General features: G+C 46.8%; 1 protein-coding gene across 8 annotated transcripts; it reads left to right on the forward strand.

Annotated features, from left to right (window-relative positions):
* Nucleotides 1-82,002: 82,002 nt before the first annotated feature.
* Nucleotides 82,003-224,422, forward strand: LOC137342506 (thyroid hormone receptor-associated protein 3-like). 8 transcript variants are annotated; one of them, XM_068006412.1, is made up of 13 exons: nucleotides 82,003-82,081; nucleotides 95,612-95,666; nucleotides 151,648-151,730; nucleotides 186,534-186,716; nucleotides 198,681-199,679; nucleotides 202,066-202,872; nucleotides 206,343-206,515; nucleotides 210,287-210,395; nucleotides 212,131-212,215; nucleotides 216,171-216,367; nucleotides 217,838-218,033; nucleotides 219,013-219,162; nucleotides 221,532-224,422. In XM_068006412.1, exons 4-13 carry the CDS (start codon nucleotides 186,580-186,582, stop codon nucleotides 221,781-221,783), a joined length of 3,105 nt encoding a protein of 1,034 aa, XP_067862513.1. In that variant the 5' UTR covers nucleotides 82,003-82,081; nucleotides 95,612-95,666; nucleotides 151,648-151,730; nucleotides 186,534-186,579; the 3' UTR covers nucleotides 221,784-224,422. The 8 variants fall into 8 exon arrangements, with proteins under 8 accessions (XP_067862513.1, XP_067862518.1, XP_067862520.1 ...); XM_068006417.1 differs by having other exon boundaries at nucleotides 202,204-202,872; XM_068006419.1 differs by having other exon boundaries at nucleotides 198,681-199,664; nucleotides 202,204-202,872.
* Nucleotides 224,423-238,902: the final 14,480 nt, after the last annotated feature.

Genomic DNA, 238,902 nt, shown 5'->3' on the forward strand with positions numbered 1-238,902 from the left:
ACCACGTCCAGGAGTCCATTCCACGTCCATGAGTCCACTCCACGTCCCGGAGTCCACTCCACGTCTGAGAATCTATTCCACTTCCAGGAGTCCACTAAACGTCTAGGATTCCATTCCACAACTGGGAGTCCATTCGACGTCCAGGAGTCCATTCCACTTCCAGGAGTCCATTCCACATCTGGGAGTCCATTCCACTTCCAGGAATCCATTACACTTCCAGGAGTCCATTCCACATCTGGGAGTCTATTCCACTTCCAGGAATCCATTACACTTCCACGAGTCCATTCCACGGCTCGGAGTCCATTCCACTTCAAGGAGTCGATTCCCCGTCTGGTAGTCCATTCCACGTCCAAGAGACCATTCCACGTCCAGGAGTTCATTCCACGTCGAAGAGTCCATTCCACGTCCCAGAATCCATTCCACGTCCCGGAGACGAAACCACGTCCAGGAGTCCATTCCACGTCCCGGAGGCCATTCCAAGTCGAGGCGTCCATACCAAGTACAGGTGTCCATTCCACGTCCCGGAGCCCACTCCACGTCCAGGAGTCCATTCCACGTCTGGGAGTCCATTCCACGTCTGGGAGTCCATTCCACTTCCAAGACTCCATTCCACGTCCAGGAGTCCACTCCACGTCCAGGAGTCCATTCCACATCCAGGAGACCATTCCACGTCTAGGAGTCCATTCCACTTCCAGGAATTCATTCCACATCTAGGAGTGCTTTCCACGACTGGGAGACCATTCCACATCTCGGTGTCCATTCCATGTCCAGGAGTCCATTCCACGTCTGGAATCCACTCCACGTCTAGGAGTCGATTCAACTTCCAGGCATCCATTCCATGTCTGGGCGTCCATTCCACGTCTGGGAGTCCACTCCACGTCCGGGAGTCCATTCCACTTCCAAGAGTCCATTCCACGTCCAGGAGTCTATTCACGTCCAGGAGTCCATTCCACGTCCAGGAGCCCACTCCACGTCTGAGAATCTATTCCACTTCCAGGAGTCCACTAAACATCTAGGATTCCACTCCACGCCCATGAGTCCATTTCACATCAGGGTGTCCATTCCACTTCCAGGAGTCCATTCCACATCAGGGAGTCTATTCCACTTCCAGGAATCCATTACACTTCCAGGAGTCCATTCCACGTCCAGGAGTCCACTCCATGCCCAGGAGTCCATTCCACATCTGGGTGTCCATTCCAATTCCAGGAGTCCATTCCACGTCTGGGAGTCTCTTCCACTTCCAGGAATCCATTACACTTCCAGGAGTTCATTCCGCGTCGAAGAGTCCATTCCACTTCCAGGAGTCCATTCCACGTCCCGGAGACCATACCACGTCCAGGAGTCCATTCCACTTCCAGGAATTCATTCCACGTCTAGGAGTGCTTTCCACGACTGGGAGACCATTCCATGTCGAAGAATCCATTCCACGTCCCGGAGTCCATTCCACGTCCCAGAGACCATACCACATCCAGGAGTCCATTCCACGTCCGGGAGTCCATTCCACGTCCAGGAGTCCACTCCATGTCCAGGAGTCCATACCACATCTAGGAGTCCATTCCACGTCCAGGGGTCCATTCCACGTCCAGGGGTCCATTCCACGACTGGGAGTCAATTCCACTTCCAGGAGTCCCTTCCACATCCAGGAATCCATTCCACATCTAGGAGTCCATTCCATGTCCAGGAGTCCATTCCACGTCCAGGAGTCCATTACACATCTGGGAGTCCATTCCACTTCAAGGATTCCATTCCACGTCTGGCAGTCCATTCCACGTCCAGGAGTCCATTCCAAGTCCAGGAGTCCATTCCACGTCTGGGAGTCCATTCCACATCCAAGAGTCCATTCCACGTCCAGGAGTCCACTCCACATCTGAGAATCTATTCCACTTCCAGGAGTCCACTACACGTCCAGGAGTCCATTCCACATCTGGGTGTCCATTCCACTTCCAGGAGTCCATTACACATCTGGGAGTCCATTCCACTTCAAGGATTCCATTCCACGTCTGGCAGTCCATTCCACGTCCAGGAGTCCATTCCAAGTCCAGGAGTCCATTCCACGTCTGGGAGTCCATTCCACATCCAAGAGTCCATTCCACGTCCAGGAGTCCACTCCACATCTGAGAATCTATTCCACTTCCAGGAGTCCACTACACGTCCAGGAGTCCATTCCACATCTGGGTGTCCATTCCACTTCCAGGAGTCCATTCCACGTCTGGAAGTCTATTCCACTTCCAGGAATCCATTCCACTTCCAGGAGTCCATTCCACGTCCAAGAGTCCATTCCATGTCCAAGAGTCCATTCCACGTCCAGAAGTCCATTCCACATCCAGGAGTCCATTCCACGTCCAAGAGTCCATTCCACGTCCAGGAATCCATTCCACGTCCAAGAGTCCATTCCACGTCCAGGAGTCCATTCCATGTCCAGGAGTCCATTCCACGTCCAGGAGTCCATTCCACGTTTAGGAGTGCTTTCCACGACTGGGAGACCATTCCACGTCAAAGAGTCCATTCCACGTCCAGGAGTCCATTCCACGTCCCAGAGACCATACCACATCCAGGAGTCCATTCCATGTCTGGGAGTCCATTTCACGTCCGGGAGTCCATTCCATGTCTAGGAGTCCATTCCACATCTGGGAGTCCATACCACGTACAGGAGTCCATTCCACGTCTGGGAGTCCACTCCACGTCCAGGAGTCCATTCCACTTCCAAGAGTCCATTCCACGTCCAGGAGTCTATTCCATGTCCAGGAGTCCACTCCACGTCTGAGAATCTATTCCACTTCCAGAAGTCCACTAAACATCTAGTATTCCATTCCACATCCAGGAGTCCATTCCACGTCTAGGAGACCACTCCACGTCCAGGAGTCCATTCCACATCAGGGTGTCCATTCCACTTCCAGGAGTCCATTCCACGTCTGGGAGTCCTTTCCATGTCCAAGAGTCCATTCCACATCCAGGAGTCCACTCCATATCTGGGAGTCCATTCCACGTCCAGGAGTCCACTCCACGTCCAGTAGTCCATTCCACATCTGGGTGTCCATTCCAATTCCAGGAGCCCATTCCACGTCTGGGAGTCTATTCCACTTCCAGGAATCCATTACACTTCCAGGAGTCCATTCCATGTCTCTGAGTCCATTCCACTTCAAGGAGTCCATTCCCTGTCTGGTAGTCCATTCCACGTCCAAGCGTCCATTCCACGTCCAGGAGTTCATTCCATGTCGAAGAGTCCATTCCACGTCCCGGAATCCATTCCACGTCCTGGAGACGAAACCACGTCCAGGAGTCCATTCCACGTCCCGGAGGCCATTCCAAGTCGAGGCGTCCATACCAAGTACAGGTGTCCATTCCACGTCCCGGAGTCCACTCCACGTCCAGGAGTCCATTCCACGTCCAGGAGTCCATTCCACGTCCAGGAGTCTACTCTACGTCCAGTAGTCCGTACCACGTCCAGGAGTCCATTCCACGTCCAAGAGTACATTCCACGTCCAAGAGTACATTCCACGTCCGGTAGTCCATTCCACATCCAGGAGTCCATTCCACGTCCAAGAGTACATTCCACATCCAAGAGTACATTCCACGTCCGGTAGTCCATTCCACATCCAGGAGTCCATTCCACATCCAGGAGACCATTCCACTTCCAGGAGACCATTCAAAGTCTAGGAGTCCACTCCACGTCCAGGAGTCCATTCCACATCCAGGAGTCCATTCCACGTCCAGGAGTCTATTCCACATCGAAGTGTCCACTCCACGTCCAAGAGTCCATTCCACGTCCAGAAGTGTCTAGGAGTCCACTCCACGTCCAGGAATCCATACCATGTCTAGGAGTCCATTCCACATCTAGGAGTCCATTCCACGTCCAGGGGTCCATTCCACGACTGGGAACCAATTCCACTTCCAGGAGTCCATTCCACGTCCAGGAATCCATTCCACATCTAGGAGTCCATTCCATGTCCAGGAGTCCATTCCACGTCCAGGAGTCCATTTCACATCTGGAATCCACTCCACGTCCAGGAGTCCATTCCACATCTGAGAGTCCATTCCACTTCAAGGATTCCATTCCATGTCTGGCAGTCCATTCCACGTCCAAGAGTCCATTCCAAGTCCAGGAGTCCATTCCACGTCTGGGAGTCTATTCCACATCTGAGAATCTATTCCACTTCCAGGAGTCCACTACACGTCCAGGAGTCCATTCCACATCTGGGTGTCCATTCCACTTCCAGAAGTCCATTCCACGTCTCGGAGTCTATTCCACTTCCAGGAATCCATTCCACTTCCAGGAGTCCATTCCACGTCCAAGAGTCCATTCCACGTCCAGGTATCCATTCCACGTCTAGGAGTCCATTCCACGTCTAGGAGTCCATTCCACTTCCAGGAATTCATTCCACATCAAGGAGTGCTTTCCACGACTGGGAGACCATTCCACGTCTAGGTGTCCATTCCATGTCCAGGAGTCCATTCCACGTCTGGAATCCACTCCACGTCTAGGAGTCGATTCAACTTCCAGGCATCCATTCCATGTCTGGGCGTCCATTCCACGTCTGGGAGTCCATTCCACTTCAAGGATTCCATTCCACGTCTGGCAGTCCATTCCACGTCCAAGAGTCCATTCCAAGTCCAGGATTCCATTCCACGTCCAGGAGTCCATTCCACGTCCAGGAGTCCATTCCACGCCTAGGAGTCCATTCCACGCCTAGGAGTCCATTCCACTTCCAGGAATTCATTCCACGTCTAGGAGTGCTTTCCACGACTGGGAGACCATTCCACGTCGAAGAATCCATTCCACGTCCAGGAGTCCATTCCACGTCCCAGAGACCATACCACATCCAGGAGTCCATTCCATGTCTGGGAGTCCATTTCACATCCGGGGGTCCATTCCATGTCTAGGAGTCCACTCCACGTCCGGGAGTCCATTCCACTTCCAAGAGTCCATTCCACGTCCAGGAGTCTATTCACGTCCAGGAGTCCATTCCACGTCCAGGAGCCCACTCCACGTCTGAGAATCTATTCCACTTCCAGGAGTCCACTAAACATCTAGGATTCCACTCCACGCCCATGAGTCCATTCCACATCAGGGTGTCCATTCCACTTCCAGGAGTCCATTCCACATCAGGGAGTCTATTCCACTTCCAGGAATCCATTACACTTCCAGGAGTCCATTCCACGTCCAGGAGTCCACTCCATGCCCAGGAGTCCATTCCACATCTGGGTGTCCATTCCAATTCCAGGAGTCCATTCCACGTCTGGGAGTCTCTTCCACTTCCAGGAATCCATTACACTTCCAGGAGTTCATTCCACGTCGAAGAGTCCATTCCACGTCCAGGAGTCCATTCCACATCCCGGAGACCATACCACGTCCAGGAGTCCATTCCACTTCCAGGAATTCATTCCACGTCTAGGAGTGCTTTCCACGACTGGGAGACCATTCCACGTCGAAGAATCCATTCCACGTCCCGGAGTCCATTCCACGTCCCAGAGACCATACCACATCCAGGAGTCCATTCCACGTCCGGGAGTCCATTCCACGTCCAGGAGTCCACTCCACGTCCAGGAATCCATACCACATCTAGGAGTCCATTCCACATCTAGGAATCCATTCCACGTCTGGGAGTCAATTCCACGACTGGGAGTCAATTCCACTTCCAGGAGTCCCTTCCACATCCAGGAATCCATTCCACATCTAGGAGTCCATTCCACGTCCAGGAGTCCATTCCACGTCCAGGAGTCCATTACACATCTGGGAGTCCATTCCACTTCAAGGATTCCATTCCACGTCTGGCAGTCCATTCCACGTCCAGGAGTCCATTCCAAGTCCAGGAGTCCATTCCACGTCTGGGAGTCCATTCCACATCCAAGAGTCCATTCCACGTCCAGGAGTCCACTCCACATCTGAGAATCTATTCCACTTCCAGGAGTCCACTACACGTCCAGGAGTCCATTCCACATCTGGGTGTCCATTCCACTTCCAGGAGTCCATTCCACGTCTGGAAGTCTATTCCACTTCCAGGAATCCATTCCACTTCCAGGAGTCCATTCCACGTCCAAGAGTCCATTCCATGTCCAAGAGTCCATTCCACGTCCAGAAGTCCATTCCACATCCAGGAGTCCATTCCACGTCCAAGAGTCCATTCCACGTCCAGGAATCCATTCCAAGTCCAGGAGTCCATTCCACGTCCAGGAGTCCATTCCACGTCCAGGAGTCCATTCCACGTTTAGGATTGCTTTCCACGACTGGGAGACCATTCCACATCAAAGAGTCCATTCCACGTCCAGGAGTCCATTCCACGCCCCAGAGACCATACCACATCCAGGAGTCCATTCCACATCTAGGAGTCCATTCCACGTCCAGGAGTCCATTCCACATCTAGGACTCCATTCCACGTCCAGGAGTCCATTCCACGTCCAGGAGTCCATTCCACGTCCAGGGGTCCATTCCACGACTGGGAGCCAATTCCACTTCCAGGAGTCCATTCCACGTCCAGGAATCCATTCCACATCTAGCAGTCCATTCCATGTCCAGGAGTCCATTCCACGTCCAGGAGTCCATTTCACGTCTGGAATCCACTCCACGTCCAGGAGTCCATTCCACATCTGAGAGTCCATTCCACTTCAAGGATTCCATTCCAAGTCCAGGAGTCCATTCCACGTCTGGGAGTCTATTCCACATCTGAGAATCTATTCCACTTCCAGGAGTCCACTACACGTCCAGGAGTCCATTCCACATCTGGGAGTCTATTCCACATCTGAGAATCTATTCCACTTCCAGGAGTCCACTACACGTCCAGGAGTCCATTCCACATCTGGGAGTCTATTCCACATCTGAGAATCTATTCCACTTCCAGGAGTCCACTACACGTCCAGGAGTCCATTCCACTTCCAGAAGTCCATTCCACGTCTCGGAGTCTATTCCACTTCCAGGAATCCATTCCACTTCCAGGAATCCATTCCACGTCTAGGAGACCACTACACGTCCAGGAGTCCATTCCACATCAGGTTGTCCATTCCACTTCTAGGAGTCCATTCCACGTCTGGGAGTCCATTCCACGTCCCGGAGACCATACCACGTCTAGGAGTCCATTCCACTTCCAGGAATTCATTCCACATCTAGGAGTGCTTTCCACGACTGGGAGACCATTCCACGTCGAAGAGTCCATTCCACGTCCAGGAGTCCATTCCACTTCCAGGAGTCCATTCCATGTCCAGAAGCCCATTCCACGTCTAGGTGTCCATTCCACTTCCAGGAATTCATTCCACGTCTAGGAGTGCTTTCCACGACTGGGAGACCATTCCACGTCGAAGAGTCCATTCCACGTCCAGGAGTCCATTCCACGTCCCAGAGACCATACCACATCCAGGAGTCGATTCCACGTCTGGGAGTCCATTCCACGTCTGGGAGTCCATTCCACGCCCGGGCGTCCATTCCATGTCTCGGAGTTCATTCCAAGTCCAGGAGTCCAATCCACGTCTGGGAGTCCATTTCACGTCCGGGAGTCCATTCCATGTCTAGGAGTCCATTCCACATCCAAGAGCCCATTCCACGTCCCAGAGTCCACTCCACATCTGAGAATCTATTCCACTTCCAGGAGTCCACTACACATCCAGGAGTCCATTCCACATCTGGGTGTCCATTCCACGTCCAGGAGTCCATTCCACTTCCAGGACTCCATTCCACGTCTGGGAGTCTATTCCACTTCCAGGAATCCATTCCACTTCCAGGAGTCCATTCCACGTCCAAGAGTCCATTCCACGTCCAAGAGTCCATTCCACGTCCAAGAGTCCATTCCATGTCCAGGAGTCCATTCCACGTTTGGGTGTCCATTCCACATCCGGAAGCCCATTCCACGTCTAGGAGTCCATTCCACTTCCAAGAATTCATTCCACGTCTAGGAGTGCTTTCCACGACTGGGAGACCATTCCACGTCGAAGAGTCCATTCCATGTCCAGGAGTCCATTCCACGTCCCAGAGACCATACCACATCCAGGAGTCCATTCCACGTCTGGGAGTCCATTTCACGTCCGGGAGTCCATTCCATGTCTAGGAGTCCATTCCACGTCTGGGAGTCCAATCCACGTCCAGGAGTCCATTCCACGTCCAGGGGTCCATTCCACGACTGGGAGCCAATTCCACTTCCAGGAGTCCATTCCACGTACAGGAGTTCATTCCATGTCTGGGAGTCCATTCCATGTCCAGGAGTCCATTCCACTTCCAAGAGTCCATTCCATGTCCAGGAGTCTATTCCACGTCCAGGAATCCATTCCACTTCCAGGAGTCCACTAAACTTCTAGGATTCCATTCCACATCCAGGAGTCCATTCCACGTCTAGGAGACCACTCCACGTCCAGGATTCCATTCCACATCAGGTTGTCCATTCCACTTCCAGGAGTGCATTCCACGTCTGGGAGTCCATTCCACGTCTGAGAATCTGTTCCACTTCCAGGAGTCCATTAAACGTCTGGGATTCCATTGCACATCCAGGAGTCCATTCCACGTCTAGGAGACCACTACACGTCCAGGAGTCCGTTCCACATCAGGTTGTCCATTCCACTTCCAGGAGTCCATTCCACGTCTGGGAGTCCATTCCACGTCCCGGAGACCATACCACGTCTAGGAGTCCATTCCACTTCCAGGAATTCATTCCACGTCTAGGAGTGCTTTCCCCGACTGGGAGACCATTCCACGTCGAAGAATCCATTCCACGTCCAGGAGTCCATTCCACGTCCCAGAGACCATACCACATCCAGGAGTCCATTCCATGTCCGGAAGACCATTCCACGTCTTGGTGTCCATTCCACTTCCAGGAATTCATTCCACGTCTAGGAGTGCTTTCCACGACTGGGAGACCATTCCACGTCCCAGAGACCATACCACATCCAGGAGTCCATTCCACGTCTGGGAGTCCATTTCACGTCCAGGAGTCCATTCCATGTCTAGGAGTCCATTCCAAGTCCAGGAGTCCAATCCACGTCTGGGAGTCCATTCCACATCCAAGAGCCCATTCCACGTCCCGGAGTCCACTCCACATCTGAGAATCTATTCCACTTCCAGGAGTCCATTCCACGTCCCGGAGTCCATTCCACGTCCGGGAGTCCATTCCACGTCTGGGAGTCCATTCCACGTCTGGGAGTTCTTTCCACGTCTAGGAATCCACTCCACTTCCAGGAGTCCATTCCGGTCCAGGAGTCCAATCCACGTCTGGGAGTCCATTCCACATCCGGGAGTCCATTCCACTTCCAGGAGTCCATTCCACGTCTGGGAGTCCATTCCACATTCAGGAGTCCATTCCACGTCTGGGAGTCCATTCCACATCCGGGAGTCCATTCCACTTCCAGGAGTCCATTCCACGTCTGGGAGTCCATTCCACATTCAGGAATCCATTCCACGTCCAGGAGTCCACTCCACATTCAGGAGTCAATTCCACGAATGGGAGTCAATTCCACGTCTGGCAGTCCATTCCACTTCCAGGAGTCTATTCCATGTCCGGGAGTCGATTCCACTTCCAGGAGTCCATTCCACATCTGGGCATCCACTCCACATCCAGGAGTCCATTCCACATCAGGGAGTCCACTCCACGTCCAGGAGACAATTCCACGTCCAGGAGTCCATTCCACATCTAGGAGTCCATTCCACGTCCAGGAGTCCATTCCACATCTAGGAGTCCATTCCACATCCAGGAGTCCACTCCACGTCCAGGAGTCCACTCCACGTCCAGGAGTCCATTCCACGTCCAGGAGTCCATTCCACGTCTGGGCGAGCACTCCACATCCAGGAGTCCATTCCACGTCAGGGAGTCCATTCCACATCCAGGAAACCATTCCACGTCTGGGTGTCCATTCCACGTCCGGGACTCCATTCCACATCTCGGAGTCCACTCCACGTCCAGGAGTCCACTTCACGTCCGGGAGTCCATTCCACGTCCGGGAGTCCATTCCACGTCCAGGAGTCCATTCCACGTCCAGGAGTCCACTTCACGTCCGGGAGTCCATTCCACGTCCAGGAGTCCATTCCACGTCCAGGAAACGATTCCACTTCCAGGAGTCCATTCAACGTCTGGGAGTCCATTCCAATTCCAGGAATCCATTCCACGTCTGGTCGTCCATTCCACGACCAGGAGTCCATTCCACATCCAAGAGTCCATTCCACATCCAAGAGTCCATTCCACGTCCAGGCGTCCACTCCACGTCGAGGAGTCCATTCCATGTCCAGAAGTCCACTCCACATCCAGGAGTCCACTCCACATCCAGGAGTCCACTCCACATCCAGGAGTCCATTCCACGTCTCGGAGTCCACTCCATATCCAGGAGTCCATTCCACGTCTCGGAGTCCACTCCATATCCAGGAGTCCATTCCACATCCAGGAGTCCATTCCACATGCAGCGGGCAGACTGTGCACCGCATCACAGCTGGAGGAGCTCTATTTAAAGGGGCAGTCCTCCAATGGCTGCTCCTGTAGCAAACACCCAAGCAGCACAATGGAGCAGCACAAGGGAAAGGCTGCTCCAAGATTTAGCGATGCCTCACTCCAGGCGCTACTGGATGAGGTGAGGAGGAGGAGGGATGTCTTCTACCCGGCAGACGGGAGGAAGTGGCCTGCCCCTGCCACCAAGAAGGCCTGGTTCGAGGTGGCAGAGGAGGTCACCAGCAGCAGCAACATCTCCCGCACCTGGATCCAGTGCAGGAAGCGCTTCAATGACCTAACTAGGTCAGCCAAAGTGAGTACACTTACTCATTCTCTTTCATTCTGTCTTCCACATCACCGCCCCCACACCCCAACTCATTCTGCACTGCCAACACTACTCTATAACATCACTCCCCACACCCACTTAAGGCTCATCATCAACTTCCCTGCATTTACTCAGCACTTCCTCACCTCCCCATTACTCACCCCATTACTACCACTCAACCCAATCCTCATACAATGTCATGGCTCTGTCTCATGCACACCCTCTGATGCATCTCTTCCAGGGTCAGCCGCACCCAAGTCAATGCATTCATTGGTTGGCCACGTCACTATCACTCACTCACACGTCTGTACTTTCTCCCCTTGTAGGAGAAGAGAACCCAGAATGCATGGGAGAGGGTGTGGTCCTCACAGACGCCGAGCAGGAGGCGCTGGAGCTGAGCTGCACCCTCGAGTGCCTGTCTGTCGGGGACGCCGAGACTGGCACCCGACAAATGTCTGGTGACAGAACTTTGAATTGATGTTAACATGCCCCGCCATCTTCAGCACCTCATTATGCTCATCGCAACATGACACATCTGTGGTGATGCTTAATATCGCCTTTTGTTCTCTTACAGGGCCTTCAGCGACCGCTGTGACGGCAGAGGGTGATTCCTCAGAGGACCTGCCGGCCTCTGAGGGGGCACCGTCACATCTGAGCGAGCCATCCACCAGCGCAGATATTCACACCTCGGTTGGTCCCAGTCCTCAGTTAGTTGGGGTCGCACATGGTGAGTTACCACACACGTGAGCACGAGCAGACACTGGCAGCAGGGGCAGTTGTGGAGAGTCCGTGTCGGTGGGAGCACTCCTCTCCAGGCTCTGCTCAGCTGGACACAGATGCTGAACCCTGGGGGCCATCCATGAAAAGGAGAATGATCGAGGGGCAGCAGCACATTTGCGAGGTACTGGAACAGGTGCCACGCACACTCTCCACAATCACGCAGAGGACGGAGGAGTCCAACTCTTGCATGAGTGAAATGCTGGCACAGGTAAGGGAAGGAATCTCTGAGATAGTGTCACAGGGACGTGAGGGCATCTCTGAGATACTGTTGCGGGTAAGTGCAGGAATGTCTGCGATGGAGGGAAGGCTAGCCTCCATGGAGCTTCAAGCATGGCTCACAAATGAGTCCATTCCGGCCCTGACAACAGCCGTTCGGACTCAGGGTGAACAACATTCTGCCGCCTTAAACAGGCAGGCAGATACACTAGACATGTCCTCCAAACTGTTGTCCAGCAGAGTGGTAGGAGTGGTGTGGGCCTGGCCCAGAGGAGGGATGACGGCAAAAGGGGACATGGAAGTGGGGACGCCACTCAAAGCACTCCCACGTCTCACCCGTTCCCCCCCCTCTCAACCAGTACCCGCAATGCTGCCTCCTCTCCAGGTGGCCGAGTCTGGCCCTGCACAGGTGCAGGTGGAGCAGTCTGTGGAGGTGCCCTCACGGGCACCAAAACCCAGAGGGCGTAGGCCCAAAGCATCTAATCGGTCAGGGCATGAAGAAGAGCAACCTGCCACTACCTCTGCTGCAGCCACAGGGGATGCACCACGTAGAAGTAGTTGGAAGCGAAAGGCGAAGGTTTTGTGAGCATGAAGGGGATGCACAAGGGTTTTTGACGGTTGGTCATGTTTTTTATTTATATTTGCTTTTTGTTAAACTCACATTAAATATTATTATTGTCACCACTACTGCCACGTCTTGGCCATTCTTGACTGGCTTCTGTAATAAGGCCCTTTCATGAGGTTCACCATGAACGCCGACACTTGATGCCACCCATTGGGTCACTCTACAGTGGGTGTCTGTGTAGTTGCAGGACTGTTTTGTGCAGGGAGGGGTGGGGGGGGGGGGAGCTGGTGTGGGCACTGCTCTATCCAGGTGGTGAGGACTGGACTCTTCACACTGTCTGATGTTAGGAGAACCGTTCACATATCAGTGACTCCCTGGCCTCACGAGCAGCCAGATGAGTCGCTGTTCTGCCCATGGGTTGCTCCTCCTCCTCCACCTCGTCCTCCTCAATGTGGGTGGAAGATGTGGATGGGGCCTCCTCAAGCGGCACCCCTCTCTGTTGTGCCATGTTGTGCAGGGCACAAAACACGACAATAATGTGTCTCACTCTGTCTGGTGCGTATTGAAGCGTTCCCCCAGAACGATCAAGGCACCTGAAGTGCATCTTGAGCAGCCCTATACCATGCTCAATTGTAGACCTGGTAGCGATGTGGCTGTTGTTATAGCGATGCTGTTGCTCGGTGATGGGGTTCCTCAGAGGTGTCATGAGCCACGTGTGCAGGGGCTATCCTTTGTCCCTGAGGAGCCAGCTCTTAAGGGTGCTCGGTGTATGGAAGAGGGGCGGGTTGTTGGACTCCCGGAGGATGAAGGAATCGTGGCAACTGCCAGCGAATCAGGCGCACCAGTGAAGGAATCTCTTGCGGTGGTCACGGATGAGCTGAGTGTTGATGGAGTGATAGCCCTTCCTGTTGGTGAACAGTCCTGGCTCGTGTGGAGTTGCTTGGATTGCTATATGGGTGCAATCGATTACACCCTGCACCCGTGGGAAGCCAGCCACAGCATGGAATCCAACTGCCCTCTCCATCTGGCTGCGATCATCCATGGGGAAGTTGACACAGTGCGAGGCCCTGTGAAACAAGCCGTCGGTGAACTGCCTTATGCACTTCTGTGCAGACGACTGAGAGACGCCGGTAATGTCCCCGGTGGCACCCTGGAAGGATCCGGAGGTGAAGAAGTTGAGGGCAGTGGTGACTTTGACAGCGACAGGTAAGAAGATGCTGCTCGGTCCATCCGGGAGCAGCTCGTCATTAAGGAGGCTGCAGATGTCCGCGACTACCTGGCGACTGACTCAGCGCCTCCATATGCACTGCTCCTCAGAGAGGTCCAGGAAGCTGAGCCTCGGTCTGTAGACCCTGTGGCGAGGGTAGTGCCCTCTGCGACGCATCTCTCACTGCGGTTGCCCTCCCTCCTGCTGTGCAGGTGGATGTGTCACAGCACTGTGTTGTGGAGCTCCACGTGTCAGAGGCGGACGGCGTGGCCAGCGAGGCTGGTGATGCTGTTCGTCCTCCGAGGAGGTCATGACTGCAGCTACGGCGGCCCCCATCTGTAAGGGGTTTTACTGTTTCTCGGGCTTATTATAGGTCAGCCAGTTATGTTTTTCCTGAGCTGCCCTGCCCGCTGTGCGGTTGCAAATCACTTTCCCCTTCCTGATTCTGAGCTGAGGACTTATCGGGCGGTAACAAGGACAGACTAACAGACCAGTGGATTGGTACAAGGAAAACCAATGTTTATTAATAAGAAAACTAAAAGTACAAGGTAAACAGTATTATACAGAAGATAAAAGAAATCGCTATGGATGCAATACAGTCTTACACTTAACGGGGTGGAAGAAACGGACACATCGAGGGAAAATTCTAAAATCACAATTTTAGCAATACCCCTTTAACCCCCACCCTTACACCTAGCTAGGTTGTCTTGTGGCGGCCAGAAAATTAATGCTCACCGGTGAAACAGATGAAAAGGCCTGGCCCCTGTGCCCTGCTGCTGCCGTCGACATGTGGTTGCGAGGTTTACTGGATGGCCTTCCTTCTTAGTTGCTAGCAGACAGACAGGACCGGGCCAAGAGGCGAAGAGAAGAGAGTGAGAGATACTGGGAAGTCCCAGTTATACCCTCCCGGTAATGGTTTTTTTTCGTGCCTCATCAGCTTGCTCCATTGTCCGATTTGGGCTGAAAACGTAAGACAAAAGGGGTCCCGATCTTGGCCCATTTACATTAATGGCCGGTGCCTGTACTGATCTGTTCCATAACTGCTTTCCATTGTTCCGAATGTTCCTTGATGGGCTATCTTTTGTCCTGGGATTTCTCCTGCTCGAATTTTGATGTGCAGGCCGGCATCGTTGATGGCTTGCCTCAGGGCGTGAATGCAAAGAGCCCTGTCTGAAACACGGAGCCTGCCAAGGTGTTGGAGAATCCAATTTCAAATCTGCCGGCCCTTGGCCATGTGTCTGACCGCAGGCATTTTGAGAGACCCTGGATTTTTTAAAACACAGTCACACCAGGGTTTCTTTAATAACTCCAATAAATCTTCGGGTGGGGGGGAACATGTGAAATTTTGCGAATCCCTTCACATCTGGAAGGTGTACGTCTGAGGGGGTCCGCAAGGTAGGTAAGTGTGTCCGCCCACCGGGGTTGAGGTTCCAGGTCGGTGATTTTTCTTGTTAGGGGGAGGGTGGTGGAGGCCAAACTTTGTCCAAAGTGACGGAGTGGCCACCTGCAATGGTTAAGGGTCTCCCCCCACCCCCCCACCTGTCGGATGGACCTTTGCAGCTGCCACAGGCTGCTGGCTGCAACACGTCCATTGAACTTGGAGTGTTTCCCCCAGTACGGGAAACAGTCTCTGTCAATTGCAAAATCCCATCCCTCCAAATATAACAGGTCAATCAGGTCTGTAAACGACCTGAAATACCAAGATAAATACTTTAAGTGGCACCCCACCGGCTTTAATTGCCAGCGGGAGTCCCACATGCGGGGGCTGCGGCGCATGTCGGCGCGCCTGTGGGAAACCCGGAAGTGGGCGGGTTGGAGCCGGGCTCCCGACCCGCCCCGGGAATCCCCGATTTTCGGAGCCCCCCCACCAGGAACGCACCCGATGGCGGGTGCTAAAATCGACCCCTTGGACTTGGGTGTACAGGGCACAATTTCAAAATTTGCAGATGAAACAAAACTTGGAAGTGTAATAAACAGTGAGGAGGATAGTGATAGACTTCAAAAGGACAAGGACAGGCTGGTGGAATGTGTAGACACATGGCAGATGAAATTTAACGCAGAGAAGTGCGAAGTGATACATTTTGGCAGGAAGAATGACGAGAGGTGATATAAACTAAATGGTACAATTCTAAAGGGGGTGCAGGAACACAGAGGCCTGGGGGTATATGTGCACAGATATTTGAAGATGGCAGGACAGGTTGAGAAAGCGGTTAAAAAAGCATACGGGATCTTGGGCTTTATATAAATAGCGCGTAACTAGAAAAGCAAGGAAGTTATGATGAACCTTTATAAAACACTGGTTCGGCCACAACTGGAGTATTGTGTCCAATTCTGGGCACCGCACTTTAGGAAGGATGTGAAGGCCTTAGAGAGGGTGCAGAAAAGATTTAATAGACTGGTTCCAGGGATGAGGGACTTCAGTTATGTGGATAGACTGGAGAAGCTGGGGTTGTTCTCCTTAGAACAGAGAAGGTTAAGAGGCGATTTGATAGAAGTGTTCAAAATCATGACGGGTTTAGATAAAGTAAATGAAGAAAAACTGTTCCCATTGGCGGAAGGGTCGAGAACCAGAGGACACAGATTTAAGGGGATTGGCAAAAGAACCAAAGGCGACATGAGGAAAATCTTTTTTTCGCAGCAAATAGTTGTGATCTGGAATGCACTACCTGAAAGGGCGGTGGAAGCAGATTCAAACATGGCCTTCAAAAAGGAATTGGATAAATACTTGAAGGGAAAAAAATTTGCATGGCTACAGGGAAAGTGCAGGGGAATGGGACTAACTGGATTGCTCTTACAAAGAGCCGGCATGGGCTCGATAGGCCAAATGGCCTCCTTCTGTGCTGTAACCATTCTCTGATTCTATGATTCTATGTAATTGTTAACCTATCTGGCCAGTCCACTTGTAGAATTATCTGTTATAGCACTCCTCAGCCAAGCAGTTTTCTCTGGATCTACATACACATGTTGTGCTGATGTCTCAGCAGGTAAATGCACCCGACATGAGTCCATTCAGGACCTGACTTCAAACAATGAATTTCTCTAGTCTCCCCCTTAAGCAGCCAACTGTTCTGGGCTCTGGATGTTTCGCAAAGATAGTCCAAGGCCCTGGGTAATTCCTTGCCACACTCACTAGTGTAAACTATTAGCTTCTTTTTAAAGAAATATTAGATTAGATCTTCCTGGGCAGGTACTGTGCTGGGGGAATTTGGGTGGAGCACACCTGAAGTGCAGTCCACCCAGGGCCATCTGAATTTGCTCACGATCTTCCTGTACACCTGGGTTGCCAGCCGTGGCTCAGTTGGTAGCATTCTTTCCAGAGTCAGAATGTTGTGGGTTCAAGTCCCACTAAAGAGAATTGAACACATAATCTAGGCTGACGCTCCTAGTGCAGTACTGAAAGGGTGCTGCACTGTTATCATAGAATGATTCAACATAGAAGGGGGCCATTCGGCCCATCGTGCTTGTGCCATCCCTTTCCCGTTAGCCCTGCAAATTATTCCCTGTCAAGTATTTATTCAATTCCCTTTTGAAAGTTGCTATTGAAACTGCTCCCACCACCTTTTTAGGCAGTCCATTCCAGATCACAACAACTCGCTGGCACGAGCCAATTGGTGACAACATCATTTCACAGTGCATGAGCCAATTGATGACAACATTACAGTAAAAAGGAAGAGAATTGCGAAAGTAAACGTGGGTCCCTTAAAGGCAGAGATAGGAAAAATTATAATGGGGAATAAGGAAATGGCAGAGACGTTAAACAAATATTTTGTATCTGTCTTCACAGTGGAAGACACAAAAAACATATCGGAAATAGTGGAGAACCAAGGGTCCAATGAGAGTGAGGAGCTTAAAGTAATCAAGATTAGTAAAGAAAAAGTACTGGAGAAACTAATGGGACTAGAAGCCGACAAATCCCCTGGACCTGATGGACTACATTCTAGGGTTTTAAAAGAGGTGGCTGTAGAGATAGTGGATGCGTTAGTTTTGATATTCCAGAATTCCCTAGATTCTAGAACGGTCCCCATGGATTGGAAGGTAGCAAATGTAACCCCACTATTCAAGAAAGGAGGGAGAGCGAAAACAGGGAACTATAGGCCAGTTAGCCTGACAACAGTAGTGGGGAAAATGATTAAATCTGCTATTAAGGAAGTAGTAACAGTGCACTTAGAAAACTATAATGTGATTAAGTAGAGTCAACACGGTTTTATGGAAGGGAAATCGTGTTTGATAAATCTAATACAGTTTTTTGAGGGTGTAACTAGCAGGGTAGATAAAGGCGAACCAGTGGATGTAGTATATTTAGATTTTCAAAAGTCATTCGATAAGGTGCCACACAAGAGGTTGTTACACAAGATTAGGGCTCATGGGATTGGGGGTAATATATTAGCATGGATTGAGGATTGGTTTAATGGACAGAAAACAGGGAGTAGGAATTTTCAGGCTAGCAGGCTGTAACTAGTGGGGTGCTGCAAGGACCAGTGCTTGGGCCTCAGCTGTTTACAATATATATCAATGATTCAGATGAGGGGACCGAGTGTAATATATCCAAGTTTGCTCATGATACAAAGTTAAGTGGGAAAGTAAGTTGTGAGGAGGACGTAAAGAGGCTGCAAAGGGATATAGACAGGTTAAGTGAGTGGGCGAGAAGGTGGCAGATGGAGTATAATGTGGAGAAATGTGAAAATATCCACTTTGATAGGACGAATAGAAAAGCAGAATATTTTAAAAGGTGAGAGACTAAGAAAAGTTGGTATTCAGGGGGATTTGGGTGTCCTTGTACACGAATCACAGAAAGTTAACATGCAGGTACAGCAAGCAATTAGGAAGGCAAATCGTATTTGCAAGGGAGTTGGAGTATAAGAGTAAGGAAGTCTTGCTGCAATTATGTAGGGCTCTGGTGAGACCATACCTGCAGTACTGTGTACAGTTTTGGTCTCCTTACCTAAGGAAGGATATACTTGCCTTAGAGGGAGTGCAACGGAGGTTCACTAGATTGATTGCTGGGATGAGAGGGTTGTCCTATGAGGAGAGATTGAGTAGAACGGGGCTATATTCTCCGGAGTTTAGAAGAATGAGAGGTGATCACATTGAAACGTATAAAATTCTTAGAGGAATTGACAGGGTAGATGCTGAGATTGTTTTCCCTGGCTGGAGAGTCTAGAACTAGGGGTCATAGTCTCAAGATAAGGGGCGGCCATTTAGAGATGAGAAAAAATTTCTTCACTCAGAGAGTTGTGAATCTTGTGGCATTCTCTACCCCAGTGGGCTGTGGATGCTCAGTCATTGAGTATATTCAAGACTGACAACAGGCAAAGAGGTAGGTTTTAAGGAGCATCTTAAAGGAGGAGAGAAAGGTAGAGAGGCAGAGAGGTTTAGGCAGGGAATTCCAGAGCTTAGGGCCTAGACAGCTGAAGGCATAGCCGCCAATGTTGCAGCAATTAAAATTGGGGATGCACAAGAGGCCAGAATTGGAGGAGCGCAGAGATCTCGGAGGGTTGTAGGGCTGGAGGAGGATACAGAGATAAGGAGGGATTTGAAAACAAGGATGAGAATTTTAAAATCGAGGTGTTGCCAGACCGGGAGCCAATGTAGGTCAGCGAGCACAGGGGCGATGGGTGAATGGGACTTGGTGAGAGTTAGGATACAGGCAGCAGAGTTTTGGATGAGCTCAAGTTTATGTAGGGTGGAAGATGGGAGGCCAGCTAGGAGAGCATTGGAATATATGTGGGAATGTTACTGATGTGGGTGCCTGTTGTTGGCGATGGGCCAGGGGCACTGAGCAGATCTCAAGAAACATCTCCCAATGAGCCTCAGGAAATAGCTGATCTTTTTCAGAGTGGGGGCTTGTCTTTGGTCATTCACTAATGTCCTTTCGGGAAGGAAGCCTGCCGCCCTTACCCGGTCTGGCCTATATGTGACTCCAGACCCACAGCAATGTGGTTGATTCTTAATTGCCCTCTGAAATGGCCTAGCAAGCCACTCAGTTGTAAAATCTCGCTACGAAAAGTCATAATAAGAATAAAACCGGACGGACCACCCGGCATCGGACCACTAGGCACCGGACACGACAACGGCAAAACACCAAGCCCAGTCGACCCTGCAAGGTCCTCCTTACTAACATCTGGGGACTTGTGCCAAAATTGGGAGAGCTGTCCCACAGACTAGTCAAGCAACAGCCTGACATAGCCATACTCACAGAATCATATCTTTCAGCCAACGTCCCAGACTCTTTCATCACCATCCCTGGGTATGTCCTGTCCCACCGGCAGGACAGACCCACCAGAGGTGGCGGTACAGTGATATACAGTCAGGAGGGAGTGGCCCTGGGAGTCCTCAACATTGACTCTGGACCCCATGAAATCTCATGGCATCAGGTCAAACATGGGCAAGGAAACCTCCTGCTGATTACCACCTACCGTCCTCCCTCAGCTGATGAATCAGTCCTCCTCCATGTTGAGCACCACTTGGAGGAAGCACTGAGGGTAGCAAGGGCACAAAATGTACTCTGGGTGGGGGACTTCAATGTCCATCACCAAGAGTGGCTCGGTAGTACCACTACTGACCAAGCTGGCCGAGTCCTGAAGGACATAACTGCTAGACTGGGCCTGCGGCAGGTGGTGAGCGAACCAACACGAGGGAAAAACTTACTTGACCTCGTCCTCACCAATCTACCTGTCGCAAATGCATCTGTCCTTGACAGTATTGGTAGGAGTGACCACCGCACAGTCCTCGTGGAGATGAAGTCCCGTCTTCGCACTGAGGACACCATCCAACGTGTCGTGTGGCACTACCACCGTGCTAAATGGGATAGATTCAGAACAGATCTAGCAGCTCAAAACTGGGCATCCATGAGGCGCTGTGGGCCATCAGCAGCAGCAGAATTGTATTCCAGCACAATCTGTAACCTCATGGCCCGGCATATTCCTCACTCTACCATTACCAACAAGCCAGGGGATCAACCCTGGTTCAATGAAGAGTGTAGAAGAGCATGCCAGGAGCAGCACCAGGTGTACCTAAAAATGAGGTGCCAACCTGGTGAAGCTACAACTCAGGACTACATGCATGCTAAACAGCGGAAGCAACATGCTATAGACAGAGCTAAGCGATTCCACAACCAACGGATCAGATCAAAGCTCTGCAGTCCTGCCACATCCAGTCGTGAATGGTGGTGGACAATTAAACAACTAACGGGAGGAGGAGGCTCTGCAAACATCCCCATTCTCAATGATGGCGGAGTCCAGCACGTGAGTGCAAAAGACAAGGCTGAAGCATTTGCAACCATCTTCAGCCAGAAGTGCCGAGTGGATGATCCATCTCAGCCTCCTCCCGATATCCCCACCATCACAGAAGCCAGTCTTCGGCCAATTCGATTCACTCCACGTGATATCAAGAAACGGCTGAGTGCACTGGATACAGCAAAGGCTATGGGCCCCGACAACATCCCAGCTGTAGTGCTGAAGACTTGTGCTCCAGAACTAGCTGCGCCTCTAGCCAAACTGTTCCAGTACAGCTACAACACTGGCATCTACCCGACAATGTGGAAAATTGCCCAGGTATGTCCTGTCCACAAAAAGCAGGACAAATCCAATCTGGCCAATTACCGCCCCATCAGTCTACTCTCAATCATCAGCAAAGTGATGGAAGGTGTCGTCGACAGTGCTATCAAGCGGCACTTACTCACCAATAACCTGCTCACCGATGCTCAGTTTGGGTTCCGCCAGGACCACTCGGCTCCAGACCTCATTACAGCCTTGGTCCAAACATGGACAAAAGAGCTGAATTCCAGAGGTGAGGTGAGAGTGACTGCCCTTGACATCAAGGCAGCATTTGTCCGAGTGTGGCACCAAGGAGCCCTAGTAAAATTGAAGTCAATGGGAATCAGGGGGAAAACTCTCCAGTGGCTGGAGTCATACCTAGCACAAAGGAAGATGGTAGTGGTTGTTGGAGGCCAATCATCTCAGCCCCAGGGCATTGCTGCAGGAGTTCCTCAGGGCAGTGTCTTAGGCCCAACCATCTTCAGCTGCTTCATCAATGACCTTCCCTCCATCATAAGGTCAGAAATGGGGATGTTCGCTGTTGACTGCACAGTGTTCAGTTCCATTCGCAACCCCTCAGATAATGAAGCAGTCCGAGCCCGCATGCAGCAAGACCTGGACAACATCCAGGCTTGGGCTCATAAGTGGCAAGTAACATTCGCGCCAGATAAGTGCCAGGCAATGACCATCTCCAACAAGAGAGAGTCTAACCACCTCCCCTTGACATTCAACGGCATTACCATCGCCGAATCCCCCACCATCAACATCCTGGGGGTCACCATTGACCAGAAACTTAACTGGACCAGCCATATAAATACTGTGGCTACGAGAGCAGGTCAGAGGCTGGGTATTCTGCGGCGAGTGACTCACCTCCTGACTCCCCAAAGCCTTTCCACCATCTACAAGGCACAAGTCAGGAGTGTGATGGAATACTCTCCACTTGCCTGGATGAGTGCAGCTCCAACAACACTCAAGAAGCTCGACACCATCCAAGATAAAGCAGCCCGCTTGATTGGCACCCCATCCACCACCCTAAACATTCACTCCCTTCACCACCGGCGCACTGTGGCTGCATTGTGCACCATCCACAGAATGCACTGCAGCAACTCGCCAAGGCTTCTTCGACAGCACCTCCCAAACCCGCGACCTCTACCATCTAGAAGGACAAGAGCAGCAGGCACATGGGAACAACACCACCTGCACGTTCCCCTCCAAGTCACACACCATCCCGACTTGGAAATATATCGCCGTTCCTTCATCGTTGCTGGGTCAAAATCCTGGAACTCCCTTCCTAACAGCACTGTGGGAGAACCGTCACCACACGGACTGCAGCGGTTCAAGAAGGCGGCTCACCACCACCTTCTCAAGGGCAATTAGGGATGGGCAATAAATGCCGGCCTTGCCAGCGACGCCCACATCCCGTGAACGAATAAAAAAAAAATGTTGGTAGGTGGAGGTTTCTGACTTTCCTCGAGGCAGTGGGATCATCTCCAGGCTGCATCCTGGAGAAAGTCTGGGAATTTTTCTGACGTTGGGGTTTATTAGGGTCATGAATAAAAGTCCAACGAGGCAATACACCAGCTCCATGGTAAACTAGGTAATTTTCTCAATTCCTTCCAGCACTACTTGTCAATAGGGCTGGATCCCTGAGCTATCTACTAGGACGGTTCAGGAGAGTGAGGTCTCCTCTGGCTTTAGGTGATTTGGGTCTTTTACCTTGCCAGACAAATTTGATGATCTGCTTGTTTGAATCAACAAAGACAGTGGGTGTGATTTTAACCTCGCCCACCCTCAGGAACGGTGCGGGCGGGGATTGGGGGAGGGGCTACCCGCTGCATTCCTGACGTATTTGCGCCCACCTCCATTTTAACTCCCGAGTTTTCGGGGCGTCTGGACCGCCCATCACAGGCAGGTGGGTATCCTCGTGAATATCGAAATATCGGGACCCGATAACTTCATTTGGACCCCGACGTGATTTTAACTGGGGAATCACGGCTGAAGTATCGAAGCCACCAGGGAAAGGTAGCGGCGGATAGACAGGATCCGGGGCCAGAAGAGGCCCTGGTAAGTAATTGCATTTTTAAAAAAGGTTTCCTTGTGGGCCAGCAGGAGTAGGAGTCTTCCTGCCATTCCAACGAGGGCACTTTGGGCCTTCCCTGTCTTGGGTCCCTCCCCATCCCCCCTTTTCCCAGACATGTTTCCCATTGGACCCCCCCCCCCACAATGAGTAATTACCTTAATGCTGGGGATGGTTCCCTCGGGTCCTCGGCGGCGCCTTCTTGCTGCCTGAAATCGCGCTCCCGCCCACCGACCTCCATGTCACCACCACCGGCTTTGGCCGGGAGTCAGCGTGGCCTGGGAGTTAAAATTGCCCGGGCCTCGCGCTGGCGCCATCGTGGACCGTTCCCTCCCACCCCAACCCCCTCAGTCCGCACTCCCGCTCCAAAGAAAGAAATAACTTGCATTTATATAGCGCCTTTCACGACCTCAGGCCGTCCTAAAGTACTTTGCAGCCAATGAGATAGTTTTGAAGTGTAGTCACTGTTGTAATATAGGAAATGCGGCCACCAACGTGCGCACAGCAAGATCCCACAAACAGGTCTTTTATATCTTTAATTTAACAAGTTGTAGCTCCTTTCCACTCACATTGTTATTTGTCCAGCCAAGGCGACTTGTACCATCGCCTGGATCCAGTTTGTGACGTTATTCAATTAGACAAACACATGTTGGAGACTTACAATGGTCAGATTTCAATCAGTCTGACCAAGGCCAAGCTTCTCATTAAATGGTTCACTCCTTTCCTATCCCAGAACCTAAATTACAGTAAGAAAGACAAGTTACTGATATCAACAGTTTTTCAAGGCTATTCTCTGCTTGTTATACTGTCGTTTACTGAGACAGTCTGACATACCAGTTAGTCTAGTAAGTTGCAGCTTTGACAGGTTTATCTCAATGCGGCCCCAGTCTTTAATTAAGAACATCTGGTTGTAAAAATATGTATGAGTCTTTTGTTTGTTCTCTGTGTTATTTCTCTGAGTCTTCAGTCAATTTTCCTTGAATTACAATATTCACCCTCTTGGTTTTCTCAGAATTCAGCAATGTGATTTCAAAGAACAATGTTTTGGCCAATTTTGCTACAGTTATAAACATGTAGGGCTACTAATTTTCCTAGGATTTTGTACTCACAAATCAGCAATAAGACAACCTCTGTGCCTCTCCACCTCCCTCTCCTCCATTAAGACCCTCCTTAAAACCCATCTCTTCGACCAAACTTTTAGTCACCTCTCCTTCTTTGGTTCAACATTGATTTTTGTCTGATTATGCCTCTGTGAAGCTCTTTGGGATTTTTTTTACATTGAAGGCACTATTTAAATGCAAGTTGTTGTTTGTGTAGTTGTTGTGGTTGTTGTAGTTGTTGTAGTGGTCGTTACATCGAGTCTAGAGCACAGAAACAGGCCATTCGGCCCAACTGGTCTATGCTGATGTTTATGCTCCACACGAGCTTCCTCCCTCCCTACTTCATCTAACCCTATCAGCATATCCTTCTATTCCTTTCTCCCTCTTGTGCTTATCTGGCTTCCCCTTAAATGCATCTATGATATTTGCCTCAACTACTCCTTGTGGTAGCCATTCCACATTCTTACCACTCTTTGGGTAAAGAAGTTTCTCCAGAATTCCCTATTGGATTTATTAGCAACTACTTTATATTTATGACCTCTAGTTTTGGACTCCCCCACAAGTGGAAACATTTTCTCTACATCTACCCTATCAAACCCTTTCATTATTTTATGGACCTCTATCAGGTCACCCCTCAGCCTTCTCTTTTCTACAGAAAAAAGCCTCAGCCTGTTCAGCCTTTCCTAATAAGGATATCCTCTCGGTTCTGGAATCATCCTTGTGAATCTTTTTCACACCCTCTCCAATGACTCTGTATCCTTTCTATAATATGGAGACCAGGACTGTGCACAATAGTCCAATAGTGGTCCAACCAAGGTTCTATACAAGTTTAACATAACTTCTCTGCTTTTATCCTCTAGAAATGAACCCCAGTGTACCACTTTACTGTAACAGCAACAGTGAAAATTATTACCTCCCTCGCTTCATATTCCTCTCATCCAATCATAGAAACATAAAAACATAAAAACATAGAAAATAGGAGCAGGAGTAGGCCATTCGGCCCTTCAAGCCTGCTCCGCCATTCAATATGATCATGGCTGATCCTCCATCTCAATACCATATTCCCGCTCTCTCCCCATTCCCCCTGATGCCTTCGGTGTCTAGAAATCTATCTATCTCCTTCTTAAATATATTCAGTGACTTGACCTCCACAGCCTTCTGTGGTAGAGAATTCCACAGGAATTCACCACCCTCTGAGTGAAGAAATTTCTCCTCATCTCAGTCCTAAATGTCCTACCCCGTATCCTGGACCCCCCAGCCAGGGGAAACTTCCCCTCCTGCATCCAGTCTGTCTAGCCCTGTCAGAATTTTATACGTTTCAATGAGATCCCCTCTCGTTCTTCTAAACTCGAGTGAACACAGGCTGAGTCGACCCAATCTCTCCTCATAGGACAGTCCTGCCATCCCAGGAATCAGTCTGGTGAACCTTCGCTGCACTCCCTCTATGGCAAGTATATCCTTTCTTAGGTAAGGAGACCAAAATTGCACACGATACTCCAGGTGTGGTCTCACCAAAGCCCTGTATAACTGCAGTAAGACATCCTTGCTCCTGTACCAAAACCTCTTGCAATGAAGGCCAACATATCATTTGTCTTCCTAAATGTTTGCTGCACCTGCATGTTAGCTTTCAGTGACTGGTGTACAAGGACACCCAAGTCCCTTTGTACATCAACATTTCCCAATACCGTACCATTTAAATAATACTCTGCCTTTCTGTTTTTCCTTCCGATGTGGATAACTTCACATTTATCCACATTATACTGCATCTGCCATGTATTTGTCCACTCACTCAACTTGTCTAAATCCCCTTGAAGCCTCTTTGCATCCTCCTCACAACTCACAATCCCACCTAGTCTTGTATTGTCAACAAACGTGGAAATATTACATTTGGTTCCCTCATCCAAATCATTGACATATATTGTGAATAGCTGGGGCCCAAGCACAGATCCCTGCGGTACCCCACTAGTCACTGCCTGCCACCCCGAAAAAGACCCATTTAGTCCTACTCTCTGTTTCCTGCCTGTTAACCAATTTTCAATCCATGCCAGTATATTACTTCCAATCTCGTGTGCTTTAATTTTGCAAACTAACCTCTTATGTGGGACTTTATCAAAGGCTTCTGCAAATTCAAATACACCACATCCACTGGTTCTCCCTTGTCTATTCTACAAGTTACATCCTCAAAAAACTCCAGTAGGTTTGTCAAACACGATTTCCCTTTCATAAATCCATGTTGACTTTGTCTAATCCCGTTGACATTTTCTAAGTGTCCTGTTATCACATCCTTTATAATAGACTCTAACATTTTCCCTATTACTGATGTTAGGCTAACCGGTCTATAGTTCCCTGTTTTCTCTCTCCCTCCTTTTTTAAATGGTAGGGTTACATTTGCCACCCTCCAATCTGCAGGAACTGTTCCATAATCTATAGAATTTTGGAAGATGACATCCACTATTTCCATGGCTGCCTCTTTTAGTACTCTGGGATGCAGATTATCAGGCCCTGGGGATTTATTGGCTTTCAGTCCCATTAATCACAGCCACACACTTCAGGGCCCCTCCTCCTGCTGCCAATTCCACACTCTACACCTATCACTGTTCTCACAATTAATGACCTGTCTTGCACACACCAGACACTTCTTCACAGCACCATCCAAACTGTCAGGAACCCGATCACAAGCACAGAGAGCGCACAATCAGAGCCACGCTACCAGAGCTGTGATTGAGAGAAAACAATTTGGCATTTTGAAACAGAAGTTCCTGTGCCTGGATAGGTCTGGAGATATCCTGCAATATAGACCGAGAGAGCCCCCAGATTCGTTGTTTGCTGCATGCTCCATAACTTTGTCCTGCAAAGGGGCAACCCTTAGAGCTGCCTGGGGAGGAAGATGTAGAGATGCAGGAAGAACAGCAGGATGCCAAGGAAGAGCAAGAAACACCAATCTGCCAGCTGCCAGAGCTTTACAGTAGCTAATCATCGAGGAATGTTCTGGATAAATCACCCCCCCACCCGCACCAACAGTTCGTTACACCCTCCAAATGAATAACCTCAACTTCAACATGTTAAACTTGTACAGAACCTGGGTTAGACCACACTTGGAGTACTGTGAACAGTTCTGGTCTCCATATTATAGAAAGGATATAGAGGCATTGGAGAAGGTGCAAAAAAGATTCACAAGGATGATACCAGAACTGAGAGGATATACTTATCAGGAAAGACTAAACAGGCTGGGGCTCTTTTCTGTAGAAAAGAGAGGGCTGAGGGGTGACCTGATAGAGGCCTTTAAAATAATGAAAGGGTTTGATAGGGTAGACGTAGAGAAGTTGTTTCTACTTGTGGGGGAGACCAAAACTAGAGCTCATAAATATAAGATAGTGACTAATAAATCCAATAGGGAATTTAGGGAAACTTCTTTACCCAAAGAGTGGTAAGAATGTGGAACACGCTACCACAAGGAGCATTTGAGGCAAATATCATAGATGCATTTAAGGGAAAGCTAGATAAGCACATGAGGGAGAAAGGAATAGAAGGATATGCTGATAGGGTTAGATAAAGTAGGAAGGGAGGAGACTCGTATGGAGCATAAATGCCGGTATAGACCAGTTCGGCCGGATGGCCTGTTTCTGTGTTGTAGACTCTGTGGGGTAAATTTTAACCCCCAAGAACGGATGGGCTGGGTGGTGGGGGGGGGGGGGGGGTGTGGTGAGGAGTAAAAATATTCAGTTTCCAGAGCATCCCGGCTCCAACACGCCTGCTTCTGGGTTTAACCCAGGCAGGTTAGTCTGCATGTGGAGAGCAGACACCGGGAATTCCCCTCCCCCCACCCACATAAGAGTTTAGTGAAGCAGGAGTGCTTCATCCAGACTCAACAAGCTCACCTGGCATGAACGGACCTCTGCGATCGGCCGAACCCTACCTCCAGCTCTGATGATGCACCCCCCCCCCCGATGGTGGACTCCACCGACCTCCGGCTCTTCACCCTACTGCCATGACCTCTGATCTCTTCATCAACTCCTCGATCTCTTCATTAGCCTCCTGATCGCTTCATCAGCACCCGCCCGATCTTCCTCATGCGACCCCCCCAATCTCTTTCCCCCACCCTCCCTCCCCGATCTTCTCCCTGGCCCCCCCTCCCCCGATCTCTTCCCCAGCCCCCATGATCTTCTACATATGCCCCCCCCACCGCCGATTTCTTTCCCGCACCCCCCTAATCTTCTCCCTGACCCCCCTCCGATCTCTTCCCCAGCCCCCACGATCTTCTACATACGCCCCCCACCACCCCGATCTCTTTCCCGCCCCCCTCCCCCCCCCCCCCACCGCCAATCTTCTCTCTGGCCTCCCTCTGATCCCCGGCTGCAGCCTGCTTCAGCAGGCCTTTCTGACTGACAGCCAGCCAGCCTATCACTCAGGCTGGCTGCCAGGCGCAAAACCTGGACGTGAAATTGATGGGCCTCATTCGCCCACTTACCTTCTGGGTTTTGCACCCGGAAATCTCCCCCCCACTCCCTTCCCGGCTCTCTGTTAAAATTTACCCCAGTAACTCTGTCGTGCAGGATTTGTCTTTTTTATGGTCTCATTAACCTGCGTCGCTATTTTTAGTGATTTGTGTATCTGTACCCCTAGATCCCTTTGCTCCTTTATCCCGTTTAGTTTCTTATTACCCAAGCAGTAGGTGGCCTTCTTATTCTTCCTACCAAAATGCATCACCTCACACCTCAATATTGAAATTCACTTACCAATTACACACCCATTTTGCAAATTTAGCAATGTCCTCCTGCATTTTGACACATTCTTCCTTTGTATTAACTGTACCCCCATTTGGTGTCACCTGCAAATTTTGAAATTGTACTTCTGATTCCCGAATCCAAATCGTTAATGTAAATTGTGAACAACAGTGGTCCCAGTGATCTCTGTGGAACACCACTTCCCACCTTTTGCCAGTCTGAGTCGCTACCCTTAACTCCAATTCTCTGTTTTCTGTTTTGTAGCCAATATGCTATCCATTCTGCTACCTGTCCCCTAACTCCACGTGCTCGGACCTTAGCCATGAGTCGACAATGTGGTACCTTATCAAAGGCCTTCGAAAATACAAATATCATCTGCTGCATTACATTCAAAATGCATTTACTGCATTTCCCTTGCCTACTCTTTCTGTTACTCCTTCAAAGAATTCAATAAGGTTGGTCAAGCATGACTTTCCCTTCTGAAATCCATACTGACTGTTCTTTATTATATTTTCGTGCTCTAGGTGTCTTTCTATTACATCTTTGAGTAAAGATTCCATTATCTTTCCTGCCACCGACGTTAAGCTAACTGGTCTATAGTTCCCTGGACTTGTTCTATTTTCCTTTTTAAATATAGGAATAACATTAGCTGTCCGCCAGTCCTCTGGCACTGTTCCCTTTTCTAGTGAATTTTCATATATATGTAATAGGGCCTTTGCTATCTCTTCCCTAACTTCTTTTAATATTCGTGTTGTTGTTTGTTGTTGTTGTTGTTGGAAGTACATTGTAGAGAGGGTATTTGGGTTTTTAATGGATCACTGTTATGGTGATGTGTCAGAACTTAGTTTGGGAATGTGCTTGTAGTGACTGTACATTTGAGTGCTTTACACATTGGGGGAGTAATTCTTAGACTGACAGTTTTTTCTGAGAGAATTTCACTGGATCCTGCTGTACTCAGTAGCTGCCCTAATCCTTTCTGGATGTGAGTAATATATCACTTTGTCAAGGCTTCACGTAATTCATTGAACTGATGCTGCTCTTTTTGATTGTAAACAACCTCCTGACTTACAATCCAGACAACCACACCAAATCACAGGACGATTGTAAATTTATACATTGGACAAACATAAAGAAAGAAAAAAGAAATTGCATTTATATAGCACCTTTCACAACCTCAGGAAGTCCCAAAGCACTTTACAGCCAATGAAGTATTCTTTTGAAGTGAAGTCAATGTTGTAAAGTAGGAAACGTGGCAGCCAATTTGCACACAGCAAGATCCCACAAACAACAACAAGATAAACGACAAGATAATCTGTTTTAGTGATGGTGGTTGAACAATAAATATTGGCCAGGACCCTGGGACAACTCACCTGCTCTTCTTCAAAATAGTGCAGTGGGATCTTTTAGGTCCACCTGAGAGGGCAGATGGAGCCTCGGTTTAACGTTTCATCCAAAAGACGGCACCTCCGACAATGCAGCACTCCCTCAGTACTGCACTGAAGTGTCAGCCTGGATTATGTGCTCAAGTCTCTGGAGTGGGACTTAATCTTAATCTTAATCTGATCCTGGCTTTGATGAAATAGATGGATTGCACTGCTGTAGTGATCACAGTGCCCAGTGGCTGGATTTTCCTTTCCCTCCCCCACTCCCCTCCACAGGGCTGGGGCAGGACGGCCAACCGTCAGCCTGACCCCACCATGGTCCTGGCCCATTTTCCTGGGTCAGGGTTCATTATGTATTCATGGCGGACTCCTCGTGAGATTCCCCACCAAGAGCAGAAGCCCACCAGAGGCCCTTAGGGAAATCCTGGCAGTGTTGCAGGACCTGAAGAGGTGAGGGGGCCACTCGTAGGAGCAAAAGAGCCCTGAAGAAGCAATTATCTCACATTTTTGCATCCGGTCTACAAAGGTAGGTGTGCAGAGCCGAATTGGAGGAAGAGGAGGCCACCACTCAAAACTCCCTCAATTTACACAGTTTGGGGCTTTCCCACCTCAACCTGGCACTAGCACCAGGTGAAGTCTAGGGGTCCCAGACAGGGGTGGTAAGAGGAGTGGACAGAAGGGAAGTGGGCTGGGGAAGCTGGCCTTGCCTCCCTGCCAGCATGGGCGACATGGACATGTTGGGCCGAAGGGCCTGTTTCCATGTTGTAAACTTCTATGATTCTATTCGCATATGGTAGGCAGGGAAGGGGTGGCAAGCAGCAGTTCTGACGTAGTGGGGAGGAAAATCAAAGTCAGGCTAGTGAGGCAGCAGTAGGCCCCACCATCCAATTTCCCCCCTGTTTCTCCCACTATCCCACCCGATTTGGGGTGGGATAGAGGAGGAAAATCCAAAGCTTTGTGCAAAAAGCGGGAATAATGGAGAACCCTGTCTTTCTCTAGTCTTTATAGAAGATTTTGATGTTGTTCACTTCATTGCCTCCTGTGTTTCCCTGACAAATAAAAAGTTTGTCAAAGACTTTTTCACAGAGGCTTTGCTCCTTTAAGTGCCTGATTTAGTGAGGGAGTAACCATGCACAGCAGAAAGACATAGTGTAAATAAACATCTTACACATGATTCTAATTAAATACCGATTTACCAGGGGGAATCATTAATTATGGGAATGACAGATAGACTGAGATATTAATTGATGTACAAGTGTTTGGAGAGTTGCTGAACTTTAGTATTTCTATTTTTAAAACCCATTAATCATTGCTAAGGTTTCTTCAGCTGTAGTAATGGGATCTCTCACACCTTGTATCTGTGTCACCAGGGAGAGTGACCACACGAGCACTGGACATTCTAAGAATTAACTATTGGCACTGAAGGCCTCAGAAAGCGGAATCCTTAACACAACCTATGTTCTAATATCCAAGGCCTTTGCATCAATGATCCCAGTTATTTATTCCAATCATTCCCAGCTGCCCCAAGTGGGTTCTTCATTTTACCAAACATCGAAAGAAAAAAAAACCCTCAACCAACATCACTAAAGCAGCTTCACTGGTCTTTTATTTCACTGCTGTTTATTGAAACCAATCCGTTGAACCCACGTTATTCCCAGCATGAGCACAGTCACACCAAGGCCCTGGATGGGATCATAGGAAGAGGAGGAGGCCAGTCAGCAATTCGAGACTGTTCTGCTACTCAATTATTTGGGTAATGCGTGCCTCTCACAAGCACCGTACAATCGGAATGTACAATGGCTCTGGAAAATATATGTGTGAACGTACACTTTTGAGAACTCAATAAAACAAACTTTTAATAGTTCACACCAAGTCTGCAAGCCCAAGTGATAACAGATACGTGTCACCACTTTGTGTAGCCTAAGTTCTAACACTCACACTCAGTGCTGACAGGGTCCAGCATTCTTAAAAGTCTCCCATTTGTTGTTTGGTGTAACTATGCAATTGCTCCCTTCCCCTCCTCTCCCCTCCCCTCCCATCCGCTCCCCTCCCCTCTACTCCCCTCCCCTCCCCTCGACTCCGCCCCCTTCCTTCCCCTCCCCTCCGGTCCCCTCTGCTCCATTCCCCTCCCCTCCATTCCCCTCCCCTCCCCTCTATTCCCCTCCCTTCCCCTCCCCTTCGCTCCCCTCCCCTCTACTCCCCTCCCATCCCCTCCCAAACCCCCTCCACTCCCCTCCCCTGTACTCCCCTCCCCTCCCCTCTACTCCCCTCCGCTCCCTTCCCTCCCCTCCCTTCCATTCCCCTCCCCTCTACTCCCTTCCGCTCCCCTCCACTCCCCTCCCCTCCACTTCCCTCCCCTGCACCACGTTTTCATGAGCTGGAAGAGTAGGGACTACCTGTCATCAACAACAATAACTTGCATTTATATAGCGCCTTTAACACACTAAAACGTCCTAAAGCACTTCACAGGAGCGTAATCAAACAAAAATTGACACCGAACCAAAGAAAGAGACATTAGGACAGGAAGAGGTAGGTTTTAAGGAGCGTCTTAAAGGACAAGAGAGAGGTGACGAGGCAGAGAGGTTTAGGGCGGGAATTGCAAAGCTTAGGGTCTAGGTCGCTGAAGGCATGGCCGCCATGGTGGAGCGAAGGAAGTGGGGGCAAGAGGCAAGAGTTGGAGGCACTCAGAGTTGGAGGAGGGTTGTGGTGCTGAAGGAAGCTACAGAGATAGGGAGGGGCGAGGCCATGGAGGGATGTGGATTAGAGAGTTGTGCGAGTGAGCTCTAAGCTGCAGGCCGCACAGTTTGGAGCAGGAGATTTAAGGAATGGATTGTTCCAGGCTTTTGAATCACTTGAGCAATCCAGGATCGTTTTATAAATTTATACCAACAAGTCAGACTTAAATAAAATACAGAAGAGACTGTACACATGGTTCAGGAATCCTGCTGCATTCACCCTCACTGTTGCTAAGTAACCGGACAGGAAGGGACACTGCATTGTCTGTCTCTATTTAAAATACCAATGGCAACTGAGCGAGTGGAAAATATTTGCTGAAATCGTCTCTATAACGTTCCCAAAGATTTCACACCTTCACACAGCTAGCTAAACAAACCACTCCAGTTACAGTCATTAAAAATTGAAATGTTATACTTTGGCTGACTTTGAGCAACGACCTCTCCATCCCCAGCTGACACCCAGATTTCACAAAGTATGACACAGTCTCTTTCAGATACTGTCGTGTCTTTGTTGCTATACCAAACCGGCTGTACCCAGTATAAACGCGTACTCCGTGCTTTGGCAATACGCAAAATCCTGGCAGGTCATGTTCAGCATATTTCCTCCCTCACATCTGAGTGGAATAAAGCACAGAGCGAGGAACAACAACAACAACAACAACCTGTATCTATATAGCGCCTTTAACGTATAATACATCCCATGGCGTTTCACAAATAAAGGTAGATATACAATATGGACACTCAGCAATGGAGGGTGACTGAAAGCTTGGTTAAAAGGATAGTTTTTCAAAAGTGGAGGGAGAAGTGGCATGGTTTAGGGAGGGGTTTCCAGACTGTAGGGTCGATGTAGCTGAAAGCATGGCGGCCAATGGTGGCCTGAACTGGATATCCGTGTCTTTCACACATGCATTTCTTCAATCTCTCCGAAGGTGGACTGAATTAACATTAGGTGTCATGAGGCTTGGTTCAAGACATTAAGTTGCTTTACTCCACAGTCAGGTGAATGTACTAAACAACAGTTATGATCAGATTAACTTAGTTCAATCAATAAAACTTAGCTTTGCGAGATGATATAAAAATAATGAACGCACTACACTACCTTCTAAACAACTCCTCCATGATGAAGATCTCACTTAAAAATAACAACAAAGCTTTGGCATTAGCTCTTGTTGAAGAGAAGAAAAAATACAGAATGGTTGAACAGGAAAAAGTAATTCTTCAAAAAGAAATATGTACTCAAAATTATACCCCAATTCAATGTGTCATCTACTTAACAAACACAATGGGGGTAGATTTTGACTCTAGATGATAGTGTAAAATGCGCGATATCAGATCAGCCACCCATTCAGCACTTCTGATTTTTGTTTCCTGTTGACTTCAATGGAAACAAAAATTGGGAGAGGTGTTTAACGGGTGGCCGAGCCTGTTTTACACTATCGTCCAAAGTCAAAATCTACCCTAATGACTCCTCTGTATCTTGTCCTCGAGCCCAGTGCAGAAAAGCCTTTCACTATAGTTTCCTGACTTTTCAATCTTCTCACCGCGCTGCTCTGCCTGACAGCACCCCCACTCCCAGCTTTCACGGCTCTTTCTGTCTTTAAAAATTAGACTCCAGTGACAGCTTTTAGTCAAACTGACCACCCCACCCAAGAGCTAATCGAGCAGCCAAACTTGGCATGACACCTCTGAGTTTCAAATGAGTAGGATTGTTGCAGCAGTAATGCGTGTGAATAATTGCTGGAATGTCAAATTGTCTTTCATTGACTTAAGGATGCTGGTTCAGACACCATGGGGTAAATTTTAACCGGGAAGAGAGTTGGTGGGGGGGGAGATTTCCGGACGGGAAACCCGGAAGTATGGGTTTCCCGGACATCCTCACGATTTTGACGTATGGACGTCTTTCAATTTTTTTCTGTAGGTTTTCCGTCCAACAGCCAGCCAGATTGTGGGGGGGTCGGAGATCATGGGGGGGGGTCGGATATGGGGGAGGGGGTGTTCAGAGATCGCGAGGAGGTCGGACATGGGTGGGTCGGAGATTGTGGAGGGGGGTTGGAGATCATGGGGCGGGGTCGGAGATGTGGGGGGGGCTCGGAGATCGTGGGGTGGGGGTCAGACACGGGGAGGGGGTTGGCCGATCGTGGGGGTCCGATTGCAGCAAGTAAGCTTGTTGGGCCCGGAGGAAACACTCCTGCACCTCCTGGCCCACAAGCAGTGCAATAAAGGCAATTACCTGTTGATCCAGGCCTTCTCACCTCCTCTTACGTGGAGAGAATCAGGAGGCCCGGGAATCCCGGCCCCAGGAGTTAAAAATAAAACATCTATTAAAATGGAGGCCCGCCGCCTCCTTAAAAGATTTCACTGACTGACCCGCCTCCTGAGAGCGGATTGGTCGCCCGCTCCTCGAGCCACCTCCATTAAAACTGGAAGTGGGCGGGTTGGGGTCGGGTTTTAACTTTTTACAATTTTTACCCACCCACCCCCAACCCACCCGTTCGTGGGGTTAAAATTTACCCCATGTTTGCAATATAATATACACCTACCAGCCCTACTCCCCGGTGAATTTAACCACTTGAGAGCCACATTTAGCTTAATAATAGCATCTACAACTTATTTCACACTAAAGACCTCCCAGTGGCGGCATTGTTTGAAATCCCGAAGTGTAACACTTTCCATCTCTGCTACTTTGATGCAGTTTAAAATCCAGATAAAATAAATGGGTTCCAACTGCATTAAAATGGTACAGACAGAATGTTTACATAAATGGCCCTAGGTTTTTCTGTTATTTGCTGTTGGGGAGAGGTAGGGGGATGGGTGGGTAGGAAGGGCCTGATCACAATGCTTCGGCCATCATGAGTGTGGAGCTGGTCTTTTCCATCCCTTTATTATCGTATGTTCGTACGTTCTGGGTTGGTCAGTGCCCAAGTTACTGCCTTGTGTAGATTTTATTCCTCATCAGTCTCCATAGGTACTGGCGCACTTCACCCTGGATGTCATTATTCAGGTGTGAGCCTAGACAATGAGGGTTGGCAGGCTAGTCAACCATGGGAGAACCACTGCCGAGCTTATTCCTGTCCTTACCTGACATCCACACAAGGGATCTAACAGGGATCACTGGGTGCTGATCAAGAGCAGGATTCCTCCCTTAGCCAGGGAATGCAGAAGTCAATTGTAACACTGTGATTAGCTAACAGCCCAGGCCAGGGATTGAACATGGCACCTTGCTTTGTATGGCTCAGTGATGGGACTGTCCCAACCAACAGAGCTATGGGGAAAGCCCATGAGTAGTTAGTGTCAGTGATTCAACTTTCTCTATACTGGAGCAGTCTCCTTGTCTTGTTGTTCTCCCTCTTGTGAATCCATCTACCACCCCAGTCACTCACTGTGGCCTCCGTGTTTTTCCATCCCAGAGTGGAAGTGTGCCAGAGGACTGGAGAGTGGCCAATGTAATACCCATAGTCAAAATGGGAGACAAGCTAACCTGGGTATTTACAGGCCAGTTACTTGAACATCTGTGGTAGAGAAAATTTTGGAATCTTGAATGAAAGATGAAATTACTAAATATCTAGAAGAAGAGAGCTAAATATTTAGAAGAAGAGAGCCGACATGGATTTCAGAATGGGAGATTGTGCTTGACAAACCTGATCGAGTTCTTTGAGGAGGCGACAGATATGGAGGATGGAGGAAATGCGGTGGATGTGGTGTACATGGACTTCCAGAAAGCCTTTGACAACGTGCAACACAGGAGACTATTGGAGAAAATTTAAATGGTATAGAACTAGGAAGAGGGTAGCAAATTGGATTAAAAACTGGTTAGAAGGGAGGAAACAGAGAGTAGGAGTTAAGGGCAGTTTCTCAAAATGGTTGGTAGTGGGTAGTGGTGTCCCACAGGGTTCTGTTCTGGGACAACTTATTTTCATCAATGAGTTGGATAAAGGGCCAGATAGAGGGGTGTCCATAATTTTGAGGACCAAAGGAAGCTGTAAGGGTTATTGATTAGATGGTGGAATAGGCAAAGCCGATGGCAAATTGAATGCAATGTCAGTGCATGTGAGGTGGTGCATTTTGGTAAAAGAACAATAAAAGTATTCATTAAACTTTGAATGGAGGACAGCTGGGTGGTGTGGAAGAGCAGAGAAATCTGGGGGTTCAGGTTCATGTGAAAAGCAGCTCCTCCAGTGGGCCCACCTGCTATTTTAGCCGTGAGCCTGACGGGAGAAGCAATTGTGACTTTCCCATCAGGTTCACTTAGCGCTGGGAAGAGGAGTTGGGACCTGAAGAGACCCAAAAAGTTAAGTCTTTTTACGGTTTTTCACTTTCCATGTGCTCCTTCGGGCCCCACAAGGAAAGTTTAGGACGTCCACATCCCAGGTATCACCCCCTCCCCGATTGATGTACCTGTTCCCTCGGTTCATGCCGGTGTCTTCCTGCCGCCCGACATTGCACTCCCACCTGCCAGCCAGCTGCCGCTTCCTGACGGTTGTTGGCGGAGAATTGGCTGGCCGTACGCAGATGCGAAATCTCCTGGGCCTCACGCTGCCAAGGTCAGGATGGTTTGCTGTCCACCTCAGCCTCGGCCCGCACAATTCCTGCCCCGAGTTAATATTACAACTAACGTGTTTTTTCTTGCCAATTTCGCCCCCCGCCCCACCACCGAAGGTGCTGACTTATGTTGGGTTGGGTCAGAGGTATTAGTCACCCTCTGGTACCTTGGTCATGTGGCCAATCTTCAGCTGTGAGCCTGCACGGTAAGCATTGTCAGGTTAGGGTTAGGATCAGAATTAGAGCGGCATTTCACCTGAGCCCGATCCTACGCTTGCTGAAACTTATCCTCACCCGATCCTATCCTCACCCGATCCTATCCTCACCCGATCCAATCCTCACTCGATCCTATCCTCACCCCATCCCATCCTCACCCCATCCTACCCTCACCCAATCCCATCCTCACCCGATCCCACCCTCACCTGATCCTACCCTCACCCGATCCTACCCTCACCCAATACCATCCTCACCCGATCCCATCCTCACCCGAGCCTACCCTCACCCAAACCTACCCTCACCCGATCCCATCCTCACCCGATCCTACCCTCACCCAATACCATCCTCACCCGATCCTATCCTCACCCGATCCAATCCTCACTCGATCCTATCCTCACCCGAACCTACCCTCACCCAATCCCATCCTCACCCGATCCTACCCTCACCCAATACCATCCTCACCCGATCCTATCCTCACCCGATCCAATCCTCACTCGATCCTATCCTCACCCGATCCCATCCTCACCCCATCCTCTCCTCACCTGATCCTACCCTCACCCGATCCCACCCTCACCCAATACCATCCTCACCCGATCCCATCCTCACCCGAGCCTACCCTCACCCGAACCTACCCTCACCCGATCCCATCCTCACTCGATCCTATCCTCACCTGATCCTATCCTCACCCGATCCCATCCTCATTCGATCCTATCCCCACCCGATCCCATCCTCACTCGATCCTACCCTCACCCGATCCCATCCTAACCCGATCCCATCCTCACTCGATCCTATTCTCACCCGATCCTACCCTCACCCGATCCATCCTCACCCGATCCCATCCTGACCCGATCCTATCCTCACCCGATCTTATCCTCACCTGATCCCATCCTCACTCGATCCCATCCTCACTCGATCCTACCCTCACCCGATCCTACCATCACCCGATCCTACCCTCACTCGATCCTATCCTCACCCGATCCCATCCTCACCCGATCCTATCCTCACTCGATCCTACCCTCACCCGATCCCATCCTCACTCGATCCTATTCTCACCCGATCCTACCCTCACCCGATCCCATCCTCACCCGATCCCATCCTCACCCGATCTTATCCTCACCCGATCCCATCCTCACTCGATCCTACCCTCACCCGATCCTACCATCACCCGATCCTACCCTCACCCGATCCCATCCTCACCCGATCCCATCCTCACCCGATCTTATCCTCACCCGATCCCATCCTCACCCGATCCTACCCTCACCCGATCCTACCATCACCCGATCCTACCCTCACTCGATCCTATCCTCACCCGATCCCATCCTCACCCGATCCTATCCTCACTCGATCCTACCCTCACCCGATCCCATCCTCACTCGATCCTAATCTCACCCGATCCTATCCTCACCCGATCCCATCCTCACCCGATCCCATCCTCACCCGATCCCATCCTCACTTGATCCTACCCTCACCCGATCCTACCATCACCCGATCCTACCCTCACCCGATCCCATCCGCACCCGATCCAACCCTCACCCGATCCTACCCTCACCCGATTCTATCCTCACTCGATCCTATCCTCACCCGATCCCATCCTCACCCGATCCTACCCTCAGCCGATCCTATCCTCACCCGATCCCATTCTCACCCAATCCTATCTTCACTCAATCCTACCCTCACCCGATCCTATCCTCACCCGATCCTATCCTCACCCGATCCTATCTTCACTCAATCCTATCCTCACCCGATCCTACCCTCACCCGATCCTATCCTCACTCGATCCTATCCTCACCTGATCTTAATCTCACTTGATCCCATCCTCACTTGATCCTATCCTCAATCGATCCTATCCTCACCCGATCCCATCCTCACCTGATCCTATCCTCACTCGATCCTATCCTCACCTGATCTTAATCTCACTTGATCCCATCCTCACTTGATCCTATCCTCAATCGATCCTATCCTCACCCGATCCCATCCTCACCTGATCCTATCCTCACTCGATCCTACCCTCACCTGATCCTATCCTCACGCGATCCAATCCTCACCCGATCCTACCCTCACCTGATCCTATCCTCACTCGATCCTATCCTCACCTGATCTTAATCTCACTTGATCCCATCCTCACTTGATCCTATCTTCACTCGATCCTACTCTCACCTGATCCTATCCTCACTTGATTCTATCCACACCCGATCCTATCCTCACTCGATCCTACCCTCACCTGATGCTATCCTCACTCGATCCTATCCTCACTCGATCCTATCCTCAATCGATCCTATCCTCACCCGATCCCATCCTCACCTGATCCTATCCTCACTCGATCCTACCCTCACCTGATCCTATCCTCAATCGATTCTATCCTCACCCGATCCCATCCTCACCTGATCCTATCCTCACTCGATCCTATCCTCACCTGATCTTAATCTCACTTGATCCCATCCTCACTTGATCCTATCCTCAATCGATCCTATCCTCACCCGATCCCATCCTCACCTGATCCTATCCTCACTCGATCCTAACCTCACCTGATCCTATCCTCACGCGATCCAATCCTCACCCGATCCTACCCTCACCTGATCCTATCCTCACTCGATCCTATCCTCACCTGATCTTAATCTCACTTGATCCCATCCTCACTTGATCCTATCTTCACTCGATCCTACTCTCACCTGATCCTATCCTCACTTGATTCTATCCACACCCGATCCTATCCTCACTCGATCCTAGCCTCACCCGATCCTATCCTCACTCGATCCTATCCTCACTCGATCCTATACTCACCCGATCCTATCCCCACTCGATTTTATCCCCACCCGATCCTATCCTCACCCGATCCTTTCCTCACCCGATCCTATCCTCACTCGATCCTATCCCCACCCGATCCTATCCTCACCCGATCCTATCCTCACTCGATCCTATCCTCACCCGATCCTATCCTCACCCGATCCTCTCCTCACTTGATCTTATCCTCACCCGATCCTATCCTCACCCGATCCTATCCTCACCCGATCCTCTCCTCACTTGATCCTATCCTCACCCGATCCTATCCTCACTCGATCCTATCCTCACCCCATCCCATCCTCACCCCATCCTACCCTCACCCAATCCCATCCTCACCCGATCCCACCCTCACCTGATCCTACCCTCACCCGATCCTACCCTCACCCAATACCATCCTCACCCGATCCCATCCTCACCCGAGCCTACCCTCACCCAAACCTACCCTCACCCGATCCCATCCTCACCCGATCCTACCCTCACCCAATACCATCCTCACCCGATCCTATCCTCACCCGATCCAATCCTCACTCGATCCTATCCTCACCCGAACCTACCCTCACCCAATCCCATCCTCACCCGATCCTACCCTCACCCAATACCATCCTCACCCGATCCTATCCTCACCCGATCCAATCCTCACTCGATCCTATCCTCACCCGATCCCATCCTCACCCCATCCTCTCCTCACCTGATCCTACCCTCACCCGATCCCACCCTCACCCAATACCATCCTCACCCGATCCCATCCTCACCCGAGCCTACCCTCACCCGAACCTACCCTCACCCGATCCCATCCTCACTCGATCCTATCCTCACCTGATCCTATCCTCACCCGATCCCATCCTCATTCGATCCTATCCCCACCCGATCCCATCCTCACTCGATCCTACCCTCACCCGATCCCATCCTAACCCGATCCCATCCTCACTCGATCCTATTCTCACCCGATCCTACCCTCACCCGATCCATCCTCACCCGATCCCATCCTGACCCGATCCTATCCTCACCCGATCTTATCCTCACCTGATCCCATCCTCACTCGATCCCATCCTCACTCGATCCTACCCTCACCCGATCCTACCATCACCCGATCCTACCCTCACTCGATCCTATCCTCACCCGATCCCATCCTCACCCGATCCTATCCTCACTCGATCCTACCCTCACCCGATCCCATCCTCACTCGATCCTATTCTCACCCGATCCTACCCTCACCCGATCCCATCCTCACCCGATCCCATCCTCACCCGATCTTATCCTCACCCGATCCCATCCTCACTCGATCCTACCCTCACCCGATCCTACCATCACCCGATCCTACCCTCACCCGATCCCATCCTCACCCGATCCCATCCTCACCCGATCTTATCCTCACCCGATCCCATCCTCACCCGATCCTACCCTCACCCGATCCTACCATCACCCGATCCTACCCTCACTCGATCCTATCCTCACCCGATCCCATCCTCACCCGATCCTATCCTCACTCGATCCTACCCTCACCCGATCCCATCCTCACTCGATCCTAATCTCACCCGATCCTATCCTCACCCGATCCCATCCTCACCCGATCCCATCCTCACCCGATCCCATCCTCACTTGATCCTACCCTCACCCGATCCTACCATCACCCGATCCTACCCTCACCCGATCCCATCCGCACCCGATCCAACCCTCACCCGATCCTACCCTCACCCGATTCTATCCTCACTCGATCCTATCCTCACCCGATCCCATCCTCACCCGATCCTACCCTCAGCCGATCCTATCCTCACCCGATCCCATTCTCACCCAATCCTATCTTCACTCAATCCTACCCTCACCCGATCCTATCCTCACCCGATCCTATCCTCACCCGATCCTATCTTCACTCAATCCTATCCTCACCCGATCCTACCCTCACCCGATCCTATCCTCACTCGATCCTATCCTCACCTGATCTTAATCTCACTTGATCCCATCCTCACTTGATCCTATCCTCAATCGATCCTATCCTCACCCGATCCCATCCTCACCTGATCCTATCCTCACTCGATCCTATCCTCACCTGATCTTAATCTCACTTGATCCCATCCTCACTTGATCCTATCCTCAATCGATCCTATCCTCACCCGATCCCATCCTCACCTGATCCTATCCTCACTCGATCCTACCCTCACCTGATCCTATCCTCACGCGATCCAATCCTCACCCGATCCTACCCTCACCTGATCCTATCCTCACTCGATCCTATCCTCACCTGATCTTAATCTCACTTGATCCCATCCTCACTTGATCCTATCTTCACTCGATCCTACTCTCACCTGATCCTATCCTCACTTGATTCTATCCACACCCGATCCTATCCTCACTCGATCCTACCCTCACCTGATGCTATCCTCACTCGATCCTATCCTCACTCGATCCTATCCTCAATCGATCCTATCCTCACCCGATCCCATCCTCACCTGATCCTATCCTCACTCGATCCTACCCTCACCTGATCCTATCCTCAATCGATCCTATCCTCACCCGATCCCATCCTCACCTGATCCTATCCTCACTCGATCCTATCCTCACCTGATCTTAATCTCACTTGATCCCATCCTCACTTGATCCTATCCTCAATCGATCCTATCCTCACCCGATCCCATCCTCACCTGATCCTATCCTCACTCGATCCTAACCTCACCTGATCCTATCCTCACGCGATCCAATCCTCACCCGATCCTACCCTCACCTGATCCTATCCTCACTCGATCCTATCCTCACCTGATCTTAATCTCACTTGATCCCATCCTCACTTGATCCTATCTTCACTCGATCCTACTCTCACCTGATCCTATCCTCACTTGATTCTATCCACACCCGATCCTATCCTCACTCGATCCTAGCCTCACCCGATCCTATCCTCACTCGATCCTATCCTCACTCGATCCTATACTCACCCGATCCTATCCCCACTCGATTTTATCCCCACCCGATCCTATCCTCACCCGATCCTTTCCTCACCCGATCCTATCCTCACTCGATCCTATCCCCACCCGATCCTATCCTCACCCGATCCTATCCTCACTCGATCCTATCCTCACCCGATCCTATCCTCACCCGATCCTCTCCTCACTTGATCTTATCCTCACCCGATCCTATCCTCACCCGATCCTATCCTCACCCGATCCTCTCCTCACTTGATCCTACCCTCACCCGATCCTATCCTAACCTGATCCTATCCTAACCCGATCCTATCCTCACTCGATCCTATCCTCACCTGATCCTATCCTCACCCGATCCTCTCCTCACTTGATCTTATCCTCACCCGATCCTATCCTCACCTGATCCTATCCTCACCCGATCCTATCCACACTCGATCCTATCCTCACCCGATCCTATCCTCACCCGATCCTCTCCTCACTTGATCTTATCCTCACCCGATCCTATCCTCACCCGATCCTCTCCTCACTTGATCTTGTCCTCACCCGATCCTATCCTCACCCGATCCTCTCCTCACTTGATCCTATCCTCATCCGATCCTATCCTCATCCGATCTTATCCTCACCTGATCCTATCCTCACTCGATCCTATCCTCACCCGATCCTATCCTCACTTGATCTTATCCTCACCCGATCCTATCCTCACCCGATCCTATCCTCACCCGATCCTCTCCTCACTTGATCTTATCCTCACCCGATCCTATCCTCACCCGATCCTCTCCTCACTTGATCTTGTCCTCACCCGATCCTATCCTCACCCGATCCTCTCCTCACTTGATCCTATCCTCATCCGATCCTATCCTCATCCGATCTTATCCTCACCTGATCCTATCCTCACTCGATCCTACCCTCACCCGATCCTATCCTAACCCGATCCTATCCTCACTCGATCCTATCCTCACCTGATCCTATCCTCACCCGATCCTCTCCTCACTTGATCTTATCCTCACCCGATCCTATCCTCACCTGATCCTATCCTCACCCGATCCTATCCTCACCCGATCCTCTCCTCACTTGATCTTATCCTCACCCGATCCTATCCTCACCTGATCCTATCCTCACCCGATCCTATCCTCACTCGATCCTATCCTCACCCGATCCTATCCTCACTCGATCCTATCCTCACCTGATCCTATCCTCACCCGATCCTCTCCTCACTTGATCTTATCCTCACTCGATCCTACCCTCACTCGATCCTACCCTCACCCGATCCTATCCTAACCTGATCCTATCCTAACCTGATCCTACCCTCACTCGATCCTACCCTCACCCGATCCTATCCTAACCTGATTCTATCCTAACCTGATCCTATCCTAACCTGATCCTATCCTAACCTGATCCTATCCTCACCCGATCCTATCCTAACCTGATCCTATTCTAACCTGATCCTACCCTCACCCGATCCTATCCTAACCTGATCCTATTCTAACCTGATCCTACCCTCACCCGATCCTATCCTAACCCGATCCTATCCTAACCTGATCCTATTCTAACCTGATCCTACCCTCACCCGATCCTATCCTAACCCGATCCTATCCTAACCTGATCCTACCCTCACCCGATCCTATCCTAACCCGATCCTATCCTAACCTGATCCTATCCTCACCCGATCCTACCCTCACCCGATCCTATCCTAACCCGATCCTATCCTAACCTGATCCTATCCTAACCTGATCCTATCCTCACTCGATCCTATCCTCACCCGATCCTATCCTAACCCGATCCTATCCTAACCCGATCCTATCCTAACCTGATCCTATCCTAACCTGATCCTATCTTCACCTGATCCTATCCTAACCTGATCCTATCCTAACCCGATCCTATCCTCACTCGATCCTATCCTAACCTGATCCTATCTTCACCTGATCCTATCCTAACCTGATCCTATCCTAACCCGATCCTATCCTCACTCGATCCTATCCTAACCTGATCCTATCCTAACCTGATCCTATCTTCACCTGATCCTATCCTAACCCGATCCTATCCTCACTCGATCCTATCCTTACCTGATCCTATCCTAACCTGATCCTATCTTCACCTGATCCTATCCTAACCTGATCCTATCTTCACCTGATCCTATCCTAGCCTGATCCTATCCTCACTCAATGTCCACAAGTGGCAGATTCCTGCAGGGGTTATTGGATTGCAGTTAGGGGTGGAAACCCTGGCTGATTTTTTTCCTGTCCCTACACCTGGTTGCGGAGACTAATTACAACACCCCTACAGCCATCAGCAAAATAGCACAGAGCAGGTCTTGAACCTGGGACCTCCTGATCTGTACCGCTCTGTCACACACTGACTTTACCAGCTGAGCATCAAAAGGAGCTGTAGAGCGGAAAGCCTAGATTTTCCATTCGCTGTTATTTGAACACAAGCATTAACTCATTAAAAATAAAAACAGCTATTGGAAAATCTATGCCAGGGTGTCCAAGCTTCTTGTCTTCACGGGCTGCATAAGGTGCAAACCATCGAGCCTCACAGGCCACATATAAAAGGTCATCCCTTGACCTCATGCTTCTGTGGGAAGCTTTCCCCGATGGAAACACACGTCAGAAATTCATGCACCGCAAATTTAAATAAATGGTCAGAATATCATGGTGGTCCCCGCCAGGAGTGTGATGTTGGAAAATTGCCAGTTTAAGATTTAAATCCGGGTTCCGATTAACCAGTGTAGATCTCAAGCTGCAGATACGAGCAGATCTTAAGGTTCCAGTTTAGGATTTGTCCACTAAGGAGGCAAGTGCACCACAAACAATCCTCTGTACTAAAAATTGGCAGGATGTCACTAGTGGTGTCCCCCAGGGATCTGTACTGGGGCCTCAGCTTCTCACTATATTTATAAATGACTTGGATGAAGAAATAGACAGTCGTATATCTGAGTTTGCTGATGACACTAAGTTAGGTGGCACCATAAATAGTGTAGATGGGAGCATCAAGTTGCAAAGAGACATTGATAGACTAAGTGAGTGGGCAAAACTGTGGCATTTTAATGTTTAATGTGGGAAGTATGAGGTCATCCACTTTGGATCTAAGAAAGATAGATCAGAATATTTTCTAAATGGTGAGAAGTTAGGAACTGTGGAGGAGCAGCGAGATTTAGAGGTCCAAGTACAGAAATCACTAAAAGCTAGTGGACAGGTACAAAATTTTTTTTAAAAGACTAATGGAATGTTGGCCTTTATCTCAAGGGGGCTGGAATACAAAGGGGTGGTACAGAGCTCTGGTTAGACCCCCTCTAGAGTACTGCATTCAGTTCTGGGCACCGCACCTCGAAGGGGGTGCAGCACAGATTCACCAGAATGATACCGGAGCTAAAAGGGTTAAAGTATGAGGACAGGTTGAGAGACTGAGCTTGTATTCCCTTGAGTATAGAAGATTAAGGGGTGATCTAATTGAGGTGTTTAAGATGATTAAAGGATTTGATAGAGTAGACAGAAACTATTTCCTCTGGTGGGAGAGTCCAGAACAAAGGGGCATAACCTTAAAATTAGAGCTAGGCCGTTCAGGGGTGATGTCAGGAAGCATTTCTTCACACAAAGGGTAGTGGAAATCTGGAACTCTCTCCCCCAAAAAGCTGTTGAGGCTGGGGGTCAACTGAAAATTCCAAAACTGAGATTGGTCGATTTTTGTTGGGAGTATTAAGGGTTACGGAACCAAGGCAGGTAGATGGAGTTAAGATGTAGATCAGCCATGATCTAATTGAATGGCAGAACAGGCTCGAGGGGCTGAATGGCCTACTCCTCTTCCCATGTTTCTATGTTCCAGGTCCACAAAATCCAAACAGGACAACTCAGTAAATAAAAAATACGAGCACAAATAGAGCTGAGCTGTCTGGGCTCCATGGGTCAGACTGCCAAGGCCAGAAGGGCCGCATATGGAATGTGCTGCACAGAATGTGATTTCAAACATGACCCCGAGCTGTCAACAGTAAGTTCACAATAATGTGTAATCATCCTTCAGGAGCTGCGGATTGTGAAACGAGCATTGGTATCAGAGCCTCGAGCAAGTGCTCTCTTGCGTAAGTGCCAACTTGTTGTTCATTGAGCCCAGATGCCAGTTAGTCCTCCGCTGTCTCAGTCCTGCAGCCAATGGGGACACGAATGTAATGAGCTCAGTGATAGGGAGTGATGTAACCTGCCTTGGAGACTCCCATCACATCAGCTAGGCTCACACCTAATGCACACCCATGAGGCCCTCTCGCCACCCACCTGTAAATTTTCATCAGTGTCATATTTCAGGCAAATGAAATGTGTTTTCCTTGGAGCCTTGTAAGAGCAAGCTTAAATAAATTAAAATTAGTGAAAGAAACAATAACAGGCCGATTAAGTACCAGGAGGCCTGTGTGTATATATATATATACATCTATATATATACATGTTATAAAATTGGTATAGTGAGATGCATGGCGAAGGAGAGGGAATCGAACTTCTGACCCAGTGAGCTGAAATCTAACACTGTTGTGTCAATGCTCACAATTATCCCAACCGACTCGTTATATCAGTGGACATTCCTGTAAATATGTGTAAGCAAAATGTACAATTGCAGCAACATGCTTATTTAAAGGGGACGGGCTTTGTTTTGTATTTTTCCTTGTGAGACACTCTATAAATTGTCACACATCTCCTCATGAGTTTAATTTTATATTCATTAAACCTGGACCAGGAATGTCGCTGGACCATGGGGCGTTCTGCACTCCTATGAATCTTGGACTCCAGGATTAGACATCTGCACAGCTCTCATTGACTAGCAAATGTTGGTTAGGGATAAACCTGGGGAAATTGCTAGTGAGACGCCAGGTCTAGCCTCTCTTTGAAGTAGTATTAATGCATCGATGAACTGCTGTCCTGCAGCAAGACATGAGATCAAACTTTGCATTCTGTTTTTCATAACTGTCAAAATAAAGTTGAGGCCGTGCAAAGGAAGTGAAGGGAATAAACAGGACATCTCAATGAGTGCCAAATGTTAATAACAGCTGCGATCACAAAACATTCAGTACTGACACTGTCTACATCATAGTAACCACAAAGTAATTCATTGTATGTAAAGCAGTCTGAGACGTTTCTGAGACAGGTGATAAGTTGCTAACAATATTCGGATCTTTTGCTCTTTCCCAACATGAGATAGAAATGGAGGAAGATCCAACACACAGCAAGGAGATGAATAACCAATTTTCAGTGTGAGAAACTGGCCAGGGTAACAGGGGAACTCCCTGCTGTTTTTCAAAAAATGTCATGGGATGTTTAACATTCACCTAAGCAGGCAGGCGGTGCCTCAGTATAGGCTGTGCAAAAGCTAATGGAAAAAGGAGTACTCAAGTAGGCTGAGTACTCAAATAGACAGTACTCAAATAGACTATACTGAGTACTCATTTAGACTGAGACTCAAATAGTTTGAGTAACCAAATAGACTGAGTACTGAAATAGACTGAGGGGTCATTTTTGCCTGGAGCCGGGAAGGGGGCGGGAGGATCAAATTGCGGACGGGAAACCCAGAAGTACGGGTTTCCGGGACATCCTCACGATTTTGACATAAGGACATCTTTTTTTTTGACGGTTTCCCGCCCAACAGGCCGGTCTGATTGACAGGCTGGTCTCAGTCAGACGGGAGAAGGGCAAGGAAGAGTGTTAGATTGGATGGATGAGGGATGGGGGTGGGGGGGGTCATGGCGGGGCATCGGCAGACATGGAGGCATCGTAGAGAGTTGGGCGTTGGGCATCGGGAGTCAGTCACCGAGTAGGGGAGGGGGTCAGTCGCCGAGGGGGTGTCAGGATTGGGAGTCATCCGGGGGATCACGATTGTTGGGGGAGCATCAGCGATCGTTGGGGAGGGTCTCTGTAGGTAGGCCTGGGGGAAGCACTCCTGCTCCTCCGGACCCAAAAACAGTGCTATAAAGATACTTACCTGCAGTTTCGGGTCTTCTCGCCTTCTCTCACGTGGTGTGATGGAGAAGGCCTGGGAATCCCGGCCCCCAGAGGCTAAAATCACAAAACCTATAAAAATGGAGGCCCACAGCCTCCTTGAAAGGTTTTAGTGACCAACCCGCCTCCTGAGAGCGGTTTGGCGCCCACCCCTCATCCCACCCCCGTAAAAACCGGAAATGGGCAGGTTGGGGGCAGGTTTGAAATTGTTTCAATTTTTAATGCCTTCCACCCCCAACCCGCCTGTTTTTCGGGGTTAAGATCATGCCCTCAGCACTGAAATAGGCTGAGTACTCAATTAGACTGATACTCAAAAAGACTGAGTACTGAAATAGACTGAGTACTCAATTAGACTGAGTGCTCAAATAGACTAAGTACCAATATAGGCTGAATACTCAAATAAGCTGAGTACTCAAATAGGTGGGAATTGGAGTCTGCACGCACTTTCTTAGAAGCATCAGTCCTGGTGGAGAAAGAAGTGAGGTGAAATTACAGAAAAACTTTGACACTTCCCCAAAAAAATATTTTCCTGAGAGAATCGCCAATGTACAATATTGAAAGTGAGCATGGTTCATATTCCTGTGACTCGGCCAACGTTGTCTACCTCATACATTGCAGGAAAGGATGCCCCAAAGCATGGTACATTGGCGAGACCATGCAGACGCTGCGACAACGGATGAACGGACACCGCGCAACAATCGCCAGACAGGAGGGTTCCCTCCCAGTCGGGGAACACTTCAGCAGTCAAGGACATTCAGCCACTGACCTTCGGGTAAGCGTACTCCAAGGCGGCCTCCGAGACACACGACAACGCAAAATCGTCGAGCAGAAATTGATAGCCAAGTTCCGCACCCATGAGGACGGCCTCAACCGGGATCTTGGGTTCATGTCACGCTACACGTAACCCCACCAGCGAACAAAAGTTAACTGTTTTTAATATAATGGGTCAATTGCTGTCTTTTCCTTTCGGATGTTTCTATGTTTCTGCCTCTCTCTCTCTGTTTTTTTTGTTCTGGCCGTTTGTATATTCGGTGGCCCTGTAGGTAACACCTATCTGTCTGAACACTTTGGTTGCCTTGGCAACGGGCAGTTGAAAAGACTATCTGTAATCACCAGGTATTGTTCTGTGATTTATAAATGCGAGAGGTTCGAGGATTTCTTGACATTCACCTGAGGAAGGAGGAAGCCTCCGAAAGCTTGTGAATTTTAAAATAAAATTGTTGGACTATAACTTGGTGTTGTAAAATTGTTTACAATTGTCAACCCCAGTCCATCACCGGCATCACCACATCACGAAAGTGAGGAAAACAGAGAATGAGTGAAGGCGTTTTATTTGTAGGCTGCTGCAGCCCAAACCTCAGGGATCTGTGCCTTTGTATATTTTTAAATTGGGGCCCCTCCAGATGATACTTGTTTCCAGACTGTGAGTTATATATTGGAGCCTTGATAAACACATGGCTACACTGGCAAGAGTTGCTCTGCCTGCAGCACCATTTCTAAGAACTCCAGATAAATGTAGGAAATTTGTAAATTTTTGTACCACAGCTCATTAATCAAACCATTCAGCAACTCAATAAAAACAGAACATAATAGAAACCACTTAACAGAAAGATAAATTCGACACAGAAGTAACCAGATTTCTGAAATTACATCTAGTCTCTAGGTTACATGTGCCAGAGGATTGACTTTACATGAGCAGTAAAACAATAGTGTTAAATGGGAAGGGGTTTGGTCCAATGGGATTATATACAATGGGAGTAAATGGGAAGGGGTTTGGTCCAATGGAATGTTATACAGTGAGAGTGAATGGGGTGGGGTTTGATTCATTAGAATGCTATACAGTGAGAGTGAATTGGATGGGATTTGATCCATTGGAATGCTATACTGTGAGAGTGAATGGGATGGGATTTGATCCATTGGAATGCTATACTGTGAGAGTGAATGGGATGGGATTTGATCCATTGGAATGCTATACTGTGAGAGTGAATGGGAAGGGGTTTGGTCCAATGGAATGTTATACAGTGAGAGTGAATTGGATGGGATTTGATCCATTGGAATGCTATACTGTGAGAGTGAATGGGATGGGATTTGATCCATTGGAATGCTATACAGTAAGAGTGATTCATTGGAACGCTAAAAATTTCCAGAGTAAGTTAAATGTGATGAAACTTCGCACATACAGGATCAGTCCGAAATCCCAAACTCCCCCAGCACAGCCCCGCCTGAATTCTACCCCCAAGTGCTGAGATTTGTAGGTTTTTGGGGTCGCCTGTCTCTCCTCTAGGTATCGGACATAAAAGGCCGGGAATTTCCTCGGAGCTGCTCTGTAATTCACCAGAAGTGCAGCAGAAACCCCGTTTAAGCATAAAAACGCCGCTACCCCCGCACTTGCAGCAACTATACGGCAGTGGGACAGGACCAGCTCCAAGGAAATTCCCGGCCAAAGTTAATGAATTGCTTATTTCCTATCCTATTCATCAAGATGAGGAATGTTTATTTGTACCGGCATCGGCATCAAGCACTTTCAAGTCAGTTACGTGCCAAGTGAACCTCGCTCTACAGTGCCCCAACAAAGTGCCTTAACCTTAATCTACTAGAGCACCCCAACAGCACCAGTGAGACCTTTCACATCCCACACCATTTTCCTTGTAGCTCCTCTTAGAGATTGTCAGCTTAGTACAAATTTGTACCAAACTGCAGCCTGTGTCGGGCTGAGAATCTTCACCCATTGGGAAATAGGTTGAGTGGGTTGAGAGTCATCTCATTTGGCCAACAGTGAGAGAGAGAAAGAGAGAGAGTGAGAGAGAGAAAGAGAGAGTGAGAGAGAGAGGGGGAACATAAGAAATAGGAATAGGAATAGGTCATAAGGCCCCTCGAGCCTGCTCCGCCATTCAATAAGATCATGGCTGATCTTCGACCTCAACTCCACTTTCTCTGCCGATGCCCACATCCCTTGATTCCCTTAAAGTCCAAAAATCTATCGATCTCAGCCTTGAATATACTCAATGACTGAGCATCCACAGTACTCTGGAAGACTTTGAACCCATCTGACTGGACTCCAACCTGTAGACCAGAGCTGAAATGTCCTACTGTTCCATCCTGTCCCTTCATTTTGTATTTGATCAAACAGGGCATCTACCATGAAGCACTGAGCAGCTTCACACTGCACATGCCCTCTTTATACTGACCACCTGGCCCTTAACCACAGAAGAAGAAGAGCAATTGTCTCCTGCATGGATGCTCGTGGCTGCCTATTGTCTGACTCCACCGACCTCATTCAGATTGAGTTTCTTGTAGTATTGGCTGGACCACCAAATGGGGCACCATGAGAGCCAGAAGTTCGGCCTTGGGTGGTGGTGATGGTGAAGAAATACAACAACATTTTTGTCCAGCTATCCTGATGGAATAGTGCCTCCCCTAGAGGGCAGGGATCCACAGTGCCTGCAGTCCCACTGGAGAATAAATAGTGTACAAGGTAGGCCAAAATAAACACCTCCTGACCTTTAACAGGAAACTCCCCACAGTCTCCTTCTAATCCATTGGTAATGATTTCATAAAAGAGCAAGTACCTCTGAGAATGGCTTAGACCAACACCAAGGATTGGGAACAGTCCTAAATGTCACCAAATAATTTTTAAAATTCTGACAAAAACTGCTAACAGTTTTAGCTGCAATCTCATCTCCATACAAACCTGCATAAAATACAGCATTGGGGTTGGTTCATTGGCTGTGAATTAATCTCAGTTTACCATCTTCATCCATTCCCAGGTATTCATTGGTATCTGCGAAGCACAGAGAACAGAGGTGAGATCATGTGAGGAAGATTGGAGAATGAAGATTGGTGGTGGTATATTTCACTAGAGACAGTGAGAGACAGAGAGAGAGAGAAACAGACAGACAGAGAGTGAACTGTGTTGAATTTATTATCCTCCTTAAAGGTTTATAATTTTTTGTTAGCCACAAAAATCTATAGGATATAGGTTAAACCTAAGATCTATAGGATACAGTCAACAGTTTATCTATAAGATAGAGGGTAAACTTGGGATCTATATGATACAAAGTTAGTAGAGAATCTATAGGATAAAGCCAGAATCTATAGGATAGAGAGTAAGCAATACACTTATAAGATACAGGGTAAGAAGAGCATCTACAAGATACAGAATAAGCACGGAATCAATGGGTACAGTTTTAGCAGGGAATCTGTAGAATGGAGGGTAAGTTCTGAATCTATAGAATTTAGAGTAAGCAATAAACTTATAGGATACAGAGTAAGCAGAGAATCTGTAGGATACAGAGTACGCAGAAATTCTATAGGATATAGAGTAGCCGTAAATTTGTAGAATACAGAGTAAGCAATGAATCTATAAACCCAGAATCTATAGGATATGGAGTAAAACGAAATTCTATAGGATACAATTGGGGTGAAATTACACTACTGGTGTTAGAATTTGTATGAAGTTCCTTTGTCTGCTATTAACTTATTTATTTTAAATGTTGTCACTTTTGTTAGTACGGGAGACGAAAGAATTTTGCACATTAAACACATTAATAAGTCTGTACATTAATACCAGGCATCGCAATTTTACCCCAAAAGTGAAATGAGAATGTACACACAATGAGGGTAATTTTACCTTTCCGTGATGGTGTAAACTGGGCCATATTCTATGGGCCGCCCGTTATACACTTAATGGGTTTTTCTTTCCAATGAAGCGAATGGAAAGAAAAATCCAGCAGGATGCATAATGGGTGTACAGTAGGTTAAGGGGCGATTTAAAAGAGGTGTTCAAAATCATGAAGGGTTTTGATAGAGTAAAGAAGGAGAAATTATTTCCAGCGGCAGAAGGGTCAGAAACCAGAGATTTAAGGTAATTGGCAGCAGAACCAGAGGTGAGATGAGGAGAAATTTTTTTGCGCAGCAAGTTGACAGAGACAGAGAGAGATCTAAATGCACTGCCTAAAAAGGTGGTGGAAGCAGATTCAATAGTAACTTTCAAAAGGGAATTGGATAAATACTTGAAGGGGTAAAATTTGCAGGGCTATGGGGAAAGGGCAGAGGAGTGGGATTAATTGGATAGCCCTTTCAAAGAGCTGGCACAGACACGATGGGCCGAATGGCCTCCTTCTGTGTTGTATCATCCTACGATTGTATGATTCTATATCTCTTTGGTTTACATCATCCTCGAGAGTTCAAAGTAGCCCCAGTGTGCCGGTGCAGTTAGGGCTGTAGCTGATAAAGGGTATTGCGGCTCAGTTAAATAACTTTGTGTGTTCCTCATTAGCTGTCAGTGTAAGTTGACAGAAGAACATTCCTGAAGAGTGTTGTCTCTTTCCCCTGTGACACCTTATGATTAAATCCCAGAGGGACTGTGGGAGCCATCGTGGTTTAACAGCCCCACACATAAGAGTGTGGTAGATAGGGTTGCCAACCCTCCAGGAATTGAAGACTAATCTCCAGGTCACAGCTGCAAGCAACCTAGGAGAAAAATCAGAGGGCTTTAATTTATTACAGTAGTTATAAATTAAGATTAATGCAATTGGGTAACAAAGAGTCTGTTCCCTTTCCAATTGGCATAGGAAAGCAGTGCGCCTGGAGGAAGGAGCAATGGCGGGAGTGTGGGGGCGGGGCAGTTCGAGGCGGGAGGTCATGTGATGAAGCCTCCAGGAATACACCCAACCAGAGTTGGCAACCCAAATGGTAGAGGCGATCACTTGCATTGCCCAGAAGGGCAGGCCCTTCATCCGCTCATAGAGCTGAAATGCCAGATGATTAAGTGTATGAGGCATGGCGTGAGTAGTGTTGTGGTTATGATACTGGAATCCAGAGGCCTGGACTAATAATCAGATAAATGTGAGTTCAAATCCCACCACGGCAGTTTGAGAATTTGAATTGAGTTCATAAAATGTGGAAATAATAAAGCTGGTATCAGGAAAAAGAAACTGTTGGACTGTTGTAAAAACCCAGCTGGTTCACTAATGTCCTTTAGGGAAGGAAACTTGCCATCCTTACCTGGTCTGGCCTATATGTGACTCCAGTTGACTTTTAACTGGTGGCCTAGCAAGCCACTCAGTTGTATCAAACAGCTGCAAAGAATAACAAGACCCTCAGCACGCAGACTGCAGTGATTCAAGAAGGAGACCCACCACCATCTTCTCAGGGCAACTAGAGGGGCCAGCCATAAATGCCAGCCTTGCCAACGATGCCCGCATCCCGAGAATGGAATAGAAAAAAACGCCTCACGCCCCGATCCACTCACTGCGAACAGGCCAGTTCTTAATAGAGAAAAAATGTTTGAAATAGACAGAAACCCAATCAGTTTTTCAGATGTTTACAACATAAGATGGTACAAAGGCATCCTTGAAATTCTGATTGTTCTCTTCTAACAGGTAATGGTTTTTAAAAAAACTAGTTTTGGGGTGACTACTATCCCAAACGAAATTCTGACGATAGGTCTTCGACCTGAAACGTTAACTCTGTTTCTTTCTCCACAGATGCTGCCTGAGTTGCTGAGCTTCTCCAGCATTTTCTGTTTTTATTTCAGATTTCCAGCACCCGCAGTATTTTGCTTTTGACTATCCCTAAGGGCCTGTTAGCCTCTGGTAATGCGGATGCAGCTGGATTCCTTTGATGTGCTGCCGCACTAATGGGACCCGCATGTCTCCTAATTGTTTCAGTGAATCCACAGTTACCCCTTTTAGTAGTTCAGCAGCTGGAGCGCAGTGAAGCCAAGAACTGGTGTGTGAAACCTCCCTGAGAGAGCCGAGCTGTACTGGCATGTTTTCAGCCTGGCCTACGTCCTGGATCAGTCACTACCAGCCTGAAAACAAAAGCTTGCCTCACACATACTGACGTGTCCTGTCGCAATTTATTGTCGGCTCCACGGCAGCTTGGACTTTTTACAATTGACAATGCTGCTGTATCATTGACAGCTGAAGTGCAGGCTCCTCTGTCACCAAAACTTGGCAAAGTACCTTGACAAAACAGATGACAATACCACTTTAAATTCTACTTGAAGAGGGTGTAAAATAGGCCATAAGAATGTGTCATATCAATGATGGCCTGCAGTATTGCACCATATTATCCTGAGTTCCACTCGCCCATTATAATGTCAACCCACTATTGAAACTCCCAGGTTAACACTGCAATTAATCTGGCTGTCAGTCAGGAAGCATTTCTTCACACAAAGGGGAGTGGAAACCCAGAACTCGCTCCCTCAAAAAGGTAATTGACGCTGGGAGTCAATTTAAAATTTCAAAACTGAGATTGATAGATTTTTGTAGGCAAGGGTAGTAAGGATTATGGAACCAAGGCGGGTAAATGGAGTTAAGATACAGATCAGCCATGATCTAACTGAATGGTGGAACAGGCTCGATGGGGCTGAATGGCCTCCTCCTATTCCTATGTTCCTCTGCACTTAATCTGGCAGCCAAATGTTCCTGTCAAATGTGGACCAGTGTATTGGCTGATGAAATACAGTTTTATACTTGTTAAACACGATCACAGGAGTCCAGACCCGTCCTTTTTCTTGTAATCAGTAATTTTAATGATCAAATCTCTGAATACAGTTAGGATTTGGAGTCAGAGCCAACCACAACAACAACTTGCATTTATATAGCGCCTTCAACATAGTAAAACATCCCACTACGCTTCACAGGAATCAGATAAAATATTGACACCGAGCCAAAGAAGGAGACATAAGGACAGGTGCTTGGTCAAAGAGGTAGGTTTTAAGGAACTTAAGGTCTTAAAGGAGGAGAGAGCGGTGGAGAGGCGGAGAGGTTTAGGGAGGGAGCTTAGGGCCTACACGACCAAGCCGTGGATTTATCTATTACAGTCCAAAAGTAAAATGGGATGTGACCACATCTCAAATCTGAACTGGTTACAACAGAGGACATGCTAGGTAAAAGGGAGGTAAATATCGTGAGGCCCTGTGTCACTGGCACAGCCTGGCTCGTGCCCAGCATGTATCTGGAAATGTCAGGCATGCTGCATGTCTTCACGTTGGGCATATGGCCTACTCCCACCTTGGTGTACTCAGGTAACATTGCAGCTGGTTGGCAGGAGAGTTGCATATCCACGTTGCTGCAGGGGCCACTTTGTTGCAGGGACAGAAATAAGCTTCTGCTTTTGCATGTAAATGTTACAAGTCAACGCCACCAAACATGCTATCAGCACAAGTTGTTTGCATGCTGCCTATTCACGGACCTTGATAGTCGATGTTCCTGTTTAGGAGCTTGTTGAGCAGATATCATATTTCTGTTACTGCCTCCCTAGTGAAGTATAAGCACCAAAGGGAGCTCTCCTCTAGGTAGATGCATCTTGGTCAACAACAACAACTTGCATTTTTATAGCGCCTTTAACGTAGTAAAACATCCTAAGGCGCTTCACAGGAGCGTAATCAGATAAAATTTGACACCGAGCCACATAAAGAAATATTTGGACAGGTGACCAAAAGCTTGGTCAAAGAGGTAGGTTTTAAGGAGCATTTTAAAGGAGGAGAGAGAAGTAGGAAGGCAGAGAAGTTTAGGGAGGGAATTCCAGAATTTAGGGCCTAGGCAACTGAAGACGCAGCCGCCAATGGTGGGGCGAAGGAAATCGAGGATACGCAAGAGGCCAGAATTGGAAGAGTGCAGAGATCTCGGAGGGTTGTAGAGCTGGAGAAGGGCACAGATATAGGGAGGGGCGAGGCCATATAGTCATTGGTGCTTGGGTAATGGTGGGTATGACAAGACTGCCTCAGGTGTAAACACACTCATGCCACTTCAGATGCTACACTTCCTCGTCCAAAATTAGCGATATACCCAGCGGGATGCCCACCTTCAGAAGTGTGTTTGTGGCAAGTTTAATTGCAACAGCCAATGAGTCATGGGTGGAAAAGAGGTAGTTGCTGAAAAATCCAAAAATTGCAAAAATTAGGCCATAACCAAAACCACCACCAAAAAATACAACAAAAATAATTCTAAGAAACTAGTGAACCATGACTGCTGCAGAAAAACAACATTCTACAGCTAATAATGGCACTCCTCTTCAATAGTGCAATCTCCAGAGTCTCTGAGGCAGCACCCATTTTAAATTTGCAGCGAGTGACTCCAGCATATTCCCGGTGCTGAACACACAAAATGGCACCAACTAGTACTTTAAATCTAGTAGCAGAATTTTTAAACGTTTAATGTGGGCGTTGCATGAAAAGTGTTTTTCAATCTCAACCAGTCTGAAGAATGGTTCAGTGTGCACCCTTCGCTCTTCACCCCAACAATTGGCATAGCGTTCCAACAACCTGCATTCATACAGCGCCTTTAACATAGGAAAACATCCCACGGTTCTTCATAGAAGTGCAATCAGTACCAATCACAGAATAACAATTATCAGTGCACCAATCACAGAATAATAATTACCAGTGCACCAATCACAGAATAATAATTACCAGTGCACCAATCACAGAATAATAATTACCAGTGCACCAATCACAGAATAACAATTACCAGTGCACCAATCACAGAATAACAATTATCAGTGCACCAATCACAGAATAATAATTACCAGTGCACCAATCACAGAATAATAATTACCAGTGCACCAATCACAGAATAACAATTACCAGTGCACCAATCACAGAATAACAATTATCAGTGCACCAATCACAGAATAATAATTACCAGTGCACCAATCACAGAATAACAATTACCAGTGCACCAATCACAGAATAACAATTATCAGTGCACCAATCACAGAATAATAATTACCAGTGCACCAATCACAGAATAATAATTACCAGTGCACCAATCACAGAATAATAATTACCAGTGCACCAATCACAGAATAATAATTACCAGTGCACCAATCACAGAATAACAATTACCAGTGCACCAATCACAGAATAACAATTACCAGTGCACCAATCACAGAATAATAATTACCAGTGCACCAATCACAGAATAACAATTACCAGTGCACCAATCACAGAATAACAATTACCAGTGCACCAATCACAGAATAACAATTATCAGTGCACCAATCACAGAATAATAATTACCAGTGCACCAATCACAGAATAACAATTACCAGTGCACCAATCACAGAATAACAATTATCAGTGCACCAATCACAGAATAATAATTACCAGTGCACCAATCACAGAATAACAATTACCAGTGCACCAATCACAGAATAACAATTATCTGTGCACCAATCACAGAATAACAATTAGCAGAGCACCAATCACAGAATAACAATTACCAGTGCACCAATCACAGAATAACAATTATCTGTGCACCAATCACAGAATAACAATTACCAGTGCACCAATCACAGAATAACAATTATCTGTGCACCAATCACAGAATAACAATTATCAGTGCACCAATCACAGAATAATAATTACCAGTGCACCAATCACAGAATAACAATTACCAGTGCACCAATCACAGAATAACAATTATCAGTGCACCAATCACAGAATAACAATTAGCAGAGCACCAATCACAGAATAACAATTATCAGTGCACCAATCACAGAATAACAATTATCAGTGCACCAATCACAGAATAACAATTAGCAGAGCACCAATCACAGAATAACAATTAGCAGGGCACCAATCATCAGTTTCAGCTGTGGCTCAGTGGGTAGCAGTCTTGCCTCTGAGTTAGAAGGTTGTGGGTTCAAGTCCCATTCCAGACACTTGAACGTAAAATCTAGGCTGATACTCCAGTGCAGTATTGAAGGGGTGCTGCACAGTCGGAGGTGCCGTCTTTTGGATGAGACATAAAACCAAGACCCCATCTGCCCTCTTAGGTGGATGTAAAAGATCCCACGGCACTATTTCGAAGAAAAGCAGGGGAGTTCTCCCCATTTTCCTGCCCAATATTTATCCCTCAACCAACATCACTAAAAAACAGATTATCTGGTCAATATCGCATTGCTGTTTGGGGACCTTACTGCATGCAAATTGGCTGCTGCGTTTCCTACATTACAACAGTTACTGTACTATAAAGTGTGTTGGGCCATCCTGAGGTTGTTAAAGGTGCTATATAAATGCAAGTCTTTCTTAGAATACCAATTATCAGAGCACCAATCACAGAATCAGCCCCCTCCCTATGTCTCATAGTCATACATTTCTGCACTTTTGTTTGTGAGCGCCAAGAACAGACAGTCACCAGTTTTTTTCACTAAAAGAGGAATTTCTCTGATTCCTCTCCTGAAGTGTCTCTCTCCGTGACTTTGCTTTTCTTTCTCTCTCTCTCTGCTTTTTTCTCATTCTCTTTCTCACTGTATGTATGTTTCCTTGATGAGGTGAGACTCTCTTTTTGTGTGTGTGTTTCTCACTTTCTGCTTTTGTAATGATGGCCTCATTTCTGCAGAGGTTCCTGTAACCCTAAATTAATTGGATAGGAAGTTGATAAGCCCATCAACACACTAAATGTGGAAGTGTTAGTTCCTGCTCTATTAAAATAGTCACCAAAGACAGAAAGAAAAGAAAGAATTTGCATTCATATAATGTATTAAAAAAGAAAGACATGCATTTATATTATGCCTTTCATGACCTCAGGACATCACAAACTGCTTTACAGCCAATTAAGTACTTGTAAGAATATGGTTTAAAACAAGCATTGAAAATAGAAGGGCAAATGTTCAGCATCTCTGTGAGAACAAGGAGAGCTCACACAGCAGAATATCAGGGAGACCGCAGAAAAGATAACATTAACATCAGAAGGTGGTTTACACCAAAACAAGAGATGTGGTTGCTATGAAACCGACATTGGTGGGGTCGTGCAAGGCCAAATAATGGGGGCAGTACTCAAATAATTCCTCATGGTTAATGTGGCTCAGGACAGTGAAAAAATCTTTTAAACCAGGTACTGACACATGCTCCATAGAGAAACGGACTCATTAATGAAACAATCAGGAAACACTGGTACCAATCAGAGGGTTTAAAATTAAAGTAAAGAGGGACATAGTAATTTGGATTTCCAAAATTCAGGGTTAGGTTCCTTTCAGTTCACAATGGAATTGGGCTTGGGAGAAATAATACCTTGCAAAAATATCCACAAGATGGATATTAGTAAAAGGAGAGCTGGAGAATCTTTTAAGTCCATGATTTCTTGATATTATGATACACTGCAGGTTTCTGTATTAACCAAATGAAAGTTAGAAGCAATATGTATATGTTTATGTGTGCTTATGTAAAGTCAAGATGATCTTAGGCAAGACCAAAGAGATAGTTGAGGGATAAAGTGAAAATTGAACCTGGGTGGGACCAGGAGCCAAGCATGGTCAATATCCCATCTTGCATAGCTCGCATAAAGCTCTCAAACATTTAGCAAGAGAGCGGTGTTAACAGGAGGGGGGGTGAAGTGGTATCTCAGTTTGTCAGACACAGAGCATGCTGACACTTCAGAACTATAAACACCCAAAGGTCAAGAGATGGCTCATTTCTAGATGCTATAATTGAACCAGAGTGATTCCAGTCAGATTCAAGAGTAGGGAATGTAAGAATATGGTTTAAAACAAGGATAGAAAATAGGAGGGCAAAAGTTCAGCATCTCTGTGAGAACAAGGACAGCTCACACAGCAGAATATCAGGGAGACCGCAGAATATCAGGGAGACCGCAGAATATCAGGGAGACCACAGAATATTGGAGACCGCAGAATATCAGGGAGACCACAGAATATCGGAGAGACCGCAGAATATCAGGGAGACCACAGAATATCGGAGAGACCGCAGAATATCGGAGAGACCGCAGAATATCAGGGAGACCACAGAATATCAGGGAGACCACAGAATATCAGGGAGACCGCAGAATATCGGAGAGATCGCAGAATATCAGGGAGACCACAGAATATCAGGGAGACCACAGAATATCAGGGAGACCGCAGAATATCGGAGAGACCGCAGAATATCAGGGAGACCGCAGAATATCGGAGAGACCGCAGAATATCAGGGAGACCACAGAATATCGGAGAGACCGCAGAATATCGGAGAGACCGCAGAATATCAGGGAGACCACAGAATATCAGGGAGACCACAGAATATCAGGGAGACCGCAGAATATCGGAGAGACCGCAGAATATCAGGGAGACCACAGAATATCAGGGAGACCACAGGATATCAGGGAGACCGCAGAATATCGGAGAGACCGCAGAATATCAGGGAGACCGCAGAATATCGGAGAGACCGCAGAATATCAGGGAGACCGCAGAATATCAGGGAGACCGCAGAATATCAGGGAGACCGCAGAATATCAGGGAGACCGCAGAATATCAGGGAGACCGCAGAATATCAGGGAGACCGCAGAATATCAGGGAGACCACAGAATATCGGAGAGACCGCAGAATATCAGGGAGACCGCAGAATATCGGAGAGACCGCAGAATATCGGAGAGACCGCAGAATATCAGGGAGACCACAGAATATCGGAGAGACCGCAGAATATCGGAGAGACCGCAGAATATCGGGGAGACCGCAGAATATCAGGGAGACCACAGAATATCAGGGAGACCACAGAATATCGGAGAGACCGCAAAATATCAGGGAGACCGCAGAATATCAGGGAGACCGCAGAATATCAGGGAGACCTCAGAATATCAGGGAGACCACAGAATATCGGAGAGACCGCAGAATATCAGGGAGACCGCAGAATATCAGGGAGACCGCAGAATATCAGGGAGACCGCAGAATATCGGAGAGACCGCAGAATATCAGGGAGACCGCAGAATATCGGAGACCGCAGAATATCAGGGAGACCGCAGAATATCAGGGAGACCGCAGAATATCGGAGAGACCGCAGAATATCAGGGAGACCACAGAATATCAGGGAGACCGCAGAATATCAGGGAGACCGCAGAATATCGGAGAGACCGCAGAATATCAGGGAGACCGCAGAATATCGGAGAGACCGCAGAATATCAGGGAGACCGCAGAATATCAGGGAGACCACAGAATATCGGAGAGACCGCAGAATATCGGAGAGACCGCAGAATATCAGGGAGACCGCAGAATATCAGGGAGACCACAGAATATCAGGGAGACCGCAGAATATCAGGGAGACCGCAGAATATCGGAGACCACAGAATATCGGAGAGACCGCAGAATATCAGGGAGACCGCAGAATATCGGAGACCACAGAATATCGGAGAGACCGCAGAATATCGGAGAGACCGCAGAATATCGGAGAGACCGCAGAATATCAGGGAGACCGCAGAATATCGGAGAGACCGCAGAATATCAGGGAGACCGCAGAATATCAGGGAGACCGCAGAATATCAGGGAGACCGCAGAATATCGGAGAGACCGCAGAATATCGGAGAGACCGCAGAATATCAGGGAGACCGCAGAATATCGGAGAGACCGCAGAATATCGGAGAGACCGCAGAATATCAGGGAGACCGCAGAATATCAGGGAGACCGCAGAATATCGGAGAGACCGCAGAATATCAGGGAGACCGCAGAATATCGGAGAGACCGCAGAATATCAGGGAGACCGCAGAATATCAGGGAGACCACAGAATATCGGAGAGACCACAGAATATCAGGGAGACCACAGAATATCGGAGAGACCGCAGAATATCAGGGAGACCGCAGAATATCAGGGAGACCACAGAATATCGGAGAGACCGCAGAATATCGGAGAGACCGCAGAATATCGGAGACCGCAGAATATCGGAGACCACAGAATATCGGAGAGACCGCAGAATATCAGGGAGACCGCAGAATATCAGGGAGACCACAGAATATCAGGGAGACCACAGAATATCAGGGAGACCGCAGAATATCGGAGAGACCGCAGAATATCAGGGAGACCGCAGAATATCGGAGACCGCAGAATATCAGAGAGACCGCAGAATATCAGGGAGACCACAGAATATCGGAGACCGCAGAATATCAGAGAGACCGCAGAATATCAGGGAGACCGCAGAATATCAGGGAGACCGCAGAATATCGGAGAGACCGCAGAATATCGGAGAGACAGCAGAATATCAGGGAGACCGCAGAATATCGGAGAGACCGCAGAATATCAGGGAGACCGCAGAATATCAGGGAGACCGCAGAATATCGGAGAGACCGCAGAATATCAGGGAGACCGCAGAATATCGGAGAGACCGCAGAATATAAGGGAGACCACAGAATATCAGGGAGACCACAGAATATCGGAGAGACCGCAGAATATCAGGGAGACCACAGAATATCAGGGAGACCGCAGAATATCGGAGAGACCGCAGAATATCAGGGAGACCACAGAATATCAGGGAGACCACAGAATATCGGAGAGACCGCAGAATATCAGGGAGACCACAGAATATCAGGGAGACCGCAGAATATCAGGGAGACCACAGAATATCGGAGAGACCGCAGAATATCGGAGAGACCGCAGAATATCGGAGACCGCAGAATATCAGGGAGACCGCAGAATATCAGGGAGACCACAGAATATCGGAGAGACCGCAGAATATCAGGGAGACCGCAGAATATCAGGGAGACCACAGAATATCAGGGAGACCACAGAATATCGGAGAGACCACAGAATATCAGGGAGACCGCAGAATATCAGAGAGACCACAGAATATCAGGGAGACCACAGAATATCAGGGAGACCACAGAATATCAGGGAGACCACAGAATATCGGAGAGACCACAGAATATCAGGGAGACCGCAGAATATCAGGGAGACCACAGAATATCAGAGAGACCACAGAATATCGGAGAGACCGCAGAATATCAGGGAGACCGCAGAATATCGGAGACCGCAGAATATCGGAGAGACCGCAGAATATCAGGGAGACCACAGAATATCAGGGAGACCGCAGAATATCAGGGAGACCACAGAATATCAGGGAGACCGCAGAATATCGGAGAGACCACAGTATATCGGAGAGACCACAGAATATCGGAGACCGCAGAATATCGGAGAGACCGCAGAATATCGGAGAGACCACAGAATATCAGGGAGACCACAGAATATCGGAGAGACCGCAGAATATCAGAGAGACCACAGAATATCAGAGAGACCGCAGAATATCAGGGAGACCGCAGAATATCAGGGAGACCGCAGAATATCAGGGAGACCGCAGAATATCAGGGAGACCGCAGAATATCGGAGAGACCGCAGAATATCGGAGAGACCGCAGAATATCGGAGAGACCGCAGAATATCAGAGAGACCACAGAATATCAGGGAGACCGCAGAATATCGGAGAGACCGCAGAATATCAGGGAGACCGCAGAATATCGGAGAGACCGCAGAATATCAGAGAGACCACAGAATATCAGGGAGACCACAGAATATCAGGGAGACCGCAGAATATCGGAGAGACCGCAGAATATCAGAGAGACCACAGAATATCGGAGAGACCGCAGAATATCAGAGAGACCACAGAATATCAGGGAGACCGCAGAATATCGGAGAGACCGCAGAATATCAGGGAGACCGCAGAATATCAGGGAGACCGCAGAATATCGGAGACCGCAGAATATCAGGGAGACCACAGAATATCGGAGAGACCACAGAATATCAGGGAGACCACAGAATATCGGAGGGACCACAGAATATCGGAGAGACCGCAGAATATCAGGGAGACCGCAGAATATCAGGGAGACCGCAGAATATCAGGGAGACCGCAGAATATCGGAGACCGCAGAATATCAGGGAGACCACAGAATATCGGAGAGACCACAGAATATCGGAGAGACCGCAGAATATCAGGGAGACCGCAGAATATCAGAGAGACCACAGAATATCGGAGAGACCACAGAATATCAGGGAGACCGCAGAATATCAGGGAGACCACAGAATATCGGAGACCGCAGAATATCGGAGACCGCAGAATATCAGGGAGACCGCAGAATATCAGGGAGACCGCAGAATATCGGAGAGACCGCAGAATATCAGGGAGACCGCAGAATATCGGAGAGACCGCAGAATATCGGAGAGACCGCAGAATATCAGGGAGACCACAGAATATCAGGGAGACCGCAGAATATCGGAGAGACCGCAGAATATCGGAGAGACCGCAGAATATCAGGGAGACCGCAGAATATCAGGGAGACCGCAGAATATCAGGGAGACCGCAGAATCGATAACATTAACATCAGAAGGTGGTTTACACCAAAACAAGAGATATGGTTGGTATGAAAGCGACATTGGTGGGGCCATGCAAGGCCGAATAAGGGGGTCTGTACTCAAATAAGAAGGACACATTCCTCAGAGGAACATAACAGCTTGTAACAGAGATGGAGGTTGAAGTCATTGGCTATGTTATGTAAAACAGCATATCTTAAGTTGCTAACGTGGTGACAGCACGGTGGAAGGACTTATGACCATGAGATAAGACCAGCGGTGCTTATGTACAGAACAACGCAGCCGAATAGTATAAAGATAGGGCATGCTCCTTCCCAAAAAGTGAGAGATCTCAAGAGGGTACGGCCAGAAAGTCCATCAGATTGTATTGCTTGTCATTTAATGTAATCTGTAGACAGTTGTATTATAACTTTAATACTATTGAATGTAATGTTGAAGACAGCTGCAGTGCAACTCTGTTGTCAGTCAATCTATTAAACTTGCTATTTTACAACCACTCGGGCTAGAATCAAGCGGAAGTTATTGTTGATGGATTAACAACCTATACTTGTGACAGTAACAGAGAAATCCACTAACATAATGGCGTCCCTGGGTGGGCCCGAGTTTTAACGATTTAAAAATAACTAGTGTTGGGAGACAGAGAGAGAAAGACCGAGAGAGAGAGAGAGAAAGAAATAACCATGGCGAGCGCATCGGATAGCTTATGTTCTAAGTGAAAAAGAGGGAAAGAAATTGTACAGGAGGACGATGAGTTAAGAATGAGTCCTTTCACAGCAGACAGAGGCGGTAAAGGAATTATGTAAAAATCAGTAGAGTGTTACTAGCTGCGGAATGTATTTTTTGTTTTAAAAGCCTGTGTTAGTGCTTTCTTTTCGCAATGTTTGCTTTGTGGTCTCCTTTGTGTAATATTACAAAGATTTGGTTTAGCTGTGAAGGCTAACGCATCCTTAAAACTTAATCTCCTGTCTCTATGACAACAATCTGGAAATGTTGGACTATCTAAAAGTAAGATGAATGAACTAAAATATTATCTTCCCTGACACAAAAGGTTTCTTTTAAATTTACGTGAATGCTGCATTGACGCATGCTGCGTTAGTTGTTTTTTTTCTGCAAAGAGATTAACTTTTCCAAGGACACCGACATCTGTTTTTAATTCACCAAGCAACAAACTTTGCATTTATTTAAAATAAGTTTCTTAATGTAAGTAGATATTTCCCCATGTGATAGAGGGAAATATAGGGCATAATTTTGTGCTGCCTTTGATGACTATTCCTCCTGAAGTGAAGTAATTAGATTAATTCACGGAAACGTGTGTGGAGTCCTCTCTGGTCCCGGGATAGAGGGTGACAGAAGAAAATTAATGAATTGTTTGTTGTTTTTAACCCCTTGGGCTCTCAAGAAGGGCCACAATGAATTTTCTGTGTTTCTTTTTAAAACAGGGGAATATGGTTTTCGGGAACGCATGAATGTTGATGGTGCAGGATTACCGAGAGTAGTTCTTGGACATAAAAATAGCTTCACAAAGTTACGAAGCAATCTTTGCTGGAGAAATGTTGGTGCAGGAACATCCAGTGGTGTGAAGAATTTAAGACCTTATCTGCAGACATCGGCAGTACTTTTGAAGTGTAGCCAGTTGTAATGTGGGGAACCGTGGCAGCCAATTTGCTCACAGCAAGGTCCCACAAAGAGCAATGAAATAAATGATCAGATGATCTGTTTCAGTGATGTTAATTGAGGGATAAATATTGGCCCGGACACCGGGGAGAACTCACTTGCTCTTCTTTGAACAGAGCCGTGGAATCTTTTACATCCACCTGAGAGGGCAGACGGGACCTCGATTTAACATCTCACCCGAAAGACGGCACCTCCGACAGTGCGGCACTCCCTCAGTACTGCACTAGATTGTCAGCCTAGATTATGTGCTTGAGTCTCTGCAGTGGGACTATGAACCCACAACCTTCTGACTCAGAGGCGAGAGTTTTATCACTGAGCCACGGGTTTGCATGACCTCAGAATGTTTTACAACCAATTGAATACTTTTGAAGTGTAGTTATTATTGTAATGTGGGGAAACACTAAGGAGATGAAATTGGCTTACGGCCAGCAGCGGAAAATGGGCTCATAGCGAATCGGCATCGAGTTTTACAACGAGCCTGATTTTTTTTCCATTGAAGTCAGTGGAAAAATAAATCGGGTGCAGTGTAAAAGGGGCTGCCGATTCACCACAAGCCTGTTTCACGCTATTGACGTTGGCCAATCTCACCCCCAACATTCTTAGGGCCATTTTGTTTGTCTTCTCACCTCTAAGGGATCTGGCATTGCCGCCAGATTCTCTGACAGATGTGCAAGTGTGCAATTGATAGATAGATAGTTGAATGGACAACAACAATAACAACAACTTGCATTTATACAGCGCCTTTAACGTAGTAAAATGTACCAAGGCACTTCAGAGGAGCATTAACAAACAAAATTTGACACCGAGCCACATAAGGAGATATTAGGACAGGTGACCAAAAGCTTGGTCAAAGAATTAGATTTTAAGGAGTGTCTTAAAGGAGGAGAGAGAGGTGGAGAGGCAGAGAGATTTAGGGAGGGAATTCCAGAGCTTAGGGCCCGGGCAGCTTTTTAAAAATTCATTCATGGGATGTGGGCGTCGCTGGCCAGGCCAGCATTTATTGCCCATCCCTAATTGCCCTTGAGAAGGTGGTGGTGAGCCGCCTTCTTGAACCGCTGCAGTCGGTGTGGTGAAGGTTCTCCCACACTGCTTTTAGGAAGAGAGTTCCAGGATTTTGACCCAGCAACGATGAAGGAACGGCGATATATTTCCAAGTCGGGATGGTGTGTGACTTGGAGGGGAACGTGCAGGTGGTGTTGTTCCCATATACCTGCTGCTCTTGTCCTTTTAGGTGGTAGAGGTCGCGGGTTTGGGAGGTGCTGTCGAAGAAGCCTTGGCGAGTTGCTGCAGTGCATCCTGTGGATGGTACACACTGCAGCCACAGTGCGCCGGTGGTGAAGGGAGTCAATGTTTAGGGTGGTGGATGGGGTCCCAATCAAGCGGGCCGCTTTGTCCTGGATGGTGTCGAGCTTCTTGAGTGTTGTTGGAGCTGCACTCATCCAGGCAAGTGGAGAGTGTTCCATCACACTCCTGACTTGTGCCTTGTAGATGGCGGAAAGGCTTTGGGGAGTCAGGAGGTGAGTCACTCGCCGCAGAATACCCAGCCTCTGACCTGCTCTCGTAGCCACAGTATTTATGTGGCTGGTCCAGTTAAGTTTCTGGTCAATGGTGAACCCCAGGATGTTGATGGTGGGGGATTCAGCGATGGTAATGCCATTGACTGTCAAGAGGAGGTGGTTAGACTCTCTCTTGTTGGAGATGGTCATTGCCGGCACTTGTCTGGCGCGAATGTTACTTGCCACTTATCAGCCCAAGCCTGGATGTTATCCAGGTCTTGCTGCATGCAGGCTCGGACTGCTTCATTATCTGAGGGGTTGCGAATGGAACTGAACACTGTGCAATCATCAGCAAACATCCCCGTTTCTGACCTTATGATGGAGAGAAGGTCATTGATGAAGCAGCTGAAAATGGTTGGGCCTAGGACACTGCCCTGAGGAACTCCTGCAGCAATGTCCTGTTGCTGAGATGATTGGCCTCCAACAACCACTACCATCTTCCTTTGTGCTAGGTATGACTCCAGCCACTGGAGAGTTTCCCCCCTCATTCCCATTGACTTCAATTTTACTAGGGCTCCTTGGTGCCACACTCGGTCAAATGCTGCCTTGATGTCAAGGGCAGTCACTCTCACCTCACCTCTGGAATTCAGTTCTTTTGTCCATGTTTGGACCAAGGCTGTAATGAGGTCTGGAGCCAAGTGGTCCTGGCGGAACCCAAACTGAGCATCGGTGATCAGGTTATTGGTGAGTAAGTGCCGCTTGATAGCACTGTCGACGACACCTTCCATCACTTTGCTGATGATTGAGAGTAGACTGATGGGGCGGTAATTGGCCAGATTGGATTTGTCCTGTTTTTTGTGGACAGGACATAACTGGGCAATTTTCCACAATGTTGTGTAGATGCCAGTGTTGTAGCTGTACTGAAACAGCTTGGCTAGAGGTACGGCTAGTTCTGGAGTCTTCAGCATTACAGCCGGGACTCATAGTCTTTGCTGTATCCAGTGCATTCAGCCGTTTCTTGATATCACGTGGAGTGAATCGAATTGGCTGAAGACTGGCTTCTGTGATGGTGGGGATATCGGGAGGAGGCCGAGATGGATCATCCACTCGGCACTTCTGGCTGAAGATGGTTGCAAACACTTCAGCCTTGTCTTTTGCTGGACTCTGCCATCATTGAGGATGGTGATGTTTACAGACCTCCTCCTCCTCCCGTTAGTTGTTTAATTGTCCACCACCATTCACGACTGGATGTGGCAGGATTGCAGAGCTTTGATCTGATCTGTTGGTTGTGGAATCGCTTAGCTCTGTCTATAGCATGTTGTTTCTGCTGTTTAGTATGCATGTAGTCCTGTGTTATAGCTTCACCACGTTGGCACCTCATTTTTAGGTATGCCTGGTGCTGCTCCTGGCATGCTCTTCTACACTCCTCATTGAACCAGGGTTGATCCCTGGCTTGTTGGTAATGGTAGAGCGAGGAATATGCCGGGCCACGAGATTACAGATTGTGGTGGAATCCAATTCTGCTGCTGATGGCCCACAATGCCTCATGGATGCTCAATTTTGAGCTGCTAGATCTGTTCTGAATCTATCCCATTTAGTACGGTGATGGTGCCACACAACACATTGGATGGTGTCCTCAGTGTGAGGACGGGACTTTATCTCCACGAGGACTGTGTGGTGGTCACTCCTACCAATACTGTCATGGACAGATGCATCTGCGGCAGGTAGATTGGTGAGGACGCCGTCAAGTCTGTTTTTCCCTCGTGTTGGTTCACTCACCACCTGCCGCAGGCCCAGTCTGGCAGCTATGTCCTTCAGGACTCGGCCTGCTCGGTCAGTAGTGGTGCTACCGAGCCACTCTTGGTGATGGACATTGAAGTCCCCCACCCAGAGTACATTCTGTGCCCTTGCTACCCTCAGTGCTTCCTCTAAGTGGTGCTCAACATGGAGGAGGACTGATTCATCAGCTGAGGGAGGACGGTAGGTGGTAATCAGCAGGAGGTTTCCTTACCCATGTTTGACCTGATGCCATGAGATTTCATGGGGTCCGGAGTCAATGTTGAGGACTCCCAGGGCCACTCCCTCCTGACTGTATCGCCACCTCTGGTGGGTCTGTCCTGCCAGTGGGACAGGACATACCCAGGGATGGTGATGGAAGAGTCTGGGACGTTGACTGAAAGGTATGATTCTGTGGGTATGGCTTTGTTAGGCTGTTGCTTGACTAGTCTGTGGGACAGCTCTCCCAATTTTCGCACAAGTCCCCAGATGTTCGTGAGGAGGACTTTTCAGGGTCGACTGGGCCTGGTGGTCCATCCGGTTTTATTCTTATTACGACTTTTTTTAGTGAGATTTTACAACTGAGTGGCTTGCTAGGCCATTTCTGAGGGCAATTAAGAATCAACCACATTGTTGTGGGTCTGGAATCACATATAGGCCAGACCGGGTAAGGACGGCAGGTTTCCTTCCCTAAAGGGGATTAGTGAACCAGATGGGTTTTTACGACAATCCGGTAGTTTCATGGCCACCATTACTGGTACTAGTTTTTTTAATTCCAGGTTTTTATTTAATTTAAATTGCCCAGCTGCCGTGGTGGAATTTGAACTCATGACTCCGGATTACTAGTCCAGTAACATAACCACTATGCTACCGTACCCTATAGCTGAAGGCACAGCCACCAATTGTGGAGCGTAGAAAATCGGGGATGTGCAAGAGGCCAGAATTGGAGGGATCTCGGAGGGTTGTCGTGCTGGAAGGAGGTTACAGAGATAGGGAGGCAGACAGTTCCGAGAGCTGATTAAGGCACCCTTGATATTAATGTATGTGTACTTCCTGGATTGTATAGTACAGAGCCTGTAGTCAGGAGGGCACACGGTAACCTGAGAGGGTGCAGGTGCTGAGGCGCTAGTGCCCATGTATGATAATAGCCTCAGGCTACAAGATCCCTCCTCAATAAACCCATTCATTCTATAGGAGGAAACTATTTGCCTGTACATTGGACCAGATCAACCTGAAAGGGACTCTTTTATCTGTATCCCTGCATAGTCTTGTGTAATGTTCTATGAATAAACAAAAACCTGAAGGGAACGGCTACACTGTATTCATGTCACCGCCTGACACATCAATATGAAAAGTATGACTCACCTACTGAGCCTTCAAAGCATCTGATTAATAAGCATTTTTACAACTTATTTCTAGGTAGCAAAATCTCTCAGACTTACTAAAGCTCAAATCAAATGAGCCATAATAATTACATTTGCATTTCAGATTCTGGAAAGTCAAAACTCCAGGTATAGAAAATAACAATTAAAATGTATTGGAGTTCTGAGGGTATATTCTATTGTGTTTCAGTAATTTCCTGAATTAACATATCAGAGATTACAGGTTGAAGTAATTTGACAGCCGCAGACTTTATTTGACTTTCTTTTCACAGTCTCAGGGGTTTCATTTTTCCATCCCATTCCCTCTTGCATTGCAGAGCCATGCATTTGGAAACACTAAATACAATAAAGGGATCACTGAATAGGAAACTCCCGGAAAACGATCCATAAAGTAGGTTACTGCGCTTCCCTATGGAGCGCCCCAGTGCCTCGGTTGGCAAATGCACTGCCTGGAGTGGAACTGAGCCCCAAGATCAGGAAAGCCCAGGTCCATGCCGCACTCTGTGTTCTTTTGCCAGTGCCTTACCCAAGTGACCCCTCTTCATGCTTCAGCCGAGATTTTGAAGTGTCGAGAGGATGTTTGACTGTGGAAGCATCACAGTTGAAGTTTGTTCCCATATCCAAATATGCTCACTTTTAATTTGGGGAGGTGGAGGTGGGGGTGGTGGGGGGGGGGTCAACGGATTGTGATCAGGACATCCCAAAGTGCTTTACAGCCAACAAAGTACTTTTGAAGTGTAGTCACTGCTGTAATGTAGGGAAACCTGGCAGCCAAATTGTGCACAGCAAGATCCCACAAACAGCAATGAGATAAATGGCCTAACATTCTGTCTTAATGATGTTGGTTAAGGCATAAATGTTGGCCAGCATATCAGAAGAACTCCCCTCAGTACCGGGTGTTTTGTATACTCCTCCCTTAGCCAGGGGCACTGAGGGTAATTGTAGCACTTCCTCTGCTATCCTGGCTGAGGTCAGTGGACTCAGCACAGACCAGAGATCATACCTGGGCTCTTCCTGATGGATTCACCAATTGGACCATCGGCAGAGTTTCCTGCGCTTTGTTCCTTAACTCTGCATTTAACCTGCACAATACCTCACTTGGGAGCTCTTGATTGGTGCAGTGTAAATAGAACTTTACTTGGCATCGAACCTGCGGTGTACCTGGGTTTGGAACTCCTAGGGTGGGCCATGTGTGGGATCCAAGACCAAACTAGAGCAAAAGCAGGGGAAATAGAAAGAAAAAAAGAACTTGATGCATTTAAGGGGAAGCTAGATAAGTAAATGAGGGAAAAAGGAATAGACGGTTATGTTGATAGAGTTAGACGAAGTAGGGTGGGAGGAGGCTCGTGTGGAGTATAAACACCAGCACAGACCAGTTGAGCCGAATGGCCTGTTTCTGTGCTGTAAGTTCTAAGTAATTCTATGTAATTTGCATTTAAAGAGCTACTTGACACATCCTCAGGACATCCCACAGTGTTTCGCAGACAATGAATTATTTTTGAAGTTGTGATCACTAGATAACTAGGGATGAGGGAAGCAATTCGGCCCATCTTAGACCAAAAAACCAGAATGACCCTTCATTCCCCCCATTGCAACATTCAAATAGTTCTTAAATCATCCTAGGGATTTTTCCTTCACCACTACATCCAAGAGTCCCTGTGTTGATCTCTGAGGAAGAACTTCCTGATATCAGTCGGCATCTTTGAGTAAAACCCGTCAAAAAGTGTTGGGTTGCCCTAGTGACTAGAATCCCAAAGCCCACTAAGATGCCACCAAAATTTTTTTTTTGACACACCCAATCATACAAATTCAACCAAATTAGACCAAAATGCCATTGTCATCATCGACTATGCACTCCAGTCCCTTCAGTGACCTCCGAGCGTAGAAAGCCTCAAGCGTGCCAGCAGACACAACATGTTCCCTCTCCAGGGCCACCCAGGCATGGAGAATGCCACGCAAGAGAGACAGACAGTCGGAGCGACTGCCCCCATGGGCCGCATTTAGCCTGGACCTGGTAACCTTGGCCTTATATCAGTCGGGAATTTGCCTTTTACTAGCTTAAACTTGTGACCATTTTTCTACTTCTGCAATTTTATTTAAACTAATTTCCCTGATTTATCTTTTCCACATTGTTTACAGTCTTACATGTCTCTATAAAATCATCTCTCAAGCGCCTCCTTTCAAGGCTGAAGATCTCAAGTTTCACCAGTTTTACCTCATATCTGAGACCTCTAAGAGTGGGGATCATCCTTGTGGCTCTTCTCTGCACAGACTCTGGGGCTTGAATGACCAGATGACCAATGACCAGGTCTCGATGACCAGAATTGGACATAGTGCTCAAAGTGTGGTCTGAGCAGAGCACTGCACAATTTGATCAGGGCTTCCGCTGACTTGTATTCTATTGGTTTGGCTTTATGGGTCAACATTCTATTGGCTTTGTTGATTGCTCTTCTGCATTGGTTAGGGCATTATGAGTGTCACGTCTCCTGAGACTCTTAAGTCTTTTTCAAGTCATTTCAACGATTTGTGAAGAGGGTACCATTTTTCCTTTATTTTGTAGTACTTTACATTTGCCTACACTAAATTCCATCTGCCCACTTACATATTTTGTTCAACTCATTTTGTAACTTCTGAGTTGTCTCCTCCTTATACTACTGCCTCTTCTGGTTTGGTATCATCTGCAAATTTGGCCAATTTGCATTGAGTCCAAGTAATTGATGTAAATTGAAACTGTGGCAGTCCCAACAATTGATCTCTGAGGCACCCCACTCTGTACTCCCACCCCCCCCCCCCCAACCTTGTTGTTACTCCTTTAACAAGTATCCATTGTTTTCTATCCATCAGCCAATTTCTGATCTGTACCCAAGATTTACTCTGAATCCCCAAAGCTTTGAGCTTAATGAGCCTTTTGTAAGAAACTTTGTCAAATACCTTCTATAAGTCCAAGTGCAACACATCATAGGGCTTACCACAGCCCACTTGGGATGTCACTTCCTCAAAGAAGTTAAGAAGGTTGGTTAGGCAAATTCTTCCCCTTCTGAATCCATGTTAAGTTATTATTGTACTGATAATGTTCAAATTTATACTGATAATCATTCCATTATTTTACATGGGATTGAAGTGAGACTAATGGATCCGATTTGTTGACCCATTTTGAATATTGGTACCACATTAGTCTGTTTCCAATCTACTGGTATCTCTCCAGTGGTGAGTGACTCCCTCATGATGATTGTCAGTGCCTCTCAAATCTCCACCTTAGCCTCCTTTAGCACTCTGTGATAAATACTGTCTACATGTGGGGATTTATTGTTTTTGAGTCCTTGTCGGACATCTGACCTGACCGGGTGTACTTGATGGGACAGTGTACAGGGAACTTTATCCTCTACCTAGCCAGTGATATGGCTGACCTGGGAGTGTCTGTTGGTGTCACTAAAGGGTGAGGTTACAAATGTCACCCCCTAAGTACCAAAAGGTAACCATTCCCAGCAGTGACTTCCTCACCGCAATGACCAGGAAGTAAAATCACCCAAATAATATTACTCAAAAGTATTTTGAAACTTGAATGGTTCCAAAAACGATGATCATGGCAGCACCTCCTGCAGGCTTGCTCCAGCAATTGACCCAGAATGGAAAACCCAATGACATGTCCTTGGCTCAGTAGTAGCACTCTTGCCTCTGAGTCAGAAGGTCATGAGTTCAAGTACCACTCCAGATACTTGAGTCCAGTCTGACACCTCAGTGTAGTACTGAGTGTTGTAAACAATTTTACAACACCAAGTTATAGTCCAGCAATTTCATTTTAAATTCACAAGCTTTCGGAGGCTTCCCCCTTCGTCAGGTGAACGATGTGAAAATGAGTACTGAGTGAGTGCTGGTCATTATATCATTGCTGTTCGTGGGACGTCACCGTGTGCAATTTGGTTGCCGCGCTTCCTACATTACAACAGTGAGTACGTTGGCTGTGAAGTGCTTTGGGACGTCCTGAGGTCGTGAAAGGCGCTAAATAAATGCAAGTTCCTTCTTACATCTTCAGCACAAGTTCCACACGTTAACTTTGGGTCAACTTTCTCCCTTGCCCGCTCTCCGTTCGCACACACAAATCCCTGAAACTCCATCCTTCATCAGTAAGTACTGAAACATTTGGTCCAGCAGTACTAAGTATGTGGGAGCTTCCAGCAATGCTACAGACGCACATTCTCCAGCTCCAAACACTCCATAAATTTTCCAGTAATCCACACTTACGATGTGACTGATGATTTGCGATCTTTCCAGCCAATTCAAACATTGTTATTTTTTCATTCTTAAAATATGTCATCAGTGATGCTGGCATTGATTCTGTTGATTTTATTAAATTAAATTCTAACCAGCTGTTTTAAACGAAGCTATTTTTAAATTATTGTACCATTTTAATTCGCTTGGTGTGTATAAAAGAATTGCTTCATTACTCAGGCCCAGAACTGCATGTGATCGCCCATTTCACAGAAGTCAAGTGTGGGGTAGCTGTCTGAAGACAGCACGGATTGTGCAGTAATCACTCTTGCTGCTGTTTTGTTTGCCACCTTTACTAACCAAAATCTAGAAGTGTTCCGAAGGCATGAATCAGGAGGCCAGACTCCAGCAGACTCTTTGGCAGGAGCACAGAGGATCTGGTCCAGGCCACTTCCCTACTCTCGGTGGCATTCCAGGAGTGAAACCCAGGGAACATCCTAGACATACAAGGTGTCAGCCGCGGCTCGGTGGTAGCACTCTCGCCTCTGAGTCAGAAGTTCAAGTCCCACTCCAGAGACTTGGACACAAAATCTAGGCTGACACATCCAGTGCAGTACGGAGGGAGTGCTCCACTGGTGAGAGTGCCGTATTTCGGATGAGACATTAAACCGAGGCTCTGTCTTCTCCCTCAGGTGGATGTAAAAGATCCCACGGCACTATTTCAAGAAGAGCAGGGGAGTTCTCCACGGTGTACTGGCCAATGTTTAACCCTCAACCAACATCACGAAAACAGATTATCTGGTTATTATCATCTTGATGTTTGTGGGATCTTGCTGTGCACAAATTGGCTGTCGCGTTTCCTACATTACAACAGTGACTACACTTAAGTTGTAAAGCATTGTGGGATGTCCTGAGGTCATGAAAGGACTTGTATGAATGCAAGTTCTTTCTTTCTTTCATACAGAGATGCCTGGGGTTGCAGGGAAAGACATTGAAATGGAAATTTTGGTGTAGGCTGCAAGGATCAATGACATTAGTCCCAATCTGAGGGGAGCACCCAACTACACATGGCTGCCATTTTCATTTCCATGGCAACCACCTCTGAGAGAGTTCGCCCATTGGGTACTAATTTATGCCAATTTTGGGCCCGCATTGGAGTGAGATTGACTCAAAAGTAAGTCAGGGCTGGATTCAAACTCAGGTGCTAAGATCAAAGGACACAGCAGCCAGATACCACTCAGCCCCTGCTGTTGTTGGTTTAATTCACGTTTGACGTACAAAATCTTAACATGTGCATTGGTCAAAGAACACAAACTACTTTCCAGGCAACTTGTTCGGACACGCTGAGGAGAGAGTGTCCTTGCCTCAGGAGATCTACTTTCTTTTCAAAACAACAATAAAGCATAAAAAGTATCCGTGTGGAACCAGCACAGATCTAAGAGGTAATTCTACCCTCCTCTACTGTCCTTATTCACCAATCACTTTCTCTGCAAGCAAGTGAGACTCTGCCAAACCCAGGGAGTAGAAAGATTTTGATTTCTGGTGCCTACCCTAACCTTGGGGAGGTCACGTATAAAATTGAAATCCTCTTCCCATTCATTTTCAGGTATCTCAAATTATTGATACTAACAGATCTTGGTATTCCGATTTATCGACAAGTCAGCGGCACTAAGAATAGCCCTTTCCCAGACCTCCAGCTCTACAAAATTGAAAACAGTGAGTAAGAATTGTAATTGCAAGTAGGGCTGCATTGCCTGGACATTGGAAAGAAAGAAAGATTTGCATTTATATACTACAACAACTTGCATTTATACAGCGCCTTTAACATAGTAAAACATCCCAAGGCGCTTCACAGGAGCATTAACAAACAAAATTTGACACCGAGCCACATAAGGAGATATTAGGACAGGTAGGTTTTAAGGAGCATTTTAAAAGAGGAGAGAGAGGTAGAGAGATGGAGAGGTTCATGAAGGGAATTCCAGAGCTTAGGGCCTAGGCAGCTGAAGGCACGGCCGGCAACGGTGGAGTGACGAAAATCGGGGATGCTCAAGAGGCCAGAATATAGTGCCTTTCACAACCTCTGGACGTCCCAAAGTGCTTCACAGCCAATGAAGTACTTTTTTTTGGAAGTTCCCACGAGGGGGAAAGGAACGGCATCCAAAGCTAGAGCTCCCTGGATGACTAAAGATATAGAGAGTAAAATGAAACAGAATGAGGAAGCTTATGATAAATGTCAGGCTCATAATACAGTAGAGAACCAAACTGAAAGTGCAGAGAAGAACTGAAAAAGGAAATAAGAGGATCAAAGAGAGTGTATGAGAATAGATTAGCGTGTAACATAGCAGAAACCTAAAAATCGTTTATAAACATATAAATAGTAAAAGGATAGTCAGAGGAAGGGTGGGGCCGATTAAGGACCAAAAAGGAGATCTTCTTGTGGAGGCAGAGGGCATGGCTGAGGTGCTAAGTGAGTTCTTTGCATCGGTCTTCGCTAAAGAAGGGTAAACTGCCAATGTCACAGTAAAGGAGGAGGTAGTAGAGAAATTGGATAGGATAATAATAGATAAAGAGGAGGTACTTAAAAGATTGGCAGTACTCAAACTAGAAAAGTCGCCTGGTCCGGATGGGATGCATCCTAGGTTGCTGAGGGAAGATAACGGAGGCTCTGGCCACAATCTTCCAATCCTTACTAGATATGGGAGCGATGCCAGAGGACAGGAGGATTCAAAATGTTACACCCCTGTTCAAAAAAGGGGAGAGGGATAACTACAGGCCAGTCAGCCTAACATCGGTGGTGGGGAAACTTTTAGAGATACTAATCCAAGACAATATTAATTGTCGCCTGGAAAAATATGGGTTAATAAATGACAGCCAGCACGGATTTGTTAAAGGCAAATCGTGTTTGAGTAACTTGATTGAGTTCTTTGATGAAGTAACGGAGAGGGTTGATGAGGGTAGTGTGGTTAATGTTGTGTATATGGACTTTCAAAAGGCATTTGATAAAGTACCAAAGTAGCACATAATAGACCTGTTAGCAAAATTGAAGCCTATGGGATTAAAGAGGCAGTGGCAGCGTGTATACAAAATTGGCTAAGAGACAGATAGCAGAGAGTAGTGGTGAACACTTGTTTTTAAGACTGGAGGGAAGAATACAGTGGCATCCCTCAGGGGTCAGTATTAGTGCTTCTAATCTTTTTGATATATATTAATGATTTGGACTTGGGTATTCTGTGCATAATTTCAAAGGTTGCAGATAAGACAAAACTCGGAAAAGTAGCAAACAGTGAGGAGGATTGTAACAGACTTCAAAAAGGTTTAGCATAACTTCCTTGCTTTTGTATTCTATGCCTGTATTTATAAAGCTAATGATCCCGTATGCTTTTTTAATAGCCCTCTCAACTTGTCCTGCCACCTTCAAAGATCTGTGTATGTACACACCCAGGTCTCTCTATTCTTGCACCCCTTTTAAAATTGTACCATTTAGTTTATCTTGCCTCTCCTCATTCTCCCTACCAAATTGCACCTGCCTTGTGTCTGCCCATTTCCCTCGTCTATCTATGTCCTCCTGAAGGCAGTTACTATCCTCCTGCCATAAGCCCGCCAGAACTCACCGACAAACAGCAAGGACCCGGTGGTGCAGGTCCCAGTCATTTCCAGGATTTCCCAGCCTGTGTTGTGAGGGATGGATCCTCCTTCTGACAAAGTTTGTCGGGGGGCGGAGCCTCTTAATGCTGGAAGTTCCCACCAGCCCACCTAGCGTGCATAGTGCTGAGGCTGGTGTGCTTAGTGAGATAAGATATACCGGTTGCCAGAGGGGGTATAAGTGGTCCCCACTTGGGGAAAGGTTCCAGGCCAGGCAACTAACCTGGACCTGGAGAGGCCCCTCCAGTGGACGTTTGTGCTAGGGTTGCCAACTCTGGTTGGATGTATTCCTGGAGGTTTCATCACATGACCTCTCACCTCTAACCACCCCGCCTGGTCAAACAGCCTTTTTTTCCCATCTCCAATCTTTTAATGGCTAATAAACAAAAGCGTTCAAAGAAAAAGAGAACACACATTTCTTTTTAATGCCCCTATGATTTTTTTCCCTGGTTGCTTGTAGCAGTGTCCAGGACAATCCTGGTGAACCGAGCTTGTGCCCGTCTGCCTTGTGAAAATGAGGTTGCGGAGTTTTGCTGGAGGGAATTAACAATTGGGCACAATCCGGGTGAGGACACAGTTGGGCACTAGACGTCTGAACTCTAATGGGACTTTCTGTACTATGCATGGCTCAGTGGGTAGCATTCTCGTCTCTAAGTCCCAGTAGGTTATGGGTTCAAGTTTCACTCCAGGGACTTGACCACAAATTCTAGACTGACTCTCGAGTTCATTACTGAGGGACTGCTGGAGTCAAAGGTGCCATCTATTGGGTGAGACGTTAAACCAAAGCCCCGTCTGCCTTTTCAGGTGGACGTAAAAGATCCCGTGGCACTATTTTGAAGAGGAGGAGGGGGATTCTCCCCCGGTGTCCTGGCCAATATTTATCCCTCAACCAACATCACTAAAAAACAGATTATCTGGTCAAAATCACATTGCTGTTTGTGGGACCTTTGCTGTGCGCAAATTGGCTGCCGCGTTTCCCTACATTAAAGCAGGGATTACACTTCAAAAAGTACTTGTAAAGCGCTTTGGGACTTCCTGAGGTCATGAAAGGTGCAATATAAATGGAAGACTTTCTTGTTAATGGGTTTTGGTCCAGCCTGGCTGTCCTGAATAATACCCTCCATTAAATAATGTGACACCAGGTTGAACCTAGGGTGGAGGGGGTGGGGAGGCAGCTCAGTGCCCCCTGCCCTTCCCCCCCGGGCCAGGCGGCGCGCGGTGCTCTCTGGGAGTTGTAGTCCTGCCGCGGGGGGTGGTGGGAGGAGGGCAACGTTTCCCGGCGGGCCCCGCGGCGGCGCAGGCGCAGAACTGGATGGCTGAGCGCAACGGAGGCGCTGGTGCGAGTCAGACACGCGGAGCAGCCGGACTCGGAGAGGTAGGTCCGGGCCTGGGGCCTGGGCCCCGGAGGGCGGAGGGGGTTAGCCCGCGGGCTCGGCTGGTGTGCACCCAGGGCCCAGCCGCTACTCGGGAGGGGATTATTAGGCGGGAGCTTCCTGGTTCAGGCGGGCCGCATTCAACCGCAGTTCGGGCGTGGAGCGTCGGCCCTGTCCGCCGGGCCCTGCCGCCCGACTGTAGGGTGAACGCGAGCGCTGGCTTTAATCCCCCTCCCCCACATTCCCTCCTCCCTCTCCATTCCCCTCCCCCCCCCCCTCCATTCCCCTCCCCCCCCCCCTCCATTCCCCTCCCCCCCCCCCCCCCTCCATTCCCCTCCATTCCCCTCCCCCTCTTCCCCCATTTCCCCCCCCCCCCCCGGTTTGAGCGAGCGCGGGGTCTCTGGGGGTGGGGGTGTTCTGTGAGTGCCTCCCGCGCTGACGTTACCCTCCCACCCCCTGTATAATGGTTTGGGGGGGGTGGAGAGGGAGGAGCTGACCCTTCACTTGGGCCCAGGAGGTGAGCTGCCGAAATCTGCACAAAGATCGGAGTCACTGCAGGTTTAGGGGACTGCCCCTGTCAGTGGGGGAAGGGGGTGAGTGTTTGCAAACTGCGCTGCCGTCTGTGGGCCTCCTGCTGTCCAGGGGCTGCTACAGGTTAATGTAAGGGGTGGGATTGCACTCCTTAGACCCACAGCCCCGTCCTGGCTGCTGCTGCCCCACCTGATCCATAGTTTTATGTTTACAGTGAGATGTTCTTGTAGTGGGATTTGTTCCAATTCTGTCTGGGATGTGCTGCTCCTGTGTTTTTCTGTGCCAGAGTTGGGTAGATTGTTGAAACATTGATGGGTATTGGTGCAGTGACTGGAAACCTAACATGACGTGTAACCTGGCGAAAAATGCTCAGCAGTGTTTATATTGCGAATGAACTATCAGCTGTTAGAGATACAAGGGGGTTACACTCAACTGAAATTCAATCAAGACTCAATTAAACTTTCCAAGTCTGATATCGATAGATTTTTGTTGGGTGAGGGTATCGAGGGATATGAAACAAAGGTGGGTAATTGGGGTTGAGATACAGACCATCTATGATCTGATTGAATGGCCGAATGGGCTCGAGGGGCTGAATGGCTTCCTCCTGTTCCTACATTTAGGCACAGTGGATGGAGACTGACTTTGGGGGTTGGCAATGTTATGAATAACTGCAGAATTAAAACTGCAAACTGGAATTTTGGTGCTGTATTTGGGTTGGTTTGTGTTGGGTTGTTTGGGGGAAGGGGTGGCCATTTCACGCACTTATTCCAAATGGGTAAAGTTTTTATGAGTGCAGGCTGACCTCCAGGCTATGTGTTTTTTAAATGTGTTGTCAGGTTTTGGGGGCGGGTGGTGGTGGGAGTCTGTGGCAGTAGGATGTTGCATGGGGGAGAGGGGGCTATTCACGATTGAAGGCCCTCTGCCTTCCCATGTGGAAGAGGATGTATTGTAGTGAGGGAGGAGGGGCTCATGTGACTCTCTGTAGTAGCGTTCCTCTCTTGGAGTTCCTGTTATGCTGCAATTCCAGCCCTAGCTTTGTATTGAGTAAATGATTGTTCAGGTCCAAGTAATGCTTTGGGATGCATGCTGTATCATTTTGTGCACCTGCTTGGCAGCCTCATCCTCCTCCTTTTCAAGTACATTCCGCTTTTTGCAACTTTCTCTGACTGAGAGGTCTCTGGCCTCCCTGGCTGTGATCGGTGGTGAGCTACTTGTTTTTAACAATTGACTATAGTGTAGTGCAGGCTGACTGGCCGGGTCACCGGTCTCATCTCTTCTTGACACACCCTCACCGATGGGGCCTCTTTCGTGTGCTAGGGTAGCCAGGCCTGTTTACTTGGTACCCAGTGGCCGAATGGGTAGGAGATCGTGGTCAGGCTTATGTTGGTGAACTTGAGGCCCCCTGTCATTACTCTGGGACCTTTTTATGGACCTACACCAATACTCAACAATCAGCTCCTCCTAATCTTAGTTTTCCTGAGTACTCGGTTACAATAATCCATAGCTCCCCAATGGCTGTGAGTTCAGCTGATGAACTGCACAGATCAGAATGGTCCCTGGTTCATAGAATCTTACACCGCAGAAGGAGGCCATTCGGCCCATCGTGCCTGTGCTGGCTCTTTGTAAAAGCTATCCGATTTGTCCCACTCCCCTGCTCTTTCCCCATAGCCCTGCAATTGTTTCCACCACCCTTTTGGGCAGTGCATTCTAGATTATAACTCGCTGCATAAAAAAAAGTCTCCTCATCTCCCCTCTGGTTCCTTTGCCAATTACCTTAAATCTGTGTCCTCTGGTTACTGACCCACCCACCAGTGACAACGGTTTCTCCATGTTTACTCTGTCAAAACCCCTCATGATTTTGAATGCCTCTATTAAATTTCCCCTTAACCTTTTCTGCTCTAAGGAGAACAATCCCAGCTTCTCTAGTCTGCATATAACTGAAGTCCCTCATCCCTGGTATAATTCTGGTAAATCTTCTCTGCACCCCCGCCAAGGCCCTGACATCCTTCCTAAAGTGTGGTGCCCAGAATTGGACACAATACCCCAGTGATAGTGATTTATAAAGGTTTGTCATAACTTTCTTGCTTTTGTACTCTATACCTCCATAACAATGACAACTTGCATTTATAGAGCGCCTTTAATGCAGTAAAACATCTCAAGGCACTTCACAGAAGCGTAACCAGACATAAATTAACACCGAGCCAAAGGAGACATTAGAACAGGTGACCAAAAGCTTGGTCAAAGAGGTAGGTTTTAAGGAGGGTCTTAAAGGAGGCGGGAATTAGAGCTTGGGCTTAGACAGCTGAAAGCATGGCCATCAATAGTGAGGCGAAGGAAGACGGGTAGGGTACAAGAGGCCAGAATGGGAGGAATGCAGAGATCTCAGAGAGTTGTCTAAAGCCAAAGATTGCATATGCATTTTTTCAAGTTTTCTACCACAGGTCTCAATATTGGAAAATGTGAGGTTATGCACCTTGGCAGGAAAAATCAGAGAGCAAGTTATTATCGTAATGGCGAGAAACTGGAAAGTACTGCAGTACAAAGGGATCTGGGGGTCCTAGTGCAAGAAAATCAAAATGTTAGTATGCAGGTGCAGCAGGTGATCAAGAAGGCCAACGGAATGTTGGCTTTTATTGCTAGGGGGATAGAATATAAAAACAGGGAGGTATTGCTGTAGTTATATAAGGTATTGGTGAGACCGCACCTGGAATACTGCATACAGTTTTGGTGTCCATACTTAAGAAAAGACATACTTGCTCTCGAGGCAGTACAAAGAAGGTTCACTCGGTTAATCCCGGGGATGAGGGGGTGGACATATGAGGAGAGGTTGAGTAGATTGGGACTCTACTCATTGGAGTTCAGAAGAATGAGAGGCGATCTTATTGAAACATATAAGATTGTGAAGGGGCTTGATCGGGTGGATGCGGGAAGGATGTTCCCAAGGATGGGTGAAACTAGAACTAGGGGCATAATCTTAGAATAAGAGGCTGCTCTTTCAAAACTGAGATGAGGAGAAACTTCTTCACTCAGAGGGTAGTAGATCTGTGGAATTTGCTGCCCCAGGAAGCTGTGGAAGCTACATCATTAAATAAATTTAAAACAGAAATAGACAGTTTCCTAGAAGTAAAGGGAAGTAGGGGTTACTGGGAGCGGTCAGGAAATTGGACATGAAGCTGAGTTCGGATCGTTCAAGGCCCTGTGGGTGGCGGAGCGGGCCCAGGGCTGAGTGGCCGGGTCCTGCTCCTACTTCTGCTTCTTGTGTTCTTTAGATTTGAGGTTAGGATCAGATCAGCCATGATCTTATTGAATGGCGGAGCAGGCTCGAGGGGCCGATTGGCCGACTCCTGCTCCTATTTCTTATGTTCTTCAAAATTGTGCCATTTAGTTTACAATGCCTCTCCTCATTCATCCTCCCAAAATGCATCATGGTTTGATCCCCTTTGCTGATCTCAGCTGCTTCTCTGTCGCTGGCCTCAGAGGAAGGGGAAAATGAGCCGGGGTTCCTGCTCCCGATGACTATGAAGTGACTGTTGCTGAAAGTGTGTGTGTTGGGGGCATCAGTTGAGGATAGGATTGGGCACCACTGTGATGCTGTCCCATTGATCAGATATCCCGCCAACATTCGTGTGAATCATGGCCGTTTGCATAAGTCACCGGGGAGGGTTAAAAAAGTTGAAAAGCAAATTGCGAAGAGTCACCCCCTCGGGGAGGGGAGAGAATTGACGAGAGAGAAAAAGACAGCCTGGGCTGCGATTGGCACATACCATTTCATTCATTAATTGTGTTTGTCTCCGGTTTTCTATTGGGGATGATGGGAAATTCAGCACCCCTTAGAATGCATGACAGATTCAGAAATAACAGCGTCGTTGGTTGGCGTCAGTATGATATGCACAGTTTCAAATGGATTGCAATCAATAACTAGAGCTGAAGTTACTGTTGCTGAAAATTTGCATTTCCCTATTCCTCAAACCTGTTACCTGGGGTCAGATAATGCAACATCCACTTCCTACCCAGTAAAAGTAACTCTTTCGCTGTTTATTCACTTCTCGGGAATTCAGGGTCAGAGAGAAATTGTGCAACAGAAAAGATCTATCTGTTACTTTTATATTGTGTGATGTTATGCTCTGTACTTCGCTCATTTCCTGTGCCCTTGTTTATTCCACATAGCCTTTATATCCCAATCAGGCTGACTCTGCTCCATGAGTGCTGTGGATTCTGTGGCACCAGCAGAGACAAAGCTTGGATTTATATAGTGCCTTTAACGTAGTAAAACGTCCCAAGGTGCTTCATGTGAGTGTAATCAGACAAAAACTGACACCGAGCCACATAGAAATATTAGGATAGGTGACCAAAAGGTTGGCCAAAGAGGTAGGTTTTAATGAATGATTTAATGGAGGGGAGAGAGAGAGAGAGAGAGAGGTATAGGGAAGGAATTCCAGAACTTAGAGTCTAGACGGCTAAAGGCACGGCTGCCAATAGTGGAGTGAAGGAAATTGAGGATGAGCAAGAGGCCAGAATTGGAGGGGCACAGAGTTCTCGGAGGGTTGTATGGCTCGAGAAGGCTACAGAGACCGTAACCAACTCAGCATTGCGCAATTTTTGGCTACGTTGGTCTCTGGCCGCAGACCTTGCCCGATGCCCAGCACCTCTGAACTATAGGCCTTCGTTTGCCTGCCACCAGCGGATAAGGCACCTGGTCTGGTCCGGCAGCAGCTGTTAACACTGCTCCACTCCCGCACCAGCTCCCAGGGTGGCCCTTGGCACTGCCAACTGTGGAAGAGCTGCCTCGTTTACACCCCGGGGTAGTGACAGTGTTATAAAGTATTGCCCTGCGAGCTGATTCTCTTCCCCCCCCCCCGCCCCCCCGGTGTGCCAAGAGGTAAGTGCCGCGTTGGCGAATCAGTTGCAGAGGTAACGGTGAGTTTGGGTGATCAACACACTGAAACGGCAACACAGCCAGTGTTGCAGTGACACAGTCGGTAACCCACCGGGCACAGTAATTCGCCGTGCCGTGAAGGAAGTGTGGTGGTGCTGCGGAGTTGGGCTGCTCTCAACCGCTACAGGTAGCAGCAGCAGGTGGCTGCCGGGGAGAGGGGGGTTGGACCCTCATTCCAGCCCATACAAGCCGGCAGTTGGCTCTCACTGGGGCTGTGTGCGCCCATAAGGCCGCTCCCACCTAAGGTTAGGGTTTCCCTTGACCACTGGGATGGTCTGCAGCCAGAAAACTAAAGTTGCGACTCTTGGCTTTTGAAGAGCGTTGTGTTGCCAGGCGCTGGGGCTTACACGGCAGCTTTTTTTCATGATGGTTCTGTATAAACACAACATCGAAGGGGACATTACCTTCAGGAAAGTAGCCTTTTCGCATTGTGTGCACGTGTGGTGCAGATTGGGTGCTGCGTGCTTCCCCAATGGCTCAGCATCTTAAGGCAGCAGCTTGCTGAGTCAAATAGGTTCAATCTCTGGTCTGTGCTGAGTTGGCTGGGGCTACTATTGGTCTCGGTGTCCCCGGGTTAGGGAGGGGATATTCAGCCAGAGTTCGCATTCCTGATCGCTATCCCGTGATTTGGGCTGGAAAGTCTTTTTTTTAATATTCATCCTCGGGATATGGGCATTGCTGGCAAGGCCGGTATTTATTGCCCCTCCCTAGTTGCCCTGAGAAGATGGTGGTGAGCCACCTTCTTGAACCGCTGCAGTCAGTGTGGTGAAGGTGCTCCCATAGTGCTATTAGGTAGGGAGTACCAGGATATTGACCCAGTGACTATGAAGGAAATCGGATGAAACTGGGACTGGTTTGGCGGATTCCCCTGTAGATGACTGGCTTGGCAACACTATCCATACTCACAGGGCAAGATTGGCTATACAAGTGAAGTAATGGCTGTGGGACAGGACTGTACTGTACTATAGTGGACAGTATCCACGGGCAGCAGTTTCTGGAGAAGGGGGAGAAGAAAGAAGCTAAGGAGCAGGTATCTTACTCTAACAGGGCCGCTGTTACAGTTTGAGACTGTGCTTCTGTCCATTGTTGGCATTACCTGCTCCTGCTCTCATGCTTTCCGAGTGACGTATGATTTACGCTATGGCAGTGGGCCAACAATTCAAAATTTTTGAAAACCGCAGTATTGAGACAAGTAAATTGTAACTGTGTAGCAGGGTCTTGGAACATGAACTGCTAGGCCTGGGCACGGGCCTGATTCCTCACTTTAGTCTGCATTTGAAAGTCATTGAATGGAGGCCAGGCTTTTTCTACAGGGGTGGGGGAAAGGTTGGAATAAGCAGTGTGGTTCCTGTGGCCTTGGCAGAGGAACGTAGCAACTGGAGAAGGCCATTCAACCCCTTGAGTCTGTTCCACCAACCCTATTGCTCCATATCCCATGATGCCCTTATCCAAAAAAATCTATCCATTTCAGTCTGGAAAGCTTCAATTGTTCCCCGGCATCCACAGACTTTTGGGGGAGAGAGTTCCACATTTCTACTCCCCTTTGTGTGGGAAAAAGTGCCTTCTGATTTCACTCTTGAATGGCCTAGCTCTAATTTTAAAAGATATGCCCCCTCGATCTAGATTCCACAACCAGCCTGCACTGGTGGAGTAGGGAACAAAAAGTAGGCCCGTCTCCCTGGAGTGTATGTCCAGAGGTAGGATAGGGTGATGCCTTGGAGGGGTTTAAACATGTGGACAAGGATTTTATAATTGTACCCGTTGGAGCACAGAAAGCCAGTGGAACCCAGTAAGGACAGGGGATGTGTGAGATGACACGGGCAGCAGAGTTCTGAGCAAGTTGTAGTTTGTAGGAAGGAGGCTAGCAAAGACAGAACAGCATTAGAGGGGTTAAGTCTTGAGGCGATGAAGACTTGCACTAGGTCTCAATGGTGACGGGAGGCAGGGGCTGACGTCAGCAGTATTTCAGCAGTTGACGCAAATGCCGCTGGTGAAAGATGAGATGTGGTGAAGAAAGGTTAGCTTGGAGTGGAGCTGAGAGGTTTCACATCTCTGGAGTAGGGTTGTGGTGGCAGCTTGATGGGCCCAGGGCCAGGAGCCAAAGTGATTGGATTTGGTTTTACTGACCTTGAGTTGGAGGAAGTTATGACTGATAAGAAATTTATCAGTTGGAGAGAGTGGACACAATGCAATTTTATTTTTACTTCATATTTTTAATTATTTTCTTGTCATGAGGCAAAGTTGTATTTATCCCGTTTGGTGAAGGTTTTTGGGAAGGTTTGGCCGCACTATTATTTCAGTGGCAGAGACCACGATTGGCGAGGCATGGGGCACAACCCATTGCGGCATCATCAGTATCCCTCTGTTTCAAATGGGATCTTTGTCCCCTCTGCAGTTTATCTCGCAGTTAATTCTGTTTGTGGACTATGTAAAGAAACAAAGGGGAGGGAATCAAAGTTTACTAATTGCTGTAACAGGATTGTCAGTCCTTTTAAGAAGTTAGCTCCAAAAAGTGAGACCACCAAATCCCTCCCTGGGCCTGTTTTATAGGGGACAGCAGCACTAATGGAGTATTGAAAGAAAGACTTGCGCCTTTCATGACCTCAGGACGTCCCAAAACGCTTTACAGCCAGTGAAGTACTTTTGAAGTGCAGTCACTGTTGTAATGAAGGAAACGGAGCGGCCAATTTGTGCACAGCAAGGTCCCACAAACAGCATTGTGATATGGCCAGATATTCTGTTTTAGTGATGTTGGTTGAGGGATGAATATTGGCCAGGACACTGGAGAGAACTCCCCTGCTCTTTGAATAGTGCCATGGGGTCTTTTACATCTACCTGAGAGGTCAAATGGGGTCACGGTTTAACATCTCATCCAGAAAGTGACATCTCCGACAACGCAGCACTCCCTCAATGGAGTGCCGGCCTACGTTATGTGCTCAAGTCTCCGGATGGGACTTGAACACACAACCTTCTGAGAGGAGGTGAGTGCTACCCCATAGCCGCGGCGGACATAAGGCAGCCTTGTATGTGACTGCTGTGCAATATGTCTTCGTGATGGGTATTGTCGGAGCAGAATTAGTTTAGACTGTCCCAAGCAACATGATTAGATGTGAAATTTAGGCCCATTGTTGACTCCAAGTTTCTGTTAAAGTGGACAGTTGAGCCGACCATATTTTGCACTCAGCAGTCTACTGCCACTAAACCCATTGTGTTGCTTTTTCCTTATTCGCATCTATCTCATCTCGTGGAGGGCTAGACTCAATAGCTTGTAGTATAAGGGATGGGTGGTTGGGGTACAAGACTGTGGTGACCGCGACTTGTTGATCTGTATCTGAGCGGGGGTGGGGGGGGTGTTTACTCAGACTGACCTGAGCAAATATTTTTGGATCGTGCATTCTCAGTTCATCAGCCAAAATAAACCTGACCCTGAATATTCCTGTAACTGGTTTGTTGGGTCAGAGGTATCATAATTAGCATTTGCAATTTTGACAGCAGTGCTTTTTTTTAATAGCCTTTTAATAGCCTGGATTGTTTTCCGGGCTTTTTGGTTTGATTTTTGCTTTGCTTTCCAGAATTGTGTTAGCACAAGATCAATGTTTTGTCTCTGTTTGTTTTAAGGAGGGTCTGTCCTTATTTTTTGGTGAGGGGGATGCTCACATTCTTCTTGTAAACGCTGCTGGCGGATCCCAGGTAGTGAGATGCTTACCTGTCCCCGGTGACTATTAAACGGTTGCATTCAAAGAAGAGATTAATTGGTCATTCATCCCGTTATTTTTGGGATCTTGCTGTGTACACAACGGCTGCTGCTTTGGCACTGCAATTCAAAATGTCATTGCCTGTGAAGCAATTTGCGATGCTTCTGAGAGATGTGGTAAGGTGCTATATGACTGCAAGTTTTTTTTCTTCTGTTCCCCTCTCTCTCTTCCCCCAACCCCTGCTTCTCTCCCTGATCGTGGCAAGGATAGTATTGCTCATGAGAGGGTAGAAAGGAATATGATTCCAAGTGTCGGGAATTTAAGTAAGCTTAAGGACACTTGTTGGAAAAGAATAGATTCTGAGGTGGCCTAGTGGAATTTTCAAAATAATGAAGGGCATCGTTGGTCCCAGATGAATCCTGGCAAAGGATTCAAATAGTATAGAGATTCACTGAAGCCAATGTATCAGTGGGTTCGAGAGTCAACTAGTTCAATGTGTTTCTGGAGAGAGATGGATTGATTGATATGGTGAGAAGGCAGATAGATATGAGAGGTTGGGATCCATCTAAGAGGGACGTGCCTGTTGGACCCAATGGCTTTTTCTTGTATTGCATAGGATCTGCAGCACAGAATCAGGCCATTCAGCCCAACTGACCCTTGTTTATACTCCACATGAGCCTCCACCCACTCTAATTACCTCTCCTCACCCTGTCCACATATCCCTCTATTACCTTCTCCCTCGTGCATGTGTTCTTAATTAGTCAAGTCTGTGCCAAATTTGTTTTTTTATATTAAAAAACCCCCTCTCCCTGCTGACCCTTCATACTGTTGCATTGGATGATAGATGGATCTGTTGGTCATGGACCATTGTTACTTGTGGTACTGTCCTGTTTATGCCATAGATGATTTGACAAGATGTCTTTGACCCCTACTGCCTTATTGTAACTAGTTTGCCCTTCTGCGCTTCACTCTTAGTCTTCCATCTCCACATTAACCTTGACCGCTGTGAGGAAGTCAGGAGAAGAATCTCAGCTGAATTCAAGATCTGTGCACAGTCTTCTCTAACTTTGTTTTTATTGTGCCAGTTCCTGCATGTTTACAATAACAGTGTCGAAGGCAATGACAACATTTTATTACTCTGTGCGGTATTGTGTTCCCCAGCCCTCAGATCGCAGTGATTTCAGACTGAGAGCTGAGGGAACTCCGCGAACTGAAGGCTTCCTAAACTCAGGTTACAGACAGCGAACAAATTCAATGAGATTTCTGTAAATTAAACAGGCCAAGTGTCAAGGCTGGTGATAACTGGATACAGGCCTGGTTCCTCTAATACTGATTTGGGTATAGATCATGGAGATAGCTGGGTACAGGTCTGTTCCCTCTGATACTGACAGGTCTATAGATCGTGGAGATAGCTGGGTACAGGTCTGTTCCCTCTGATACTGACAGGTGTATAGATTGTGGAGATAGCTGGGTACAGGCCTGGTCCCACTGGTGCTGACGGGTTTCTAGATTGTGGAGATAGCTGGGTACAGGCCTGGTCCCACTGATACTGAGAGGTTTATAGATTGTGGAGATAGCTGGGTACAGGTCTGGTCCCTCTGATACTGACAGGTTTATAGATTGTGGAGATAGCTGGGTACAGGTTTGTTCCCTCTGATACTGACCGGTCTATAGATTGTGGAGATAGCTGGGTACAGGTCTGGTCCCACTGATACTGAGAGGTTTATAGATTGTGGCGATAGCTGGGTACAGGCCAGTTCCCTCTGATACTGACTGGTTTATAGGCGCAGCTGCTGTTGTGTTCCATGCCATTTGCACTCTTCACACGCTGGACACAGGAGCTCTCCGTTAGGTTCCAGCATTTAAAAGCCAGCGGATGTGGCTTCAGCGCAAATACAGACGATGACCGTTTGCAAGCGGCCAGCATAGTCGAGCAGAGGCCCCATCATCCACGGGGAAGTTTTGCCCAAATTTTGTTTGAAAGGCAGCTAGCGGGCCACCTTTCTCCCTCCTCCCGATGGCTAGCTGGAGGAGGTCTCTGTCCCCAGATTGGAGCACCGTGCTGATGGAACCGGAGGGGGGGGGGGGTCCTGTCTCCTGTATGTTGGTGAACCTTGGAGATTTGGCCAAGATCGGGGGGGTGGGGAGGGAGCCAGGCAGAATTCTTCTCTGCTGGAGATGCCACCCCCCCCCCACCAAAATCTCAACCAAAGTGGGTGCAAAGGTTTGGCTTGACTGGCTGTGGGACTATGACCCCACTGTGATTCAGCCTTTGGGCGAGATGGGGAGAACATTTTTTTGGTGGTGGGAGGGAGGAGGAGGAGGAAGTTAAATTTAAAAAATAATTACGGTGTTGTAGAGAAGCTCTCTGCATGTTTAATTTGCTTTCAACACCCTCCACCCACCCCCCCCCTCCCCAAAAAGACATTTTCTGGAATTTCGGTGATTTCCATTGGGGATTTTTAGCTGTTTTGGGGTAACAGGATAGGCTTGACTGTGATTGTGCCTTGCCTCAGGCTTCAGACCCAAGTAGAAACTTCTGTCATGTATTTAATAATTTCACAAAAACATAATTTACTGCGCTAAAAACTGAAAATGCTGGAAAACACTCAGCATCTATGGAGAGAAACAGAAGTTAACGATTCATGTCGATGACCTTTCTGATGTTTCTCTCTCCACAGATGCTGCCTGACCTGAGTGTTTTCCAGCATTTTCTGTTTTTTTTCTCCCCCCTCCCAGATTTCCAGCATCCGCTGTATTTTACTTTTGTTTCACTATTTACTGCCCGCTTGGGCTGCACAGAATGGATCAGGCGGCTAGGGACAAGTCCGCTTCCTGCGCTTACACCAGGGAACTCATCCCTTCTAGCTTGGTTACGGTGAATGGGCGATGTACCTGAGAGCTGCTGGTACCAGTGCAACTGCACCCACTTTGGGCCAGCACCTTCAGGAGGAGAGGATTTTTCGGTTGGGAAAGAACAGAAAGGGATCATGGAAAGTTTGGATAAAATCTGCATTATAAATCCCAGTTGGCTATAATTACCTGTTAGGGAGTGGGATTACTAGCCTCTAATTAGGAGGGAATAGGCAGAGAATGTTAAGCAACAGTTTCTCACCCACTGTCTGAACATCGCTCAGGCCTTCCCTTTCAGTGAAATGTAATAGGTGTGCAAAATTTTCACAGCGTGTTCATTTGAAATGTGAAACACCCAGTACTACAACTATAGATTCTGGCCTTTTAAACTTAGTCTGTGTCTGGAGGCAGCTTTTATAAGCTGTTTTAGACAAGGCTGAAGTGTTGGTGGAGCAGGTCAGTCACTCAGTGCTGACAGCAAGCTGAAGTGATAATGAATTGAGTATCGTGCACAATGTGTAACTCGTTTGGTTGTGATTCTCATTTGGATGTCTATTGGTACCAATATGGTAAATAAGCTCAGGGACAGCAATATCTCTAGTTATGAATGAATTTACTGTCTTAATATTTCAGCCCCTCTGCCTCCCCTAATCCCACCTGAACTGTCGACTACTTCTGAGCAATTTCTTTCCTCCCCCTCTCCCCAAAATTATAAATAAAAAAGAACTAAGTTGTTGCATTTATGTAACACCTTTCATGTCCTCAGGACATCCCAAAGTGAGTCACATCCAAAGCTTTACTTTCTGAAGTAGTCACTGCTCTTATGCAGGCATATGCTGCAGCCAATTTGCACACAGCAGTCTCATAAATGGCAATGAGATAAGTGACTATTTAATCTGTGTCTTTATTCTCCTCGATTTACATGGGCATTGCAGAAAGAAGAACAAATTAACTTTTATATCGCGTCTTTCACGATGTCCCAAAGCGCTTTACAGCCAATGAAGTACTTTTGAAGTGTAGTCACTGTTGTAATGTAGGAAATGCAGTAGCCAATGTGCGCACAGCAAGGTCCCACAAACAGCAATGATACAATGACCAGATAATCTGTTTTAGGTGTTAGTTGAGGGATAAATATTGGCCAGAACAATTGGGTGTACACCCCCTGCTCTTCTTTGAATAGTACTTTGGAATCTTTTCTATCCACCGGAACAGACAGATGGAGCCTTGGTTTTACTTTCAATCCTAATGATAGCACCTCCAACAGTGCAGCACTCCCTCAGTACTACACTGAAGTGTTAGCCTAGATTATGTGCTCAAGTCTCTGGAGTGGGCCCGGAATCTACAACCTTCTGACTTGGAGGCAAGAGTATTACCAACTGAGCCAAGCTGACTCAGTACAGCTCCCTGTATGAGAGCAGCCCCTCCCCCTGTTCTGCTATGCAGTGCTTCCTTTAGTAGTTTGCTGTGTGTTGCTGCTGCCCCGTCACACTGACTGTGAGTTTGTCTTCTTTTGGCAGGTTGCTGTAGAGTACTGAGATTGAGCCCTTTTGCGTGGTTACTACTTGCTGGCAGGTAAGCAGCTGTCAATCATAAATGTTAGTGTTAGTTATTGTCTTGAGGGATGCAGGGGAGGAATCAACATCAGAATACTGGAGAGTCCTCCCATCATTAGGAAACTCTGATCCCCACAAGGGATGCTGTATGCAGATCCTCACCAGGTACTGTTTGTCCGGGTTGCTGGTATATCTGGATTCACTTAGTGAAGTAATCTCAGTAACATATTGGGGGTTCATCTCTCTCTATGTGAGCTACAACTATTATCAGCCAGCCCTGTTCTCCATCTCCGCCTGTACTCTTAAATATTCTGATAATTAGGAATTTGCTTCCAGGAATGAGAATGACACAGTGAAAGGAATCTTAATCGTCACTCTTGCAGTTTGAACCCTTCGCTTTTGCTGTTTATAATATACACGTGCGCTACTTGTAGTGTTCAGTTATCTTAAACGTGATGTAACTTCAGTGCAGGTTGGGTGGTTTGGTTGCAGTAGCTTTAGTGTCTGTCACTACTCACTTTTTGAAACAAGACCAGTGAAAACAGAATTGAAGAACAGGCCAGGAATGTGGTTTGCTGGGCTGCGAGCTCCAAAATGCCTCTTGTTCATTCTTCTCATCACAGTGACGAGCTTGCCAGCTTTAGAAAATGGGACTATTTCAACTCTCTTCCCCCAAATGTCAGTACAGAGCATTCCGAGGGCAGGTATAGCACGAGCTAGATAGAGTAAAGCTCCTTCTACACTGCCCCATCAAACATTGCCAGGTCACGTACAGCGTGGGTTAGATACAGAGTAAAGCTCCCTCTACACTATTAGGGATAATATATTAGCATGGATAGAGGATTGACTAACTGACAGGAAATAGAGTCGCGATAAACGGGTCATTTTTAGGTTGGCAGGCTGTAACTAGTGGGGTGCCGCAAGGATCGGTGCTTGGGCCTCAGCTATTTACAATCCATATTAATGACTTCGATGAAGGGACTGAGTGTAATGTATCCAGGTTTGCTGATGATACAAAGCTAAGTGGGAAAGTAAGCTGTGAGGAGGACACAGAATCTGCAAAGGGATATAGACAAGTTAAGTGAGTGGGCAAGAATGTGGCAGATGGAGTATGATGTGGGGAAATGTGAGGTTATTCACTTTGGTAGGAAGAATAGAAAACCAGAATATTTTTTAAATGGTGAGAAACTATTAAATGTTGGTGTTCCGAGAGATTTGGGTATCCTTGCACAAGAAACACAGAAAGTTAGCATGCAGGTACAGCAAGCAATTAGGAAGGCAAATGCAAGGGGGTTGGAGTACAAGAGTAAGGAAGTCTTACTGCAATTATACAGGGTTTTGAGACCTCACCTGGAGTACTATGTACAGTTTTGGTCTCCTTATCTAAGGAAGGATATACTTGCCTTAGAGGGGGTGCAACAAAGGTTCACTAGATTGATTCCTAGGATGAGAGGGTTGTCTTATGAGGAGAGATTGTGTAGAATGGGCCTATACTGTCTGGAGTTTAGAAGAATGGGAGGTGATCTCATTGAAATATATAAGATTCTGAGGGAGCATGACCAGGGTAGATGCTGAGAGGTTGTCTCCTCTGGCTGGAGAGTCTAGAAGTAGGGGAAATAGTCGCAGGATAAGGGGTCGGCCATTTAAGACTGAAATGAGGAGGAATTTCTTCACTGAGGGTTGTGAATCTTCAGAATTCTCTATCCCAGAGGGCTGTTAATGCTCAGTCATTGAACGTATTCAATGCTGAGATAGGTAGATTTTTGGACTCTAGGGGCATCAAGGTTTATGGGCAGGAAAGTGGAGTTGAGGTCGAAGATCAGCCATGATCCTGTTGAATGGCGGAGCTGGCTCGAGGGGTCGTATGGCCTACTTTTCCTATTTCTTATGTCCTTATCCCATCAAACACTCCCGGGTCAGGTACAGCACGAATTAGATCCACAGCAAAGCTCTCCCGAGACTCTGCCAGCAAGGTGCCTTTACCCTTGCCTCAGAACCTCCCCTGTTACAGCATGTGGTGTTTTCACATCAGAGTGAGAGTGACCTTTTAGTGCCAATCTTGGAAACTCCACAGCAGTCTGTGAGAAAAGGCATTCACTTTTTTTCTTGGCATGGATGTTCAGCCTTGACTGATCTTGAACAGCCACTGTGGTGTAAATCTGCACTGGCTGCTGACCACCTTTTTTTTTCTCTCTCTCGCTCTCTCTTGCGCCCGCGCGCGCTCTCTCTCTCTTTCTCTTTGCCCCCCCCCCCCCCCCCCACCACCACCCTGGGGCCAGGATCGTTGCCAGAGCTGTTTTGGACTGGGAGCAGCTCCACTTCCGTTGTTTCCTCTGGACATGAACATGATTTCCTGACCATTGTGTTTGGTGGGGAAGTTGGTCGGTTGTTACTCACTTTGAAGTTTGGTCGTTTTCTGAATGAATGCAGAGTGTGATTGTGAGTTGGACGTGGCAATCTGCACTATAAGTGATGGCCAATTAAAGACCGCATGTCTGTCTGTTTGGCTTGTGATGAGGATGTTGAGTGGGAGAGCATACCGTGAGGAGCTAGGTACTGCTGTCCAGTACCATTCAGGATGCAGTTGCGTGATATTTTGGCAAAATTAAATGGAAACTCCCAAAGATTCCGAGAAGAGCTTTCTAATTAATTTATTAATAAAAAATCTTGCCCGTAGCACATTGTGTGAGGTTGAGTCCATGTATCAAGCTCTGTTGAACATGGAATGCACACTACGGCCTAGTTAGTAGTCCAGTGCTAGGCTGAAGTAGGTGCTGAGCCATGCTAGATCCTTGAGTTTTCACCTTTTAAAAAAAAAACTGAAGTAGGAAATCTGTCAAAGCACCTGTTCTTTTTAGTTCCATTTTCCATGTCCACCCCTGAAGGTGCTGACTCCTGCTGGAATACAGTTGCACAGACACTAAGCATACTTCACCCAGTGCCCACCCCAAAGGGCGAGGCCAGTCGGTGAGTGTTGGCAGGCTACCTTGATTGTCAGTGACATTACAGCTGCGCCATTTCTTGTCCTCCAGAATTGCCCTGGGGCGCTGAGGCCATTTGTTGTGCCCCCAGTTGAAATCAACCAATGAAGCACTGGCTGAAACTTGAACCCGGGGTCTTCTGGTCTATATGGCTGACTCCCACACCAGACAGCACACTAACCAACTGAGCCACTTGGAAAGCTTGTCTTGTTTCCCGCCCCCCCCCCCCCCCCCCCCCCCCCCAGGGATTCTTGAAAAAGTGGACTCGCACGTTGCAGAGTTAAACCGCTCCAGATTGAAACAGTTGGAAATGTCTGTCAGCATTGCCGGACCCTCAAGAATGTTATCGGCATTTGTTGTAAAACTAGAGCTGTCTGCTGGCACTGATGCTGGGGTTACGAGTGTTGCTTCCTTAAGCAAAGATGGAAATCAAAGACTTGACTTCAAAATTCCAATTCATAGCTCTCTCAATCGGGTGATGTCAGTACAGAGATTTTCTCGTTGCCCCCCCCCCGCCTTACTCTGGGGGAGGCCTAGCCACGGTATGTCGTGGTGATGTGGAATATTCATCTATTATAGAATGATGCAGCAAAGAAGGAGGCCATTTGGCCCGTTGTGCCTGTGCCTGCTCTTTGTAAGCTATCCAATTAGTTCCACTCCCCTGCTCTTTCCCTATAGCCCTCTAAATTTTTCCCCTTCAAGTATTTACCCAATTCCCTTTTGAAAGTTAGTATTGAATCTGCTTCCACCACCTTTTCAGGCAGTGTGTTCCAGATCATAAAAAATGCATGAAAATATTTCTCCTCATCTCACCTATGGTTAGAACGTAATAGTTTCCTTTCTTGCAGGAGGTGGGGAAAAGCCCTCTTCCAGATGCTCAGGAGTTACTGCAGTCTCCAGGAGTTAGCTCTCTCATTTGGAGGCCGGAGGGGAATTTTGTGGAGTTTCCCTCAAATCGGCCTCTGGTTTTCCTCCGTTTATTTGTGGCTCTACCAGGAAACTGGTGTGTGGGTTGATGGTGCACGAGACGGCGCCATATCTGGGTGGGGCAGGCTGGTTGACCCAGATGATCTTTCCCAATCCTTGTTCGGTTTGGGCTTGAGTAGAGAATTGAAAGTGGCAATGCACTTTACTAGTTGCTTAGCTAAAAGATGGGACATGTCAAGGATAAGATTGCTGTAGGCCTGAGCTTGCCGTTAGACAACAGTCATTCTGTCTAGCCCCTGCAGCACACAGCTGTTTTCTCCTTGTATCTCCTGTATGATTCCACCCCCCAACATAGAATCAATTATAGTACAGAAGGAGGCCATTCGGCCCACCGCACCTGTGCCAGTGCTAGCTAATCAGTTGGACCTATCTACTCTAATCCCGTTTCCCTGCCCTTTCATCATATCATTTTATACTCTTTTTATTCTTCCTTGGGATGTGGGCGTTGCTGGCAAGGCCAGCATTTATTGCCCATCCCTAATTGCCCTTGAGAAGGTGGTGGTGAGCCACCTTCTTGAACCGCTGCAGTCCGTGTGGTGAAGGTTCTCCCACAGTGCAGTTAGGAAGGGAGTTCCAGGATTTTGACCCAGCGATGATGAAGGAACGGCGATATATTTCCAAGTCGGGATGGTGTGTGACTTGGAGGGGAACGTGTAGGTGGTGTTGTTCCCATGTGCCTGCTGCTCTTGCTCTTCTAGGTGGTAGAGGTCGTGAGTGTGGGAGGTGCTGTTGAAGAAGCCTTGGCGAGTTGCTGCAGTGCATCCTGTGGATGGTACACACTGCAGCCACAGTGCGCCGGTGGTGAAGGGAGTGAATGTTTAGGGTGGTGGATGGGGTGCCAAGGAAGCGGGCTGCTTTGTCCTGGATGGTGTCGAGCTTCTTGAATGTTGTTGGAGCTGCACTCATCCAGGCAAGTGGAGAGTATTCCATCACACTCCTGATTTGTGCCTTGTAGATGGTGGAAAGGCTTTGGGGAGTCAGGAGGTGAGTCACTCGCCACAGAATACCCAGCCTCTGATCTGCTGTTGTAGCCACAGTATTTATGTGGCTGGTCCTGTTAAGTTTCTCGTCAATGGTGACCCCCAGGATGTTGATGGTGGGGGATTCAAGTAATTATATCCAATTCCCTTTTAAATGATGTTACAGTGTTGGCCTCGTAGCCATTTGTGGCAAAGCATGCCATGTTCTAATAACCCCATGTGAAAAAAAATTCTTTTGACTCCCCCCTTTATTTTTTGCAGCGATAATCCTGAGTTTATTGCCCCTTGTTACCAATCCGCCGACTGGATCTAATCTTCTATTATTTAGCCGTGGAAAACTGTTCAGAATTTTTATTAGATTCTCGCGCTTAACCTTCCAAGTTCTGATGCCCCCTCTTCATAACTGTAACCTCTAATTCCTGGTGATCCAGTGAATCTTTGTTTCCTTTCCATGATTCTAAAATCCGTTCTATAATGGCGTGTCCAAAGCTGCTCTTAATACCCCAACTATGGTCTGACCAATGTTTTGTATTGTATTCAATGTCCCTAGCTATAAAACCTGTAATCCCATTTGCCATTTTTTATAGCCTATATAACATCCTAATTTAACCAAGCTGGGAAGTGGAGGAGGTCCTTTGGCTATTGGGCCCGCTTTCTGATTTTCTGAAATGTGAGTGCATGTGTTGTCTAGGTTTAGAAACAAATGGATCCACGTGGAAGTACGTTTGTTCCTTTGACCAACACTGCAATCACAATCTATTTGTAGGAACATCAGGTAAACAATATGTTGATAACCTAATTTTATCTCGCCTCACTGCCTTTCTAGAGTTACTTTGCAGATCAGGAGGCGTGCTTCATGGAGAGGGGTTAGTCTTGCCCTGTTTTAAAGGGCGAACTAGCTGCTTTATAGAGGGTGGTAATTTGCCCAGGTGGGGCAGTGCTTGTCACTTTTCTGTCTTAACCTGGTTCTCTTTTTAAATAGTTGGGAAGCGGGAGGAGTGGGGGAATTGCAGAAGCTGAGTTGCTGCCCTTCTCTGTTGAGGAAGGAAAGGTGAAGATCTGATGGACTGGATCAGATTTGAACCTCTTCAGTAAGACTGTTGCAGGCATCCAATTGTACTAAATGCTCACTACTGGTTCAAGCAACTGGGGATCAGCTGTTTTCCCTTCCGTGTGATGACTGTACAAACAGGGACATAAGTAGATTGCAGCCAGGAGCATGTATGTGCTTTCACTTATTACTTCTCTCCTAAATGATTCCTCGTCCTTCGTGCCACAGGATCCTAGGTCCTTGTGTGTACTGAATTCAAAGGAGCTTCTACACAGCAGTTACTAGATGAACCCTCCTTCAAAATGCACAGCCCATATCTGACTAAAGCTCCCCTTAACTGGTGAGACAAGTTACTAGAAAAAGCAAATACTCCAATAGTGATCCTTCTCTTGACCTCTGTAATGGAAGCCAGAGATCCATTGTGCCTCAAACAGGAACATCTTTGTCTTTTTTGTAATGTTACTTTAGATAGACAGTAATGTGAATTAAGAATGAGCTTCAGTTTGCTGTTTTTTTTTAAAGGAGTTCATATCTCTCCGACAGAAGGTTACTTGAGGCCTGGGCTGGAGCCTCAGCAGTTCTTGAACTAAAGCTAATCCGATTATTGATCCTTTGGAAGATGATTGGTATTTTATTTATAGACTGTATTCAGACATTAAGAATGGTTTCAAAAGCAAACAAGTCTTCAGACGGCCCGAGATAGCTGTTCACTCCCCATCTGCTTTAAATATTAGAAATGGTCGATGTCAGACCTTTTAAAATAATCCATTTGTTCTTCAAATGAGTGTGCTTGAACATCAAAGTAAAGAGAGACACATAGCTGAGGGTGGACCTGTAGTCCCCAGTTCCTGCTTCACACTGCCTATTCCACATGAAGCAGTTAAGAGGGGATCCGTGGAGTTGTTGTCCATGTAATATTTCATCAGTGTTCTGTTAAAAGTTATTGAAAAGAACCACCAAACTGTGGATTCACTGTGTCCAATGCATTTGGCTCCTTATCACATGGAATGAACTAAATTGGCCCGACTCTGATGCATGTGATGGTGAGGACGTCAGGAGGACATGTAGGATCATCCACTCGGCACTTTTGGTTGAAGGCGTTTTCAAATACTTCGGCGTTGCCTCTTACAATAATGTATTGGGCTCTGTCGCAGTTGAGGATAGGGATGTTCGTGGTGCCTCCTGTTCCCATTAGTTGCCTGATTGACCACCACCATTCTTGACTGGTTGTGGTAGAGCTATAAAATTTTGCTGTTGGTTATGGTCGCTTAGTTCTTGTCTATAGTCGGCTACTTTTGTTGTGTGTAGCGTGCAGGTAGTAGCTTTACTAGGTTTATCGCCCACTCTAAGGTTTGCTTGGTACTGATTCAGGCGCACCCTTCTACACTTCCCATTCAACCATTGTTAGTCTCCTGGCTTGATAGTGATGGAAGAGAGAGAGATGTGCTGGGCCATCAGGTTAGCAATTCTGTTGCTGATGGCCCACAACGCTTCACGAATGCCCAGTTTTGGGCTGCTATATTTGTCCCTGGTTTGTTCCAATGAATACAGTGGCAGTGCCACACTGCACGATGGAGGGAGTCCAAGTTTCCAATTCAATGAAAAATCCCCATTCATCCATGAAACCCCCAGCCTTCGATGCACTCTATTTCCTTAAGTGATCACTTGATTTGTACATTTTCCACCTTCTGTGGCTCTAGTTGCCAATTTGGCTGTGGGTCCCTTCTTTTCTTGCTATAATTTTTTTTTCCAGTCAAGTACCCTTGTCCTCAACTTTTCATTTTCCTTTTCCATTCTTGTACCGAGTGTAGCTACACTGTGCTCACTGTTTCCCAATTGTTGCTCTACTTTTGGCTGCTTACTTGCCCAGAGCCAGGTCACAGTGCTTCCTTTAGAGTAGCAACATATGGACTGAGAAAGCTATCTTGAACACGCTACAAAAAAACCTCCCATTTTTCACTACATATGTTTTCCCTATCATAATGCTTTTTTAAAAAAAACTAGTGCAGCTGCTGTGGAGTTTGCTGATGATTTAAAGGCAGAGTGTGCATTTATGTAGCACCTTTCATGTCCTCAGAACTTGTTAAAGTACTGCCGAGCCAGTGAACTACTTCTAAAGTGTCGTCATTGTTCTAGAATCTTACAGCACAGAAGGAGGCCATTCGGCCCATTATGCCTGTGCCGGCTCTTTGAAAGAACTTCCCAATTTTGTCCCTCACAGCAGCTTTTTCCCCATAACCCTGCAAAGTTATCTAGGCAAAATTTTATAAAGGTTAGATATATAAATAACTAACCAGTGTGCTTTTCACCCACTGCGGGATTGGAGATTTTCTAGAATGGTGTCAGGGATGAGGGACTTCAGTTATGTGGAGAGAGACTAGAGAAGTGGGATTGTTTTCCTTAGAACAGAGAAGGTTAAGGGGAGATTTAATAGAGGTGGTCAAAATTAAGAAGGATTGTGATAGTGAATAAGGAGAAAATATTTCCACTGACAGGAGGGTCGGTAACCAGAGGACACAGGTTTAAGATAATTGACAAAAATTCCAGGGGGAACGAAGAGACATTTTTTTACGCAGCTAGTTGTTATGATTTGGAATGCACTACATGAAAAAGTGGTGGAAGCAGATTCAATAGTAACTTTCAAAAGGGAATTGGATAAATACTTGAAAAGGAAAAATTTGCTGGGCTATGGGGAAAGAACAGAGGGAGTGGGACTAATTGGATATTGGGGGGGGCGGGGTGGTGGGGGTTGAGGAGATGCCATAGTGTCAAGGAATTTGTCTGGCAGACTGATTGGTGGAATGGTTGGTTGTATTTGTGACTGAACAAACCAGAATTTTTTATATTTCAAAATATACTTTATTTCATAAAATTTAAGGATTCACACAGTTCAATATACATACACAATTACAATTCAAAACAATACAATACAGATTGTACACATTCCGATCCAGTCATTACAATTCAAAGCACAGTACATATCTTCTAATACATTCTGTACAATACAAGGTGGGGTGGCCTTTCCACATAGAGCCTTTGCGTAGGCTGCACCTCGCTTCAGTGCGTCCCACAGCACGTACTCCTGGACCTTGGACTGTGCCAGTCGGCAACTCTCAGTTGTGGACTGCTCCTTCGGCTGGAAGATCTACAGGTTTCGCGCGGACCAAAGGGCCTCCTTCACTGAGTTGATGGTCTTCCAGCAGCAGATGATATCTGTCTCGATTGCGTCCCGGGGAACAGCCTGTAGAGCACAGCGCCCTGTGTTACTGAGCTGTTGGGAATGAACCGGGACGGATACCAACGCATCTCTATCCACACCTGCGTGAAGGGGCAGTCCATCAGGAGGTGGCCGACGGTCTCGTCCCCGCCGCAGCCTTGTGGGCAGTTCGCAGTGGCACTGAGATTCCGTGCGTGTAGGAAAGACCGCACTGGGAGGGCCCTTCTCGCCACCATCTAAACGATACCCTTGTGCCTGTTGGTCAGTTCCGGCGATAAGATATTCTGCCAAATGGCATCGACTGTGTGGTCGGGGAACTGCCCGATCGGATCCACCCTCTCCTTTCCCTGCAGGACCATCAGAACGTTCCGTGCTGACCACGTGGTCGAAGGGGTTCCTCCTCAGGAACCTCTCCACCTGGGACAGGTGGTGGGGTATGGTCCAGCTGGACGGGTTGTCCTGCGTCTGCTTGGCCAGTGCGGCCAGACCCAACCTCCTCAGTGTGGAGGACAGGAAGAAACTTGGCTTGTGGTGACGCTTGTGTTTGCATACTGGGGCTGTACACTCAACCTGAGGCAGACGCACACAAAGGTGGCCATCAGGATCAGGGCGGCATTAGGGACACCCTCTCCCACCGCCCCCCCCCCCCCCCCACCTTTGGGGGCTTGTACATGGTCTCCCTGCGGATGCATTCTACCTTGGATCTCCAGACCAAGTGGAAAATAGCTCGGATGACTGACGGCGGAGTGGTAGGGAATGGGCCAGAGCTTGGCCACATAAAGTAATACCACAAGCACCTCACACCTTATCAGGTTCCTGCCAGTTATGGAGACGGAGCGCCCCTCTTCCCGCCCCCGCCCCCACCCCCACCACATACCAAGCTTCTGTTTGGCCATGGTAACCCTTTCCTAGTTCTTGGTGCAGTCCCGGGGCCCGCCGAACCAGATCCCCAGCACCATCAGCAGTTGGTCGGCCCTCACGGTGAAGGGGACGGAGGGTCTCCCATCTGCCAAAGAACATGGCCTCACTCTTACTGCTCTTCACTCTGGCTGCTGAGCCCAGTTTGAACCGGTCACAGATGCCCATTAGTCTGTGGACAGACCACTGATCGGAGCAAAAGGCAGTGACATCATCCATGTACAGGGAGGCCTTAACCCGAGAGCCTCCTGACATCTGCGTCCTCCCTGATGGACGCAGCAAACGGCTTGATACAACACACGAACAAGACCGCAGAGAGGGGACAGCCATGCCTGATTCCAGATCTGATCGGAAAGCTCTCCGATTCCCATCCGTTGATTAGGACTGCGCTATGGATGTCCGTGTAGAGCAGTCGCAACCAATCGCGAATTCCCTCCCAAACCCCATTTTGGAGAGCACGTCCATCATGTACGTGTGGGATATTTTGTCGAAGGCCTTTTCCTGGTCCAAGCTGATGAGGTAGGTATTTACCTCCTTGTCCTGCACGTAGGCGATTGTATCCCTGAGTAGTGCACGGCTATCAGAGATCTTCCTGTCAGATACAGCACAGCTTTGATCTGGGTGGATCACCAGCTCCAGAGCAGACTTGAGCCTGTTGCCGATGTCCTTAGACAGAATCTTGTAGTCGACATGTAGCAAGGAAATGGGTTGCCAATTTCTGATTTCTTCCCCCTTCCCCTTCCGCTTGTAGAGGAGGGTGATGATGCCTTTCCTCATGGACAAACCAGAAATAGTGTGAGAATGCTGGTTCTGGGATTGGAGTGGTTGAAAGGATACCGCAGCATTATGTCACATGGGCTTAAATTCACACAGTATAATATGAAATAGGCAAAAATAAGTCTTGAAATCGGGGCAAAATTAGCTGGGTAGCCAGGGGTAGAGTAAAAAACAGGCTGCAAGGAATTTTTGATGCAGAGTAGTTAGATGTTTTTGTGCAGCTATTTTTCCCAACTTGACTGGTGTGTGGTGATCATGTGATGAATTGAAAGCATGTGATTAGCAAGGGCCAATCAGCAATGCTGGAAGAACTCTACAGTGATACAGGCATATAGTGTTACAGTCCTTCACTCGAGACTCGTTAAATTGGTGGCCATTGATCGAGTTATTCAATTGAAATGTTGCAGGGGTCCACTTTAGTGATGCTGGACTGACTTGAGGTGGGGCTGTGGGCGATGAGCTTGGGATCTCACCTACCCCGCCTCCCACCACCTTAATGTCTTTGTTTAAAATGTCCTCTTTGATATTTGTCCCCACCATTCGTGCTAGAAATTCAGTTCCACAAATTCCGGCAGCTCTCCAATACCTCTCCTTAGTGGCCATTCTACGTGTGAGTCTACACATGGAATTTTGGCTGACTGTTTTAACGTGGGGAGCCTCTCCTGACGCATCCACAAAAGCACCCTCTCCAACGGAGCTCACTGAAGAGAGGTCAGGAACACTAAAGCCTGGCTGATTTTGATTTCTCCCCCATCCGCGCAAGTCATGCTGAGATCAGCCGGTGCACTTGCTTCACTATACGGCTTAATGCCACCCAGGCACTTCTGGCTATAGTGGGTCCAATGAGTCATAATTCAATAATTACGTTCTCAATGAGGTTTTATTACTTTCTCTCCAGTCTGCTTATATGTGACAGGTCTGGTCAGTGCACTTTTAACTGTCGGCCTTCCTCCCCTGTGTATTTTTTAATGCTGCACGTTCAAAAGAAAGTGCTGGGAAATAGCTGAACAGAAGATAAAGCAGCATAGCCATGAAGGGAACCTGCAGATAGGTAAACTAGGTCACAGCGTCAGCGAGCTTCAGATGTCTGTCTCAAATAGCAGGGAGTCTGTCTCTGATTCCTGTCGATGGGATCCAGTTACAGGTTGTTAGCTCGCAGCACTCCAGTTAGTTTGGATGTGAAGGTCTGATGTAAGTCATTGGCTATCGACTAGGCATAGCTGTATTAAGGAACAAGGATCTACAATACGTACTGGAGGGGACTGGATAGTGTTATAGGTTCGACACTAGCCTTTCACCTCTAGTATTTGTGTTCAAGTCCAGCCCAGGCATGGGATGAATGTCTGGTTGTTATAGTACCAATATGAAATCTGAACTCTCCTTTTTGTTGGTATGGCCCAACAATGCAGAACTGACACTAAGTGGACAATTGAAAAATGTCACACTGGTGCAGTAGGGGTGCTCTGCTGAGGCTGTGGTTGAAGCACATCAAAGGACAGTATAGAGGAAGCTTTACTCTGTATCTCACCCATACTGTACCTGACCTGGGAGTGTTTGATGGGACAGTGTAGAGGAAGTTTTACTGTGTATCTAACCCATGCTGTACCTGACCTGGGAAGGTTAATTTTCCCTCCCTCAAAATCAATTTATGACTTGAGAGGGAGGTGTTGGAGATATTGCTAAGTAGAGACGGTTTTACTGAGCAAGGAAAATACATACGTCGAAGTCGCACCATTCCTCCGGGGACCCATGAGTGGAATGCGAGACTGCGCCTGTTTACAGTACTCCATGACAGCGAGGAGACCTGCCGCCGGGGCTGAGAGATTTGGTTCAGTGTCATGAACTGGATCTGGCCAAATGAAGGTTGAAGTTGAGGCTAGGCATAAAATGAACTCTCGTCACCTGGAACACTTTAGTGCGTCTCCTGGTGGCCATTTGCTTACGGGTTTTGGCAGATCCTGAGGAGCAGGGCACAAGATTAGGTGATTTTTTTTTTGTCTTTGCCTTTGTCTCTCTGTGTCTGTGTGTCTCTCTGTCTTATTTTTACTTGGGGAGAATGGAGAGGAGCTAATTAGTTTTTGAAGTATTCTGTTTTTAAAATAGCCGCATGGACAGGAAACGAACGTCTTCCCTGCTGGAGTCTGTGACTGTGTCTCAGTGGAATGTTCCTTTTATTTAGGAGAAGTTTGGAGCCTGGAATTTTGCTCCCAACAATGATCGGAGAGTGAGGTTGCTGTCAACCCGCCTGTTTTGACTGATAGAAGTCCGTTTCTGTAGCATTGTAGTCCTAGTTCTCAGTCTGGAGTCATTTTTCTTTTCATCTCATCTTGAATGTGACGCAGTGGATGTGTCTGTTTTCTATTATTTAACAAGTTCCTCTGATGTTTTGGCCCAGTGAACATAAGAACATAAGCAATAGGAGCAGGAGTAGGCCATTCGGCCCCCCTGCTAGTTACATCCCCAAAAAACTCCAGTAAATTTGTCAAAGGTGATTTCCCTTTCATAAAACCATGTTAAATCTGCCTAATCATATTGTTATTTTCTAAGTGCCCTGTTACCACTTCCCTAATAATGGATTCCAGCATTTTCCCAGCGACCGATGTCAGGCTAACTAAACTGTTGCTCCTTGTTTTCCCTCTCCCTCCCTTCTTGAATAGCGGGGTTACATTTGCTACCTTCCAGTCCACTTTGACCATTCCAGAATCTAGAGAATTTTGGAACATCATAACCAGTGCATCTGCTATCTCTGCAGCCACCTCTTTTGGAACCCTAGGATGTGGGCCATCAGGTCCAGGGGATTTGATGGCTTTTAGTCCCATTAGTTTGTCCAGTACTTTTTCTCTAGTGATATTAATTGTTTTAAGTTCCTCACTCTCATTTACCCTTGGCTCCCCACTATTTTTGGTATGCTTTTCGTGTCTTCTACTGTGAAGACAGATACAAAATACTTGTTTAACGCATCTGCCATTTGCTGATTCCCCATTATAATTTCTCAGCCTCTGAGGGACTAATGTTTACTTTTGCTACTCTCTTCCTTTTTACACACTTGTAGAAGCTGTTACAATACATATTTATATTGCTAGTTTACTTTCATATTCTATTTTCTCCCTTTTTGTCAATTTTTTGATTGTCCTTTGTTGGTTTCTAAAACTCTCCCAATCCCCAGGCTTATTACTCTTGGCAACATTATACGCCTCTTTTTTCAATCTGATACTCCTTAACTTCAGTTAACCACGGGTGGATCACTTTTTCTGTGGCGTTTTCATTTCTTAATGGAATGTATACTTGTTGAGAATATTGAAATATTTCTTTAAATGTTTGCCATTGCTTTTCAACTGTCAAACCCTTTAATTTAATTTCCCAATCTACCTTTGACAACTCGCCCCTCATATCTATGTAATTGGCTTTATATAAGTTTAAGACTCTAGTTTCTGACTTAGGTACGTTAGAATTTCACATTGAGTTTGAAATTCTATCATATTATGATCACTCTTCCCCAGAGGTTGTTCTACTGTGAAATTACTAATTAAACCTATCTCATTATATAATACAAGATCTAAAATAGCCTGATCCCTTGTTGGTTCCATGACGTATTGCTCTAGGAAACAGTCTCGAATACATTCCATGAACTCGTCTTCCAAACTGCCTTTGCCAATTTGTTTTGCTCAGTCTATATGCTGATTAAAGTCCCCCATGATGACTGCATTTCCTTTGTTACAAGCTCCCATTATTTCATTATTTATACTCTTTCCAACGGTAATGCTACTATTAGGGAGCCTATAAACTAGTCCCACCAGTGTTTACTTACTGCCCCCTTGTTATTTCTACTTTACACCCATATTAATGCTACTTCCTGATATTCTGAGCCAAGGTCCTTTCTCACCACTGTCCTTATGTCATCCTTTATTATCAGGGCTACACCCCCTCCTTTTCCATTCTGCCTGTCTTTTTCTAAATATCATGTACTCTGGAATATTTAGTTCCTAATCTTGGTCATTTTGCAACCATATCTCTGTAATGGCTATTACTGTGTGGTGATTAGGCTGGACTCAGCCGGAGCAGCGTGTCCTGATTAATCCTTTGATGTGTTTTTAATTTGAGTCCTTTCATCGAGTTCTTTTTAGACTGCTGCTGTGATACTTTAGTGGAATTTCTATTTAGTTTATTATTTTTAAAAAAATGTTTTTTGGCAGCCAACAGTCTGCTGTCGTTGAAAATTATCCTGCGTCTTTGAAATTGAGAGCTAGAGCAAGAAGCATGTGATACTTAAATATCTGTATGTGTCTTTCTATCTGTCTTTTTGTATGTTCCTCTCTGTCAGTCCCCCCTTATCACTCCACATCGCCCTCTCTCCGTTCTCTAACTTCTTATCCCTCCTTTTCTCTCCTCCCCCTCCTCTGGCACCCCCTCCCCCTCCTTCTCTGGCATCACCGTCCCCCCCCCACTCCCGGCCTCTGGCGTCCACCCCCCCCCCCCACTCCCGGCCTCTGGCGTCCACCCCCCCCCCCACTCCCGGCCTCTGGCGTCCACCCCCCCCCCCCCCACTCCCGGCCTCTGGCGTCCACCCCCCCCCCCACTCCCGGCCTCTGGCGTCCACCCCCCCCCCCCACTCCCGGCCTCTGGCGTCCACCCCCCCCCCCCCCCCCCCCCCGGCCTCTGGCGTCCACCCCCCCCCCCCTCCCGGCCTCTGGCGTTCCTCCCCCCCCCCCCCCCCCTTCCCGGCCTCTGGCGTTCCTCCCCCCACCCCTCCCGGCCTCTGGCGATTTCTCCCGGCCTCTGGCGTCCCCTCTATCTCATTACATGTCCCCCTTTGTGTCTCGTGATCCTTGCCTGTGTCTATATCTCACGTGTTGATTGAAGCTTTCCTCAGCCCTCATGTTAAACCATTTGGAGGATCTCACTGCTGATGGGAGTTCTTGGCTTCTTTTGAGCTGTCACTGATATCTGGTCTGGTGCCATCTATCCTCTTTATCTGTGAGCGTGTTAAATTGACCAGGTGTGCTTGTGGGTTGTTCTGATATCTACAGTTTTGTGGAGTAAAATTTGATTCCCCTAGTTTGTAACCCCATAACAAATGTTATACTGAAAATCATAAAAGAAATGGAGTTCTGGGTCTTAGTAGTGATCTTGCTTCCAAAGATACTTAGTTACTTGATCCCAAACTGGGTTGGGAAGCATCTGGCCTCTGCTTGTTCTGCCTCCTTTCTGTTGCTGCCATCAAGTATTATGCTGTGGCATAGTGCCAGGTACTCTTCTGAGTTATGTTGTCAGGTTGCTCAGTCCCAAGGCTAATTGGCATCTCCTTGACATAACACTGAAGCAGAACTCCTTACTAAGTGTTACTTTTTTAAACTCTAATTTACTTCTTTATGAATGAATAGTCGCAGAGTGGTACGGGTATTTATGTACTGTGGTGCACACTATGTAAAGTGGTTTATGCACTTCCAATATTAATTTATTGAGTTCTTCCCCAGCTTTTTGTGTTAACATCTGGTTTGAGTAACAAGCTTGGCGTAAGGACATGCTCAAGCTCTATAGTTATGATACTATGAACTTATTGTCGAGGCAGTGATAACCCCTGTTCTCCTTTGAGACCAAGCATCCACATTAACTGTAACTGAAGTGTTCTTCCCACTGTCCCTCAATTTCTCCTAACCTGGATAGAAGTTGGAAATATCAGCCAACAGGCAGGGGAGCCTGAAACTTGGTCATATTACAAATTCTAGGCCTGCACTTCTCTCTGGTTTAGCATCATCGATCTCTCCAGTAAATGGACCCCATGCCCTTTACAGTCAGGAGTTGACCCTTACTGCCCATTACCTTTTCATTCGATAGCGTGACTCAAGTTGCAACAAGGAAACACCCCCCCCCCCCCGTTACGTGAATTGGTTACTGTAATCTCGTATGTGCCCCCATGCACATTTCTCTTATTTTCCAGAAGGACCGATGAGCACTGTAGTGACAGGACTGGACAGAATACCATCTTTAGCGAAATTCAGTGTAATCTCTCGTGCTATGAGAGATTATGACACAAGCATAGCTGTTGATATGGGCCTACCTTCACTGTCTGTATTCATTTAGCTGACTAGTTTTAACCTTAGACAGACAAGCAGTTGTTTCCACACCGTTCTTGCAGACCTCTGTGTCCTTTTCTTAAGTGGACAGGAAGCCAAAAAGGCCAAAGACTTGACCTATAACCGTATCCTAACTCTCCATGCCCGGGGATTGGACAGTTAAGGTGCCAATTAAACTTGCTCTGCTGAATGAAGTCATTCCAGCTTACTGCATGGACGTTTACTGGAATGTATTTAATGAGCCTTCGTTGTCTCAAGCTGATGTGGTATACTGGAAAGCACCATTCTGGATAGACATGTCACCTGAGTTCTAGCTACATAAGAACATAAATAAGAGCAGGAGTAGGCCATGCAGCCCCTCGAGCCTGCTCCGTCATTCAATAAGACCATGGCTAATTTTCTACCTCAACCCCACTTTCCCGCCCTATCCTCATATCCCTTGATTTCCTTAGTGCCCAAAAATCTCTCGATCTCAGTCTTGAATATACTCAATGACTGAGCATACACAGCCCTCGGGTAGAGAATTCCAAAGATTCACAAACCTCCTGAGTGAAGACATTTTTCCTCATCTCGATCCTAAATGGCTGACCCCTTGTCTTGAGACTGACCCCTAGTTCTAGACTCTCCAGCCGGGGGAAACAGCCTCTCAGCATCTACCCTGTCAAGCTCTCTGAGAATTTTATACATTTCAATGAGATCACCTCTCATTCTTCTAAACTCCAGAGATTATAGGCCCATTCTACACATTCTCTCATAGGACAGGACAATCCTCTCATCCCAGGAATCAATCTAGTGAACCTTTGTTGCATCCCCCTCTAAGTATATCCTTCCTTAGATAAGGAGACCAAAACTGTACACAGTACTCCAGGTGTGGTTTCATCAGAGCCCTATATAATTGCAGCAAGACCTCTTTACTCTTATATTCCAACCCCCCTTGCAATAAAAGCTAACATACCATTTGCCTTCCTAATTGCTTGCTGTACCTGCATGTTAACTTTTTGTGATTTGTGTACACCCAAATCCCTCTGAATACCAACATTTCTTAGTCTTCCACCTTTTAAAAAAATATTCTGCTTTTCTATTCTTCCTACCAAAGTGGATAATTTCACATTTCCCCCACATTATATTCCATCTGCCACCTTCACGCCCACTCACTTAACCTGTCTATAACCCTTTGCAGCCTTTTTGCGTCTATATCCCTTTGCAGCCTCTTTGCGTCCTCCTCATGGCCTATGTTACTGGAAGATATATGATGTTGATGTAATCACTTGTAAGCTGAATTTAACTGGCAACACCTTGAGGAATTTCGGGTAATTTATATTAGGTTAAATGATCAAAAATCCTACAACATGACTGCATACAAGGAAAACCTGCTTTGCAGCAGGGTTTGATAAACTACTTTATGAAGCAGAAAGGATCTGAAGCTTATTTGAACCAATTCTACAGGAGAAGAAAAAAAATCACGCATAAACCATTGCACTTTAATCTGTTACCACCGCTCCCACCGCTCTCTATCAGGACTTAACCTCAGTTATATAGTTCAAAATGTTCCCTCTAGACATACCAGGTTTGGACGGACAGAATCTCTTAATTGCACTGCAGGGTGCTTTTTCACCATTCAAATGGACGCAATGTGAAAATTTCTCACACATCCACTTATCTGTACTGAAGTCCCATTGACGATGTTGGAATATATGTTTTGATTTTGATTATTGGAACAGTCAAGAAAGGCATTCCATTTGGACAATCAAGCCTTTCCCTCCGTACCCAGGCTACCCCAGCCCAGTATCCAACTACATTCTTAAAACTCTAATGTTTTTGTCTACTACACTACCCTGGCAGATTATTCCAACCATTTATCACTGAGTAAAGAAGTTCTCATTGATATCTGTTTTAGATTTATTTTTTAAACTAATTTTGCTCTCTGGCCTGACTTTGAAGTAATGGCCTGGGTTTACCTTCTCTTTACCGTTTAATACTTTGATGAGGGCCCATAGATTGTAGACTACCAGTAATCTTTCCTCATGGTTCTTTGCACTATCTCCAATGCATGCAAGTCCTTTCTATATCACGGTGATCAATGCTGAACACGTTACTCCAAGTCTGGCCAGTGTATTGAGAAGCAAACCTTCCCCCCCCCCCCCCCCACCCCCCCACCCCCCTCAACTGTACTACACACTTTCCATATATTCTGCCTTTCTATTGATTTAAAAAAAAAAAAAATTGCTTCACCGTATTTTATCGCGGTGACTAGTGCCAGGGAATGAGAACTTCCTGTTTCTCTGATGTGCATGCGCGAGACTTTGATCAAGCTGCGCATGTGCATTGTAGGTCACCAACAGCGCATGCGCACTGCGCTGGGCCCTCACTGCCGTTCTGTGTGAGTGTGGTCCGATGGCTGAGCACCGAAAATGCAGCTGATGCGGGTAGCCATACGTGAGAGGAGAGGAGAGGAGAGGAGAGGAGAGGAGAGGAGAGGAGAGGAGAGGAGGATTGGGGGGGCGGGGGGGGGGGGGGGGGGGGGGGGAGAGAACATGATCCAGGTCTTGGGGGCTGGGGAAGTGGGAGAAGCGAGGGAGAACATGGTCCAGACAGGGAGATAGATCGTGTTTCCACCCCCCCCTCCCCACCCCCGCGTTAGACCTGAGCATTGAGTTGATTTCTCGGAAAGCCCGGCGCATGCGCGGCGAGTGACCACCAGACGCAGTGTCACCATTCGCTTTGTTATGTAAAAGGTGACCCCACGCTCCCACCTTCTACCCAATAAACCTGAAAACAATCCATGACCCACACACAATGCCCCCTCAGTCACCGCAGCTCTCTCCCACAGTGTTCAGTTTGACGGAGTGATTAGTGACAGTGTGGGTACTTCCGTTTTTCGACCGGCCCGATGACGTCACTCTCAGCGCGTGCTAAAAAGCTATGGCTCCGCTAGTGACCTCACTTCCAATGATGCCATTCTCACCCATTCTTGTTGAATGAAATGTGCCCTCACTAAACCAACCTTGCAGCTCAAATTATGGAAAATAGTCAATGCTGTGGATTTAGCCTCACAGAGAAACGGATACAATTCCCCACATGATCTTCCAGTGCCCGTTCATGGGGTTACGTATTTGAAGGGGACCACAAGTCAATTGCCCGGTTGGCCTGGCGTAGTGTGTTTTCAGAGTCGAAGCGAGTTGGGAGGTTGCTCAATGTGGAGGCCTCACTCCTCCAGCAGACTCCAGGGGAGTTTCGTGGGAGTTTTTACAGATCATGATGATATTGTGCCATTCATGACTCCAGGTTCACAATGATTGGCACAGATTGGTGCCATGCAGCCCTCCATAGAGTGAGGCCTGGCTTGCCAGATTGGCCAGTTCACATAGCTACTTAATTCACCTGCTTGACTGTTTGGTCATCTCTAAACCAGGGAAGTAGCTACTGTGCTGCTCCTCTGCCTGGCCACAGAACCAGTTTTGTGCTTCGTCAGTGAGTTCTTTTAGTATCTGGGTGCATGACGCTTCAACGATTACCACCCACTACGGGTGGGCAAGGGCCAAAATTCTGCAAGAATCACAGTGAAGCCTTTACAATGGCAGCAGTCAGTTCTGGATGAGGTGCAGTGAAACACTGCGATACTGAAGAGTGTCGCAATCTTATGATGCACAAGTCAGTTGATTGTCCTTTGCACCCCTCAAAAGTGCTGAATGCTTGGAGAAAAGCATCTGAGCAGCCTGATGCCTCCAGAAGGACCCTTCCTGCAACTGATCCACCCATACTGTTTACTCAAGCAACAGCTCAGATCCACCCATTCAGTGAAGTGGTATTACTGATACAGAGCAGATATTACTGCTGGATCCTTGAGCAGGAGGAGCTGGGAGGCAAATTTGAGGAGACATCTTTCTCTCCCCAGAGTTGGCATAAGCAAGAGCCCTGAGCTGGGGATTCCAAGACCAAGGTCTCATGGGTCTGGGCTGTTAAAGATCAATCATTCAGGAGCATTGGTCTCACATACAGGCAGTGGAGACAGTCTCTTCCCTCATGGTGCTGATGACAGGACAATTGGAGGAGTCCAGAACCCACATCTGTAATGCAATGAGGGAGGCTGGACATGAAGTGTGGAAGACCCTGGTAACTTGCAGTCCAGGAGATCAATGGAGCCGCCAGCCAGACATTAGGAGGAGGGTTTAAGAGCTGTTGTCACTTCTGTGCTGGCAACAGTTACTGCTTCCATAGATGGCAGTCTTACAAAGTAGCCTTGACTGCTCAGAAACTGCAGTTTCAAAATAGTAGACGTGACTCCAAGAAAATTTGTGTTCCTGAATTGCACCCATGTGCTTGCATGTAGGCATCCTTGCCCCCCCCCCTTCCCCCAAATGTTCATTTGAATCCAGTGGGTGTGCTGCCAGCAGACTGATCAGGGCCACAGAGAGGTCATGGGAGGGAAATCATGGCAGAAATCGGGATGCCAGTTCTGAGGTGGAGTTTTGGCTGAGGGACTCTGCCCCACTTCCCCTGCCAGACCATCACCAGAAGTGGATGGTTTTCATCAGGATAGTCCAAGCCTTTGTCAGAGGAAGTTGTGAACAGTCTGCTGCTCAGACCACATCTTGACTCCCTTGCTCAGTGCTGGTCACTGAGGCACAAGGGAGCTACTGCTGTGCTGTGGCCAGTAGAGAGAAAAGCCACAAGGAGGATCGCTGGTATAGGAGAAATCAACATAGATTCAAATGCAGGAATGATATCAAGAAATCATTCTTCACACAAAGAGGAATCAACACTTGATTCAAGGTGAGCCAAATGGCCTTGCTCATCCATAGTTAACTTGTGATCTTTTCTTTTGAATTAAGAGAAGGAGCAACGGAAGGAGAATGAGCAACATTCATAGATACACATAACCCAACAGGCACAGCAGGTGTGGGAGTGAAGAGAAGGCACTGTGCAGTTTGTGTTTCCTGCAATTCCCAACAGCTATCACCTGTATTTCAAAAGACACTGCGTTATCTGCAGCTGTGGAGCAGAAGGCAATGCTGCCGTCAGTTGGTCCCATACCTGTCGGCCATCTTTCCCCCAACTCCATGTTTGAACCTCCGATCAGGTTTCGGCCCTAATCAAAGTCAATAGTGACATCCTCTATGACTGTGGCCGTGGTGCACTATCCTTCCTTATCTTTATTTCAGTAGTTTTTGAACCCGGTTAACCACACCATCCTTCTCCAACATCTCTGTTGTCCAGCTGAGTGGGAATGCCTTTCCTTTGTTCCACTATTACCTATCCGGTTTTAGCCAGAGAATCTCCTCAAATGGCATCTCTTCTTGCACCTACACTGTTACCTCTGGAGTTCCCCCATGGCCCCATCCTGTTTCTTATCTACGTGATGCCCCTTGGCGACATCATCCGAAGACGTGATGTCAGGTTCCACATGTATACTGATGATACCCAGCTCGATCTCACCACCACCACCTCTCTTGACCCCTCCACTGCCTCTGGTTTGTCAGACTGCTTGTCCATATCCAGTCTTGGATAAACTGCGAATTCCTCCAATTAAACATTGGGAAGACCAAAGACATTGTCTTCGGTTCTCACCACAAACTCCGTTCCCTCGCTACGGATTCCACTCCCCTCCCTGGCTACTGTCTTAGGCTGAAACAGACTGTTCGCAACCTTGACATTCTAATTGACCCTGAGTTGAGCTTCTGACCCCATTTTCTCTCCATCACAAAGACCACCGATTTCCACCTCCACAACATCGCCCTTCTCAGCCTGCTGGTGTCAGCGCCGCGCCTGAAGTCTGGTTGAAAATGACCAGATCAAATTACACATTCCAAGCAAAGGGTTGGGTGAATATTGCCCTCCCACTTGTTGGTGACAATAACAAATGACCTTACTTCCAACACAGTGGTGTAAATAGATGTGGCCATATTTTATAGGCATTGAAAGTGTGGAGTCCTCAGTTACTTCCAGTTCCTTTGTGTCCACCAACCTAATCTAATTCTATTCTCGTTACAATATACTTAAGCTGCACTTTTGTGCGGTATGCAATACTTGTATTAAGTTTAAGTTTGCCATTTGCCTGCCCCGCAGCATAAGTGATCTTTAGCCATGTCTGCTTTTCCTATTATTAGTGTCCCCGTTTGATAGACGTGATGGTTGAAACACAGGAGTTGTAACTCAACAGTGCCTGGCGCACGAGCTTTGGTGAGGAGTGAGTGTGCCAGTGTTGAAGACCAACTGTTTGAGAAGAAGCTGGACCATCTGTGATCGGCTCTTATCTGTAGATCCGATGGCAGATCAGTTTGTAACAGGAGCTGCCGCTATAGCTTCACAGTTCTCAAAGGCTAGCTATAAATATGTTGCAGTTTATTGTGGCCGTTCTTAAAATTCTTCTCTCCTCTCCTCCAGAGGAGGACTCTCTTTAAAGTCTCTTTTAAAAAGTTCAGTGCTTTAAATAGTATCTCGTAAGTTTTTCATAGAATCGTACTGCACAGGAGGAGGCCATTCCACTGCAAATTTTTCCTTTTCAGGTATTTATCCAATTCCCGTTTGAAAGTTACTATTGAATCTACTTCCACCACCCTTTCAGGCAGTGCGTTCCAGATCATCATAACTCGTCTCCCTTCTGGCTCTTTTGCCTTAAATCTGTGTCCTCTGGTTACCGACCCTCCTGCTGCTAATGGCAACAGTTTCTCCCTATTTACCCCATATGATTTTGAACACCTCTATTAAATCTCCCTGCAACTTTCTCTGCTCTAAGAAAACGGTGTTCAGTTTTCTCTCCTCCCTTGTCCTCTGAAGGCATTGACTCTCAGGGTAACAGATCCTCATTTCACCCTTCCTTTGGGAGCCACCCGTCGAGTCAGCATGGCCAAGAAAGTAAGCCTGCCGTTTGGGAGTTACATGCACTTGCCTTCACTCTGCATCTCTGAATCCACAGAACTTGGTACAGCTTTATTATATTACATTGTTTTTGATTTGGATCCATTGTGTATAATCATTCACATATTTATGTACTTGCGTTCCAACGACCAATCAGAAGAAATGTCTTCAACCTTGTAACATTAGCTGCGTCCCAGGGTGAATTGCCTGCTGACACTTGGCTTTATTGTGAGGATTGGCTGCTGGAATGAGGCACTGGAACGTGACCCAACGCCTGTGGAACCTTGTCTCAGTGTGAGCCAGCACCTTCAGGAGACGAGATATTTACGAGAGAGACCAAGGGACTCGAAGTGGAGCACCAAATTGTTCTAAACCGTGACATAAATTCCATTGTTGAACTCGATCAGACTTTTGACAAACATTTGGAGCTCGTCGTTTTATCTCCGCGGTGAGTCCCCCTGATCTCAGCCAGAGTACGTCCCTAATGGGACGAAGGTAGAATCGGTATGATAGCACCATGCTTGTGCACCTACTAGCAGGTTGAAAGTCAGCAAAGGTCTTGGATTCACACTTGGAGAAAGAAAGGGACAATCGAATATGGTGTAGGGAATAAGATGTGGGATAAATGCAGTCTTCTGAAGAATTAGTAACTTATGTATAACCATGTTGGGCAACATTCAAGTTCGTATTTACTATTTAGTTTTTATATTGAAAGATTGGAATCTTATTTTCTTGGAAAAACTCCAATGAGAGCCCTGGGGTTTGAATGTCGCCCTCCCTTATATAAAGATGGTGTGTATGCCAGTAGAGGCTCCAAACCTGTTCCAAGTACAGTTGGGTTCAGTTCTATTTTGGAGCATTTTTAATGTAATATTTAGGTATTGTCCTATTGTTCACTATCTCAGATCTCGCATTCATTGTGGTTTCCTCTCTGCTCCACTGAACATCCGGACTGATGAAAACCAAAGAGTATTTCAAATATCTGATTGTTTCTTCCCTCTGCGTCTTCCATTGTTCAGCACCCCTTGATTTTGTCTTTTAATTTTAACCCTATCCTTTAAAATGATATTTGTTATTTTCCCAGCCAAGGCACGAGGGAGGTAAGCTCCCACTTCTCTCTGGCTTTGGCTCCAGTTGTTTGGCGATGGTCTGGTATTGGCTCTTGAGCTGATTGCTTGACCCCACCATTTCACACAGGGCTTGGCACTAACATAAGACATGTACTGGCAGGCCCGAAACAACTGTTACTGCCTTAAAACAAAGAAATAATTGTCCTACAGATCTATGTTGCAGATACTGTTGCTTGATGCTTCTAGAAATAAGAACATAAAATTCTGGCTCGCTTACAAAAATTTGTCGGCTACCAAAATTTCTTGTAAAATACCAGTGACCATGCTCCTCTCCGCTCCCCTACCCCAGATAGTTTTCCTAAATGGTTGGGCTCACTCCTCTAACTTGGCAGAGGCCACTGTTCTGGGCATTTCTTCAGGCTGTTGTTGTGCAAAAATACTAAACCTGAATTGAGAAAGTAACTGATCCAGATTGGTTGATACCAAATTTTGCGAGTTGCGAGCCAGTTGGTTTACCTAACTACCCAGTGAGTGACCAGAAGCTGAAGGTTCCAAACCCATGACACTTAATTTGTTGAGAGTGCCCCTGTAACTGAGACACGCTCTTGTGTTCTGTTTACAGGATGTGAGAGGGTTACTTTTTAATCAACGGCGGTTTACCCATACTCAGTGAGAATAAGACTGCCTATAATGGGCAGTTCCAGAACAGTCCAGTACTGTACCACTGTTTGTATATTGGCCATGTGTGTCGCTGACTGCTGTAAACTGGACTCAGTGCGCTTAATGAGCCTTTGACAGTTGCATGGTGCTTGGCCATGGCTCGATACATGCCAAGCCCCCAATTGGGGCACTGATCTTGGTCTGATGCTCAGGTAGAGTGTGGAGAGAACGGAAAAAATACTTTGGTGTGGTGGCACTTAACCATGTGTCCTTTTTTGGGCTGAGGGATGTGGTTGGGGAGCGGAAGCCCTACAATGCAAACGACCCAGACCTGAGAGAGTGCAACAAAGAATAGTCTGTTTACTGCTGCCAGGCTGATTTGATATGAAAAGGTGTGACTCAAAACCAGAAACACGGGTAAGCGGGGAAAAGACTGGTGACAGTGGCGGTGCTGAGGTTTGGGTTTCTTGTTGCTGCAGACATCGGCTGTTGACCTGGGTCCAGTAAAACCAGGAAACAGACGCAGAACATAGAATGAACATAGGAGTAGATCATTCAGCCGCTTGAGCCTGTTTCCACCATTCTATTAGATTGTGGCTAATCAGTACCTCAACTCCATTTACCTGCCGTTGCTCCATATCCCACGATACCCTTACCCAACATAAATCTATCGATCTCAGTCTTGAAAATTTCAATGGACCCATTTTGAGGAAGAGTTCCAGATTCCACTACCTTTTTAATGAAAATATGCTTTGTGATTTCGCTCCTGAATGGCCTAGCTCTAATTTTAAGATTGTGCCCCCTTGATCTGGATTCCCCCACCAGAGGAAATAGTTTGTATCTACTCTATTGAATCCCTTTAACATTTTTAACCTCAATTAGATCACCTCTCAACCTTCTAAACTCATGGGAATACAAGCCAAGTTTATGCAACCTGTCCTGATGATTTAACCCTTTAAGCCTCAGTATCATTCTGGTGAATCTGTGCTGCGCCCTCTCCAAGCCTAATGTATCTGTCCTGAGGTGCGGTGCCCAAAGCTGAATACAGTACTCTAGATGGGGTCTGACCAAGGCTCCATACAAATGAAGCATAACTTCCTCCCCTTTGTATTCCTGCCCCCTTGAGATAAAGCATTGGATGTGGAATGAAATTTAATGAGGAATGTGAGGCGATTCATTTTGGTATAAAGGTAAATGGTGAAACTTTTTAAAACGAGTAGAGGAGCAGAGAGACTTGGAGGTACAGATGCATAAATCTTCAAAAGTGGGAGGACAAGTTGATACAGCTGTTTTATGAAAAAAAAATTAAATCCAAGGATTTATAAATAAAGGCAGAGTACAAAAGCAAAGAATTAACGCTAAACATAAGAATATGACTAGTTAGGCCGCAGTTAGAATAATGTGTCCAGTTTTGGGTGCCATATTTTAGGACTGCTGTCAAGGCCATAAAGAGTGCACAGAATAGTCACTAAGACAATACCAGGGTTGAGAGGGTTTAGGTATGAGGAGAGACTGGAGAGACTAGAGAAACTAGGGCATAGAAGATTAAAATGAGCTCTGATAGAGGGGCTCAAAATTGTGAGGGGTTTTGATGAGGTGAATTGGGAAAAACTATTTCCACTGGTTGTGAGTAGGTGAACCGATGTTCATTAAAAGAATGACTGGAGAGGTTTGGGGAAAATCTTTTACACAGTAGATGTTAGGACATGGAATGCTCTAACTAAAGCAGTAGTGGAAGCCAAATCTATAACCGTTTTTAAAAAGGTTATGGGGAAAAGGCAAGGGAATGAGACTAAATGGAGAGCTCTTTCAGAGGGCTGTTTACAGACCTGATGGGCTGAATGGCCTGCTTTGCTGTAAAATTCTATGAACACCCGGATTCTCTGCCTGGTGATATTTTAGATAAGTTACTGTACTGGTGAGTTTGCTGGTTTTGTATGAAGTTTCAGGCTTTAGGACCCAGTGCAGATTTGTCCTTCACTCACATCTGCTGCCTGTGCTCTGAGGCTTTGTATAGTGCAGTGTATTTAATAGTCATTCTGTGTGTGTATGTATGTATATATCCAGTTTGGTGACTCTGTGAAGGTGGGTGGGGTCACTGAGTCATGTCGGGTGCATTTATCATACGTATTGAAAGTCGCTGACCATAAATATTGAATGCCCACCTGTCCTTGGGCTGTTTGCTTCCATCATGGCTTATCCTTGCCGTGCGGTTGGGTTGGTGGGAGGTGTGGTCTTTTGGATGAGACGTTAAACTGAGGCTGTGTCTGTCCTCCCACGGCACTATTTTGAAGAAGAGTGGGGGAGTTCTCCCTGTTGTCCTGGCCAATATTTATCCCTCAACCAACATCACTAAAACAGATTATCTGGGCATTTGTTTCATTGCTGTTTGTGGGACCTTGCTGTGCGCAAATTGGCTGTCATGTTTCCTACATTATAACAGTGACTACACTTCAAAAGTATACTTCCATTGGCTGTAAAGCGTTTTGGGACGTCCCGAGGCCGTGAAAGGCGTTATCGAAATTTAAGTTTGTTCTTTCTTGCTGGGTAGTATCAGTGGCACTGAGCATTTCCCCGTGCTGGTGTCGAGCAGAAATACTGAAGGTGAATTGAGAAAGTAACTGCCGTTGGCGTTTGTTCTGCTGAGAGAGCTCTGGGTTGGCAATGCGAATGAAGGGTCTGTGGGCCGATTTCCCAGCTGCGGGACCCAGTGCACTGTGGGACCGTTAACCTGCCAGCGACGCACTGAGCATGCCTCATTAATTACAAGGCACCGGGAATATCTTTCAATGGTAAAATGGAACACTTTTTATAAATGGCCTCCTATTTATTTGGCGCGCTAGCAAACAGGATTTTATTCCCCCTCCCCCTTTCCTCCCTTGAATTGTCCTGCCCTCCCTTCCCAGCTCCCAACGGAGGAGCCCCTGCCAGAGTCTGGAGATGAGAGCTGCAAGTGTAAGAGCTGTCAGCTTTACAAGTGCGTCTGCCCCTCTTGGAGTCTGCTACGCCCTCCTTGGCTCTCGCTACCGTTTTCCAGTCATTTTGAAGTTGCAGATCCCTGAGGAGAGGGGGAGGCAGTTCTGTGCCTTTGCCAGGAGAACTCTTAAGAGTCGCACTAACTGGAAAATAATAACCTACTGTGTGTTTGTTTTTTAAATAATTTTAAACACATTCTGGAGCTCATTTTCAGGACTCTCCCATGCTGCCTTTTGAAGAGCTCTGCCTCAGAGAGACTCTCTGTTCCCAATGACCCCCGATTCACAACAGCCCCATGCTCCCTTTGGCAGTTTTCCAGGGTGCAGGAGGCAAGTTTTCCTGTTTGGTTCTCCAAACCTGTTGATCCTTTACAAAGTGATATCACTTGCTACCACCACCAGGCTAAGATCAGCTAACTCCGCATGGACTGGGGTAGGGTGGTGGGCGGAAGCTGCTGAAAACTAGTCTGTATGGTTTGGTATCACAGCAGGTAGTGCAATAACCAACTGAGCAAATGGGACCAGGTGGGAGGGAAGCGATGGCACATTTCTGTGTGGTAGCTTTAGTTGGTGAAACCTCAGATTATGGGAACTTACATTGTATGGACTATGCATATTGAGCAGTTAAAATAATTCTCTTTCTGGTAAAGAAATCCTGAAGTGTTTACGGTGGTTTACAGGTTGTGCTCTATTTAAACACCTAAGACCAGTATCTCATCTCGATAGCTTTAAATTTCACTGGAATTGCGCCAAACTTTCCATATTAATTTGCCAACTTAATTAATTTCTCCTCTTTGAGAAGGAGCATTTTCTGTAATTTCCAGCATCCTGGTGCTTTGGGATCCTTCCTGTTAATGTTGCAAAGATATTAGATTTCACTGCGTGGAGTAGCCTGTAAATGGTGCGAAGTATATGATGTGGGGAAAATGGTCAGTGATTTAATTACAGGAATTCTTTTAATTGTATTTTTAATCAGACAGATCACAAAATGGAATTGGCAGTGAAGGAACAGTAAACCTGTTCCTAGCTGAAATAAAGAATTGGCATCTCCACTTGAAGGGAAATATCAGGGATGTGAGCTACAATGTGTTTTCCTGTTAGACCCTGAACAGAACTTCAAGCTTCCCCCCCCCCCCCCCCCCCCCCCCAATCTATTCTATCACCAACGCTACATGTTTCAACCTCTGAAATATCGCCCACCTCCATCTCTACCACGTTCCCGCCCTCATCACTGTGACTCTTTCTTGACTGAGGGATCTCCACCCCACTCATCCACTCCTGCATCCTGTCCCGATCCCCTATCACCCCTGTTCCCACTGACCTCCACTGGTTTCCCATTCCCCCCCACTAATGCATTGATGTACAAATCCCACCCTGGCCTCCACTAATGCATTGATGTACAAATCCCACCCTGGCCTCACTGCATTCTACATCTGCAGCCTTCTCCAGCCCTATAGTCGCACTTGTACCTTCTGACTCTGGTCTACTGTGCATTCTCCCCACCACTCCAGCGTGGTGGCAGATCCTACAGCCATTTTGCCCTCAGATTCTACAGTTCTCTTTCCGACCCCTTCTGTTCCCCACCATTAGACTGACCCTTAACACCTACCTTTGCCACCTCACCTTCTGTCACTTCCCTAACTCCACTTTGTGAAGTAGGTTGGGATGTTTCTCCAGGTTGAAGATGTTGTACAAGAGCAGGTTTTTATTGTTGATAATGACTAAAGCCTATCTGCCATTCTGTTGGGGGTAGGGGGAAGAGGAGAGAAGAAAGTCTGCCAGCATTTTAAACAAAATGGATCTTCCTTTCCTCATTCCTTGCTGGGAGTGGCCAGCCATTTTATAGATCATTTAGCATATGGCTTCCTTGGTGACAACCTCACTGATGTGGGAGGAACGCTGGGTTCACTCCCATCACCATCACAGAATCAGCGTTTTTGTTTCTTTCTGGTTGTGAGGAGCCTGTGTGAAATGAGGCTGGACTTTCTCGTACCCAGTTCTTACTGTGGTAGGGCCCACAGCATAAAACTCTTCACAATTTGACACGCGAGGAGCTCCTCTGAGAGCAGAGCACAGGGAGCTTTACCCTCAACCCAGTGAATGTTCTACCTGCTGTGAGAAGGGTGGGGATGCTGAGTAATTGGAACAACTTGATTTTGCCTCTAGTTTTCACTTTGGTGTATTATCTTTCCTGGTCACTGCTTGGACCAGTATTAGTGTTTGTAGCAATGACCTGTCAATACGCTGAGTTAGAGATGTGGGGGGTTGGGGGGGGCTGGTGTGCATGTCAGGGTCTTGGGGAATGTTGGCTGTCTTTTTTTTGCTGAAATTACTGATCCACTTTTGCATCCCGCTTGACGTTCCAAGTAGCAGATGCACCTTGAAAACCGTTGACTGTATCTTCTTCATTTTCGTGCCACTGAGCCGTAAACGTCATTCGGAATCTGGTAATAAAAAACTTTACAACGTGTTCAATACAGGAGTTGCGAGTGAGTTAAAGCAGAGAGCTGCTTCTCAGATATCCAAAGCTCCTCAGCATCCTCCCGCTTAATGTATTAAGCGTGCTGCCATGGGGAGATGTTTGACCTGTGATGCAAAGGGTCAGCACCGAGAACTAACTGATATATGTTTTTGTGTCACGCTGCCACTTACTGTGCTGATGACAGATATTTAATTTTCTGACATAGAAAATCTGTGAATTATCACAGAGCTGCAGTCTGCAGGGTGCATGGTGGGATTTTCCCGCATTGCAGGCACTGCCCCAGCTTTTGTGCTCCTTTTACCTCATTTTATGTCATGGGATGGAAAGTGCTGTTTTTTCTCTCTAAATAAAAAAGAAATTAGAGGGCTTTCAGTGTTCATTTAAACCCTCTTGCACTGGGTTCCCCCTCACATGTGGCCCTCCTCCGTTGTCTCCCTCTCTCCCACCCGTGAGCCAGCACAAGTAACCTCCTCCACCGCACACAAATAGCCCCCTCCTCCCCACTCTCATGCACGTGAGCTGGCCCCCCTCCCCTCTCGCGCACAAGTAGCCTCCTCCTCCCCTCTCCTGTGTAGGCGTGCAAGCGATCCCCTTTCTTTATTTCTCGCCCTCTGCACACGGCCCTCATCCCTCCTCCATTCCCCCCCCCCCAACGCACGTGAGTGAGCTTCCCTCTCCTATTCATTCACACGTTTCCTCTTGTGATCTTCTGGTAAATCTTGTTTAAGCCGAAGGCATGTTTTTGCAGCCGTTCTGATTTACTTACAAGGAGACTCCACAGCTCCCACGCTTCCTCCCTCTTTCCTTGCTCCAGCCGGGACTTAATGGTGGAGATTAAAATGAAGATGGGGAGTGCTGGAAGTACATGACTGGTCCATTGGCATCTGCAAGAGAAAAGTCAAGTTAATGTTTCATTTGGGATCGAGGCTTGTTTCTGTGAAAGTGTGGGCATGAGGTAAGATAGAAAAGGAAAATCTGGGACACTACTTCAGATTAAAAGAAGAAATAACTTGCATTTATACAGCACCTTTCACATCCGGACATCCCAAAGAGCTTTGCAGCCAAGAAGTACTTTTGAAGTGTAGTCCATGTTGTAATATAGACAAGGCGACAGCCAATTTGCGTACAGCAATGTGATAATGACCAGATAATCTGTTTTTTAGTGATGTTGGTTAAGGGATAAATATTGGCCAGGACAAGGTTGGGGGGAGCTCCCCTGCTCTTCATCGAAATAGTGCCACGGGATTTTTTACATCCACCTGAGAGGGCAGACAGGGTCTCATCCAAAAGATATGTGATAGCAGGATCAGGGGCCATGGGAACAGAGGAGGTGGCTTTTCACACTGAGTGACTAACTGGTGGTGCAGAGGAGGCGAAACCCTTTGGGAGCATGTACGAAACTGTTGGATTCTCTGATGAAGGAGGCTGTAGGTTCTGGGCGGATGAGTGAGGATGGGCCAAGTAGTTATCCTGCTCATTCTCTCTCGGGTGATGATCCATCTGCAGTGCATTCCCAACATTTATTTTATTTTTACTTACAAGCTGGAGTTTCACTGAATTGTTCATTTGCTGCCTTTTCTTCCACGTGGCAATACCTTTTTCATCCCTTCTCTCCTCCATGCTGCTTTTCACATGGCTGGTGAGCGCCATCCAGATCCCGCCATGTTTAAATGTGATCATAGAAAATAGGAGCAAGAATAGGCCATTTGGCCCTTCGGGCCCATTCAAAATGATCATGGCTGATCATCTAACTCAGTACCCTGTTCCTGCTTTTTCCCCATATCCCTTGATCCCTTTTGCAATAATAGAAACATAGAAAACATTATCACATTGCTGTTTGTGGGACCTTGCTGTGCGCAAATTGGCTGTCGCCTTTCCTATATTACAACAGCGACTATACTTCAAAAGTACTTCCTTGGTCGCTGTAACTTGTCTGCTACTTAGAAAAGCGACACAGAACCAATGCTTCCTGTGCACTGTAGTCGCCATTAAGGTGTTCTGGGTGGCTCACGGGGGATTTGTAGCATCTGATCAGGTGGTGCAAATTACACAGTCCAAGTAGTGTGAGGTGGGGGCATTTTTGTCTCTTGAGCCTGACTAGTGTGTTCGAGCCCCACTCCAGGTCTTGAGTCCATAATCTAGGCTCAGGCTTCAGTGCAGTAGTGAGAGTGTTACGTTGTCAGAGGTGCCGTCTCTCAGATAAGATGTTAAACCATCAGCCTGTTCTGGTGGCTTAAAAAAAACAATAGCACGGGCATTGAAGAGGAGCAGGGACTTCTCCCGGTGTTCTGGCCAACATTCCTCCCTCAACCAACAACACCAAGAACAGTGTCTGGTCATTTATCTCATTCCTTTTTGTGGGAGCTCACTTGCTGCTTTTGTTTCCATAACAAGTGACTGCACTTCAGAAGTAATTCACCAGATATAAAGTGCTTTGTAACATTCTGAGGAAGTGAAAGGTACTATGTAAATACTTTCATTCCTAGTTATTTAGTTGTTTTGATGCAACACGCACTGGTTCATGTCATGTTTGAGTAGTTAACACACTTACCATCCAGACTCACGTGGGAAGAACGGCCAGTTCGGGTGAAGGGGTGGAGTGCTGCAGGCACCTGTGGGAGCTCACTCAAGTGAGGGTCAGCGTCTTCAGGAGGTGAGAGACGTGTGATAGGGGAGTCGTCAATTGGACAGGTCAGAGGGAGGCAGGTGGGAAGTGGCCAAACATTTTGTGCTCCAAGGAGTTAAAGGACCAAGTGGAAGAGTGTTCAGTCAATCCCCAAGAAGCTCAGGAGGTGGAATCTCTGGAAAAACTGAGTTAGACTGTCCCATTGACAGCTGGGTATTGTGCTTTTCTTGTGTGTGCATATATATTGCAATAATAATTGATTGGTTGTGTGTCTGGAGTTGTGTGGGATTGCTGCAAGATGTACAGACTGTTCTCTGGAAGCTCAGGCAGTAACAGCTGGTTTGAATTGGGAATGCTGGAGCTTTTAATAGAGTAAGAATGTTTAGCGTCTTCAGGACTTAAATCAAATCATACTGGATGAACAGCCTCTGCTGGGCAGGGTCCCATGTGGTCTTTTGAGTTAGCCACATTCCCCAAAAAGCAATGGTAGAGCAAAGTTTGGTGAACTTTGTGCTCAAAATGAAGGATGCGAGTGCTGAGGAATAGAGTGTTCTCTCTTCAATATCCCATGTCCAAGTAAACCACTCATTTGTCCCTTTTGATATTCTCTCCCTCCGTCTCTCCTATGGGAAGTTCCTAGCCTCTGCTCTGCTCTCCCTCTTTCATATGTCAGACTTAAAGAATGAGAACAACAAATATTAGGATGGATTAGAAATTACTCTCCTCTGATCAAAAGATTTAAGGCTGGATCGGCTCCCGTGGTGAAGCGAACTCCCTGCTTTTTGCAGCTAGTATTGAAAGTGACCCTCTTGGTCTGATCTTTCAAGCACTCGCTACCAGCCGTGTCAATCTTACCTCGTGCTGTTTCTCTTCCATGCTGTCTTTTGCTCTCTGCACCCTGTCTCGTGCTGCCTCTCTCTCACTGCCTGACGCCCCAATGCCTCTCTCTCTCACTGCCTGATGGCCCGATGCCCCAGGCCCCGACCGACCCCCTTTCGCGCTGCCCCAGGCCCCGGCCCCGGCCGCCGCCGCCCTCCCACCCCCTAGCGCCACCCCCTTCTCTCTCTCCTTCGTGCTCCAGTTCCTTTCCACCTGTTTCTATCCATCGCAGATTTTCTACATTCAGGAGCAATTGGTGGGCTCTCCTGCCCGTGGCTCCAGGCCGCCGAACAGTGACAATGGAAATTATTTTCTTTCCCCCCCCCCCCCCCCGCCCCTGCGCCCTGCATTGATTGAATCGATTCCAGAATTTTTCGCATTGGAGGGTGCAGTACACTATGGGCCCTAGAGAAGCTTCAGGAAACAGGGCTAGCACGCTGGCACAGACAAGGTGCAGGCACTTGTCGCTCTGCTACACTCCCCCTCTCACGTTTGGCGCGCCCTATTTTGTTATGATTAGTTATAGTGAAAGGGCAGGTCATTGGGGGGGCGGGGCAAAGAAACATTTTAAAAACGGCTCCTGAACCTGCCATTGGATGAGCGCATAGGCCCGGATTTCAGAGGGGGGGTTATTGTCTTTCCAGGAGACCAGCTGGTGGAGCTGTAGCTGTGAGGCCACAGATAGCATTCTGCTGGGTGAAGCTCTCCTGGAGGGCTGGCTCATGTTGTGCCCTGGTATGTTGGTAGTTTTGTCACTTCTCCCCGAGAGCCTAGCCGGAACAGGTGGTAAAGTAACCGAGAGCCGAAGTGATTAACTCATTGATCACTGTTAGGGTATCGCTGATGTACCAGTAAAAATGTGATTTGATTCTCTGCGTTTATCGGACATGGAGTGACTAATAGAGCCTATATTCCAGCTTAATAGCGAGGAATTCTCAGCTCAGCAGTGCGATGGTGGCTTGGTCTACCTTCTGCTCTGGTGAGCTCCTGATCTCTGTCACTGTGGAAAGGGGGGGTGGCAAGTGTTTGGCTCCCTTACCCTCAATCCACACCCTCGCAGTAGGAGCTGGAAAATCGAAGGCAGTGTCTTATGGGGTGGTACTCCTGTTCCTCCCAGTGGCTGGCTGCAGTTGGGTGTTGGTGGAGCTCAGAAGAAGGTGCAACGGCAGTCTTCCCCTGACTATTGGAGGTTCAGGCCATGGGGAGACAAAGCTGGACTTGGAGAAGTCACCAGGTAATGTCCTCTGAACAAAACCTGGTGAATATTAAATTCTCTAGTTTATACATTTTCATGGAGAAGCTTGGATGAAAGGCTGAGGCGTATCGTGCAGGACAACAAGGTTGAAAAAGTGGGAAAAGAGAACAGGTAAATATGGAGGTAGCAGCTGGTTTTAAAAATCTGTAGATTGTATGTAGAATGGAAAACCTGAAGGAGCAGTGGGGGGTTCATAGTTTTGAGGCCTTCAGAGTCGGCATCAGTGCAATGAATCTTGATTTCAACACAACAAAGATGCAGAGAGGGGAGGAGGAAGATCATGTAGAGCAGTGTGCTTAGAGGGAATCGGAGGAAAATTCAGAGGAGCGACGAGCATAATAGTATTGATAGAATGGAGAGGAGACTAAATTTGAGTTGGAGAGGGAGATTGGAGACTGCATGTGAAGGAAGGGCCACCCTCCATAGGACTGGAGATATGCGAGGGACCACCTATCGGACTGGAGGTGAGTGAGGGTGATGCCACCTTTTGGGCTGATGGTGAGGGAGGAATGGGCTATCTGTCAGATGACGAGCTATTTATTTTTAGTTGCCTGGGAATTCAGCATCTGATAGCTCAGTAGTTACGTTCGGATTGTTTCTGAATTCAGCAACAAGAAAGCAGAAGTTGCCTACACTGCTTGGAGTGGGAATTGTCCAGTTACCTGTTCTCGAAGAGAAAAAGCAAAGAGATGTTTCTATTGGTGGGGCTTTTGGTGAATGATAGTTGGTGAGTTCTGGTGGTACCATCGGATAAGTGAAGGGAGGGTTGGTCAATCGTTGGTGTCCGTTCTGCTTGTTTCCCACTCAGTTGCAGAACTTGGCATCATCCATGAGGTAGTCTGTAATTAATGGGGAACAGGCTGGGGGTGGGATGAGGAAACAGCTTTTTGAAGATGGACAGGGAATGGGCTCATACTTGCGGTTTGTGGGGAATTTATTGCCCATCTGCTACAGCCCTGTTCTGTGGCCACGAAATGGGGACAGTAAACATCTTTTTTTTAAAGCAAATTCTCTTTGTAAAATTTATAGTTTTTACAGTGTATTTACAAAGCCATTGAGTCAAGTGCAGAGAACTCGAACGTTCAGTGATTGATGCGTTATTTTTTTGTAAAACATTCCCAGTGTTGCCCCCTGCTGACAACATTGACCTGTGCGACCATACAGAATTGCCTCGTCCAATAGGCCATTCTTCATTAATGAGCTTTGTCAGTGAGCGTTGACCAGCTGTTTGACCGGCAGGTGTTGAGGGGGGGTGGGCAGGGGCACGCATCAAAGCTGAGCCAGATCCTGCCCTTGACTACTATCCAGACAGTTGCGTTTCCCAGTTTTGGGGGGGGGCGGTGGTCACCGATTAGCAATCAGGTGCAGGAAATCTGGCTGATCTGTTTATTTTCCCTCATGCAGCAAGACCTGTACAACATCCAGGCTTGGGCTGATAAGTGGCAAGTAACATTCACGCCAGACAAGTGCCAGGCAATGACCATCTCCAACAAGAGAGAGTTTATCCACCTCCCCTTGACATTCAACGGCATTACCATCACTGAATCCCCCACAATCAACATCCTGGGGGTCACCACTGACCAGAAACTTAACTGGACCAGCCATATAAATACTGTGGCTACATGAGCAGGTCAGAGGCTGGATATTCTGCGGCGAGTGACTCACCTCCTGACTCCCCAAAGCCTTTCCACCATCTACAAGGCACAAGTCAGGAGCGTGATGGAATACTCTCCACTTGCCTGGATGAGTGCAGCTCCAACAACACTCAAGAAGCTCGACACCATCCAGGACAAAGCAGCCCGCTTGATTGGCACCCCATCCACCACCCTAAACATTCACTCCCTTCACCACTGATGCACAGTGGCTGCAGTGTGTACCATCCACAGGATGCACTGCAGCAACTCGCCAAGGCTTCTTCGACAGCACCTCCCAAACCCGCAACTTCTACCACCTAGAAGGACAAGAGCAGCAGGCACATGGGAACAACACCATCTGCACGTTCCCCTCCAAGTCACACACCATCCTGACTTGGAAATATATTGCCGTTCCTTCATCGTCGCTGGGTCAAAATCCTGGAACTCCCTAACAGCACTGTGGGAGAACCTTCACCACATGGACTGCAGCGGTTCAAGAAGGCGGCTCACCACCATCTTCTCGAGGGCAATTAGGGATGGGCAATAAATGCTGGCCTCGCCAGCGGCGCCCACATCCCATGAACGAATAAAAAAAAATACTGGATGGGCTAAAAATTGATGAGGTACTAGAAAGGCTAGCTGTGCTTAAAGTAGATAAGTCACCCAGTCTGGATGGGATGCAACCTAGGTTGCTGAGGGAAGTAAGGGTGGAAATTGCGGAGGTACTAGCCATAATCTTCCAAACATCCGCAGATATGGGGGTGGTGCCAGAGGACTGGAGAATTACAAATGTTTACACCCTTGTCAAAAAAGGGTGTAAGGATAAACCCAGCAACTATAGACCAGTCAGTTTAACCTCAGTGGTGGGGAAACTTAGAAACGATATTCCGGGACAGAATTAACAGTCACTTGGACGAGTGTGGATTGATTAGGGAAAGCCAGCACGGATTTGTTAACTAACCTGATGGAGTTTTTTGATGAGGTAGCAGAGAGGGTAGATGAGGGCAATGCAGTTGATATGGTGCATATGAACTTTCAAAAGACGTTTGATAAAGTGCCGCAAGGTAGGCTTATCAAGATTGCGGCCCGTGGAATAAAGGGGGCAGTAGCAACATGGATATAGAATTGGCTAAGTGACAGGAAACAGAGAGTGGTGGTGAACGGTTGTTTTTTGGACTGGAGGGAGGTGTACATTGTTCCCCAGGGGTCAGTGCTGGGACCACTGCTTTTCTTGATATATATTAATGACTTGAACTTGAGCGTACAGAGCACAATTTCAAAATTTGCAGATGACACAAAACTTGGAAGGGTAGTAAACAGTGAGGAGGATAGTGATAAACTTCAAGAGGGTATAGACAGGCTGGTGGTATGGGCGGACACGTGGCAGATGAAATTAAACGCAGAAAAATGCGAAGTGACACATTTCGGTAGGAAGAACGAGGAGAGGCAATATAAACTAGAGGGCACAACTCTAAAAGGGGTACAGGAACAGAGAGATCTGGGGGTTTATGTGAACAAATCGCTGAAGGTGGCAGGGCAGGTTGAGAAAGCGGTTAATAAAGCATACTGGGATTCATAAATAGAGGCATCGAATACAAAAGTATGGAAGTCATGATGAACCTTTATCAAACACTGGTGCGGCCACAACTGGAGTATTGCGTCTTAGGGAAAGACGTGAAGGCCTTCGAGAGGGTGCAGAAGAGATTTACTAGAATGATTCCAGGGATGAAGGACTTTAGTTATGTGGATAAACTGGAAAAGCTAGGATTGTTCTCCTTGGAACAGAGAAGGTTGCGAGGAGATTTGATCGAGCTATTCAAAATCATGAAGGGTCTAGACAGAGTAGATGGAGAGAAACTATTCCCATTGGCGGAAGGGTCAAGAACCAGAGGACATAGATTTAAGGTGATTGGCAAAAGAACCAAAGGTGACATGAGGAAAAACTTTTACGCAGCGAGTGGTTAGGATCTGGAATGCACTGCCCAATGGGGTGGTGGAGACTGATTGAATCATGGCCTTCAATAGGGAACTGGATAAGTACTTGAAAGGAAAAAGTTTGCAGGGCTACGGGGAAAGGGCCGGGAGTGGGACTAGCCTGATTACTCTTGCATAGAGCAGGCGCGGATTCGATGGGCAGAATGGCCGCCTTCCATGCTGTAACCTTTCTATGATTCTATAAAGAGCCAATAGAGATGCTGTAATAAATCATCCATATTAATTGTTATTGGAGCTGTTTCAGTTCTGACCGATAATAGCTTTCAGTTTATAAATTTTATATAATGGCCCTTTTGGTTCCACAGAGTCGGATTATCACTAGTCGGATATATTTCCAGTCTGCTCTGACCAGGATTGTTGCTCTTCCCTCGTTTTTTGTTTCACTATTCACATATTTACTTTAATCAGTAAATACTCCCATGCAGGATGGACTTCACACAGGAAAATACATAGAATTACATAGAATTTACAGCACAGAAACAGGCCATTTGGCCCAACTGGACTCTGCCAGTGTTTATGCTGCACGCGAGCCTCCTCCCACCCTACTTCATCTAACCCTATCAGCATATCCTTCTATTCCTTTCTCTCTCGTACTTATCTAGCTTTCCCTTAAATACATTCATGCTATTCGCCTCAACCACTCCATGTGGTAGCAGGTTCCACATTCTGTAGTCTGCAGGGTTGCACATGTTGAAGGGGCTTCTGGTTTATATGCAGCTAAGGTGTACTGTGTAGTGTGGGACATATCAAAGGGTTGGTGTAGTCCTTGTGCAGGATAGTGCTTGGTCTGCAGCGTGGGGCATGTTGAGAGATTTGTATGGTTTATTGTGTTGATTTGAGCTTCCTCCCAACAATTTTAACGTGTTCACAGCAAAAGGCAGTTGCCATAAACAGACCAAGTCTCCCATGAACAAAAATGCACTCCTCCGATAAATGCCATGAATATGATAGTGTGCTACGGGACTAACAATGTTTAGTTGAGGTGTTGGCTGTGGCTCAGTCGGTAGCACTCTCGTCTCTGTCAGAAGGTTCATGTCCCACTCCAGAGACTTGATCTTGTAATCTAGGCTGATCCTCTGGTGCACTACTGAGGGAACACTGCACTGTTGGATGTGCCATCATTTGGATGCAACGTTAAATTGAGGCCCCGCCTTCCCTCTCAGGTGGACATAAAAGATCCCATGACACTAACTCGAAGAAGAGCAGGGGAGTTCTCCCTGGTGTCCCGACCAATATTTACCTCTCAACCAACATCACTAAAACAGATTACCTGTTTGCTGTTTGTGCGACCTTGCTGTGTGCAAATTGGCTGCCCCGTTTCCTACATTACAGAAACTTCAAAAGTACTTAATTGGTTGTAAAGTGCTTTGAGGTCATGAAAGGCGCTATATAAATTTAAGTCTTTTCTTACTTTAATAATTGCTCCTTAATTATTGTGTAATGCACCAGAGATCATGTGGGATGATCACTACGTTCTCCTGCCTACTCTTGAAATATGGTAAATATGACAGACTATTAGTTTCAGGCTAAATCTCATGGTTGGATTTATTTACAAATGAAATAACCATACAATTCAATACCGAGGAACAATACAGATAGAATCAGTTCACGAGGTTAAAATATCTTCTGTAATGTAACTGTTATACAGTCAGATAATCTGAAGGACCTTTTCAGGAATCAGTATTTTGTAGACTTCCCGGTGCAATGCCTGTACATGGGTGAGGCAGTATTTTTGCTCATTGCATGGAGTTTCAATTCCTGAAACAATGGGCACTGATAAAGTTTTGAGGAAAGTCTGCCCTATGTGTTTCAGACCAGAAGTTCCCCCAAATAAAGAGCTATTAATAAATGAAGTTGAAAGTCACAATGGTAGGAGATCATTGCATTCTATGCTAATGAGTAATTTAACACTCATCATCTGTTTCACTCCGAGCTTGTTGAGCTTGTTGATGCTTTTAACGATGTTTGAAATTTATAGATCAAATACCCATTGTCTTTCAAGGGACCAATAATTTAATTAGCACTTAGAGCTAAGCTTCTGTATCTTCACAAATCTACAGATCAAAGAATTTGCCTGCATCTCTAACTCAGCTGGGCACTGGTCTCCACTTTGCAGTGTAGTATGGTTGAACAGCCTCCAAGATAACTTTCTAGCCATTTTTAAAGCCGATTGACTCTTTGTAACTAAAATCACAATTTATATACAGGAAAATATGTATGTAACACATCGAGGGGTTTATGTGGTTTGAGTAATGCTGAAACCCCCCCCCATCTATGCCTTTGTCACCTCCAGGCTCAATTATTCCAATGCTCTCCAGGCTGGCATCCCAGCCTCCCATCCTCCACCCTCCTTAAGCTTCAGCTCATCCAGAACTCTGATGCTTGTATTGTATCCTTCACCAGGTCCAACTCACCCATCACCCCTGTCCTTGATGACGTGCGTTGGCTCCCAATCTCCCAAGGGCTCCAATTTAAAATTCTCATCCTCATGTTTAAATCCTTTCATGGCCTTTCACTTCCCTATGTCTGTAACCTCCTCCACTCTCCGTTCCCCTGGCTCTGACCTTACATATATGCCTCCACCTGTTGCCCATTATTGGTGCCCGTGCCTTCAGCCGCCTTGGCCCCCGCTCTGGAATTCCCTGCCTAAGCCCCTCCACCTCTCGATTTCCTTCTCCTCCTTTAAGACCTTCCTTAAAACCAAGCTTTTGGCCAACCCAACTAATCTCCCCAAACTTAATATTGCTTCCTTTAGCTCGGCATTTATTTCTCATTATGCCTCTGCGAAGCACCTTGGGATGTTTTTCTACAGTAAGGCGCTATATAAGTGCAAGTTGTTGTGGTTTTATTGCAAGATAACGCATAGTGTGTAACACTTCGAGCGGTTTGTACGGAGGAATTTATGTGGTTTGCATACAGGATATCGCACAGTGCGTAGTTTGCATACAGGCTGGCGCACGGGTGGCGTGCAGCGCGCGCACATTCTGCAACACAAGACATGTTGAGTCCATGCGAGAACCTTTTTAACTGGGCAAGTGAATGTTTGAGATGTATTACTGTCTGCGATTGTACTCCAGTGTGTGCTGTTCCACGTAATATATTAAACTGCATTTAGCAGTCTGACATTAGGGGCATTGCATATGAGGGTACGGTAGCATAGCTGTTATGTTACTGGACGAGTAATCCAGAGGCCTGGACTAATCATCCGGAGTCATGAATTCAAATCCCATCATGGCAGCTGGGGAATTTAAATTCAATTAAATTAGATCTGGAATTAAAAAGTATCAGTAATGGTGGCCATGAAACTACCGGATTGTCGTAAAAACCCATCTGGTTCACTAATATCCTTTAGGGAAGGAAACCTACCGTCCTTGCCCGGTCTGGCCTATATGTGACTCCAGACCCACAGCAATGTGGTTGATTCTTAATTGCCTTCTGAAATGGCCTAGCAAGCCACTCAGTTGTAAAATCTCACTTTAAAAAAAAGTCATCATAAGAATAAAACCGGACGGACCACCCGGCATCAGACCACTAGGCAAACCAAGCCCAGTCGACCCTGCAAAGTCCTCCTCACAAACATCTGGGGACTTGTGCCAAAATTGGGAGAGCTGCCCCACAGACTAGTCAAATAACAGCCTGACACAGCCATACTCACAGAATCATACCGTTCAGCCAACATCCCAGACTGTTCCATCACCATCCCTGGGTATTATGTCCTGTCCCACCGGCAGGGCAGACCAACCAGAGGTGGCAGTACAGTGATATACAGTCAGGAGGGAGTGGCCCTGGGAGTCCTCAACATTGACTCTGGACCCCATGAAATCTCGTGGCATCAGGCCAAACGTGGGCAAGGAAACCTCCTGCTGATTACCACCTACCGTCCTCCCTCAGCTGATGAATCAGTCCTCCTCCATGTTGAGCACCACTTGGAGGAAGCACAGAGGGTAGCAAGGGCACAGAATGTACTCTGGGTGGGGGACTTCAATGTCCATCACCAAGAGTGGCTCGGTAGCACCACTACTGACAGAGCTGGCCGAGTCCTGAAGGACATAGCTGCCAGACTGGGCCAGCGGCAGGTGGTGAGCGAACCAACACAAGGGAAAAACCTCGTCCTCACCAATCTACCTGTCGCAGATGCATCTGTCCATGACAGTATTGGTAGGAGTGACCACCGCACAGTCCTCGTGGAGATGAAGTCCCATCTTCGCACTGAGGACACCATCCAATATGTTATGTGGCACGACCACTGCTAAATGGGATAGATTCAGAACAGATCCAGCAGCTCAAAACTGAGCATCCATGAGGAGCTGTGGGCCATCAGCAGCAGCAAAATTGTATTCCAGCACAATCTGTAACCTCATGGCCTGGCATATTCCTCAGTCTACCATTACCAACAAGCCAGGGGATTAACCCTGGTTCAATGAGGAGTGTAGAAGAGCAGCACCAGGCATACCGAAAAATGAGGTGCCAACCTCGTGAAGCTATAACACAGGGCTTACATGCATGGTAAACAGCAGAAGCAACATGCTATAGACAGAGCCAAGCGATTCCACAACCAACGGATCAGATCAAAGCTCTGCAGTCCTGCCACATCCAGTCATGAATGGTGGTGGACAATTAAACAACTAATGGGAGGAGGAGGCTCTGTAAACATCCCCATCCTCACATGCTGGACTCAGCCATCATTGAGTGCAAAAGACAAGGCTGAAGCATTTGCGACCATCTTCAGCCAGAAGTGCCGAGTGGATGATCGATCTCGGCCTCCTCCCGATATTCTCACCGTCACAAAAGCCAGTCTTCAGCCAATTCGATTCACTCCACGTGATATCAAGCAATGGCTGAGTGCACTGGATACAGCAAAGGATATGGGCCCCGACAATGTCCCGGCCATAGTGCTGAAGACTTGTGCTCCAGTACTAGCCACGACTCTAGCCAAGCTGTTCCAGTACAGCTACAACACTGGCATCTACCCGACAATGTGGAAAATTGCCCATGTATGTCCTGTCCACAAAAAGTAGGACAGATCCAATCTAATGATTGGCCCCATCAACCTACTCTCAATCATCAGCAAAGTGATGGAAGGTGTCGTCGACAGTGCTATCAAGCGGCACTTACTCACCAGTAACCTGCTCACCGATGCTCAGTTTGGGTCCCGCCAGGACCACTCTGCTCCAGACCTCATTTCAGCCTTGGTCCAAACATGGACAAAAGAGCTGAATTCCAGAGGTGGGGTGAGAGTGACTGCCCTTGACATCAAGGCAGCTTTTGACCAAGTGTGGCACCAAGGAGCCCTAGTAAAATTGAAGTCAATGGGAATCGGGGGGAAAACTCCCCAGTGGCTGGAGTCATTCCTAGCTCAAAGGAAGATGGTAGTCGTTGTTGGAAGCCAATCATCTCAGCCCCAGGACATTGGTGCAGGAGTTCCTCAGGGCAGTGTCCTAGGCCCAAAAGTCTTCAGCTGCTTCATCAATGACCTTCCCTCCATCATAAGGACAGAAATGGGGATGTTCGCAGATTGCACAGTGTTCAGTTCCATTTGCAACTGCTCAGATAATGAAGCAGTCCGTGCCTGCATGCAGCAAGACCTGGACAACATCCAGGCTTGGGCTGATAAATGGCAAGTAACATTCGCACCAGACAAGTGCCAGGCCATGACCATCTCCAACAAGAGTGTGTTTATCCACCTCCCCTTTACATTCAACGGCATTACCATCGTCTAATCCCCCACAATCAACATCCTGGGGGTCACCATTGACCAGAAACTTAACTGGACCAGCCACATAAATACTGTGGCTACATGAGCAGGTCAGAGGCTGGGTATTCTGTGGCGAGTGACTCACCTCCTGACTCCCCAAAGCCTTTCCACCATCTACAAGGCACAAGTCAGGAGTGTGATGGAGTACTCTCCACTTGCCTGGATGAGTGCAGCTCCAACAGCACTCAAGAAGCTCGACACCATCCAGGACAAAGCAGCCCGCTTGATTGGCACCACATCCACCACCCTAAACATTCACTCCCTTCACCACCGGCGCACTGCGGCTGCAGTGTGTACCACCCACAGGATGCACTGCAGCAACTCGCCAAGGCTTCTTCTACAGCACCTCCCAAACCCGCGACCTCAACCACCTAGAAGGACAAGAGCAGCAGGCACATGGGAACAACATCACCTGCACGTTTCTCTCCAAGTCTCACACCGTCCTGACTTGGAAATATTTCGCCATTCCTTCATCGTCGCTGGGTCAAAATCCTGGAACTCTCTTCCTAACTGCATTGTAGGAGAACCTTCACCACGTGGACTGCAGCGGTTCAAGAAGGCAGCTGACCACCACCTTCTCAAGGGCAATTAGGGATGGGTAATAAATGCTGGCCTCACTAGCGATGCCCACATCCCATGAACAAATAAAAAATATATAGTTTTCTGTTGAATGGGGTATTGTGAGGGGCTGTCGTAGCTACTGTGTGCTAGTCGCAGGATATAACTAGCAGCGATTCCTAGTTTCTTGCCTGAAACAACGACACTTAAGCACGCTCTGTGCTGGCAGCATTTAATTTTCTGACCGTACGACTTCTCTGGTGCCAGGTCTGCCATGCAATAATACAGAGCAGGCACCAAGGGGCGGCTGAGCTCCCAGCCTGTCCACAGCCAGAAGAAGTAATGGCATCTGGTCCTTCAAGTGCCACTGGCGGCCTGTGCCTCCAGTGGTGGTAGTGGACTCCTCCCCAAGATGGATCTCCATCCTGGCTGCCTCTGGCAACAGCACCATATTGCAAACATATTTTATATTATTGTAACTTGTAATAGCCCATCTCTGGTGATCACGGTAGGCGAATGCATGCAGAGCCTATCCTGATTGCCTACTGTCTGCGCCACACTTTGTGTGACCTGACCTTGAAGGACGTGTAAAAATATGGGACAGCTGATCTTGTTTGGTCCGTGCTTCATCGCCTGAAATGTCCCCTTGCATTCAAGTCATATCCATGCAGTTTCCATGGCATCAAAAACAATCAAAAACAGTGAGGTGCTTGCAGTGCTTTTTATTGCCAGGTCCTAAGTGGACAAGTAATCCATTGGCCTCAGAAATAAACTGGCTTAATCAAGGGAGGGGGTGGAGGGGGGGGGGGGGGAAGAGGAGGAGGATACGTTATAGGAACGGCTGCAGCTGCCTAGGGAGATTTTGATTCCCAGGACATTGAGCCATAACGGGTTAGGAAAGAGAGTTGATGTGCTCGTAAAACGCTGCAGTACAAATCTTGGCTTAAAAAAAGGCGAGTGATAAATCAGAGGGCGCAAGTGGCAAAATCTCGCATTTAGAAGTGTTTCTCGTGGATTAACGTGTGAGTGTGAGATAGGACTGAGGATTTTTTAAGAACTGTTGAATGAAGAGTGGGTGGGTATCCTATGTCACTGGGCAGGATGTTTAAACATCTGGGAATGTTTCTGAAAGTTAATACTTAGTTTTCGCAGATTTATTTATTTATGGGGTTGTTGTTGCGATGAGGGTACATATTCAGTTTGCTGCGTTCATCATGGAATACCCGCTCTAATCTCTACTTGTCCTGGTGTGTGGGCACTACAGGATGTGTTAGAGACTGCGATGGAGTTGGCCTTGCTTTATGAGGGACAGTAATGTCCGGAGCCTCCCTGTACACACGTGGGATCTCGGTATATTGTATCCCTGAACTTGCCTCTGAATATTGCATCTGATCATTTGAGTCGCAGAGAGGCAGGACGCCTGAAATTCTCTACCATACACTTTCCTGATTCTTGTCGTACTGCACCATTGGGAAAGGTGCTGAGTAGAGGCCAGGTGCTTTGCTGCAAAAAGATTGATTGGATCAGAAAAGGAGGTCACTCATGGGCCATAATCTCACCCCTCCCAGAACTGGGATACTCCCTGACTTTGGTAGAGGCAATGCCATGCCCTTTCTGGACCATGCCCTTTCTGGACCATGCCCTTTCTGGACCATGCCCTTTCTGGACCATGCCCTTTCTGGACCATGCCCTTTCTGGACCATGCCCTTTCTGGACCATGCCCTTTCTGGACAATGCCCTTTCTGGACCATGCCCTTTCTGGACCATGCCCTTTCTGGACCATGCCCTTTCTGGACCATGCCCTTTCTGGACCATGCCCTTTCTGGACCATGCCCTTTCTGGACCATGCCCTTTCTGGACCATGCCCTTTCTGGACCATGCCCTTTCTGGACCATGCCCTTTCTGACACCCTGTCAGACCCATGAGATTCCAATGAAGGAAAATTAAGGAGAAAGAAACATTGGTGTGATTCTGATTTTGATTACCACACTGACCGTTGAATCACCCAATTGGCCATCATTCAAGGTGTCTGTTGCCCGTTGAATGACCCGCTCTCTCTCTTTTCTACCCCCCCCCCCCCCCAATGAAGTCATTGCCTTCAAGAGAAGGAGGAGGGGGAAAAATTGAGCTCTCTGCTTCCATGATCCATGATTTGAGGAGGTCCAGTGTTGAGCTCATCAGCCACTTCCTATTATACCTCCTGTTCATTTCCAGACTCCGGTTACCTCAGTCTACACATTCATAAGCAAAGCAGTTTGCAAATGGTTTCCTTTCTATGATTAGGACATTGCAGAACTGAGATCCCACAGAGTGGTTTTGTAAATTCCTTTTGTATATCCAAACACAGCCCTGTAGTGAATGGGTGATCTGGAGCCAACCACTAGTTTACAATCAACAGGTCAATCAGTATTTGAAACATACACAGTGGCTCATTTTAATTGAACCTGAATGCAGTACATACAGGTAACAGGAAGAGTTTGATAACTCAGTCACTACAGCACCCGCACTACAAACTAAACTCCCCGTTTTGAATTAAGTACAGAATAACGGACGCCCAGGCTTGAGCTGCAGGCCAGAATGTGATCGAGGGGTTCAGATGGTACATATCTACATCTATATGTAGGACTAATTTTTTCATTTGCCTCTCTGTACTTAATTCAAAACGGGGAGTTTAGTTTGTAGTGCGGGTGCTGTAGTGACTGAGTTATCAAACTCTTCCTGTTACCTGTATGTACTGCATTCAGGTTCAATTAAAATGACTAACTGCAAGAACTGTGGGTTTGGGCGGTGTTCACTCAATTCCAGGTTGGCATTGGGCTGTAGCGCACTGCTATTAACTCTGCACTAAAGTGGCATTCTCGCCCTGACCTTTCTGCTGTATGAGTAGTTTCTTGTAGCTGTGCCAAAATTATCCCAACCCAGTGGCTTTGGTTTCTCCCATTTCCCTCCTTGTGACTAAGCTGACTGTGATCATTTCTACTCGGTGTCTCATCACAGCAGCATGGGGATTAATGGGCTTGAATCTTTATCTTCAACTTTGTGGAATGGTAACCATAACTCACTCTACACATTCTCAGTGTTGCTTGTGGAGATGTTCTTTCCTATGTTGAATATCGTACGCAATCGTGAGTTACTGGTTAGAATCTGAGCGGCTCAGGGGGTTTATACATGGAATAACAGATACCCGGGAGTGAGTTACAGATTGGAAACTAATCGAGAGGTTCAGATGGTTTATGTATAGAATAACGGACGCCCAGGCTTGAGCTGCAGGCCAGAATGTGATCGAGGGGTTCAGATGGTACATATCTACATCTATATATACACATTTATATAACATATATACATATATTATACAGGTGGGAATATAATCGAGAGATTTGGCCGGCATCTTGATCAATGAGAGTATAGCTCGCTTGACTCCTTCTGTCGTTGAACTCTCGCTCTTTCCCTGATGCACCATTGGTGACATCTTTAAGATTGGAAGGGTGAGGTTTTGTGTTCACTTCAACTGTGAAACACACCCAGCGGTACAATTAGAGCTCCTGTCGTTCCAAACATGGGCATATGAACAGGAATAGGCCATTTAGCCCCTCGAGCCTGTTCCGCCATTCAATAAGATCATGGTTGATCTGTGACCTAATTCCAAATACTCGCCTTAGCCCCATATCCCTTAATATCTTTGGTTAACAAAAATCTATCATCTCAGATTTAAAATTAACAATTGAGCTAGCATGAACGAAAGTTTGTAGGAGTGTTCCAAACTTCTACCACCCTTTGCATGTAGAAGTGTTTCCTAACATCGCTTCTGAAAGTCCTGACTCTAATTTTTAGACTATGTCCCCTAGTCCTAGACTCCCTAACCAGCGGAAATAGTTTCCATCCACCCTAACAGTGCCCCTTAATATCTTGAAAACTTTGATCAAATAACCCCTTAATCTTCTAAATTTCAGGGAATATGACCCTAGTGTGTGTAATCACTCCTTGTAATTTAACCCTTGGAGTCCAGGAATCATTCTAGTAAATCTACGTTGCACTCCCTCCAAGGCCAATATATCCTTCCTAAGGTGCGGTGCCCAGAACTGAACACAGTACTCCAGGTGTGGTCTAACCAGGGCTTTGTACAGCTGTAGCATAACTTTTACCCCCTTGTATTCTAGTCCTCTACATATAAAGGCCAGCATTCCAGTAGCCTTTTTGATTATTTTCTGTACCTGTCCATGACATTTTAATCTATGTACATGGACCCCTAAGTCTCTTTGGACCTCCACTGTTTTGAGCTTTTCACCAATTAGAAAGTACTCTGATCTATCCTTTTTAGGTCCAAAGTAGATGACTTCACACTTACCTACATTGAAATCCATTTGCCACCATTTTGCCCATCTATTAATATCTCTCTGTAATTTTATGCTTCCATCTACACTGCTTACAATGCTGCCTAACTTTTTGTATCACCAGCAAACTTGGATATATGGCTCTCTATCCTGCCATATAAGTCGTTAATAAGTACAGTGAATAGTTGAGGCCCCAATATAGATCCCTGTGGGACACCACTAGTCACATCCTGCCAATTTGAGTACTTGCCCATTCTCCCTACTCCCTGTCTCCTGCCGATCAGCCAACTCCCTAACCAGGTCAATAATTTGCCCTCAATTCCATGAGCTTCATCTTTAGTTAACAGTCTCTTATGAGGGATTTTATCAAATGCCTTCTGAAAGTCCATACAAACAACATCCATAGACATTCACCAGTGCACTACTTTAGTCACCTCTTCAAAATTCAATCAGGTTCGACTGAGTCTAGAGAGAGCGCTTTGAGCTGTATAACACCTGGGCAAAGTGCTTCTCTTACAGGTCTGTAACTAGTGACCATGGCAGATATCTGAACATTAGAAGATAGGAATTGTTAGATGATAAAAGACCAAGTTCCATCTAGTTCACCTTCTACCATCCTGGTGGTCATATGATACAACGATAATGGAGTTGTTGACTAATAGCAATCAACCTCCACCAATTGGTCTACAACAGACCCATCCATGACAAAAGGAAAACCCCAATGGTGGAGAGCTTTGGAAATCATAGGTCCAAAGTCCCCTTTTCTCTCCCAAGCATGTGACACTTACCACATGCCGTGTCTCAAATGATTCACATACTGTGTCCCAAAATGTTATTTTCTGAAAGAATATGTAATTTGCATTTGAATGAATCAACACTAACTGCTTCCACCGTCTCGCTAGGGAGCCTGTTCCGTAGATTCCGTAGACCACTCGATCACTGAAATATTTCTGCAGATTAGTTTTGAATTTATCCCCCCGTTAATTGCAGGCTGTGTCTTGTTCTGCTGTTCTGGACAAGGTGAAATAGCTTGTCATGGTCTACATTATCTAGTCTTACAGCAGAGAAGTTAAAGGGAGATTTAATGGAGGTGTTCAAAATCATGAAGGGTTTTGATAGAGTAAATAAGGAGAAACTGTTTCCAGTGGCAGAAAGTTCGGTAACCAGAGGACACAGATTTAAGATAATTATCAAAAGAACCAGAGGTGAGATGAGAATTTTTTTTACAGAGCAAGTTCTGATGATCTGGAATGCACTGCCTGAAAAGGTGGTGGAAGCAGATTCAATAATAACTTTTAAAAGGGAATTTGATAAATACTTGAAGGGGAAAATTTTGCAGGGCTATGGGGAAAGAGCAGGAAAGTGGGACTAATTGGATAGCTCTTTCAAAGAGCTGGCACAGGCACGATGGGCCAAATTGCTGTATCATTCTATGATTCTAGTCCCTTTAGAATCCTAAAAACAACAATCATATCATCTCAACCATTTCTTTTCCATGATGTGGAGATGCCGGTGATGGACTGGGGTTGACAATTGTAAACAATTTTACAACACCAAGTTATAGTCCAGCAATTTTATTTTAAATTCACAAGCTTTCGGAGGCTTCCTCCTTCGTCAGGTGAACGATGTGAAAGATTTTCACATCGTTCACCTGACGAAGGAGGAAGCCTCCGAAAGCTTGTGAATTTAAAATAAAATTGCTGGACTATAACTTGGTGTTGTAAAATTGTTTACAAATTTCTTTTCCAGTGAGAACATGCTCAATTTACATAATCGCTCCTCATAATCCAATCCCTCCATCCCCTCAACCATTTTGGTTGCTCTCTTCTGTGTCCTTTCAATAGCTGCAATATCCTTTTTGTACTGTGGCGACCAGAACTGTACACATTATTCTAAGTGCGGTTGCACCAATGATTTATAAAGTGGCATGATTACCTCACTGGAAAAGAAAAGGTTGAGATAATATGATTGTTGTTTTTAGGATTCTAAAGGGACTGGAAACATTGAAGTGTCATGAACAGGTGCAGAAAATAATCAATAAGGCTAATGGAATGCTGGCCTTTATATCTAGAGGACAGGGGTACAAGGGGGCAGAAGTTATGCTGCAGCTATACAAAACCCTGGTTAGACCGCACCTGCAGTACTGTGAGCAGTTCTGGGCACCGCACCTTCGGAAGGACACATTGGCCTTGGAGGGAGTGCGGCGTAGGTTTACTAGAATGATACTCGGACTTCAAGGGTTAAGTTACGAGGCGAGATTACACAAATTGGGGTTGTATTCTCTAGAGTTTCGAAGGTTAAGGGGTGATCTGATCGAAGTTTATAAGATATTAAGGGGAACGGATAGGGTGGATAGAGAGAAACTATTTCCGCTGGTTGGGGATTCTAGGAGTAGGGGGCACAGGTCTAAAAATTAGAGCCAGACCTTTCAGGAGCGAGATTAGAAAACATTTCTACACACAAAGGGTGGTAGAAGTTTGGAACACTTTTCTGCAAATGGCAATTGATACTAGCTCAATTGCTAAATTTAAATGTGAGATAGATAGCTTTTTGGCAACCAAAGGTATTAAGGGATATGGGCCAAAGGCAGGTATGTGGAGTTAGCTCACAGATCAGCCATGATCTTATCAAATGGCGGAGCAGGCACGAGGGGCTGAATGGCCTACTCCTGTTCCTATGTTCCTATTCCAGCTCAATATTGATCTTTTAATACATCTCAGCATCTGATTTGCTTTACTCACTGCCACCATGCATTGTTACAAAGTGATACATTAAGAGTGTCGTGCAAGATACATATTGGTTTAAATGTGATTTTTCTCATTGTTTTGGTACTAATACAGCAAATAAGTCCATTGACTGCACTGTCCCAAATATGATTGGTGGTTCTCATTTTCTACGTGAGTTAAATTAGTTTCTGCTCTTGGTGCTTATGTCTTGATACCCTGTTCCACTGTGGTATGGGTTAAAGGTTCTCTGGTTGGATTGTTGTGTAATTGAGATCCTGACTAATGTCCCCAGTGTTTCACGGCATGCTCTGACATACTGTAAAAATCACGATCTTCACCTCCATGTGCTGCTTATTTTCCACTGCTCTCAGGAATATCTGAGGATTGAATCACAGCATCAGAGCTTTGATAGTCTCTAAGTTTAGAGGATCGCCATTCATGGGCTTCTTGGGCAGATTACTAAATGTGTATGAGTGTTCCATCTTGAATAAATATGCAGCAATGTTAGAGATACAATGCAGTGTATTATAGTTCTGTATTCTAGGGAAGCGTTCTGCAATAACTGGTACATGAAGGGATAGTATAACTATTATAGAGGAGTATTCTATTGCAGTAACACTTTTTTTTATATTCTGTTATGCAAGTTCTCTTTTATGTAAAGGAATGTTCTACAGCAGTAACAGCTTGGTATATACAGGGATATTATAGTTCTTTATAGAACACTCCTCTATAAAAGGATATAGCTATATCATAGAAAGGAGTGTTATACAATGATTTTGCTCTAGAGGAATGTTACACCACAGTAATGCTGTTGTATACAAGGATATTCTAGCTCTGTTATATAAAAGAGTCAGGCACTGGGATATTGCAGCTTTATTAGATAAAAGAATGTAATATACAGGGATATTATATCTGTTATATGGAGGAGTGTTCCACTGCCGTAACTATCATATACAGTGATATAGTTCCATATTATATAGTGTTATACTGCAGTTATATATGAGGATACTAAAGCTCTATTGTATAGAAGAGTGTTATGATGCAGACTGTCAGCGTAATTCAGTTGGTAGCATTCCCACCTTCGAGTCAAAGTTGTGGCTTCAAGTCTTATAACAGGAGTTTGAGTGTATAATGTAAGCATACCAAGGGCCTGCTGCATTGTCAGGTGTGAAACCGAGGCCTGGTCTACCTCTTGCGATTCAGGTGGATGGTAAACATCCTGTGGCACTGTTCATGGAAGAGCAGGGAGTTCCCCTGGCCAACATTCCTCCCTCAATCAAAAACAATTAACTGGTCAGTGCTCTTTATGGGATCTTGCTTTTCCACTAAATGACTGCCTACATAACAATTGTAACTGCACTTCAAAAGTAATTAATTGTACAAGAAGAGCTGGGAGGTGCAGTACAATGTGATATAAATGTAAGTCTTTCAGTTTTGCGCTAGATCACGTACAGAAATTTTAAACCTCTCCCTAATTTCCTAACTGTTGCCTCCCAGATCCTTGCAACTCCCCATTTTAAATCTCTCCAATGAGGCTTTTGCTTCTCCCACATCACCAAAATAACCCTAACCAAGGTCACAAATGGCATTATCCCTCCTCACCTCTCCACGGCCGCTGGCACATTCGATCACACCAGCCTCTTCCCGTGCTTCTCCTCTTGACCAGCTCCATAAGACTGCCCTTGTTTGGTTCTACTCCTATCTGACTGTAGCTGGAACATGTCTAGCAATGGCCTGTATTCTGACTCCTTCACTCTCACCTGGAGTTCCCAAGGATCCACTCTTGGTTGTCTCCTCATCTATATCCTGCCCTTTAACAATATCATCTGTAGACATGGAGGCAACATTCACATATACACCAATGACACCAGCTCTATTTCTCCACTATCTCTCGTCTTCTCCACTGCCTCTCTCCTATCAAGTTGCTTGTTTGACATCCACTGTGGGATGAGCCAAAGCTTCCTTCAGTTAAACATTGGAAAAACTGAAGCCATTGTCTTCATCACATACACAAACTCCATACCCTTGTCACTAACTCCACCCCCCTCATCAGCCAATGTCTTGGGCTGAGCCAGAATGGTGGTGTTAGCCCCTGATTTGAGCTTCCAACCCTATATCCTGTCTATAACAACAACTACTTCCACCTCTGTAACCTAACCCCCCTACCTTAGCCCATTTGTTGCTGAAGCCTTCATCCATGCCACCGTCACCTCCATATTCAATTAATCAAATGCTCTCCTCCCATCCTCCACCTTCTGTAAACTTCAGCTAACCCTAAGCTCCGCTGCCAGTATCCTATCCTACACCAAGTCTCACTGATCCACCACTTCTGTTTTTGTTGATGTACATTGACTTAGTCCCCCAATGTCTCAAATTTAAAATTCTCATCCTTGTGTCTAAAATCCTCTTCCCTATGTCTATAACCTCCAGCAGCTCTACAAACATACATCCCCCTAATTCTCTGTTCCTCTGACTCCAGCCACCTTCATCATCCTCTGTATTCATCCCCCCCAGTGGCAGTGGTACCTTCAGCTGCCTAGCTCCAACTTTCTGGTATTCCTTCCCCAAAGCCCTCCACCTCACCACCTCCCTCTCCTCCTTTAAGATCTTCCCTAAAATCCACCTCTTATCACAAGCTTTAGGTTGCCCCTTCTCCGGTTTGGTGTCTTTTTTCCCCCTTTACACCTCCGCAATGCATCTTGCGACATTTCTTTGCATTAAAGGCCTTGTTAATATGCCATTGTGCTCCTTAGAGTATGTTTTACACTGTATTATGTACAGAAATTTTATATCTGTCCCTGACGTACCTAGTTAGCACAGTTCTTTATACCCAGAGCTATTGGAACACTGTGACCATTTTATAATGTAGAGGCGCATTATGCCCAAGTAATGCACAAGACAGTTACACCCCAGTTACAACATATTTTTCAGTTGAGTCCCCTCATCCTGTCAGGTGACCCCATTATAACACTGGTGCATGTGCCGAGGATCTTTGGTACAAAACTTATCCTTAACCGGAGTGGCAACAGAAATTCTAAACTGATCCCACGGTGCTCTGACAACTGTCCAGTATCTGAAGAGCCAAACATATGGGTGGGGGGCTCACAGTAAGGGTGGCGATCACATTTTTATGACTTTGGAAATGTGGGGATGAGAGGAGCGTGTGCATGCTCCCAACCTGACCGTGTGTAAAAATGTTCTTTCTGCTCAGGTTCTCAGACTGAGATACGTCACCTTTATGGAGAATTTCCTGTAAGGATAGCACTTGTCCCTGATTGCTGCCGGAGCTGTGAGGTAAGATGACATCCTTATCAATGAGAACATATAGTGGGGCACAAATCTGTCTGTTTCTTTCACTCTGTCTCCCTCCTCCCACAACCCGGGGAAGGGTAGAGAGCGTTGCCAACATGACAGCAAATAAACAAGTGATCCATGCTCTGCCGGGCTGCCATCTTGGCTGTGTGCCAGTTTCGGAAAGCTCTTGCTGTTTGTTCCAAGTGCTGGGTGGCAGGGCGCTGGAGTGATGGGTTCTCTACAGGGTGGGTATTTAACCCTAACCAATCCCAAAGGACACTACCTCTAGTGTAAGGTTGATTTACACCATTGAAAGGTTCAGTACAGCAGTGAAGTGCTGGCCCTTGTATCAGCAATGTTCCTTGAAAGAAGCCAATGTCAGGGCCCCCCTGATTGAAGGAACACATGTATATATGCATTCTTCCTTGAAACAAAGAATCTCTCAAGCTGCTGCTATACTCTGCTGGCCCTTTGCCACATGGAGTTTGAGAGAAGTATCTTCTTGTTTTGGGTTCTTGAGGCCTAGCACTGACCCTTGCACTCTAAGTGCAGGGGAAAACTGGCTGAGGATGCCTTGTCATGTGATCCATTTGGCACAGTTCTCAAAGATGGCTAAACTCTGGGGGATGGGTGATCGCAACTTGTGTATTGCTGTGATGGAACTGAGAAATGTCCTGCTTCCGACCATAGCATTGCTATATTATACCTTTTCACATGAAATGTTCTGTATTACACGGTTTCTCCTTTGACTTTATTATAAGGCATATTATGGTGGGTTTTGAACTAAGTAGGGTTAAAAATGGAATCTGACTTTCCTCGCAATGCCATCAGCTGAGAATGAGGTCAGACTTTCTGAGAGAAAGGCCGGATTGTTTGATTTGAAATCAGATGAGGGGAACGTGGTGGTTTAAAGGGGCAAGAATTGCATTCTGTCTGCTTTAGCGATTCCTGAGTAATTCAGACACTGGGTGTCAGTGCTGATTAACAGAGTCTAGGTGCCTCATCGTGTGTTAGAAGCTGATTTGATTGATATCTGTGTGCCATGTCTAGGGCTATGGAAAAAAAATAAGTTGTTATTGGCCAACTCTTCAGTTCAACTGCTTGCACAGGTCACTGCGGAGACACAGAACTACCATCTGTGCTTACATTAGCTATTTTGCTCTCAATATTGGTGAGAATTAAGGATTGTTATCTGCTGATGTAACTTGTTTCAGGGCATATTTCTTTCTAGTAACAACTTGTAGCTTAGTCTGAAAGATGCCGTCTGTCAGGTGGTGGTTTTCCACCGATCAGAACGATCGGGACTATACGGTAGCCATCACTTTGTATGTCACAGGGCCAGAGAAGGGCACATTGCATCCCATTCACTACACACCCGAGGCTAAGTTTTGGTTTATAGGAGGCACAGACCTGCTCATGGCAGCTGCCTTTTGTAGTGAATACAAGTAAAGGGTGTTGGTAGCCAGCCCAAATTGTAACATAGGACCCCCCCCCCCCCACAGTAACAAAGCCAGACGTTGGGCTGAACCAACACTCTCCCTTAGTTGTCATCTGTTGTGCCTCTTTGAATAAGGTTACAGTTGTAGTGCCAGATTGTGCTAAATTATGGGTAATTTTGAGCAGTGAACTGTTTTGAAACTGTCCCAGTGTCATCTCCCATCGGACCTTTGCAATCAGCAGAGCGGCAAACGTCTGTACCCGCCAGTACTGGTCTGTTTAACACTATCGAGAGATCTGGCACCGTGCGAATAAAGTACTGAGTGTGCAACTGGCAGACTGGTGTCTGACTGATGGCACCTGGTGTGTGCAGTCACCCTGAAGTGTGCACCTCCCTTGGTGAGAGGGCAGTTATGCCTGGTGACTCCCATCTCTCTTCCAGGGCTGCTTTGTCTTGGTTACCAGGGGGTGGGAACGACTTTAATTCAGAAGGAATCGTTCATCCCTCTATCCCCCCTCCTCCCTCACCCCCTCCCAGTCCGCTGTTCTTGCTTCCTTGTAAAAGTGTGGTTCTGCCTATGTTGGTCATTGGTATCTTGTTCCAGTGTAAATGGTTTTTAAATTTAAATGGCATTTGAACCAAGGATTAGTGATTGGGAGAAGATTAGGCTTGAAAAGCTTTTAGCTTGTAGGAGTAAAGGGGAGTCTGAGGGAGGTGAGGGGTTCCCGGGAAAGTATGAGTTGGAAGTGCACTGAATCCTGATTTCAACCAGTAAAGATACAGGGAGGTGAAAGGGTGTGTAGGGCAGCCTATTTGGAGCTTAGGAGCAATGAAAGTAAAGATTGGGGGAGCACTGGCCATAGCAGTGTCAACAAAAGAGAGAGAGGCAAGGGAGCTGGGCCTGGAGGTGAGAGAGGGGTCACGCATCAGACTTTGAGCTTTTCCTTGTATCCTGTCCAGGCGTGAGGGAGGTGATCGAAGAGCCTCCCCATATATGGGAGCAGAATTAAAGTCTTGGGCTTTATAGGGAGTTAGGAGTTGTTTTGGGGAAAACCAGTGTTTGGCATGAAAGAGGAGACTGATGTTTAGAAATGAAAAGCGACTCAGGAATTTGAGACGTTGACAGAAAACTCGGTCGAGTAGATTTGGTTTCTTTTCTATTTAAAATTATCTTTGGGGAGGTGGGATCTGCCTCCCATATTCTGGGGGGGTGGGGGAGGGATGGTCCTCTATCTGTGTCAGAGAGGGTGCCTGTCCCTGCCCCATACCCAAGGGCAGGTCAGAATCCCTTCCTGTATCAGGGAGGGAGGAGTTCAGTGACCTCTCCCTGTATTGGAGGGTAGGCTGAGTTCCTTCTCCCTCTTTCTATGTCTTAGGGTTGGGGGGGAGGAGGGGTGGAGAGGAGAGAGAAAAAGGTGTAAGAGTCCTTCCTGTATCCGAGGGTCCGTAGGGCGGTTTTAGACGTTTTGTCCCCAGCGCAGTCATCCTCGCTAAATTCATCTACACCGTATAAACCGTTAAAAGTTCTGTATTTGTTCTGTTGAACTTTACATAACAGGTCTGCATTGTGGCTTTTAAAGCTCCTCTCCTACATTGAAATTAAATCTGGTGTGGAACATTAATTGTTAGAAACCTGTCTCTTTAAAAGGATGTGTCTGGTGACTGGCCCACAACACACAACTGCCCTGACTGTGGCATTAAATGGTCAGTCTCACTCCAAGAGGCCACAGGATGTTGGTGTGGAAAATGGAACATTATCACATTGGAGCAGGAGGGAATGCATTTCTCAGGTTCATGGTGAAGCATGTTGTTGGGGCAGTGTAGAGGGAGTTTTACTCTGTATCTGATGTGCAGTAACTGGACTAGAATAGTTCATGCTGGTATTGGGTGCTTCCACTCCCCAGCACCAATATTTCTCACCTTGATTGAACACAACATTCACCAAAGAAAAGTGTAAAAATTGGTTTTGTTCCTGGAGCAGGTAGCTCCTGCCTGTAACTTGTTCTGCTGAGGTGGGGATGGGCACTCTGCTCCCATTTGTCCTATAAAAAAAAACGTTTGAAACCAAGCTCAGCACAATATCTGTTGAGACATTACCTGTCCTCTTTCCCCATCCCTGAAAGGCTCTAATTCTTACTGGCATAAAGTTCCACAGGTACTGGCTGTTCTCCAGTACCTCAACCAAGTGTGCATTCTTCGTTTAGGTAGTACCAACAGTCCACTCAATATGGCCGAGCAAGCCTGAAACTGGCCTCCATACCTGTGCGTTTCCAACACCACCAGCTGCAGAGAGGAGCAGTGGAAGCCCTGGCCCAGAGGGTCTGAGGCAATCACCACTGCACCACCCGAGATCAGGATAGCTTCATACCCACCAGAGATGCAGTTTTATAGCTCCTTCTCACCTACAACTGCTTTTCTTTCTGTAATGTTTCCTACGTTCTTAACCTCCTGGGTAACAAGTGACCACCAAGCTGTGGGGGGAGGGGTGGGAGGGCGAAAGGAAGCATAGGAACAGGAGTAGGCCATTCAGCCCCTCGAGCCTGTTCCACCATTCAGTCAGATCATGGCTGATCTGTACCTTAACTCCATTTACCTGCCTTTGACACGCATCCCTTGATAACTAGATTTTTTATTAGCTAAGGGTATCTTGGTCGTGAAAGCTCCAATTGACCCAGCATTCGCAGCCTTTTGGTGGGGGAAGATTCCAGATTTCCACTACCCTTTGTGTGGAAAAGTGCTTCCTATTTCACTCCTAAATGGCCTGGCTCTAATTTTAAGATCGCGCCCTCTTGTTCTAGATTCCCCCACCAAAGGAAACAGATTTTTTCTGTATCTACTCTATTGAATCGCTTTACCATGCGATCATAATACTCCATCTGCCGCTTTCTCGCCCACTCACTTAATCTGTGAGTATCCCTTTGCAGTCTCTTTGCGATGTCCTCACAGCATACTTTCCCACCGAGCTTTGTATCGTCAGCAAACTTGGATAAATTACGCTCGGTCCCTTCATCTAAGTCATTAATATAGATTATAAATAGCTGAGGCCCAAGCACTGATCCTTGTGGCACCCCACTAGTTACAGCCTGCCAACCCGAAAATGACCCGTTTATTCCTACTCATCGTTTTCTGTCCGTTAACCAATCCTCAATCCAAGCTAATAAATTACCCCCAATCCCATGAGTCCTAATCTTGTGTAACAACCTCTTGTGTGGCACCTTATCGAATGCCTTTTGAAAATCCAAATATACGATATCCAGTGGTTCCCCCTTATCTACCCTACTATTACACCCTCAAAAAACTTTAATAGATTTGTCAAACACTATTTCCCTTTCATAAAACAGTGTTGACTCTGCCTAATCATATTATGATTTTCTAAGTGCCCTGTTACTACGTCCTTAATAGATTCTAGCATTTTCCCTACTGCGGATATCAGCCTAACTGGCCTTTAGTTCCCTCTTTTCTTTCTCCCTCCTTTCTTGAATAGCAGGGTTACATTGCTACCTTCCACTCCACATGGACTGTTCTAGACTCTAGGCAATTCTGGACGATCAAAACCAATGCATCTGTTATCTCTACAGCCACCTCTTTTAAAACCCTAGGATGTATGCCATCAGGTCCAGGGGACTATCATTTTAAACACCTCAGTTAGATCACCCCTCGACTTTTTAAACTCAATGGAATACAGGCCAAGTTTATCCAACTCATAATTCAACTCTTTAAGCCCTGGTATCATTCTGGTGAATCCTCGTTGTGCCCCCTCCAAGTCCAGCATATCCTTCCTGAGGTGTGGTGCCCAAAACTGAATGCAGAACTCCAGATGGGGTCTGACCAAGTCTCTGTACAATTGAAGGATAAGTTCCATCTCTTTGTATTCCAGCTGTCTTGAGATAAAGGGTAAAGTTCCCTTCGATTTTTTGATTACTTTTTGTACCTGTCTACTAGCTTTTAGTGATTGATGTACATGGTGGCCACCTTTGCTCCTTCACAGTTCCTAGTCTCTCGCCATTTAGAAAATATTCCAGTCTTTCTTGGATCCAAAGTGAATAACCTCACACTTCCCCACATTGAATTCCATCTGCCACAGTTTTGCCCACTCACTTGATCTGTCTAAGCCCCTTTGCAGATTCCTGCTCCCATTTCACGACTTACTGTGCCTCCTAACCTGTTTCTTCATCTAAATCAGTGATATTTGTGAAAAGCTGATGTCCCAGTCCAGATCCCTGAGGGACATCTCTTGTTACGTCCAGCCATTCATAGTACATTCGCTTTATCCCTGCTCTTTGTCTGTTACTTTCCAACCAATTACCAATCCATTGGGTCAGGAGGGCGCAAAACCATGATCGTAAAAGAAGGATGTGAAGGAGTTTTCTGAAGGCAAGGAGGGAGATGGCAAGGTAGAAATGCTGAGGGCGGCTGAAGAGCAATGAAGTGGAGCAAGCAAGGAATGGAAGTAGACCAATGTGAGAGTAACAGAGGGTCCTCCCATTGATGTAAGGCTTGAAGATATCTCAAAGGTAGGGAGGAGCGAGGTTGTGGAGGGATTTAAAGGATAGAATCTTAGATAATTCTCTGGGATACAGGGAGCCAGTGGAGCTTGGCGAGGTCACCAGGGATGGAGGTGGGAACTTTAATCCCAATGAAGACGGGCTGTAGAGTTCTGGATCACTTGTAGTTGATGTGGGAAGGCTGGAAAGGACAGCGTCAAAATCCAGTTGAGGTGATAAAAGCTTGGATTAGGATTTCAGCGGTGGAGGGGAGGAGAGATGGTGGGGAAGTGGATAGTGTTGCTGAGATGATAGATAGCAGTCTTGGTGACTGGTTGGAAGGGGAGGCGGGGAGCAGGTTGAGTTAGGAGTCGAACAATATGCCAAAAGTCCACACCTTCAGGTGCAGGCTAAGGCTAAGATGGCAGCTGGGAAGGGAGATGAAGTTGAGGCTGGAAGCAATTGGGTATTTTCAGGAGCAGTTTTGCCACCGTTAAGCTGGAGGCCATTTTCGCTCATCCAGGTCTTAATGTTGGATAGGTAATGGGAGATTCTGGCAAAAGCTGAGGTACCAAGGTAAAGCTGGGTGTCATCAGCGTACATGTGAAAGCTGAGCTCCAGATAGTGTCGCTGAGAGGTACTGTGGATTGGGTGTACCAGAGATAACTGGGTACAGAAGGAGAAACCCTTAGACTGATGTAAGATGCCAGCCTTGGCTTATTGGTAGCACTCGCCTCTGAGTCAAAAGGCTGTGGGTTTAAGCTCCACTCCAGAGACTTGAGAACATAATCTAGGCTGACGCCTTTAACATTTTAAACACCTCAATTAGATCACTTCTCAACCTTCTAAACTCATGGGAATACAAGCCAAGATTATACAACCTGTCCTGATAATTTAACCCTTTAAGCCTCAGTATCATTCTGGTCAATCTGTGCTGTGCCCTCTCCAAGCCTAATGTATCTGTCCTGAGGTGCGGTGCCCAAAGCTGAATACTGTACTCTAGATGGGGTCTGACCAAGGCTCCATACAAATGAAGCATAACTTCCTCCCCTTTGTATTCCTGCCCCCTTGAGATAAAGCATTGGATGTGGAATGAAATTTAATGAGGAATGTGAGGCGATTCATTTTGGTACAAAAGCTAAAAAAAAACTTTTTAAAACGAGTAGAGGAGCAGAGAGACTTGGAGGTACAGATGCATAAATCTTCAAAAGTGGGAGGACAAGTTGATACAGCTGTTTTATATAAAAAAAAATTAAATCCAAGGATTTATAAATAAAAGCATAGAGTACAAAAGCAAAGAATTAACGCTAAACATAAGCATATGACTAGTTAGGCTGCAGTTAGAATATTGTGTCCAGTTTTGGGTACCATATTTTAGGACTGCTGTCAAGGCCATAAAGAGTGCACAAAATAGTCACTAAGACAATACCAGGGTTGAGACGGTTTAGGTATGAGGAGAGATTAGAGAAGCTAGGGCATAAAGATTAAAACGAGCTCTGATAGAGGGGCTCAAAATTGTGAGGGGTTTTGATGAGGTGAATTGGGGAAAAACTATTTCCACTGGTCGTGAGTAGGTGAACCGACGTTCATTAAAAGAGTGATGGGAGAGGTTTGGGGAAAATTTTTTACACAGTGGATATTAGGACGTGGAATGCTGTAACTAAAGCAGTAGTGGAAGCCAAATCTATAACCGTTTTGAAAAAGAAAGTGAACAGAAATTTGGAAGAGGATAATATTTAAAAGGGTATGGGGAAATGGCAAGGGAATGAGACTAAGTGGAGAGCTCTTTAAGAGGGCTGTTCACAGGCATGATGGGCTGAATGGCCTCCTTTACTTTAAAATTCTATGACACTTCAGTGCAGTACTGAGGGAGTGCTGCACTATCGGAAGTGCTGTCTTTAGGATGAGACAATAAACCATGTCCTGGTGTTCCCCCTTGGGTGGATATAAAGGATCCCATTGCTTGATTCAAAGAAGAACAGGGGAATTTGTATGATGTCCTGTCCAACATTTATCCCTTAACCAGATTATCTGGTCACAAATCTAATTTTTGGTTGTGGGACCATGCTGTGCGCAATTTTGGCTGCTGCATTTCCCCATATTACAACAGTGCATGCACCTCAGAAGTACTTAATTGACTTTGAAGCAAGAACTTGTTTCAGGACTTTAGAAAGAGAAGCATGGAGATGGGGCTGTAGTTGGAGAGGATGGGGGGGCGGGGCGGGAAGGCGTGAGTGTAGATTTTCCTGAAGAGGGGATGATGGTTTTGAAAGATGTAGGGACCAACTTGAAGACTGACAGGTTCATGATAGCAAAGATCATGGACAGAGACGGTGAAGTTGGATGACCAGGAACTGGTACAGGAGGGAGTTAAGAGAACGAGTGGTGGGCTTCAATGTAATGAATTACTTAGTGTGTTGACTTGTTTTGTGGGCAAATTTGGTAGCCAATTTATACCCAGCAAGTTCCCCCAAATAGCAATGAGACAAATGACTAATAATCTGTTTTTGGTGCTGTTGATTGAAGGAGGAATGTTGGCCAGGACACCAGAATAGAAATAGGATCTTTTACATCCACTTGAATAGGCTGATGGAACCTTGATTTAACATCTTATCCAAAGACCAGCACTTCCAATAATGTAGCAGTCCCTCAATACTATGCTTGATTTTTACCCTAGATTTTGTGCTTAATTCTTGGAGTGGGGCTTGAACCCACAATCTTCTGGCTCGGGTGAGCGTGCTACCAACTGAACCTGGCACTCCTGCTCTGTGCACGCCAGTACCAATGATTTCCATTCTGGCTGTTCTGACAGTCTCCCTGAATCGTTTTTGTTTGAAATTCCTGATTAGTCATTTGTACTAAAATATGTGATAAATCTCAACAATTTTCTGACAATAGTACACAGTATTGTGTGTGGAAAGGAGATAATTTGAACTATACTCATGGAAATATGAGTTCGGAACAGGTGGCACGTGAAAAACGATATTGTTTCAAAGTATCAGTAATCCCTATTCGCAATTTGATTGATTTCCGTCAGCACTGTGGGAACATAGGAAAAGGACATTGAGCCCCTCGAGCACGTTCTGCCATTCAGTTAGATCATGCCTGATCTGTATCTTAACTCCATCTACCCGCCTTGGTTCCATAATCCTTAATACCCATGCCTAACAAAAATCTATCAATCTTAGTTTTGAATTTTTCAATTGACTCCCAGCCTCAACAGCTTTTTGGGGGAAGAGTTCCAGATTTCCACTCCCCTTTGTATGAAGAAGTGCTTCTTGACATCATCCCTGAATGGTCTAGCTTTAATTTTAAGGTTCTGCCCCCTTGTTTTGGACTCCCCCCACTAGAGAAATAGCGTAGATCGAGAGAAACTATTATCTTTAATCAAATTAAGCACCTCAACGAGATCACCCCTTAATCTTCTATCCTTAACGGAATACAAGTCTGGCCTATGCAAACCTGTCCTTATAATTTAACCCTTTTAGCTCCGATATTCTGGTGAATCTGCGCTGCACCCCCTCCAAGGCCAGTACATCCTGAGGTGCGATGCCCATAACTGAACAGTCCTCCAGATGTGTTCCAACCAGAGCTTTGTATAACAGTAACATAACTTCTACCCCTTTGTATTCTAGCCCCCTTGAGATAAAGGCCAACATTCTATTAGCCTTTTAAATTATTTTTTGTACCTGTCTGCTAGCTTTGTTATTTCTGTATATGGACCCCATGATCTCTCTGCTCCTCCACAGTTCCTAGCTTCTCACCATTTAGAAAATACTCTTATCTATCTTTCTTAGGTCTTAAGTGGATGACCTCACACTTCCCCACATTAAACTCCATTTGCCACAGTTTTGCCCACTCACTTAATCTATCAATGTCCCTTTGCAACTTTCTGCTCCCATCTGCACTATTTACTGTGCCACTTAACTTAGTGTCATCAGCAAACTAAGATACACAGCCCTCTATTCCTCCGTCTATGTCATTTATAAATATAGCGAAAAGCTGTGGCCCCGGTACAGATCCCAGGGGTTACACCACTAGTCATCCTGCCAATTTGTATACCCATTATCCCTACTCTGTCTCCTATCTCCTAACTAATTCCCTACCCATGTCAATAGCTTACCTCCAATTCCATGCACTCTCATTTTTGTTAACAGTCTCTTATGTGGAACCTTGTCGAATGCCTTCTGAAAGTCCATATAAACAAAATCCATAGACATTCCCTTATCTACCACTTTGGTTACCCCCTCAAAAAGTTCAACTAGGTTCATTAGGCAAGACATGCCCGTTATAAATCCATGCTGACTCTCTCTCATCAGTTCATATTTGTCCAAATGCTCAGTAACTCTGTCCCTAATAACTGATTCTAGTAACTTCCCCACAACTGATGTTAGATTAATAGACTTATAATTTCCTTATACATTCCTTATAATTTCCTTATAATAGACTTATAATTTCCTTATACATTTCCACATCGTTCACCTGAGGAAGGAGGTAGCCTCCGAAAGCTTGTGAATTTAAAATAAAATTGCTGGACTATAACTTGGTGTTGTAAAATTGTTTACAATTGTCAACCCCAGTCCATCACTGGCATCTCCACATTATAATTTCCTAGTTTAGCTCTCCTGCCTGTCTTAAATAATAGTGACATTGTCAATTTTCTAATCCATTGGAATAATTCCTGACTCGAGAGTTTTGGAAGATCATGACTAGATAGTCTACAATTTCCTCACCTTTTAATACCCTGGGGTGGAAACCATCAGGTCCTGGAGATTTATCTATCTTTAGTCTCGTTATTTTCTCCATTACCATTTTTTTTTACTTGTATTAAATCTAGTAAGTTCTTCCCCTTGATTTAGTTTTAGTTTTCCCCATATCTCTCGTACTTATTCTCTTCCTCTACTGTGACGACCGATACAAAGTATTTAGCAAGTCTGCTATTTCATGATTTTAAATTACAATATCTCCTGCGTCTGTCGTTAATGGGCCTACATTACTCTTGGCCACCCTCTTTCTCTTAATATAATTGTAAAAACCTTTAGTGTTATCCTTGATATCCCTTGCAAGTTTTTTTCTCGTATTCCCTTTTTGTAACTCTGACTATTTTCTTTATATCCCTTTGCTGTTCTTTATATCTCACCTAGTCCATGGGATCTCCACTGTTCTTTGCATTTGTATAAGTCTGTCCCTTTAGTTTTATACTGTCTCTCACTTCTTTTGTCGACCAGTGTTGTTTCATTACACAGGTGGAGCTCTTGCCCATTAGGGGTATGTACAGGTCTTGTATTGAACTAAATACTTCTTTGAACACCTCCCACTATTCATCTGTATTTTTATCTGTTAACAGTTCTACCCAATCTACTGTGGTCGATTTCTGCCTAATCCCTTCAAAGTCCGCTTTAACTAAATTTAAAACCTTGGTTCGTGACTCGCCCTTCTCCTTGTCAATCCTAATATCGAATTCAATCATGTTATGGTCACTGTTAGGTGTGAACTTACCGTTAGATTGTTGACTAATTCTGGCTCATTACTCATCACTAAACCTGTGGGCCCCGCAGTGAAGGAGCTGACTTGAGCTCTGAAATGGTCCATCGGGATCACTGTTCCTCTAACGTTGCCCCACTCAGCTGATCTGGCACATCAATCTTTTATAAATTCTCATGGTGCTCCTGGGGCTTAGCTTGTGATGTGCTGGGGCCTCGGGCTCACAGTTTTTTTAGAACAACTATCCCTTTGAAAGATTGGCCTTTGGAGAACTAGCAGATGGTGGTTGCAGTAGGGGAGGGTCACCTGGGAGAAAAATAAAATTGTTACTTCAGACTTGACCTAAAGTGTCCGTTGTGAGTTGATGCTGAACATCTGGGGCACTATCCAGGCACTCAACCCACAGTGTGGGGCCGTAATGAACTTTGGGCTCCGTTGACATGCAGAGTCAACCGCTTCAGTGGCTCACCACATTTAAGGGGCATTGTGCGTATCAGGTGTTAAGTAGGCCTCAGTGCCTAGTTTCACTGGCGCTTCACATTGCATTATCGGCCCCATTGACTTCAGTGAGTCACCAAACCTGAGCGTGCCTCCTTTAAGAGGCTGTTTGGCTGTCTCTGCGCACTGATTGAGTGATCGGATCCATTGTTCCCGTTGGGACAGCGCAGGGTGATGGTACAAACAGGTGACGGTGTTCTTGCTCGCGGTACAGCTGTCTGTCTGGGGGGGGGGGCTGTGACTTTGATATTGGGAGGTTGATAATCCCGAAATTCAACCTAGTACATATATAGCTATAAAAATTCAGAAGCGATTATGCTGCCTTGTGTGTGCCATCTGGCTGGGGAACAGCTGCAGGCAGTTTGAATTCACGGTCCTCCTGAGATGATCGACACTATTGCTCCTCATCTGAGGCTGGGCTTTCACACCTCATCCAGGAATAGAAGATTAATGTCTGTATAACCCGTTCTGAGATTATTGTGTTAATATAGAGTTACCCATGATCGGGAGCAAATAAGAAGAGCGTATTTTAATCCTACCAGACCTTGGGGATTGCTGTAAACGGCTAAACCGTATTGCAGGCTCGTTCTAGACATAACCTGAACGCTGCGATTAAATTACTGCCTCCTTACACAGTCCCCTCTGTTTTATAGAAAGAAGAAAGACTTGCATTGATCTAGCGCTATTCACGACCTCAGGACGTCCCAAATCGCTTTACAGCTAATGAATTACCTTTGCAGTGTGGTCACCGTTGTAATGTAGGAAACGCAGCAGCCAATTTGCGCACAGGTTTAACATCTCATCCAAAATACAGTGCCTCCGACAATGCCGCAATCCCTCAGTACTGCGCTGGAGTGTCCGCCTGGATTTTGTGTTCAAGTCTCCGGAGTGCGACTTGAAACCACAACCTTCTGATGCAGAGGCGAGAGTGCTGCCACTGAGCCACAGCTTATCTATCTGAATTAAATTGGATAATCTACCTGAATTTAATTGCCTCCTGTACAGTGTCCCAGATTGTGTGCATTGTCACTGCGACATACCACCCCCATTCAAACTACACATCACCTGTTTGCACATAAGCGCCGCTGCCAAGCAATTCAAGGCAACCGTTTTTCAAAGGTGAACCTTGTTCTCTACTTGCAGTGCTGGAGCTCAACCCCAATGGCAGGTGGTAGACGCTCCCACTAGGAAGCGTGACATACTGTACTCAGTCAATGTCCCTGCTAGTATTCGCCACGGGACCCAGTTTGGAGTCGCGCTGTGCCTTCCTTCTCTCCGATGTGAGTGGAATCAGTTCCAGCAAGTCCATGCACATAATCGTTTCCTTCACCTGCGCAACTCAAAACACAGGAGATCAGACCGTAGTGCCAGTTTGCGACGGTGTACGGTTCAGTTAATGTTATATAGGGGAGGAACAATATACAGTGCACTGCTGATGCTTCATTGTATTCTGAGACTGTCTTCAGAAATAAGTTAACCTCGCATTGGAAAAACTTGTAACAAATGAGGTTGACTCTGTCTGTGCTTAGGTTTAAGATGCAGTTCATTCCCTGTCCCCAGTAGGTATTGAGGTGGTGATCAGTTCACTCTCTGTTCCTAATAAAGAACATCATGGAGAGGGTATAGAACATTCTGCGGGGGTGGGGGGGGGGGAAGAGGGGAACAGCCAGAAGTCATGGTCCGTGTGGGTACCAACGACATAATAAAGGGATATAGTCCTGCAGTCAGAATTTCAGGAGTTAGGGAGGAAGTTAAAAAGCAGGACCTCAAAGGTAGTAATCTCTGGATTACTCCCAGTGCCACCCGCTAGTGAGTACAGAAATAGGAAACAAGGCAGGTTAATGCATGGCTGGAGTTGTATTCTCTGGAGTTTCGAAGGTTAAGGGGTGATCTGATTGAAGTTTATAAGATATTAAGGGGAACGGATAGGGTGGATAGAGAGAAACTATTTCCGCTGGTTGGGGGTTCTAGGCGTAGGGGGCACAGTCTAAAAATTAGAGCCAGACCTTTCAGGAGCGAGATTAGAAAACATTTCTACACACAAAGGGTGGTAGAAGTTTGGAACTCTCTTCCTATTTCCAAGTCAGGTTGGTGTGTGACTTGAAGGGGAACGTGCAGGTGGTGTTGTTCCCATGTGCCTGCTGCCCTTGTCCTTCTAGGGGCTAGAGGTCGCAGGTTTGGGAGGTGCTGTCGAAGAAGCCTTGGCGAGTTGCTGCAGTGCATCCTGTGGATGGTACACACTGCAGCCACGGTGGTGAAGGGAGTGAATGTTTAGGATGGTGGATGGGGTGCTAATCAAGCGGGCTCCTTTGTCCTGGATGGTGTCGAGCTTCTTGAGTGTTGTTCGGGCTGCACTCATCTAGGCAAGTGGAGAGTATTCCATCACACTCCTGACTTGTGCCTTGTAGATGGTGGAAAGGCTTTGGGGAGTCAGGAGGTGAATCACTCGCTGCAGAATATTCAGCCTCTGACCTGCTGTTGTAGCCACAGTATTTATGTGGCTGGTCCAGTTAAGTTTCTGGTCAATGGTGACCCCCAGGCTGTTGAATGTCAAGGGGAGGTGGTTGAACACACTCTTGTTGGAGATGGTCATTACCTGACTCTTGTCTGACACGAATGTTACTTGCCATTTATCAGCCCAGGCCTGGATGTTGTCCAGCTCTTGCTGCACGTGGGCACAGACTGCTTCATTATCTGAGAGGTTGCGAATGGAACTGAACACTGCAATCATCAGTGAACATCCCCATTTCTGACCTTATGATGGAGGGAAGGTCATTGATAAAACAGCTGAAAATGGTTGGGCCTAGTACACTGCCCTGAGGAACTCCTGCAGCAATGCCGTGGGGCTGAGATGATTGGCCTCCAACAACCACTACCATCTTCCTTTGTGCTCGGTATGACTCCAGCCACTGGAGAGTTTTCCCCCTGATTCCCATTGACTTCAATTTTACTAGGGCTCCTTGGTGCCACACTTGGTCAAATGCTGCCTTGATGTCACGAGCAGTCGCTCTCACCTCATCTCTGGAATTCAGCTCTTTTGTCCATATTTGGACCAAAGCTGTAATGAGGTTTGGAGCCGAGTGGTCCTGGCGGAACCCAAACTGAGCATCGGTGAGCAAATTATTGGTGAGTAAGTGCAGCTTGACAGCACTGTTGACGACACTTTCCATCACTTTGCTGATGATTGAGAGTCTACTGATGGGGCAGCAATTGGCCGGATTGGATTTGTCCTGCTTTTTGTGGACAGAACATACCTGGGCAATTTTCCACATTGTCGGGCAGATGCCTGTGTTGCAGCTACACTAGAACGGTTTGGCTAGAGGTACGGCTCGTTCTATATAGACTGGGATAGTAATAATGTAAAGGGCAAAGAGGGGGAGGAATTTCTGAAGTGTGTTCAGGAGAACTTTCTTGATCAATATGTTTCTGGCTCAATGAGGAAAGTGGCATTGCTGAATCTAGTTCTGGGGAATCAAGCGGAGCAAGTGTCAGTGGGGGAACATTTAGGGAACAGTGATCATAGTATCATGAGGTTTAGACTAGTTATGGAAATGGACAAGGAGCATTCTAGAGTGAAAATACTTAATTGGAGGAGGGCCAATTTCAGTGGGATCTAGCATGCGTAAATTGGAATCAAAGACTGGCAGGCAAAACTGTAATCGAACAATGGGTCGCTTTTAAAGAGGAGATGGTCTAGGTACATTCCCACTGGGGGAAAGGTAGGGCAACCAAAGCCAGAGCTCCCTGGATGATGAAAAAGATCGCGAGTAGGATGAAGCAGAAAGAGGGGATGTATGGCAGATATCAGATTGCTAATGCAAGTGAGAACTAGGCTGAATATAGAAAGTACAGAGGAAAAGTGAAAAAGGAACTAAGAGGGGCAAAGAGAGAGTATGAGAATAGACTGACTGCCAACATAAAAGAGAATCCAAAAGTCTTCTATGGGCAAATAAATAGTAAACGGGGAGTAAGCAAAGGAATGGGGCCGATTAGGGACCAAAAAGGAGATCTACGCATGGAGGCAGAGGGCATGACTGAGGTACTAAATGAATACTTTGCATCTGTCTTTACTAAGGAAGAAGATGCTGCCAAAGTCACAGTAAAAGAGGAGGTTGTTGCGATACTGGATGGGCTAAAAATTGATGAGTAGGTACTAGAAAGGCTGGCTGTACTTAAAGTAGATAAGTCGCCCGGTCCGGATGGGATGCATCCTAGGTTGCTGAGGGAAGTAAGAGTGGAAATTGCAGATGTGCTGGCCATAATCTTCCAATCCTCCTTAGATATGGGGGTGGTGCCAGGGGACTGGAGTATTGCAAGTGTTAACACATTTATTCAAAAAAGTGTGTACGGATAAACCTGTGAACTACAGGCCAATGTTTAACCTCGGTGGTGGGGAAGCTTTTAGAAACGATAATCCGGAACAAAATTTATAGTCACTTGTGGGTATAAGTGCACAAATATTTGAAGGTGGCAGGACAGGTTGAGAAAGCGGTTAAAAAAGCATACGGGATCCTTGGCTTTATAAATAGATAATTGTTTATAAATAGAGGCATAGAATACAAAAGCAAGAAGTTATGTTGAACCTTTATAACTGGTTCAGCCACAACTTGAATATTGTGTCCAATTCTGGACCAGCACTTTAGGAAGGATGTGAAGGCCTTAGAGAGGGTGAAGAAAAGATTTATTAGAATGGTTCCAGGGATGAGGGACTTTAGTTATGTGGATAGACTGGAGAAGTTGGGGTTGTTCTCAGAGCAAAGGAGGTTAAGAGGAGATTTGTTAGAAGTGTTCAGAATCATGAAGGGTCTAGACAGAGTAGATAGAGTGAAACTGCTCTCATTGGCGGAAAGATCGAGAACCGGAGGACACAGATTTAAGGTGATTGGCAAAAAAACCAAAGGCGGCATGGGGAGAAACTTCTTTATACGGGAATAGTTATGATCTGGAATGTACTGCCTGAAAGGGCAGTGAAAGCAAATTCAGTCGTGGCTTTCAAAAAGGAATTGGAGAAATACTTGAAGGGAAAAAATTTGCAGAGCTATGAGGGAAGAGCGGGGTAATGGGACTAACTGGATTGCCCTTACAAAGACCCGGCACGGGCTAAATGGTCTCCTTCTGTGCTGTAACTGTTCTATGATTCTAGTAGGTGTTGAGATGGTGGTCAGTTCACTCCCTGTCCCCAGGAGGTGTTGAGGTGGTGGTCGGTTCACTCCCTGTCCCCAGGAGGTGTTGAGGTGGTGGTCGGTTCACTCCCTGTCCCCAGGAGGTGTTGAGGTGGTGGTCGGTTCACTCCCTGTCCCCAGGAGGTGTTGAGGTGGTGGTCGGTTCACTCCCTGTCCCCAGGAGGTGTTGAGGTGGTGGTCGGTTCACTCACTGTCCCCAGGAGGTGTTGAGGTGGTGGTCGGTTCACTCCCTGTCCCCAGGAGGTGTTGAGGTGGTGGTCGGTTCACTCACTGTCCCCAGGAGGTGTTGAGGTGGTGGTCGGTTCACTCCCTGTCCCCAGGAGGTGTTGAGGTGGTGGTCGGTTCACTCCCTGTCCCCAGGAGGTGTTGAGGTGGTGGTCGGTTCACTTCCTGTCCCCAGGAGGTGTTGAGGTGGTGGTCGGTTCACTCTGGATGCTTCTCATGAAAATCTTCAGCTTTTATTTTTCTTGGCTCCAGTTGTCTCCTCTCCTTTGAAGGATTAATTCCAGGTATGTTTCTGTGGGGCTGACCATACTGCACCTCAACCAAGTGGGCATTCTTCACATTTGAGTGTAGTCGGCGAGTGTTGAAATATATACGGTCATCGTAGCCAAACTCAATTCTGTCCTAAACTTGCACGCTGCCCGACAGACTACGGCTATCCCATGTTATGTTTTTGAATAGTGCAATCTCAGTGACTCCAGAAATACACGGCACTCGTTTTAGAATTGGGCAGCGGTTCTAAACCTTGCTGATTTATTCTCCCTATATCAGTCTCTGGCACGTTCTCCCCCCACCCACCCCTCTGTATAATGTAGGGATCCCCACACATGCAGGAGCTCCCGGTTCAGGGGCAGCAGTCAGTGCTGTCAGTGCAAAACAAATCACACTGCCGTTTTTAACCGTTGCATTAACATTGCAGTACTGTCAAAGCAAATGTCATCCGTGTAACAAGTTGAGGCTTCTGCGCCTTCTACCCCTTCGGGTGGTCGGCAATCTAGGGTGGGTGGGAATCTACTGCGGTCCTCATTTCCCAATGAAACGCATGCAGTCATGTCATTACATCAACAGTCGTGTCTTTTGCAAAATAGTTCATGTGAAGTGTGGAAATTTTTTGTAATCGTTTCCACCGCAGCAGGTAACAGATCCGCTACAGTAAGAGTTTTCCTAAACATCAAAATGGAGCCTTCTAAGCTCCATCTGGAACCACTTTGACTGTCCAAAAACTCCCAACACGGCATCATCAACCGTTACTGCTCATTTCTCGCAACTTCCTCACTTTGTTGAAATTGCGACACGTCGCAGTGCCTGTTCCTGAAACTCATTCTTCAAAATGATGGAGCTCCCTCCCTCCCTCCCTCAATCTTCCCTTCATCCTACGGTCTGTGAACCAAACTCTGGTCTGTGGTACACGTGCAGCCCCCCATTCTTGGTAATCCAGCTCTCTATCCCCAGGCTACTCCATCCTATTTGCGCTTATTCTCTCGCTCGCTTGTTTTGTTTTGAATTTCCTGGGCCTTGGAGATTTGGGATGGGCTGATTTTAGTGCGGATAAATCCTAAATCAGAACATCAAGATCTGTTCAAATCAGCATTCATTTTGCTGTGACCAACTTAGCAATGGACTAAAAGAATTGAAACCTCTAGTGAGATTTATGCAAGTAATGGGAATTTTATATGTGGCTCACAGTAGCAACCTATACAGCCCAAGAAGGTATAAAGCTTGGACACTCCTGATTGACAGGCTTCTGAAACTCAAGCTGAGAGTCACCTCATTTATAAGCCTTGATTTATCTCGTGCTTCATTTCAATCCTGGTGATGTCCCCCACCACGGGCCTTGGTTTCTCAGTAAATTATCCTATCAATTATAAATACTGCTACCGCACGTCAAACGCAAGCAAATGTCTTTTCAGAAAAGGTTGCATCGCATTCAGATGTCCACAAGAGATTGCCTATAGGAAAAATCCCGCAGAGACGCCACTGTGAGTTGCTGTAGAAACTACCACGGGGTCAGGAGTAAGATCAGCTGCAATGTGTGGCTGTGCCCCCTGTGTTCTCTGTGCAGCACCTCCCTGCTGCTGTAGTCACTGGTCACTGCTCCCCACCACCCCCCCATGCATCTGGAGCAAGAGGCACACAAGGAAAGCTTCGAAGCCCAGCAGTTGCACAGTGGCTGCATCACAGACAAATCTGATGTCCTGGCGTAAACATGGGCCAGCCTGCGAAAGGAAAGATTTGCTTGGGTCAGGATCTTGGAATACTAGGAATAATCATGGGAAACGTGTGCCTCAGCCCAGCTAATCATTCCCAGACTTCTCTTGGCAGGAGCTGTAGGCTCGGGATAACCTCCAATAACAAAGAACAATTAATTTAATAAAATACACTGCTATCTTGGCAGTGGAGAGGCTGTGTTTGGGGTGTGAATGTTCATTTATGGAGATTATGGTCTGGACCAGGATTCTGTCCCAGTGGGATGTGTGGTGGTCTACCAGAATCCCAGGCTTTGATTTCTTGTAATTTGGGAATCAACTGTGGCACTTTTCTGAGTGTTTCCCCCTATGTTTAGAGACTTCTGAAATCCAAACTTGGTGCCATCTAATCACTACTTCCTGTTTTAGGAACAGGAGTAGGACATTTAGCCGCTCAAGCCATATTCAATTAGATTGTGGCTGATCTGCACCTCAACCCCATTTACCCACCGTAGCTCCATATCCCTTGATACTCTTACTCATCAAAAATCTATCTCCGTCTTGAAAGCTCCAATTGACCAGCATCCACTGCCTTTTGGGGAAGAGTGTTCCAGATTTCCACTACTTTGTGTAAAAAAAAAAGTTCTTCCTGATTTCACTCCTGAAGGGCCTGGCTCTAATTTTAAGATTATGTTCCCTTGTTCTTGTTTCCTTGCACCAGAGGAATTAGTTTCTCCGTATCTGCCGTAACAAATCGTTTAAACATTTTAAACACCCCGATCAGATCACCCCTTGATCTTCTAAATTCAAGGGGATGCAGACCAAGTCTTTGCAACCTGTCCTCATAATTTAACCCTCTAAGTTTTATCCTATCTTCTCTCCTGCTCTTCTCAACCCTGATGCCCTGCTCTTGGATCTGGATTTCTAAAGTCATTACGTCATTGTTCTGGGCGCTGGGTGAGTCTCCATGTATCCCACATTTGTAATTCTATGCAAAATATCCAAGTAAAATTTGTAATATTTTAAGAAAAAGTTTTCTTCTCATAGCTTTTGTACAGGAGTCAAATTCAGCCGCCACGTTGTCTGTAACACCTCTGATAAGCGTTCTCACTACAGACAGCTCAGAGTGCGCCTTTCAGCAGCTTTGTGTTTCTATATAAATTCAGCTCAATGATGTAGGGGCGTTCGATGGTGTCTGTGTTGCCTGAGTGCAGTGTGGCAGTAGAGTGAGGGTTGTCCAGGTAATTCAGAGTGGATGTAGAACTGGTACAGAGAGAGAGAGAAGACAACATCCACAAGGTGTGCTATATGGAGAGCAATCCCTATTTGTCATTTTTATTGCAAACTGCACAGCCACGTAGCATTAAAGGGAAAGGAAGGTCTGTGAGGGGGGTGCTCTTTTTAAAGTATTCCCCCCAGGTTAAAGGGGGCATTTGACCACCAGTGTCCTGTGCTACAGACTTTAGGAAATGGCCAGACCCAGATCTAAGACAGCAAGCTTTTTGGGAGGGGGTGTGGGAGAGATGGGGCACTGGATACCAGCGCACAGTGACCTGGGGAAAATGTTGCTGGGCCATCCTTTTGGGCAGGGGCTGGTCGTAGAAGAAACGAGGGTTATTTTGAAACAGAGACATGAAAGTAAGTATTGAGCACGGAATGTATGCCGTCATTTCAAAGCAGTACTGCGTTGTCAGGTGTGCCATTTTTCGGATGAGACTTTAAACCGGAGCACCATCTGCCTGTTCAGGAGGATGTGGAAGATCCCATGGCACTATTCAACAAAAGAGCATGAGCGATCTCGCGGTGCCCTGGCCGACATTCCTCCCCCAGACAACACCGTCAAAAACAGATTATCTGATCCTTCGTGGCCTTGCTGTGCGCAACTTAGCTGCTGCATTTTCCCACAAAGCAACAATGACTGCACTTCAAAGGTAGTTCAGTGGCTGTAAAGCACTTTGGGGTGTCCTGAGGATGTGAAGGGTGCTATATAAATGTAAGTTCCTTATTTTAGATCATTATTGTGAGGATTTCTCTCTCTCTCTCTCTCTCTCTCTCTCTCTCTCTCTCTCTCTCTTTTATGCCATACTCCACGTTCCTGAATTTGGCAGCACTGCCTGTCTTTTATTAATGTTCAACAAATGTGGAGATAATTCCAGCAACTGCCTGACCTTTAGATCCTGTCGTGATGGATCACGCTGCTGGGACATACAGTCTCCGTGGTAAATTCGCTCCCAATCGGTAAGCAACTAGCACAAACGGAATTCCGTTCGTGGTTCTCTGGAGTCCGGGTTCACTCATTTTATTTCGGTGAATCGGCTCACACGGAGTTCGATCCACAAGCGAAACTGGCTTTAAAGAGAGAATTTCACGTGTGTGTGTGTGTGTGTGTGTGTGAGAGAGAGTAAATTAAAACCATTAAAAGCGCGACGATTAACTTTTCACTTTTGTCCTGCGGAATAATCTTTCCATTATACTTGAGCTGGTACTGTCAGGGAACAGGCTGGAAAGAGTAGCCAAGAGATACCCGTTGGCGAATGACAGCTGAACCAACAGCAGAACTGATAGTCATTAGCTCAGTTGCGAAGACAGATTTATTGTGTAATTTTAACTGTGTACTTTTCTGACCGACGACGACTCTATGTCCTGCTCAGCAACTCCCTTCCACCCTCCTCTCCTGTTTCCCTGATTATCATCAACATTCACCGCTGAAAAAATGTGAAGGCAAATCAGAGGAGTGGAGCGAGGAGATTGAAATCTGCTGCAAATGGTGGCTGTCTTGCAACTAAGTGATAAATATGTCCTCCGATGCGTGTTTACTGTCTCAGCCCTGGAGATACTTACCAGGTGTTAGCTGGAATTGATGCATTTTATTTATAACACCCTGCTGTAGAGTTTCAACAAACCAGCCTTGACTCACTTGGCATCACTCCCGAACCTGAGTCAGCAGGTTGCGGGTTCAAGCTCCACTCCAGAGACTTGAGCATAAAATCAGTGCTGAGGGAGTGCTGCACTGTTGGAGGTGCTGGCTTTCAGATGAGACGTTAAACCGAGGTCCCGTTTGCCATTTCAGGTGGATATAAAAGATCCCATGGTACTGTTTTGAAGAGGAGGGGCGTTCTCGTCAAAATTTATCAGTCACGCCTATTACCACCACAGTGGCGGAGCTAACATAATCTGCTGTTGCCACTGAGGAAGTGGGAGGTGAAAACTCATCCAAACCTTTGCCTGGAATGTGTAATTTGATTCAGTCTGCTGCAGAGTAATTCAAGTTCTCTGCAATGTGCAATTTGATCCAGTCATTGTCAGGCAGGCTACAGAATTCAGACAAAGGCGAGTTGAGGGCGGGCGCAGCGCCGGCGCTGCGGAGTTGAGGGCGGGCGCAGCGCCGGCGCTGCGGAGTTGAGGGCGGGCGCAGCGCCGGCGCTGCGGAGTTGAGGGCGGGCGCAGCGCCGGCGCTGCGGAGTTGAGGGCGGGCGCAGCGCCGGCGCTGCGGAGTTGAGGGCGGGCGCAGCGCCGGCGCTGCGGAGTTGAGGGCGGGCGCAGCGCCGGCGCTGCGGAGTTGAGGGCGGGCGCAGCGCCGGCGCTGCGGAGTTGAGGGCGGGCGCAGCGCCGGCGCTGCGGAGTTGAGGGCGGGCGCAGCGCCGGCGCTGCGGAGTTGAGGGCGGGCGCAGCGCCGGCGCTGCGGAGTTGAGGGCGGGCGCAGCGCCGGCGCGGGCGGAAGGGGTGAGGCCATGGAGGGATTTCGACGTGAGGATGAGAATTTTCAATCAATGTGTTGGTGGACTGGGAGCCAGAGTAGGTCACTGAGCACAGGGGTGCCTGGGGAGACTTGCTGCGAGTTAGGATACGTGCAGCAGACCTTTGGATGATCAAGTATATTGAGGGTGGAAGATAGGAGGCTGGCCAGGATAGCATTGGAAAAGTCGAGTCTGGAGATAACAAAGGCGTGGATGAGGCTTTCAGCAGCAGATAGGCTGAGATGGGCGAAGTTGTGGAGGTGGAATTCGGTGGTCTTTGTGAGAATTTGGGATCGGAAGCTCAGCTCAGGGTCAATTAGAATGCCGAGGTTGCGAACAGTCTGTTTCAGCCTGAGACAGTGGCTAGGGAGGGGAGTGGAATCAGTAGCGAGGGAACGGAGTTTGTGCGAGAACTGAAGACAATGTCTTTGGTCTTCTCAATGTTTAATTGGAGGAATTTGCAGTTCACCCAAGACTGGATGTTGGACAAGCAGTCTGACATCACAGAGGCTGTGGAGGGGTCGAGAGAGGTGATGGTGGTGAGGTCGAGCTGGGTGTCATCACTATACATGTGGAACCTGACGTCATGTCTTCGGATGATGTCGCCAAGGGGGCAGCATGTAGATGAGAAATAGAATGGGGCCAAGGATAGATCCATGGAGGACTCGAGGTAACAGTGTAGGCTATAACTGGATAGGTAATAGTGGAACAAAGCAAAGGCATTCCCACTCAGCTGAACAATGGAGGAGAGATGTTGGAGAACGATGGTGTGGATAATCGTGTTTAAAAAATACTGAAATAAAGATGAGGAAGGATAGTGCACCACAGTCACAGAGGACGTCACTGTTGACTTTGGGACCGAAACCTGATCAGAGGGGTTCAGACCTGGAGTTGGGGGAAAGATGGCCGACAGTTATAGGACCAACAGACAGCAGCATTGCCTTCTGCTCCACAGCTGCAGATAACGCAGTGTCTTTTGGAATACAGGCGATAACTTGGGAATTGCAGGAAACACAAACTGCACAGTGCCTTCTCTTCACTCCCACACCTGCTGTGCCTGTTGGGTTGTGTATCTATGAATGCTGCTCATTCTCCTTCCATTGCTCCTTCTCTTCATTCAAAAAAAAATCACAAGTTAACTATGGATGAGCAAGGCCATTTGGCTCACCTTGAATCAAGTGTTGATTCCTCTTTGTGTGAAGAATGATTTCTTGATATCATTCCTGCATTTGAATCTATGTTGATTTCTCCTATACCAGCGATCCTCCTTGTGGCTTTTCTCTCTACTGGCCACAGCACATCAGTAGCTCCCTTGTGCCTCAGTGACCAGCACTGAACAAGGGAGTCAAGATGTGGTCTGAGCAGCAGACTGTTCACAACTTCCTCTGACAAAGGCCTGGACTTTCCTTATGAAAACCACCCACTTCTGGTGGTGGTCTGGCAAGTGAAGTGGGGCAGAGTCCCTCAGCCAAAACTCTGCCCCAGAACTGGCCACCTCAATTTCTGCCATGATTTCCATCCCTTCACCCCCTCTGTGGCCCTGCTGGCAACGCACCCACCAGAATCAAATGAACGAGGGGGGAGGGGTGGATTGTTAAATTCCAACTTACGGGCAGAAACTTGCCACTACTGTAGTGACAACAGCTCTTGTACCCTCCTCCTAATGTTTCGCTGGTGGCCCCGTTGATCTCCTGGACTGCCATAGGAACCCCACGAGCCTATTCGGCCGTTCAGTTAGAGCATGGTTGATCTGTACCTTAACTCCATCTACCTGCCTTGGTTCCATATCCCTTAATACCCATGCCTAACAAAAATCTATCAATCTCAATGTTGAAATTTTCAATTGACCTAGTCTCAACAGCATTTTTGGAGAGAGAGAGTTCCAGATTTCCACTACCCTTTGTACCCTTAAAGTACTTTCTGACATCACCACTGATTGGCCTAGCTCTAATTTTAAGGTTATGCCCCTTTGTTCTGGACTCTCCCACCAGAGGAAATAGTTTCTATCCATCAACTCTATCAAATCCTTTAATCAACCTAAGCACCTCAATTGGATTACCCCTTAATCTTCTATACTCAAGGCAATACAAGCCCAGTCTATGCAGCCTGTCCTTACAATTTAACCCTTTTAGCCCCGTTATCATTCTGGCGAATCTGCGCTGCATCCCCTTCAAGGCCGATATATCTTTCCTGAGGTGCGGTGCCCAGAACTGAGTGCATGATTCCAGACTGGGTCTAATCAGAGCTTTATTTTTTATTCGTTCATGGGATGTGGGCGTCGCTGGCGAGGCTGGCATTAATTGCCCAACCCTAATTGCCCTTGAGAAGGCGGTGGTGAGCCACCGCTGCAGTCAGTGTGGTGAAGGTACTCCCACAGTGTTAGGAAGGGAGTTCCAGGATTTTGACCCAGCGACGATGAAGGAACGGCGCTATATTTCCATGTCGGGATGGTGTGTGGCTTGGAGGGGAATGTGCAGTGGGTCGTGCTCCCATGTACCTGCTGCTCTTGTCCTCCTAGGTGGTAGAGGTCGCGGGTTTGGGAGGTGCTGTCGAAGAAGCCTTGGCGAGTTGCTGCAGTGCATGCTGTGGATGGTACACACTGCAGCCACTGTGTGCCGGTGGTGAAGGGAGTGAATGTTTAGGGTAGTGGTTGGGGTGCCAATCAAGCGGGCTGCTTTGTCCTGGATGGTGTCGAGCTTCTTGAGTGTTGTTGGAGCTGCACTCACCCAGGCAAGTGGAGAGTATTTCATCACACTCCTGACTTGTGCCTTGTAGATGGTGGAAAGGCTTTGGGAAGTCAGGAGGTGAGTCACTCGCCACAGAATACCCAGCCTCTGACCTGCTTTTGTAGCCACAGTATTTATATGGCTGGTCCAGTTAAGTTTCTGGTCAATGGTGACCCCCAGGATGTTGATGTTGATGGTTGGCGATTCGGCGATGGTAATGCCGTTGAATGTCAAGGGGAGGTGGTTAGACTCTCTCTTGTTGGAGATGGTCCTTGTCTGGCACGAATGTTACTTGCCACTTATGAGCCCAAGCCTGCATGTTGTCCAGGTCTTGCTGCATGTGGGCTGGACTGCTTTATTGTTTGAGGGGTTGCGAATGGAACATCCCCATTTCTGACTTTATGATGGAGGGAAGGTCATTGATGAAGCAGCTGGAGATGGTTGGGCCTAGGACACTGCCCTGAGGAACTCCTGCAGCAATGCCCTGGGGCTGAGATGATTGGCCTCCAACAACCACTACCATCTTCCTTTGTGCTGTGTATGACTCCAGCCACTGGAGAGTTTTCCCCCTCATTCCCATTGACTTCAATTTTACTAGGTCTCCTTGGCGCCACACTCGGTCAAATGCTGCCTTGATGTCAAGGGCAGTCACTCTCGCCTCACCTCTGGAATTCAGCTCTTTTGTCCATGTTTGGACCAAGGCTGTAATGAGGTCTGGAGCCGAGTGGTCTTGGCGGAACCCTAACTGAGCAGGTTATTGGTGAGTAAGTGCCGCTTAATAGCACCTTGCTGATGATTGAGAGTATACTGATGGGATGGTAATTGGCCGGATTGGATCTGTCCTGCTTTTTGCGGACAGGACGTACCTGGGCAATTTTCTACATTGTCGGGTAGATGCCAGTGTTGTAGCTGTACTGAAACAGCTTGGCTAGAGGCGCAGCTAGTTCTGGAGCACAAGTCTTCAGCGCTACAGCCGGGACATTGTCGGGGCCCATACCCTTTGCTGTATCCAGTGCACTCAGCCGTTTCTTGATATCACGTCGAGTGAATTGAATTGGCTGGAGACTGGCTTCTGTGATGGTGGGGATATCAGGAGGAGGCCGAGATGGATCATCCACTCGGCACTTCTGGCTGAAGATGGTTGCAAACTCTTCAGACTTGTCTTTTGCACTCACGTGCTGGACTCCGCCATCATTGAGGATGGGGATGTTTGCAGAGCCTCCTCCTCCCGTTGGTTGTTTAATTGTCCACCACCATTCATGACTGGATGTGGCAGGATTGCAGAGCTTTGATCTGATTCGTTGGTTGTGGAATCGCTCAGCTCTGTCTATAGCAAGTTGCTTCTGCTGTTTACCATGCATGTAGTCCTGAGTTGTAGCTTCACCAGGTTGGCACCTCATTTTTCGGAACGCCTGGTGCTGCTCCTGGCATGCTTTTCTACACTCCTCTTTGAACCAGGGTTGATCCCCTGGCTTGTTGGTAATGGTAGAGTGAGGAATATGCCGGGCTACGAGGTTACAGATTGTGCTGGAATACAATTCCGCTGCTGCTGTTGGCCCACAGCGCCTCATGGTTGCCCAGTTTTGAGCTGCTAGATCTGTTCTGAATCTATCCCATTTAACATGGTGGTAGTGCCACACAACACATTGGATGGTGTCCTCAGTGGGAAGATGGGACTTTGTCTCCACGAGGACTGTGCAGTGGTCACTCCTACCAATACTGTCATGGACAGATGCATTTGCGACAGGTAGATTGTTAAGGACGTGGTCAAGTAAGTTTTTCCCTCGTGTTGGTTCGCTCACCACCTGCCGCAGGCCCAGTCTGGCAGCTATGTCCTTCAGGGCTCCGTCAATAGTGGTGCTACCGAGCCACTCTTGGTGATGGATATTAAAGTCCCCCACCCAGAGTACATTCTGTGCCTTTGCTATCCTCAGTGCTTCCTCCAAGTGGTGTTCAACATGGAGGAGGACTGATTCATCAGCTGAGGGAGGGCAGTAGGTGGCAATCAGCAGGAGGTTTCCTTGCCCATGTTTGACCTGATGCCATGAAATTTCATGGGGTCCAGAGTCAATGTTGAGGACTCCCAGGGCCATTCCCTCCCACCTTTGGTCAGTCTGTCCTGCCCGTTGGACAGGACATACCCAGGAAGAGTGTGGGACGTTGGCTGAATGTTACGATTCCGTGAGTATGTCTATGTCAGCTGTTGTTTGACTACTGGGACAGTTCTCCCAATTTTGGCACAATTCCCCAGATGTTAGTGAGGAGGACTTTGCAGCGTTGACTGGGCTTGGTTTGCCTTTATCGTGTCCAGTGCCTAGTGGTCTGATGCCGGGTGGTCCGTCCGGTTTTATTCTTATTATGAATTCTTTTCGCGAGATTTTACAACTGAGTGGCTTGCTCGGCCATTTCAGAATCAACCACATTGCTGTGGGTCTGGAGTCACATAAAGGCCAGACCGGGTAAGGACTGCAGGTTTCCTTCCCTAAAGGACATAAGTGAACCAGGTGGGTTTTTATGACAATCCGGTAGCTTCACGCCACCATTACTGATACTAGTATTTTAATTCCAGATTTCATTTAATTAATTGAATTTAAATTTCCCAGCTGCCATGGTGGGATTTGAACTCATGACTCCGGATTATTAGTCCAGGCCGTTGGATTACTAGTCCAGTAACATAACCACTATGCTACCGTACCCAGCTCTGTACAGCTGTATCATATCTTCCACCCCTTTGTATTCCAGTCCTCTTCAGATAAAGGCCAACATTCCATTAGCCTTTTAAAATATTTTTTGAACCAGTCCACTAGCTTTTAGAGATTTCTGTAAATTCTGCTCATCCACAGTTCCTAGCCTCTCGCCATTTAGGAAATACTCTGATCTATTTTTCTTAGGTCCAAAGTCGATGACCTTTCACTTTCTCACATTGAACTCCATCTGCCACAGTTTTGCCCACCTACTTTAATCTATCAATCTCCCATTGCAACTTTCTGCTCCCATCTACATTATTTACAGTGCTACCTAACTTCATGTCGTCAGCAAACTTAGACATTTGGCTCTCTATTCCTTCATTCAAGTCATTTATAAATATAATGAGAAGCTGTGGCCCAGTACCTCATTGCCCATAGTCATTGATCACCATCGAGCCTAGTGACTAGGCCTGCTGCAATACCTGTTATGGAAGGGCATCTCGGGAGCAGCAGCAGATGAACCTTTGAATGGCCGACGACCCCAGTGACGTTCCCGTGAAGGCCTGCCTGCACGCTAAACACCACAATGACAAATAACACAAATGTAGTGTCATGCATGTTAGTAGGACCAACACAGCATACGCTTTCATTTACAGGGAATAATACTGAAAGAGTTTGAGAAAACAATCTAGATGTTATTGCGCACAGATCACTGAAGGTTCATGACCGATGTAGAGAAGCTGTAGCTAAAGCTAACAGTATTGGGTTGTATTAATAGAACCATTCAGTACAAATCGCAGGACCCCCTTCTGTCGTTATACAGGTTGCTGGTTGGACCGCATCTGGAGTACTGCTCCCAGTTTTGGTCACCTCACATGGTGGGTGATATATTGGCCTTGGAAAAGGTACAAAGGAGAATAATTCCTAGCTTAAAGAACCTTAGTTACTCAAGTAGGCATGAAGCGATAGGTCTATTTACTTTAAAGCAGCGTAGACTTAGATGCAACCTGATAAGAGGGAGACTGGGGAATGGGGGTTGGGAGAGAGGAACAGGGCTGGATAAGTCGGGCAGAGTCGGGAGCAACAGCAAGAAAATGTGAGTGGGAGCAATGCCGAGAGAGGAGCAGTTAGTAAAGGGTTGAGTGAAACCTGGGGACCTTACTGTGGGTAAATAATGAAAGATTATTTCTACTGACAAGCCAGGCCCCTCTCTATGGAGGGCTGCATGGCACCAATTTGTGCTAGTCGTTGTGAACCTGGCATCACACATGGCACATTATCAGCATGATCTGTATAAACTCCCCTGTCCTCTGGAGGAGTGAGGCCTCCACATTCAGCAGCCTTCCACCTCGCTTTGAGTCTCAAAACACTTCACGCCAGGCCAACCCAGCAATTGACTTGTGGGCCCCTTCAAATACGTAACCCCATGAACGGGCACTGCAAGATCATGCAGGGAGTTGTATCTGTTTCTCTGTGAGGCTGAATTTGACAAATCCACAGCATTGACTATTTTCCATAATTTGAGCTGCAAGGTTGGTTTAGTGAGGGCACATTTCATTCAATGAGAACGGGTAAGGATGACATCATTGGAAGTGAGGTCACTAGCGGAGCTGCAGCTTTTTAGCACGCGCTGAGAGTGACGTCATTGGGTGGCCCGGCGCATGAGGAAGTGATCAGGTCGGTGGAAAACCGGAAGTACCCACATTGTCACTAATCATTCCGTCAAACTAAACACTGTGGGAGAGAGCTGCAGTGACTGAAGGGACATTGTGTGTGGGTTATGGATTGTTTTCAGGTTTATTGGGTAGAAAGTGGGAGTTGGGGGGGTGGGTCACCTTTTATATCACTAAGTGAATGGTGACACTGTGTCTGATGAGGTCACTTGCTGCGCATGCGCCGGGCTTTCCGAGAAATCAGCTCACTGCCGTTCATGCTCAAGGGTGTGATCCAGATCTAACCGGGAAGGGGAGGTGGTTCCCCCAACCCTCTGCTCTTCTCTTCCCCCCGCCCCCCCAATTATGTCTACCTGCATCGGCTGCATTTTTGGTGCTCAGCCATCAGCCTCTAGTCCGCGCTTTTAATGAACATCAGCGAGGGCAGTTGGTGGCCTACAAAGCGCGGCAAGATCGCTGTCCCGCGCATGCGCGTCATTGAAAGAGGAAGTACTCAATCCCTGCCGCTAGTTACAGCAAAATTTATCCATCACCTAGCACCACCAAAACAGATTAACTGCTAGTCTATCTCATTTGGTGGTTGTGGGACTTCCGGTTTTCAAATTCAGTCCCGCGTTTGTCTGTTCAAGCAATGAATGCAGTTCCAAAATAAGCGCTTTGAGACATCCCGAGAGCGTAAGGCGATATGTAAATGCAAGTTCTGAAGAACAGCATTTCATGAGTATTTGAGTCCCTGCAGCCTGTTAAAATGAATGGGGACTGCTTTGTGACACCAGTTGATCATTGTGAGGGGAAAGGTGGCCATCAGAATATGGAATCCTAATTCACCACACACTGACTGGTGTCAATCTGATTTCTTCTCTGTCATTGATTAAGTGTCTCATTTCTCCTTTCTGATTGGTTATTTGCTACTTTTCTCATTCACCAATTATTTTACACAAAAATCCACATAACTGGCCAAAAAAAATCAGATTTCCCCATGGATTTACCAATTCCATCTTCCAACAGTTCCCGCTTCCTCTGTTAAACTTAAAGCCTTTGAAACTACACCATACAAAGATTAGCTTATGAACCCATAGTGCGTTTGTGTTAAACGCCCCTCTCCACTATTTTAACAGAAGTGTTGACCTGATTTATTTAAATTGATTAACATCAGCTTGAAAATAACGGGCAAAGGAATTTGTTGGGTAACTAATCTTTGAGTGTTTTCAAGGCTAAAATGTAATCCCAATTTCTACTATTAAAGGAGAAGTACAACAGTATAAAAACAGGTTACTAAATACAGGGATTTTATACAAGGAAACAAATAGGAAAGAAAGGAAATTGCTTTGTGGAAAAAAAATCAAGTTTTAAAGCCAAATAATAGAGAAGAGCTTTTACACACTCAATTGCTATGGAGAGCGATCAAAATAAAATAATTGGCAGGAGGATAATCTTTTTAGAATACAGTTCAGTATTTTAAAATCTTAAATGCTTCTGTCAGCAACAACACGAGAGATCAACGAGAAAGAACTTGCACTTTTATAGCACCTTAATCATGTCATCGGGATACTCCAAAGCATTTCACAGCCAATGAATTACTTTTTGAAGTGTAATCGCTGTTATATAAGCTAACACAGCAGCCAATTTACGCACAGCAAGATTTCAGAAATAACAAGTGAGATAAATGCCCAGATAATCTGTTTGTCCGTTGTGTTGGTTGAAGGAGGATTATTGGTCAGAACACCAGAGGTGTCATTGCATGATCTCGTGGAAACTCTGGTTCTCCAACTCGTGCTGTCTGCAAGCACAGCTCCCCGCTGGTCACAGAATGACCCTTCCGAACCTCCTGCTCCTCTTCAAATAGTGGGGTGGGGGGGGGTGTTCTTTAACATCCACATGAACAGGCAGGCTGAAATGCAGCATCCCCGGAGGGACAATGCACACACCCTTGGTACTGCACTGAAGTGTCAGCCTGTGTCTGGAGTGGGGCTTGAACTCACACTTTCAGACTCGGAGATGAGTGTACTGCCAACCGAGTCAAGCTGACACTGGTACTTTGGAGAATTACTGCATCCAGGATAGTCCCTTACAGATGGTATAGAGTTGTTCCTGGAGGGTAATCAGCCCGGGCCTGCACCTTTTCAGAAAGTACTTCTGCCTGTCTGTACTTTTGCATTTGCTCTTGTTGAGATTGGAGGGTTGTGGCAGAGTGGATGTGCTCATCCCGTATAGCTATTTAGTGTTTACACGGATCCTGCACACTGTTTGAAGACTTGATATTGGGGCAGGTACTGCTGCAGTACTTGGTTTCCATGTCAACTCATTACCGTGTCTCCTTGACAACTGCCCAGGAAGAGGCTCATGGAGGGATTTCACTCTCGGCGGCAAAGAAACAGAAGCAGGTGTGTGCCAGTGAGGCCCCAACTATACCTGGCACAACTTATTACTGTCCCACAAACCGCCGCTCACCTGGTGCAGTGCCAGGTGCTGGGTTTACATTGTTCTTCTAGAATCTGGGCTAGTAAAACCCTTTCATTGTGAGCTGTGCTTAATGAGAATGGGAAGGAACAGGAGAAAATCTGAAAGACATTGAACTTGGTTGTGTTTCAGCATTGGGCACTTGGGTTACTGTGTCTGTCCAGTCTCACATTCATTCATTCCCTCTCTTTGTTTCTTTTTTTTTCTTGCCCCCCCACCACCCCCTTATCTAGTTCTGTTCACTGTTCTCATGGACACACGGGAATCAGAATGAAATGAGACTCCCCCACCTCCTGAGGTGCCACTGCAACCAGCTCTGCCTGAAGTGAAAGATCCCCCACTCCCTGGGGCCCCTATAGGTTATGGCCCTGAATGAAGTGGGAAGTTTCCCAGCCCTTCTATAATATTTTAAAAGCAGGAATCTGGTTGGGACCCTGGTATGTGTCTGGATTGTGTGCATTAAATAGCCCAAGAAGAGAGAATGCGTTGCTGTAGATGCTCTATCTCAAACCCGTGACATTCACTGTAAGGATTTAGATGGTGTAAATCCTGAAAATAACACTGAAAACTTTAAAATAGGGCAGGATAATGGGTCCAAAAGTCATCTATGATGACTTCTATGATGACAAGTGAAAATTAAATTTACAGCAGATCCCAAACAGGGCGATGAAAGTCTGGAATAATCTGCCAGGTGGGGGCCGTAGAGACACAGACATCAGGGGCTGGAGAGTGAGGGGCTTCAATGTCTTTTTGTCATCTTGGACTTTCCTGATGTTCAGTTGCAATAACTGCTCCTCCTCATCTTCTCTACCCATAAGAACAATGGGCTCCGAGAGTTCTGTTTGCTATTCCCACACAGTAGGTGACTAGGAATAGAATTCTCGCCTGGCCAAGGAGAGGAAGCACGACTCAGACATCTTTTGTTTATAGCAGGAACGGGATTAGCTTTTGGGTCCAGATATATTTAGCCGTTGAAGCACGATTTATCGGCTGCTGATTGTACAGTCCTTAGGACATGCGCTGGGGATTTTCGTTCGATGTGTGCCGCCACACAGGCGCATACCTGGCATTAGTTAATAGGGCAGTGTCTTTTATTGGCATGATTTCAAAAAAAAATCATGAGTAAACATCCAAAATGATGCCAGTGTGCACTGTGTTCTAGAATTATTCGGAGGGCATGCTAACGTTGTAGCAGGGTACATTTGTACATTGAGATAGTAAGATCTTTTCATAAATTCTTACAGAACAGAAGGAGGCCATTCGGCCCATTTTATATGTATCAGCTCTTTGAAAGAGCTGTCCAATTAACCCCACTCCTTCACTCTTTCCTCGTAGCCTTGCAAATTTTTCCTGCTCTTGGACACACTCTTGCTTCTAAAGACTAAAAGTTGTCACGCTAACTCCCCAATCCCAGCAAGGGGCCACTTCTGTCTGAAGCCCACGGGTGGTCCTGGCAGGGAGGAGTCTAAAACTCTCGAACGGGAGTTCAACTGGTGCTCACCTGGTGCTGATGGAGAATGTTTTCCGCCGCAGGCACGATATCCATGCCAGTCAGTCAGCGTGCCATCTTTTATTTAAAACAACTTCTCTGGGAAAGAGCAGGGAAACGGGAGTGAGGTGGGTAGCTGTGATGAGAGGGTTAGTATGGGCTCCTCCTGTACTGAAATTTAACACAAACTGATACAAATGCTTTTAATGGCAGACGTGTGTGGCTCTGACCTCATCCTTGTTTCTGTACAGATCAACTCGTTGCCCCTGAACAATGGTCGATCAGACTGCGCCAGCCTCTTTAATAGGATAATTAACACCCGATGGTTGTGTGAAGTATATCGAGTGGGGTTTAATTAACCGGGAAGCCAGAGGACAGTGAGATTCTATTCCATCTCTCCGCATACTGTCAGCTTCAGTGGCTTTGTTTAAAAGTAGTGTAAACCGGAGGGAATGTGCTTTCTAAGGATCTGGTATTGTTCTCTCGCACCTGTATTCTTGTCCCTTTTAAAAGACCCAAGTCCAACTTGGTGTGAACTTAATTCTTGTTCTGAAGATTGACCACTGCCCCTCTCTCCCTGCGCTCTACGCCACCCTGCCCCCTACTCTCGCTTTTACACTCGCTCTTTGCCCTTGGCCTTGCTTGTTTCTTTTCCCCCTCTCACTTGCACTGTTTCGATCTCCCCCTTTGTGTTGTGTGAAGTGCTGTTTTCTCTGGATGCCCTTGTTAACAGTATCTGTATCTCTCTTTGACAGGTTCGAAGGGAGGAAATCACTTTGCTGCTACATCCACGTTTGAGAGATGTCGAAAGCTACAGGTTCAAAGTCCAGGTCGCAATCGTCCCACTCGAGGTCCCGCTCTCGATCCCGCTCCCGTTCCTTTACAAGGTCCCGCTCGCGGTCTCGTTCACGGTCTCACTCTAGAAAACGGAAGTACAGGTGAGAAAGAATTTCTTCAGATCATTGCATCCTGGTTTTGAGAGGCTAATGCTCGGGTTACCTTAGCTGGATAGGCAACTTCCCAATGTTATGTGCTGGTAAACTGCGCAGTTTTAGCTGGTTAAAATGCAGCAGTTCCCGTCCACACTTAGAGTCCCTAAATGCCCTTGCCAGCCAGCACTAATCTTGTTCTTTGCACTTAGAGTTGTGTCCCTTGGAGGAGAGTGGGTGCGCCCTATCCCTAAATGGATTTCTTAGTGGTTTGGTTTGGAGACTCTTCAACATGGCGATGGGTTTTTCTGTGTGTCAGACACCCACCCGACCAACAACAAAAAATTATTCTAAACGCAAGTTCATGTATTGCACTTGATACACCTCTGCAATCAGGGTTTTGTATTTACACGTGTTCGCTTGCACAAGCTGTTGCTCTTTCATGCACACTCGTGTGTGTAGTCCGAGCCGTTTCTCTGGCACATGCACAATCGTCTGATCCATTGGGGATCATTTTAACCTAACCCTTCTGGCGGGAAACTGACTGGATCGGATTGTCGGACTACCCCGCCCCCCCCACCCGGCCTGGTTTTACTTTCCGTTAACTTCAGAAGAAGGTAAAATAGAGTGGGGTGTAAATCGAGCAGCCGATCCAATCCCGTCAGTGTCCCGTGGGGCGGGATAGGTTAAAATCACCTTCGTACACTTGAGCACACGCTTATAAACTCTTAGATTTAAGTGGCTTGCTCTTGCACTTATTCGTACTCTGTCATCCTCAAACATGGTGTGGAGATGCCGGTGATGGACTGGGGTGGACAAATGTAAGGAATCTTACAACACCAGGTTATAGTCCAACAGTTTTATTTGAAAATCACAAGCTTTCGGAGATTATCTCCTTCGTCAGATGTCACCTGATGAAGGAGATAACCTGGTGTTGTAAGATTCCTTACATTAATCCTCAAACATATCCTCAAGTGTGTCACATTTCCTCGCTTTGTGCAGGTTATTTGAATAATTTAATTGCATTAGGCCTGGAAATTTTTAGAATAGCACTTGAGAAAATTATCTGCCGCATTTTTGTGCACCAGGGCGCCCCAGGGGAGAACTTCCCTGCTCTTCGAAATAGTGCCATGGGATCTTTTACATCCACCTGAGAATGCAGATGGGACCTCTGTTTTAACGTCTCATCCAAAAGACAGCACATCCGACAGTGCAACACAGCTGACGCTGTATGTTCTGCAGTCTTTCGGATGAGACGTTAAACCGAGGCCCCTCAGATTGACTTAAAAGATCCCACGGCATTATTTTGAAGAAGAGCAGGGGAGTTCTCACTCGTTCCAGCGTACATGTGGAACGTGACATTGTGTTTTCGGATGATGTCGCTGAGGAACAGCATTTAGATGAGAAATAGGACGGGGCCAAGGATAGATCCTTGTGGGACTCCAGAGGTAATGGTGTGGGAGCGGGAAGAGAAGCCACTGTAGGTGATTGTCTGGCTACAACTGGATAGATAAGATTGGAACCAGGCAAGGGTAGTCCCACCCAGCTGATGGAGTAGAGGCGTTGGAGGAGGATGTTGTGGTCAACCGTGTCAAATGCTGAAGACAGTTTGAGACTGATGAAGAGCGATAGTTTACCATGGTCACAGTAACAGGATGTCATTTGTAACTTTGATAAGGCCATTTCAATGCTGTGGCAGGGGCAGAAACCTGATTGAAGGGGTTCAGATCATCGGGAAAGATGGGTACGGATTTGGGAGACGACAACACGTTCAAGGACTTTGGAGAGGATGGGGTGGTAGTTTGTAAGGGCAGAGGGGTCACGGGTGGGTCTTTTGAGGAGGGGGGGTGATGATGGCAGGTTTGAAGGGGAGGGAGGCAAATACCTGAGGAGAGAGAACCAGTAACAATATTAGCTAACGCGAGGGCCAGGAAGGGAAGTTGGGTGGTCAGCAGTTTGGTGGGAATAGGGTCGAGGGAGCAGGAGCTGCGACTCATGGACAAGATGAGCTTGGAGAGGGCCTCGGGAGATAGGAGAGAAACTAGAGAAAGATGCGAGTTCAGCGCTAGGGCAGAGGGGTAACACATGGGGAAGTTTGACTTGGTGGGCTAGGGGAAGGGAGGGAAGCGGTAGAGGCAGCTGAATGGATGGTCTCAATCTTGGTAACAAGGTCCATGAGCTCCTCACACTTGTTGGAGGTGAGTGTGGAGGAGGCAGGGAGAGGGATTTAAGAAAACGATTTGTAGTGAAGAGAAGCCGGGAGTTATCTTTACATTCTAGGATGATTCTGGGAATAGTGAGTAATTTTAGCGAAGGAGAGCAGGACCTGATAGCACTCTGGCTACGATCAGCCAACTCAGCACAGACAGACATAGAATGTACAGGACAGAATCAGGCCATTCGGCCCCACGGGTCTATTCGGGTGTTTATGCTGCTCATGAGCCTCCTCCCATCTCTCTTAACCTTATCAGCATAACCTCCTAGTGGGAATTAACACAAGGATCTTCCTAGTCTGCATGGGCCAGTACCATACTAGGTAGCGCATTGACTGAGCCATTGGGCTGTGTACATTTTTCCATATACATATGGGTGCAGGGTCAGTGGTTCTGTGCCTGCACACGGGTTGTTTCTGGAGTGCACTGTGTTAACAAGCGGAAAGACTTGCATTTGGGTAGCGTCTTTCACCACCTCAGGACATCCCAAAGCGCTTTATAGCCAATGAAGTACTTTTTGAAGTGTAGTCACTGTTGTAATGTAGGGAAACGGGGCGAGCAATTGCGCTCAGCAAGATCCCACAAACAACAATGTGATAGTGTTCTGATAATATGATTTAGTGATGTTGGTTGAGGGATAAATATTGGCCAGGAGGGGAAAACTCCCCTACTCTTCTTCAAAATAGTGCAATGGGATCTATTATGCCCACCTGAAAGGGCAGATGGAGCCTCGGTTTAACGTCTCATCCGAAAGACAGCACTTCCGACAGTGCAGCACTCCCTCAGTGCTGCACTGAGTGTGTCAGCTTGAATTTTGTGCTCAAGTCTCTGGATTGGGACTTGATCCCACAACCTTCTGGCTCAGGCGAGAGTGCTACAACTGAGTCACAGCTGACACAGTCAGAAAGGAGCCAGTGGCCCGGGCCAACAGTGTAACCAGGGCCTGTCCAATGGGCCCCGAGCCCCTGACTGAGGCGTCCAGAAGCAAGCTACCCAACAGCAGAGAACACAGATTTGGAAAGTAGTTCGAGAGTAGCCCGCTCGCCAGCTACTGAACACTGGGTGAACCGCCTGAGGCTTGGTATACAGGGAGCTAAGTGAAATCAATTTTTCTCAGTAAATGAAAATACTTAGGGCTGATTCACTCTGTGACTGTTGTTGGCAGAACCGGTGCCAGAAATAAAAACTTAAAAAAAAAACTCAATCCCTGGCTGGCTGGTGTCCCAAGCAGCCGGCCTCTTCCTGTGAGACTTAGAGCCGAGGTGAGCTGTTCACTTGATACTGTGAAAATGGGTTCAGCAGGCAGGCTGTAGCAGTCATTCCTCGCAATGTGGCTGCTCACCGGGGCACACATTCCTCTCAATGAAAAGCTTCGCCGGGTAAGCACTGCGAGTCTTTAAGCGCTCAATCTGTTTTTTTTGTTCTTAAAATGTAATTTATTTAGCTAGAGATTTTTCTCCTCTTACCCTGGGGACAGGCTTGCAGAATGGCTAGCCCAGCTGCTATAGCACGGCTCCTGTGCTGTGTGTGTTTTGCTAGCTTTTAAAATGCAATGGGTTTTTTTTGTATTTAAAATGCTGGTAACTCGATGCAGCGTAGCACTGGAAGACCATCGTGAAATAAGAACCGGCTGTTCGCTAGCTTCTCTCTTTTTTGACTAGCTTCCATTAAGACCCGCAAAAGTGCACTGAATTGCTTGAGTGAGCTTTTGTTATTTTAAAGTCATTAAGTGTTTAAAGCATTGGAAGATTGAGAGCTCAGCACACCTTTTGTGTTCCTCAGTGATTGGGTTCATATTTAAGGGGCCACAGCTGGGGAGCGGGGTGGAGAGATATTCGCTGTTAACTGTTTGTATGCTGGATCCTGTGTGCCAATGTTTCGCCTACACCTGCTCTGCCTCTCGTAATGTTGGTCAGGTTGAGTTGCTAGGCATTACATGGAGCTGTAGGACGGTACCAGATCGGCAGAGCTGTAGTGTGGTCCCGCCGTGTTGCCGATCTGACTTGTGCGACTAACTGGGCTGCAAATAGAATGCAGGGTGGGGGTGGAATTACATCCTGGGCATGCCCCCTCTCTTTCTTTCCCCCCCACCCCTCCTCCACTGCCTGCTGTTACAGGACACTTAGAGGCTGGCTCATAGTGTCAGAATTATATTAAATGAGGCTCAGAATCTCTTTCTCTTCGCTTCTCTACTGTCCGTTTGCTTGCAGGCTGTCACCATTGCAACCCTGGGCCAGCCTCCAGGAGTCCTGCAAGAGTGAGCTAGGCAGCTTTCAATCCATATCATTCGTCCCGTTTGCCTCCCACTCTAAGTGCCCAACGCTTAGCACGGGTCAGATCGGCAACACAGTGGAAGCAAACCAGAACGCTGATCAGGTATCAGCACAGTGTTTGGTGGAATTGGGTTTGGAGGGGGGTTGCAGTTTGTGGGGAGAGCTGAATGCCAACAGTCCCACAGCCCAAGTGATGTACGTCAGCTGCTGTATAACTTCAACCTGTTACACAAGGGGCTTTTTAAACTGATTAAAACCTCAGGCTCTACAGGTTTGAATTTTTTTTTATTTTGTTTTTTTTCTCCTGTGGTTTCTTCCCCCCCACCCACCCCCCTCCCTCCTCCTCTTATTAATTTCCCCTCCCTTCCTTTCCTGAGGGTCTTGACTGTTACAGTGGGACTGTCCTTTGGGTCTCAGTCACTCCTGCAGTATTCTTCATGTGAACTTTGACTGTGAACGTCAGCGGGGCACTTGCTTACAGGGGTTCGGAGCTAAGCCTGATCTTGCTTGTACACGAGAGAATTGTTAATGGGGGAAGGAGGTTCTCCTAGATAGCGATCAGGAGCTTAAACCCTTGCTGACTTTTCCTCTCCCTAACTGGAGCACTGAAACCAATTTAAAAAGCGCCCCAGTTACTGGCTTGACTGAGAGAACTAACTCAGCACAGATAAGAGGATCGAACCTGAAACCTTGCTGGGTTGTTTGGCTTAGCTATTTTTTTGATAAACGCACTGATCCATTGGGCAGCCCGTCTATTTGTTCTGAAGATGTGATGCAGTTCCTCTCGCTCTTTTCAGTTGGAAATTTCAAGCAGCCTGAGGTTGGCGAGCAGAGCTCCGTGCAGGCTGTCCACCTACACCTCACACCCCCCCACCCCGCACCCCATTCACTCCGTACCACTCGGCAATCTGACCGGCAACTGTCGGCTCGCGCTGCTCTTAAACAGCGCGTTCCAGCCTATGCTGCCCCGTGCAGTATATCTGTGGAATGTGGAAAAATCAGCTGACTAAACGTGATGAAGTGTAGCCATTCATAGGAACCAGGAGGAGGCCATTCAGATCCCTGAGCCTGATCCGCCATTCAATTAGATCATGGCTGATCAGTACCTCAACTCCATTTACCCGCCTTTGATCCATATCCCTTGATACCCTTACCCAACAAAAATCTATCAATCTCAGTCTTGAAAATTTCAATTGACCCCCAGCATCCACAGCCTTTTGTGGGGGAGAGAGTTCCACATTTCCACTAGCCATTGTGTGAAAAAATGCTTCTTGATTTCACTCCTGATTGGCCTGGCTTTAATTTCAAGATTATGCCCCCTCGTTCTGGATTCCCTCACCAGCGGAAATTGTTTTGCCGTACCTATCCTATCGAATCACTTTATCATTTTAAACCGCTCGATCGGATCACGCCTCAACATTCTGAACTCAAGTTTATGCAACTTATCCGCATTTAACCCTTTTAAGCCCCGCTATCATTCGCATTCGTATGTGTGCTTTTAATGAGAATAGTCAGTATTCCCCTCCCGAGTAATGCCTCTCGTTTGCAGATAGAAGAAGCTCGCATAGTATAAAGGCTGAAACTCCTGTGTGAAGCAGCTGCCCTGCTGGGTCCTTTCCTCTTTTCTGAATGAAGTGTGCTATCTGAGGAACATGTTTCTGGAGCCCAGCAGTGCCTGTATTCTACTTTCCTTGATGAGGCCTCGTTTAATTTAAAGCATGTTTTTGTGGCCGCTGTGTGTTTTTTTTTTAACACCTAGTGCAGAATACAGCTCAACACTGGACCCTGCTGGTGAGGAAGTGCCTCACTAACAAAATATCAAACCAAGTCCCCGGCTGAGCCTTGTGTTCTTTAGTTGGTTTCTGTATGATTTAACACTTAGGAGAACCTTCAGAGAGATTTGATGTTGGGACTATAAATAGCTGATGACTTTATCAAATGATTCATGAACAAGTTTTATATCTAAGAATGAAACCAATCAGATCCCAGAGCCAGTGATTATTATCCTGTCAACTAGTCATATCTCAGAACTCCCAACAGACCAGATCCCAGAGATAATGATTCCTCAACCTGGCCCTTTATCGAATTGTATCCCAGAACGCGCTCTCCTTGCCTGGTCCCTGCCCCAGCGTCCTCACTTGTCCTCTTACCCCACTCACCCTCGTCCAGGCCCCAGCCTCCTCGCTTACTCTCTCCCTGTCCGCACCCTCCACCAGGCCCCAGCTTCCTCGTTTGTGCTATCCCCACTCACTCCCTTCTAAGCTATGCAAAGTTACTGTATAAACACTCAACGGATTCATATGCAATTCCTTTGCCCACTATTTTAACACAGCCTGCAGTTATAAAGTGCCTTTAGTGTAAAGACAATTTCAAGTGCTTCACAAATAGGCTTAAGGAAACAGATGTGGGAGGGAGAGATTGGGGGAGTGACTGAAAACCCGGTGGAAGAGATGGGTTTTGAGCAGGTTTTTAAAGGTGGAGAGTAGAGGCCTTTAGGTAGGGTACGGCCAGGGCAGCTGAAGGCTCTGCCACCATTGATGAGTGTAAACAATTTTACAACACCAAGTTATAGTCCAGCAATTTTATTTTAAATTCACAAGCTTTCGGAGATTTTCTCCTTCCTCAGGTAAATGTTCTCCTTCCTCAGAAAATCTCCGAAAGCTTGTGAATTTAAAATAAAATTGCTGGACTATAACTTGGTGTTGTAAAATTGTTTACAATTGTCAACCCCAGTCCATCACCGGCATCTCCACATCATGACCATTGATGAGGCAGAGGGAAGTGAGATGCACATGAGGGCTGGAGTCAGATGAGTAGATCAGTCGGAAAAGTATGTAGGGCTGGAGGAGATTGCAGAAATAGGGTGGGTTAATGTCATGGAGCGATTTGATGACTATTTAGAATTTTGTATGCTGGGGTGGGGAGCCGGTGATGGGTGAGTAGGGACTTGGAGCAGGACAGGATATTTGTGGCAGAGTTCTGAACAATTTGGAGTTTAAGGAGGGTGAAGCATGGGAGGCAGGCCAGGGGAGCATTCGATTAATGGAGTCTGGAAACGCTAAGAGTGCGTATAAGGAATTCACTGGCAGAGGGAGGAAGTTTTGGCAGAGGTGGGAGGAAGCAGTCTTGGTGATGGAGAGGACTGAAACTTCGCTCAAGGTCGAGCAGGATGCCAAAACTACAGGGGCAATAACCTGTAAACAAATAAATGCATTAACACCTCCTAAAATAGCATACAAAAGGATTTCACATAACTGTGTTTAGCTGTCGCACGCTAATGCTCATGGCGTCATTTCAAGGTCACGGTGCGTTTGTGAGGTACACCATCACTGTCTCCAATATTCTGCTCACTCACCGTTCCACTGATCTCATCACAAAGCTTTTGAAAGAGAAAAACCCGCAAACAGCAGCAGAAAATGTTAGAAGTACAAGACAGGTAGTCAGAAACTCTGATGAAGCATGCACACCGAGAATATCATCCTGCCTTTCCTCCATGCAGGTGCTGACTGACCTGCTATGCCTTTCCAACACTTCCTATTTTTAATTCAGATTTGTACTTTTTTTAAAATCCATTAAACAGCAGCATCTTGAATAGGTTCACATGGTTAACCTGTATCAAAAGATTAAGCATAATTGACCAGAAAGAGATATCCAAATAGTCCAACTCCCCCTGGTCTTTCCCCATAGCCCTGCAAATTTTTCCTTTTTAACTATTTATCCAATTCTCTTTTGAAAGTTATTATTGAATCTGCATCCACCACTCTTTCAGGCAGTGCATCCCAGATCATTATAACTTGCTGTGTTTAAAAAAAAAAGTCTCCTCATCTCACCCCTGGTTCTTTTGCCAATTAACTTAAAACTGTGTCCTCTGGTTACCGACCCTCTTCTCCTGCCAGTGGAAACAGTTTCTCCATATCTATTCTATAAAAACCCTTCATAATTTTGAGCACCACAATTAAATCTCCCCTTAACCTCCTTTGCTCTGAGGAGAATAATCCCAGCATCTCTGTCTCTCCACATAATTGAAGTCCCTCATCCTTGCTACCATTCTAGTAAATCTGCCCCAGACCCTCTCTAAGGCCTTTACATCGTTCCTAAAGTGTGGTGCCCAGAATTGGACACAATACTCCAGTTGAGGCCTAACTAGTTATTTATAAAGATTATCAGTCCTTTATAAGAACATAAAATATAGGAGCAGGAGCAGGCATACGACCCCTCGAGCCTCCTCTGCCATTTAATCAGATCATGGCTGATCTTCGACCTCAACTCCACTTTCCCGCCCGATCCCCATATCCCATGATTCCCATAGAGTCCAAAAATCCATTGGTCTCAGTCTTGAATATACTCAACTACTGAGCATCCACAGCCACCAGGGCAGAGAATTCCAAAGATTCACAACCCTCTGAGTGAAGAAAATCCTCCTCATCTCAGCCTACATATCAGCTTTCTTTTCCCCCCCCCCCCACCATTTCACAGTATATTTTAAAATCCTCATTGGCCCTCTTTAGGTGGGCTGTAATCGCAGAAATGCTCTGAGTGGTACAGACACCCGGCTGTTGATGTGGTTTCTCAGCAGATGCTATTTATGTAGCACAGAACTTGACTTCGTTCTGTGTCCACTGTTCAGCTCCCACAGCTCGGCTGTGAATCATTACACTTTAAACTCTTCCCTCCCTCCCACCAACCCACGAAAGAAAAACAAAATTTACCACTTAAAACTGAAGTTGAAGTTACCAATATCGGGGAGGTTGCTAGTCGGCCATTCCCACCCACGCCCTCACCTTCATCAGTCGCTTTTGCTGCCCACTTGGCAACGTTACGAGGCTGCTGTTGGTAGATGACAGTATTTATTCCTGGATTGAACTCAACTGCAGAACCAATGTCGCACAAGCCAGTCACGAGACCGATGAGTTCACCTGTTTTAACGTTGTCCTCATCAGCAGAGGCTCCATGGGTGGATGTTGCCCTGAATTTGCATGGAAAGTAGGGAATCCTCAGAAGCCAGCAAGAAGGAACTTGCATTTCTGTAGCACCTTTCATGACCTCAGGATGTCCCAAAGCACTTTACAGCCAATGAAGTAGCTTTTGAAGTGTAGTTACCGATGTGATGTAGGAAAGAGGCAGCAAGTTAGTGCACAACAAGGCCCCACAAACAGCAGTGTGATATTGACCAGATAATCTATTTTAGTGATATTGGTTGAGAGATTAAATATTGGCCACACACCGGGGATAACTCCCCTGTTCTTCTTTGAAATAGTACCATAGAATCTTTTACATCCACCTGAAAGGACAGATGGGGCCTCGGTTTAACGTTTCATCCGAAAGACGGTACCTCAGACGGTGCAGCACTCCCTCAGTACTGCACTGGAGTGTCAGCCTAGATTTTGTGCTCAAGTCTCTGGAGTGGGACTTGAACCCACAGCCTTCTGACTCAGAGGGTACAAACTGAGCTGTGGCTGACACCTGAAAACAGTGGGAATAATAGTGTCATCTTGGCATATCCTTTGCTGTGAAGTGCAAATGTGTAGGAAAAGGCAGATATATTTGTGTACAGAATTGTTTACAGGATGACCCATGACCTACACCTGCTCCTATTTCTTATGTTCTTATTTCGGAAAATGGAATTGAGGCCAAAGATCAGCCACGATCTTATTGAATGGCGGAGCAGGCTCGAGGGGCCGCATGGTCTACTCCTGCTCCTATTTCTTATGTTTTTTTGATCCAATCTAGTAAGACTCCACGGCACCTTGCAAAATTGACCAGTGATGTTGAGCAACTGTTGGGCACAGTACATCACCCTGCCAGTTGGCGGTGTAGTGCAAGGCTCTATCTCCAGCACTGGGGTGTTGTCGTCGTTAGTGACCATTATGATGGTGTAACTCCCCTGCGTTTCTTTTAGCTAACGCATACTGTAAAGCCTGGCACTGAGCCGTACAGCCCAGGAGGATCCCAGGTTCAATCCTTAGTCTGTGCTGAGTTCCCTGACCCCTCCCTCGCCCGCTACAGTTAGTCTCCGTGCCCCTGTACTTGGGAGCGAGAAAGCAACCAGAACAGCCACTCACTATCTAGTGAATCCCGCTGGAAAGTGCACGTGTGTAGACATCAACTGGCGACTATTATATTGGCAAATGTTGCAGCTGTCTGTGCTCAGCAGGATCCCACAAGAGCAAGAGATGAATGGCCAGTTAGCCTGTTTTGGTTGAGGGAGGAACGCTGGCCGGGAAACCTGCCCGCTCTTCTTTAAATAGTGCCATGGGATCATTTACACCCACCTGAGCAGGTAGATGGAGCCTCTGTTTAACACCTCATCTTAAAGATACAACCTCAGACAATGCAGAGCTCCCTCAGTATTGCACTGGAGCACCAACCTGGATTATGGGTTCACGTCCTATAGAGGAACTTGAAGCCATAAAGAAAGACTTACACTTATATAGTGCTTTTCATGACCTTAGGATGTCCCAAAGCACTTTACAACCAATGAAGTATTTTCTTTGAAGTGTAGTCATTGTTGTAACCTCGGAGTCGTGTGCACACAGCAAGCTCGCACAAACAGCAGTGTGATAATGACCAGATAACCTGTTTTAGTGATGTTGGTTGAGGAATAAACATTGGCCAGGACACCGGGGAGAACTCCCCTGCTCTTCGAAATAGTACCGTGGGATCTTTTATGACCACCTGAGAGGTTTAATGTCTCATCTGAAAAACGGTATCTTCAACAATGCAGCATTCCCTCAGTTCTGCACTGGAGTGTCAGCCTAGATTTTGTGCTCAAGTCTCTGGAGTGGGACTTGAACCCACAACCTTCTGATTCTGAGGCGAGAGTGCTACCCACTGAGCCACGGCTGACACTTACCAACATACAAAAAATGACGGACATGAAAAGACCTACATGCCCATCCTGTGTGTTCCACACAGTTGTGCTGCCATGTGCATCACAATATATATACTCCTCACCCCACCTGGTAGTCTTCTGGGAGAGGTGAAAAACCAGATTAAAAACCTAGGGGAATAGAAACTGGAAAATTCCTCTCTGACTTTCATAGATAATTGAAAATCATTGTTGAGAGGGAGGGGAGAGCAGAAATAACTGTATTAACGCACAGTATTTCTGTAACCTCCTCAAGCCCTACAACACTCTGAGCTCTCTGCCTTCCTCCAATTCTGGTCTCTTCTCCTGTAAGACGTTCCTTAAAACCTACCTCTTTGACCAAGCTTTTGGTCACCTTCTTAATATCTACTTATGTGGCTCGGTGTCAAATTCTGTCTGATTACACTCCTGTGAAGCGCCTTGGGATGTTTTACTACGTTAAAAGCGCTGTATTAATGCAAGTTGTTGTTGCAACAGCCACCTGTAATGTGATAAATGGAGGGCTATGATGGAACTTATATCCCAACACCAAAATAAAACCACAAATCCATATTTCATTGATATATCGCTTTAACCCACCCTGATGTGATTTTTAATTCTACTTCTGTTTGTTTTTCAGCCCCAGGTCTCGCTCCAGGTCCTATTCTCCAACTCATAATCGGGAAAGGAACTACCCGCGGGAGTACCAGCCCCGGGAGTTTCGAGGGCACCGGGGCTACAGGCGGCCCTTCATCCAGCGCCGAGGGCGAGGCTATTATCCGAGGGGCAACTGGAATAACCGTGGGGGTTACGGGAACTACGGCAATTACAACCATTACGGCAATTACCGGCCCAACTGGCACAACTACCGCTCGACCTACAGCCCACGGCGTGGCCGGTCCCGCTCCCGCTCGCCCAAGCGGAGGTCGGCGTCGCCGCGGTCCAGGAGCCGCTCCAGGTACACTGACAAGTCATCGTCCAGCAGGTCGGGAAGGTCGTCGTCCTCCAGGTCTCGTTCCTCGCCCCACCGCAGCCGGTCAACCTCCCCCAAGCGCCGGAGCAAGAAAACCAAGGCGGCCCAGAAAGAGGCGGCCGCCGCCTCTCAGCAATCCGCCCAGGAGCTGGAAGACCCACAGAAACGGTCGACAGAGGATGGGCAGGCTGGCAACGGAGGACCGGAGGCCCCCCCCGGCTTGGCCCCCAAGCGCAGCGATTCGTGGAAAGGCCTGACCGCCTACGACACCAGCCCCAAACATCCCAGCCCGGCCCCGCGTTCTACGGTGGTGCTGAAGACAAGTCCGGCGTTGCATTCCAGCCCGAGCCAACAGAGCCCCTCGCTGTCAGCTGCAGCCCGCCACACTTCACCGCATGGGAGCCCTGCGCAGATGAGCCCCCAGGGCCGCAGCCCAACCAGGCCCAACGCCTCGCACCAGAGCTCCCCGCCGCTGAGCTCTACGATTCGCAGCGTGCCACGGCAAGGCCCGGCCAACCACAGCCCACCGCAGAGGAGCCCGCCATCGTCGAGTCAGTCCCAGGGCAATGCACAGAAAGAGGAAATGCAGCCAGGAATGTCCGGCCTGTTTGCGGAGCAGCCGGTCCCGACTATCTCTTCGTATCTAAAGAGGTATGTTCCGAAAAGGTCAGTATTGAATTCTTGATTTTTCTTTCGTTTTTTGTTTACCTGGAAGTAGTCGGCCTTGTGTGAAGGCCTTCGTTTCAGAAGTTGTCATAAATTCCAGACCTCCAACGGAGTTGAGGAGCAGAAATACTGGATATTCCAGCGGTGAGGATTCGAGCCTGTCACGGTTAGCGTCTACAGATAATGTGTGTGATGTATCCTCCCGTGCACAGGCACAACAGTCCAACCAGCTTGTTAGCCAAGTATTTAGCAATGGATGGCTGTCCAAAAGCTTGATATTATAGTGGGTCGGGGTGGGATGATTTGCTAACAGTTCTGGCTTTGATCAGATGCAGTCGGTCAGTGTCTGTCGGAGTGTCCTGGAGGCGCACTCCCAGTTTTATCTGGGGTTAATTTTTCTGCACATTTTATGTCCCAGCTGGCTTGGCAAGGGGGCTATTAACGTTGGGCTGTTTCTCTTCTCTTTTCTCTTCTGAGAGGGTGATGCACCTTGAATTTAAAACTTCCGAGCATGTAATTGGGGTGGGTGGCTGGTTAGGTAAAGGAGTGCTCCAGAATTAGACTGGGTTAATTGCCTTAAATAAAAAGTAGCCCGCATTTTAAAAATAATCTGGAGGTGCTATGACTGCATGCCCGTAGTACGTCAATTGATGTGAGCTCAAGTCCCATTCCCCATCTGAGTTGGGTGGAGTGGGGAGGCCATCAATAGAGACTCCAGCTTTTCTCCCAGCAGAGGCGGTTTTGGGTAACTCTTACAGTTGTCACCCGCAGCGACTTGGCAGTAGGCCGTGTGCTTGCCCCTTAAGCAGGTGGATGAAGAATAGGGCATGGAATTATAAACAATTGCACTCGGTTGTTTGGGGTGGGGGGGAATTATACTCTGGGAGATGGCCATTACACTTGCGGAGATGGGGGAGGGGGGTCATCACACGTGGGGGTCCTGCTCCCTGGCTTCAACTTAGTGCCTCTCAATGTTGACATGGCTGGGATTGAGGGCTCCATGGACCCTATGACCTATGATTTTAAAACCCATAAAGACCATCTTCCACACTCCATAAACTCAAGCTCATCCAAAACTCTGCCGCCCGTATCCTAACTCGCACCATGTCCCGTTCACTCATCACCCCTTGCTCCCGGTCCGGGAAGGCCTCGATTTTAAAATTCTCATCCTTGTTCAACACACTCCATGGACTTGCCCCTCCCTATCTCTGTAACCTCCTACAACCCTCCAAGATCTCGGCACTCCTCCAATTCTGGCCTCTTGTGCATCCCTGATTTTAATTGCTCCACCATTGGTGGTCATGCCTTCAGCTGACTAGGCCCTAAGCTCTGGAATTCCCTCCCTAAACCCCTCTACCTCGCTCTCCATTAAGATGCTTCTTAAAACCTGAATCTTTGACCAAGTTTTTGGTTAACTGTCCTAATTTCTCCTTATTTGGTTTGGTGTCAAATTTTGTTTGATGATCGCTCCTGTATGTGTCTTGGGTCATTTTTACTACATTAGAGGCGCTATATAAATGCAAGTTATTGTTTTTTGAAAATGTAATTATGTATGGGCGGACATTTTTGATGAGACTGATTCTGGAATGCTCTTGAAGTTATCTAAGAACCATTGGTGTCCATTCCTTGTGGCATGTTTGATTAGAACTTCCTCCGATTTGGGGACTGTCTCAAACGTTCTTGCTCTACTGTAAAATGTGCACTGTTTAATGGATTTTACCCCTCAACTTTTCTTCCCTGTTTCCTTCTGTGAAAACTTGTATAAATGATTTTTACAGCTGTGTTAAGTGGCTGGGAGTTGTACAAGGAGAGTCCCCTTGTACTTGTTATTGGATTATGACATTCCAATAAGCGCACAAAGGAAAAGTGTGCAGTGCTAATCTGTTACTTCGTAAGTCCTGTATTGTCCCCCAACTAGTAGAACTCAGGACGGGACATTCTTCACTGCAGCACGTCTTTGGATCGAGTGTTGGACTCCTGGGTATTGAACATGGACAATCTGATTGAAGTTGAGACTCATCTCACAGTTTTATAGTCTAGCTCAAGACCTCAAAACTGTGGAACTCCTTACGCCCTCAGTCTTTTCTTCTTCCTACCCTTCCTTCCACCCTTTTAAAACCTGAGCTTATTGCGACCTAATCACCACGTCTTCCTCGCTCTTTTCAACTTTGGTGTCTTGCGATTTAGGTTTTTACTTAAGCTTCTCGATAGAAAATACCTGAATGGACTCCCCATTTGAGTCTTAGCAGCGACCTTGGGTAGAAACAAGACCTTTGAGATGGACCCTTGCTGTAAAATCTTGTTTGCTTAAGCGCAGAACCCTGATTGTGTAATGCCTTGCATTTCTTTTCTTTGTGTGTGTTTTTGTATTTTTTTTGAACCACAGGTTTGCAGAGGAGCAGAAAGCTAAAGTGTTAATGCAGGATAGGGTGAATGGAAGAGAAAAGGAGCAGAAAGGAGCAGATTTAGAAAAAGAGAAAGGGAGAGACCAGGCCAGTGCTTACGATAGGCTTTCTGCTTGCAGTGTGGTGAAAACGGAGTTCCATGTGAAAAACATCCCAGAGAAAGGCAACCGTAGCAGCCAATCACCAAAACGATTCAAGGGCGGAGTTGCCGAGGAGTTTGAAAAAATCTCGAAAGCAGAGATGCGTCACAAATTTGGTTACGACGAAGAGGAGGTGGAGGAGCAGGACAAGGACTACCCAGCCAAGAACCAAAAGGAATATGGATACGAGGATGAGCCCAAGTACAGGAGCAAATTAATCGCAATTAAAACTCAGGAGAGATATGATGAGGAGGATGAGGAGGAGGAAGATGACGATGAGAATGATAGACCACGCAAACGGGAAGAGATGAATTTCTTTAAGCACATCACCATCTCCAAGGAGAAGTTTCGGGAGATGGAGGATGTGGAGGAGGAGGAATTAATGCCTGAGCGATTTAAAAAAGAGGAGCGGTTTCTAACAAAGAAAGCAGACGGGAGCAGATACCGGGAGGTATCTCCCGTGAAAGCGTTGAAGTATAAGGCAGGCCGAGCAGAAAGCCCTCCTCCTCCGAGGAAGAGCTCCGATGCCAAAGAGCAGGAAGGTGTGACTGCTCAAGAGGAGAGCCCTCCAGTGCTCAAACCAGCTCATCGTCCAACAGAGGTGACGCTGAAAATGGATTCCTTGCAGTTTGGCGATGATGTTCTTGGGTAAGAATTGGATTGAGTGCTTCGTGTTTGTTTTGTCAAGAGGGGGGTGCGGGGGGCAGTTGCTCTGTGACTGTTGCTCTGTGACTGATTCTCTAGTAAAATCAAATCATTATCTCCTCTCCCCCTCCCCAAAAACAGTGACGTGAACTAGCCGTGTAGAAGGTATTCTGAGTTCAGGTAGGGCTCAGGCCATAGGAACAGGAGTAGGCCATTCAAGCCCTCATGCCTGCTCCGCCATTTGATAAGATCATGGCTGATCTGTGATCTAACTCCATATACCTGCCTATGGCCCATATCCCTTAATACCTTTGGCTGCCAAAAAGCTATCTAACTCAGATTTAAATTTAGCAATTGAGCTAGTATCAATTGCCGTTTGCGGAAGAGAGTTCCAAACTTCTACCACCCTTTGTGTGTAGAAATGTTTTCTAATCTCACTCCTGAAAGGTCTGGCTCTAATTTTGAGACTGTGCCCCCTACTCCTAGAATCCCCAACCAGCGGAAATAGTTTCTCTCTATCCACCCTATCTGTTCCCCTTAATATCTTATAAATTTCGATCAGATCACCCCTTAACCTTTGAAACTCTAGAGAATACAACCTCAATTTGTGTAATCTCTCCTCATAACTTAACCCTTGAAGTCCGGGTATCATTCTATTTGTTAACTTCTGGTTGGTTCAGCAAGATGCCCCTTTTGCTTTCGCAGAGCATGTCGCCCTCCCCCTCCCAAAGGTTTCCTTCCCTATCAGTACTTTCCAAGCCGCTTAACTATGACCAAGAGGGAGAGCAGCTTGTTGCTCAAACAAATGCCCTTCTCCCAACAAGAGGCACAGAGCAGTGGCCCAGTAGGTACAGTCCCATCAATTTATTTCTCTGATGCAGGGCAGCTGAGATGAGTAACTTAAGTGTGTGATGGGAACCTTGGCCTTACCTCTCTGTGACACAGCCCATTTGTGCATCGCTGCACTGTCCTTAGTTGGACTTCCCGATCAGAAAGGATCCCGGGGTAGAGCTTGAGCCAAGTGTCTGGTTTGTTTTTATTTGTCTTCTCCTTATCCCTACTTCTGGGCCCTCCCTCTTTCCCAATCCCCACTGCCTCGCTCAGATATATACCCAATTGAGCTGCCAAGCCCCTGCAACGATGCTGATGCCTGTGGCAGTTAACCTGACAACTCTTTTTTTAAATTCTCTTCCACATGGCCAGTTACTAACGCCTGATGGCTTGGCAGAGATGACAGACTCCCCTTGAGGGAATTACTAATGCAGACACAACCTGCCACATCCTGGTACAGCATGGTGCTACCCCAACATGTGGCACCCTGCAGGTGATATCATCCCTGTCAAGTAGAATTCTTATTTACAGATGACATAATTGTAAACAGATACGTTGGGAATCTAGTCTCTCAGTGATCCTGCAGCCGCTTTTGTAATAGAATCACAGAACCATAGAAAGTTATGGCACAGAAGGAGGCCATTCGGCCCATCGTCTCTATACTGGCCGAAAAAGAGCTACCCAGCTTAATCCCGCCTTCCAGCAGTTGGTCCGTAGCCCTGTAGGTTATGGCACTTCAGGTGCACATCCAAGTACTTTTTAAATGAGTTGAGGGTTTCTGCCATCCTTTCAGGTAGTGAGTTCCAGACCCCCACCACCCTCTGGGTGAAAACATTTCTCCTCACCTCCCCTCTAATCCTTCTACCAATTACTTTAAATCTATGCACCCTGGTCACTGACCCCTCTGCTAAGGGAAATAGGTCCTTCCTATCCACTCTATCTGGTCCTGTCATAACGTCAGAATTTTATAACAATTAATTACATCTCCCCTCAGCCTGTTTGTTCCAAAGAAAACAACCCCAGCCTATCCAATCTTTCCTCATAGCTAAAATTCTCCAGCCCTGGCAACATCCTTGTAAATCTCCTGTGCACCCTCTCTATTGCAAACACATCTTTCCTGTAATGTGGTGACCAGAACTGTACGCAGTACTCAAGTTGTGGCCTAACCAATATTTTATACAGTTCTAGCATAACCTCCCTGCTCTTATATTCTGTGCCTCGGCTAATAAAGGAAAGTATTCCATTTGCCTTTTAACCACCTTATCTACCTGTCCTGCTACCTTCAGGGATCTGTGGACATGCACTCCAAGGTCCCTTCGTTCCTCTACACCTCTCAGTATCCTCCCATTTATTGTGTACTCCCTCGCTTTGTTTGCTGTCCCCAAATGCATTACCTCACACTTCTCTGGATTGAATTCCATTTGTTACTTTTCTGCTCACTTGACCAGTCCATTGATATCTTCCTGCAGTCTACAGCTTTCTTCCTCACTATCAACCACATGGCCAATTTTTGTATCATCTGCAAACTTCTTGATCAAGCCCCCTACATTCAAGTCCAAATCATTAGTATATACCACAAAAAGGAAGGGAACTAATACTGAGCCTTGTGGGACCCCACTGGCAACAGCCTTCCAATCACAAAAACATTACCCTTTACTTCCTGCCACTGAGCCAATTTTGGATCCAACTAGTCACTTTCCCTTGGATCCTATGGACTTTCACTTTTTTGACCAGTCTGCCATATGGGACCTTGTCAAAAAACTTGCTAAAATCCATGTAGACTACATCAAATGCGTTACCATCATCGACCCTCCTTGTTACCCGCTCAAAAAATTCAATCAAGTTAGTCAGACACGACCTTCCCTTAACAAATCCATGCTGACTGTCCTTGATAAACCCGTGCCTTTCTAAATGACAATTTATTTTGTCCCTCAAACGATTGCAATAATTTGCCCACCACTGAGGTTAGACATTGACCTATAATTACTCTCAGAATATAATCTCAGCCCTGTGTAATTTGCAATTGAAGTTTGTCATTTAAATCTTCAAATGTAAATAGTCAAATATTAGTCACACCCCATGGCTCCTCACCATCTACCTATTACAGTGATAGAATACTGGTCATACCCCATGGTTCCTTACCATGTATTCATATACCCATCAGTTGTTCTCTGTAACTTTTTCTCATCTTTTTCTGCTTGAGTTTGGTGACTTGATAGTATGCCCTTCAGTTACTTGCCTAGTTGCTGCTCTTCATGTGTGATCCTAGCCGGTGAGCATCAGCAGGTTTTTGGGTGTGAAGGCGTCTCATCGAAGCATGTCCACATACATGCACTTTTCCACATTGGTCACTTTTTAAAAATTGTTTCTCCCCTTTCCGCAAATGATGGAAAACTGGAAAATATATCTCTTTTTAAAATCAATACCTGCACTCACCTAAACATTAGAAAACCAGTTGGCTTGTCTTTGAATTGTTGATGGTGTACAATGGTGAACAGAATTCTACAAAGAAATGGGGGCGACGTGATGAGTGAGGCACCAGCAATACTGAAGTGCGTAAAGCATTGATTGAGAGGAAGAACACTGCTATGTGTTGCCTTGGAGTGGCCTTTAATGAGGAGCCCTTTGTGTTGTCTTTCCAGCTCTGCCAACGTCCTGACCCATGAGCGGCGACTCTGTCGTGACCTTGTTCACAAACCCAAAAAAGACCAGGAGTTCCGTTCCATCTTCCAGCATATTCAGATGGCCCAGACACGACGAAGTCCTTCCGAGTTATTTGCTCAGCACATTGTGACACTGGTTCACCATGTAAAAGGTAAAATAGTAACAATGGCAATTTGGGTTTTATATTTTTTTTTAATGTTCCATTTAACCCTTTCAGTGAGGCATGTGTGGACTTGTTTTTTTAAAAATCTATCTTTTTGGTTTGGGTATCTCTGTATCCATAGCAATCACCAATTGCAACCAGAGCTTGCCTATGTTGGTGAAATAGAGTATGTTGAAAGCTGATGAAAGAAACCTGTTCATTGTTTTTCTTGGATTCTCATTGCCATGTCAGTTGTGTATTGGTCCCACAAAATAATTTAGATGGAGCCAGTATGTCATAATTTGCTCCCAGTAGTGATGCACCACCACCTGTGACATCATCAAAACAGTGGCAATAAGTGACATGCATACGACCTTGCTGGCTCAGGACCTATTCACACTTTGTTTTACACGGTCACTGAAACAACTTGTACTGCTTCCTGAGCTCCCCGCTTCATGGCCTAGTTTTCATGAATGTGATGTGTGAATCAGACATTAATGTTTGTTTGTATGCTTATATCTGCTAATGAGTGATCTGGGGGCACAGTCGGCGGTACTTACTGGGGGGGAAAAAGACCCACACTATGTAAATCTGATATGTATATTACATAGAAATTACAGCACAGAAACAGGCCATTTGATCCAACTGGTATGTGCCGGTGTTAATGCTCCACGTGAGCCTCCTCTCACCCTACTTCATCTAATCCTTTCTCTCTCGTGTTTATCTAGTCTTCTCCTTAAATGCATCAACTACTCCTTGTGGTAGTAAGTTCCACATTCTTACCATTCTTTGGGTAAAGAATTTTCTCCTGAATTCCCTATTGGATTTATTAGTGACAGTGTTATATTTATGGCCCCTGGTTTTGGTCTCCCCACAAGTGGAAACATCTTCTCTACATCTACCCTATCAAACCCCTTAATAATCTTAAAGACCTCTATCAGGTCACCCATTAGCTTACTCTTTTCTAAAGAGCCCCAGCCTTTCCTGATATGTATATCCGCTCAGTTCTGGTATCATCCTGGTGAATCTTTTTTGTACCTTCTCCAATGCCTCTATATTCTTTTTATAATATGGAGACCAAAACTCTGCACAGTACTCCGTGTGGTCTAACCAAGGTTCTATACAAGTTTAACATTCTTGATAGTATTATGGAGTTCCCCTCAGCAGATGCCACTATGCCGTTCGCAGACCCGCCCGGAAACCAGTGCACCCAATTCACCACCTCTATCTCTGAAATAACCAGTGGAATATGGTTATGCCTATCCATATGAACATAAGAAGCAGAAGCAGGAGCAGGAGCAGGCCATACTGCCCATCGAGCCAGCTCCGCCATTCGATAAGATCATGGCTGATCTTCTACCTCAGCTCCACTTTCCTGCCCTCTCCTCATATCCCTTGATTCCCTTAATGCCCAATAATCTATCGATCTCAGTCTTGAATATACTCAACGACTGAGCATCCACAGCCCTCTGGGATAGAGAATTGCAAAGATTCACAGCCTTCTGAGTGAACCAATTTTTCCTCATCTCGGTCCTAAATGGCCGACCCCTTCTCTTGAGACTATGACCCCCTAGTTCTAGACTCTGTGAGCATGTCATGTATAAGAAATGCTAGTTTTTAGTACATGTGTAGAGATTAGTGGGATTGAGATAACTACTTACAGTAGCTGTCGGGTTATTCTGACTATCAAAGTGAGCAAAATAAAGCGACAGAAAATTATTCATGAGTAGAATTCCTTTCTCCCTTTGCTTCTACTTTTCAAATTTCAATGGTCCAAACTTCCTCCCATTCACTCCCATTGTACAGAATCCCAATGGACCCAATCCCCTCCCTATTCACTCCCGATGGACCAAGCCCCTTCGCGTTCACTCCCGATGGACCAAGCCCCTTCGCGTTCACTCCCGATGGACCAAGCCCCGTCTGTTTATTCCCATTACCTAGGATCACTGTGGACCCCTGCGCTCCCTCCCATTTACATATAATCCCTGATCCAGGTGTGACATGTTCATCATTCTCTTGTTTTATTGCTGAATTGCTGAACGCAGCCACTGTGCTGCCAAATGCCCACAAGGGAAGAAAATGCTGGAAACACTCAGCAAGTTAGGCTGCATCTTTAAAGAAAGGTATATGTTGATGTTTCAGACACAGCCCTTCATCAGAACAGTTCTATGCCTGAAACATCAGCAGTTTCCTTTCTTTACAGAGGCTGCCTGACTTGCTGAGTGTTCCCAGCAATTTCTGTGCTTGTTTCAGATTTCTAACATCTGCAGTGTTTGGGGGGATTTTTTGCCCCAAAAGTGTATTGGCAGAGTACAGAAATCTGACTGCATCAGTTAAAATGCCTCTAATTGTTTCCTGCTGTTTGTGTATAGATGTGACTGAATGGCGATGAAGTGATGTGTGGCATAACATTTTACCAACCAAGTGATTTTTATCTGGAACTTAATTCACTTCGGAGCTTTGCAGGACATTCCCTATCGACTGGTTGTGGGTTTACATGGAATCTGAGATAAAATGATGCGGGTAACTTCACAAAGATGATTGGCTGCCGACCACCGTCACGGCACTTTACTGCTCTAAACAGTACAGCTAAATTGTTAATAATGGTGATAACTACCAAAGGGTTAAATATTTAAAGGAACGTCACAGCCTAAATCGCCTGGGTGAGGTTGATGGACATTCTCACTGACAATGGATCCCTTATCAAAATTACAATGTAGGTTCAGTAATCCTGAATATTGACCTTCGAGAATATCTGATATGTGGTTCTCCCTTGTTCTCAATGGACTGTTCCACCCGTGATGTCATTGCACCGTGGCCAAAATTTGGAAGTGGCTTTCACTGGAATGCGAGCTGGAGGCTCTTCAGTTGAATGGTGTCATCGTGCTCTGTTCTGTTCCGTGCTAGTCTGATGCTCCCGTTTCTGGCCAGGCTTTGTCTGCCCTGTCCAGGTCATCGTAAGCAAAAGTAAATGGAGGCCGATGGGGGTTTGGGCCCATCAAAGTGATTGAAAGAATAAGCATGGGGAAAAGAAACGTGAAGAGATCGAATGAGCAAATAAGGTTTAATTTTTAAAAAAAATCAAAACTGGAAGAAACTGTAAAAAGAAGAGGATGGAAGTCGTGAGAAAAGATGGAGCAGGGAAAGAGGTGATGAGCCCTTCCTTTCAACTCCAGTTCCAGGGAGGGCCAGTTGGCCAGCGCCCCTGCCAGTTGCTGTATATATCTAACCAGCATTGTGTAATAATTCATGTGCTTTTTGCTGTAATCTTTAATCTTTTAGTGTGAATGTAAAACTATTTATTTTTAAGTAGTTGGGTGGTCTCGTTCCACACGCACAGGTGGTGTGAATGCGTGATCTGCTCAAGAAAACTCCCGTCAGTGTTGCACCAGGGCCACCTACAAAGGAAGTGTGTAGGAGCAGCTAGGAAAGGACTTTTTTTCCACTGCGCCTCCCCAATCCTTGTGGGCAGATGGTCTCCGCTTAGCGTTTCCTCACAATGATGAGGCTGAGGTTGCAGGGATGAATCCGTGCCTCTTGTCGAGCTGTGTTTGAGCACCTTGGAAAAGGAGACAGTCAGACAAAACATTTGGGTACTCACGAAAATTATATCAGAGCAGGCCTTTCAGAGAGTTAATGTGCAACCAGTTGCTGTGCACTGTGTGTGACTAGCTTTGCTTCTCACCTCTGGTATTCTTGAGTATATAATTTTTAACTATTGTAGATCGGGATCCCTCTTGCTCTCACTCACGGACATTGTTTCTTCTCTGGCACCAACAGAGCATTACTTCAAGTCAGCAGGAGTCACGTTAAATGAACGCTTTACAATGTACCAAAGGAGAACAGCCGAGCAGGAGGTGCCCAGGCAGAAGAGCCCAGAGATTCATAGGTACCTGGTTTTCCTTTTTGACAAAGAGGGGATAATAAGCTCCAGCAATGTAATGTCGAGAATCCCTACCGAGAGACTCGCAAGTTCAAATCCTGACATTCAACTCACTGGGGGATCTCTTGTCAATTATTGACCACTAGAGTATCCCATACTCTACAACAGTGAGGTGAAACTCCAGTCTGCTGGATTTTGTTCTTTTTAAAAAAAAGTGTGTGCATTTTCTCTTTGCAGCACATGTTGGCTTTCTGCAGCGAGGCAGTGATGTCTTCCTGGTTTCTGCCAGTGCTGTTCTGTGGCCAGTCACTGAAGAACAGTCGGAAGTACAGCCTTTGTTAATTCTCTTCCATACCTGCATGCCACCCCTCCCCTGGCAAGCTGAGGCTCCTTGCTTCCATTTCATTCTGGTATTGAGCCCTGATCTTGTATTGGAATTATCTGCTGTCACTGGTGTCAGTCTTAGCTCAATGGTAGCACTCTCATCCCTCCGTGTCAGAAATGCGTGGGTTTAAGCTCCACTGTAAAGACCGAAGCACATAATCTAGGCTGACACTCCAGTGCAGTACTGAGAGAGCACTGCACTGTCAGAGGTGCCGTCTTTCAAATGAAACAACAAACCAGGGCCTCATCTACCCTCTCTGGTGGATTAGAAGATCTCATGGTGCTTTTTGACAAAGAATAGTGTCGTTCTCCCTGGTATCCTGGCCAATATTTATCCCTCAACCACCGTCACCCAAAAAAAAAATCATCTGGTGTTTTATCTCATTTCTCTTGTGGGACCTTGCTTTGCGCAAATTGGCTGCTATGTTTCCCTACACTATAACTACTTCAAAAGTACTTTATTGGCCATGAAGAGCTTTAAGATGTCCTGAGGTCATCTAAGGTGCAATATGATGTAGGCTCACATCCACCATCTTCCAGCACAGAGAGTTCCCAGTCTCAGCCTGGGTGGGTGGGTGGCACCAGGCAGAGTGGAGAGAAAACAGCAGGGCATTCATGCTTCTAAGTGTCTGGTTATAGAGCAGCGTTAGCAGAAGCCCGAGAGTAAGGTTTTTGCCTGCCCCACCCAGAGTGGAGGTGTGACGTGGGACGATTGATAAGTGAAAAGGGAGAGAAAATACCTTGAGGGGAATAGTTCTGGATGATAATGTGTAAAGCACAGCTTCTCCAACCTGAACAAGTGTAATTTGCTTTGTCTAATTTAAAAAAGAGGAGGGAAAGTGAGAGGACAAAACCTCAGTGTCAATCACTCCTGGGACCGGGTTTGAACCCAACCCAGTCTTTCTCGTCTGTTGGCTTCTGAAGGTTGAGTGTGAAATGGGTTTGGACAGTCTGTATCCACTTCCAAATGGACATGGGCTTCGAGCACAAAGGTGCACCTAACTCTGTATTAGTTGGGACTAATTTGACGACCTTGCTCAAATGCTGAGAGAATGGAGTGTGCGGAAAAAAGGCCACACTGGTGATAGCGGAGCTCTTCAGAGACCAGGGCTAAGGCACATTGTTTAAACAGAGCGGAAGGAGCTTTGCTCCGCATCTGCCTGCGCTGTACCTGACCCGGGAGACCTCAATGCTGACACCGAATACCTGAAATGGCAAAGCGTCCCACTCCTTCGCAAACACCTATCATCTTGCTGAGCACAAAAGTTAACCCCAAAAAACAAGTTAATGGCCGGATTTTTAACAAGTCCTCTGTTCCTTAATGTTCCTCATTCTGATGTTGGTTTCCATTTTTAAGGCGGATTGATATTTCACCCAGTGCTCTAAAGAAACGTATGCATCTCCGTGATGAAATAAAGGGCCAGAATGAAAGCAGCTACAAGGTAACTTTAATCGTGGATTTACTAATACTGTGTTTGTGTTTTTAATGCATGGATATTGGGTAATGTCTGTACAATGACAAATAACTATTTCTTTTTTATTTTTGTTTGGAGTTTCTCCTATCATAAGTTTGTGTTTTTCTTTTAAGGCCCCCAAAACAATTGTTCTAAAAAAACTGAGCTGCAGTGTTTAATTTATTAAGTTAATCCTCACCTCTGTGACGTGCTTAAAAGTATGGCAGATGCTGTCAGAGCCTGTTGAGGTGAGCTTGAGACACTGGGAGACATTTTTGGAAAAAAAAATCTTTAGAAAAATGCAAAAATATAAAAAAAAGGCGAGTGACTGATGCAGGAAAAGCTTCTTTTCTGACTGAGCTGTAAGTATTTTGGATTTTTTTTCTGAAGAAAATTTTAATTCTTTCAAATGTAGTTGACATTTTAAGAAGTCTGTCTAGTCATCTCTTGTGTAGTGTTGGGATGTTTGTGCCTGTTGCTGTATTTCTAATTGGGGATGTCTTTAATATTGGGAAGGTGAATGAATGAACTTAGGCCACTTGGATGTTGGGTGTCTCCAATGGTAACAGTTACCTAGCAACAGCCTGTTTATATATTTTGTTTAATAACTTTACAAGGATTTAGGGACAGTGTATTTTTTATTAGTGTGTTGAAAGAGATTCTGTGAGGTATTTTGTGCCACATCACAGGCCTACAGCTGGAGCTAGGAGTCCATTTCGACTCCCAGGCCTAATCTCCAGACAATCAATGTCAGATTGAATGAGTCAGAGCAAATGAGTTGGTGCAGTGATTATGACCTGTCCTGTTCCTCTCACCACGCTTTGTAAATAAGAGAGGAAGGTGTGCTTTTGTGTAACAAAATGATAAACCCATTTATTAAAAGGTTTGGGAATTAATTATGTGTAGAGCATGGAGGAAATCATCCCCCATCCACAGTCAGTTATGGTATTAAATGCGCTGGTGACATCAAATGGCAAACTGCACTAGCCCATATTTTAAGTCAAAGCCTGACCAATGTAAATGGCTTGGGTTCTTTATATGGTGCCTGATTATATCTGTTGGATGCTATCTCTGCTGTTTGTGGAGACCGGGCTCTCATGTCTGTACCACAAGGTGGACTTTTTTTTTAAAAGTACATTTATAAAGTATACATATGGATTCAACTGCATGTGACGACTGATAGAAATTTTATTCCACAGGTGTGGTAGGCTTAACTCGCCCAATAATAAAATGGTATTGAACTGTCAAATGTGACCTCTCTAAGAAGTGTCAATAATGCTTGACATTTACTGGTGTTTAGGGTGCACTTTATTGCCATAGGCTGATTCTGTGCCCAGAAATCATTACAACTTCAACTTGAGATGCTTTGAATTAAAGTATTCTCAGTGGAATGGCATTGCACAGAACAATTTCTATTTGCTCCTGTTCCTTCTCTCCCCTATTTGCTCCTGTTCCTTCTCTCCCCTATTTGCTCCTGTTCCTTCTCTCCCCTATTTGCTCCTGTTCCTTCTCTCCCCTATTTGCTTATGCAGTTGCTCCTGCCCTGTTCTGTGTGCTCCAATTCTAGGCCAGTCCTTATTCATTGGAATGCTCCCCCTAGTGGCTTGGTGTGTAAATGTACTCCCATTTTGGTCACAAGACACCCAGACTGTGATGGGTCCAGATTTAATTCTCAGTTTGCACCCCATGGCCTGTGCTGCCCTCTATAGTCGAGTAGCCTAGTGATGCTCACAATCAAGGCGCACAAAAGAATGGCCAATTAGGGAGATACCAGAAGGCTGCTGGCATCTGTGGAATTGCCCCAATAAGAGTCATCACCTTGGCGAAGAAGGGAAAAATACTGACTACACAGAGCATTAAATCCATATTTTTAACATTGTGTCTACATACCGTCTAAAAGACAGAGATGGAGGAACCTGCAAACTGTCAAGTTTTGTCCCAGAATTCATTCTCCAGTTGTGCTGAGGTCCTATCCTTCCCAGACGTGTTGCATTTTTTTGATTCTTTCTGCCTGAGAGCTCTTCTGACAGATGCAGAGAATTGCATTAGTTAATTGCTGTCAGAACATTCCCCGGGTGTGTGTAACCTATAACACACTTTCACAATGAGGGTCTTTGTGAGAGGTAAAGAGCCATGTGTTTTAAACATCTGGCCTCTCTCAGCTGGTTCTGACATTTTGCCAGAAGCTGTCTGTATCCAGTTGCAGTATTGTACTGCAGTCAATGTGTAATTTTACAATTGCACAGAACTGTAATTGCAATTTTAGAAAAAATAATTACTGGCCAACAAGTGGGATTGACTGCGTTTTGATCCTGGGAGCTGAGGATAAACAAGTAGACAGTCGCAGCCTGATAGGGTTAATGTCTGTGACAGGTGTTGTCCGCTGTCGGCCATTCTGTGGCGGAACATCTACCCCCGAGGAGAACGAGGTGTGATCTCCATGCTGAGTGGCTGAGCTCCCTCTGCCCAAGGCTAGTACGGTCCAGTGTCGCTCGCTGTGGTTACTTCACCCCCCACCAACAACGTCGCTGACTTCACACAAGATGCAGGGAGGAGGCAAACATCGACTCCCATGCTATCTGCTCCATTGCAAATCCTTTGCTGGAGCCAGTATCTACTCTACACAGCTGCCTCAGTGACCAATCCAGCATATCCTGGAGCCCAGGTATCGCACTATAAGAGTAAGGATAGGATATAGCAATGTGAAGAAGCTATTCAGCCTACCTACATCCTGATCTAACTAGGGTTTATTTAGTTTAACCTCCAGATCATACCCCTTCAGTACCTGCTAATGTAGAAACTGATCCAACTGCAATTTGAATGCTTCAGTCAGTATTAGACAGTGCTGAGGCCTGTTCAACAGTCAGTGACTGTGTGAAGATGTTATCTTCATCTTCAGCTCTTGGCTTCTTTATCTATGATCATTTCCACCCTCCCTCCCAAATACACCACTCGGTTTACTACCCTCATTTTTCAAACGATGCTTCTCTGATTCATTTTGTTATTTTTTAAAATGTGAATCAGCCTCCCTTCAATCCTCTTTCGCTGGCACCAGATGGCATTGTTGGTAGTGAGCACATTGAAGAGAAAGCAGCTGTCGTGATTTAATATTTCAAACTGTTCCAACTGGCCATCTGAGCCCGTGTTGGGGGATGGGTGAAGGGGTTCCTTGTGTGGAACAGAAGAGAATTAGGGAGATGGTTGTAAGCTGAGGAAATAGCAAGCCAGGCACAAGCTAAGGAGCATCCCCTTCACACCACCTCATAGGGGAAATATTGACTTGGTTGGAGCATTCAAAAAGGAAATGGATCAATTCCCGATTTAGTGAGGCAGGAATGATGTGGGTCTGGCCACAGGAACAGTGGATGTGGTCCATCCTGGTTCTGTTCACGTTGCTCAGTGCGCTGAGTAACCTTTTCTCATGAATTCTTTCTTTCGTGTCGATGGGTGTTCCAACCTCCCTGCCATCATTGTCTGCAGTTTTTTTCCTCAGGAATTGTTCTGAAGAACATAAACGGTCGGGGGAAGGAGAGGAAGGATGATTGTAGTGTTTAAATACTGATACAGATTTCAGCCCCTGTGCCTGTAATCCATGTAATTTCACAGCGAGGTTGACCAGTGTTAAAATAGAGTGCATGTTCGTTCAGGTTCAGAAGTTAAAGAAACCACTTAGATGGAGTACAGGCCATGTCCTTTTGACGCACTCCAAGACTTGTTTCAATTCCAGTTATCTTATGTGTGTGCACGTGCTTTCCAGGTACACTCCGGCAACACTGAGAGACTTGGAAGCTAGATTGTACAACTTCTGTTATTTTTTAAAATATGGAAATGCAAATCCACATCGCCACCTTCTGACGCCCCTTTAGGTTCTTTTGCTGCCTCCTGTCAGTTGGAGTCCGCCTTAAGTTTATTTCTTGTTTTTTTTGTGTCGAATGCTTTGCAGCAGGGAGAAGGAAAATTAAGGGAGGAGCCGGATGACCTTCGCCTTGATATTGAGCAGCGTAGGAAATATAAAAGCAAGGAAGGAGAGCATAAAAAAGATAGTTCCAAAGATTCAAGAGACTCGAGCCATTCACGCGAACGCTCAAAGGAAAAATCTGGAAAAATTCCCAAAGCTTACAAGGAGTCGAAAAAGCAAAGGTAATGTTCCGTTTCCCTTGTCATGGTGGACCATCCACCTCTGCTTGCTGCCTCCCCCCGACGACACAATGGACCTTTCCTTACGGGGAATAGTGGCCATGTACTCTGGTGGGTACCACCTCACGCTGTTGCCATTTTTGTTTTGAGTAACCCATGATGTCCAGGTATACGTGGTCTCATCTTGTAGTTTTCATTCCCCCTGTGAAACTCCACACACTTAGTGATGTCATTACCCCTATAACAGCGAGGCTACTGCCTACCCACAGCCAAGACTGATGGCAGCAATGGTACCAAATGACATTGTGGGTAGTGAATGAGTAGGGTTGTGGTTCAGTCAATACTGTCAAAACTCGTGGTCTATGGTCCTGATGGAAGTGAACCAATAGTAACATTCAGATAGTAAGTTCCAATGATCCTTTTAACTCAGGAGCTGGTTACATTTCTCCCATAGTGGGTCCTGTCACACACTGGGCTGGTTACACTTCTCCCATAGTGGGTCCTGTCACACACTGGGCTGGTTACACTTCTCCCATAGTGGGTCCTGTCACACACTGGGCTGGTTACAATTCTCCTGTAGTGGGTCCTGTCACACACTGGGCTGGTTATTCTCCTCCCATAGTGGGTCCTGTCACACACTGGGCTGGTTACACTTCTCCCATAGTGGGTCCTGTCACACACTGGGCTGGTTACAATTCTCCTGTAGTGGGTCCTGTCACACACTGGGCTGGTTACAATTCTCCTGTAGTGGGTCCTGTCACACACTGGGCTGGTTATTCTCCTCCTGTAGTGCGCCCTGTCACACACTGGGCTGATTATTCTCCATACCTAGTTCCCAATGAGCATGGGCCCAAAGCATGATCATTCCAGTGGAGCCAATGGAAGCTGTGTTTAAGGCAGCGGAACAAGGTTAAACTATCCCTCAGCATTCCTGGCTATCATGCGGTGCTGCGTCACCACAAAATGGCGGCTTGAATTTCCAATTAACAAATGGCCAGCCAATCTCAGCAAACGGCCATGGTGATGTGCAGAGAGTATCTGAATCATAACTGCACTGGGCTGCACAGACACTGTCTTTTTTTTTATTAAACTGCTGTATTAGATCCCGCTCCGCCCCGCCCCGCCCAAGCTTGCCTTCTGATGTCGCACTCACTCCTTTAGACAGAGATGGTTTGGGGTTCGATCTCACTACAGTCAGTGCAGTAGTATGGTTGGCTGCCAAGAAAGGCCATCTCTTGCCTCTCTCAATCCCCATCAGATACCCGGAAAGGTGTGTGGGAGTGGGGAGAGGAGAGGGGGGAAACACATGCAACACTTCAACTGGTGTTTGGGCAGAGGATAGGTGAGTTTGAATGTGGTTGAGGCCAGCATTTGAGTTAGTGCCAGCCCCTCGGTCCAACACGCTGCTGCTCGAGGAACCAGTGACGCATTCTAAAATAGAGTATTTATTTTTGTGCGATTTTCTTTGAACAGGAAGCGCAAGAAAACCAGAGCAAGGTCAAGCTCGTCATCCTCCTCATCTTCCTCAACCTCTCCATCACATGAGGGCAAAGATGAACGAGAAGAGGGGGTGGGCCGTGAGGAGGCCGCATCTGGTTTTAACAAAGCTCGCCTTGGAACAAGAGAGTTCACAGGCCCACCAACACGAGGCAGAGCACGTGGAATTTTTGTAAGCAGAACCTGAAAACTCTTGGTGCTTTCTGCTCATAACGTTTTTGTGTTCCCTGGTTTCCAGTCAGTGGTTTTTGGGCAGAGTGGGGGGCCATGCTATTTGTAACTCCGAGCATCGATGGGTCAGTCTGTATCCAGATTACTGATCAACTTTTTTTGGTGCTGATGATCTAGCTGAGAATTACCGAACCCGGCATTGAAGTACTTTGGGAATTACTGATGGTATCTGTATCTAGAATTTGGCTCCTGTGTCTTTTCCAGAGATGAAGTTCTGATCTCTTCTGTTCCAGAGTGCAGGGGGTAGAGTTGGAGTCTGGAGACAATTCTGGATGGAAACGCCTTATTCTTGAATGGAGACCATTGGTCTCGGGCATTGACCCAAATCCTCAGTCAGTGTGGGCCCTGAGCTACAGGGTTTTGTTTTGACTTCCTGAGAACACTGATCTTCACATCATGATTACGGTGCTTTCTTCCAGAATTTTCTGTTGATCACCCACAGTTTTAAACCTCCTACCATCGGCCTGTATGACTTTTGCTCCTGATTTATATGAAGAACTCAAATAGAAATGCACAGGACTCTGGGGCTTGGAGGTGACACTGAGCAGCCTTAGGGAGAGGGGTGTTCGATTTTGGCCTTCCCAACTTGAGCCTTTTGATTTTCTCTTTCTCTTGGCGGAAGGCCAAGCCTGGGCTTTAAAGCCTGGTGATCCTATCTGTTCAAAAAAAAAAGTCCACGATTGAGAATATAGAAAGTGAAATGTCTTACTGGAAGCGAGGGACAGTTTCACAGGATGGGAGGGCCTGGGTAGGGGTGCATTGCCGAGTTAGCGTGGAGAGAGCCTTCCGTGCCTTGTTACCTCGACGTGCTGAGTAAGTGGACATTCCATTCTCCATCACTGATACTTTGCATCAAGGTCTGAAAATGTAACTCGTTGAATACCTGTCCCAATCACACCTTCCTTTTTATGCTAATGCAGCAGTTCAGAATAAGAGGAAGAGGATATGGCAGGGGAGCGTTTCCTGGTCCCAGCAATAGCAGTAACCCCGGTAACCCATCTTTCCAAAAGCGACCCCGCGAAGAGGACTGGGATCCCGAGTACACGCCAAAAAGCAAAAAGTACTACCTGGTACGTGTCCACAAGCATCCAGGGCTGAGGGCTGGGTCAGTGCCTTGTTTAATCTCTGCTGAGGGGAGAAACATCAATCAGCTTCCGAGAGCCGTTTGTAACCAAGGCAGGTGTAGGTGGATGTCTAGAGCTCCCCGGTGGCTCAGCGAGCAGTCGGGCCGTACAGAGCAAGGCCGGTGGCAGGTTCCTGATCTTTGCGTGAAGAAGTGCTTCCTGACATCACCCCTGGACGGCCTAGCTCTAATTTTAAGGTTATGCCTCCAGAACGAAGGTGGGGGGCATAACTTAAAATTAAAGCTAGGCCATTCAAGGTTGATGTCAGGAAGCACTTCTTCACACATAAGGTAGTGGAAATCTGGAACACTCTTTCCCCCAAAAAGCTGTTGAGGCTGAGATCGATAGATTTTTGTTAGGTAAGAGTATTAAGGGATATGGAGCAAAGGCAGATAAATAGAGTTAAGATACAGATCAGCCGTGATCTAATTGAATGGCGGAATGGACTGGAGGGGCTGAATGTCCTACTCCTGTTTCTATGTCTTTGTGGCTCCAGTATGACACTGGGCCTTTTGTGGAGGGGGTTCGAGCTTTTCTTGTTCCTGCGACCTCCGCACCAAGATCTAAAAACCCTTCCTCATCTTCCGAGAGGTGTTCGAGGATGAGCCCAGATAAACAGAATATTTTGTGGCATGGAAGGTGAAACTGGTTAAAGGGGTTTGAATAATTCTTCATCTCGGCCCCGAGCGCCTTGCGTCTGTTTTCCTGCGGGCAGGGAGGAAAAAAGTCTAAGTGGGATAATTAGGATTCAGAAATGACTGTGTCCTGTTAGTTTTGGGGAGGAGAGAGATGGAAGTGGATTATCCTTCTGTTGAGAGTAATGGATCTACATCTCACATCGAATGTCTCTCCATCGTACTCTGAGGTTAAGCAAAGGTGAACCTGCCATTGTGATCTGGAGCCGAAGGGGCTTTTGTTGGGAGCAAGTTACCTGGCCACTCTCTCAGCCAGGGAATGATGTGTGGGTGGGGACACCAACCCCAAAAACAGGTTTTTTAAAAAAAAATGTGTTGCCTGTCATGAACTAAGTCTTTATTTTGGGAGAGCAGTAATGAATGTAATTGATCCTGCAACTGCCACTTGTGTGGATCTCCGAGATATCATAATTGTCAATAAACTAGGAGGAACTATGGATTGTGAATTGGTCCAACATCAGCCCCAAGTGGAATTCCTCCAGCAGTTTTTATTCAGTACTATATGGAGTGCAACTACAGACTTCGGTTGTGGTAACAACCCATCCATCTCTATAATAAACTCTCCCATCAGCTGCCAGTTGTTGACAGCAGTGATACCCTCTGTCTTCTTTTGGAACGTATATTGCTGAAATAAAGAACTCACATTTCTATAGCACCTTTCGCAGCCTCAGTTCGTCCCAAAGTGCTTTACAGACAATGAAGTACATTTGAAGTGTAGTCACTGTTGTAATGTAGGAAACGCGGCAACCCATTTGCGCACAGCAAGATCCCACAAACAGACTGTGATAGTGACCAGATAATCTGTTTTAGTGACGTTGGTTGAGGGATAAATATTGGCCAGGACACCAGGGAGAACTCCCCTGCTCTTCGAAGTTTTTTACATCCACCCGAGAGGGCAGACAGGGCCTCAGTTTAACATCTTATCGGAAAGACGGCCCCTCAGACAGCACAGCACTCCCTCAGTATTGCATTGAAGTGCCAGCCTAGATTTTGTGCTTCAGTCTCTGGAGTGCGACTTGAACCCACGACCTTCTAACTCAAAGGTGAGCGGGTTGCCACTGAGCCATGGCTGACACTATGCAAGACACCTAATTAGAGCCAGGATTTTCAGGAGTGAAGCTAGGAAACACTCCTACGCACACAGAGTGGGAGAAGTTTGGAACTCTGCAGTTGATGCCAGCTCATTTGTTAATCTGAAATTGATAGATTTTTGTAACCAAAGATATTAAGGGATATGGGGCTAAGACAGGTATATGGAGTTAGGTCACAAATCAGCCTTGATCCCATTGAATGGCAGAACAGGCTCGCGCGGCTAAATGGCCTACTCCTGTTCCTATGTTCCTAATTCCTGGGCTTGGCCCCAGACAGTGTATTAATGGGGGTTTTCACTTTTGCCAAATTTACCAGCGGGGTGACATTGGAGAGGAGGTTGCACAGACCCAAGACTGCATCCCCCACAGCAGCACCGTTACACCTTAAAAGGTGGTACAACTTTATATGTTCGCTTTCTAAGATGACCAAAGTAGATGCCTGATTGTACTAGTAATGTACATTTAGTATAATTTCTCTTTTTTTTCATTACCCCCGCCCCATTCCCTTTTCTCTTCTGTTCCTCTGCAGCACGATGACCGTGAGGGAGACGGGGACAACTACTGGGCAAATAAAAGGGGCCGTGGCACCTTCCAGCGAGGGAGGGGCCGCTTCCTGTACAAAAAGTCCAACACCAGCCCCAAGTGGACACACGATAAATATCAAGGCAGCGGACAGGAAGGTGGGGAGGTGGAGGAGGAGGAGGAGGAAGAGGAGGAGGACGGTCAAGTTGGCGGCATCGCGACCCAGGAAGAGAAAAAGCTGGGCCCGATGGAGCAGTAGCGATAAAAGGGACTGGGCCTGCCTCTGGCATCACTGCATCGATTCGAGCATAGAAGCTGGTCACTAGGATCACACCGCAAGAGATTTCGTCGTCCGGATCTCTGTAGGGTTTACAATGTAGTAGGTTATTCGTTGTGGTGGGGGTAAGGGTAAAGGACCCTTTGGGATTGAAAGGACCAAAAACACCTGTCTTTAATGCAACTTACTATATAAAGTGCCATGCAGGCGTCGCACCTGTGTTGTAAGACACCCCGCTAGTTGACATCAAAGCGCTACAGGTCGCCCTGGGGTGTAATTCCCCTCCCCCGTGTATTTAGAGAACTAAAAAATGTAAACGAGCATGACGGTGCGACTTGTGGACATCTGATATTACAGCGCTCCCTGAGCTACTGGGCTCGGTTTGTAATAGGAAACTGCTGCAAAAATGTGAAACTGACAGGAAAAAAAATGTACCGCTAAATGTCTCCCACCACGAGTCGCACCCTGCATTCTAGAAGGATCTTCTCCCCAAACTGCCGTTTTCCTGAGCCCCAGTTATTGCCGCATGCTTATTTTAACAACATGGTTTTTAAAACGCTTTCAGTTTTGAAGCCAGCTTTAGAGCGGAACATGTTTCAAGGATCCTTCATAATTTCTTTTCCCTAGTTCCTTTTGGGATCTGCACATCTCCATATTTGGTTGCGACGCTTGGCTTGTGCTTTCTCACAGATGTGATTGACAGCAACAGTGGTTTCTATATTTTTGGTTTTTTTTTTAAAAAAAGCGACTGGCGACTCATCCTGGGCCTCTCACTCGCTGTTTATGTGTAGAGTGGCGGGAAAGATGTAATCGCCCGTGAATCTGTCCTGATCTGGTAGAGAACTGTCCAAATTAACAATCTTGCCCAGCCACAAGAATCATCTTAACCCCCACCCCCCCACCCCTCTCGAGAGCTACAGGCTAGATTAAAACTTTAAATTTTATTTCAAACGTAGAGGTCAGTGATGGCTCAACGTAGTTTATCCAATGACTCAGTTCCTGGTCAGTTCTGAGTTAACTGGTCTCACCGAGGCCTGCGTTGGTGTTTTACGTCACTGGCTAAGGAGAGGAGAATCAGTCAACGTTCTTGCTCTTGATCACAGAACGGTGAACTCGCGCTGGAAAGTGTGCGTGTTTTGAATGTTGTGTGAGAACAGGGTTGGCTTTGAGCAAGCTACTGGAGGATGAGGAGGGAAGAAAATTGAGGGGCGGGGGGGAGAATACCAATCAAAAAAAAAGGCAGTCAGTTTTAATGTGGCTCTGTACATTATCTGTACCAACTTTTAAAATCTGTCTCGGGCTCCACTGTTTCCCCCTCCCACAGGCCACTGTTGGCAAAGACAATTGGAATAGGATGAGCGAGGCTGGACAAGGAATAGGAAACGAGGTTCAAATTAATGGGGAGTTCAGCTGTCCGGAAATTACCCTTAAAACATAGACAAATTTAAAAAGTCTCCAAAAAAGAGATGTAGTGCAAATAATTACATATATCAAAAGCTGATCTTTTGTGTACCAATATCAGTTATCCTTGTTTGGTCATTTACGTGGCAAAAACTAAAGAAATAGGGTCAAACTGAATTGTGCAGTCTTGAACGACCGGAAGCGCTTGCAACAGGAACTACTGTTTCATCGTTTCCTGTTGAGACAAAATGGAAAGTATCCTTATGGTGCACGTGCTGAACAGGCAATGGCTGCAGCAGCAACTGATCTTTCGGTTCAGAGCTTTGCAATTCAGTTGCCCATCCACCTTAGACAAATACTCTACACATTGTGACACTGCTCCCTCAAATGATCCCATTAAAACTCCTACAAAGCGCAGCAGCCCAAATCTACACCACAAAAGTTGTGTTGCCTCTTCACCGTCCTCAGTTCCCTCAACCCCCCCTCCCCCTCCCATGTGAACTGCTCCACTGAATGATGTCACCATTTAGAGATACCACAATGACACCATCAGTGGAATAGTCCATTGCTAGTAGGGAAAGGGAGCAGCACAAATGATAAAACAGGATTGTGAATTCCTTTTGAGTTTTTTATTGGGAGATTCTTTACCTAGTCTGAATTCAAATGTTAAGTTACTTGTTGCTTTAGATCTTGAGATTAATGTTAATGAACGGATATTGGAGAAACATTTAGATACATTTTATATTGACAATCAGATATCTCACCTCTACTCCGTGCCTGGCCTCCCCTATTCCTCTCTAATGCATCTTGCTTGATCTCTTTATTTTGTATCTTTTTATGTATGTATCAAAAAAAATTGTAAAAAAAAAATTGTGACGTGCTCTCGACTGCAATAACTATATTGAATTTTTTTATACATAGTAAATAGTTTTGAGGGGAGGGGAACACGAAATGGGAGGAGTACGACGGTTGCACTATTTTTGTAAAATTTTGCTGAACTGCCTTATCACTAAAAGAATTGTTAAGTCACTTGTTGTCCAGAATTTAACCAGATTTGTGTATCTCCAATTATTTGTGTTCTGTTTTGTTACCATTGTTTCCTCTCTGGTCTAAAATGGCATTCTGTCATCAACTCAGTTCCCCCCCCTCCCTCAAACTGTAGTCTTGCTGAGGTTCGAAGCATTGTGTTGAATTTTAATTAAATTTCTGTGCCAGCGTCACCTGTCGTGTGCGTGCATTATTGGGTCTGCTCTGTCTCAACAATTCTCCTTTTATATAGCGGCATTCAAATGAAAAGTACATGGGGGGAGTGGTGAACATAGAGTGTAGGGCTGATTGGAGGAGGTGACCGAAGGCACAGGCAAAGAGGAAGGTTTGGAAGGTGGTGTCAGAGGTGGCAAGATGAAGAGGTTTAGGAAGAGAGAGTTCAAGGATGCGGTGACTGAAGACTCAGCCAATGCACAAAATAGTGACTTTGTGCTGGGATCGGGGGCTGGACAGATTTCTGGGATAGGGTGGAGTCTCCCACCAGAGTAAGCATGCAGATAGGATCAAAACTGAAGTGGAGGGGAGAGAGCATGAATTCCGTTCACTTTGCTCTGATTGGACGTTCATTGTAAACCCAAGTCAGGCCTTAACAAACAAACATCTCTCTGGTGTTGATCTGACAGAAGATGGTCTCAAAGTGCTTCACAGAGTGAAGAAAGAACGTGGAGACTTAGCTGAAGGGGAACAGATGGACTTTTTAAAAAAAAGAGACTTTGAGCGAGCAATTTATATTTTACAGGTTTCAGAACAACCCATTCAAAAACTGTTCTATCCGGCTTAAAGGCAGGTCTACAACACAGGAGGTGATGAACTTGGGGAAAATCATCTAATGCTAAAGTACGACATACACTACAGCAGAATAGGTTAATTAACCTTATTAAGAATGGCTTTTGATTTAGTTCAGATGACTATCAAATTGACAAAATTCTTGTTACAACACTGAATCCAGCCTCTTTAGCTACCAGCTGAACACTGTTTCTCCCTGCCCATTCAGACACCACCGGTGGGGAACCATTGATGTATGCGTCCTAAAATAAAGCAAAAAATAACCGTTTTTTTAATTTAAAAAGTCAATTGCCAAAACACAACTTCGTGCATAAATCCAACTGAAGTCAGTAAATAGGTTGCTACAACATATGAATCTACCTATGATGGACACAAACAATTTACATGCACAAGTCAAAACAAGTTTCTTCAAGTTTAAAAAAGGTACAGCAGATGCTGGAAATCTGAAAACAAAACACAAGATGCTGCAAACACTCAGCAGGTCAGGCAGCATCTGTGGAGACAACAGGGGCGTTAATGTTTCAGCTGTGGACACTTTGTCAGAATTGGAGGATATCCCAAATCAACAGAATATTTAAAAAGGAAAAGAGGGCAGGGGGAGGAAAGCTCTCACATACAGAGCAAATGAAGGGGCTGTAAAGTGCTTGAGTGGGAGATGGTTAAGTAGCAGAAATGATATTAGCATAAGACCAGAACATAGGCTTTGCAAGACAAAAAGACCACGGTCCATCTAGTTTACCTACCATCCTGGTAATCTCATGATACAACAGTAATGGAGTTGTTGACTAATCATAGCAATCAATCTTAATCAATTAGTCTACAACAGACCGAGACATGAGGTGATGAAAACCCCAGTGGTGGAGAGCTTTGGTGACCATAGGTTCAAAGTCACCTGTTCTACCCTAGCATGCTACACTTACCGCATGTCATGTTTCAAATGACTCATATACTGTATACCAAAATGTTACTTTCTGAAAGAATGAGAGAAATTAAAGATATTTACGAGATGTGGAGAATGTGTGAATAGCTCAGGAGGTGGGGGATAAGATGGTACAAATGGAAGCACAAAAAAACCCAAACCAGTCAGACTCCAGTGGCCCAGGAGCTTGGGAGAAGAAAGGCAGGTTGACACCAGTGTGCAGACTGCCCTGCCAGCATGATGTACCAACAGAGGGTCCCAGTCCCCACCCTAAGTGCCAACCCATCCCGGAAACGGCAGCATGCTGATCCCACATCGCCAGCACTTTGAGCCAAAGAGACAGTGAGAGCTGTAGTGAAGGTCTAAAGTTATTAAAGTCAATATTGAGGCCAGTGACCTGCAAAGTATCTAACAGAAAGATATGGTGCTCTTCCTCAAGCTGTGTTGAGCCTCATTGGAACAGTGTTGATGGCCAAACAGAAGAGGTCAGAATGGGAGTGGGATGGTGAATTGAAATTGCAAGAGACGGAGCTTTGGGGACGCAGTTGCGGACAGAATGGAGGTGTTTGTCAAAGCTTCTTAGTTAACTGGTTTGTCATCTTTGCAAACTGAATAAACCAGTTCCTTATGGCACAGGAAGCCCTAACTAATTATCTTTATACTGAGATCACAACTACAATTTGGACAAGCAATTCAAATTCTGGTAAAGGGGGTACTCCAGAGTCTGTGCACTAGCCCAGCCTTCCATTAAATACAGAGTGCCTACTTACATTTATATTGCACCTTTAAAGGAAAGGAAAAAAGTCCCAAGACAGGGAAAAGATGCATGGTGGAGGGAAGAAGGGGTAGCTAAAAGATGGCTTTTGAGGAGGTTTTGTAAAGATGGAAAGGAGAGGCAGAGGGGTTTCGGGAAGGAGTTCCAGAGAGTAAGACCAAATAACAAAACTGCCACCAATGGATGATGATGCATTGCTTGCTAAAGTGCAATGGGAAACTAACAACCAGGAACATTGTTATTTGGGAGATTTAACTAACAGCAATGCCCAGGAAAACAGCTTGAGCAGCCTTCAGGCATTCATCTCAACATGGGTGGCCATGGAAACCTTGACACCTACCCATCCCACTCACCTCTCTGCCAATTCCCATTGTTGGTCCTTAGCTGCTTTTATATTGCACCAAGGCCATTACGAAAGTGGCCAGCTCCTAGTGTGAGGGTCTTGCACAGTTGGCTACAACCTGAAAGTAATCGCTGGGATTCACAAAGGCCTGTGTCCCTAGATTGAATCTCCAATATTAGCACAACTGTGCACAGTCCTGCCATCTGAGCTTTGACCTTCCAATCGATCTATTCCCAATTTCCATTTTGCTCTCCCACTAACTGCACACAGACCATTCCTCTCTACTTTTCTTGTGTAAATGGCCTAATGTCAATTTCTGTAAGAAGACAACATCCCTTACAAACTCTCGGCCACACTGAGTTACTGGTGTCCAGGGCTAACAATTGCCCTATTTAGCAGTGATAATGTTCACTGGAACTTTATGTAATATCCCACTATATTTCCTGATCATCTGGGAGGAAAGTGGAAAAATAAAACGCAACATCTACAGACTAAAACTACTGGTTGAACTTATCTACAAGGTGATTCACAGAAACAAAGATGTGGACAGGTACTATGTAGCAAAAGTATTCATTTCTAATAAAAGCAAATTTACTGACTGTTTAAGAGAGTACTTTGTTCTCTCAGCAACTGCTGGCTCTGTTGAAATGAATTATGTTAATTCAGGTTGGGCCCTTTGAAGCACAAACAATTAATCTTCTGAATATTGTTAGGAGAAGTATTTTTTAACATTAAAAATAAAACAGCCCAAATGGCCCAATTTTCTACAGGAATCCTTATACAGGTACATAAGATATACATATACAGATACGGTAGAATAGTGGTTATGTTACTGGACTGGTAATCCAGAGTCATGAGTTCAAATCCCACCACGGCAGCTGGGCAATTTAAATTCAATTAATTAAATAAAAATCTGGAATTTAAAAAAAGTATCAGTAATGGTGGTCATGAAACTACCGGATTGTTGTAAAAACCCATCTGGTTCACTAATGTCCTTTAGGGAAGGAAACCTGCCGCCCTTACCCAGTCTGGCCTATATGTGACTCCAGACCCACAGCAATGTGGTTGATTCTTAATCGCCCTCTGAAATGGCCTAGCAAGCCACTCAGTTGTACAATCTCGCTACAAAAAGAATAAAATCGAACGGACCACCTGGCATCAGCACATTAGGCACCGGACACGATAAAGGCAAACCAAGCCCAGTCAACCCTGCAAAGTCCTCCTCGCTAACATCTGGGGACTTCTGACAAAATTGGGAGAGCTGTCCCAGAGACTAGTCAAGCAACAGCCTGACATAGCCATACTCACTGAATCATACCTTTCAGCCAACGTCGCAGAATCTTCCATCACCATCCCTGGGTATGTCCAGTCCCACCGGCAAGACAGACCCATCAAAGGTGGCGGTACAGTGATATACAGTCAGGAGGGAGTGGCCCTGGGAGTCCTCAACATTGACTCCGGACCCCATGAAATATCATGGCATCAAGTCAAACATGGGCAAGGAAACCTCCTGCTGATTACCACCTACCGCCCTCTCACAGCTGATGAAACTGTCCTCCTCCATGTTGAGCACCACTTAGAGGAAGCACTGAGGGTAGCAAGGGCACAGAATGTACTCTGGGTGGGCGACTTCAATGTCCACCACCAAGAGTGGCTCAGTAGCACCACTACTGACCGAGCTGGCCGAGTCCTGAAGGACATACCTGCCAGACTGGGCCTGCAGCAGGTGGTGAGCGAACCAACACGAGGGAAAAACATACTTGACCTCGTCCTCACCACCGCACAGTCCTCATGGAGACGAAGTCCCGTCTTCGCACTGAGGACACCATCCAATGTGTTGTGTGGTACTACCACAGTGCTAAATGGGATAGATTCAGAACAGATCTAGCAGCTCCAAAGTGGGCATCCATGAGGCCCTGTGGGCCATCAGCAGCAGCAGCAGAATGGTATTCCACCACTACCTGTAACCTCATGGTCTGGCATATTCCTCGCTCTACCATTACCAACAAGTCGGGATCAACCCTGGTTCAATGAGGAGTGTAGAAGAGCATGCCTGGAGCAGCACCAGGCATACCTAAAAATGAGGTGCCAACCTTGTGAAGCTACAACACAGGACTACATGCATGGTAAACAGCGGAAGCAACATGCTATAAACAGAGCTAAGTGATTCCACAACCAACGGATCAGATCACAGCTCTGCAGTCCTGCCACATCCAGTCGTGAATGGTGGTGGACAATTAAACAACTAATGGGAGGAGGAGGCTCTGTAATTATCCCCATCCCCAATGATGGCAGAGTCCAGCACGTGAGTGTAAAAGACAAGGCTGAAGCCATCTTCAGCCAGAAGTGTCGAGTGGATGATCCATCTCGGCCTCCTCCCGATATCCCCACCTTCACAGAAGCCAGTCTTCAGCCAATTCAATTTACTCCATGTGATATCAAGAAACGGCTGAGTGCATTGGATACAGCAAAGGCTATGGGCCCCGACAACATCCCAGCTGTAGTGCTGAAGACTTGTGCTCCAGAACTAGCCCTGCCTCTAGCCAAACTGATCTAGTACAGTACAACACTGGCATCTACCCGACAATGTGGAAAATTGCCCAGGTATGTCCTGTCCACAAAAAGCAGGACAAATCCAATCCAGCCAATTACCGCCCCATCAGTCTACTCTCAATCATCAGCAAATTGATGGACGGTGTCGTCAATAGTGCTATCAAACAACACTTACTCACCAATAACCTGCTCACCGATGCTCAGTTAGGGTTCCGCCAGGACCACTTGGCTCCAGACTTCATTACAGCCTTGGTCCAAACATGGACAAAAGAGCTGAATTCCAGAGGTGAGGTGAGAGTGACTGCCCTTGACATCAAGGCAGCATTTGACCGAATGTGGCACCAAGGAGCCCTAGCAAAATTGAAATCAATGGGAATCAGGGGGAATACTCTCCAGTGGCTGGAGTCATACCTAGCACAAAGGAAGATGGTAGTGGTTGTTGGAGGCGAACCATCTCAGCCCCCGAACATTGCTGCAGGAGTACCTCAGGGCAGTGTCCTAGGCCCAACCATCTTCAGCTGCTTCATCAATGACCTTCCCTCCATCATAAGGTCGGAAATGGGGATATTCGCTGATGATTGCACTGTGTTCAGTTTCATTCGCAACCCCTCAGATAATGAAGCAGTCCATGCCTGCATGCAGCAAGACCTGGACAACATCCAGGCTTGGGCTGATAAGTGGCAAGTAACATTCACACCAGACAAGTGCCAGGCAATGACCATCTCCAACAAGAGAGAGTCTAACCACCTCCACTTGACATTCAACGGCATTACCATCACTGAATCCCCCACCATCAACATCCTGGGGGTCACCATTGACCAGAAACTGGACCAGCCACATAAATACTGTGGCTACAACAGCAGGTCAGAGGCTGAGTATTCTGCAGCGAGTGACTCACCTCCTGACTCCCCAAAGCCTTTCCACCATCTACAAGGCACAAGTCAGGAGTGTGATGGAATACTCTCCACTTGCCTGGATGAGTGCAGCTCCAACAACACTCAAGAAGCTCGACACCATCCAGGACAAAGCAGCCCGCTTGATTGGCACCCCATCCACCACCCTAAACATTCACTCCCTTCACGCGGCGCACCGTGGCTTCAGTGTGTACCATCCACAGGATGCACTGCAGCAACTCGCCAAGGCTTCTTCAACAGCACCTCACAAACCCGCGACCTCTACCACCTAGAAAGACAAGAGCAGCAGGCACATGGGAACAACACCACCTGCACGTTCCCCTCCAAGTCACACACCATCCCGACTTGGAAATATATCGCCGTTCCTTCATCATCGCTGGGTCAAAATCCTGGAACTCCCTTCCTAACAGCACTGTGGGAGAACCTTCACCACACGGACTTCAGCGGTTCAAGAAGGCGGCTCACCACCACCTTCTCAAGGGCAATTAGGGATGGGCAATAAATGCTGGCCTCGCCAGCGACGCCCACATCCCATGAACAAATAAAATTTTAAAAAGATACTAAGTGGAATAGACATGGTTCATCCACAGCACTACTTCACATTAAGCCATGACTGCAGAACCAGGGGACATAAGTACAAACCAGTAAAGGACAGATTCAAGGCTGATGTCAGGTTGGGATTTTTCACACAAATACCTGGAATGATCAGGGTAGGTCTGTGGAGGCAAACACCTTTAGAGTCATTCAAAGGGTAGTTAAATGCTGTGATTGAGGATTGTGGTTTTCTATGGAATGTTGAGGTAGATGAGCCAAATTTGCACTATCCTTTGTGATAGCAGCTGTGTGGCATTGGTGTTGACAGCATCTGTATGGATTCATCAGCTGGGAACAGTGAGTGGAAGCCTTGAGCAACAGAAGTTGTACCCCTTTAAAGGTGTCAGACGTATTCTTGCTCTTTCCCCCACTCCGTACAAGTGCACTGTGTAGGAAAGAACACTTTCTTTGTCTGTATTGTGACCTGTTGCTCTCAAAACATCCCAGACTGGGCATCCTGTTTGTCACTTCTAAAGAACCACTCTGGTTTTTCATTTGTAGACTGATTCTGGCTGTTGTCTTTGACAAGCATTATCATAACAGGAGGCAAACAGGGTAGGAACAACAGTCAAAAAACAAAGGATCTTTGGGCAAGACTCACCTTGATATCTCCAGGTACAGTTTCATCCTTGGTAGACCCAATCCTCAACTGGTCAGTATCTCAATTTGAGGCTTATCTAATCTGAAATCAATGTGCCATGAACGGTATATTCTAATTGTTAATATCTCTCATAGCATGTTGCAAAGCACACGGTCAATGGTGTTTAGATTTATAAAAACTGATAACAGACAAGGACTGAGCGTGGCTCACCTAGTCCCAGAATGCTACAAGAATGATGACCCACAACTGAAACTAATTCAGATTCTAGCCCCCCCACCCCAGTACTCATTTAGTACCTCAGCCATACCCTCTGCCTCCACAAGAAGATTTCCTTATTTCCTTCTTGGTCCAATATCGGCCCCACGCTTCCTTTGACTATGCTTTTACTCTGTATGTTTAGAAAATACTTTAGTGTTCCCTTTCATGTTACCTGCTAATCTTTTCTCATACACTCTCTTTGCTCCTCTTATTTTCTTTCTCAGTTCTCTGCACTTTCTGTATTCTGCTTGATTCTCTACTGTATTATGAACCTAGCATTTATCATAAGCCTCCTTTTTCTGTTTCATTTTATTCCCAATTTCTTTAGTCATCCAGGAAGCTCTAGCTTTGGATGCCTGGTAAAAAGTTAATAACAGTGGATGTCCAAAGGGACTTAGGGGTTCAGGTACATAGACCATTGAAGTGTCATGAACAGGTGCAGAAAATAATCAAGAAGACTAATGGAATGCTGGCCTTTATATCTAGAGGACTGGACTACAAGGGGGCAGAAGTTATGCTGCAGCTATACAAAACCCTGGTTCGACCACACCTGGAGTACTGTGAGCAGTTCTGGGCACCGCACCTTTGGAAGGACATATTGGCCTTGGAGGGAGTGCAGCGTAGGTTTACTAGAATGATACCCGGACTTCAAGGGTTAAGTTACGAGGAGAGATTACACAAATTGGGGTTGTATTCTCTAGAGTTTCGAAGGTTAAGGGGTGATCTGATCGCAGTTTATAAGATATTAAGGGAAACAGATAGGATGGATAGAGAGAAACTCTATCCATCCTATCTGGTTGGGGTTTCTAGGACTAGGGGGCACAGTTTAAAAATTAGAGCCAGACCTTTCAGGAGCGAGATTAGAAAACATTTCTACACACTGTTGACTGGAGGTTACCGGTTATGGTTACTGGCTTAGTACACAGAGGAGAAGAGTCAATTCTCCCGGTCAACAACACAAACGGTGGTAGAAGTTTGGAACTCTCTTCTGCAAACAGCAATTGATACTAGCTCAATTGCTAAATTTAAATCTGAGATAGATAGCTTTTTGGCAACCAAAGGTATTAAGGGATATGGGCCAAAGGCGGGTATATGGAGTTAGATCACAGATCAGCCATGATCTTATCAAATGGCGGAGTAGGCACGAGGGGCTGAATGGCCTACTCCTATTCCTATGTTCCTATGTTCCTTTCTTTTCCCCCTCATAGGAATGTATCTCGTCTGTACCCAAACTATCTCCATCTTGAAGGTCTCCCATTGCTCATTTACTGTTTTACCTGATAATCTTTGTTTCCACTCCAACTGGGCCAGATCCCTTTTCAGCTCAAATTAGCTCTCTTCCAGTTCAGTATCTTTATCTTTGATTTTTCACTGTCCCTTTCCATAACTACCCTAAACCTAATGATATTATGATCACTGTTTCTCAAATGCTCCCCCACTGAAACATGCTCCTCTCGCCCCACTTCATTCCCCAGAACTAGATCCAACACTGCTAGGGAGTTAGGAGTTAAACTAAAGAGTAGGACCTCAAAGGTAGTAATCTCAGGATTGCTACCAGTGCCACGGGTTAGTCAGAGTAGGAATGACAGGATAGCTAAGATGAATACGTGGCTTGAGAGAGGGAGGGATTCAAATTCCTGGGCCATTGGAACCGGTTCTGGGGGAGGTGGGACCAGTACAAATTGGACGGTCTGCATCTGGGCAGGACTGGAACCAATGTCCTAGGGGGAGTGTTTGCCAGTGCTGTTGGGGAGGGTTTAAACTAATGTGGCAGGGGGATGGGAACCGATGCAGGAAGTCAGTGGGAAATAAAGTGGTGACAGAAACAAAAGGCAGTAAGGGAGAGTGTACAGAACATGACCGGACAGATGGTCTGAGAAAGCAGGGCAAAGACCAAGGGAAGTCTAGATTAAACTGCATTTATTTCAATGCAAGAAGTCTGATGGGCAAGGCAGATGAACTCAGGGCATGGATGGGTACATGGGACTGGGATGTTATAGCTATTACTGAAACATGGCTAAGGGAGGGGCAGGACTGGCAGCTCAATGTTCCAGGGTACAGATGCTATAGGAAAGATAGAGCAGGAGGTAAGAGAGGAGGGGGAGTTGCGTTCTTGATTAGGGAGAACATCACGGCAGTAGTGAGAGGGGATATATCCGAGGGTTCGCCCACTGAGTCTATATGGGTAGAACTGAAAAATAAGAAGGGAGAGATCACTTTGATAGGATTGTACTACAGACCCCCAAATAGTCAACGGGAAATTGAGGAGCAAATATGTAAGGAGATTACAGACAGCTGCAACAAAAATAGGGTGGTAATAGTAGGGGACTTTAACTTTCCCAACATTGACTGGGACAGCCATAGCATTAGGGGCTTGGATGGAGAGAAATTTGTTGAGTGTATTCAGGAGGAATTTCTCATTCAGTATGTGGATGGCCCGACTAGAGAGGGGGCAAAACTTGACCTCCTCTTGGGAAATAAGGAAGGGCAGGTGACAGAAGTGTTAGTGAGGGATCACTTTGGGACCAGTGATCATAATTCCATTAGTTTTAAGATAGCTATGGAGAATGATAGGTCTGGCCCAAAAGTTAAAATTCTAAATTGGGGAAAGGCCAATTTTGATGGTATTAGACAGGAACTTTCAGAAGTTGATTGGGAGAGTCTGTTGGCAGGCAAAGGGACGTCTGGTAAGTGGGAGGCTTTCAAAAGTGTGTTAACCAGGGTTCAGGGTAAGCACATTCCTTATAAAGTGAAGGGCAAGGCTGGTAGAAGTAGGGAACCTTGGATGACTCGGGAGATTGAGGCCCTAGTCAAAAAGAAGAAGGAGGCATATGACATGCATAGGCAGCTGGGATCAAGTGGATCCCTTGAAGAGTATAGAGATTGCCGGAGTAGAGTTAAGAGAGAAATCAGGAGGGCAAAAAGGGGATATGAGATTGCTTTGGCAGATCAGGCAAAGGTGAATCCAAAGAGCTTCTACAAATACATAAAGGGCAAAAGGGTAACTAGGGAGAGAGTAGGGCCTCTAAAGGATCAACAAGGTCATCTATGTGCGGAACCACAAGAGATGGGTGAGATCCTGAATGAATATTTCACATCGGTATTTACGGTTGAGAAAGGCATGGATGTTAGGGAACTTGGGGAAATAAATAGTGATGTCTTGAGGAGTGTACATATTACAGAGAGGGAGGTGCTGGAAGTCTTAACGCGCATCAAGGTAGATAAATCTCCGGGACCTGATGAAATGTATCCCAGGACGTTATGGGAGGTTAGGGAGGAAATTGCGGGTCCCCTAGCAGAGATATTTGAATCATCCACCGCTACAGGTGAGGTGCCTGAAGATTGGAGGGTAGCAAATGTTGTGCCTTTGTTTAAGAAGGGCGGCAGGGAAAAGCCTGGGAACTACAGACCAGTGAGCCTGACATCTGTAGTGGGTAAGTTGTTAGAGGGTATTCTGAGGGACAGGATCTACAGGCATTTGGAGAGGCAGGGACTAATTAGGAACAGTCAGCATGGTTTTGTGAGAGGAAAATCATGTCTCACGAATTTGATTGAGTTTTTTGAAGGGGTAACCAAGAAGATAGATGAGGGCTGTGCAGTAGACGTGGTCTACATGGACTTCAGCAAAGCCTTTGACAAGGTACCGCATGGTAGGTTGTTACATAAGGTTAAATCTCATGGGATCCAAGGTGAGGTAGCCAATTGGATACAAAATTGGCTTGACGACAGAAGACAGAGGGTGGTTGTAGAGGGTTGTTTTTCAAACTGGAAGCCTGTGTCCAGCGGTGTGCCTCAGGGATCGGTGCTGGGTCCGCTGTTATTTGTTATTTATATTAATGATTTGGATGAGAATTTAGGAGGCATGGTTAGTAAGTTTGCAGATGACACCAAGATTGGTGGCATTGTGGACAGTGAAGAAGGTTATCTAGGATTGCAACGGGATCTTGATAAATTGGGCCAGTGGGCCGATGAATGGCAGATGGAGTTTAATTTAGATAAATGTGAGGTGATGCATTTTGGTAGATCGAATCGGGCCAGGACCTACTCCGTTAATGGTAGGGCGTTGGGGAGAGTTATAGAACAAAGAGATCTGGGAGTACAGATTCATAGCTCCTTGAAAGTGGAGTCACAGGTGGATAGGGTGGTGAAGAAGGCATTCAGCATGCTTGGTTTCATTGGTCAGAACATTGAATGCAGGAGTTGGGATGTCTTGTTGAAGTTGTACAGGGCATTGGTGAGGCCACACTTGGAGTACTGTGTACAGTTCTGGTCACCCTATTATAGAAAGGATATTATTAAACTAGAAAGAGTGCAGAAAAGATTTACTAGGATGCTACCGGGACTTGATGGTTTGACTTATAGGGAGAGGTTAGACAGACTGGGACTTTTTTCCCTGGAGAGTAGGAGGTTAAGGGGTGATCTTATAGAAGTCTATAAAATAATGAGGGGCATAGATAAGGTCGATAGTCAAAATCTTTTCCCAAAGGTAGGGGAGTCTATAACGAGGGGGCACAGATTTAAGGTGAGAGGGGAGAGATACAAAAGGGTCCAGAGGGGCAATTTTTTCACTCAAAGGGTGGTGAGTGTCTGGAACGAGCTGCCAGAGGCAGTAGTAGAGGCGGGTACAATTTTGTCTTTTAAAAAGCATTTGGACAGTTACATGGGTAAGATGGGTATCGAGGGATATGGGCCAAGTGCAGGCAATTGGGACTAGCTTAGTGGTATAAACTGGGCGACATGGACATGTTGGGCCGAAGGGCCTGTTTCCATGTTGTAACTTCTATGATCTATGATCTATGCTTCCTTCCTCTTTAGGCTGGAAAAATATTGATCAAGAAAATTCTCCAGCAGGAATTCCTCCCCCCTCTTTGCCTGTTACATTATTTTTCCCAAACTATATTAGGATATTTGAACTCCTCCATTATCACTACTCTATTGTTTTTACATCTTTCTGAAATTTGCTTGTAGATTTGCTCCTCCATCTCTTTCCCACTATTTGGGGGTCTATAGTGTACACCCAGCAGTGTAGCAACTCCTGTTCTACTCTTTAACTCTAACCAAATAGACTCTGCTGCAGAACCCTCAAGCACATCATCCCTTTCCAGGACTGTATCTTTGATCAATACTGCCACCCCCTCCTTTTTTTCCCTCCCTATTTCTCCTGAACATAGTATAACCAGGAATATTAAGTTCCCAATCCTCCCCTTGTTTGAGCCAGTTCTCCGTTATTGCCACTATATCATAATCCCATGTGGTTACTTGTGCCTGCAGCTCACCAACCTTATTTGTCACACTCCGTGCATTTACGCACATGCACTCCAAACCCACCTTAGTCTTTGCATTGCTCCCTTTTCTGATCCTTCCTATTTCTGGATTACTTTTTATTCTAATGCTGTTTGTCTCTCCCAGTCCTCCGTACTCCTTGTTTCTCATCTCTGATGCTTCGTCCTGGTTCCCCTCCACCTGCCAAATTAGTTTAAACCCTCCCTCACAGCATTAGTTAACCTCCCTGCGAGGATATTGGTCCCAGCCCTGTTCAGGTGCAACCTGTCCACCTTGTACAGGTCCCTCCTGCCCCAGAACTGCTCCCAATGCCCCAGGAGTCTGAAGTCCTCCCTGATGCACCATTTCTCCAGCCACGTGTTAACCTGCTTTATCTTGCTGTTCCTATACTCAATAGCATGTGGCACTGGGAGTAATCCAGAGATTACTACCTTTGAGGTCCTGCTCTTTAGTTTCCTCCCTATCTCCTGAAACTCTGTCTCTAGGACCTCATCCCTTTTCTTTCCTATGTCATTAGTTCTAACATGGACCACAACTTCTGCCTCTTCCTCCTCCTCCCGCAGAATGTTCTGCACCCATTCTGTGACACCCTTTAACCTGGAAACAGGGAGGCAACATACCATGCGAAACGCGGCTGCAGAAACCCCCCTGACTATCCAATCCCCTATGATGACTGCATTTCTACACTTCGCTGTGCCCCCTGTGCAGTCATTTGCCCCACAGTGCCGTGGATTTGCTCTGAACTGCACACGGTGTTGTCACCCTCACCGGTATTCGGCACTGAAAACTGGTTTGTGAGTGCCACGCTCCCGGAGAATTCCTGCTCTGCCTGTCTCTTCTTCCTACCCTGCCGGATGGCCACCCCCTCACTACCCTTCTGAACTCTCTGTGGCTGCGGGGCGGCCACTTCTTGGAACGTGCGATCCAAGAAACATTCAGCCTTCCGTATGCCCTGTAGTGACACCAGCCGCTCCTCAAGTTCAGGAACCCTGAGCTCGCGCAGCCAGAGGCACTTCCTGCGCACATGGTTGTCCAGGGCATATAAAGTGTCCCGGAGTTCCCACATGGCACAGGATGTGCAGGCAACGGGTCTCTGCTATCCTGCCATTTTATTTAAAGTTACTGTCTATTTACTTAAAATTAGTAGTTTAGTTTTGCCCTTGCCTCTTATGTTATATATATGTTTTAGTTTAGTAGCCTCTTATCTCCCATATAGTTAAATTTGAAAGTGTAAATAAGTGAATGAAAAACTTCTCTTTTTATTCCTCCGGCTCTGTTGCTCTTCCCTCAGTGTTGGCCTGCAGTAACTGAGTCAGCCTGGGCTCAGTAGGTAGTGCTCTTGCCTCTGAGTCAGAAGGTTGTGGGTTCATACCCTACTCCAGAGAGTTGACCACAAAATCTAGGCTGTCACTCCCAATGCAGTACTGAGGGAGTGCTGCACTGTCAGAGGTGCCTTCTTTTGGATAAGACATTAAACTGAGGCCCCGCCTGCCCTCTCAGGTGGATGTAAAAGACCCTGTAGCACTATTTCGAAGAGAGTTCTGGTGTCCTGGCCAATATTTATTCTTCAATCAACATCACTAATACAGATTACCCAGTCATTATTTCATTGCTGTTTGTGGGACTG

The sequence above is a fragment of the Heptranchias perlo genome, chromosome 26 (assembly GCF_035084215.1).
Source record: "Heptranchias perlo isolate sHepPer1 chromosome 26, sHepPer1.hap1, whole genome shotgun sequence".
Lineage (NCBI taxonomy): Eukaryota > Metazoa > Chordata > Chondrichthyes > Hexanchiformes > Hexanchidae > Heptranchias > Heptranchias perlo.

Coding starts and splice junctions, on each gene's coding strand:
- LOC137342506 (XM_068006412.1), top strand. CDS start 186,580: ATGTCGAAAGCTACAGGTTCAAAGTCCAGGTCGCAATCGTCCCACTCG. Junction 216,368..217,837: donor AAGGAGTCGAAAAAGCAAAG/GTAATGTTCCGT, acceptor TTCTTTGAACAG/GAAGCGCAAGAAAACCAGAG. Junction 218,034..219,012: donor GCAGAGCACGTGGAATTTTT/GTAAGCAGAACC, acceptor ATGCTAATGCAG/CAGTTCAGAATAAGAGGAAG.